General features: G+C 35.3%; 1 protein-coding gene and 1 pseudogene across 2 annotated transcripts; one reads left to right on the forward strand and one right to left on the reverse strand.

Annotated features, from left to right (window-relative positions):
* The first annotated feature begins 47,287 nt into the window (after positions 1-47,287).
* Positions 47,288-48,157, forward strand: LOC105726076 (heterogeneous nuclear ribonucleoprotein D-like; annotated as a pseudogene).
* Positions 48,158-85,787: 37,630 nt separating this feature from the next.
* Positions 85,788-222,997, reverse strand: CDH7 (cadherin 7). 2 transcript variants are annotated; one of them, XM_012465385.3, is made up of 12 exons: positions 222,921-222,997; positions 210,976-211,381; positions 164,080-164,374; positions 160,098-160,217; positions 152,233-152,400; positions 149,567-149,754; positions 129,394-129,647; positions 115,924-116,060; positions 114,892-115,013; positions 114,110-114,227; positions 110,735-110,986; positions 85,788-93,651 (listed from the first exon to the last, which is right to left on the reverse strand). In XM_012465385.3, the coding sequence occupies exons 2-12, from the start codon at positions 211,183-211,185 to the stop codon at positions 93,158-93,160; spliced, it is 2,358 nt and encodes a 785-aa protein (XP_012320808.1). In that variant the 5' UTR covers positions 211,186-211,381; positions 222,921-222,997; the 3' UTR covers positions 85,788-93,157. The 2 variants fall into 2 exon arrangements, with proteins under 2 accessions (XP_012320808.1, XP_012320809.1); XM_012465386.3 differs by lacking the exon at positions 222,921-222,997 and adding an exon at positions 222,116-222,450.
* Positions 222,998-288,358: the final 65,361 nt, after the last annotated feature.

Genomic DNA, 288,358 nt, shown 5'->3' on the forward strand with positions numbered 1-288,358 from the left:
ATGAAAGCTAGAGACTCAATCTAGGACCTCAAAACTCCAAGGTCCAAACAATTGGTCATTATTGCAGAGAGGTGGTGGCATGAAAGAGGAAGAAACCATCTACCTCTTGGTGTAGCATCAGCCCCAGGGAAGATTTTAAGAAGAATGCTAAGATGTATAGTTCTTGGAATTATGGACACAAAGTAGACTCAGTCCATTATTTAATAATTCACTGAACACATATTTAATGAGCACCTAGGATGTGGCAGGCACTGCCTCAGACTCTGGATATAGGAGTGAGAAAAATAGGCGAAGTCCTTATCCATGTAGAACTTAACATTCTAGCCAGAGAGGCAGGTACTAGACAAACAAAAACATAAACACATATTAAAATATACACTACAATACAACGAGTAAGTCATGAATTAAAAAAAAAAAATCTAAGTGAGATGTCAGTCTCAGTGTTCTCTTAAAGAAGTTGATCAGATGAGGTATCTCTGAGGAGATAATACTGAAGCAAAGAAATCAATGAAGCAAATGAGCAAGAGAACATCGAGAATATCAAGAGAAAAAGTGTTCTAGGCAGCGGAACAAATAATAAAGCCCTGAGGTCAAAGTGTACCTGGAAGAATAGAGGCCACTGTGATAGGAAAGGAATAAACCAGAAAAAGAGTAGTAAGAAATGAGATCAGAAAGGTAATCAGGAGTCAGATCACGTGTGACGCTGAGTCCATGAAAAGGACTTCAAATTTTATTTTGCATGGTGTGATTAAATATCGGAAGGTAGAGACATAAAAGCTACATAATTTGAGGTATATATTAAGAGAACCACTCTGAAAGCTGTGTGAAGAAAAAACAGTAAATAGCCATGACTTGCAGTGAAGGTATTTGTTATGGGATATTACACTAGGCCAGTTAAAATGCATGTATTAGTATTGCACCATTTCTATATGTAGTACTAGAGTAGACACTGGGGATTATGGGAGTGAGAAGCAGTCAGATTCAATGTTGCTTTTGATCACAGATTTAATTTTATTTGCTGCTGGATTGTATATGTGGTGTGACCAAAAAAGGATCAAGAAATATTTCATAATATGGCTTAAAAACATATCTCCTAAAATTCCTGGAGGATAAGTTGTGAGAAATAGTCAAGTAATCAATGTGTGTGTATGTTAACTTTGAGATGCCAATCAGTTTTCCATGTGAAGATGTTGAGTAGAGTCGAATATAAGATTCTAGAGTTTAAGAAGAATTTAGGGATGACAATGTATCTTTGCACTATTCAGTGGGTTGATATATAATCAAGGAGACTAGAAGATTTCAAGTAAACCCGTGGTGTACATAGAGAGGTGTTTTGAGGACTAAGTCTAGAGGCCCCTCAAGCCTTTACTTTGGGGAAGAGATGGAGGATTGAGTTAAGGAGGGTGAGAAAGGGTGGCAAATTAAGTAAGAAAGTAGAATGTGATGTTCTGAACATGAAGTGAAGGAAGTGTTTCAAGAAGGGAGAGATCAATTCTATCAAATGCTGTGAAAGGAACAAGTAAAATGTGGACTAATAATTTGCCACTGACTTTGATAAAATACAGTAACTGTTGGTTACCAGAGTGACTGAATTATTAGACTTCATAGTCCCACCAGACACCAAAAAGTAGAAAAATACAAAAAATCCCTAACATAACTTGTTCCAGGGATAGGTGAAAAATTTAAAGCAGCTGTATCCAACCAGTATAATGTCTGAATGTTTTCTGTACAAGAATAACAATATCCTAGTTAGGCTACTATGAGAAGCCTCTTGCTTCAGGGTCAGAAGATCAGAATAAGTTGCAAAATGTAATGGTGGCAAAGAGAATATTGCATTTGTGAAAAAAAGCTGAGACTCTGAATTAAAGAACTGGGTTTAATGGTTAGTTGCTTCACTTAGAAATTGTATCATACTTTCCAAGTTGCTTAACTTTCCTGTTTCCTTTTCTTCAATAATAAAGTATTTTAAAAGTTCCCAGCATGTAAGCTTGCTTTAAGAACATAGTAAATGGTAGGCTCATTATTACTGTTATTATTATTGTGACAATGGCAAAGAAGAGATCCCACATCAAGCTCCACACACCAATCATTAACCTTTCCTGTGCCAATCCATTTTCTGCACTGAAACCACAATAACTTTTCTAAATTTAAATGTAATTAAGAGGAATTTTTAAAACAGGGAAACTTACCTGTATGATACTATAATGTTGGATACAAGTCATTATATATTTATTCAAACCCGTAGAAGGAACAACACCAAGAGTGAAAGCTAACATAAACTATGGTCTTTGAGTGATAATTCTGTGTCAGTGTAGATCCATAGAGTGTACCAAATGTACCATCCTGGTGGGGGATATTGACAATGGTGAAGGTTGTGCATATGTGAGGCAGGAAGCATATAAGAACTCTACTTCTGCTCACTATTTCTGTGACCCTAAGCCTGCTTTAACAATAAAGTCTATTAAAATTTTAAAACAAAAACATATTGGCACATCTACATATTTTATGAGAATCAGAGGCCATGTATTTTACAAGGATCATTGGCCAGGGTGCAGTGGGAAGAGGATATAATTGGAAAATCGAAGTTATTTGTACCCCGACTTTTACTTAGAATGGTCTTATTTTTGCGACTATTCTGCAATGCATAGGAAATTAAAAAGACAAATCACTTATAAAATGATGAGTTGCATTTTCCATATATATATATATATATTTGAAATAAAAAATATTTATTAGTAAATCCCTAATTTATTTTTTTGGCTAAGACTTTGTCTTCTCTCAAGTGGAAGTAGCCCTGGGAAACACAGCATTTGAGTGTAGTAGCAGTGGGGTCATAAAATCTGTGTGAGAGTGCTTGAATTCAAGTTCTACCTGTGTGACCTTGGGCAAGGTATGCAACTTTTTAAAATTGACAATATAATTGTATCTGTATCGTGTGCATCATGATGTTTTGAAGTGTATATATACATTGTGGAATAATCAAATCTAGCTTTTCTCCAAGCTGCCCCTAGATGCTGAAGAAAGGACCCAGAGTATTATTAAGTAACTTCCTACTTTAATTATCCAAGTGGTACCTTAATATCCTGAAATAGCTAATTCAGCTGGCTAAACTCACCAGGATCAGGGAATGTTTTAAATACTATGAGACTCTAGTATAGCATTACATTGACTGAAAATTATGAAAATAAGCTTTAATGGTCCACTTCAACAAGAAATACCACAGTTCCATTTTTATATAAGAATAATCTTTAACATCGATTATAAATGGTATCCTGGCAATATAAACTTTTAAAAATTCAAACTGTTCTTTGTAACTAGATCTTGGCTATTTTAAATATGCTTCTCAAATAATTGCGACTCCTGGCCTTGCAATTCAATAATGTCCAGATAATACAGCTGATGTATTTAAATGTATAAAAATGTATCTCATGGCTTTCTGCAGATCATTTTTTTATTTCATGAATGTAAATGGTCTCATTAGCCAAGATTGCCATGGGCGTAAAGCATCAACCAGGTCTAAAAGTGCATTTTAAATGCTTTCATAATTCTTGGGCACGTTTTGAGAATTTTAATGTTTTCTTTTTAGCTGTCATTCATGAAATTAACAAAAGAAAAGAAAATCATAATAATAGAAGGAATGAGGTAAAACTCAGAAATTAATGCCAGAATGAATACGTGGATCCTCTATTTCCTAACTAGAGACACTGTTTAAAATTATCTGAAAATATTTTAGAGGGGACTGAAGAGACTGGAGTTTTGAAGTAACATCTCTAAAGGAACTCTTGAATAAAAGAGAAAATTCAAAAAATCCTAAGGGAAATATGAATGTTAAAATGACAGAATTTTACTACCCACTCCCCATCTGTCGTAATCTTTTGTCATAACTTGTAATAAACAGCTATGTTTCTAATTGAGATTCTAATGAATGCTAAGAGAGCCTGAGTGCATTTTTGGAATTTAAAGGGGATTGAGGGGGTGGTCATACAATAAGGTTTCTGAAAAATCTAAACAGTTTAATTACTTAGTGGTTAATTTGTAAACAAGATTATTAGTCCCTCAATTTTTACAGTTGACATTTAAAACATAAAAAGCCATGGAATTCAAACAATGGAATGAGATCGCACGTTCAATCTAGTGTTAAATATATACATAAAACTTAGCTCCTCTCTGTACCTACTGAATCCATTTTAATGAGTGCGAGGACCAGGCAACTCTCACTTTTGACAGAGTAGAAGCACTGGCCTGCACCGGCTATATCATCTACTACGCATTGCCTATGGCTAAAATTTCATGATCAAATTAAATGAGAAAGTAAATTCTCCTCTTTTAATCACAAACCATATAATCTCCAGGCTAATTATATTCTTTACATTAGTAATACGCCTCTCTCTAGGTTGCAGGAAGTCATGACCTCCTTAGGGGTCTAAATTCCTGAAATAACTAGAAAGCTATTGATGAGAATTTTTAGTAACCCAAGGCAATCTACCTAACTCTGCTGCTTAAAGAGACAATGTTTTACATGGATTTTTCTCTTCCAGAACACAGGGTTTTAAAGCCTTGTTTCCTGATATTTATTAAATCTATGAGACAGTCAGAGAATGGGGCTGGGAAAAAACCAAGACCATTTTTCCTGACTCCAAAGCCCGCCCTTCTTTAATTCTCAGCGCAAAGCAGCAAAGCGTGACAGACATCCTACTTGGGCGCTCATTCTCACAGTCACACCCTCAGCTGAAGTTTGTTTGTCTGGGATGGCATTTACTTGTTTGTTTTCTTGACTCTTTCACAAAATTAAAAACAATTTATGTCTTTTCTGACTTAATTTCTAAGTTGCACCTTATTTTTATTCAATGTTAATGATACATAGAAGAGATATTTTTGTGAATAAAATTAACTCAAACTAGAACATATTATTTATGAAGATAGTAAATGCTGGATTTGTTAAGTTACTTGTAAGCATAAAAAAGACAAAAGCAAAGTGAACTAATGTGTTATTTCCCTAACGTTGTTGGAGGAGGTGAGAGCGATTTCATTGTTCAAAGGCAGTATTGATTATCTTTCACCTTTAAATTTCTGAGTGCACAATTGATCCATCTCCATCCTGTGTTTCCAGCAAGCATGCTTTGTTGATGAATTTACATTTTGGAGGCTGGATGCTTCCTCAAGTATCGTGTTTTTGGAAGGGGCCATCATTCCCTCTCCTTCAGTCCATCTAACCTAGCCTGGCAGAAATTACATAAGAGTCCAATGAAAGTCTCTCTAGACAGGTCACATTGGGATTACAATTCAGGTTCTAGCAATTACTATAAAGGAGAACCTGAAGAAATTGAAAGATCACTGTAAGCCTCAGCTTTCTCATCTAGTAAAGCAGGTAAATACAGAAACTGTCTCATGATGCTGCTAATTATCTTTTTACATATATATATTCTGTAAAAGTTGAATTTGAAAATATTTTATGAGACTTTGCAACAAAGTCTTCTTGATTGCGGGATCATAAAAGTGAAGAAGATATACATCTCTCCTTAAAAAATTTGCAGCTTAGTTGGGAATTGGAACTCACAATGTGAGGAGAGTTAAGTGCAACAGAAAGGCCAAATCAAAGGTCCACTGGGAGCTTAGAAGTAGAGCACATAGCCCAGTCTTTACGCTTATTGTGCATTTTGAGGAGCAGTGATGGAGATGAATGGAAGAGAGACAAGGCAAGGAAAAGAGCCTCCTGGGGATTTTTGAGAATATAGTCTTTATTTATGAAAGTCATTATTTCTAGCCATTGGTTTTTAATTAGTGCAGCAGTATCTGTCTTAATATAGAACAGAGTTTCCTTGAATGCAAATAACGTTCTACCAAAACGAGTGACTTAAAAGCTGGTCAGAATATAGGTAGAAATTAAATTTCCATTACCATACCTTTTGTATTGACTTGAAAAATGCCAAGTTATTTTCCCTACAAAAAAGGCTATTGTCATGTGCATAATAATCGGTCTTAGTAAGCTAGAACTGTGATAGTTACTATAAACCTTTAGGAACTAAATTGTTTAAAGTATGGCATGTAATTTAAGAGCACTTTCCCTTCTTTATCAAATTAACTTTTACATGCTCTTCAACAAAAATGCATGGATCACCACTAAAAAATCTCTCCTGAGTGTTCTCACACCTCCACCTACCTCCACAGGACTCTGATTTATATGCCCACATATTGTGACTTTGCACTATTGTTGTTGTTTTGCTAACTATGCTTTTTTCTAGACGCCTACACTTTACTTTATTGGAGTAATATAGAGTTGACTTTTAAGTAACAGGAAGTTGAATTGTGTGGATGTGAATTTTCTTCCACCTCCACCACCCCTGAGGCAGCAAGACCAATCCCTCCTCTTCCTTCTCCTCCTCAGCCTACTCAACATGAAGATGATGAGAACGAAAACTTTATAATGATCCAATTCCACTTAATACATAATAAATACATTTTCTTTTTCTTATAATTTTCTTAATAACATCTTCTTTTCTCTACCTTGCTTATTATAAAAATAGAGCATATAATACATACAACATAAAATTTGTGTTAATCAACTTTTTATTATTGGTAAGGCTTCTGATCAACAGTACGCTATTAGCAGTTAAGTTTTTGGAGAGTCAAAAGTTATACACATATTTTTGAATGTGCAGGGGTTTGGCCTTCTTTACCCCAGCATTGTTCAAGAGCCAACTATAATCTTTTCTTTCTTTTGTTATTTACATGTCTATTTTCCAGGATCGAACTTGACTATAATAACTCTTACCAACTGTATGCTGATTCAATTAGTGAAACGATAAAACCGATCAGTGCCATATCTTAATGAAAGTCATGACAGAAAGATTCTGGAGATTTGGTTTAATAGGCAGAATAATGACCCCTTTCCAAAAGATGCCATCTCTTAATCACCCAAATCTGTGACTGTGTTACACGTCATGTCAAAGGGGACTTTGCAGATGTGATTAGTACAGACCTTGAGATGGGGAGATTATCCTGAATTATCCAGGGGAGCTTCAAATGTGGAAAAGAGTCCTTAAAACCAATAAAGGGCAGCAGAAAAGGAGAGTCAGAGCAATGATCAGGCAGAGAAAATGTTGCTGGTTTGAAGATGGAAGAAGAGGGCCTCTAGAAGAAAAAAGCAGGGAAACAGATTCACCTCTAGGGCCTTTAGAAAGATACACTGCAAGACTTGGCTGGTACCCACCTTCCATCTCTTCGTTTATATCATGCTACCATTGACTCACAGTGTTCTGGCCAAACTGGTTCATTTATCATCCCTGCCACAGGACCCTGCCTCTGCTGTTACCCTCAGTCTGACATGCTCTTTCCCTACATTTCCCCTATCCTAATTGATCTTACACATCCTTCCTGTTTCAGTTCAAGTATCATTTCCCCAGGAAAATCTCATTGGCCAGCCTCTCCACTCATCCTCAGTAGAGGTCAGATCCCTTTTTTATTTGCTGTCACTGAACTATTGTTTGTTCCATCAAAGCACTTACTCCATCTTGTATTTGAGCATTCATCAGAATGACGTCTACCTTCTGCTAGACCAGAAGCAATGTGAGAACTTAGATTGTATTTGTTTTGCTTAACACTGTGTAACCAGCCACTGTCACGTCACAGTAACTGGTATAACTGTAAAAGGAACCAGATAAGAACTATGAAAAAAAATTATTAGTGCATCTCTAAATAGGATATTGGGAGGGTTAGTAATATTGAGTAGAGAAAAACAGTTTTACTAACCTACCCTAAATTTTGTTTATTCACTACATGTAGTTCTCAGACTCCTACCAAAATAACATATTCATTATTATTGCTCTCCCAAATATTTTTCCATACTTCTTGATCATAGTTGGAGGTGATAGATACTATTATATTCAGTTTGAGGATAAACTGAAGCAGAATTGTTAAATGATATAGCCAAGGAAAATGTTAATTTTATAGCTAGGACCAGAACTCAGTTTTTCTGATCCTAAAAAAAAATTATGTAAGTCTCTTTCAACTAGGTGTATATTTATGAAAGAGCTCTACTAAAATATTGACATGGAAATTCCTTTGGTATTCAGGGCTAGTGATCACTTTTTTTTTTATTTCTCTTTTGAGACATAAGATCCTGTCATCTTAATATCTCAGAGCTCAAAGAGCATGTAAAAATTGAGCAGTTTGTTAAGGTGACATATTCCAAGGCCGTTGAAAGACTCATAACTCAGAGGACATATTAACAAGCAATACAAACCCTGGAGTGGTGTCAGTTTAAGGCAGAGGAGCAAAGGAAATGACATGAGTTCCTTTAAATAATGCCAAGATCGTAAATTCAATATTTGTATGAAATAAAAGTATCAATAATAGGTAACAGAGATCAACAAGATAAGTATTTTAATAACATGATATGAAAGTTGTGTTACATAGTGTAATCTATTAAAATCTTAATTTCTCATTTTTATGACATTAAAAACAAGAAAGGATGTATAGTCCTAAAAATATCACTTATTTTAATTTCTAAATTGGTTTCATTGAGGTACAATTTACATAAAATCAAATTCTCACATTTTAGGTGCACAACTTGATTAATTTGAGCAAATATATGTAGTGTAACCACCATAATCAAGACATAGAACGTTCCTATCACCCAAAATAGTTTGATTGCACCTTTTTACAGGTAGTATCCTCCCTTTTCCATGGTCTTGATAACCACTGATCAACTTTCTATCACTATCATTTTTCCTGTTCTAGGATTTCATATAAGTGAGATGATACAGTAAGTGGTCTGTCTGTTTTCTATCACCTCACATCATGCTTCTCAGATACATCTATGCTAATTGCATATATCAATGTGGCTTTCATTTTGGATGGTTCTTATTTTCTATCTTCAACCAAAGTCCTTGTCATATTTTAAATAATATATATATACATATAAATGCTTTAAAATAAATAGCATAATTAATTTTAAAATGATTGCTTCGATTTTAGCCCCAAATAAATGGTTTCTGATTTTCAGACCCCACATCTCTTTCCCATCCACAGCTAAGGCCACAGGACTTTGACAATCCAGTTTTACCCAAGTACCCAAAGAAGAAAACTACTTCACTTTCATTCTTGACTCACTATTCATTAAAATGCAGGCTCTTCTTCATTGAAATTCTCTAATTCACCTATATAATGACAATTAATAAAATTGTGTATTTAGATCAACTGGTCCCCTGAGCATCAGACGCTTAGTACATTCCTCTTGACCATAGGTACTTGGTCATGTCTGTCCCACAGACAGGCATGCTGGAACTGTGAAGAGTTTAAAATTTTACACTACTTGCAGGCTCACAAGCGTGCCTGTCGGAGTTTCGTGGATGCTGGCGGAATGCATGAGACTCCTGGCCCGAGACAAAGAGGACTTCATCACTCAGGCAAAGCAGGCAGCATGAGCTTCATGTTCTTTCAGTTCCCCTTGCTCCTCCCAGATCTCCCCAGGTAATGTGAAGTGACCTGGGTAGAAGCTGTACATACAGTGGGTATGTGTTACAGCTTAGAAACCATGACTTTAGGAAACTCCAGTCTTTTTTTTTTTTTGAGACAGAGTTTCGCTCTTGTTACTCAGGCTGGAGTGCAATGGCGCGATCTCGGCTCACTGCAACCTCTGCCTCCTGGGTTCAGGCAATTCTCCTGCCTCAGCCTCCTGAGTAGCTGGGACTACAGGCGCGCACCACCGTGCCCAGCTAATTTTTTGTATTTTTAATAGAGGTGGAGTTTCACCATATTGACCAGGATGGTCTCGATCTCTTGACCTCGTGGTCCACCCTCCTCGGCCTCCCAAAGTGCTGGGATTACAGGCATGAGCCACCGCGCCCGGCCCGAAACTCCAGTCTTTTAAGGGGCTGCAAGTGAAGCTGCCCAATCTTTGCCCCAGGAGGAATCAGTGCCTTTATTTCCTTAGACGACAAACAAATCTGTCCTCTGCTCCAGAGGGAGACTTTGTATCTATTTATGTTTGATATGCATATATCCTTAGAAAGGCAACCCAGAACAAAAGACGCTACAAGGAGAGCAGAAACACAAAGGACTCAAAGAAAACTATCTTTCAAGGATCTCAAGTCCCCAAATCCTCAAATCACAAAAGTTAACATCTTTCTTACTCTCTCAGAAATTTCTGCCAAGCATGACGGCTCCAATTTGTAATCTCAGCAATTTGGGAGGCCAAGGAGGGAAGATCACTGGAGGCCAGGAGTTCATCAGCTGGGCAACATAGTAAAACCCTGTCTCTGCAAAGCATAGTTTAAAAAATAGCTGGACATGGGGGCATGGGCCTATAATTTTGGCTACTTGAGAGGCTGAGGTAGGAGGATGGCTTCAATCTGCAATAAGCCATGATCGCGCCACTGCACTCCAGCCTGTGCAACAGAGTGAGACCATGACTCAGAAGAAGAAGAAGAAGAAGAAGAAGAAGAAGAAGAAGAAGAAGAAGAAGAAGAAGAAGAAGAAGAAGAAGAAGAAGAAGAAGAAGAAGAAGAATTATTATTCTGCTCCTCCTTGTTGATTTTATTATCACTGCTAATATTATCACCCAACCTAAAAATATGAGAATGGTACCAGACTTAGATGTAGTTACTTTCTCCTTCTTAAAATTTTTTATATATAAATATTTATCAAAATTATCACTTTCTCTACATTCTTATAGTGTATTTTTAACTTGAGTCCCCTTCGTTACTGTTCTGAAATGGTGCAGTAATCTGGAATAGTGGTTCTCCAAGTGTGGTTTCAGGCCAGCAACATCACCATCAACAGAAAACTTGACAGAAATGCAAATTCTGAGCCCCATTCCATAATTTCAGAATCTCTCGGGGTAGGGCACAGTAACCTGCTTTTGCAGATCAAGTCCTCCAGCTGATTCTGAGGTACATTGAAGTCCTAGAACCACCTGTTCTCAGTTGTGCTAGCTCCAGTCTTTGCTGAAATAGATTGTCCTCTCTGCCACAAAAGTGAGCCCATAAAAACACAAACCTGATCATATCACTCTCTTGTGAAAATTTTTAATATCTTTATAACTGGGGGATAAAGTCCAAGATTCTGCTTTGGTAAGCTGCTCCAGAAATTCCTCCTAAAAGCCTTAATTTGTAGAAAATCCTCCATTCCCTCAGGACTTCTATGCATATTTTTAATAAAATACTTTAAGAGGCACTTATATCATAGACTTCAAATTAGACACACCTGAGATTGACTTTTTACTGCATACTAATTGTGTGTCTTTGATGAAGTAATATATCCTCCTTAAACTATCTTTGTGCTCTATAAAGTTGAGATACTAATGGCACCTGCCTCAGAGTGAGTGTATTCAATTAAATAACACATATAAATGCATAGTACATTCTGCTTGTAAACATTGACTTATTTTTCATTACTTATGAATTATTTCACTAATTATCATTTATAATAGTTTTTGTTATTATTACTAGTCATTATTATTATGGTTGTTATTCTGGCAACACAATATATATTGCAGGTCTATGCTTACCTAACTGTACTCTTCCCTTATCTGAGTGATAAAAGCAGCCCTGACAAATGGTTTTAAATAAATGTTTTTTAACTAAATCCACTTAATGTATTGTCAATAAAATATACAAAATCTATATAAATAGAAACTTATTCTGGTGAATAGTAATTTTATATTTAAGCCACCATAGGTAACAACAAAATTATTTCAACATATTGATTTGGCACTGGTTGTGTGTCACCCTTGAGAATACAAAGATTGATAAAACATAATTCTTGTCCTCACAAAGCTCAAGGCCTCATGGGGGAAGACATCCTAGTAAACAGATACATTGCAATGATGTATTTTGTAAGGATATGTGCTATTGAAGTTGTCTTCCAAAAATTGATAGGATCACAGCCTGGGCAGGAAGGAATTGGGGAAATGTTGTATCCAAACTCATAAAACAAGGTACTGCATATTGAGGATATCAAAAATACAAGCTGGCAGCAAAATGTATGATTTAGTCTCTTTAAAGCCTCTTCTTTACTGCCCAATAAAGTTGGTGGTAACAGCTTCTACTTGAATGGAGAAGAAATAATTCACTTAGGAAATATTTTTCATCTAATTGGGCCTGAGGATTGGTAAGATCTTGACAAATGTTGTGTTGGGAGGTTTGCCAGGAGATATTTCTAACTGAGCAGCACCTTCGAGAAGTAGGACATACATACATGCCAGAATCAGGGCAAGAACACTCTTCGTCCTTCCCAAAGTAGAACTCATAAAAAGAGATAATGTTGTGCTTCCAAAACCAAACCAATCTTAGTGTTCCACCAATTACATCAGATGTGACTGAGGCTATTAGACATCATGCATAAAAAATGACTAGAAACACGAAGCAAATTGAATCATCTACAGAATGAAATTAACATTCCCAATAACGCTTTAAAAATTAATCTTATAATTTCAAAAATCAATTCTTCCATAAAAATTAAAAATTGGATTTTATGGAGGCTTGAAGATTTGCTCAGTACTTCAGTTTTTATCAGACACCCTTTAAGAACTAAGAATTCCATCAAACCTTTTCCCTGCAAATTATACAACATTGTTGCTGTCATTGTCAACCAGGTTAAAATGGTGAATCTTTCCCTTAACATGTAAATTTTACAACTATTCAGTTTTTGTATTGTACAGTGTTTTTGTCTTGCATTAATTTGCAGAGTAAAACTTTCTCCACTTATTGACTAGGCTTTTGAATAAACCTACTTAATACAAAAAAGTGGTTGCCTAGAGTGAGTAATTTTTTTTAAAACAACTACATATCCTTCTAGAAAATAGGATAGGACAATATCCAGAATGCCTCTAATATAAAACAATGTATGCCATTTAATGCCATTTTTGATAACTGCAAATCTTCTTATACAAACAAAATTTGAATTGAATTTGCAGAGGTTCTATAAAAATTTACTCAAAATATTTGGGCAAACAACTGCAGTCAGGTGTCCAGTTGCCTGTAGAGAAAACGAATAGCCTTCACCCACAAGAATCTCCACATACTAAGGACACAGATCTGCTAATATGAGGTGTTCAGGTTTCCTTGAATCTTCTTGCAGAACTAAATATGCTCCTGCATAACACTCCTGAATGCTTCTGGACATATATTATTCTGCTGCCTCCCTCTGACGATATGTTACTATGATAAATCATCACAGTGCACTACTGCTCTGATGAGCTGTTGCTTCAGTACACCATTGAAGCTGTCACAGGGATGATGTATGAGAAAGGCATACCGATGATGTTTTACGCAAAGATGGTGCTGCCCGGGGAACAAAAGGTTTAGGAGAAGATTCAACATAATTACCCGATAAAAGTCAACCCACACACAGCATGTTAGGAAATGCATTCATGGGTATGGTAAATCACTTCCCCTTAGTGTGCGGTACTTCTGGTGCTCCTGTCATAAGCCTCCTTCCCTGAGCTACAGATTGATCTATTATAAGCACTTTTTTAATGGAAACAGAAGCTTAAAGGGTGAAATTAAAATTCACCTAAAACTGAAATGTGTAGATTAACTCAGAGAATCTGCATTATAAAGTGGTAAATTGGTGCTGAAAGTTTTTTTTTTTTTTTTTTTTTTATGGTATTGGAGAAGAAAATATTCCCTATTTGCAATGACCATGTGGAATTATTTCCTGGGAAAATATTAATGCCTAGGCTAAAATCAAGAATCAATTCAGTTTTACACTAAATTACCATGTAACATTTAAATGTCTGAAGAGCCACCTTAATAATGACTACTGGGACAAGGTGCCAAATTATTTAATTTAAAAATAGCCTCCAAATTTTTATTTTTCTTGCCTCAGTAAAAAGAATATAAAAACTTAAGAATATGCAGTTTCTTCAGGTTCTCAGAGAGCTAAAAGATTGACACTTTCTTTTCTCCTTTTCTTTTCCTTTTTTTTTTTTATTTTTTATTTTTTTGAGACAGAATCTTGCTCTGTTGCCCAGGCTGGAGTGCAGTAGTGCCATCTCAGCTCACTGCAACCCCCGCCTCTCTGGTTTAAGTGATTCTCCTGCCTCAGCTTCCTGAGTAACTGGGATTACAGGTGCCCGCCAACACATCTGACTAATTTTTGTATTTTTTTAGTAGAGATAGAGTTTCACCATTTTGGCCAGGCTGGTCTCAAACTCCTGACTTCAGGTGACACAGCCTCCCAAGGATCTAGGATTAAAGGTGTGAGCCACTGAACCCAGCCAATGGACGTTTTCTATATCTAATTCTCCATGTGTAGTCAATGCTAAATAAATATTTGTTGATTTCATGCAAACTTCATAATTATTTGTTTTTTTTATGATATCAGCTTTATTCCGTGATGATAAATATCGGTCAAACAAACCAAGCAAATGAAATGAGCAGAAAGTAACCTAAAAGAAAAAAAAATGTTTTTTTGTGCTAAGTTTTTAAGGATTTTTGTTCAAGTTAAACTCTTGTAAAGGAAAAAATATAGGGAAATTCTCTATATCAGGGGTCCCCATCCCCGGGCTGAGGACCAGTACAGGTCCATGGCCTGTTAGGGACTGGGCCACATAGTGGGAGACGAGCAGCTAGTGCATGAGAAGAGCTTTCATCTGTATTTATGGTAGCTCCCCATCACTCTCATTACCACCTGAGCTCCACCTCCTGTCAGATCAGCTGTGGCAATAGATTCTCATAGGAGTGTGAGGGATATAGGTTGTGTGCTCCTTATGATAATCTAATCCCTGATAATTGATTTGAGATGGAACTGTTTGATCTCAAAACCATCCCCCACCACCAGCCTGTCCATGGAAAAATTGTCTTCTATGAAACCAGTCCCTGGTGCCAAAAAATTTGGGGACAACTGCTTTACACCATCATGCAATCAATTAATTGCTACTTTGCTCATCATTCCAAAACTATTGACAATAAATTTAATATTTGATCGCATTTTGTTTTCATTTTCTATAGAAATTCATCCAGGTTGGTATAGGTAGGTTTTCAGGGAATTGTCTAAAGAGTATCTTAAAAGATTGCATTTGCTAGAATTGTTAGCAAATGTAGGTTAGTCTCAAAAGAAGACATAAAAACTGTCTTTAATTTTTTGCTTTATTCCTTTTTCTACCTTCTGGAAAATACTTAAATTAGCTTTTCTCTGGAACGTTGACAACTTATTGCTTCTTAATCTAAATTGGGATTTGGTAACCTCAAAATCTCCTGTTTAAAAATCTTTTCCTCTTTTATGCTGTATAAAGCTTACCTCAACCATCCTAACATCCTCAGTGGTACAGCCAAGGAGCTGGCCACTTGTTAGGATAAATCTCTCCTGCAACCATCTGCTTTCTGGTAGATGCCAACAAGTGCTCAGATAAATCTATCCACATCCAAGAACCTAAAAGTCAAAAATCAACTCTCAACTCGGGAACTAGAGACATACATGGGTGATAGACACAAAGCACCATGTGACATCATTCAATGTTACTCCTTTGTTTGATTGATATTTCATATCCATAATAAACTTACAAAGTTTAAGAGCCAATTTATGTAAAAGCAGCTAGAGAAAAAGCAATTGTTTTTCTTTTTCTTTTTCTTGAGTCAGGTCTTCATGTGTCAAGATATATTGGTAAAAATTCAAGAAATACAGAATGAGAGGCTTAAGAAGAATGGAATTCATTGCACTCTGTCTCTTCATCCAATCAATAGCTTGGAGAGTATTTTGCATGTCAAGCTCCCTAAATGAGGCATGGCATTGGTAAAAGGGGCCACACTCAAATTGATAGATTTTTCTTTTATTAAAAAACCAAGCAAACAATACTAGAATTTGTCTTCAGAGTATCTCCTAAGTTTAAAAAAAAAAAAATTGCAGGCATTCAATTTATAGCAGACTTTTTTTTTTTTTTTTTTTTAAAGAAAAGCAATACATCAAATAATATGCGTGGTTAAAAAGGCCATTTTGTTCCATGACTCTTATGTAGATAGGCTGCTCAGATTGTATGAGAGGGTTGAAATCATTTATTCTCTTAAAATTTCATCAATTTTCCTTAATTATGAAGAGCACATGATAAGAAAAAATATTTAAATCATAAGAAAGAGTAAAGGGACCATTTTTGTAGTGGTTATTTGTTTACAAATATATTTCCCTACTAAACTATAGCTGCTTAGGATCAGGCATATTTTCTTACTTTTTTTTTTTTTTAACTTTAAGTTCCAGGATATATGTGCAGAATGTGCAGGTTTGTTACATAGGTATATGTATGTCATAGTGATTTGCTGCACCTATTGACCCATCCTCTAAGTTTTCTCCCAGTCCCCAACAGGCCCTGGTGTGTGGTATTCCCTTCCCCATATGTTCTCATTGTTCAACTCCCACTATGAGTGAAAACATGGGGTGTTTGGTTTTCTGTTCCTGTGTTAGTTTGCTGAGGATGATGGCTTCCAGCTTCATCCATGTCCCTGCAGAAAACATGATCTCATTCCTTTTTTTGTCTGCATAACACTCCATGGTGTATATGTATCATATTTTCTATATCCAGTCTATTATTGATGGGTATTTGGGTTGGTCTATAACTTTGCTGTTATAATAGTGCTGCAATAAACATATGTGTGCATATCTTCATAGTAGAATGATTTATATTTATTTGGGTATATACCAAGTGATGGGCTTGCTGGATCAAATGGTATTTCTGGCTCTAGACTGAAGACATTTACGTGGCCAAAAAACATATGAAAAAAGCTCAACATCTTCGATCATTAGAGAAATACAAATCAAAATTGCATTGAGATATCATCTCACAAAAAATCAAGAAATAACAGATGCTGGCAAAGTTGTTGAGAAACAGGAACACTTTTATGCTGTCGGGAGGAATGTGAATCAGTTCAACCATTGTATAAGAAAGTATGGCAATTCCTCAAGGATATTTTCTTACTCTTTTAACCCTCTTCACTAGGTCAATATCAATAATTAAATAAATATGTGTTAAGTGAAGACACGTAAACAAAATCATTACTGCCTATATGAAGCATGAATATCTGTAAATACAACATTTGCTTTTAGTATAAACTCTTTCTATCCATATTGTACATCAGTTTAGACATCATAGGTACTTTCCTACCAAACATTTTGGTGTTCAGTAGATATGAGTTTTTTCTCTCTCTCCTACAAAAAACAAGAATATCTATCTACAGCATGTGAACAGCTTGAAGAATTTAAAGTGCTGTAGCCTAGAACCATCTTCTTATGAAGATCTGGATCATTGTTCAACTATTGATCAGCATAGTTTTATGAGAAGAACGTGTGCTTCGGATTCAGACAGTGTTAGTAAGTATTTTCAACCACTTTTTGAAAGTGTGAATTTGGTAAATTTCTTAACATTCTTCAGTTTCTATCTTTAAAATAGAAATAATAACACTTGCCTGTTACAGAAAGAGTTGCTGTAAATATCAGTGCCACGACCTTAGGATAGTGCTGGTTGGAGATAGTGACTCAGGAGTGTTAGCTGTGTCTCTAACTCAGTTAAACCAGATTTACAGGTAATTAATTATCATATGCTTAAGTTAATATCAAAGTATTCTATTCTGAGACTTTAGATGCAGTTATTAACGTGCTGGATATTCTGTCAAAAATGTATATTTCCTTTATATTTACATAGTACCATTACTAGATTATGTAGACCTCAGTGCCAATTGGAAGCATAATACCAAGTAAAAGGGAAAAGAGCAATCATTTGAGTCTATGGAAGAGGAAGGAAATTGTTAAAATGGTTGTTAAGGCTTTGTCTGAATCCAGAGAACATACTTTTTGCATTATACTGGGGTGTGTGTGTGTGTGTGTGTGTATGTGCGCAAGCACACATGTGTGTAATTATACCACACTCTACTTTGCATGACTGAGTCAGCCTACCAGAATCTAAGTCAGTAACTAACCTAAGCCTAACATTTACATAACGATAAAGTCCATCAGATTTTATCAATTTATTTATTGATAATAAAAACCATCATACGATTTAAGAAGTCCTCTGGTGAAAAATATTGAAAAAGTATATTTTATATAATTTTTATGATATTTTGAACATAAAAATCCTGTTTTCACAATAAGAAAATCTATGATAGATATCATTTGAGCACAATATGGTGTGCTTTTTAGAAAGATAGTTTGACTATTATTACTCTTGGCCTTATACATATGTGGTTCAGCAATTAAGCATAAGCACACATTAATAAAAATAATCTAAAACAGATTGCAATCGAAAATAGAAGTCATAAAGATTGAACAGAGCACAAGAATATTATTTACCTAAAGTAGTAAATGATTAATGTATTTTCAAAATTATGGGAAAAAAACAAAGAACATCAATAGAAAAAAATAATTGTAATCCCAGCTTTTACATGATGGCACTCCATCTGTTTCTTATGAAGGTAATGTAATAAAGTATCTCCTATTGTAACACCAAGGAAAGAGATGACTTAATAAGTGTCATTAATGCATTTCTTATAACCTCTGCCAACCTATTTAGCCATAAAATTTGAGAAAAGTGCTTCTCATTTCCATGTTTATTTATCAGTATTTCTGAAGTCATTCACTTTAGATTAGGTAGCTTAGTGTGGAAAAGCACAGGACCACAGCAGAGTTCAAGACATTAAAATGACAACTTTTTTCAGCTCAATTTTTTTAAGTGCACCCTAACTTCGTTCTAGTAGTCTGGCTGATGAGTCCGGTTTTATCATTTTGTTTTCCTGATTTCAGTTTGCTTTTTTCATGAGTCTTACTGTAAATAACATGACACACAAAAAAATGCAGCCCAAGGTAGTAAGATATCATTTATATAATAAAAGTAGTTTACCTTAACCCATAAGACAGTTTTGCCATGCAGATTTGGAGTATGATATTGTGGCAATTTGTAAGCTCACAAAAAGGAATTTTGGCAAACGCAGTGTTATATTACTTTCATGGAAGTCATGTACTTAGCTTTATTTTATTTTCTCATTTAATAGTGGCACCTTTAATACACTGTAACTGATAAGAATCTCAACAGATATACAGTAAATGTGTATGTGACATGATTCAAGGCGTGGAGAAGGAATGGACTAAGGAGAATCAATTTAAGTACCACAACCTATGCATAACTGGCTGCTACATCTTAGAGCAGGGTTTATAAACAGACCTACAGTATCAGTTTTTTGGCAGGGCATTTTCTCTTCATATTTACCCATAAAGTGTATACAAAGAAAAAAATTTCTTCTTGAAATAGTGTTTCATAACAATTCCCCCACCTATGTTAATCATTAAGTTCCCAACATTTATTAGCCACTTTTAAATAACATTTAAAAAAAAAAAAAAGAGTCAGTGAACAGAAAGCAACAAGAAGGAGGCAAACCGAATGCTATTAAACTATCAGGGTTAGGATTTAAATCACAAGGGAAAAGTAGGCACAGGTAGACTAACAATAGTAAAGACACACATAGCAATATCCTATTTGGAGGGAATCTTGATTATATAAAGCAAACATATTGGATCAGGAATCAGAAAATTCAGTTGTAGCACTGACTACCACTAAATGGTATATGATATTTAGTAAATTCATATTATCTGTTATTGTCTGGCTGAGTTTCACTATATTAATAAAAGGTTATAGAGCTCATGACCTGCATTATTCCTTCTGATGCTACATTTCTACAATGTTGATATAATTTCATAAAAAGAAAATAGGGGCAACCCATTTTTGTTTCAGCACACAGTTTTTTAGATATAAGAATTTGTCGGCCGGGCATGGTATCTCACGCCTATAATCCCAGCGTTTTGGGAGGCCGAGAAGGATGGATCGCGAGGTCAGGAGTTTGAGACTAGGCTGGTCAACATGGTGAAACCCTGTGTCTACTAAAAATACAAAAATTAGCTGATCATGGTGGTGGGTGCCTGTAATCCCATCTACTTGGGAGACTGAGGCAGGAGAATCATTTGAACCCAGGAGGCAGAGGTTGAAGTGAGCCGAGATTGCACCATTGCACTCCAGCCTGTGTGACAGGCTGTCTCAAAAAAAAAAAAAAAAAAAAAAAAAAAATTGTTCAGCAATTGTGTAAATCTAAAGACTCAAACCAAAACTAGTGAGTCACCAACAACTACAGTGCGATCATGACTACAGGATAACAAGCTCTCAAAGGGACTATAAAACGCAGCATTTGATACTCTGCAATTTACTTACCTTCAGAGCTGTGTCTTTGAGCAAAACTGTCTAATGCCCTGAACCCACACTTTTAAATGCTCCTGGGCCAACGTTCTCATACGATAATTGGAACATGCAGGTTCAAGTTTTCTTGTTGTTTTATGAAGGGCTTCATGGTTTTTTTTTCATTGTTTTTGGAGCTCTGGCAAACAATTAGGTGCATCTACTCCATCCCACACTGAGTGATGCACCATGCTCAAGATGAAATAGAATAGAAATTACTCTGCCACTATCCAGCCCTACTGTGACACACACACACACACACACGCACACACACACAGAGATCAATATTTGACAAAGCAGGGCTTATAACTCTAGATATGATGGAGTAAATGGTGGCAGACCATCACTCTTAACAAGAACATTAAGAAAAGAAAAGAAAAAAACTATTAAAATCGAAGCTTGTGAAAAAGAGAAAATAAGGATATCGGTTTTCTGAAGAGGAAAGCACTCCAGAGAGGTGAGCTGACTGTCACTGTGAGCCACTGAAGTGGCTTTTACCCTAGGGAAAATGATGTATCTTGGCACAGGTCAAGAGACTCACAATTTTAGTTTTGCCACAACAGATAGCTGTGACCAAGGGGGAGGGAACCAGTGCTGCTTTGTGTGATCTTGAAAGTTTGGAGAGGCAAAAAATTGAAATTTGACTACTCTCAGAGGTAGAATCATTTTTCTTTACAAGGTATTTGGTGAATTCTAAAATGAGACATGGCAGAAGGCTAAAACATGAAGCAAAATGTCTATGAAAAGTAGAATTCAAGGCAGTCTCCTGAGATGATGAGACAAATATTAGAACTAAAGTATCCCTAAGAGCAGGCTCCTGATAAACTCAGAAGCTTTGAGTTGAATATCCTACAAGAGGATATCTGTGGCCAGGAGGAAATAGAACTAAGACTTACCAAAATCCACTGACCTCCATCCCTGATTACATTAAAGTGATCAGACAACACTATATCTCTCTGGCAAAAGAAGTCAAACAATTGAGGAAGGGTTTTAACAAAAATATTAATTAATTAATTAATTTTTAAAGTTTTTTAAAATAAAAAAAGAAAAGAACTCTTTCTAAAGGAAGATAACATCATCTGCAAATTCTACAATATTTTACCTGATGGCCTGGCATTCAATTATCTTAGTGGCCACAGTAATAAAGAAGACCAAGAAAAGGGGAATATTTCCTGTTTCAATAATGACCAAGAAACAAGAGAGAAACCACACATCAGAAATATCATAGGTAATTCAAATATTGCAGTAAACTACAAAACGGCATCCAGCAAAGGACATTTAAATATTGTAAGATTGATGTTTAATAAAATAGATTTAATATTAAATCAGTAGATGAAAACAACAAGATTGTTATTAGAAAAACGATTCTAAAATCTGATAAAAATAAATTATGTTGTACATGTGTTATAAGAATTTAAACTCAAGAAATTGGAAAATTGTATAAATAAAATTAATAAACCAATGGATAGTGTTAACATCAGAATAAACATAATAGAAGACAGGTCCATAAAAAAATATCTGAACTGAGGCAACAAAAGAAATAAAAATAACAAAAAGCCTCAAAGGCATGCAGGAGACAGTAGAAAGGTCTGACATGTAATGAGAATTGAAAGAGAAGGATTATGAACAGAAAGAATACTGCAGCATTTAATGACCAAGGATTTTTAAACTTATGAAAGACATTCTATACACGGTGAAAACAAAGTGACAGCATATTTTCCTTGACTGCTAGACAAATAGAATGTTGCAAATCTGCTCACGTTTTCTCCGAAAAACTTTGCATAGCAAGCATGTCTCTGAATTCTGAACCTTGAATATGTCAGTTTTTTAGGCCACCTTGGCTGGCAGCAATATGATTACATCATAATTCAGGCTACTGAGACTGAGACTTCTCTCTTGCCAACCAACAAGATACCACCTATATTAGAGTGAAAGCTTTGGACAGTAGAGTACAGAGACACTCACCAAATTCTGACGTAGTGGAAAATGGCAAGGGAGTTCCAGCTTTTGGAGAGAGTAGTACAAACTTGTATTGGAGGCTTTGCCAAATAAATGTCAATTTGTCTTGATTCGTAGGTGGCAGTATGAGAGCAAAAAAGGCTCTGGCAATGCCAAAGATAGCATACCAAGTGCCTCTATTTTATGCAATAAACACAGTTGCAGTCACAATGTCCAGAAGAGATGGGACAGTAAGAGTAACAACTAAATTCAGTTGCTGATCATGGCCTGTAAGCCCCCAGTTACACTAGCATTTTTCACTGATCATACTGGGCTATTTATTTGAAATATTGCATCTCTATCAAACTCTGTAAACTTGAACCACTTAAGGCAGTGATTTCCTTCTTTCCTGACTGGAATACTCTATTTTTGCTTTTGGACCACCCCTGAGGGGATGGGGAAACTGATTGAGAAATAATTCAGGTGTCAGACTATCATTTCAGAATGCACTATGGACTTTATGAGCATTCACAATACAAGCATGTAAAACACCAACAGTATTTATATATTCACCAATGGAAGCCAGAAAAATATATTATCTTGACCCAAAGTGTCCCTCCCTCAAAGATGAAAGTATAAACTAGTGTTTTTCACAAATATAAAATGATATGTGTGAATTAAAACAATGTCTGTATTAAGTGATCTTACCATTTAAAAAAACGACGTTAGGTGATGGATATGTTAATTCCCTTAATTACAGTAATCATTTCAACATGTATCAAAATGTCACATTGTACACTGTAGAGATATATAATTTTTTTCACTTATTTTTCATCTTCATTTTTTATAGAGATGGAGTCTCTCGCTGTGTTGTCAGGGCTGGTTCGAATTCCTGGGCTCAAGTGATGCTTCCACCTTGGCTTCCCAAAGTGTTGGGAATACAGGAGTGGGTCACTGTGCTCAGCCCAATATATATAAGTTTATTTGTCAACTACACTTCAATAAAGCTGTTGTAAAAATAAGACAATGTCTATAGGAAAAAAACTTAGAATTAATGAGGGAATCTCACAAGAAATTGGATACAATGCCAACAGAAAAATAAATACATAAATAAAGCCGGTGTGGTGGTGCATGCCTGTAATCCCAGGACTTTTGGAAGCTAACATGTGAGTATATCTTGAGTCCAGGAACTGGAGACCAGCCCGGACAACTAGGGAAATCCCACTGCTACAAAAAAAAAATTAAAAATTAGCTGGGCATGGTGGCTCAAATCAGTGGTCACACCTACTCTGGAGGCTGAGATCAGAAGATTGCTCGAGCCCAGGAGGTTGCAGATGCAGTGAACTGTAATCACGCCACTGTACTCCATCCTGGGTGACAGTGTAAGACACTATGTTAAACAACAATGGAAGACACTTGTTTACCAGAAACAAAGAAGAATGAAATCAAATTTTAAAAGTGATGCTAGTTGGAAGGTCATCAGAAAACTTTATACACCAAACATTAAATCTGAAAATTCCTCAATCGCATTTGAAATAAATTTTTAAAATCCAAATAAAAGAAAAAATCCTTCATTTGTGGATTGGAAAATTCAGTATTATAAAGAAGGTAATTCTTCCTAAGTAAGTAGATCTAAGGATTCAATCCATCCTAATAAAAATTCCGTAAATGTCCTTTTGTGGAAATTGACAAGCTGAATTTTAAAACAATGAAAATACAAAGCTTCAAAAATATTCAAGAAATCTTGAAGAAAAACACAAGTAGACGGCATATTCTACATTATATCAAGGCTTATTATAAAGCTATAGTAACTATAACACTGTGGCTATGGGATAAGATTATATAAATAGTCCATTAAAATAGAACACAGAATCTGGAAACAAACCCGCCTCCTATATAGGCACATAATGTATAACATGAGTGACAAATGAACATTGACTCAATTTTATGCAAAAGAAATAATTCCATGTAAATGTTGATTTATATGTTAAAGATAGATAATAATAAAGGCTTTAGAATAAAATAGGGGAGAATATCTTATGTTCTTCATGTTCCATGGCGACATTTTCTTAAGCAGAACACAAAAAATACCAACCATAATAGGAAAAATATAATTGGATTACATTAAAGTTAAAAACTACTCATCGAAAGTTACCACCAGTAGAAATGTAAGCCACAGAGTGGGAAAAGATATTTTACACATTCAATGTTGACTGAAGTGAAAATTGTATGTCTCTTAAAAAAATAAATCAGAAAAGGACAGACGCACAATTGTAAGATAATAAACACAAATTCTCATAGGTTGTTCAGGAAATAAGATATCTAAAAGCCAATTAATGTATTAAAATATGTTCAGCTTCATGGCTGTTGGTACAATGCACATTAAAATTGTAATGCAATAGTATCACACATCCACTGGAAAGGCTAAAAATAAACAATTAAAAGTAAAATGTATCAACTGTTTTCAAGCAAGTGAAAACCACCAGGTCTCTCACATACTACTAGTGAAAACAGAAGTTGGCATAACCACTTTGGAAAACTGGTGCCATCCATAAAGCTGAAAATATGCATGTCTTATGATCTAGCAATTCTCTTAGGACACAGGGATATCCAAAAGAAATGCATACATATGTTCATCAAAAGACATTTACAATTATATTCTTTGCAGCACTATCCATAGCAGCCAAAATTGTGGGGGGAAAAAATGTCCACAAGCAGATGAATAATGTATGACATGTTCACGTAATTGAATATTGTATTATCTTGAAAGAACTAAACTACGTATAACAACATAGATGGATCTCATGAGCCTAATATGGAGTGAAAGAAGCCGCATAATAAATAGCGCACAAATTGTAAGATTCTACTTATATCAAGTTCAAAAACAGAGTGATTTACTATGTTAGAAGTCATAATAGCCACTTCTTTTGAGAGGAGTAGGGCCCAGAAAGTGTTCCTGAGCATCCATTGATGTTCTTTTTCCTCTTCCGAGTATTGTTATACCTAAGTGTGAGCTTGATGAGAAGTCATTAAGCTATATCATGACAATTTGTTCACTTCTATAAGTATTTCTTTATTAAAAAGTTTACTTAAAAAGTAAAAAACCAGTAGTTCTGAAGGGTTATGTCTGTGCTGCATGCAGCACATGGGCTGGGTCGAGCAGGCTGAGTTTCTTGTTCAGCTGATTCTGAGTGGAGATCTTGAGCATTCAAGATGTTTATGTGTGGGCTGGCTTGGAGTCCAAACCTTCATGTGCAGGGGAGAGGATGAAAGCAGGATTGGACAGAGGGAGAAGGCAAACTGTAACACAGTCACAAAGAAAGGCTCAGCTCACCTATGGAGAGCTCCAAACTGGACAGCTCTTAAAAGAGTTCTTCAAAATGGTGGTGAGCAAGTATCACCTTCATCCTGCTGGGGTAACCATTTATTGGATATGGCCTGACCCTGGAAAAGTTGTAATCTGAGTTAGGCAGTTTTCTTTAGCTGAAGCAACGCAAAGTCAATGTGAGGAAGCGTCATCTTCCTGCAGCAGGCCCAGTAGGCGGGGAACTCAATTCTCCGTTCCTGCAGGGGTCTTTTGGGGGCCCGCCACAACATTCACCACACAGAGGATAACAACATAGATGACTCATCTGAGGATCCCATCTGAGGGCCTGAAGAAAGTAATGTGTGACAACAAAGGAAAATGGAACATTGGACAATGTTGAAATGAGGAGGAGGAGATCGCCTGTTCAAACATCCTAAATTCTCAAGAATAGTCTTCCCTATTACTAATCTTAATCTCTCATGGGACAGTTTTCAATTCATTTAAATCTGGCATCAAAAAGTAGGATAGATGCTGAATAAAAGAAAACTTCATTCCTACCCTTTCAAAGCCAGCACTGTAACCTACACCTGCAATCCAGCATGAAAGATTTTAAATCGCTGAGCTAAACATTTCAGTTCACAAAGGCTTTTGCACTTCCTTTTTTGTAAAAACCTTTGAAAGAATTCAGTAAAGTAGCAAACTTCTTTCATTTGTCATAGCTCTCAAAATAAGAAATAAGGCAGATTTGAAAAGAGAAAAATCGCTCTCCTAAATATTTAGCAATATTTAGACTCAATACTTTTCTAAATTATAAATTTAATACTTGAATATTTTTGTTGCAATGTATCATTTGGCAATAATCAGAGGCATAGATAGACTGATTAAATAACTATGATATTTTGTTTCCTTAAGCTTGATTGAGACAGTAAGAAGACTGCAAATATTTACTTTATACTATGTATGCATATTAATTACCCTGCCTATTATCATCATAAATCATTCTTTCCACTAATGGCATACTTTTCACATTAATAACTGAAAATTATAAATGCAAACTAATCTATCACAGAAAGACACTTGATTCTGTACATTCAGTGAAGCTGAGACCTACATGTCTCTCCAACAACCGTCTGTTTATATTGCTCCCTACCCCTGTGCTATAAATGCCATCTATTAGGAGCAAAATCTCAGACCACAAGGAAACTCCACTATTCTTTGATATTTTTAAGGTACCACAGGAAAGTAGAAAATGTGCTATCACTTAAAGGGCAGACTACAGTGTCAGCAAATTAATCAAATCTAAGTAAGGAAAGAACCTTGTTAAACTAAAGCATTATGACCTCCCTAGAACCTGATATGGCTCAAGTCATATCAAAAAATACATTTCCTTCCTTGGAAGTTATACATATTCCTAAAATTCAAGAATGTCTTTCTATATTTACATCTCCTACGCCTGGGACAAATGCTATAGTCATTAATGGAAAGCTTATACTTTTTCAGGCACAATTTGTTAACCTACTTAAAACATGCACAATCTCTATTAGATAGGTTTCTATTTTTACCTCTGCTTTAATGATGAAGAAATGAAGTCACAGAGAAATCCAATACCTTGCTCAGGGGCACCAGTAACTAGACAGTGGTGGTAAGATTTCAACCCAGGCATCCACCTGGGTGGCAGGGACTCCTACCTGGGAGCTGAACTACACTGCTCCTTCTATATCTTGGTAAATAGTTCAAATAAGTACATGCTTGGATTAGTTGGGGTTTCCATTTTCACAGTATCTTCAGATTAGCACTGGGTAATAAAGAATATGTTTTATAGCAGTGGTGATGGTGGAGGGGGCAAATGTTGCAAACCGAGTTATGTTAATAAGGAAACTATGGAACAAACATCAACAATCTAAGAAGTTGTTACATTAGGCTTTTCCAAGGCTTAGAACCAATGAGCTGTAAATGCTGCATTGCATAATCATCCATGATCATCATCAGACAGCATTCTTTTCCTTTTTCAAGAACAGTCCATTGGTGGGTGAAACCATCATGACTTTAATCACCTGGGTGATTAATATGCTACTCAGAATTTCTGTCCTGAGTGACTGAAAGAGCTGGGTACAACTTGTACTTTTGATGTAGTGACTACTGCCAGCTACTTTCCCCAGAGAAGGAGAAGAAAGGACCAGACAGGAGCTGGTATTTCAGCAGAAAAATTTAGTCTTACTGTTTTTTTCTCCCAAAGCAATCTGCAGCATGATCTACAATAATCTAGAATCCTCAGTGTTAAGAAATCTATGAGAATTGTACTCTAAATTAAGACATAACATTATAATTTTGTAGTGGGGAAAGAGGGAAGTTTTGTGAATTACGCTTCTCTTCACTGTATTTTCTTCTTCATCGTTGTCATCACCCCTTTTCCTGATTTGAGTGCATTTAATGAAGAATAAGGTCAGCCACAACAAAATCAATATGCATTTCCCAAACAAATACTTAAGAGTAAATTACGTTGATCTAAACAAAGAGAAAACTGTGCTTTTTGAAAGGGCTGTATTTTCACATTAAAGAAAACATTGAAAAGTTAAAAGTCCTTTTCATTTTCTTCCTTTTACAAGTTTAATAATGAGGCAAAATAATTCTTAATATAAATATTTTCTAAAAGATTAACTGACTCAACACCTTCTCAAAATCAGTTACTTTCCTTTTTAGAAGTTTCACATTGCATGTTCAGTGTTTCTATGCATGCTATGAAACTGCTGCGAGGGAAAGAGAGAGAGAGAAGGAGAGAGAGAAAGAGAGAGAGATCAGGAATTGGCTTACATGACTATGGAGGCTGAGAAATCTCAGGATTTGCAACGCGCAAACTGAAGACCCAGCAAGGTGACAGATGTCATAGTCCCAATCCAACCCCGAAGGCTTCAGAAACAGGACAGCCAATGGTGTAGATTCCAGTCCAAGTCTAGTCTGAAAGCAAGAGAAGGCAGAAGCCGGACAGAGTAAAAACTCTTTTTTACCTCAACTCTTGTTCTTTCTTATTCTATTCAGGCCTTCAAGGATTGGATGAGGCCCACCCACTCCGGAAAGGGTAATTTGCTTTAATCAGTCTCCAGACTTAATGTTAATGTCATTCAGAAATACACTCTCAGATACACCAATAATGACTTTCAACCAAATATCTGGGGACCCTGTGGCACAGTCAAATTCACTCTCAGCAGGAGCGAGAGTCCCAATGTTCACTCCATTTTGTTCTTTCATTCCATCTAGTACTTGTCAATTTCCTAGCATTCCACTGAAGTTGCCGTTAGTAAAATTACCTCTGCTCTGCGTGTGGCCAAATCCATGTATCTTCTTCTCCTCATCTAGCTTGTCCTCTCAGCTTCATTTTGGAGACATCTATCACTTCCTTTCTGACTTCAATGAAACCAATGTCTTCCTGACAAGAGTTAATTTTTCTAGGCCTGCATTTTTAACCTGATCCTGAAATTTTCAATATTTTCAGCATTTTGCCTTTTAAATACTACATAGATAGGTTACTCACCTATTGTGTCTCAGCTTCAAAATTATTCTTCTATATTCTGCTCTGTGATACAGGCCTGGAACTCTGCACACTGTAGACTCCTTTGTCAGACAGCTCCTTGGTCTGCCTATTTGTTGGTCTGCCTGAAAGAACAATTAGAAGGTAAGAGGCAGTTTTGTTGTCCTGGTCGTATCACACTAGCAGCTCCGTCTGCCCTATCCTTCAGAAAACTGTGGTAATTCCCAGAATCAACCTCATTTACATCAGAACCACAAGGAGGAAACCATTTTTCCAAGCTCTTCTATTACCCATGAAACCTATTAGATTTCCTCTGTTTGAAAGTTCAAATGATGTTTCCACTTTCCTGACTGGATTCTGACATAACATTACATGGCTAACATTTGCACTTTGAGATATTCAGCCCAGAGCTGGATTTCTACTCATGTAATTATGTTTTTCTTTTTACAGATTGACTGTGGCATCATTTGAATGCCCTGAAATTCACTATATTTATGTACAATTCAATGACTTTTTGTATGTTTCCAGAGTTGTGAAGCTATTACCACAATCTGATTTTAGAACTTTTATATCATCCCCATAAAAAAAAAAAAAATGACCATTTGCAGTCTCTCCCCATTTCTATGTGCAGCCCAAGGCAGCAATTTTACTTTCTTTCTCAATTTATTTACCTTTTTGGGGCATTTGATATAAGAGAAATCAGACAACACATGGTCTTTTGTAAATGGCTTCTTTCACACATCATAATGTTTTTGAGGTTAATCCAAGTTGTAACACGTATCAGTATTTCTTTCTTTTAATCGTCAATAATATTCTATTGTATGCATATACTATACTTTGTTTATCCATTTATCAATTATTAGACATTTTGCCCATTTGTTAGCTATTATGGGTAGTGTTGCTATTAATATTTGCAAAGAAGTGTGTACATATGTTCTCATTTCTTTTAGGCATATACTTGGAGATGTTGGATCATATGGTAACTCTGTGTTTAACATTTAAAGAAACTGCCCAACTATTTTACCAATTAGTTTCACCATTCTACATTCCCATAAGCAATGTTTGAGAATTTTAATTTCTCCACATACTTTTCAATCCATGTACTTGCCTTTATTTATTTTAGCCATTCTTGTGGGTGTGAAGGAATATCTTATTATGGCTTTAATTTTTTGAGTATGCTTCTAGGCCATTTGTGTAAACTCTTTGATGAATGTCTGTTAAACTCTTTTGCTCATTTTTAATTTTTTTTTTTTTCCTTTTTGGCCAGATGGAGTTTCACTCTCTTTGTTGCATAGGCTGACTTTAAACTCCTGGACTCAAGAAATCCTACCATATTGGCCTCCCAAAGTATGAGGCTTAACTTTTGCTCATTTAAAAAATATTATTTTCTTATTACTGGGTTGTAAGAGTTTTCAAAACCTCTCTTCTCTGATCTATAAGTTGCAAATATTTTTTGCCCCAGTCTACAGCTTATCATTTCACTTTCTTAATGGTGCCTTTGAAGAACAAATGTTTTTAAGTTTGATGGTCTTATTTTTTCTTCTTTGCTTGTCATTTTGGAGCTGACTCTAAGAAATCTGTGAAGTATTTGTTTTCTCCAAAATGACTTACATAGATTTAACTCTTACATTTAGGTGTATGATCAATTTTGCCTACTCTTATAATTAATTTCTATTTGATATTGTCACTTAGATGACTGATAAGATCTCAAACAGAATCTCAGAGTGAAGGTGCTCTTGGAATTTTTAATTTTTCACAAGTCTTGGAATTTTCTCTCCTCGAACTTCCCTTTCCAAGCAAGCACTGTGAGTATTTGTTTATTTAATAAATATTAAACCTTGAATCATCTTGTGTCCTATCTTTTTCTCACTTCTCCCCAATCCAACTTCAGCATCTCAGTTCTGTCCAACACTTTCTATTTCACTATCCTAATCATAAAATCAGACAACTTATTAGTTTCCTAACTGATATCACCATTTCCTTCCAAATAGGCACAATCTATACTCCACATAGAAGCAAAATTGGTTTGTAAGCCCTAAATATGATTGTGTCACTCCCTTGCTTAAAATAATGCTCTTAAGACAAGAGGCTCTTAATAGATTTTGATTGATTGTTTCATGCTGTGGACCGGCTTTACAGTCTGGGGAAGCCTATGAGTCCCTTCTCAGACAAATGGTTTTAAATGCATAAAATGACATACCCAGTATTACAAAGAAAATTGCTAAAGTACATATCTCAAACTATTTTTTAAACTAATTTGTGAGATAATAATACAAGGAATTCCTTTAATACATTAAACAATAAAATTTAAGGGAATGTTAAAACTATTATACTTACAGTGTGCCAACAGCAAAAATGTTGAGATGTCTGCAATGACTATAAAGTGCTATGAAAATGTCATTTCTTTTGATGACAAAGTCACAGGCTCTTGAAATATGATGGTTATTTGCTAAATTTTATTTTGGGATGAGTGGGGAAAAAAGATGTATTGTTGACTCATTCAAGGTAAGAACTCTTAGTTCATGTGTGTGTGTGTTTGTGTGTGTGTGTGGTTGTAACAGATTACCAGAGACTGGGTAATTTATGAGAAACAATGTTTATCTTGGCTCACAGTCCTGGAGGCTGGAAAGTCCAAGATCAACAGACCATATCTGGTTGGCTTCTGGTGAGGGCCTTGTTGTGCTGTGGCATAACATGCTAGAGAAGTAGGAGGAGAAGCAGGCAGGTACAAAAATAGTGCGCAGGAGAGGCAGCCTTTTTTGGTAACAACTTGTTCTCACAGTAACTAACCCAGTCCCATGGGAACTCTGAGAACTCATCCAGTCACACAAGAAAGACATTAATCCTTTTTTTTTTTTTTTGAGACAGAGTTTCGCTCTTGTCACCCAGGCTGGAGTGCAATGGTGCGATCTCGGCTCACCGCCACCTCCGCCTCCTGGGTTCAGGCAATTCTCCTGCCTCAGCCTCCTGAGTAGCTGTGATTACAGGCAGGCGCCACCGTGCCCAGCTATTTTTTTGTATTTTTGGTAGAGACGAGGTTTCACCATGTTGACCAGGATGGTCTCGATCTCTTGACCTCGTGCTCCACCCGCCTCGGCCTCCCAAAGTGCTGGTATTACAGGCTTGAGCCACCACGCCTGGCGACGTTAATCCTTCTTAATGACCTATTGAACTCTTAAAAACCTTACCTGTTAATACTGTCATATCAGGGATTAAGTCACAACCTGGGTTTCAGAGGGAACAAGGATTCAAACCATAGCAGACCCTTAAATTCTATCCACGTGTCACCAAGGAGTGACCCCTCGAGGAATTCCTAGGAATGGTTTCAACGGTGTTTAGAGCAAACCCTTCATCATGTCTTAAAAGACCCATATGATTTGATACACACCTGCCTTTCTCTTCAGTCCCTGTTGTTTAATCTCATTTACTAAGATCTAGTCTCACTCTGCCTTAATGTCACTCCAGGAGTTCTAGAATGTGCCAAGCTCATTTGGCACAGGGTCTTTGCACATGCTGCTCCTTCTATCTGGAATGTTCTCCTGACTCCATAGCTGCTTCTTGACCAGTCTTCATCAATAAACTTTATTATTGCTTTAATAAAATGAATCACACATTTTAATGATTTTATGCAAAGCTTTTACTTGCTTGAAAATACTTTCTTTCCTACTAAAATATGTTTGTGGGGTTAGAGAATAATATAATAAATATAATGCCCTCAGTTATCCTGTCAACCTGTCATCTACATTAGGTGTTTCTCCTAAGACTATCCCTCCCCTTGTATAATACCCTTGACATGCCCTGGTGTGCGATGCTCCCCTCCCTGTGTCCATATGTTCTCACTGTTCAGCTCCCACTTATGAGTGAGAACATGTGATGTTTGGTTTTCTATACCTGTGCTAGTTTGCTGAAAATGATGATTTCTAGCTTCATCCATGTCCCTGCAAAGGACATGAACTCATTCTTCTTTATGGCTGCATAGTATTCCATGGTGTATATGTGCCACATTTTCTTTATCCAGTCTATCACTGATGGGCATTTGGTTTGGTTCCAAGTCTTTGCTGTTGTGAATACTGCCACAACAAACATATATGTGCATGTGTCTTTATAGTAGAATGATTTATAATCCTTTGGGTATATACCCAGTATTGGGATTGCTGGATCAAATGGTATTTCTGGTTCTAGATCCTTGAGGAATCACCACACCATCTTCCACAATGGTTGAACTAATTTACATTCCCACCAACAGTGTAAAAGCATTCCTATTTCTCCACATCTTCTCCAGCATTTGTTGTTTCCTGATTTTTTTAATGATTGCCATTCTCATTGGCACAAAATGGTATCTCCTTGTGGTTTTGATTTGCATTTCTCTAATGACCAGTAATGATGGGCTTTTTCTCATATGTTTGATGGCCACATAATGTCTTTGAGAAGTGTCTGTTCATATCATTTGCTGACTTTTTGATAGAGTTCTCAGGTCATTGATGTTCTTCTCTAAACAGGTTATTCTAGTTAGCAGTTCCTGTAACCTTTTATAAAAGTTCTTAGCTTTTTTGCATTGGGTTAGAACATGCTCCTTTAGCTCAGAGGAGTTTTTTTATTACCCACCTTCTGAAGCCTGCTTCTCTCAATTCGTCAAATTCATTCTCCATCTAGTTTTGCTCCCTTGCTGGCAAGAATCGTGAACCATTGAAGAAGAGGCATTCTGGTTTTTGGAATTTTCAGCCTTTTTTCCACTGTTTGTTTTCTCATTTTTGTGGATTTATCTACCTTTGGTCTTTGATGTTGGTGAGCTTTGGATGAGTTTTTTGCATGGGCATCCTTTTGTTAATGTTGATGCTATTGCTTTCTGTTTGTTAGTTTTCTTTCTAACAGTCAGGCCCCTCTGCTGCAGGTCTGCTGGAATTTGCTAGAGGTCCACTCCAGACCCTGTTTGCCTGAGTATCACCAGTGGAGGCTGCAGAACAGCAAAGATTGTTTCCTGTTCCTTCCTCTGGAAGCTTCATTCCAGAGAGGCTCCTGCCAGATGCCAGCTGTAGCCCTCCTGTATGAGGTGTCTGTCGACCCCTGCTGGGAGGTGTCTCCCAGTCTGGAGGCACAGATATCAGAGACTCACTTGAGGAGGCAGTCTGTCCCTTAGCAGAACTTGAGCACTGTGCTGGGAGATTCACTGCTCACTTCAGAGCTGACAGGCAGGAACTTTCAAGTCTGCTGAAGCTGTGCCCACAGCCGCCCCTTCCTCCAGGAGCTCTGTCCCAGGGAGATGGGAGTTTTATCTATAAGCCCCTGACTGGGGCTGCTGAATTTCTTTAGAGATGCCCTGCCCAGAGAGTAGGAATCTAGAGAGGCAGTCTGGCTACAGTGATTCTGCTGCTATGTGATGGGTTCTGCACCAAGTTCAAATGTCCCAGTGGCTTTGTTTACACTGTGAGGGGAAGCCTACTCAAGCCTCAGTAATGGCAGATACCTCTCCCCCCACCAAGCTTGAGCTTTCCATCTCAACTTCAGACTGCTATGCTGGCAGTGAGAATTTCAAGCCAGTGAATTTTAGCTTGGTGGGCTCTACGGGGTTGGGATCCACTGAGCAGGACTACTCGGCTCCCTGTCTTTAGTCCCTTTTCCAGGGGAGTAAACCTTTCTGTCTCACTGGCATTTCAGGCACCACTGGGGTACAGTCAAAACTCCTGCAGCTAGCTCGCTGTCTGCCCAAATAGCCACCCAGTTTTGTGTTTGAAACCCAGGGCCCTGTTGGTGTAGGCACCTGAGGGAATCTCCTGGTCTGCAGGTTGCTAAGACCGTGGGAAAAGCATCATATCTGGGAAAAGCATAGTAAATGGGCTGGATAGCACCTTCCTTCAAGGCGCAGTCCCTTGTGGCATCCCCTGGCTAGAGGATGGAGTTTCTTGACCCCTTGTGTTTCCTGCTTGAGGCAACACCTCACCCTACTTTGACTCACCCTCTGTGGGCTGCACCCACTGCCTAAGCAGTCTCAATGAGACGAACCAGGTACCTCAGTTGGAAATGCAGAAATCACCCACCTTCTCTGCTGGCTTTGCTGGGAGCTGCAGAACAGAGCTGATCCTATTCTGCCATCTTTCCTGGTCCCAGATTTGTCTTTATAAAATGCAGATCATATTGTCACTCCCTTACATAACACTACTTGATGGCTTACTTGGACAAAACCCATGGTCCTTACTTGTCCTATAAGGATATGCATGACTTCATTGTTGCTTTACCCCATCCATTTTAAATGTTATTTTTCACTCTAATTAAGTAACCGTAAGTTATAAATTTCATTTCTGAATGGTGCATTTTACCAGTGTTATTTCTACTTATAGGAATAAACTTCCTTTGTCTTTTCTTTCATCCTTCAGTTCTCAAACTAAATGTCACCTCTTTGAAGGAAATATCTCTGACCATGCTAACCAATTAGGTTTTCCCATGGTTTTCATGATTCTCAAAAGTGCTAGGAACATTGCTTTGCAGTAGCGAGTTGCTTTGCACTCCCTATATGGTAGTGAGTGCAGAGTGGATTTATCATGAAACAAATAAAGCTTGAAATACAGAGCCTTCTTATTTCCATGGACCCTCTCCAAGACTCTTGAAAAGTCATAGATATATGACTTTTCTTGCAAAAAAAAAAAAAGAAATGCAAAGGGTTCTGTCCACCCTTTATATTCTAGCCTATTCTTTATAAAATGGTAGCTAACGTTTATCTGTAGGTTATTGTGAGAGCCATGAGCCTTTGTAAACTTTTGTTAATTTATTAATCTTAAAGAAAACCTATAAACAGAGTTAACCTAGATGAACAAAAACTACCATGATCCATTATTTAAACTGAATATCAGTATAGTTTCATGACAGAGACGTTAAGCAGAGGATGACACATCTAATGCAAAAAATACTGTGCTGGAGAAGCCAAGAGGATCATGAAGACCTATAACAAGGAAGATCAACTTTATCATTTTAACGTATCTGTCAGATAAGTGTAAGCAATATTATCATCAACTATTTTAAAGATAATTAATCATAAATTGAAATGTGGTCTTACTAGAAATCAATGCAATACAAATTAAAATAGTGGAATACTATATTTCACCTGTCAAATTGGTAGAAGTGAATAATATTAGATGATGAAGAGGAGACCAGGCATAGTGACTCATGCCTGTAATCCCAGCACTTTGGAGGCTGAGGCAGGAGGATTTCTTGAGCTCAATAGTTTGCGACCAGTCTGCATAACATAGGGAGACTTCATCTCTACATTTTGTTTCTAAATTAGCTAGATGTGGTGGTACATCCTTGTAGTCCCAGCTATTCAGGTGGCTGAGATGGGAGAATCACTTGAGCTCAGGAGGTCAAAATTGCAGTGAGCATTGATTATGCCAGCCTAGCAACAGAGGAAGACTCTGTCTCAAAAAAAATTAAAAATAATAAAATTAAATATTTTTAATAAATAACAGTGAATTATGGAGAGGTAATCATGTGACACTGTCTCCTAGAGCTTGAGAAGCTTGAGAAGCAATTGGTTGTGTGCAACAAGAACTTTCAGAAGGATCACAAACGTTGGCCTAATAATTTTACATCTAGGATTCTATCAAGGACTGTAGAAAATTTTACAGGTAAAAATTATGTATTTATTTTTAGTTATAATAGCATATCTCTGATAATGATGAATTGAGTAATAGAAAAATGGTTAAATGAATTGTGCTACATCTATACGATAGTGTTTACTTTTTTTTTTTTAAGATAGGGTCTAGGTCTGTGGCCCAGGCTGGAGTACAGTAGTGCAATCCTGGCTCACTGCAATCTTGAAATCGCTGGGCTGCAGCCATCCTGCTGACTCAGTCTCTAAAGTAGTTATGACTATAGGCATGTGTAACCATGCCTAACTACTTTTTAAATTTTTTGTGGCAATGGCGTCTCACTGTGTTGCTCAGGGTGGTCTTGAATCCCTGGCTTCCAGTAATTCTTCCACCTTAGCCTCCTAAAATGCTAGGATTATAGGCATGAGCCACCAGGCCTGGCTAAAAATTCTACTATGAGAGACTTATTAAGGAAAGAGAAAATATGCATAATAAATTGTTAAGCAAAAGAGACGAGACTAACAGCCAAACATTGTGGCTTACACCTGTAGTCCCAGCTACTTGGGAAGATTACTTGAGGAGTTTGAGGCCAGCCTGGGCAACATAGTGAAACCCTGTCTTTAAATATAAAGAAATAAATATTTAAAAAAAAAGAAGAAGAAGAAGAAAAGAGACTGAAAACCTGTCTACACAGTAAAATCTTAGTTATGTATAACTACTAGAGACAAATATACCAAAATGATAACAGGAGTTTTCTCTAGTACAGGGATAATAATGCACAGCTTTTATTTTCTATTTTTAATTTTCTATATTTCAGATTTTCTGTAATGAACATGTATTATTGTAAAACATTATGAGAATACTTAGTATATCATATAAACAAATTAAGTCATTTTATTTTTAAAAAATGTGCTTCGAGTATTGGCTTCTTGGACATAGATAATGCATCCACTCATGAAACTGTGTTGAAATCAGACAAGTTTCATTCTGATGGATAAACTCTGCCTCTTGTAAAGGTTTTCTTCTTTGGTACTTGGGTGGTGTTTGGTAATTAGCATAATGCTGAAAGATGCTGACAAGAGATGTTTAAAACAAAGTTTTCTGACTTATTAACAAAACTACAAGGACAAAATTAAATGATTCAATAGAACTCATGATCTTAGAAAAGACCAATAATGAATACTAAATTTTAATGAAGTCCACAGTAACACTGAAATGCACCATTTCATTTGCCGTTAACCTTTCTGGTATGCTACTCGGAGGTCTTTAAATTCTTAGGACAGGATACCATTTAACGACAAGGACAGGTGACTGTTTCATTTAAATGAGCACACTTTACTAAAACATGGCAGGGGAAGAAAATCAGTGAATGATATATGTGGAGAGATATGGAAATCTAGAGGAAATTAAGGCAAAAAAAAAAAGGAGTGAAGGAGTGTTTTTCACAGAATTTAGCAAACTACTGATACTTCCATATGTATTTCGGATATAACATATTTTTTCAAAGTAATAAAATTGTCAAATGAATAACAGTCTTTACAGATATCTGACAAGAAACATTTAAATCTAATTACATGAAGATTTCTTCAAGTATTTATTCAAATAAAAACAATCTTTCAAGAGAAGTTCCACTAAGGGAGCAATTCAGTAGTGAGATCTGAGTTGGAACGTAAATTGTTGGAAACTGGCAATATTTAAAAAATAATAATAATTTTGCAACATTTCCTCTATCACATTTCATAGCAGCAGAAAATTGTGAATATCAAAGTTACACTTCACAGCCCAGGTTCGGGATGAGACAGGTGGCATAGTATTATGATAGATGAATCAAATACATAGGGCACTCTTTCACACAACACTACAAGTTTTGAGTTGATTTTATTTTTAGCTTTGTAGCTGTAATGTCACCAAAAAATTCAGAGACAATGCATCCAGTTGAGTGAGGAAAAAAAGTGCACTCATAATCCTCTGTTCTCTGCTGCAACTCCTAACTACCTCCTCAGTCTCAGCATCTGATCCATGCTACTGGCCAAGTGCTTTCCTGAACCCTGGTATATGGCAATGTCTGCTTCTAAAGCAAGGTTATTCATTTCCGTTCACTGATATAAGAACTTCTCCCATGCTTTAGGGTTCAAATCAGCAGATATTTACTACCTCACAGCTTCTATAGGTTAGAACTCTGCTAGCTTGAGAGCATCCTCAGCTTAGAGTCTCACAAGCTTGACTGAAATCAAGGTGTCAAGGTCTGAGTTCCTTGTTGGAAACTCAGGGGAAGAATCTGCTTCCCAAGTGCGTTCAGATTGTTGGTTGGGTTTATTTTAGCTCCTTGGGGTAGTAGAACCGAAGTTCATGACTCTTAGTAGCTGTCAGGCAGAGGCCTGCCTCTGCTCCTGGAGATTCATCCCCATATGTCCTCAGGCTTTCCATGAGGCCCCCTCCAGCAGTGAGAGGTGACACCCTTTTATGTTTCCAATCTCTCTGATTTTGCCTTCTGCTGCATTTCTCTGACTCCAGCCAGAGAAAGTTCTCTGCTTTTAAGGACTTTTGTGAAGACTCAGATAATCTAGTTAAATCCCCCCATTTAAGGTCGGTAACCTTAACTACTTATAGGAAGTTCCTTTTGTAATGAAAGGTGACATATTCAGAGAGATTTCAGGGATTAGGAAATTTATGTTCCTGGGGGAGCATGTTGTCTCCTACACAGATACTAGATATGTGCCAGATACTTTATTATTGACCTTTTTTGCATTGAATTATAAAAATAATTAGAATAGACTGGTAAAATACAACCAGTTTTGTAATTTTTAAAATTTTTTCAGAAGATTTTATCTAATTACCTGGTCATTTAGAATGTATTACAATTTTCAAGTAAAAATTCACCCAATCTATTAGAGCCATTGCATTTCAGAGAAAATACTGGGTGTTTGCTCTGCTTTATTTATTAGTATTTTGACAAAATCAACAAGAAACCCCTTACAATAATTCTTCAATTCTTAGTAGCTGCTTTCTGTCATTAAATTCAAGAAACTAAGCATATATTGTTAACACCAACATTTTATTAATTTATCTCAATAAATGATTCGTTTTGCAAAAGTGAAACTTTGTATCCCTTGATAAATATCATTCCATTTGATCGTTTCACAATGTATACATATATCAAAACATCAAGTTTCACATATTAAATATGTGTAATTTTTGTCAATTATGTCTCAATAAGTGAAAAAAGTGAAGTATAATAGTTATGTATAAAATAAAATTGTATCTAAAAGTATAAGTCTACAGCATTGTTGATGTATAGATGAGTTATTACACATTAAATAATTAGCCAAACATCATACAGAAACTAAAGTTTTAATGATTATATTTAACTAATGGTGACTTATAATTTAAGAAGCAAAAGTAGAAACATTTTAATGAGGATTTCAAGATTATGCTTATCATGAACTAATAGCAAATATTTAAAATTTCAGGAATTCCAAATACATATACACATACACATACACACAGAGAGAAAATGCTTGACAAACTTCCTAATTACTGTATGGCAACTAGAATTCACAGAATATTGATTTAGAATTATTAGTAAACTTATCTGGTAGGGCATCACTTTAAAATTATAAACACCTAATTAAATAACATTTTAAAAATAATCTGTTTTAGAGTTAGCAAAAAAAAAAAACCCTATGTTGACAGTAAAAATAAAATTTTGTGTAGTTATTCAAATAATTTTTTTTTTATTTACCTTTTTGGACACTTCACATCCTGTTAGCAGGATTCTTTTTGCCAATGAGTGGTATGCAGGCTAAGTGGCTCTCCTGATACATAAAAGCCCTGATTTGCTGCATTTCCTATTACCATAATATGAATACTGTCACCAGGGCCTATTTCGAGATCTCCCCACGATGTCACTGAATAGGTTGCTAGAAACATATGCACACAGTCAGATCTCCTGAGCTGATTGGAGCCAGCTCCAGGACACTACAGTCTGTAGCCCAGTACCATACTTTGAGAAATATTGTTCTGTGGTCAATGTGCAGCCATCAGCTTCAAATTTCATTGTCAAACAGACTTGGGTCAATAGTTCGACTCTTTTCTATGACATCAACTTAATAGCCTCTGTAAACAATTAACTCATCTATTAAGGGAGGATAATACTACTTTCTTAACAGTTTTGTCATAAAGATTAAATTATATAACATGTGTAAAATGTTATACCCAGTGAATGCATTCACAAATAGTATTATTATCATTATCATTGTTACAAATCTGTTCTAGAGAAACAGACTTTGCTACCCAAGATATAGAATAGAAAAACTCTATAAAACATCATGATGGGACTCTCCTAACAATGTAGCAAAATGTGCAAAATATGTATTGATTTCATGACTAGTTTACACATACGTGCATGCGTATATACATATACACAGCCCAGCACCTTTAGAAAACCTGCTGTATTAGTCCACCCTAACACTGCTAATAAAGACATTCCTGAGACTGAGTAATTTGTAAAGAAAAGAGGTTTAATGGACTCACTGTTCCTTGTGGCTGGGGAGGCCTCACAATCATGGCAGAAGCTAAAGGAGGAACAAAGGCAGGCAAGAGAGCATGTGCAGGGGAACTGCCCTTTATAAGATCAGCTCTCATGAGACTTATTCACTATCACAAGAACAGCATGGGAAAAACCCAGCCCCCAATATTCAATTTCCTCCCAATGGGACCCTCCCACAACATTTGGAGATTATGGGAGCCACAATTCAACATAAGATTTGGGTGGGGACACAGCCAAACCATTTCACCTACTATGCAAGTGCCTCTACTTATCAACTGATTTTAACACTGAAATGTAGAAAGAAGTGACAAATTTCAGGACATGGTTATTTATAAGCTCCATTCCTTATACCATATTATTTGAATTATTGTTCTAAAATATTTGGAAATTTTACTTAACAAAAGATGTTTGAATTAAATCATTCATAAATGGTTTCCTAAAAACCACTAAGAGAATAAACACAAACAAAGTATTATGAAAACCATCTTTTATATGAATATCCTGAAAAATACACAGCATTGTTGCAAAATATGTTTGGAATGTAGTCTATATTTCATGAAGTTTAGTAACTTTTTTTTATATGAGAGCAAATAGCACTTTAACATTTAAAAGTAATAATTTGACATTTTGGAAAGTGTTGTGTAGCTCTCAAATGATCCCTATTTGTTAAGTAATCTGGATACTATTCTGTTAATATAATATCATACCAAAATTAAATAAAACACATGTTAAGAGAAACAGTATAAGCAGATATTTGTGTGCTGGCGAAAGGTGGTATAATATGTTCCTTTCTCTTAAATTTCATTATGCTGGTCTAGATTAATTTCTTTATCCAAAAGATTTGTTAAGTTTATTTTATTCCAGAAAGATGGGGTCTGCTACCAATTAGTTGAATAAAGCCTAATATCAAGCCATTACTGATTTTCCCAATATTCTTAAGTGCAGCAACCATGTGTATTTGTACGTACATTTTACCATCATTTTCTGTATCTATTCCACTTCGAAGTTCAAATAAGTTCAGATAGCTTAGACAGATTGTGAAGAATATTGCTTTATTGTCTTTATTTAATTCCTGAATGAAAGGTAGCAAGTAGTGAGAGTTTAAGATATTAAGCAATTTTAATCTAAAAAAATTATTGTTTTCCCGAGGTCAAGTGCAGTGGCTCACACCTGTAATCCCAATACTTAGGGATGCTAAAAGCAGGAGGATCACTTGAGCTCAGGAATTCAAGACAAGCTTGAGTAACAAAATGAGACCCCGTCTCTATGGAAAAAAAAAAAATTAGCTGAGCATGGTGGTATGTGCCTGTAGTCACAGCTACTTGGGAGGGTGAAGTGGGAGGATTGCTTAGGCTCAGAGGTGGAGGTTGCAGTGAGCTGTGATTGCACCACTGCACCCACCCTGGGTGGGAGAATGAGACACTATCTAAAAAAATTTAGAAAAAGTCTTCCCTGAATTTGAATAACAAGTGACTCATAGAACTGCAAGTCATGAAAATCTTATATTTTAACGGATCATTACTAATTCTATGCTACCGATGTAAAAACTAAGTTGTGGCAATATGAAGTGATCATTCTTTCAAAATACAGACAGCAAGCAGCAGAGCTGTGTTTCAAGCCTTACGTGTGTGTAATTACAAAGCCTGTGATATAAAACACTAAGCGATATTGGTTCTAGTTTTATTCCCAAGTCTGTTTCATTTTGTGACCTAATCTGAAACAGTAACATTATCTGTTAAGATCCATGTGTCTTAACCATCTTTCCAGCAGCAAATAAGCACCAATTGGGGGTTTGTTGCATTTGGCACAGCCCCTGCTCCTTACGTGCTTAGAAACAAGCATTGGGTTAGAGACAAGAAACACACAGCATGATGAGACACAGAATTAGGTTGAAATGAGAACGTCCTTGTCAAGTTCATGAATGGATGGTTCAGAAGTCTTCCAAAAGAAAGTGACTTTTCAGCGAAGTTTTGAGAGGTATCTAGAAATCAAGCAAAGAAGGGATGGGAAGGTATCTATGTCAACAAAAACAAGGGACACAAATCAGAAGTGTTTGCAGTCATCTGACTCACTTGTAGATTGTTTCTATCAAGAGTCACAAAAACAGAAAACACATTACAGATTTCATGTAATATGATTTAATATGGAAAAGGTACTTAGGAAACTTTTGAGAAAATTGGGTGAGCATTCAAAAGGGCAAGAGAAGTTTCCAATTACTTCAGGAAATCATGATGTTATGATATTTGCACAAAACCAGTACCAGTGATTTCGGGTGACTGAAGCCATGAAGTAAAGATAGGTAGGTTTTGTGGTCATCTATATTAAAACTCATATCTATTGTCTGCTAAATTCCACACACCTGCCAGCCTGTGTAAGAGGAACACTGGTACTCTGTCTGTATTCTATCATCCAAATCTTGCACATAGGCCTTACAATGACATTTTTTAAGTCAGAATGCTGTTTGCATTGGAGCCTGAGAAAGTAGTTTCTGGACCTTCAACTCTACTGGAAGGCTTAAAAGTGTGAGAATGATTCTGAGTCACAGCAGACAACATCTGGCCCAGAGATCAAAGGATACACATGGAGAAGTGATGGGAGAAGAGGCAGAGGACTTGCCAAGGCTACACACCTAACATACATTATATACTAAGTGAATGAGCTTTATGTTATCATGGAAATAATAAAACATCTTTGAAGGACTTTATACAGGGAAGTGTCATAATCAGATCTACATTTTGGAAAATTGTTATAGAAGCACATTTTGTCTTAATGGATTGGGCTGGGGTTTGGATGAAAGGGAACTGATGGGAGGTAGGAGTACTAGTAAGGATTATATTATAGCAATTTAATAGGAAAGAAACTGTAATTAGGTATTGTTCATGGTAATAGAGAAAAGTTAGGACACATTCTGGGTCTTATGGGGAAAGAATGTGTTGATCTGGGGACTGGTGAGTGAAAGAAAAAGTCTGTGACAGCTTTTAGGCTAATGGTGGAGTTCAGGTATGTTCCATGTATGTCTCATGCAGGTAATCAGGGTGAAAATACAGTCATTACCTGGAACACGTTCTTCTCACAACTGAGGACAATGAAAGCAAGTAGTCAAGCCAAGCCATGATACTTTATTTGTATCAAGTGCACTCATAGAATGTTTGCTAAAGGAACATGACCAAGGCCTTAGGCAAGACATGGGTCATATATATTCCCCCTATCTAGGGGAAGGCACTGAAAAATCACAGGAAAAAAGTATGGATGCATCATGGTACTACTGGGAGAAGAAGACAGGTTGAATAAAGTAAATTGCCTAAGTGCTACCAACTTGCCCTAAAAAACGCCTACACCATTCCACACAACCATCTGCAGTGATGAGGCTCTTATTCCTCCACATCTCTCACAGTCTTGGCATATCAATCTTTTTTTTTTCCTTTCTGAAAAGCATTAATTGGAATCTTCACATTTTAACAAGCATTTGCTGATTGAAAATTCTTTGGAATAACGCTCATTTATAGTCTTTTCAATCATTTAGAGTTCTCGTATTGGTCAATTTAGGTTTTTCCCCCTTGTTAATTAACAGGACTTTGTCTTATATCCTAGATATTAGATCCTTTACTTTGATAGGTACATGTCACCTTCCATAAGACCACTGATCTTTTAAACTTATCTTTACTATCCTTTTAAACAGAGGATTTTAATTTTTTATAGAACCAAATTTATTGATTTTTTATCTTTAAGATTTGTGAATTTGTTTTTTTAAAATCTTATTTGGCAAGTCCTTCACAATATAGAGCATAATGATATTTTTTTACAGTGATATTACCAGTATAGTAAAATTCATTATAATCATGTTTTTAATCCCTCTAGAGTTAGAAGAATTAAGTTTTATTTTTCTCCTTTTGACAAATCAGTTTTCTTCAAAAGTTTGATGATTTATTCTTTTCTTTTGATTTGGGGACTACTTTTCTGTAAATTAAGTTCTTATAAAGTTTTATTCTCAATAATATCTGCCACTCTTCTGATTAAAACCTCCAAAGCTTTCATATAGTTTAAATGACAAACTTCTTAACATGGAATTTATTTCTTTATTTATTCCCAAAATACCTACTGAGCTTCTACTATGTGTCAAAACTATCTGTCAGAATTAAATACTGTCTCTGCCTTCATGAATCTTGCTGTCAGGTGTTACTGCTACTGAACAGGTAATTACAAGTGGATGATGATCGGAAAGAGGAAGAATAAGTTGCTATTAGAGTGTTCCAGGTACCTGCAAAAGTCTAGGGGTTAGTGCATGTTCTCATTTATAAGTGAGAGCTAAACATTAAGCACACATGGGCATAAACATGGGCAAAGCAGACACTGTGAACTACTAGAAGGAAGAGGGAGGGATGGGATCTCAGGTTGAGAAACTACATATCATATACTATGCTCACTACCTGGATGATGGGATCCGTACCCCAAACTTCAGCATCACACAATATTCCCTTTAACAAACCTGCACATGTACTCTCTGCATCCAAATTAAAAGTTGAAGTTTAAATAATAATGATAAGTAAATAAAAATAAAAATATGGGAATAAACTATTAAAAATAAAGTCTAGGGATTGGGACAAACTGCACTATGTGAATGACTTTTCCCCTAAGAAGGCAACATGAAAGCAGAACGTGGCCAAATGAGGAGCAGAAGACCCATGAAGCAGGTTTCAAGGAAAGGAAATACTATGCTGAAGGTCCTAGAATGCATGGAGATTGTTGCTTCCCCTAGACACTGGGTCACTTCTCCAGTATAGTTGAGGCAAAAAAAAAAAAAAGAAAAAATGTCAGAGGTCAGATTCAGATTGCTAAGACGTGTCAGATTCAGAAGGTCTTTGAAAGCTTACAGAGACCTTCCCCATCTGCACGATAGCTGAGGTTTATTTATTTTACTTTCCTTAACATTTTTGCTATTCTCAAAATATATCATGTATTTTTATATGTCCTTGTGTCTTTCAACCTGTTCTCTCTGTGTTACCCTCTTTTTTTTTTTTTTTTTGAGATGGAGTTTCGCTCGTTACCCAGGCTGGAGTGCAATGGCGCGATCTCGGCTCACCGCAAGCTCCGCCTCCTGGGTTCAGGCAATTCTCCTGCCTCAGCCTCCTGAGTAGCTGGGATTACAGGCACGCGCCACCATGCCCAGCTAATTTTTTTGTATTAGTAGAGACGGGGTTTCACCATGTTGACCAGGATGGTCTCGATCTCTTGACCTCGTGATCCACCCGCCTCGGCCTCCCAAAGTGCTGGGATTACAGGCTTGAGCCACCGCGCCCGGCCTGTGTTACCCTCTTACTTCTCCCCATCTCCAGTAAAATCCCACCATGTCCATCATTATTTAATTCAGCCTTTACTTTAGTCCTTAAGCTTGTCATTCTTTTGGCAGTCTAAATGATGCCTCGGATAGCAGAATGCATAGCTGTCACCTCTATTAATGTGTGCTTAGACACGTTTCTTATTCACATATTACCCAAATGCTATGTTGTATGTAAATACATTTTCTCATATTTCTGAGATAACTGCATAATAATGGAATGGCCGTAAGGATTGAATGAGACTATTGATATAAAGCACTTGGCATGGTGTCTGGTACATAACACACTTTCAATAAAGTTCATTATTTTTATGATAATTGCCATGTTTGTTACTAGTACCATCATCCTCCTGCATTTTCAAGAGGCTTCTCTCAAATCTTTTAATTCTTAGAAGATATATATCACAGAAACTATTTTTATCTGTATGTACTTTTCTTTTTTATTAATTACGTTTTGTTTCCTTCATCTTTTCTGAGTTTATTTGTTATGTTTTGTTTCCTTCATCTTCTCTGGGTTGGAGAACAAGAGCCTAGTGCTGATTACAGGGTTTGTGACAAGGTCGGAAAAGCCTCTGGTCTGGCCAAAGTGTGGAAAGAGGTAAAACCGTATTCAAGCCATTCTGAATCCTTCACTTTCTCTAACCTTCTTATACACACCAAAACTCCCCAAGAATAGAAAACGTATAGCATTTGTCTGCATTATTTACCTATAAAAGATATTCATCTAGACATCTGTGAATTAAAAAAGTAATATGGGCTCTTCCGCCGCCATTTTAAATCCTGCTCCATACAACGCTCCGCCGCCGCTGCTGCCGCGACCCGGACTTTGCGCCAGCACCCCCTGCCGACAGCTCCGCCACTATGGAGGACATGAACGAGTACAGCAACACAGAGGAATTCGCAGAGGGATCCAAGGGCAATGTGAGCAAGAATCAGCAGGATGACGGTTGTAGACTGCACAATTAAAACAGATCCAGTCACTGGGAGATCAAGAGGATTTGGATCTCTGCTTTTCAAAGATGCTGCTAGTGTTGATAAGGTTTTGGAACTGAAAGAACACGAACTGGGTGGCAAATTGATAGACCCCAAAAGGGCCAAAGCTTTAAAAGGGAAAGAACCTCCCAAAAAGGTCTTTGTGGGTGGATTGAGCCTGGATACTTCTGAAGAACAAATTAAAGAATATTTTGGAGCCTTTGGAGAGATCGAAAACATTGAACTTCCCATGGATACAAAAACAAATGAAAGAAGAGGATTTTGTTTCATCACATATACCGATGAAGAACCAGTAAAAAACTGTTAGAAAGCAGATACCATCAAATTGGTTCTGGGAAGTGTGAAATCAAAGTCGCACAACCCAAAGAGGTATATAGGCAGCAACAGCAACAACAGAAAGGTGGAAGAGCTGCTGCAGCGGGTGGACGATGTGGTACGAGGGGCCGTGGCCGCGGTCAGGGCCAAAACTGGAACCAAGGATTTAATAACTCTTATGACCAAGGATATGGAAATTACAATAGTGCTATGGTGGTGATCAAAACTAGACTGGCTATGGCGGATATGATTATACTGGGTATAACTATGGGAACTATGGATATGGACAGGGATATGGACCACAGTGGCCAACAGAGCACTTATGGCAAGGCATCTCGAGGGGGCGGCAATCACCAAAACAATTACCAGCCATACTAAAGGAGAACACTGGAGAAAACAGGAGGAGTTGTTAAAGTAATCCATCTTGCAGGACGACATTGAAGATCGGTCTTCTGTTGATCTAAGATGATTATTTTGTAAAAGACTTTCTAGTGTACAAGACACAATTGTGTCCAACTGTATATAGCTGCCAATTAGTTTTATTTGTTTTTACTTTGTCCTTTGATATTTGTGTTATGACTCAATGTGGATTTGTTTATACACATTTTATTTGTATGATTTCATGTTAAACTTCAAATAAATGCTTCATTATGTGAAAAAAAAATAAAAAAATAAAAATAAAAAAGTAATATGGACCTGAAGGATGCCTTCTTCCCCAAGGGCTCTGGTCTTAGTACTTCAGGTGGGCTTCAGATCTATGGCAACCACGGCTCAGGAGGCATCAAGCTTTCCAGTTTCAAACAAAAGTCCACCATAATTGAGGTCAAATACTTGAATTATGCTTCATGCTAATCTAATATTTTCTCAATACGTGTCTGTCTGGTTATATGTTCCTTGCTTAGGAAAATGCATATTTGTTTTGTCATTTGATTTTTTGGAGTAGCTGAAAGCATTCATTTTAAGTACTAAATTATAAGAATGCATGAAATTATAGAAATTAATTCATAAAAAAGTTTAATGTTGAATCTCTTTAAAAATAAGCTTAAATGTGATTAATATCCAGCTCTTGATAAATTGATACGGTAATAATGAATACATTAAATATAGCAATGATGATTCTGAGATCATAGAACATAAATAATGTTATCAGATATTTTCATCCCATGTCCTTAATGATCTCTGATAACCAGACATTAATTACTATTAGTTATAAATCACTGTTAATTCAACCCACTATGTATTTATAGTTTAGTTTCTAAAGAAACCTATCTAGATAACAGTCAACCATATGCATCCATTATTTTATTTTATTTTATTTTACTTTAAGTTCTGGGATACATGTGTAGGACATGCAGGTTTATTACATAGGTATACATGTGCCATGGTGGTTTGCTGCACCCATCAACCTGTCATCTAGGTTTTAAGCCCTGCATGCATTAAGTATTTTAACACACTCTTCACTGTCCTCCATTTCTATTTCCTCTGCTCAGGGATAAATTGATTGCTGCTCAGCTCAGACACAGAATTGAGCACCAAGGGACTCTGACTACAAAGTGATGTTAGAAGGTCAGCATGAATCACAGCAGCTAATTTAGATCTCCATACATGAAAAAAGATGAAAGAGACAACCTGCCCATAATTTTCATATTATAGCAGAGGGAAGAAATAACAAATATAGACAAGGATTTGATGTTATGCCAAGCATTTATTTTTCTAATCCATGAAAGTTCATATAAGCGTAAGTTATCATTTTATGTTGCTATGGCAGTCTTTAGAGAGCTACACACAAAATGAGCTGCCAAGCCATACACAAGAGAATTGAACTTGCATCTTGAGAGAGAGAGAGGAAGTAGGAACTGTGGCAGTTGGCTAAAATAAGGAGTTTATAAGATGAAATACCAAAACATAAATTTGGGATATTAGAGGCTTATGCATTCAACAAAATTTATACACTCTTAATGCTGAAAGCAAGAAACTAAAGACAGAATCCATTACACTAACATTATTTATATACCACACTTGAAGGCATATATATGCTTTAATAGTCAAAAGAATACTTGAGTTAAAGTCAAATATGAAAACCAGAGGACACGGACTAATGATAGAATGAGTGCTCAGAGAATATGAATATTTGTTGTGTAGAATGGGAGCAGTCACCCTGCAAAGTAAATGACTAAGAGAAGCAATTAGCATAAAGGGTTTTTAAATATTGTTAAATCATCATATAATTTGAAAGAATCATAAAAGTTCCATCATTATAAGGACTACATACAGCACTTACATATTTTCAATGCACTTTATGATCATTGACTAGTAATTAGCAGAAAAACTTTCTTATTCCAGAGAAATAAATGAAAATACATTTTTCTGCTTTCCTTACCTTATAAAATCTCCTATGAAACTTCACCTAGCTTGTAGTGGATTTAATTCCTTGTTTTTCTCAGTATCTAGCAGAAGTTTAAACCTTTATGATTTGTACCAGTGTATTTACAGAATGATTTAAAACATTCTTAAGAAGTTAGTATTCAAACATCATTAAATATTTAATACTGGAGGGATGCTAAAAGTTAGCTCCTGTTCCATGAGAATAGCGTTAAAGAATACAACAAACACCTATTAACTGCAGAACTGGAGCAGCAGAAAAGTAAGAGAATCAGAAATTGAAATCATTGTCTCAAGGCAAGCTATGACTATTGAAAATGTACTACTGATCATTGCCTTGCATATAAACTGCTTTTATTGACAACCACATAAAATCACCAGAGGAGGTATGAAAAGTTATAGGAAGGAAAGAAAGCAACGAAACATTAACTCTTAAAGTAATCATTTCAAGTATTATTACATTAATTTACAGATGAAGAAACTGAAACTGAGAAGGGTTAATTTAATAGTCCAAAGAATAGAGTAATGTCAGGACAAGGATTCCAAGTCTATCTGATTCAAAATGGCTTCACCTTTTTGTCCTATTTTCACTGTATCATCTCTGCCACTTCATTACATGCATGACCAGGGTCCAAAGCTGGGTTCTGTTCTAAGAATTCTGTCCTCTAAAGAATAGATAATGTACTTAAGTTCCTGCAATGTGAGATTTGATACTAATTTTCCAGAGTGGGTGTAACAACGGGATAAAGAGGGAAAATGAAAGCTACATTGCTGTTGAAAATGCTGCTTTGTGGCAAAGCATAGTGATTTTGCTAGTGTGTCTTGTGCATCTATACAAACAGTTTCAGGGACATAAGGAAATAAAAAATTGAGATATGATGTGATGCTTTGGAAATGACTAGGCAGCTGCCTTGAGTAATTCACAAGTGTTAATTCTTGACGTTCCTCAAACATAACTGAACTATTGTTGTCTTTGTAGATTCATACTCATGCCAAGTATCAAGAGGGAAACTCTGATGGATTGTTCAGAGCCCCAATTTCTGTAACTGTCCCTTCTCGGTGTATTGAAAGCTGCTAAGCATTAGAATCAACCGAACTGACTTTATCTTTTTATTACACTATATCGAATTGGATTCTTTGAGATTCTTTATCTTTTTATTACACTATATCGAATTGGATTCTTTGAGATTCTTATTCTCCAAACAGTAAAAGGAATAAATATAAACTGTATCTGACAAGTTAAGAAAAGATGGAGATCAATAGCTTGTTAAAATGATTTTGATGGAAGCTATTATTATGAAATAAAAAATGTTGTAGAATAATGTAGGTATGCTGCTATCACTAAACAGTTTTTTATGTATTCTCATCATGTAAAGCAGATAGAACAACATGTATTAATTTAAATTTAATAATATTCACTATTAAAGTTATATCTAGATGGAAATTTAAAATATTCAAAACTGGTTAACAAGTAGGTTAAGAAAATGACCTAATTTTAAGAAAAAAATACAGTTACTACTTCGTTCTTTTGAATGGTTGGTTCAAATTATTTACAATTTCAAGAGAAATATTTAAATTCATGACACAAAACATAATATTTTGCAATGTTCTTAGGTATTTGTCCTAAATTTGATATCATATTGTTTTATGTTTATGATGATTGATTTCAACTGTCCTAAGTTGGTTTGCTACAGTTTTGCATATGACATCAGTCGAATAGACTCATAAGACTAGCATTTGAATAAAAGATGTTTATAAATGATAGACATTTCCCTGAGTACTTCATTTTATAGCAGTCTTACACTTTTAAAGTAACAAGCTAAGATTATTCACTGAATTCACACTTTGGTGTGCTCAGAATCACCCGGAGGACTTATTAAAGTTTGCTGGGCCCTACTTACAGAGTTTCTGATATAGTAAGTCTGAAAGAAAGAATCGGAGTAAAGGAGAGAGGGGCAAATTTGCATCTCTAACAAAATTCCCAGGTAATGTCGATGCCTCTGCTCAGTGATCATACTTTGAGAGCCACTACCATAAAGAAGGCTACTGAAGGTATTTAGCCACCTTAGTATGAGCACATTCAGAGTATTCTATTTAGTATTTCATGCCAAAATTGTCCACATGGATCACAATAAGACAATTTTAAACTCATTCCAGAAAACATGGTTTTATTTTAATAAATCATTCACAGTGTAATTATTTTATAGCCTTCATAATTAGGTGAAAGTATTTCATAAGATAAACATATCATCTAAATACTTCTTTGGGCTACTAGGCAGATTTAAGTTTGCCATGCGTATTTGTCATTTTAGGTCATGTGAGGACTACCCAATCTAAGATAGACCTACTTTGTTTAAATTAAACAATGAGGCTAAAATAGCAGAATGCATGAAACTAAAAAACTAAGGTGTTAGTCTCCTAAACATTTAGTCATTATGGAAAAAAATAACAAAACAAGATAAAAAATGGAAAAAAATGACAGTGATTTATGTGTTTCAGTCCTTTCTGATATTTTTCAACCTTACAACCTGGTATATTTTGGTCATCTGTAACCTTTATATGAGTTACTCACATCATTAAACTCCTCTTGGGAGATAAAAATGATGGAATATATAAAACAAATTAGATGCAGCCAATAAATAAGCCATTCCATTATATATATCTGACTATGCCTACCCTGAAGGAACCTAATAAACTAGCCCTTTCTTAGCTTTTCTTTGTTAAAACACAAGCTGGTAGCAGATTTGAACAAAACTTACATGGTTCATTATGGGTAAATCATTAATTTGCAAAGTTCATTGTTTAAACATAGACTATAGTTTTGTTTACAAACTCTAGGGTTGTAACTTAATGAATAAAATTGATAAAACAATGATTCAAGTAAAAGATTAATTGAAGAAAAAAAATTACCCTTGACTAAATAAAAGACAAAATATGGGTTAATTACCCAAGAGCCAGACACAAAACAGAGAAATAATGTTAAGGTCCAGGATATACCTAATATACATGTGATGAGTATCATGAGAAATAAATTTTAAAACCCTACACTACTTATGATTAGGAAGCATCTAATAGATTTTATCTCTGCTTTACTCTCTTCCTTCTAATTTTGATAATTTTGATGGTTTGAAGTTGTAGTTATGAATTAATTTCATAATAATCAGCCAGTATCCTTTACATACAGTCCTGTAGTATAAAACAATGATTTACAGTGACTTATGGTGATAAAGAAAACACTTTATAGACCATCTGGCAACCTCAGTGCAGATGGCCAGGATTCACTGGACAAATATTGTATCCCTAAGTTGGGGTTGGCCATAAGGAGATTAGCCATGGATAATTATTAATTCCCAATCATTTGCTTAGGCCGTATGGGAGTACATTCAACTGTGAAAATCACCAAACTGTTCCACTTCATATAATAAGAAGAGCAGATAATCAATGACTTGAAATAAATGCTAATGATAGTTCTGTATACAGATCTGTAGCTGGCACTTGAAAAATGTATGCAAATACAGTTAAAAAAATATTTACATTATGACAATCCCAGAAATATTAGAGGGTAAATTTCATGTCTCTAGTAACAGAGCAGCCTATCAAATCAGAACAAATAAAATAAAATCACTCCTACAACATTAGACACAAGATAATGAAATACATTGATTTCTGAGGGACAGAAACAAATTAGGTGAACTCTACAAATGCCCCCTGATATTTTCCCAAAAATATATTATGTGGATAGATAAAAAGCACATGAAAAGTGCTCAAGATCATTAGTTATTAGATAAATGTAAATTAAAATCAAAATTAGGTAGCTCTACATATGTACTTAAATGTCTAAAACTAAAAAGACTGAGCCTGTAGAGTGTTGGTGGGGATATGGAGCACCTAAAATGCTTATGTACTAGTGAAGTGGATAAACATATACCCACCACAGGGCACAGCCATTCCTATCTTAGAGAAGATCGATGGAGATTTCCATAAAAATATTTCTATGCAAATGTTCATAATAGCTTTGTCTGAAATAGCTAAAAACTGGAAACAATTGAAACGTCCACCCACAGAATTATGGAATATCTACGTAATGGGCTCTGAGGCAGCAACCTCAGAGTAAAGAGACAAATATATATATATATAGAAATAGAAAAAAAAACACAAAGAGTTAATGTTCAGTAATAAGAGAAACCATGGACACACACAGCACTGCAATGTGGATGGGCATTAAGAATTTATGCTGAACAGAAGAAGCTAGATGAGAAAAAAGACATTCCTTTGTCATAAAATTTTAGAAACATAAACTATTGTATAGGGAACCGGATCATTGTTTTCCTGTGGATGGTGGAGACACAAAAGGGCAAAAGAACAAGATTAAGCACAGAGAAATTTTGGGTGGTGATGGATAGGTTCATTTTCTTGATTATGGTGATGAATTATCGCCATATGTAAAAACATGTGATACACTTTAATCACGTACTATATATTATGGTTCAATTATACCTTAATAAAGCTGTAATAAAAAATAAGCAAATAATTATGTACATAAGAGGTTGCAAGATGTGACCTACCTATATTGGAAAATGTCAACTAGAGTGTGGTGGGGAGGAGAAGTTTTAAGAATCCAAAGTGTTGCAACCATAGATCACAATGTGAGATCCTGGTAACCTTTGGTATTGCAGAGCACAAAAAAAAATCATCTACTAAATAACTACACTTTTGAATTCATAAAAAAACTGCTTTATGATTGAGAATGCAAAAATAAGTTTTCAAAAATAAATCATATTATATAACTTGAAGGCTTTTACAGGAAAAAGATTTAGCAATAAGGGAAAGTTAATAAGAGAATATTAGGTCAAAGTTGTACTTTAATTTTTTGGTATGATAGGTCATACAATCCAAGCAATGTTAAAAAGAGAGATGTCTAAGAAGTTGCAATGTCCAGCTGTAACACTCACAAATACCTATCCACTTTGGTTGCTTCAACATATTGGATTTAATGTGTAACTGCTCAAATTGTGCCATTTGTTAAATGGCGTTAGTCACAGTGAGTTTGGCTTCTCTGATCAGCTTGGGTGCCCTAGAGCCGGAGACTTTGAAAGGTTTATAAACAAATATTTTATTCTTTTTAGGAACAATTTATGGTATATTGGATATTGAGGGAAAATAGCAAAAAATTCTAATATAAGATGGTTTGATTATGGCCTAAAATTACTTTAACTGTGCTGCAGGGATCATAACTCCTAAGACTAATTAATAGCATTATTAGCATTATTAAGTGAAAGACATTGATGTGCTTTAGGAGTTTATAACAGCTGGGCTAGAACATTTAGGGGATAACAATGATCTTGAACCCACAAAGCTTAATTAAATTGGGATATATAAATAAAATTTGTAAGCCAATCTAATTAGGATCAAACGCAGTGGTGCAATTATATGTTATAATAAGACAGAGCCCATGGAGTTGAAAAATAAACAACTTTCATGAAAATACAGCAAATGAATAGCAATTTCAAAGGAGAAGCTGAGAAGAAATTAACATATTATACTTGGTCATCTTAGGCTCAGGTAAGAGAAGATGTCATTATTTTAGTAATATCTGATGACAGACTCAGAACCCTCTTTAATTTCACTTCATATAAAAATCAAACAAGGATACATAGTTCATTAAAGAGATAGCAAACACAAATTAAAAAGAAAACTTTTAAAGCAGTATAGGATGCAACTTTTCTGAATGATATGTAGAATTAACTAGGAAATATTTCAGATATTGCCGAAAGAAGGGAATAAAGCCTACATTGTTTTCAAAACATTGTATCATCCTTTTAAGAAACTATGATGTTTGTCACTTTAAAATAATTCTGTTACAGGATAGAGAAGTAAGACTCTCAATGTCCTAAACTACAACAATAAAAAGTTATTGTCTTCAATACAGAAGAGTGAGTCCAGACCGTTGAGATGAGCAGGGACTTATTTGACTCTATGGGGCAGTGGTTGCAGACCAGCCTATCGCTGCTTGCACTTTCTACCATACACAACTCTGAAACAAAAACACTTCTAGTTTAATTTATTTGTCCTCGCTTAATATTATTCTGGATATAAAAGCTGTTTTAATTGCACTGAAAATATTGTTTCAAGATAACACCAAGTTTTCTCTGCAGTTTAAAAAATGTACCTTGAAATTGTTAATATTTTCTGCATATTTTATGAAATAATAAAGTAACCAAAAAGTGTCAAGGAAAGAGGGCCCACTCTTTGCCTAATTAATTTTTTCAACATATATTTTTGAGTCAGTGGACTTTAGAGTAGAAAAGTGGAGTATTTTCTAATGCCGGATCTTCTTGTACAGCACTCTGAGCTATGCAACATTTTCAGTAATTCCTTTAACTTTGAATTCACATCGATAGGCTTATTGTTAACTTCTAACATCTCTTTCTCAAAAACTCAGATTAATAATTGAACTCATCTTCTTTTTAATATGACAATGCTCTTACTTTCTGGTGATGGTATTGATCTTAAACACTCTTTCCAGTTTATGTGACAGTCCACAAAGGTTATAGTATACACAGAACCAATATTTTTCCTCTTTGTAGACATTACAATTAAGTCAAGTGCGAATTCATGTTCTGGATATAAGCAGTTTCATCCAAGTGTTAAAAATGTATATCCTAGTTTACAAATGTGATTGCTTTTGTTCTTCCATGTTGTATAGCATTAATATGAGGTGTCATTTAAAAGTGCCTTTTGACAAATAGTCTTACCAATGGCCCGTTTCTGCTGGTTTACACATTTCTCAGCAATGGTGCTTCTTGTTTCCATCTGGCTGTGAGGAATGTCACTTTAAATTGTGCCTTTATAATTTTGTCTACTTTTCTACCTTTTAATGTTAAATAATTAATATATGTAAGAAGGGTTTGTTATTGTGCTTCTGGAGAAAAAAGATATTGATTCATCCAAGAGATTAATGCATTCTACAAATCATGTTAAAGAATTCATGGCTCATGTGACTTTTGATAAAGTTTCATATTGTGCACCTCTGTGGAAACTAGAGGTCTGTGAATTGCAAAGCTAATATAATGCAATTTTTACTATTCATGAAGCTTCCTTCTTTTTTTAAAGCCGCTTTTTGAAAAAGCATCTTTTCATTAATTAATTAACATAGCCACAGAATCACCTGTTCGAGAACATATAGATTCCCATTCTGTACTGGCACTAGACCCTAATTATTTGCATTAATAATGTTATTTTTAGTTATAATTATTATGTTAAGAACATTATTACATTTATGCTTCAATAACCCATTTTTTTTTTTTTTTTGCTAGTAATTCAGTCAGCATTTTGGAGATTTAATAGAACACAATAGTAACGATTAAGATGCAAATTTAATAAAGATAAAAAAGGTAATGACAAAAAAGGGATATAAAATTACATTTAAAAACTACCCTCTGCTAATTTAATATCAGCCAAGATAAACTCAACAAGGTAGGCCATATAGCACAAAGTAATATTTTTTTAAATGTAGTGAGGTTTGCACAAAAACTTATAATAAACCCTTTTTTTCATTTTGTAAAATGAATGTGCATTTTTATTTCAAACTGTTCTCCCTTCTAAGTCACAAAACTGACCAAAGACCAACAGGTTTTGGGAAAACTTGCCCCAGTGACTTGCTGACTCAGTATTAAAAATCCAACCTTCTAATTATTTTAAAAACTATTTTAAAGAAAAGATTATTACATTCCACCGACATTCCCAAGCTATATTAAACCTATATTCCAAAAAGATTTTTCAATTTTCACCTTAGTAAAAATGTTCACACTTATTTGGTGTTTCAATAAAGAATTTCGCTCAATTGTCATGCCAAATAGTCTTTTGCCTCATTTACTGGAGATTATGACACATAACTAAGAATAAAACAGAAACAAATAATGAAATGTAGGGCCTAGAAGAAACAAAAGGGGCAAATTTAATATATGCAGAGAGTTATTCAGGCCAGGCTTGAGGATTGCAGCCGGATAGCATAGATGCAAGTCTCCCTAAATATATACTCCAATTAGCAGCAGTTACAAGTAGGACTTTTTTTTTTTTTGAGATGGAGTTTCGCTCCTGTTCCCCAGGCTGTAGTGCAATGGTGTGGTCTAGCCTCACTGCAACCTCTGCCTCCCAGGTTTAAGCAATTCTCTTGCCTCAGCCTCCTGAATAGCTGGGATTACAGGCATGCACCACCACTCCTAACTAATTTTGTATTTTTAGTAGAAACAGGATTTCTCCATGTTGTTCAGGCTGTTCTCAAACTTCCGACCTCTGGTGATCTGCCCACCTCGGCCTCCCAAAGTGCTGGGATTACAGGCATGAGACACCATGCCTGGCCTACAAGTAGGTTTTTAAGGAAAAAGAAGAGGCAGTTCTGAAGTTGTTCGCCAAGAATTTACATTAAAATAACAGAAAGTGGCCAGGCATGGTGGCTCATGCCTGTAATCCCAGCACTCTGGGAGGCCAAGATGGGGGATCATTTGAGGCCAGGAGTTCAAGACCAGCCTGGGCAACATGGTGAAGCCCCATCTCCACAAAAAAATACAAACATTAGCTGGGCATGGTGGCACGCACCTGTAGTCCCAGCTACTTGGGAGGCTAAGGCAAGAAAACCGAGAATCACTTAAACCCAAGAGGCAGAAGTTGCAGTGAGCCGTGATTGTGTCACTGCACTCTAGCCAGGGTGACAGAACAAGACTCTGTCACAAAAAGAAAACAAAACCATAAACTATTAATTGTTTATACATTGTACTTTATTATCACAAATTCCAGGAATGTGAAGATAATGCATAAAGCAGCTAGTCAGGAACAAAGTGGCTTTAAACAACTGCCCCCAGGCGTGGGTGCCATGCCATCAGAGTGACTGCAGTTCCATACTCCTTTCACTCTGGGCCTGATAAATTTTGCATGCCTCACATAGCTCAAACTGCTCTGGGCTATCTTCCTTTTCTCAGAAACCTGATGGAAATTTAAACACCTAAGAACATCTAAGAAACTTACAACTGAAGGCACAGTTGTATAAGATTATTAGTTTTTTCCCCCACTCTTTTTCCTGGGGCACATTTTGCTTATTCTTTGTTTTTGTTTTGTTTTAAAGGCCAGTGTCAGAGTTTTGAAATGTTTTTGATATAAAAAGCTAGTAACGTAATCCATCCGATTATGTCTTGGAGACATTGGATTACAATAATATCTAATGGAAATAGAACAGTATGAACTTCAAAGAAGGTCAAGGAAAAAAATATGAAAATTAGCAAATTAAAACAAAAAAGTTGATAGATGAGGCAAATGTAGCCTGTAGAAGTTAAGTCCCATTTCTGTGCCAGTGAGAAAGGAAGGCATTCTGCCTTTTTCTGGTCACACAGGCTTATGATCTGCAGTGATATAGAGGAAAGCGTATTTGTAAAAGTGAATCTGGAGTGAGTTAATCTGACACCAGGTTTGATAAGTTTCTGGCTTAGAGCCAAGGGAACTGATGGTTAGAGCCAAGGGTACAATGGTAAAATAAAGTTAATGACAATGGTTTTTACAGTATACTCGGACAAATCACCATTTTGCCACTGATTGGGGGAAATAACAACAGACTTTGTTTCACAATCAAATAAATACTAATGGGGGAGAGGAAAAGAAGAATGTAGTTTAAAACTTAGTGTTCTATTGATTTAAAAAAAAGCCAAACTATAAAATATTTGACTAAATTAATTCTGAGCCAGATGTGAGGACCATGACCCATGACACGACTTCAGAAGGTCCAGAGAACATGACCCCAAGGTGGTTGGATTACAGCTTGATTTTATACAATTTAGGGAGACAGAAGTTACAGACAAAGACATAAATCAACACATACAAGGTATACATTAGTTCAGCCCAGAAATCTGAGATATATCAAAGTTCAGAAAGGTGGGACATATGAAAGTCCAGAAAGGTGGGTCATCTCAAAGTAAGGTGGGTGCTTACAGGTCATAGGTGGATTCAAATATTTTCTGATTGACCTGGTTGAAAGAGTTAAGTTATTATTTAAACACTTGGTATCAATAGAAGGAGAGTCTGGGTTAAGATAAGGAATTGTGGAGACCAAGGTTCTTATTGTAAGTCTCAGAAGTGGCTGCCCTTAGAGATGATAGATGGTAAATATTTCCTACTTAGATATTCAAAAGCTGCTAAACTCTCAGTTAATAGTTTTATTATTAAGACGGCCTGCAAGGGGAAAGATGTAGCTATTTTAATAAAGATGTTTTCCAGATGTAAACAGCCATTTCAAAATGTGACAAACATATTTTGAGATAAAACATTTTGATTTCCTTCTTTATCTGCCATGTTATGTTATACCAGAATCAGGTTGGAGTGATTGCTACAAAGAGTTTGCTCTGTCAGTTTTAAGATTCTGTTTAAATGTGAATGTTGATCAGCTGTGTCTAAACTTCAAAAGGGAGAGGGGGTACAATGAGGTATGTTGAAGCCCCACCTACCAATCTTGACCTGAACTACTTTTTCAGATTTCTTTGGAATTACCTTGGTGGTTGAGAAGGGTGTCCATTCAGCTGTGTGTGGGGACTTCAATTTTATCTTTGGCTTATCGGCTTTTAGGTAAATTTAATTGCTTACATTCTTAATGGTAGTTTAGTATGTAGAATATTTTTTCTCTGGATAGTGTTGGGGCTCAGTCCAGATTTTTACAAATTACTGTTGTTTATATTAGTATTTATATCATATTATGATTATTATAATTCCTGGGATTCCCTTTGGCTGCTTTCAAAGAAAATCATTAGGTGAAACATTTTCAGTTCATTTTTGTCATGAGAGGCTGCGTCTCAAAAAAAAAAAGTTGAATAATATTTTAAGTTAAAATATTTAATCTATGAGGGAAAAAAGAGAGTAATTGTCAAAAGTTATAGCACAACCTGTAAGGCCGGTTGCCTCGCCGGGAGCATGGACGCAGACCCCCCCCCCCCCCCCACTTCTTTTCAAAAGCTCGGACAAGCCCAGATGAGCTCAGGCAAACTCAGACATGCTCAGGCTTTTTCCCTTCTCCCATGCTCATACAGCCTGACCCTCCCTTAAAAGAGCCCAGTATGCAAACAATGTGTGGTAACCCTAGCGTCTTAACAACCAATAGCAGCCAAGTCCTAACAACCAATAGCAGCCGAGTAATTCCAACCAACAACAAGCCAAGTCCTAGGTAAAGGCTTGTAACTTACCCAATAGCAGTCTTGCTCTCCCACAACCAATCGAGCTGTTTCACTCCCTATAAAACCCCCTGTCTGAGAGGAGTCCATGTGACTTCTCCCGCCCCTCCTGTTGGACCGCAGAACCTCATCCGGGAGCCTGAATAAATTCCTTCGCATCGGATCTTCTTGTGCTGGCCTCAGTTTCTTCACTTTAAACTCGGCAAGAACAGACCTTACACAACCCTTACCCCACTCGATGCTATAGGAAAACTTACCTATTCAGAACATATACAACTAATAGTCACCCTTGAGCACCAGAATATTTGAAACTTTAAAAGTTTCAGATTCATTAATGTTCTTAAAAACATAGGCCAGGCGTGGTGGCTCATACCTGTAATCCCAGCATTTTGGGAGACTGAGGCAGGCAGATCACCTGAGGTTAGGAATTCAAGACCAGCCTGGCCAACATGGTGAAACTCCATCTCTAATAAAAATTCAAAAATTGGCTGAGCATGGTGGTGCATGCCTGTAATCCCAGCTACTTGGGAGCCTGAGGCAGGAGAATCACTCAAACCTGGAGGTAAAAGTTGTAGCCAGCCAAATTTGTGCTACTGCACTCCAGCCTAGGCCACAGAAGGACCTCTCAAAACAAAACAAAACAAAACAAATAATATAAATCCATACTTGATTTCATTAAGAAACTCTTTTTTTCCTCCTTAGAATACTTAGGTTAATCACTTTAAATGGAAGAGGTAACAAAAAATCTCCCCTAATTGATAGCTGACCATAGCAATAAAATACCATATCGCTATTTCAGAAATCACAATCAATTTAAAAATAATTTCAATCTGATTTGCAAAACTTCCAGAGCCAAATCAAATTTTAAAGCAATATTTTTCTTCTGCTCGTAGTCCACACGTTGTCCATTTTGACAATATTTCAAATGATGTATTTAGTGACCCCTAAAGATGAAAGATACTCAAAATTTCAACTGATATTTTATAATTTCCTAAAACTTGTTTGAAGTTAAACTACTCTTTAAAAAATAGATAATACATTAGTGGCTCCATATCACTGTTTCAAAAGTCTACCATTTGGTCCCTTGTTTGTTTGACATGGCAAATATTAATATGACTGAGAGGTTATTTTCTCCAATAATACATATCAGTTTTTGAACCACTAAATTGTTTCCAGCGCTAGGACGTATTTTTAACCCAGTACAATTATGTATAAATCATGATCATAAAAATAAGAATCATAAAAATACCAAAGCTGGGAACACTCATTCTATTTCATAGAATGAGGTAACGGCAGTTTCAAAAATCAAGAAAGAAAAAAAGAAAATTATATCAAGATCTAAATTATAGCATAGAATCTAAAAAATAAGGACTCTTCTGTTACTGTGTGCCATTTTTATCTTTCTTGCGTCAAGACACAGTATTCTTCAAGGCAAGTACGAAGATTTTGAATGCTGGTCCACATGCTAGTTTAGAAAATCCTTTTCATTTGCAATCCATTATTTTTGAAAGCTGAGAGCACATATCCCGAGGCATGGCTTGTGAAAGGTATGGAGGAGAAGGAAATAGTAATTCAGCATAAGTAAATAATTATTTCTGATGGTTGCTAATGTGCCAATCATGTATTATTAACATTTTAAACACATTAATACATTGATTCTAATAATAATACAGGATTAATAATAGAAGTATTTGTTTCTTGAAAGCACATGACAGCAAAGCAATCTCAGAAACAGCAGATTTTGATAAACTTCTCCTCTCTACTTGAGTAGTTCTCTTTGTTCCTAAATTGATGCTAATTTTTAATCCTATTTTGCTTAGATGTAACCTTTATTACTCCCTTAAGTGGCCTTGATTTTTATCCTTTAGCTATTCATTTCCTTCTGCTTATAAAATTATGTTTTAAGGCCTTATTTGATTATAGCTAGTGACCCAAAAGGCCTTCAAGTTCTCCTCCGTTTGCCTGCAATTTAGACTGACTTTTTCCTGAGAGTAGACTAGACCTCTGATTTCCCTTTTCTTAGAACATTTACTGTAGAAAACTTGTCATTGGTAATCCTTTCTCTACTCCTTTGAGATGTAAATCATTTTAAAAACTTCTTTCTAGTTATACAACCTAGGAATGTCTTTCTCAAGGACCTGGGAGCCATTCCTTTGAAATGTAATCATCAAGGAAGATAGTGCCCTGCCTCCCAGTCTCCGTGGGAGGGTAGGGTCTTAACTTCAATGGGCACTTTGCCCCAAGCTGTAAAAACTACTTCCTCTCATGAAGATAGGAGGAGAAAGTTTACTTTCCTTAAGGTAAAGTCAATTAGCAAACATAGAAGACCTGTGATCTTCCCACTCCAGCTCATAAAAATTCTGAAGCTTTCCACGCCTTTGTTTCAGGGGAGTTGAATGCAAACTGAGTTCTGGCCTCTCTCTTCCTTTGCAAATAGCCTTGAATAAATTCTTGCTTGCCTGTTTAACTGCCTGGTGCAATTTTTGCTTTGACCACAACATTTCATAATAAGTTTGCGTGTGATCGCTGTGTTTAATTTTAAAAGCACTTCTGCATGTGCAATCTAAATCGCATCTTCTCCACAACTTGTAATCGGGTAAGAAAGTTCTTTAAAGCACTGACGTTTAAATGTTATTTTGCTTGACCAAGAACACAAATAAAACTATGGCTACTATTTATTCATTTCTTCCCACTTCCACAGGTAAGTCTATTGCATACATTAAATTAATTCCCATAACTACCTCATAATACAGGAATTGAGCTGCTTCAGCAGGAAAATTGAAGCCCTTAAATGATGGCAAATCTCAGCCCTGTTGAAGCAGCAAAAAGATTCTGAGAAGTGTTTTGGGAAAATGATATGCAGGCTTTTGCTTTTTATATATCAGTAATCTCAAAGGAGATAGATCAGAATAGTGTTGTCAGTTCTCTTCCATGGAAGGACAATTATAAAACAACAACTGTTGTACAATTGGCTTTATAAAGGAAAAATTACTTTGAAACCTAAAGTTAAAAAGGATGTAATTTGAGAGTTAGGATAGCTCTTTAAATTAATCAAATTTAAATTTCTATAGGAAATCATCTATCTCATGGTTCTTAGAGTTGGAAACCATTAGTTTAGAATGCATAATAATATTAAATCTTGGAATGAGAACTATAGAAGTTATGCTGGAAAGTATTAGAGAGAAAGTGATGGAATATGGATCAATGAAGGCATGAATATGAGCATTTAAGACAGGTGGCTTGATTCACTTACCTATGGAATGATAAACAATGATTACACAGATCTGAGTTGGGTAAGGTTGAAGTTGTTTCAGTGCTTGGAAAGATCTGTGATCTCCTGTCTAGATCAGTATGAATTTTGCACTAATTGAGAAAGGTGATGTCCTCTCAGAAGTCGCTTGATAAGCCTTTAGGTGAAGAGAAAGGTGGCCTGTCCTCCAGGTGGAGGCAGCCCTGGGACAGGGCACATGGCTTGGCTAGGAAAGAACAGCCTGGATCTCAATCTATCCTCCCCGTTATTGCTGGGTGCTGTTATAAATTTCACAAATTCTATTTTCCTCTGAGGGCCCAGAGAGTGTTTATGTTTTGTTCTCTCTAGCTGATTAACGCTTGTGCTCAGCGTTCCAGATAGCATAATAGTGTAAATGTGACCTACATAATTATCCATCATGAAGAAATCAGTTTTTAAGCAGAAAAAGGCAAAAGATCAAAAAATTTAGGGGAATAAGGCCTGCTTTTTTATTTTATTTTCCCTTTGGGTCTTTGGCCTGACAGCTTGCCCTATATATTTTGGACTGGCTAGCCTCCACAACATGAGAGCAAATTCCTTAAAATTTCCCTCTCACTGTCTTGCTCTCTCTCTTTTTACACACACATACACACACACATGCACACACATTCTTATATGTGTGTGCATATGTTACACACATGTATATATGTGTATATGTTTATATGTATATATGTATGTGTGTATACATACAGATGTATACACACGTTACTTGTATCTTGTTACATGAATATTATACATGCACACATATACACTCATATTACATGTATAATGTTACATGAATAAGTGTGTATACACATATATACACATATGTTACATGTATCATGTTACATGAGTCGTATACATCTGTACATAGCATATATACACATATATTACATCTATGTATCATGCATGTGTATATGCTATGAACATGTATATGTAATCTTATGCATATGTGCATAGCATATATGCTTGTGTGTATACATACACATATATACATGCATATAGCATGTGCATATATGCTATGTATATATGTATAAGTTAATAATTAAGTGCCCTGCATTTTATCTGGCTATCCTATTTTGAAGGAAAGTCACAGGAATTGTAGAACAAACCTAGTATGACAGATTGACTTCAATAATGTACCTAAAGATGCTTAATTTATCAACTAATTTGTATTTTCTTTATGACAAGCAAACATATGAAAAGCTTATTTTAGAGCAAACTATGCATATCCAGTGTCATAGATGTCCAATGTCATTGGTCCTAAGGAAAAAGCAAATTAAAATTTTAATCACAATGAGATACTAATACACTTCCACTGAGAAGGTTAAATGGACTGATAACACTAAGTATTGACAGAGAAACTTGAACTCTCACATACTGCTGGGGGGAATGAAAAATGGTCCAACAAGTTTGGAGAAGTTTTCCAGTTTCTTAATCTATTTAATAAATGCCTACTATGTTATACAAACATTTGTACAAGAATACCAAATTCTATGTATACACAAACTATTATGCACAAATGGCCATAAAACTTTATTGGTAATAACCAAAACTGAAAACAATTCAAATGTCCCTCCAGAAGTAAATGAATAAACAAAGATTAGTATATTTATTAATGAAATAGTAGTGAGCAGAAAAAACAATGAACTATTGAACAATGAACTATTGATTCAGCATCAACAAATCTCAAACGATTGCCCTGATTGAGAGAAAACAGATTTTAAAAGATTATTTACAGTATAATACAATTTACATAATATTCTAGTGACTGTTCTATAGTAACAGAAAGATCAGTGGTTTCCTGTAAAGGGTATGGGTAAAGGACAAGGGAAAAAGAATTATATTTAACATGAACACTTAGCCAATCAATTTCTCTACAGGCACTAGTTTGACTGCACCCCATACATTTTGAAATGTTAGGTCTTTGTCACTTATCTTAAAAGATTTTATAAATTCTCTTGTAAATTTTAAAGTTCTATGATTTATTTAGTAGTATTTCCAATGTTGTGGGGCTTTTAAAATTATCTTCTCTTTTTTATTTCTAACTTAATATTATTATGGTCAGATATCATAGCCTATAAAATTTCACTTTTTGTAGCACATTGGTCCTTATTTGATGTCAAACTTATCCTCTGTATTGGTGGATATTAAGTGTGAACGTGAAAAATATAATTTATATTTTCAGTTGTTGAGTGTAAATTTCTATAGGTATCATTTAAACTGTTTTGGTTTACATTGTTCTTTATATTTATTGCTGATCTTTTAAAAAATATTTTTATTTCAGTACTTTTTGGTATACAGGTGGTTTTGCTAAGATGAAGCAGTTCTTCAGTGGTGATCTCTGAGATTTTAGTGCACCTGCCATCAAAGCAGTGTGCCCTGTAACCAATATGTAGTGTTTTATCTCTCACCCCTCTCTCAACCTTGCCTTCCAAGTCCCCAAAAATCATTATATCTTTCTTATGACCTTGCATCCTCATAGCTTAGCTCCTACTTACAAGTGAGACCATATAATATTTGGTTTTCCATTACTGAGTTACTTCACTTAGACTAATGGCTTCCAGCTCCACCCAAATTGCTGCAAAATACATTATTTTGTTCCTTTTTATTTCAATGGTGCATGTATACCACATTGTCTTTATCCACTAGTTGGTTGCTGGGCACTTAGGTTGGTTACATATCTTCATAACTGAAAATTGTGTGAATATAAACATAAATGTGCACGTGTTTTTTCATATGCCATCTTTTCCTTTGGGTAGACACCCAGTAGTGGGATTGCTGGAACGATCTACTTTTAGTCATTTAAGACATCTTCTTACTGTTTTGCATAGTGGTTGTACTAGTTTACATTCCCACCAGCAGTGCAAAAGTGTTCCCTTTCCACAACATCCATGCCAACATCTATTGTTTTCTTTTCTTTTTTCTTTTTTTTTTTTAGAAAGAAAGAAAAAAAAGAATGAAGAAGAGGAAAAAGGAAGAGAAAGAGGGAGAGAGAATGGGAGTATTGCTTTCTTGCCCAGGCTAGAATGCAATTTAGTAATGAGTTTTGAAAACCTCTTTTATACCGATAATTATACTTAATGATGTAGTCAGGAAAAAATAAGGGAAGAAAAAAACAAACAAACAGCCAACCAATATTTCATTTAAACCTATGAAATGCTATGTGATTACTGAGGAGTGATTTACTTCCAATTATGTAGTCACTTTTGGAATAGGTGTGAGGTGGTAATGTATGTTTTGTGTATTTGAAGTGGAGAGTTCTATAAATGTTTATTAAGTTTACTTGTTCCGGGTCTGAGTTCAAGTCCTGGATGTCCTTGTTAATTTTCTGACTCATTAATCTATAGAATCGTTAGCTCTTCTTGTTACCTTAATCCTTTTGCCATTATGTAATGTCCTTCTTTGCCTCTTTTGATCTTTGTTGCTTTAAAGTCTACTTTATCAGAGGCGAGAATTGGATCTCCTGCTTTTTGTTTATTTGTTTATTTTTACTCTCTGTTTGGTTGGTAAATCTTCCTCCTTCTCTTTGTTTTGAGTCTTTGTGTATTGTTGCATGTAAGATGAGTCTGGATGCAGCATACCGAGGGGTTTTGGATTTTTATCCAATTAGAATATATATAAGTTTAATACTGGTATTTGATGCTAGCTGGCTGTTTTGCCCATTAGTTGATGTAAATTTTTCATTGTATTAATGTTCTTGCTTTTTGATGTATTTTTGGAAAGGCTGATATTGGTTGTTCCTTTATATGCATAATGCTTCTTTCAGAAGCTCTTGTAAAGCAGGCCTGGTGGTGGTGAAGTCTCTAAGTACTTGTTTGTTCGCAAAAGATTTAATTTTTCCTTCGCTCATAAAGCTTAGTTTGGCTGGATAGGAAATTCTGGGTTGAAAGTTCTTTTCTTTAAGGATGTTAAATATTGGTCCCCACTCTTTCCTAGCTTGTAGAGATTCTGCTGAGAGATCTGCTGTAAGTCTGATAGGTTTCCCTTTATGGGTAACCTGACCTTTCTCTCTGGCTGCCCTTAGTATTTTCTCCTTCATTTCAACCCTAATAAATCTGGCAATTATGTGCCTTGGGGTTGGTCTTCTTGAAGAATATCTTTGTGGTGTTCTCTGTATTACCTGGAGTTGAATATTACCCTGCCTTGCCAGGTTGGGAAAGTTTTCCTGAATGATATCCTGAAGAGTATTTTCCAACTTGGATTCATTCTCTTCATTACACTCAGGTACACCTATCAAACGTAAATTAGGTCTTTTCACATAGTCCCATATTTCCTGGAGGCTTTGCTCATTCCTTTTTATCCTTTTTTCTCCAATCTTGTCTTCTCGTTTCATTTCACTGAGCTGGTCCTCGACATCTGATATCCTTTCTTCTGCTTGATCAATTCGACTGTTCAAACTTGTGCATACTTCGCGAAGTTCTCATGTTGTGTTTTTCAGCTCCATCAATTCACTTATGTTCCTCTCTAAATTGTCCATTCTCGTTAGCATTTCGTCAAACCTTTTTTTAAGGTTCTTAGTTTCTTTGCATTGGGTTAGAACAAGTTCTTTTAATTCACGGAAGTTTCTTATCACCCACATTTTGAAACCTGCTTCTGTTATTGGAACACACTCATTCTCCATTAAGCCTTGTTCCGTTACTGATGAGGAATTGCGATCCCCTGTAGAGGGAGAGGCACTCTGATTTTGAGTATTCTCTGCCTTTTTAGGCTGCTTTCTTCCCTTCATTATATATTTATCCCTCTGTCGTCTTTGTAATTACCGACTTTCTAACTAGGTCTCTGAGCGGACGTCCAACTTTTTGATTCCCAGCGCCGAAATCTGAGCAATCCACTGAGCTGGCCAAAACAGCGGTGTTAAGATTGATGGTGCTTTCCTGCCCGGGAATCTCCGGACTCTGCACCAGGAACTGCCGCTCTAAGGCAACAGCGAAACCGCCGTACCGGTCACAAGAGTCGCCCTGGCGACCCGTGGGGCTCCTCTGCTGGGAATCTCTTGGTCCGCGAGCAACAAATATTCGTCTGAAAGTGTGGCGTCCTCTCGTTCTCTACACTTTCACTGGGAGCTAGGTGCCCAAGCTAGTGATCAGCCATCTTGGATCTCAGCTCTGTTTTCTTAATTTTTAAATTGTAGCCATCCTTGAAGAAGTAAGGTGATATCTCATTGTGATTTTAATTTCATTGCTGAAATTAAAATTAAACTTGTTAAAATCTCCACCTATTAGTGTAGATTTTTTTTTTCTAACTGCAGAACTTTCTGTTTTATATCATATATTCTGAAATTTTAATCAACAAACATTTTTACTTGGTATGGTTTCTTGATGAATTGATGTGTTCATCATTATGAAATATTTTGTCTTTGGTAAGATTTATTGCTTTGAAGTCTGCATTTATTGATATTAATATAACTGCACAAATTTTTAAGCAGAAAGTGTGTAAAGTGTATTTTTTTCCATATTATTCATTTCAAACTGTGCTTGTTTTGCTATGCACACCTATGCTGTGTGCATCTTTTTTTTGTAAATTGTACTTTAGGTTCTGGGGTACATGTGCAGATCATGCAGGGTCGTTGCATAGGTACATACATGGCAATGTGGTTTGCTGCTTCCATCCCCCTGTCACCTATATCTGGCATTTCTCCCCATGTTATCCCTCCCCAACCTTCCCACCACCCACTGTCTCTCCCCTACCACCACAACAGACTCCAGTGTGTGATGCTCCCCTCCCTGTGTCCACATGTTCTCATTGTTCAACACCCACCTATGAGTGAGAACATGCGGTGTTTGATTTTCTGTTCTTGTGTCAGTTTGCTGAGAATGATGGTTTTCAGAGTCATTCATGTCCCTACAAAAGACATGAACTCATCGTTTTTTATGGCTGCAGAGTATTCGACGGTGTATATGTGCCACATTTTCCTTATTTAGTCTTTCAGCAGTGGACATCTGGGTTGGTTCCTGGTCTTTGCTACTGTAAACAGTGCTGCAATGAACACACATGTGCATGTGTCTTTATAATAGAATGATTTATAATCCTTTGGGTATATACCCAGTAATGGGACTGCTGGGTCTAATGGAATTTCTATTTCTAGATCCTTGAGAAATCAGCACACTGTCTTTCACAATGGTTGAATGCAACATACAGTTGTTTCTTGCTTAACATCCAATCTGGAAAACCTCTTGTTTACATTGAATTATTTTTTCGGTTTATATTTGGTGAATTTTGGTATCTTTTAGCTTAAGCCAATCATCTTGGTATGTGTCTTCTATTTCATCATTTCTCCTTTTTGTTTCTCTGTTATTCCTTTTTCATATTTCATTGACTTAATTGCCTGGGATTTTTTTTTTTTCATTTTCTGTCTTCCCTCTTTGGGCTTTTTAGTCATGTTTATATTTTATTATTAAGTTTTAATGTTTGTGCTAGTTTAACAATATTCAACTTTAATCCATCAGATCCCTGAATTTCCAAATATAATCACTTCACACTTCACTCATGTGCTGCTTTTCATTCAACAGCTGAACACCCTCTGGTTTCACATACATGTGTCTTCAAATGGTTATTTTTTATCTATTTAATGATAGAGTGTATCATTAACTACAGGGAGATTTTTATGATATAAACTACTCCACTATTACCAGAAATGGAAGTCTTCATTTAATTTTATACACCTGATAATGTATATTAGAAATTTCAGAATGAATAACACATTATCAAATATCTCTAGCAGGTTATTAAGACTACTCCAGAGATATTTGTTTTTTGTTTGTTTTCACATCATGATGTCTATTTTAGAACTGAGATTCATTTCTTTAATATGTAAGATTGAATGTATCCTTAATGGATCACTCAGATTACTTATTCAAATTATGTTATTAGCCTCACCTTCTTTTTTTTTGGATTTCTTGTTCAAAACAATATATTGCGAGTATATGCTATGTGTGACCCAGAAGCAAGTCTTCATATTTATTGAGTGAAAGAAGATAGAAGAGAAGACATTTTCTCTTGTCTCGAGAAGTTTACTATATAGTTGAATACAAAAAACATGTTAAACTAACTTCAGATTTTTTAACCTGGCAATAAAGTGTGTAACAGGTATACGGATTTATGGATCATAAGGTTTAGGAAAGGCTATAATGCGCAATTCGAACACATTATTTCATCTTCTCTTACTCTAAATTATTATTTTTTTAAGCTAGAGGTCTTGAAGACCACTTACTAGTTAGATTGTGATAAAGCAATTTAGAATTCATGAAAAAGGTATATTTTAAAATCCTTTTTGAATGGAAATAATGATGTCAACTCTTTCTCAGGAGTTAAGAGAGTCCCCAAAACCACTGAATCAGAAACTCACACTTTTAAATATTTTGCTTTTTTTTTTATTCTTTGGTTATGCGTTCATTGGTTTGTATTTGTGTTTGTGTTTGGAAAGAATGTAGTGTAGTCTATAATCTCTCTGGATTTTTCTGATAAAGGAAGGTAATTATTTCTCATCTGTTAGAATTATCTTGGAAAAAAATCAAAGTACTCAGTATATTTGATATGATATGTTTACCTTTTATACCATATCTAGATAATTAAATGTTATTACGTGGTTATTATCAGAGAGCTAAAGCCATTACATGGTCAAATTTAAAATACTTCAACCAGAATTTTAAAATACTTTGTCAATGCAAGTATTGACCAAATACACAAACCCAGTTTTCCACTCTCAATGAATAGATTGTCTGGGTACTTCTGAACTATTCTTTTCACAACATTTATTATTTTTCCATTTGATGTGGATGTTTTTCTATATAATTATCTGATTTTTTTAATAATAATGCAAGCATTCTTTCAGAATACAATTGGCATCATGCATCAAACTCTCTTCCTCTTTAGCAAATTTTATGGCGTGAATTCCTACCTTATTTTAAATTAGCATAGCTCTTCACTGAGTCTGGAGGGAGAAAATTCCACAGGAAAGGTGAGAAAGTACCAGAGTAAAAGAATCATGAGGCATGTGAACAGCTATATATTTCAAGTTGCAAAGAGCAGTCTTGTAAGATGCTGAGGGACTATTGCTCTCTAAATTGTCTCTTTTCATCCCTCTGTGTATTTTATGCTTATTTTAGAGGCTCAAAGCCACTGGATTTATTTCTTGTGGAATGCAGCTTATATTTTAGTCTCCTGTGTTCAATTTTACATTTTCCAAAGTGCACTACATTTAATAAATCTAAGTTAACAGTTCTCAAATGAATATAGGCAATTGTCAACACAACACAGAATATATCTGAGCTGTTTAGAGGTTGTGGCACACACTCAGGAATCATGACACTGCAGTGATACTCACGCATGACTAAAAATGCCTTTTCGCTGCTTGCAAATGATGTACAATTTAAAGATCAAGTCATTTGATTTTATTTTAGCATTAAAGTTTGAAAGTGATGCAGAACATTCTGAAATTGAATGTCCAAAACTAAGGATGCCTGCAGAAATGCTCAAAGAAATAGATTATAAATCTTCAGATAGTTCAATTATATCAGTACCTGAATTATATCCTGTTGCTCAATATGAAAGGAATAAATATACTACTTGAAACACTATGTACTTTACACAGAAACAAAATCTTAAAAAGTGAGTCAATCCCAGCTTCAAAATAAACTTGAAAAAATAAATATAGAGGAATCTCTTTTGTAATAAACTAAGGAAGCTTCGAGAAAAGGAAGTATTCGTGTAAAATACTTTTCATATGAAGCAATGGTTTATCTCTAAAAATTAAAAAAGTCTTTAATAAAGTAAAATGAATTTAATGATTGCCATTAGATTAAATCCTTTTTTCTCTAGAAGAAAGGTAAGATATCTTTAGCTACCTTTCAACAGATATTGTTCACATGAAGCTCTTTACAGTTATGTGTTTATTTCAGTAGAAAGAGGTAAGAGTTTGCTTTATTTATTTCCTGAATGATAAGTAATTTAAATATCCTACCAAGCTGCAAAGAGACAATAGTTTTTCATCTTGCAAAATGTTTCTTGCAGCTATCCTAGTTTGGTAATATTAAAGGGGAAAAAGGTGTGCAAGTATTAATACCCACATTTTATCACTGAGATATAGTAATGGGAAGTCCATTTTCCAAAGATGGTGATGTGGTGAGGCGTTTTGTCCTCACCCCAATCTCAACTTGAACTGTACTCCGATAATCCCCAGGTGTTGACGGAGAAACCAGGTGGGGAGGTAATTGAATTATAGAGGTGGTTTCCCCCATGCTGTTTTTGTGACAGTGAGTGAGTTCTCAAGAGATCTTATGGCTTCATGGACATCTAACATTTCTCCTGCCAGCACTCACACTCTCTCCTGCCACTGTGTGAAGAAAACACCTGCTTCTGCTTCACCTTGCACCAAGATAGTAAGTTTCCTGAGGCCTATCCAGCCATGCAGAACTGTGAGTCAATTAAACCTCTTTTCTTTATAAATTACCCAGTCTCAGGTGTTTCTTTATAGCAGTGTGAAAATAGACTAATATAGATTGTCTTTATGTCTTTAGCAACTTATAAATAGAAAATAAACTACCTGAGTCAGAACTGAATTGGAATCCAACATGAGTTTATTGGCAAAATATATACATACATACACAAGAGGATAAATATTTGACCTCTGGCTTCTTTTCTTTCATTAGTAATTCTGATGGTGTTTAAAACAAGCTTTCTAAATCCCAGTAGTTTGCATATTCAAAATAAGTATAATAATACATTGACTTAATATCTGCAGGCTGGAAAAATAAAACTAGTTCTCAATATTAGATATGTGAAATAATTTATTTTAAGTTACCTTTTATTTCTTTGTTCAGGTTATATTTCCAATTTTTAATCTAATTGTTTTTCAGAAAGGCAATTTTCTATAGTTTGAAAATATTTTTCCTTGTAGACAATATCCCCAACTCACATACTCTCAAGTGGTTTGCAGTTATTAAGTACTTTTTATTCTCATATTTCAACCTAGTTATCTAATCTGTATTTATAATACAACAAAAAATGAAAAAGTACTGAAAAGTTTAATGTTTTTTTAATACCTTTGCCATAATTTCTAGCCTTCATAGGAAAATAGGTATGAAAAGGCAGAAACAGACAAATATTGTTCAAGCTTTTATTTGTTCTTGGAAGAAAAGGAGTGTTTTAATTTTTATACAATGCACAAATCTTTACAGTGTCCTTGAATGTAAAATGCAATGTAATACCACACACAATAACTTTTATTTCTCTGGGTATTGCCTGTAAAGCAAGGCAAAATTATTTGAGAAGCAAAAGAAAATCTTTGAAGAGCATTTTTATAAAGTAAAAAAGGACTTCATCCCTAATACTTTCCATCGAATGCATCTCCAAAGAGAAAAGACAATCAGTTCAGTTAAATGTCCTGCCATATTCCAACAGAAACTTACTTCTCCTGGGTGGATTTCAGCTCTTCCTGTGAAGCTCTTAGGCAGTTTTTGGGCACCATTCCTTGTCTTAATGCTTTGCTTCTAAAATAGGTAAGCTTGATGACTTTAGATTATTGCTCTCCCTCAAAACTTAATCACATTTTACTTCTTTCAAGAAGATTTAGATACTTAGAATGCCAGAGTCAACTAAAGATAATTTATTTCTCTTAAAGGTTTCGTTATTTGAATTTCTATAGGTCTGAGAAAGAATTTTCGTTAAGTAGGCCTCTTCTTTTCAGATTTTCTTAGAATTTTGGACACATCTTACAAATCTCCAGCCATATCAAAAAATAAAGCATAAAGAGAATTAAACAAATATTTCAAAAATTTAAAATATAGTATGAAAACTGGAGCAATAGAATAGTAATGAGTTGTAACAGGTTTTCACATTGGGTTTGTCTTTTGATAGTACATAATAATCCTTAAAAGTTATGTTAGTTAAGCAGATGTATTCAAAATACGATATTCTGTTTCTCAGAGGGGATTTTGGGAATAGTAGTAAGTATAGAGAGTTACTTGACAATACTGTCTTTGGATTTCTCTTTCTCTCTGATAGAAATAATGAAATTAAGTAGGCAGGAATGTATTTTTTTTTACTCATATACATGGCCAAATTATTGATATATTAATACTTGATTATCATTAAGTGGAACTGATGATTTTTTCAACTTTTTAAAATTGATTTGTTTGTTTTGTTTAGTTTCTATTTTTAGTTTTTTTTTTTTTTTTTTTGAGACAGGGTCTCACTCTGTCACCCATTGTGGTGTGCAGTGGTGCAAACATGGCTCACTACAGCCTCAACCTATTGGGCTCCTGTGATTCTCCTGTCTTAGCCCCCTGAGCAGCTGGGACTACAAACACATGCCACCACGTCCAGCTGACTTTTTTTCTTTTTAATGTTTTGTAGAGATGGGTCTCCCCTATTGACCAGGCTGTTTTCAAATTCCTTGCTTCAAGCAATCTTCCTGCCTCAGCCACCCAAAGTGCCGGGATACATGCATAAGCCATGATGCCTGGCCATTGTCTAACTTGTAGAACAAGTTTCTATCACTACTCTTCTGGAAATAACAACAAAATGATGCAAGAATGCTTGGGCAAGTGGGAGGAGCTCTTTCATTCATGAGTGGCTTCAGACTTACATGATGGAAGTCACTCAATAATGCCAACCATAATCTAGATCACAAAGACTATCCCAAATGACAATCAGAACTAGACATGCTGGCAAATAGGCCACAGTGATAGGCTATTTATATTGGTTCATCCATTTGACTTTATTTTCTCAAAGTATTTAGCAAATACAGTGCCTAATACTGTTCTAAGTACTAATTCATAAGTGTTAATACATTTAACTGATTTAGCATGAATAGGAAGTATATTCTTTTGTTATGCCCACAACATAGATGACACATTTGGGTATAGAGAGGCAAATCTTTTGTCTAGAGAATAAGTAACCTGGGAACCTAGGAATGAATAGGTCTACATCTAGTAGCTAGACATGGTGATGCCAGGTGGTGTCTCCTAATGACTTCTGAAAAATTCACCTTAAAACACGTATGTGTGTGAGAGCAGCTTGATGATCTAGTAAATCAGAAATTAGAAAGTCAATACGCACTTTTGCTTAAATAGTATATTTACTGTGTTGGGATGTGGGAATGTAGGGACAATTTTAGTTGATTTCTTGACATGGTCAATAAGTTCAGTAAGTGTTGATCCCTTCTTGCTGCCAGAGGTCCCAGGACATCTCTGTGATCCTTTTCCTTCCCTTAGATATCTACTTCACACTTTTTTCTCCTCCATTACTAAGATTTCTTCCACTTCCTCACGTTCTGCTGATGATTTTGCTCTTCTGTTCCCAAGAACAACAAAAGTAACCAAAGGAGAACTTCCACATGTTCCCACTGGAGCATGTTCCTACTGATACTGGTATCAATATGCCTTATTATTCCTGTTTTTTCTATTTCTGTACTCTTCTTTTTTCTTCCTAAGGCCAATTTTTATGCATTCACTATATCCATTAACTCTCAGCTTCTAAAAGATATCACTTCAGAAATTTTCTCCCTGCATTAGCTAACAAAAATATTGAAACTACTGTATCATCTTTAAAAAACTCTCCTTTGACCCTGCATTATCTAACAGCTATGTCCTCCTCTGCAATCCAACCATATCAACGTCCAACAGCCAAGGACTACTAGTAATAGACCTATATAGTTAACAATACTGAATTTAATTGTGATCCCCAACAAAGGAGAACACACAGTACATAATCATTGGGCATCATAGTAAGAGGATGTTAGAAAAGGCATATTATCAGAGCACCACCTGTGACATTGATCACATTGGGGTCACTACTTGAGATATTGACCACCACCTGCAGAGGTCTGGCTTGCAGATCCTGACTCAAAGATGGATGAATAAATGCACTCTCACACCGGGTTCAGTGTTTCAAGTGGGCTAGGGATGGTCATCAGCTGCTTTCAGAGGGCGAAATGCAACCAATCAACCATGACTACCATTTATTCAGTATCAATTTCATAACAGAGGTTTTAAGTCAACACACTTGTGGATAATTAACATAGTTAAAAGAGTGGTTTTATGAATGATAAAAGCTTTAGGTTCCAGGCCCAGTGTAAAGGCTATTACCGGGTAATTTCCCTTTGCTCTCCCTCTGAGAAAGCCAACTAGCACAAAGTTTACATGAGTAAACAGTTAAAGCAGAGACAAAGGGATATGGGGTAAACAGATTTAAACTGGGAAAGCCTCTTATGTCCCTATCTCTTCCCTAACATAATGGACCAGCTCCCTTCAACCTGTTCCAATAAAACCTTCTGGACTTCCAAAAGGATTGAGATGATTCTATAACTTTCCCTAATATTTTTCTAATATTATGCCAACCACCCTGAGTGAATTCCAACATCAGAGCTTGTGTTAAATGACATAGCAAAGTTTCAAGAAAGCCAGGTCTCTAAATTTGATGCTGCTAAGAATTAGGATGATATCTTGGTTGAATCTCTTAATAAACCTTATCTAAAAGGCAGAAGGAATAAAGAAAAGGTAAAGCCGTTGAGCTCATTATATGCAACAATATTTTATTTTATTATTTATTTATTTTTGAAATGGAGTTTCACTCTTGTTGCCCAGGCTGGAGTGCAATGGCGTGATCTCGGCTCACTGCAACCTCCGCCTCCAGGTTTCAAGTGATTCTCCTCCCTCAGCCTCCTGAGTAGCTGGAATTACTGGCGCCCACCATCATGCCTGGGCTAATTCTGTATTTTAGTAGAGATGGAGTTTCCCCATGTTGGTTAGGCTGGTAACGAACTCCTGACTTCAGGTGATCCACCTGCCTCAGTCTCTCAAAGTGCTGGGATTACAGGTGTGAGCCACTGTGCCTGGCCCACAGTGATAATTTGAATAGGATTAAGAGATAATTTAAGGTTCTTCAGTGGCAGATATTTAAAGACAACAATATTAATTACACATAAAATGATCATTGTATCTTATCTTTTGCCAGCCTTTAAAGCAAATAATATAATTCCCCCTCCATTTTATTTTATTGTGTTAGAGTGTACTTTGTCATTTTTATCCTTTGCTTACATATAATAATTTAAATTTCTTAAAAATACTTTAGGCCGGGCGCGGTGGCTCATGCCAGTAATCGCAGCACTTTAGGAGGCTGAGGTGGTGAATCACAAGGTCAGAAGTTTGAGACCAGCTTGGCCAACACGGTGAAACCCCGTCTCTATTGAAAATACAAAATATTAGCTGAGCGTGGGAGCAGACGCCTGTAATAGCAGCTATTTGGGAGGCTGAGGCAGGAGAATCTCTTGAACCTGGGAGGTAGAGACTGCGGTGAGCTGATATTGTGCCACTCCACTGCAGCCTGCAGCCTGGTGACAGAGCAAGACTCCATCTTAAAAAAAAAAAAAAACATGAAAAATAAAAAAACAACAAAAAACTTCAATATGCAAAATGCTTCTCTACTATACTCTGAATCTGTCAGTTGGAAGAGTTTTGACAGCAAATAATACTTAGCAATGGCTCAAACCATTAGGCATTTATTATTTTCTTAATAAGTACAATGAATAATAATGTGCCACTTAAAATACTTTATGATATTTTCAATAGCAGCCATAATTTCAGTTAATATTTTTTAAAGAAAATTTCTAATTTTAAATTAATACATAGATTTCCATTAAGTGAGTCTATATTCAAACCAATCAGATACTCTGTCATTCACATAATATTAAAAAGTGATATTGGTTATAATCTTTATAGACCTTTTTTTTTAAATCAATTGGTTTGTTTAAAAAATAGTTATTATCACCTAATATTCCAATAATGGAATATGACCATAACTAATAATTATAACTAATTTTTTAATAAACCAGTTTTATAAACTACATATGTATATATTTTATAGATCAACTCTTAGAATTTTGCAACAAAAAAATATTGTCATATGGAAAAAAATAAATTCTAATTAGCAGGTCTCTGGCAATCACCATAGAAACTATTGTACTTCCAAGTCTGCATTGTATGCATCAGTATTTCCATGTGCAAATCTATCATATTTTATCTTATCTATTTTGATTTATCTTGGGAAGTAAGATAATGCTGTCTTTACTATTCTGTTTCTACTGTAATTAAATCTTTCATTTGTTATTTATTAAGTTCAAAAAAGGAGATTGCTTTATGTGATCTGGCAGAAGCTAGACTGTGTCAGGTTGTAATTTCAGAAAAGCATTTGGAAAAAAAAAATGCCTTCTAACTGTGAAAATACTTGCATTGCATTTATACATATTTTTAAGAATCTGGAACCTTCCCTAGCTTTTCTTTATATTTCTTGATCTTGAGATTTTTTGAAAAATATAGGCTGCTTATTTTGTATTTTGTATAGTATTCTTTTATGGTTTGTATTGTGTCCTAATTAGAAATAGGTTATACACCTGGCACTTTGGGAGGCTGAGGCAGGCAGATCACAAGGTCAGGAGATCGAGATGATCCTGTCCAACATGGTGAAACCCTGCTTCTACTAAAAATACAAAAATTAGCTTGGCATGGTGGCATGTACCTGTAGTCCTAGCTACTGAGGAGGATGAGGCAGAAGAATCGCTTGAACTGGGGAAGCGGAGGTTGCAGTGAGCTGAGATTGCACCACTGCACTTCAGTCTGGGCGACAGAGCAAGATTCCATCTCAAAAAAGAAAAAAAAGCCGGGCGCGGTGGCTCAAGCCTGTAATCCCAGAACTTTGGGAGGCCGAGGCGGGTGGATCACGAGGTCAAGAGATCAAGACCATCCTGGTCAACATGGTGAAACCCTGTCTCTACAAATACAAAAAATTAGCTGGGCATGGTGGTGCGTGCCTGTAATCCCAGCTACTCAGGAGACTGAGGCAGGAGAATTGCCTGAACCCAGGAGGCGGAGGTTGCGGTGAGCCGAGATCGCGCCATTGCACTCCAGCCTGGGTAACAAGAGCGAAACTTCGTCTCAAAAAAAAAAAAAAAAAAAAAAGAAATAGGTTAAACATATCTGTTAGGAACAAAACGAAAGCAATATTGTGTCCTCAGTGCATCATATCAGGAGGCATTTCACAACAGTTTTTTCTAATCTTATTGATCAGCTAATTAATTGGTTCAGGCAGTGTTTGCCATATTTCTGCACCAGAAATTATTTTTCCTCTGTAATTAGTAAATATCTTGTGAAAAGAAACTTTGAGTGTTGTGTAAACAGCATGTTTATTGTCTAATGTTATACACTAGTTTTAATAACCTTTGACGAATTACTGTTTTCATCATTCCTTCAATATTTATTGGTTGGCATCCTACTACAAGAAAGTACTTTTAATGATCTTTAATTAATTTATTTGTTTGTACCAGCATGGACTCATGGATTACATTTGTTTTACTAGGTTATAATCCATGCTATTAAAGCAATGTCCTTGTCTGGAGTAATACCCGAAGTTTGTTGTCCCACAGCCATGGAAAACTAGGATGTGGGCACACCACATCCTAGTTAAGAGTGGAAATTTAATAGGCAAAAGAAAGAGAAAATGGGTTGCCACTTCTGTGATGAAGTGCAGAAGGTTATATATAGATGAGCTTGAGGAGACAGTGTTTGATTTACATAAGGCATGAAAGATTGATAGGACCACGTATGCCATCCACATGGCTTGCAAAAATCTGGCCACCCTTACTCTAATCTTTTATTATGCAGTTGGGTTCTTTACTTGGCCAGTGCCATGTTGCCTGCTTCTTTTACTGTACACATGGTGACAAAGTGGAGGAAAGATGGAGCCTCCATGTTGAACATACCTGGCCCACAGGTAGCCTTTGTCTGCAGCTCTGTTTCTCAGGCTGCTCTTTGTTAGAAAGGCAACAATTTGGGGGCTGCTTTTTATTCAAAGGAAAGCCCTGCAGAAGACTCCTTTACCCTCACTGTCTGCCTAAATAATTTCTGACTAGCTCCTGTATCACTCACTATTAGTACTTGTTTTGACAGTCAAGTTGCAAAAGACTAATTGAAGTGCTTCAAATTAATGATGATTATAAAACTTTCCTTACTCAATATAGAGACCGGTTGGTTCCCTGGATAGTTTCAGAATTAACATATAAAGAATTTTATTTGCTGATCCCCATGTTGAAGAAACTGACTGGGGCACCTTTTGGGGAATTTCTTTGATTTATTTAGACAGAACCTTGCTCTGTCATCAGGCTGGAATGCAGTGGTCTGATCTTGGCTCACTGGAACCTCCTCCTCCCGGGTTCAAGCCATTCTCCTGCCTCAGCCTCTCGAGTACCTGGGACTACAGACGTGTGCCACCACACCCAGCTAATTTTTGTAGTTTAAATAGAGACGGGGTGTCACCATGTTGGCCAGGATGGTCTTGCTTTCTTGACTTCATGATTAGCCTGCCTCAGCCTCCCAAAGTACTGGCATTACGGATGTGAGCCACCGACCCTGGCTGGGACATTTTTATGGTACTTATCAGTGATCAGGAGGAGAGGATGCCCTGAAATGCAAAGCTTTCCATATCTAGAAATGCTAATCCAGTGTACAATATGAAGTCTGCAGATATACACTAAACAAGAATTCCATTATGTAACAAGAATTACTATGATTTAGGTAATCCAGGAACCACATTCAGAGAAAACTGTCTAGTAACTCTATAGTAATAATTTCTCTTTAACTCACTGTTGGATGGCCAGTCCCCACCCCATACAGATGCTTCAACAGAACTTCTAAATTAATGACTGGAAAGGAAAGATTTGTAGAAGCTGAATTGAAGATGGGGAAGAATTTCAACATGAATTATAACTAATTTGAATAATAATTTTCTATAAATATCCTACTTCCTTTTTTTAAAATTTTTTGGTCTTTTTTTTTCAACTCCTATTCTACTCTAAATTATTGTACTTTCAAGCCACATTTTTTTAAATCTTGTACTAACAGTTTGAATGGGTTTAGGAATGCAGACACCTTTTTCTATTTTTGTAATATATTAATAGCCTTGAAGATGATTTCAACTGCAAACATAACATGTTATGGTAATTATCATAACAGAACTGTCCCTTGCCTGTTTCTGATAGTTGTGTTTGTTTCTCAGTGCAGACAATACTGAGTATTCTTGTTTCCATCATGCCACTTCTAGGCCTCATCTGTTATGTTTGAGTCCTTCACTTCTAATCTTTACAGTTGCCGAAATTGTATATCAGAAATTCTTTTGCATTCTTGTTTGATTTGTATATACACCAATGTGGTGTTATGAAAGCGAACTGATGATATTTAAAACTTAAAGACTTGCCTACATAAATTTGACCATAAGCCCACCTCACACATTTTCTTACTGAAACATAGATCTTAAAAGGTTCATCTTTTTAGGGACGTCTCCACTCTGACCACCTGGAGGAAAAGCAATAAACTTTAATTAGTTATATTTACCTACCTATGTGATGTTAATACCTACATTTAACAGGTGAAATCACCATAATATTATACGAATCTTCAAACTGTAAGCGTTCCTAATAGTGTAAGGCAGAATGGACTTAACCTGGTTCAGGTCCTGCCCTATCATTCAATGCTTGCGGAATGCTAGCCAATTCATCGAAATTCTTGGAGTTTCACTTTCCTTGTGGGTTAAATGCTGGTAATAATACATGTCCTCAGAAAATATATGTGCAATAATGGTGAAATATACCTTATATAAATAAGTTTCTTAAATTTCAGTAAGGAGCATTTATGTGACTTAAACCTCTCCTTATATAATTATCCATAATAAAAGTAATAATGCATAATGCATATTAAAAATTTCCTTCTTAAATAGTCTGTATACATTATTCAACTAATTATCTTCATTTTGGAAGCTAGATATTACATTTTTAGACTAAGGAAAGTGGAATATAAACCTTTTTAAGGTTTTTATATAAGTGAGACTTTTTTTTTTGTCTCTTCCACATGCTTATAGTCATATGCACGTTCTACTTAATCCACCATGAACTAGGAGACTAAGTTTATTCATTTATTAATCCTTTTGATGAGGGAAATGAATGGCTTTAAGCACAAAGGATCTGTGCCTGTCATACAACTCTGGCCTTGTTAACATCTTAGGAAAACAAGTAGTGACATCATGCTCACCCCTGAACCTCCTTTAATGCAAAAACAAGCAAACAACAATAACAAAACCGAGCAATCTTTACCTTGAACTAGAACAAAGAGAATTCCCTTTACTACCAAACTGTGAAATGGCAAAAACACAGGTCAGTTGTCTTTATGAAACTTTAAATCAAGATATCAAAGACCACCTAGAAGTGGCATCAATCAGAATTACTCACTGATACATCGACTGAAAGCTGAAGAATTGACCCAGTCCTCAACTCACTCCATTTTCTGGCTATTGAGTGTGTTGTTAAAAGGATTTTGATGGACTAAAGAAGTAAGAAGAGAGTACTTGAAAGAGAAGAAAAAACACAAAATCTTGATTTATGCCACTTAAACCCTGATTATATTCTATTTTTTCTGTACAACCTAAATAAATCACCCTTTTATTAGAGGAAAATAATAGGACTTCATTTTGATCTTCAATAACCACAGAGAAAGTAATCCAAAACACCATAGAGAAAAAAGATAAATGAAAACACAGAACCCATATTTAATTATCTGATTTTAATTAAGATTTCTTGGGTATCCTAATCACTTTTCATAGGTGTGCTATACATTTTGATGAATGTACACAATTTATTTTTGCTAGAATTGAAGCTTCATAAATTTATAACAATATTGGTTAAATGGACCATTAAGCTGAATAAATTAAACCAAGTCATACAAAGTGGGTAAAGCTTCCTATAAAGTTAGTGGCATAGGAGGCATCAGGTGAAGTTAAGCTACCATTAAAAAATGAAAGACACCTGGCATGGCGACTCCCACCTGTAATTCCAGCATTTAGGGAGGCAGAGGCAGGAGGATGACTTGAGGCCAGGAGTTAAAGGCCAGTCTGGGAAACATAATGAGACCTTGTCTTTAAAAAAAGTGGGGACAGTGGAGGTGTCAAATAAGGCAATGGAAAATTTTGGTATTCTGATTAACAGGGATCACACTGGTTAAAAGCATGTTAAACTCCATATTTTATCTTTGTCCCTTATGTTCCTGCAGATTATCTTTTTTTCTCTATGTGGCAGACTAGCGAATTTCTTGCATTCTATTTTTTAGCTTCACAAGTTCCTTCTTGCACGGTATCTAATATAGTACATACACTCTCCATAGTACTTTTAGTTTCAAAGGTATATTTAAATCTTAAATATGCTATTTGGTTATTTTGCAAGTATACACCATCATAGATCTTTATTATTATTATTATTATTACTTGTGTTTCATTCTCTATTTTACACATAGCTTTTTCTTGTCATGTTTCTGATAATAACCATGTCTGAAGTTCTTGAGATTGCTGTGAACCATCTCCTTCGTGGCAGGTTATCGTCTGTGTTTGATAATGTTTGACTACTAACTCATATTTGATCTAAAATAATCTATGGGATATGGAGGTGAAACTGTCCTCAAATGACATTAGCACCTTTATGGGTGTTGGTTTGATGCAGGTACCTTGCTGCTTTCCATGGACCCAGCTCTGGGTTGGAGTTGCCCCCATGGCAACTTCAGTGGACCCGTTTGTTGACAGTTTAGCTTCATAAGATTTAGGTTTGTTCTTTCTCTTTTTGGCAAAGGTAGAGGGTTTGTTGCCTTGAGAGTCAATTATTCAATCACAAGTTTATGAATCTGCAAAGCAGGTAACCCTCAGAAAATCTGGCCTGCCATATTTTTCTGCTATTGTCTATTCTTACGACAATGTACCACCCCAAAGATGTAATAGAGAATAGATTGAGATATACTGGTGAAGTGCCACCTTAATGACAATATAAATATTTCTATTTTTTCATTACATTGAAACAGAATTTAATGTCACTTCCTGATTAAGTTATTTTTAAGAAAGAATACTCAAACAAGTTTCATAAACCTAGTAAGGGAACTAAAGCCTAACTAAGATTGGAAAGACCAATTATTAGAGTTTCAGCTATCTTCTTGTCCTCCAAACCATCATTTACAGACAGTCTAAGATGATAAAAAAGATAAAGGGCAAAATATCCCTATTATTATTATTATTATTATTCGTTTCTTTCTTTCTTTCTTCTTCTTTTTCTTGTTCTTCTTCATCTTCATCTTCTTCTTTCTTCTTCACATTTACTTTATGTGTTTTTTTGGCATGAGTTACAGTTATTTCAGGCATCAAAGTTTCTCCTTAAAAAAACCTAACAATGCCTAGCTTGGGTCATTCACAGACTTATAAGAAAATTGAAATCAGGTATATGTTAGAATGTTCTGGAACTTAAAATTCTATATCTATACAAAATTTATTATAATATTTTACATTTAAAAAATCAGTCACTTAGAAGAAAAATTTTAAATTTTAATTACAATGATACTCATTTTCTGTACCGAGTTGTCAGGAGGTATAAGTTGGAAACCAGGTTGGCACCACCATCACAGCTGACAATGATGACAACAGAAGTATTCACTGCTGTGTCTCAGGTCTTTTGAGGTACCAAGAATTGTGGAAATTGTTTTCTTCTATATATATTACTCTGTGACAATTAAAAAAAACTTTTTTTAAACAGCAGAACATGCAAGAAGACACAGGAATACACTGAGCTCTCATATTCTCACGGCTTGTTTTCCTACACTTGATTCCAGTTCAGAGTACACTTTGTATACAGCTCTGCACTTGTTAATTCTGAAACAGTACTCTATTTCTTATATTTATTTTAAACATCTCAAATACTGAATATTGTAGGAGTCTATTTGCCTAAAAGATAGCACTTCAGCTGAATGAAAATAATCTATTCTGGTTCTGACATACATCCTGACCTCAGGTTTTATGCCTCATGTCTCATTTCCAAGGCTAAGTGAACTGGATTTTCAGGATCAATTCTGCGGTCAATCGAATTAACATTTTTAAGACTCTTTTATATCTATATATTTATACAAGTGACCCTTATATAAGCAAAAACATTACAAAAGTGGATTTAATTCTTTTTAATGTAATTATAATGGAATCTCATAAACATAAATAATTACAGTTTCATTGAAAGTAATGCTGTGTGTTTTACTTATGTGAAATGTTCATTCCTCTAAATTTCAGAAAAAAATTCTGAAATCTGTAGTAAAGAGAAGCTTTACAAATGTGCATTTTTTTCAGTATGTTCATATAATTGTAGAGGTTGGATTTAATAGGCATCTTAAAAACTAAAATCAAAATATTTAAAAGCCATTTGCTTTACTTCAACATTTCACCTCAAATTGTGTGTGTGTTCCTGCATGTGTGTATGTATGTGTGCGCTTTCTCTTTACAAATATATACACATACACACACAATTCAAAGACAAATACATAATATGTATTATATATAAGACATGTAATTATTTTTCCTTTTCCTTTTATTTTTGGGTATTTAAAATTACTGCATGTAAAATGAAATTGCTATATAGGTATCTACTGTTTTAAAAAGTTCATTGCTCTTAAAGTATTGGTCATATTCCAGATCTTAATATACAAAAACGCAGTGTTTATACTCACAAAAATAGAACATGAAGCCATAGGGTAGTGATTCACATATTTTTTCCTGCTTATAAAAATATAAACCATTAGCATAATTATAATCATTAATAAAATGAAAATGCAAAAGTCTAAGTTTTTGAATGAAAGCATGCTGTACTTTGCAACATTTTCATTAGTTACATAGTTATTAATGTATTTGTTTCTAGTGTCTGTTCACATGAGCATATAATAGTCAGATAACTAATAAAGTTGCAAACAGGGCTTAATAACATTTATCTTACGAATATGGCATCACTGACAAAAAGTATCCACTGTATATTTTTTTTTGTTTCCTAGAGTTTCTTCATATATAAGAGGTTAAGATGAGCTATTGTAAGATATAAGAAGTGATTTTGAGTCATCAAAACAAGAGTACATTGCATTAAGGATTATTTTCATATTCAGCCAATATAATTGCATTCTAATTTTTTCAAGTGTATAAATTATTGATTACACATATGTCACTGTGACTTAAGAAAATATTGCATTCTCTAGAACTTCATTTTCTTTATCTACTCTCGATGTCTGGAAGGCCACCTAACTTATACTCATTATTGTCTTTTTGTTTTCTCTATTCCAGTGTTTGTGTTCAGCAATGAGGCTGGCATCATCTAAAGGCCTTAATCTTCCACTCAGTCATCATCATAAATGGGAAAAATTTGTTCTTTATTTATAATCCTATGCACATGTGGATATCATTAATTCATATGAATGATTGAATTAGGTTGAGTTAAACTTCAATCTTTTAAGATCTTATGACTGTATTTGAGTAGCTTCAATTAGTTATGACAATTATCTCTTTGAATATTCTTTCCCAATTCAGAATACCAAATTGCATGTATTTTTCCTTAATGTATGTTTCTCTAAACAGAAATTTTCTGTTTACCATATAACAATAACCAATCTTTTTACATAATTTCCATAATTTCCCATAATAAAGCTTTATATTTTTATAGTGTTTTACAGTTTACACAGTCTTTCACTTAATCATTCACAAGCCTCTGAAACAGGATGGTCATTAACTCAATTTTAATCATGAAACTATAAAAGTTCAGAGAATTATAATGGCATCTAGGACACAGCAAAAATATGGTGAAACTGAGCTTCTGACCTAGATTTTATAACCAAAGACCAGAGGTAACTTCTGGTATACCACACTGATACCAAAGCCCAGTAACATCTCATAACAAATAATGCACATTCTATATTCTGTGTTAACAATGAGATTAAATCTACACAATAAGTGACAATTATACAGATAATTCAACTAAATATTCTCTCCGTAGTCACCAAAATTCTTATCCTAATATAAGTTAGATTGTTACAGCAAATAAGATATTTCTCCTTTCATTCAGTACCGTATTTTCTAGTCTTATTGCCCAACAGTCACTTGGCAAGTGACAAGAATACACCAGCACTAACCAGGCATTATGAGACTCTTATTTTTACATTGCTTCAGATACATTTCTCAACATTCCCAATCACACACATAAACACACACACACACACACACACACACAGGCACACATCCCTTTCAATTAAATTCTGAGCCTGTAGAAGTGAGCATAATATAAAAAAGTCTCAGAATGCAATACACACTGCCTGACTTGATTTGCTTGAAAAATTACCCATAGAATTATACTTTACCATGTGTGCCAAATCACAGCCTTAAACACCTCCCATTTTTCTTAAGGGCTTATCCCACTCTTTGAAAATAATATCAACCACATTTAAAATGTAAATGCTTTCATTCCTTTCTTGATCCTTATTATATCCAGCCAGCCAACATAATTGTATTAGCTTTCATTGCCAACTTTCATACACCATTATAAACACAATATATATTATTAATACACAGAAAATAAATTAGTTTATCTATTAGTTATCATACATATTTCACCTGCCTTCAGGCAGTTGACTAGAAAGAGTTAAAAAAAAATAGTTGAAGCTTTCATCAACTTTAATTTGATTAGGTCAACTGTAAATAAACCTTTAAATGGTGACTTAGAAAATAATTAGGGTTATTATTAGAACAGTTTGTAAGTCAATACATGTTAAATTGAAAATCTGAAGATTAATATTTACAGCTAATGCTTAAAAACTTTAACATGTTTAAACTAAATCATTTAGCCTCTTGCAGTGTGTTTAGCTTACTTTATTTTAGGCTCTTTTACATTTTATATTTCAATATAAATGCTGACACTATTTGCATTTGCATTTGCATTTCTCGGGCATGTGGGTCATATCACAAATATCGCTTCTACATTGTATAACTATGCAGTTGACATGAAAATAATTGCCTATGTCTGCTTATCTTCCAATGTTGTAAATGTAATTGTGCATGAAGATAAAATAATTTAAAACATTCTCAGAGGGCAGAGTGAAAAGGCAGCTACCATCACTTAACCACTATTACTTCCTGCATGTATCTTGTAGACAACTAACTTCATTTGTAGTCATCAGCGGAGCTTTCTGGCAAAGAAAGCTGTTTGCCAGGTCCCAGATCTGGTGACTGCTTATAGAAAAATCTACTTATTGCCTCCACAGTACTACCCAATTTTTCCTTGATGTCTCTTTCCTGATTTTGTTCTTTAGCTAGCTGATCTTAGAATATTTCTTAGACTAATCTGTGAATTGAGATTGATACTTTAGGCTTGATTTCTGAAAGTCCATTTTCTTAATAAGATTTGATTTTTATATTTTTATGCTGATTTTAAATTATGCAATGATGACAATTCAGATGAAGGGCTTGGCTATATTTCCTCGACATAGACAGTAACAAGTGAAATGCATCTAATTTTTCAATAAATTAAAATATTCAAAATGGGCATAATTTGGCACGCCCTGAGTTTCTATTGGTATTCCTGTATGGACAAATGGAAAATATTTAAGCGTATTGGCTTCCTGAACTATTATCTCTACTTGAAACTAAGCCATTGCTTTCCGTAATGAAGTGAATCCTCTCACTGTTTACAAGTAGCTCCAAGGATTTCACATCAGGAAATCACTACCACATGCATTTATATTTAGTAGTAAAATATAGCATAAATTCCTTTCATATCATTATTTTAAATCATATAAATTCATACTATATTTACAATTATGAAATCTCCTTTTATAAAATAATGTAAGCTGTAGAGTGCTGGTAAATGTTTAACAACTTGTCCTCTAGAGAAAAGGCTAGTGTTTGCTGATTACTGTTGTGGTCTAAATAATCCCACTATGGCTGACATCAACCAACCAAAATGATATCACTGTACCTGCAGTTGGGAAGAGATGTGCATAATTCGTTCTTGTGAGCTCATTCTAGTTGGTTTCAGTATAATACTAAATTTAAGCAACTTAATATATATTTATTTAAATGGTTTTTGGAGACTTTTCCAACTAGATTTAAGATGGATTTTATCAATTAACTCTTCAATGTCTGTTTTAAAACAAAGTCTACATTTCAAGTATTGTCATACCATGATATATAGCATTAGATTTCAGAAGAAAAAATAAAACTAAAATAAACAACAGTAAAAAATTCACCATATTACAATTAATCTTAGAATACTTCATATAAATCCTACCTGTATTAGGAACATTCTTCCAGCCATCTCAAGAAATTTTTTTAAATTTTAAAAAATACCACTAAATCAAATTTAATACTCTATTGATATAATCATTCACACATGAATAGCAATTGGGTATATGCAAGAATTTTAAATTATTATTTAAATATGAACCTTTCTTTTTCCAATCTATCATTGGCAAACATGTAAAAAAATTCGTGAGAAAATACAAACGTTTTAAAAGGAGAGAAAGCAGGGTGAATGATGTGTGTGTTCCTTTTCTAAAATACGTCCACACCTCCGTTTACTGATATGTGCAACAACCAGCAGTTTGGAGAACATAATCCAAATACACTAAACTATTTTATCTTCTTGCAGACAATAAGAGAGTTATTACAAACTGTTTTCTCAGAACCTTGCTGATTTAACATATATATAATTTCTGTACCACGCTCTTATTTTATTGAATTGGGTAAGTACACTGTTTTTTTTTTTTTAATTTGAAAAACCTGCATGTGTAACTAAAAGTTAAGAACAGTATCTTTCACTCTGTTATATATAGTTTTAATATATATGCATATTAATACAGCAAGAAGCATATCTATATAGTCATAAAACAATGTCTATAAAACTTTATTCAAATTAAAGGACTGTTTGCAGATAATCAAATTTATTGAATTATTTATTTTTATGAAGCTGAAGGCCACTTTTACATACTTCATTTCTAAAGTTGGGCTGCAAGTTTACAGAATCCTACATAGTTCTTCTTTGTGTAATCAACATATTAATATTCTAATTCCACTGTCTGCCTTTCAAAAAGCACTTTCAGAACATGATTCTCTACACAGTGTTGACTATTATTAGGAATCCAACAATGAATTATTTTTAAAAGGAGAAAGAAAGGAAAAAATAAATCCATTCTCACTTGAATATATATGCACATTAGACTAGTATTAATCTAGGAAAAATAATAAGTAGCAATATTTATTTTGGTAATGAAAATCATACTCTAAGCAGCTCATCTTAAATTTAAACACATGATTACTTGGCAATTGCCCTCCTTCCTTTGGCACATCTAAACCACATATAAATTATACATTGTTTGGTTAATTCTCGAGGGACATGTTTGCATCAGAATTTAAACACAGGTTTTAATCTTTATAACATTATACTGTTTAAGATTTTTAAAAAATCAATATTTTACACAATATGTTTGCAGCAAGAAAGGCTGGAAAACGGATTCTTGAAAGTCTTTGGAGCACGTGGAACTCATGACCTTGACAAATAATTCTTGCATCAAAGAAAATCTCAATTCTCTCTGAAGTCTTTCCAAAATACAAATATTTTATTCCAACGTTTTGACATTCTAACAGCTCAGAAGAACAATTTATATGTCCTTGTAGCTGTGCTCCTCTTTGAGATGTGAACTGCAACAGGGCTCAATTGCTTTACTATTATTTCCCCATTTCCATGCTTCATTTCCTTCATGTAGCTTGGGCTGGAGAAAAATCAGCATGTTCTGATGAGTTTAATACTATGAGGCAGTATGATGGACCTGAATTTAGTCTCCAAAATAAATATAACACCATGTGTCAAATGAAAAAGAAAAGATATTCTCCTGTATAAATCAGAAGAGATAATAAAAATCAATGAATAGACAGCAACTTTTTTTTTATCATACCTACACAAGCATCTCAAAACTATCACAAACTTTAAAAATTATTTACCTTTTTCTTATTTAGAACACTTCATAATTTATTGGATAAACAATGGTTTATGTTGCCTTAAACCAAATTTTATCAGCTTTTGTGGTAGGGTTTTCAGTTAGGAAGGAATTTCTGAGAATTTACATATTGCTAAATAAAATATTTCTGCTAATCAAGAGCAATAGAATTCTGCTGGATTCTGTAATATAGTAAGCTATAAGCATCTCTGTAAATTAAATTTGCCTCAAGTTTTGATATGCAAGGAGTTCCAGGGTGTTTCAATAGCTCAACATGTTCTATTCCTCTCAATGACAGTACCATGAAGGTATGTACAGGGCATCTGACTCACTGACAACACAGGGCACTACTTTCTCATAGAGGTTTGGTGCCTTTGCAGGTATATGAGAGTTGCTATCTATTCACAAACCACTGAGCATTTCTTTTTATCAAAAAGCCTTCAAATGCTCAGAGTCTGTGGTCAGTGCAGTCCCTTAGATAAGTCTAATGAAGATATGCCTCACCAAGGCAGAAACCTAAACAATTAAAAATGGAGAAATATTCACAAGCATCTTTCTCCAGCAAGTGGAGTTCTTGTTTTCTGTACATAGTGTTGCTGCTGTTGTTGTTGCTGCTGTTTTTTTGTTTTGTTTTGTTTTGTTTTGCTGCTACTTTTTCTTCAGTACATTTCAAATTAAGGTTCCAAGGCTATGAGTACAAACTCTCTTGGCCAGTCCCATACATGTCCGCAAGTCGTTTAAAGCGAGGTCCCCAGTCACTAAGGTAGTCATAGTTCTGATCAGAGTTTGAGCTGATGGAATCTAAAGAGCTGAGTGATTCAGCAACTGAGCCATTTCCTTCAAAGGCATATGTCTGCAGAGAGTCATAAGGAGGAGCACCAGGATCAACATCAGCTTCTTTTAGTCTTTCCCAAATAAATTCCCTAAAGATGACATTATCTGGGATGCTTTTAAAAGCTGGTCGACTCAGGAACTGAATTTCTGGAGTCACATCCCTCCGGGTCTTGGTGTCTCGGATGACGTTGAGGTTTCTCAGTGCAGCCATGTCAAATGCTTCCGTGTCCTCCTCTCCCCCGCCCTCATCATCATATCTCACAATATTTTCTCTGATGTCTCTTTCTTCGTCAAAAATAAGGGGCTCTTTTTTCCGTCTTCTCATAGTGACAATTAGGAGGATCAACACTGAAACAATGAGACAGGAAGAGAAAGTTTCAGTAAACTCACCCACTGACCCACGTCATGTTAAAATTAGGCCTAGGATGCTGAGTTTTCTTCCCTTTAAAGAGAAATGAATTGGCCACCTACTTCCACGAGAATTCACAGCAGTAGATGTGCTAAAATTGCCAAAATGGCTTTAAAATAGAACACTTTTATACATCAAGGAACCCTTTTCCACACCTGTTCAGAACTGATGTCTCCCTCTTTAACGTAACCTCCAAAGTATTTGATAGAAGGAATTGAAGGGCCAGTTCATAATAAATATAATCATTTCAAAGCCAGAAAACACAAAGGGATTTTTTTGAACTCCTTAATTGCTGGAAAGGCAAATTGACATTCATAAATATTTTCTGTCTAATTTAACAACTGCAATTTCAGAAAGAAATGGATTACAGCATTCGGTCAGGTTCTTTGAAGGAATGCCTATTCCTCCTCTGTGAAAGTCAACTGTTAAATAAAATCCAGCATGTCAGGCCATTTACAAAGATTAAAAGCTTCTCTATAATAAATTGAGTCCCACTTTCATGTATAAAATACTGAACTTGGTCTTTATCCATTATACCTACAGAAAGAATAGAAGCTGTGAGATTTTCAGCATCTGTCAAAAATAAATTTAAGAAATGAATCATCCTTTTAATGTTAGGAATTTATCTTCCTATACCAAAACTAATAATTAAATCTTAAAGCCTGAGGTTGCACTGTAAAGCAAAGAAGAACAATTACCTGGCTATTTCAGGGACTTAAACCAACAATATATTCTGTGCATTTTTTCACTAGCATACACAAATAAGGAACCTGATCTGACCTCTGAGTGACCACATGCTCCTTGAATTGGGAATACATTTGATTTCATGGCCACTTTAATTAAACTACAATGAAGTAAAAAGGGTATTATTGAATTTTGGAATTTAAAAATATGTAGAGTAATGAATTGTTTTTATTTGTCTACAAATACCTTTTAACAATTTATATTGGATCACCTTAAGATTTTTTTCTGGAAAGCCTAACGAGCCCAAGATGTACATCGATTATCATTTAGGGTACATTATTGTCATCATATGTGGGTATGAAATATTTTTATTTAAAGTATCTTTTGAACTTTTTACTTTGGCATTAGAAATACTTTTGAAAGTAAAAATATAAAACCAAAAAGACATCAAGGTCCTTAACTGTAGTGTATTTAACTGCAGTAACTAGGGGTGAGGCACACTCCATCCTCCACCTCACTCTACTTTCAAGAACCCCAGAGCTAAGCCTTATTTAGTTTTAAATAAAATAAATTTATCTTTAATAAAAATACATGCTTTCTTAAATATCTGTCGGCTATCTGCTTTAACAATATCAACAGGAATGCTACCAGTGCAGAAACTGTACTGGTGATCTGTGGAAACAGCTGTGAACCAATTGTTTTTGTGGCATTTTTCCTTCTCTTTCCCACTGGACCCTACCCTACTGCTCCCCTCATGAGCTTTACACTTTATGGACAACCTGCAGTTCACAAACTGATACATTTCTGAGCTTTTCTGGCCACCTTCTCATGCTGCATTGGCACAGACATGCCTGCTCTCTTTCTTTGTGCTCCTGTTTACTTCATTTGGATGCTTTCAACCAGCTTCACCAAAAAGGCAGGTGTGTTTTAGGTTGATGCAAAAGTAACTGTGGTTTTTGCAATTAAAGTAACGGTAAAAATCATAATTACTTTTGCACCAACCTAAGTTCAAAAGTTATTGCGTGAATATCTTTATGTTCCCATAAGTTCTGGTATTCACCTTCCTTCCCTGTTAAGTGCATTGTCCTTTCTTGTCTACTGAGAATTAACACTTCCATCACTCTAATGCCTTGTATTTCTCAAGGTACATGCCAGAATGCTACAATAGGAGCTGCAGCTTTAGTGTCGGGAAGGCCTTGCCCAACCTTCTTACATATGAGCTGTGTGAATTTGGAACAAGTAACTTTTAAACTTACTGAAATTAGCAATATATGGTAACAATAGTCAACATCAATCTTCACAGTGTGGACTGAAGAGATAAAGAACATTGAAAATAACATAAGTAGAGTTAGCAGAATCCCAGTTACTTATCAATATGCAACAGAGCAGTTTTTTTTTTAAATGAAACAAACAAAGTAGAAAGTGCACCATATATGGCTAGGCATATGTACCAAAGATTAAATGGGAAATAGAAAAGGTGGTACAGTGAGAAATGAAGGTCTGCACACAGGACATATTATTTAACATCCACAACAATTCTCTAGGGTAGGTGTTTTCTCATTTGATGGTTGTCTTAAACACATAAAATAATCTGTCTAGAGGTAATTAAATGCAGTAGTGAGGGGTGAGGCAAACTCCACCTCAGTCTGTCTTCAGAGCCCTCACACTGTCTGTAACACTTAGGCTTACTACTTTCATAGAAGGTAATTAAAAAACAAAGCCTAAGGGTGACAAGTATGAAAGCTCAAAAGGCAATTGCTTGCTCAAGGAAAGACAGTTTTTAAAACACATGGATGAATAAACAACTATTTTAGATTTATATACAACTTTAGTTCCTCCAAAATGAAAGTAATTGCAGTAGAAAGAAAGGGAAACCCAATAGGAATTCTTAGTGAGAAATCAAACAAAGTAAAGCCGGGAGTAAAGAGGGATGTTGAGAGAGAATAGTGATGGGATGCGCAGGCGGAGGCAGGTAGAAATAAGACATCTGTTACACATGTTGAACAGAAAAATCAAGGGAGAGGAATGTCCAACTGAGAACAAAAGGGTGTAAGAAATGAATGATACGAGAGTCAGTAATGGTATAAAGAAGTTATATAATAATTAGATGCTCTTTTAATTTAAATCAGTGTCTAAGTAGGTAAAACATTTCAAAATTCTTCTTTCACTTAATTATAATAAATTTTGTCATAAATATATACCTATATATAGTATATATCAATTATTTCTTATATTCTATTGTAAATGTATTTCATGCTACTGATAAACTTGGCTTTTGATTCTCAAGTCTTCAATCAAAGTAAAACTCTAAATTATTCATGGGTATATCAGCCCGTAAGTACAATACACATCAAGGATATTAATGTCTGATGGAGTTTGCCTTATTTCCCAATCTTGTTCAAGACAAAGAAAAATGTGGTATTTGGAAGGTTAGATAATTTAACATTTGAACGACCTGAGAGAATGTTAATTTCTAACCACATAAGCACATATAAAAAATAGATTTTAATGTTTATTTAGAACACGTATTAACTGTTCTTCAGAGACTATGGTGTTAATTACTGTATTAAGAAGAATACTCTGCCTAAGTAAGGATAAGATCATATATTTTAAGAGGTTTTATCATTTGTCTTTTCTGTTATATGGCCTCTCTACTTCTGAGTAGAGACAGAAGAAAAGTTTTAGCTCAAGCTGAAATCTAGCCATGTATGACACTTACATTGTTCTGGTTGTTCAGGAATTTACATATCTCCTTAACAAAAATATGTTAACCATTTATTATATGCACTAGGTATGGTGGTGTAATGTTGCAAATGGAAGCAGACATCAAAACATTTACTCGTGGACCTTATGATTTAGTGGGACCAATAGATATTGATCAAAACATTAAAATAAATAACTGTAAAAGTAGAATTGTAATAATTATTCCAAAACAGGGAAACATGATCTTCTAAAGAAATATACTAGGGGAAATAGATGAAGATGAGAAAGACTTAATTGAGGATAACTGGAGGCTGAGTGTAGGGATGGGAAGGAAATGTGATATGGAAGAACGTGCTTGGTACACTGATGACAGTGAGCAGATACTTGAGGCCAACGTGGCTAGAGAGCAAAGAAAGAGGTGAGGTAAGGTTGGAGCTTTCTTCAGTTTAATCCATTGTTTAGTGGCTAATACCACAGGTTTAAGGCCTACATTTCATTTAATTCAATAATATTTTTTAATGAATAATGATTTGCTAAAACTCTAAGCCATATGAAGGGCAGTGACTTTGTTTTCTACAGATTTACCCTAAGCACAAAGAATAATACATGATAGTATGTGCTCAATAAATATTTGTTAAATAAATTAATAAATTATAGGCAAGGAAATGTGACTAGAAATATATAGACTTGCTGGACTTGGCCATCAACAGGTCTAACATTTTGAATAAAAAATAAAAAGTTAAATATTACAGAATGAATTAAATATATAGCAACATAAAATATGCTAGGAAGATGTTGGTCTCATAAAATGAGTTAGGGAGGATTCCCTCTTTTTGTAACGTTTGGAATAATTTCAGTAGGAATGGTGCCAGCTCCTCTTTGTACATCTGGTAGAATTTGGCTGTAAACCCATCTGGTCCTGGACTTTTTTGGTTGGTAGGCTATTAATTGCTGCCTCAACTTCACACCTTGTTATTGGTCTATTCAGGGATTCAACTTGTTATTGGTCTATTCAGGGATTCAACCTGGTCTTGGGAGGGTGTAAGTGTCCAGGAATTTATCCATTTCTTCCAGGTTTACTGGTTTATGTGCACAGAGTTGTTTGTAGTAATCTCTGATGGTAGCTTGTATTTCTGTGGAATCAGAGGTGGTATCTCCTTTATCATTTTTATCAGTTTTTATTGCATCTATTCTAGGCAAAACCATTCAGGACATAGGCATAGGCAAGGACTTCAGGACTAAAACACTAAAAGCAATGACAACAAAAGCCAAAATAGACAAATGGGATCTAATTAAACTTAAGAGTTTCTGCACAGCAAAAGAAACAATCATCAGAGTGAACAGGCAACCAATGGAATGGGAAAATTTTTTTGCAATCTGTCCATCTGACAAAGAGCTAATATCCAGAATCTACAAAGAACTATAGCAGATTTACAAGAAAAAAACAAACTCATTCAAAAGTGAGCAAAGATATAAACAGACACTTTTCAAAAGAAGACATTTATGAAGCCAACAAACATAGGAAAAATGCACATTATCACTGGACATTAGAGAAATGCAAATCAAAACCACATTGAGATACCATCTCATGCCAGTTAGAATGGCAATCATTAAAAAATCTGGAGACAACAGATGCTGGAGAGGATGTGGAGAAATAGGAACACTTTTACACTGTTATTAGGAGTGTAAATTAGTTCAACCATTGTGGAAGACAGTGTGGCGATTCCTCAAGAATCTAGAAATAGAAATTCCATTTGACCCAGCAATCCCATTACTGGGTATATACCCAAAGGATTACAAATATTTCTGTTATAAAAACACATGCACACATATGTTCATTGTGGCACTGCTTACAATAGCAAAGACCTGGAACCAACCTAAATGCCCATCAGTGATAGACTGGACAAAGAAAATGTGGCACATATACACCATTGAATACTATGCAGCCATAAAAAAGGATGAGTTCATGTCCTTTGTAGGGACATGGATGAATCTGGAAAACCATCATTCTCAGCAAACTGACACAAGAACAGAACACGAATCACCACATGTTCTCACTCATAGGTGGGTGTTGAACAATGAGAACACATGGACACAGAGAGGGGAACGTCACATATTGGGGTCTGTTGGGAGACTGGGGGCTAGGGAAGGGACAGCAGGGGGGTGGGGAGGTTGGGGAGGGATAATATTGGGAGAAATGCCTGATGTAGGTGACGGGGAATGGAGACAACAAACCACCATGGCATGTGTGTACCTATGCAACAATCCTGCAAGATCTGCACATGAACTTAAAGTACAATTTAAAAAAGAAAAGAAGGAAATGAGGCCATGTTCTTTGCAGGGACATGGATGCAACTGGAAGCCATTATTCTCAGCAAACTTGTGCAGGAACAGAAAATCAAATATTGCATGTTCTCACTTAAAAGTGAGAGCTGAATGATGAGAATGCTTGGCCACATGGGGGGAACAGCACACACTGGGGTCTGTCAGAGGGTCGGGGTGGAAGGAGGGAGAGTATCATGAAGAATAGCTAATGAATGCTGAGCTTAACACCTAGGTGATGGGATGATCTATGCAGCTAATTACCATGGCACATGTTTACCTATGTAATAATCCTGTACGTCATGCATATGTACCCCTGAACTTGAAATAGAAGTTGGAAATAACAACAAAAACAACAACAAAATAACAACAAAAATATGCTAGGAAAATATGTATGGGAAAGTGATTATTTCTGCTCAGGATGCTCAGAGAAAGTCTAACATAAGAGATTACATTTGAGAGGGTACATGAGAGATGAGTAAGCCTTTACCAAAAAACAGCATTAGCTATATGGTCTCTTATGAACAATCATAATTTCTAATTAGCTGTAAAATAGTCGTCTAAATTTTCATTGTCTACCACAGTTGCCACTAGCTACATGTGGCTATTGAGCACTTGGAATGTGGCCATTCTTCACTGAGGTGTACTCTAAGTGTAAAATAAACATATGTTGAAGACTTAAGTTTTGTTTTTTTAAAGTAAAATATTATCTCAATAATCTCCATGGATTACATATTAAAATGATAATAGTGCTAATAGTTTGGGTATAGTATGTTCAAAATATATTATTAGCATTTATTTCAATAGTTTCCTTTTACTTTTTCTAAAAAAGCTAGGTGAAAATTTGAAATTACATATATGTTTCACACTGATAGGTCACAATAAATTTATTTAGGACAACTGATCTAAACAAAAGACTCAAATACTAGAATAATCTTAATTGAATGTGGTCTTAAAGTATTCTCATATTTATTGTCAAATGGCATATTGAACAATAGAACAGTTACAATCACTGTAATTATTAGTGTCCCTATAAGGTACACTTGAAAAAATAATCTAATCAAAATAAAAAATCTGCTAGCACAATCTGTATACAATTTCAATAATTTATTTTAAACAATCATCCACACTGATATGCAAGTAGAACTTAACCTTTCAATAACTGTCTATTTTTTAATGCCTTGCCATTTTTTTGATCCTGTCGATTTACATAAAGTTTATTAAAAATTTGTCTTATTTTTTCTACTGGGCACTAATTAAGTTTTGATATTCTTTTTTTCTTTCTGTTTAATTTAGAAAATTGTTTAATTCAGTGTTTTACGTTTTTTTACATTCTTGTTTATTTATTTATTTTAAGACGGAGTTTCACTCTTGTTGTCCAGGCTGGAGTGCAATGGTGAGATCTTGGCTCACTTCAACCTCTGCCTCCCAGGATCAAGCAATTCTCCTGCCTCAGCCTCCCGAGTAGCTAGGATTACAGATATGCACCAACACGCCTGGCTAATCTTTTGTATTTTTAATAGACACAGGGTTTCTCCATGTTGATCAGGCTGGTGGAGAACTCCCAACCTCAGGTGATCTGCCAGCCTCAGCCTCCAAAAGTACTGGGATTACAGGTGTGAGCCACCGCACCTGGCTATTTTTAATTATTTTAGAGACAGGTTCTCATTCTGTCACCCAGGCTGGAGTGATCATGGCTCACTGCAGCCTCAAACTCCTAGGCTCAAGCAATCCTCCTGCCTCAGCTTCCTGAGCAGCTGGGACTCTGGGTACATACCACCATGCCTAGCTAATTGTTTTGTTTTTTGCAGAGAAAGAGGTCTCGCTTGTTGTCCAGGCTGGTCTCGAACTCTGGCTTCAATGGTCCTCTGGCCTCGTCCTCCCAAACTGCTGGGATTACAGTCATGAGTCACTGCACCCAGCTTAATTTTCTTTTAATATTTAACTGAGCTTGAATTTTGTTGGCTTCGTATAGATCAGAAATAACCATGATGATGAAACATGCTATCCTCAATCTTTTCAGGGACATCTTGAAACTTCTCCACTGTCTCCAGGCACATTATTCCATCAGAGCTCAAACAGGGAGGACATTAAGCAGAAACAGTTTCCCGAAATTTTGCAACCCACAATTTATCTTCATATACCCTCAAAAATATTAACTTATATTTTATATAAAAGTAGCCTACTCCACATTTCCACTTTCTTGTATCCTGATTGCTCTCAACCCAGAACAATTTGAGTTTTCCCCATTATTTCAAGGGACCAAGGCTACTAATGACTCATATTTTGCTAAATCCAATGATCACTTTGTGGCCTTTTTTTTTTTTTTTTTTTTTTACACAGCATTCCTGTTCTATTGGACACAGAACCTCGTGGGTCAGCTATCCTGAACTTACTCAACAGTAAACATAGCAGTTGCTTGCAGCCAGTTTAAAAGAAAAAAAAAAAAAGTTTGCTCTCTTCTTTCAAACCATGTTTTAAAATAGCTGCTCTTTTCTAAGAGTACTTACAGTAAATCTTCCTCAAGTTCTGTACTTGGCTTCTTCGGCTTTTCACCCCACACTCTTCCTAGGCAAGCGCAGTGAAACCTCAGGTTCAGCCATCTCTGGTATGGCAAGAGCTGATGTCTCTGTCATCTAAATCTCTCATCTATCTCTCTGAATAACCAGACCCTATTTTAAAATGATTATTGCTATTTTTGATAATAAAAACATATAAACTTGTCATAATATAATAAATATTCAAAATGGTAATTATCATTGTTATGGTTTGTTATAACCACTTCCTTTACTGGTAACTTTCTGCCCAGTGGCTTTCACTCTTACAACATCCTGAACTTTTAGGTTTAATTTCATTAAGTTCCTTTAATTTGTTTTCTATCTTGTGCTCTTTTCTCAAGTTAGAGAATTCCCAAACCTGAAACTCCAAGTCACCTTCGACTCTAGCTTCTTCATTTCCTCTTTGCTTCAACTCTCCATCACTGTGTGCTCCACTCAGCCAATTCTTCTTACTCATTGTAACTGAGTTACAATGAGCAAGAATATGGCTCAAGTCCTGTCCCTCAGCCCATGGCTCCTGCCTATTTAAGGACCTCATCTGCTTTGAATCCCTGTTATTCCATTCCCTGGATGTATGAGGTAGGTGAGATCTTTTATTTCTCCTTGCCCCAGTTTGCTGCTCTTCAAAATGAAAATAATAGTCTTTACTGTTAGAAACTATCCCATAGTAACTTTATGAAGATTAAGTGAGTGTCTATTTGTAAAGGGCTTAAGTAATGCTACCCACAGTAAGGAGATATCTGTGTTTATTCAATAATAAGTCATAACATTGTAGAATTTCTACAATAAATTCATACAATTCAGTTGTAAATTTTTTGATTCCTGCTAAAATTTGAGTCCTGTATCTCACACACAGATAAAATGTAAACTTTACCATGCTCTCACTTGTGATTTTGATGACCTCCTGTTAATTTAGTTAACTTATCTGATAACTACTCTATTCCATCTAACTGATGGTAGAATCATGAATTATAGAGGATACTGGATCTATTCTTGAGGGGATTAAAATGTGTGGAAAAGGTTGCAAAGTTTAAAATAGAGTGTAACAGATAATATGTACAGATTAACAATATTGTGTCTATATGTGTCTATGATAGGCCCCAATAATATACTGGTTAAGAAGACAGACTTAAAGATCACTACACTCAAAAGCTTTTATATTTGAGCAAAGCAAACAAACATATATAGTTACAAGTTGTGATAAGTACTACAAAGGAACTAAGTACCATGATGGAGAATAATGGTGCTTAGGACACTTCTCCTGAGGAAATAACACTGAAGCTGAGGCATAAGATAACCTAAACGTGACAGGTGAAGGAGTGCAGCAAGAATGTTTCAGGAGGAGGGTAGCATCACTTGAAATCAATGGGAAGAAAGGTAGCGTGGGTCCTTCTACAGGGTGAGGGAAGGATCAGACAGCCTGATACCTGAGAGAGGTAAGCAGGTGGCCGAACATGCCTTGCTTTGTGGACCATGAGAAACATTCAGATTTCATGTAAGTGCATCTGATACTTCTGAAATGTTTCAAGCACAGATGTAAAATAATGTATGTTTTAAAAAGGAAAGTGACAGGAAAAATGTAGAAGTACCAGCACCGTCTGGTTGTGATCAGAAAAGGATGTCATCAGAAGTGACATTTAAGCCAAGATCTGAAGGGTGAGTGGAAATCAACCTGTCATTTTGTCTGGATTTACGTGCTGTGGAATCCGAGGCACATGCAGATGCCCAGTAACACAAGGCTAAAATTTTAACTTGCACTTACGGACCTACTCTGTTACTTTTTTTTTTGCAAAGGATAACTAAAGATTCATAATTGGTATAATCCTGGTAAGTGACTGAGATATCAACTGTAACATTTAGCTGAATTTTAAACTGATAGGTAAACTATCTCTGACATCTCTATGCAATGTTTTCTCTATCTACCTTTAGTCATATATTCTAATTTTTTTCTTAAGCTCTTATATAGTTCCATGACTATTAACCTGAAAACATCATTTAAATCCCTTTAATCTGTGACACATCCATTTCCCTGAAAAGTTAAAGAGATAGACAGAATCTCTTAAAAATATCCTAAAAATATAGTGTCTTGGGAAATAGAAAAAACAGGGTCTAATGGAGATACTCCTATGGGTAATAAAAAAAAAGTCAAATAAAATATCATTTTCCACAATTGAGCACATTCAAGCCATTCATGTTTCATTCAGCATGCATGTGTAGAATGTTCTGTATGTGTCAGATCAGCATTTGATTAGCTGATACATATAATGATAAAATAATGCTCAGTCCCTGCCTACAAAAGCAGTCTACTGAACGAGATGAACAAGGAGAAAAACCAATGAAGCAGACAAGTCAGCCATATCAGAAGCTCGAAGACTGCTAGACACAAGGTGTCATAGGGTCCTTAGGAACAGCACCCAACCTGGACTCAGAAGCCAAAGAATGGAGTCTGGAATACGAAACAAAACAAAACAAAACAGTGAGCCACTTTTACATTCTGGGAAGAGGTATTTCAAGCAGAAAGACAAAGCAGAATGAGTCTTAGAAAAAGCAACTGATGCAATTTGACTAAAGAAAGCCAAGTGAGTAGAGAAAAATAAGAGATGAGAGCTGTCTGGTCCTAGAGAGTCTGATTTTAATCTGTAGACCGTGGGGTTTCATGAAAATATGCTTTTAAGCTGAGGTGTATCAAAATCCCATTTACTTTTTAAAAGCTTACTCTGCAATACTGATGGATTAGTTCTGATAGAGAATGGCAGAACTGCCACAATTCAGGACGAAAAAAAAGGACCCTGGACAAAAATTAGGTGCAACTATAAGAGACAGAAACAAATTGATCTAAGGCCCAAAAAAATTAACAGTATGTGTGGACTAATTGACCATGGAGGATGCCAGCGAGAAGAGGGAAGCCTGACTGATTCCACTCAGGAAAACATATAAGTGGGGGTTAAATCAGGAAAAGAGGCCGGAGTGTAGCAACGTTGTTCAGGTTTGATGTTTCTATGGAGATTTCTAGTTTCAGCTCTCCAACAGAACAAGAAACATACATCATTAGACTTGCTGTGATAGATCATATGCTTAAAAGGGATGATTCTTTCCAGGCCTCAAGAAAGGCAAAAGTTTAACTAAAATGAATCTTTTCTTTTCCCAAAACAAGTATCTCAAAATTCATTTCCTTTAAACATGTGACAGAGAATGATTTCCCTCTAGTTTCAGTTAATACAGGAAAAAAAAAATTCCCTAAGTACAATGAATGGTTTATGCACAAAGACAATTTGTGTATTAGATTTTGGTTGTACTGTAATATAACCTCAAATTGAACATATACTCTTCTAAATGTGTTTTCTAAAAACTGGAAGGAATTGGAAGATACTATAAAATAGATACTCACAATTAACCAAAGAAATAATAAACTCGCCATGTGAAACAAAGCAAAGATACTGTTGCACCTAATTTGGCAGTGCTCAGGCTGTGATTCCCACAGACCTTTAGGCATTTCCTAGAAACGCAGGGATATTTCACATGGGGAAACACATTTGGAAAAATACTTTATAAAGAACATTTGGGAGTCAGCCTTCCCTGTGTTTGGGTCCTCACTCTGACACCCATTCGCCCTATAACTTTTTGTGTATTTCCTCTAAGTTGTAGTTTTCTTATATAAAATGTGGGCATGGTAATACTTGCCTAGGAAATGCGTTATGAGCATTAAATTAGATAATGCTTGTAAAGCACTTAGGCTGATGTCTAGCACATAGTACGAGCTTATGAAATGTAATTCATTTTTTATTATGCTCATGCATGTTTGAAAAAGGAACACATCTGCTACCATAAATTAGCCAACTGTAGTCTGCACATTATTGTCTCTAGAGCTGCTATGACAATTATGTTCTATCATTATAGATGATGATGGGGATCCATTTTTGTTACATAGTGCTACCACGTTTTTTTCCTCCACAGTTTAATGGATATTTTTCTTCAGTAGCATTCACTATCACTTGCAAAAATAAGAAAGAATTTTTCTGTTGGAAAAAAATCATGAATAGCCAGAGTTACAAGTGGCCAACTGTAGTTTAGTACTTGGGAGATCAGGGAAGAAAAGTGAAAAGATGCATGACAGCTGACTGTCAAGCTGACCATCGTAGACATACTGAAAGAGACTGACTCCCATGCAGTGAACAGCCAGTTTCTACAAACACTTTATTAAACCTGAGTTTATGAAGCTGGGCTTGTCTAACTAATCCCAATTGTGTCAGAAAAGCAAAGAGCTGGAAGGAATGCTACAGGACTTCAATTACTGGGACCTCGAAGTCCAAGTACAAAAACACTCAAAACGTAATAGAGTAAATTCAGTGGCAGCTTTATTGTGCAAGAAACAGGTTTTATTTGTGTGTGTGTGAACAGAAAGAATTTATAATATTTTCAGAATAAAAGTACAATATTTAATATTGAAACCATATTTTTAAAGAAAACAGATGAAATTCTTCCTTTTTATTTTTTTAAAAAATCTGCTGAATAAATAATCTAATGTGCCAGTCATTCATCTAATTTTTTTCTTTGAAATATTTTTAGCCTAGTGGAAGAATAACTATATGTCTGTAAGTATGAATTTAACCATGACAAAAATGCATAATTAAATTGATATCTATATTAATGATGGGTTGTAATTTCTATTCAAAATTTAGAATACCAGAGTATCTTGTCATGTTGATGAAATCTTTCTGCATAAAAAATAATTGAGGCACCTAATTGATTATTTTATCATGAAATGTGAGCTCATTGAAATTATAGCTCATTGAAACTATACTCACTGGAAATAAAGAAATCCCATGTTCTAACTTTTGGATCTTTTTTTCTTCATTTAGAGAATTCAGGTGCAAATAAATTAGAGAGGGAGGTGAGAGCAAGAATGAGAAATCAGAAAGCAGTTCATCCGTAAAGTTAAAAGAATACAGATAGAGGTGAAGACTGACATCCAACTTCAGATAACATAAAGTATTCCAGCACTACATAGGAGTAAACATTTTTTATAATTTCAAGATGTATTTCTTGTGCGGTTTAATAAAATTCAGTGATTGAGAATAAGGAGACCCAGAATCTTATCCCATCATATCCTCTACCTTGTGATATGAACTCCTCCAAGTCCTCAAATCTACCTACACCTTAAGTTTTCCCTCTGTAAGGTGCAGAGGTTTGGATTAGAATCAATTCCTGGGACGCCTTCTGGCATTACATTTCTGGAAACATCAGTGCATCCCATCTGTCATGTTACAAGTTTGTCACATCACTGAAACACAAACTTAACACATAGTTAAGTTCCTTTTTTGTTAAGAGTCTAAAGTCCAGGTGCTTTTCTAATTTCATTATTAATTGAACTTGATTTTCAAGTTCTTACTCCCCATCCCCACCTCATCACCTTGCTTTTTACTAGTAATATTTGTTCAGAAGTCTCAAAAGGTTTGAGTTACAAATCCTGATACCTAATGCCTAGAAATGAGATTCACAGGACTTTCTGAGGCATCATGAAGAATGAATTATTTGTGTACTAGAAATCAAGCTCCATGCCAGGCTGTGTGCCCCAGTGTGCCCCACTTGCACTCCCTGTGAATACTTCATCTCATTGGCTTCAGCACTTATTGTGTGAAAGTCCAGAGTCTGTGGCAGTGGTGACAAAATCAAACAGTATAAAAATTCCTGATTATCTGATTTTAAAAACTTGGGAAATAAGACACAAAGAGACCACATTTCTGAGCTACAATCCTAGCATTTGATGATACTGATTATTGCGGGGTTACTATAGAAATGGAAGCTGCAGGCAGAAGCTCCTTGTTCCAAACTGTATTTCAGTACAATAGACTTTGTTTTATTTACATTTCTGGAGACTTGAAGTAACTCTTAAAAAAATGAATAAAATATAGGGCACAAAAACTTGATCCTTAGAAGTGGAAGAGGCATTTCAAATTTGTTCAAATTTAGCAGAAAGAGTAGTCATGCTTAAATGTTGATATAATCTCCCAAATATGCACACACACACACACAAACACACATGTACATACTATATATGTATACTCATAAACAGTATATCTAAGAATAAAATCGAATAAAATTCTATTTCAGTTACTTTCAGTAATAATTAGCTGATAATTCTTAATTAACTAGAATCATCAAGCAACCTAAATTGCAAGGAACCCCAAAATCAAAGGTGAAAGTATTTACTAAAGTGAAGCAAGTTTCTTCAGACAGCCTTAAAATAATCAAAAATCAATTCATTATTGAGGATAATTCAAATTTGGTAAATACAATCTTATTCCTTTACAGTATAATCTGAGTTGTTTATGATAAACTGACCAAACTTAAAAAGTCTTCCATCTACGTATCCTCTACACACCATCTACTTATCCTCTAATTATTCTTTCTGATTCTGTGCTTTCAAGCTAAAGACATTCTAAACAAGAATGGAATTTTAAAATCTTCTAATGTAGGTTATTCTGCTACTATAAAATAAATATGCAATTTACATTTTTTTTTTTAGACAGTTTCACTCTTGTTGCCCAGGCTGGATTGCAATGGTGCGATCTTGGCTCACCTCAACCTCTGCCTCCAGGTTCAAGCTATTCTCCTACCTCAGCCTCCTGCGTAGCTGGGATTACAGGCATGTGCCACCAGGCCCAGCTGAGTTTTTTTTTTTTTTTTTTTTTTTTTGCATTTTTAGTAGAGACGGGGTTTCTTCATGTTGCTCAGTCTGGCCTCAAACTCCTGACTTCATGTGATCCACCTGTCTCAGCCTCCCAAAATGCTGGGATTACAGACTTCAGCCACTGCACCTGGCCTGCAAGTTACATCTTCTTTATTAATGTTTTAGATACCAAAATCTAAATCTTTTGGCTCCTCTGGGCCACATTGGAAGAAGAATAATTGTCTTGGACCACACATAAAATACACTAACAATAGCTGATGAGCTAAAAAACAAATAAACAAACAGACAAACAAAAACCAAAAAACATTACATACGGTTTTAAGAATGTTTAATCGTTTGTGTTGGGCCACATTCAAACCCATCCTGGGCTGCATGCGGCTCAAGGGCCACAGATTGGACAAACTGGTTTTAGAAGCTTCTAGACCAATAAAAAGTTGTTTGTTTGCAATGGTTTCACCTTTTTTAAACTTTAATCCCTTACATTCTAATTATATTTAGCTGGTCATTAACTCTCATTTCCAATGAAATTCTGAAAGTTTCAAAATCTGTGTAAAGCTCTATGAAAAATATAGTTTGGTTTTTTTTAGATTTACTTGTTTAGCTTAAGTTACTTAAAATAATAACTTCGATTTTTATGAGAGCATTTACAATGTATTGTTAACTAGGTCTTAGCTTAGAATTTTCCATCAGTAACACTTAAAATTTATTGAACGTTCACTAAATGATATGGTATATTGAATGTTCACTCTGTTCTTTATATGAGATGTTTCATTTAATTCTCACAACAATCTTATGAATCTAGTTTGGTTATTTTTCTCTTTTAGATAAATTAACCAGCTATTGAAGGATTAATATTAACCTTGGGAAGGAGTGCATGTTGGAGCCAGAAATAAATGCTAGGTTTACCTAAATCCACAAATCTAGATTTTAAACATACGATGGTGATTACCATTGTAAAGGCTGTTATTAATAATGTCATAAGAGGATTCACTAATTCTATTAAACCCCAAGAAAACACAGAGTATCATTTTAGGTCAAATATTACATGCTTGTTGTCCTTGTTACAGGAAATTACACTGTGAAGGAAAATGTTGCTTTGGAATAAACCCATTACCCAATGTCCACATTGGACATCGCCCAATTTTTAAAAGGATGCTGCAAAATCTCTTATGTAACTGTAAATATGAGTTATAAAACTTACTTAACTGAGTAATGAAAAGTACAATAGAAAAGTACAATTAAATATGTTAGTATTTAATACTTTAAAATATAACATTTCCATTTCTGAAATTGTAATCATTTCAAATTTGCAAATAATTTAAGAATGCCATCTTAAATATTTTCTTTAAAAAGTAGAATACAAAGTCACAATTTCTAAAATAAGCGTATCATCAAAACAATGTAGAAAATGTACTCTCCAGTCTAGTGTATCGCCTCTGCAGAGTGCTCTAAAGCAAAGAATTGAGATAAGATAGAGTATTTTTAAACGTAAAAAAATAATTTAAAGTATAAGCCATTTATTCTTACTGTCGTTTTGGAAATGAAATTCATACAACTTTTTTCTGAGTTACACTTTAAATATACCACTGGAAAGCGTGGCCAATAATTGTGTTACTTAGTGAGCAAAACCGCTCCCAGGCTGGGAGCGGTGGCTCTGTCTTGTAATCTCAGCACTTTAGGAGACCAAGGCAGGTGTAACACGGGAGGGTCAGGAGTTCGAGACGAGCCTGCCCAACATGGTGAAACCCCATCTCTACTAAAAATGCAAAAATTAGCTGGGTGTGGTGGCACACCCTTGTAATCCCAGCTACTCAGAAGGCTCAGGTGGGAGAAGTGCTTGAACCCAGAAGGCAGAGGCTGCAGTGAGTAGAGATTGTGCTACTGCACTCCAACCTGGGCAACAGAGTGAGACGCCATCTCAACGACAACTGCAGCAACAACAACTAAATCACCATCCAGTAGAATATCTGCATATACTCACCAAATGGAGAAGAAAACGGGCAAGTTGTGACACATGGTTATTGTGACAGCTCTTACACAGCAATTTCTGAAGACAGTACCTACCCAATAACGTCAAGACACAGGCAAGTATTGCTATCAGGGCTCCTGTACTGAGGCCAGCAGGTAAGACATAGGCCTCGGCATTGCAGGTCTGGGCTATGCCATCGGCATCACAGTCACACACGCGGATGGTGAGGGTGTTGGTGCTGCTAAGTGAAGGAGATCCACTGTCCACAATGAAGATTGGCAGATAGTAAACCGACTGTTCCTGTCTCCGGAAGCCATTTCTCCTGGTCAGTATTGAGGCTGTGTTGTCTAGGATAAAGAAAGCAAATGTATAACACAAGATTTCTGATGGATCCAGTCTTCCCAAACTTTAAGTCACTCTGTTTACTTTGATGCCTTAATTAGGGAAATCTCTGGAGTTGCAGATTTATTTCAACAATTCTCTCTGAGTTCTCTTGGACAAAGAGACATTTCCAGTTTAATACATTATAAGACATTTATGTTCTTCTATACATTATAACAAAGTTATAAAGTAAAACAAAATATAAAAATATTTATGCATCACTTATTACATTAACTGCAACTTTATAAAAACTACAGCTTTTTACTTATCTCAAATTTGACACCATACACTTATAGAAAGGATGGTACATATTAACAGGTTAAATATTTTGCAGCATCGTATGGTACAGATAAAATTTCCAATCTATCCTTTTTTTGACAGGTTTCAAGCCCAAAATTTATATTTAAAATGGTAAAATCAGCTACTTTAGCTTTATTTAAACTGAGTATGCAGAGATATTCAGAATCATTTTATTGTAACATTTTGAAAATAATATATTGATATTAGTATTTACTCTATGTGTATAAACATTTTGTCAGTGATAAAACAGGCCATTTATGTTTAACTTCTATTCAATATTTTACATCATCTAAGCAATTATGGTAATTATAAACTTTAAAAAAGTGATCAATAAGTCTATATGTGTGATTTATATATCAAAAATAGGTTTTGTATCTGTTAGTAGTTTTCCAACTAACTTGTCTTAATTAACTAGAGTATGAGTTTTTAAAATTAATGGCTATTAATAAAAATATAAAGGAAAAGAAGAAAAATCAGGATCAGAGCTTCATGCAGTGTGCTTTTATATATTTTTCTCTCTTCTAAACTGTCAAAAAGATTTATTCAATGATAGCATGAAAAAATTAACAGTACGCTTGTGAAAGAGGAAGATGAAATCTCAAACAGCACAAAACAGCAAGCTCATATTAGACGGCAGAAAATGTATTACATGCAATTATAAAAGAGACAGTAATAAAACAGTTTGATTTTCAGATTCCATCTGGTAGGTTTTTATGTAAACAAATCGTTCATACATTTTAAAATGTATGAATTTGAGAAGGTACTCACTAAAAAATTAAGCTGGAGTTGTTAAAGGATACTGTTTTGAGTAAGTTCCTGTACATTTCACAATAGCACTCAGGTCTATGCCTTTGCCTCCTACCAACTCAGATGTCAGATGCATTTATTACTCTATAGAAAAAGTTTTAGAAAGTTGTTGATTTGTAATCAATCTAACACGACTGATATCAAAATTACACACACACACACACACACACACACACACACCTGGTGAATTGAGGAACACAAGCTGAAATGCCCAAAAAGTGAGAATATGACTCTATATTCAGAAAAGTGATCATAAAATTTATAATGTCCTATGTTTGCTCCCTAAGATGGAAGACGTCTTAAGAACTGACTTTCTCTGTATTCATATGTTTTCCTTCAAGGTACAGTCAAGGGAGCTCTGGGTATAAGCTAGAGAAGTTTTCAATTGTGTGGCAATGTGGATGTCCTATAAATGGAGACATTTTAGTGCACATGTTGTACATCAATCATGGTGGTACTGAATGAGGACACATGGGGGACATGTTCACATTCTCCTCACATTCTCCTTGTGAAGGACATAAATTCCTTCCTCTGCTTTTGTACCAGATAAATCTAAATGCTGAGAATTATCCTTCTTAACTATGATTAAGTCCGTGAGTCTGTAGTTACCCATGTAGAGAATGCTCTACCTTTCATATTACTGAAGGGACAAGATAGTATTTTCATTGAGTAGAAAATAGGATCAGGAAAAATTATTATTTTCAGATTGAAGTTTTGAGGCCAAGGGCACTAAATAAGGTGATGGCTTCAGGCAAAAGTTCTTATCCACCTTTTGAAAGTAAGTCTTTTTTTTTTGTTGAGACAGAGTTTTGCTCTGTTGCCAGGCTGGTGTGAAGTGGTGAGATCTTGGCTCACTGCAATCTCTGCCTCCTGGGTTCAAGTAATTCCCCTGCCTCAGCCTACCGAATAGCTGGGACTGCAAGCTCGCACCACCACACCTGGCTAATTTTTAGTAGAGATGGGGTTTCACCATGTTGGCCAGGATGGTCTCGATCTTCTGACCTAGTGATCCACCCGCCTTGGCCTCCCAAAGTGGAAGGAAGTCTTTTTTAAACAAGCAAGTATTGACTGGCAAATCCATTTCTATATTTTTCCCCGAAACCAGATTTACATAAACAATACAAAGTTTTTTTTAAAATATTTATTTTCCATGTTGTTGGGGGATACTACTCACTCTTTATATCAGTTTCAAATGCTCTCCTTCTGCTAAAGTAAATATCTTGAATAAAAACCCATTCAAATATATAATTCAAAATTAGACAATGATAGAAGGTTCTAATGCTTTAAGTTCTTATAATTGTCAATACATAATTATTAAGCAAAACTAAAATCTACTTATAGGTATTTGTAAATATGTGACTATAATGACATTTAGGAAAGCACTAAGAGTATTTACCTTTGAAGCAGAGAAATGCAATTTGACATGAGAGGGAGTTATTCTGTTAGTTTTAATTTTATATTTCTTAGCATCATAAATATATCATTATTTTATTATTATTTGCATGAATTACATTTGTGTTTATGCAAAAATAAAAGAGTAAGAGATGTTATTATTGAAAACATTAAGTCAAAGTTGATTTAGATTAAAATGTGTAATGTCCAGTTCTTTTTCTAACGTCTCAAGTGGCATCTCTGAGCATAGTACTTATTAAGGTATTTAGATAACCATCAACTTAATAGATTATTTGGATAATAAACTTGGTATACAAGTAAGAGAATGAGTGTCTATAAGAAAAGCAAAAGAAAAATCCAGCTTTCCCTTTTATTTGGCTTTAGGCCTAAAATGATTTAAATAGCAGCTTCTCCTTCATGACAGTAAATCCATAGATAAAAATTACTTTAGCTGCTCATTGCCCTTTAATTAATTAATGTCCTTTCTTTAAAAAAAAAAAATCCGTTATCAGCACTCCTGAGGGAGAAAAAGTATTTGCTTAGAGTATCTATACCTGCTACCTCTATCAGTAACAATATTAATACCTTACCTTTGTTATCTTTCAATGAAAAGTTGTGGTTATTCGTTGCATCTGTTGTTAAGCTGAAGTAAAACTGGTGTCCATTAGATGGCTCATCTTTATCAACAGCGCTGATTTTCTGGATAACCTAGGGAAGGAGAAAGTAAAACATGAAAGCACATTGGTGTGCTATGTTTAGTTTTCTGAGGCACGACAGAGTAATTTTACACTTTATAATAAATATCGTCTCCCTGAATGAGCTAGGGAGAAAGGATCAGATGTATTATTATGAACTCAATCTAAAAACGGGCTCTGAAAAACAAATCATGTCCTTTTCATAGTTCATGCTTGAATTCACTTTTGTGAACTTTAGAAATAAGCTGTACCAATTGATTAGACATCCCAGTAAACATCACAAGACACTGAACAATAGATGAACAAACCAAACTGAGATTTCACTGCACTTAATTCTTAGAATTTTAAGATACTTAAACCCTGTTGTGTAAGGTGGGCAACAGCCCAATCAGTTTACTATGCTATATCTTTCTCCTTAAAGGAGTCTAAGTTCTTAGCCATTTAACAGGGCTTTTACAATGTTTACCTTTTCTTCCTGAGGAATTTTCATCACCCCAATTAAACTGAAATTTGAAGGTTCCTTTAATATTAGTTCATGCTACACATCAAAGTGTTAGTTTTGCTGAAACAAGCCGATTATATTTTATCTTAAAGCTGGAAGAAGTTCAAAGGCAACTGCTGCTGGATATTTTTTAAGAAATCACAAATTAGAAGCAAAGCATTTTGAAGACTCTTACCTGCCCTGGCTGGGCATTTTCACAGACGGTGGTCTCATACTCCATGGCAAATTCAGGGGCATTATCATTGATGTCAAGTATTGTGATGGCCACATAGCCTCTTCCTACTTGAGATGGATTCTCTAATAAATAAGAGAGTTTCTTATCATTTACTCTTTGCCTCGCTAAAGCGCAATTCTAATATCAATAACTAAGCTGAGAATAAAATCTAGAATCATAATGCCGTATTACTTAAAAGGAACTGTAGAAAGTATGAAAATATGATCCAAATACACACATATTCGTATGTATGTATACATGTACATGTGTATACACACACATGTATGTACACACATGTGTGTATATGTATAAACACAATATGTGTGTGTTTGTATACACATGTATGTATATATATCTTAATGTATACTATAGTCTATATGTGTACTTGTAGTTTTTTAGTCCCTGATGAGAAAATTATTGAAAGAAAAATGAACAGTAAACCACAAATTTCAGAGCTCATATTTGCATGACTATACATTTGTATTATCAACACATGTATTATAAATACATACATATTTAAATACCGAATATATCATATTCATATACATATGCAAATATGCATTCCTTTTTCAATAGTTTTCATTATATTTTATTATTTATTATTTTATTTTATTTTTTATGAGGGACTAAAATTAGTTCAATATCAGAATATTCAAATCCAGTTGTCTTGGTCACAGATCAATTTACTAATAATTAAAAATGATTTTGCTAACTACATACCAGCATAAACACAATATGTGAATTGCAATCAGAAAATAAGAAGGTACCATAGGCCCATTATTTTTTAGTCTTGGGTTTTCATAAATTTTGTAAATGTTAGCATATAGACAGTGAATGTAAGTATATATCACAGCTTAGAAGTTTGGAATTTTCAAATTTTTATTCAATTCAAACAAGCAACTACTTTAATTAAGTTGAATTTATAATCTCATGACAATCGATTCTCCACTCACTGTCCTCCACCTTAATTTAAGTTTAAGCCTCACAACTTACGACTCTCCATTGCAAGGACTGTGATATTGTGAACAGCATTTGTCTCTCGATCCAAAGACTTGGCAGTTGTGATAACTCCACTGTTGGCATCAATATTGAAGTATCTCTCCAAGTCTGTGTTTCTATCAATTGAGTACCTAATTGAACATTGAAGAAAGAAGTCTTCAGCATGTATGTTTGATTATAATTTGCTAAAATGATTTCATTATTTGTGTAGCTCATCACTAAATCCTGCTGAGTCCCTGATCTGTCATATTAATCACATAAATGCGTGCCTTATATAAGACTCTACTTACGTACTAGATGGTTTATAACCTGTGTCTCGCTAATATGTTTGCTTTTCTGTCAGATAGTACAAAATGAACACCACAGTAATCTTCACAATGGCTTTGAATATGTCATTAGAATTTCCAATTCATCATTATTACTATTATTATTTATTTATTTTTGGTACAGGGTCTTTCTCTGTCACCCAGGCTGGGGTGGAGTGGGTTACTGTAACCTTGAACTCCTGGGCTTAAGGGGTTCTCACACCCCAGCCTCCTGAGTAGCTGGGACTAGAGGCATGCATCCCAACATTTGGCAATTTTTTAAAAAATTTTTTTGTTGATGCAGGATCTTGCTGTGTTCCTCAGGATGGTCTTGAATTCCTGGGCTCAAGAGATCCTTCTGTCTCAGACTCCCAGTATGCTAGGATTATAGGTGTGAGCCCTAGTCATGATTATTGCTAAATTTATTCTTATTTTTATTATTATTATGACTCCTGTAAACCATTTACAATATTTTTGGTAACCCTGGTCATGATTATGGACCCTTCTGAAATGAAAGATGTAAACATCTTGCCCATTTGCATATACTTAGTAACATCTTTTGTTCTGATGGTACCAACCTATTATTAACCCTCTTTTCTTTTTCATTTATTTTTATATTTATTTTAAATCTTACTCAGTGGTCTAGACCAGGATTCTAAAGACACGTTTCAAAGTGGAATCCTTGAGACTGCATGGCTACTTTTGCATGTAAAAGGCTTTTCTCAAAAAATCTGTAATCCAAATATTTTTCCAGCAGTGAAAAATTACTGTTCCACTTGTATTTTTAGTCCAAGCTATTATTTGTTTTATAGGCAAAATTTACCCTGCTTTCAAGATGATCATCTGCAATGTCCCCTTACAGTCTTTCTGGTTGGGTGAGATGGCTCTCATTTAAAAACAAACAATTAAACAAACAAATGAACAAAAGAACAAACAGAAAAACAAAATACACCCATTTTAGGCATGATGATTAGTAACTGCTTCAACTACACTCATGATCCATTAAACATAATGGCCTTTCATATTCTTGATCTCCTTGACTCCAATTTGCTCCTTTGCTCTAATTACCATGGATTCTTATAAACATACCCTTGGCTTGTCAGCTCTAATATATGCACTGTTGGAAACTCTACTTCAACCGTCTTACTCTCTGTCCACCACCTCCCACTCCAGCAATTCTTCATCTTGATAGAGACCTAAAATTTATTGATGCTAGCAACATTTTCTTAAAATCAATTTGCCTTTATTTCCTCACATCTCTCTTATCAATTTATGCACTATGAGCCCTCATTACCCCTGTGTATATGCCTATTACATTGTAATACATCAAACTTAGTGACATCAAACAACAATAATAAAATATTATATATACTTTTTTAAAGTCAGGAATTTGAAAGTGTGTTTGTAGGACAATTTTAGCTCTTTATCTCCCAGGGAGTTGTAGTCAAATACTGGCTGGGTCTACAGTCATTGGATGATTTGACTGGGATTGGGGGATCCAGTTTCGAAGTGTCTTATTTACGCTGATGGCATGTGCACAGCATGGATGGCAAGTTGGTGCTGCCAAATGGGCTCTTCTCCACGACACTACCTGAGCGTCCTCATGGTGGGAGAGTCAGCTTCCCCCGTTTTTTTTTTCAATTGATCAGAGAGTGTGTTTTTTCTTCTTTAATCTCTTAATATGATGAATTATATTAATTAATTTTTGAATATTAAACTGCTCTTATGCTTCTGGGATAAACTCTACTTTATCATGGTGAATCATTCTTTTATATATTGCTTCACTGAGTTATCTAAATGTTCACTGGAAAATATCTGCATGAAAGTCTTGATCAAAGTTTTCTTGTACTATGTCTACCTGGTTTGGGTAGTAAGGATAAGATTGGAGTTGTAAAAAAAGTTGGGATGCATTCCCTCTTCTTGTATTTCCTGAACAATACTGTGTAGACTTGGTAATTCTTCTTAAAATTTTTCATAAAAATTTTTCAGTGAAACATCTGGGCTTGGATATTTCCACTTTCAGACAGTTTTGAACTAAAATTATAATTTATTTGACAGTTATGGGATTATTTAGGTTCTCTATTTCATTCTGAGTGAGTTTTGAGAGTTTACACTTTTTGAAGAATTGATCCATTTATTTTAAATTGCCAAATTTCAATTTTATTGGAATTATAAAATTTATGTCAGTAGATCTGTTTATAGTACTTTCTTATTCTGTTTTTTATGTTTGCAGGGTCTATGACATATCTTCGTTTGTTCTTAATATTTATCATTTTTTTCTGCTTTTCTTTTACTTTTGTCAGTGTTGGTAGAAGTTTATCAATATTTACATCTGTTCAAAAAAACAAGGTTTTAATTTTATTGATTTCTGTATTATTTGTTTTGAAATGCATTGATTTATGCTCTTATCTTCATTGTATTATTCCTTCACCTTGCTTTGGCTTTATTCTGCTAATGTTTTTCTAATTATTACTCTGGGACAGGGGACAGTAGAAGGAAAATAATGGTAAACTCATCACAGGTTTGGAGATACTCTGCAGTACTCTTCTTCACTAAACTAACTGCTAATATTTACTTTCCAGAGTCCTGAATGGCTGCACTCTATCCAGATTTCATAGCTGCATTTACTGTGAGATACAGGGTAGAATGTGCTTACCTAGAACAGGATTATGTGTGTATCTATGTATACATATATATATATTTATATATCTTTGTATACATATATATATTTATATATGTATGTACATATACTGCATATATACATATATGTATGCAACCAATATACATATATAAAATACACTTCTATATAAGTCATATCCAATAGCAAAAGGACAACCAATATTAATGTTTAATAAGAGAATTTTAACGAGATTATAACCCATACACTCATGCATCAATTGAGCCAATATTAAAACCTGAATTGCTCTCTTTGTCAAATCTCAAAGTTAATAACTGAGATAATGTTTGAATATTTATGAAAAAATAGATGTCTAGATTCTTAAAAGCAAAAAGACCTTGAACTTGGCAGACATCAGTCTAAATGAATTCATGTTATTCCCCACAGGGCTAAAGTCAATGATTAAAACACTTGCCTCTATTATCAGTAGTCTCAAAGATCCTAGCATTAGAATAAAAAACATTAAAGTTGAGAATTTATTTAATATGTTAAATGTTTCCAACCACTATTTGCCTCACAGAAAACCACAAATAATTTAGGGATCTAGCTATAACCTAGGCATCTGTTTTGAAAACCATGGGCAACCAAAGTTTCTATCATTCAAATAGTTATCATTTCTAAATTATGAACTGTGCGGCTGTGTTTATTTATTTAGACAAACTCTCACTCTGTAGCCCAGGCTGGAGTACAGTGATGTAACCACAGGCTCACTACAGCCTCCACCTCTCAGGCTCAAGTGATTGTTCTACCTCAGCCTTCAAAGTAGCTTGGACTACATATGTGTGCCACTGTGCCAAGCTAATTTTTATACTTTTTTTGTAAAGACACAGTCTCACTATGCTGCTAGGGCTGGTCTCAAACTCCTGTGCTCAAGCAATTCTCCTGTCTCAGCTCAAAGTGTTAGGATTACAGGCTTGAACCACACACCATGCCTGGTCCCCCTTCTAAATTGTGTGTATTTGCTAATAACTATAATCCCCACTTAGATCTCACTAAATAGTACAGATTTACATATATGGTAATTTACAATATAATTTTCTTGTTTTATATCTTCCATTTATTCATTTACACATTCAGCACTTATTCTTGAGCACCTGCAAGTGACATACTAATTCAGACAAACAGTACATAAATAAATATATATTTTTAAATGCAACCAAAAAAATAAATATCGAGGAAGAAACTAACAAGTTGCTACGAAGAAAGTCAGGGCAGGTTTGGGGAAAAATATTGGCTTGAGAAGAGTTGGGATGCTTTGGCAAAGACAAGGATTAAACTGACCATCCAGAACAGTCCTGGTGCCTGGTGGTTATTACATTTCTTTTCTGGATTTTTCCTTTTCTTTTTTTTTTTTGAGACAGAATCTCGCTCTGTTGCCCAGGCTGGAGTACAGTGACATGATCTCGGCTCACTGCAATCTCTGCCTCCCAGGTTCAAGCAGTTCTCCTGCCTCACCCTCCTGAGTAGCTGGGATTATAGGTGCCTGCCACCACCCTCAGCTAATTTTTTGTATTTTTAGTAGAAATGTGGTTGCACCATCTTGGCAAGGCTGGTCTTGAACTCCTGACCTCATGATCCACCTGCCTCGGACTCCCAAAGTGCTGGAATTACATGCGTGAGCCACTGTGTTATTATATCTCTTAATGACAAGGACTTGGGATCACCTAGTATTAAGGTGTTTCCTATTTCTACCAGCCCCTCTGGATACGCAAAAAGCTTACGCTGTTATATGAAGCATTAGCTAATGTATATAGGTACTTAAGGAAAAAAAATCCTTAGATAAGAAAAATAAGGAAAATAGGAACACTTTTAAGAATGAGAAGTGTAAAATATCCCTGCCTTAGTAATGTGGGAGGGCTAATTGAGCCAAAGAGAAGAAAGGTCCTAAAGAGGTCTGAAGGAAGACACTATCTGATGCTGTGGATTGACTGGCCTGGGGATTGAGAAATGTAGTTGCCTGAGTTATTGGAGACTGAATTAGACAGGTGAGGATAGATGATTTCCTAATCATGAACCACCATTAACTATAATGCAACTTCTGACGCCATTAGTGATGTGTGAACTCACAACAATCTCCCTAGCTTCTGCAAATTACAGCCTAAAATACTTGGCTTACTTTAGTGTATGTTAGAGTGGACAATTAGAGAGATCACTTCCATATTTTTGCAGCAACAGCAGTTAAGCCTCTGCCCTATCCAGTTATTATGCTGACAGCTCTGTATCTCAATGTCCAGCCTCAAACCAGTTCCTGAGATTTTGTACACTGCTTTACAGATGTCTTTACCATCATAATTCAACCTCAATATATCTATGAGCAAATTCATCAACCTTTTCCCCAAATTACCCTACCTTCTAAACTTTTCTTTTTGTAGGATGTAATCTTTAAAATACAGTTTAACCTTTTTTCCTTAATAGTTGAAAAACTCTTTAAGGAATGGGTGATTGTTGTTAATTTACCTGGCATTTGATTTTTGCCCTTCCCCTTTCTCTCACCTGGGGCATAAACACATGGAAGAGATCTGGAAGCCATATTGTAAAGAAGCAGTGACAAGTGCTCAAAAAATGAAGCCAAGGCTCTTAATGGCATTATACTGCCAAGGTATCAGTCCCTGAGAGCATAGCTCCAGACTTCTCATTAGGAAGTCATTAGTGATAAGCTTTGCTGCTACTAGCCAAGCACAATTTCTAACTAACGCAAGCAGATATTATTATTGAGATTATTTCGATACTGGATTCTAAAATTTGGATCAGTTGAAGGTATGATCCAAAAGAATCATGACCATTTGATCCAGTCTTCCAGCACACTATGTTGCCTAAAATTAACTTTAGTTTCAGTCACCTACAGCTCTGTAATTCAGCTTCCCTTTGTTTTTCCCCTCTGCTTTCCTATCTAAACTCCTAACCAGTCAAACTGATGTTATTAACTTGTGCACAAATATACCACACACATCCCCAGTTCTGTGCCTTTCCTCATGTTGGTCATTCTGTATTCCTGTTTTTCCTCCTTTCCAATTATTTTAGTCCTGCTATTCCTTGAAGACAAACTAGTAGCATTAAAGCAGCATGCCTTTTCAATTACATCAGAAGTCATGCGTTTTTTAAAGAAAACCTTCAGGGTGTGTGATCCATGGAGTTTACCAAATGCTCCTTGTGCTCCACCATCAGGAACCATACATGGAGAATTAAAGGACAGTGTTTCTGACCATGACTCTGCCACTAACCTACCGTACTAATTGGGGCTTTTCATCTGTGCTTTTCTGTTTCTTCATCTGTTCAGTGAGAAAGTCTTACAAGATGAATTCTCATTTTCAGATTTAACACTGGATTTTTAAAAATGAGTTTTCATGTAAGAACTCTTCTACAGCTACATAACAAGAAGTTTCTGCAAAAGACCATATCTCATGTATCTGTGTGTCTTCAGTGTTCTGAAGATCTGTTACAAAATGAATTCTCTAATGAATGCTGGTGATTATCACTACAGCTATTTGATAAGCTAAAGAGATCAATTAAAATGTTCTTCTTTATATTCACAGGTAGCATTCTTATCACTAGCTATTAATTTGCATAGCAGTGTTCACAAACAGCAAGTGCAGTGCAGATGAGTGAGCTAGATGAACACAAATATATCATCAGTACTCCCAAAGTGCCAAAAGATAATGTAATACAAAAGCATGGGGAAATTTAATCAATTGAAATAGATGAATAATTTAAATTGAAATTTTATTCTACTATAAAGTTTGTTGGTATGTGTGTGTACATTTTTGCATGCTTATGTGTATTGCTGTAAGGATCATGCAGGTTTGATATAGACTTCACCAAAATCCTGGAACCATATTTGCTAACTGTGTGGCCAGGGATCTATTTACTTATAACACAGGAATAATACTACATGCCTCTTAGGGATTCGATGATAAGTAAATTTCAAAATAAACTACTGAGGCCAGGCACTATGGCTCACGTCTGTAATCCCAGCACTTTGGGAAGCTGAGGTTGGTGGATTGCTTGAGTTCAGGAGTTAGAGACTAGTCTAGGCAACATGGCAAAGCCTGGCCTTTACAGAAGATTAGCTGGGCATGGTGGTATGTGCCTGTAGTCTTAGCTGCTGGGAAGCTGAAATGGGAGGGTTATCTGAGCCCAGAAGGTGGAATTTGCAGTGAGTGGTGATTGTGCCACTGCACTCCAGCCTGGGTGTTAGAGTGAGGACCTGTCTCAAAAAAAATAAAAAATAAAAAGAATAAAAATGAATTATTTCTAAACTTAATGATAGCAGATTAGCAGACACCATGCTTGTATCCTCATCCCCTCTTCTGATTATGTCAACACAATCTGCCTTTAAGGATTTAAACTTTTTTCAAACTCATGCAAACTTGATGGTACTCAAGATGTCCAGAACATTTTGGAGAAGAGATGGCCACATATATGAAGATATGCAAAAACAAACAAACAAGCAAATAAACAAACAAAAAACTCTGCAGGAAATGTGAATCTTAAACAGAAAGCCTAAGAAAAGAGGTGCAGCTGATTCATCACAGTTGCCACATCCTGAAGAGCCTGCTACCCTTGCTACACATATTTACAGACGGACTTCATTCCTCTCTTTTCTGAAGACTGGCTACTCAATTTTTTTCTTTGATTCTTTGAGCTATACCCAATTAAATATACTTTTTTTTTTAGTTAACCATGGGCAATTACTATTAATTACAATTAAAGAATGTTAAGAGGACAGTTCATGATAAAAGTAATATTCCCTAACTTTTTAACCCCATTAATAATTTTCTACAATTAACCCCATGAATGACTCTATGATTTACACCAAGAAGACTGAATTTTTTTATTCCTTTATGAATATGACTTTTCAATGAGTATTTATTTTAACATATTACTATATAATATTATATTACATTAAATTATATTTTTTTATGGCAGGGTCTCACTCTGTCACTCAGGCTGGTGTGATCTCAGCTCACTGCAACCTCCAGCTTCTGGATTCAAGAGATTCTTCTGCCTCAGCCTCCCGACTAGCTGGTATTACAGGCATGCACCACCACACCTGCCTAATTTTTATATTTTTGGTAAAGATGGGGCTTCATCACATGGGCCAGGCTGGTCTCGAACTCCTGGCCCCAAATGATCCACCCATTTGGCCTCCCAAAATGTTGGGATTACAGACGTGAGCCATGGTGCCTGGCCCTCAATAAGTATTTTAGATGTGAAAAATACTGTAAGAAACAAATCAAAACAAAAGTAAATTTCAGTGAATTTATTTTTCCAAGTCTTCCAAAAAGATAAATAAGAAGGTTCTTTGCTGACAGCAGAGCTCTCTAATTCCAGAGCAATATAATAAGACATAAAAAATGGTCCAGCGCCATGGCTCATACCTGTAATCTCAGCACTTTAAGAGGCTGAGGTGTCTAGATCACCTGAGATCAGGAGTTTGAGATCAGCCTGGCCAACATGGTGAGACCCCTGTCTATACTAAAAATACAGAAAATTACCCAGGCGTGGTGGCAGATGCCTGTAATCCCAGCTACTCAGGAGGCTGAGGCAGGAGAATCACTTGAACCAGGGAGGCGGGGGTTGCAGTGAGCCGAGAGCCAAGATTGCACCACTGCACTCTAGCCTGGGCAACAAGAGTGAAAGTCCATCTCAAAAAAAAAAAAAAAAGGTCCAAATAAATTAGGCATTTCCTACAAAATTTAACCCTATGAAAATTATCTCTGGATATTCTAACAAAAACACATGTTATGTTTTCACCATACATGGACATATAATTTCTGTTTTATTTTTAGTGGGCGTTATGCTAAAATAGGCAGCATTTTGAAATAGAGTACAGCTTATAGTCTTCTCACAGAATTAGTATCTGCTACTTTTTAATCAGTTTTACTGCTAGCATTATTTTTCTGTATACTATGTTACTGGCTTGCCAATTTTCTTAGAATAAAATAGATAGTCACAAATAATTTAGATTTCATATGTGCACATACATGCATGCATACAAGCTACACAAAAAATACACACTGAATTATTCAAACACCTCAAATATGTTCACACTCATCACATTATATAAAGTAATTTCTGATACAATTTTATCACTTTTTATGTGAGGATATACAATAATAGGAATGCTGAAAAAGCCCACAGGTAAATATTATCCAAGTATCCTTTAACATAAGTATAAACATATTTCTATATTAAAATTATTAGAAATGCTTAAAGTGATGCCTATTACTTTTTTTTATCTTCCTGTCTTCATATCTGATCTTATTTGTAATAATATCATGTTTCAAATCATTGGCCATTTTTAGCCAGGGACTTTGGGCTTGCTGTGATGCCTACGGAAATGAATTTGCTGATTTTATAATTTAGTACTAGGCTTTTAGGATATAACTGAATAAAACATAAATGTACTTTGCATGATGTTTTCTTGGCTTGTCCAAATCCTGCCATCCTTCATACTGCCACTCCTTCAAATGAAATCTCACAGCCAGTGAACTTGGAGTGCTTACTACTCATCTCACGATTTGCCAAAATACAGTGCTGGCATGTTTTTCCCAATATTGTTTAACTTTTACGAGATCTTATTACTTCAGCCAGATTGTAAGTTCCTTGAGGTCAGAGGAAATGTTTTATTTATCTTTGTTTTCTCATTAGCATTTCCCCCAGTGCTTGCATAACACAGGTTTTTAATGAATGCCTGTTCAGTCATTGATCAGTCTGCCAATGCTGACATGAGAAATGAATCAAATCCTCTAGACTCTACGCTGTTCTTACAGCTTTTACCATCTTGGATGAGAAACACGGAAGTTTCTATCATTCAGAAACATGACCAGAATCAGCAGACCACAATCTGTCCTTCCAAGTTCGATAGATAAAGACTGATATTGAGTACTTAGGGCCAAAATTTACATGTTATGATAAACAGCTACTTACCGAGTAACAAGCTAGAAATGTGCTTGCCCTCAATTACCCGTTTTTCTTAAAACAAAACAAAACAATTTTTTTCTCCTCTAAGTAATAGCTCAAGTATCAACTAACTTTCACCCTTGGTTTTGACTGCAATTTTAGCTTACATATGGTTTTATATCCACACACTCCCGCCCCGCCACAGAAGGACAGTACAGTGTACATGAAATGGTGGTCTAGGTAAACTATCTGGATGTTGGGTGAAGTATAAAAAAGACCTAACATTCACAATCGTGTTATGTTCTGGCCAATTACTGGGCTTCGGGTTTAACTTTTCCATCTATGACAACTACACTTGTAAATGTCAAAATGACTAGGTTTAAATAGTTGTGTAGGTGCCCAGTCTTCTTTTAAGGAAAAGGCAGATTCACAGAGAAGAGTTTTGCATAACCTTTGGTTGACACTTTAGTAACGCAGGTAGAAATTTTAAAATGTTGTGCAAGGCAGGGATCATGTAGGAAAACTATCAACTTTGCCTTGCTGGGGTAACTACATATATATTTTCCTAGAATTCTAATTTACTGCCTCATATATCAGAAAATACTACGAACATAGATGGCATATGCTATATGTCAGTATTCTACAACAAAGAATGTCAATAAATTTAAAACTAATTCCCATTGGCCACACTATTTTACAAGTCAAATCCTACTGGTTTAATTTTAAACAATTCCAACAAAACAAATAATGCTTTTCCATTGCTGAAAGAACTACAATATTTCTAAAGGCATAAAAGCACAAAGCTCACAATTGTTAAGAATCTTCATGACCCATCTCAGTCTGGAGATTCACTTTTCCTAGTACCTCAGAAGACTGGGCTATTTATCCATCCATTAACGTGTTTTATTATGTTAAACATATATTATGAGACAGCATTTACATTTTGATAGTTATTTGAGTGCCTAATGCAAATACATGTTTATATTTATCAGAAGGCTAAGCAATATTTTATATCTATTGGAATATGTGTGAGTACAAGATAACCTGCAATATAGATCGCCAGTATGGTTGCATATAAAATCCTATGTTTCTTTTCCTGACTTCATTAATCTCACAATAAAAATGGCATGAAAACACAATAATCTATAATAATAGCAATGTATAATGATAATACATGGTAATATTTAAGTCATAATCCACAGTTTAAAAGCTTCATTGACTTTCTGTCTCTTAATCATCAGAAAAGCCTGGGATAAAGCACCAGAGTTACTTTTCCTTTTTGCTGGTTAATACAAAAACATAGGAAGCAAGGTGACATCTCCTAGGCCATTCCACAAACAGCAGTGCTGAGAAGTGAATCAGTCTTCCAGAGAATGCATGCGAGCAAACACATGTTCCACAAACTATAAAATAAGGACACTGGCCTCTTAAGCAGGATTGTAAATGGATAGAGGAAGAGAAGTACGTGAGAGACAAACGCAGAAAAAAAGCTATAAATAATTGTGCTGACCATATGAATATATTGGAAAAAAATAAAAACCTTTCAAGTATGTAAGTATTAAATGTGAGTCAAGAAATTAATTCTACAAAAGCAAAACACATATTCATATATACAAAATAAAATGTTAATTCACTGGGGACAAAGAATGTCTATTTCTCTATTTATGAGATAAAGATGTAAGCTAATCCTAACCTAAACTTTCAAGTAACCTTCATTACTTTTAAGAAAATGACAGTGAGTGTAAAATATAATGAATATATGTATATGTATATGTGTGGTCTCAAGTGATCTGCCTGTTTCAGCCTCCCAAGTAGCTAGAACTACAGGCATTTGTCACCACACCTGGTTCCATCTTAACATCTTTCTGTCTTTCTCCATATTTCTAACTTTAGAAAGCATGCCTCTCTTTCTCTCCATTAAATTAAATGATTCAAGCAAAAACCGAATTGTCCTAAGCAGCTAATCTATGCCAATAATTATGCTGTGGTTGATTGTTCATGAGGACAAGAGGCTTAAAAGTTTCATTAAGAGATGGAATGCTATAAAAAAACTCAAACTCATATTTGCCCAAATTAATATGACTTGGTATGTGGGGCTGAACTGTTGTCAGGAAGTTTTCTTGACAATAAAGGCAGGGCAGTTACAGAGAAGAATAGAAGGCTTATTCTATCTGCTACATTTGTGATTCATAGACATTCTTGTGCACAGATTATATTCTTAGAAATGGTCTATTATCACCACGTTAATAACAGTACAGTCATCAATACATTCTGCATTTGCTATATAAAGATATAATATGTATAATTTTATTTTTTAAATAACTATTATTCTATACCAGTCCTTTACTAGGTTATATTAATGTCAGGCAAAAGAAAAGAAAAGGAGGGTACTAATTATCTAAATATGTATATATACTACTTTAAAATATATATGTGTGTGTGTATATACATGCACATAATCATTTTATTACTTTAGAAAGAAACAACATTATGAGCTATTTTTAACCAAGAAATGTTGTTAAATTATAGATACTCTTCATGACAATTTATAGCCAACATCCAGACTTAGCTCAAAAGCTCTTATCATTGTTGAATATTATTTAAATCTAAAAGTCTTTGGATAGCTTATAATTAAACATATCCCAATATAAAACAATCATTGTTTTTTCATTTTGTTTTGCTTAATAGTCTTTGTAATCAAAATCAAACTTTCACACTGAAAAGTGAAGTATTTTACTTACAAATCCAAATAAGAACTATAATACGACATTCTATTTATAATGCTAACTCAAAAAAAGTCTCACACAAACACAAAAACACATGCATATACACAAAATCACATAGATCTCAGATTATAAATTATAGCTAAAAAGTGCAAGATGTAATGTTGACATATTTTGAAATGCTTACATATCACCATTGTGTCAGTCTTAAATATATTATTTGGCTATAACAGTGTCTAGCCTAGATACAAGACTACTGCAAGGATATTTTTAATAGTCTTTATATGTAGATTTTTTTTTATTTAATTTTTTAAGTAGAAATATTAGACTGAACAAACACATACTCTTCAAGTAGACCAATATTAAAACAACGATTTTACAAATTAGTCCCTAATTTGAATTGGTGGTACAATTTTTTTTCTAATAGACATATTTATCCTACAACTAAAACATGTATCACTTCATTTTTTAACATGCTTTGCTTTGAAAGAGATTCAGGATAATTGGTGGAATAGGAACATCAGCAATGGCTTGTGGATAATAATGGATGTCTAAAAATATGACAAAATGATAATGGCCTTGATAATCAGATGACATTTTTGAGTTTGGTAAAATGTATGATTCTAATTCTGTTTCACCTCTGCTGTTAAAACTTGAGTGTATGTGTGTGTGTGTGTGTGTGTGTGTGTGTGTATATATATATGCTGTGGTTGATTGTTCATACTCAAACTTGTAATACATATTATATATAATGGATTTTTGTTATGAACAAAGAAGCACCATAACACAAACAAGAGTTGTAAATAAGGATATATTTTTATAAAAACCATAGAAAAGGAGAACAATGAATTTTTACCTCACAGGGCTGTTGGAAGAATCTGGGTCATGAGCTGCTACAGTGCCAATGATATTTCCAACCTGGGTAGCTTCTGACACCTCCATAGGGTACAAGGGTGAAGAGAACACCGGGGGCTCATCCACATCTTCCACAATTATCTTCACGGTTGTGGTGTCACTGAATGGACCCAAGCTTAGAAAGCGAGGGTCGGCATCTTTATTTGCAGCTTCTATCCGTAGTGTGTAACTTGTTTTGGCTTCAAAATCCAGCTCCTGTAAAGAAAGTCATTAGGAAAATTAAATTACCAGTTAAAGAGTCAGCAAAGCAGAGCCTTTTCATTTGTAAATGTCAATAAGCATAGGAAGGACTCTGCCATGTAAATTCACCATCAGCATTCGAAAATAATAAATACCAATGCCAATCAAAATTCTTGCTGCTTTCCTGGCTCACAAACAATGGTTAGGGCTTTTGAATCACTTCATCCACTCTTCTGTTACATGCCACATGAACAGACAGATGCAGGTCTTTGGAACACTATTTGAAAAAAAGACTGGTCAAATTTAATTTTTTTTTCCAACAGGGACTTTGAATGTAACATTCTTCAACCATGTAATTTAACTGTACTACCCAGGGTGCCCTTTAAAAATGAAGAAAAACATTACTTTCCATTGAATTTCTCATTTAAAAGGTCAGTGATTTGGGGGACTGCATTAGGATTCTGAATTTTCAGGGCACTCAAAAAGTGGCTGCAGGGTCAAGTGTGCCATCCTGAGGTTGTTCAGTCTGTAAATATGGACAGTTCTTCTCCATGAAGCACCCATCATGTTTACCTTCATTATTCCTCCATCAAAATAGACTAGATCTCTCTTTATTTTAGGAGGTTAACAGTTATATCTTAGAATCTATAGGCTGTATCTAGTTTTCCAAAAGGATTTACATGCTACAATTTTCCTAAAAATTAGTGACCAACTCAAACCTCATTGGAGCTAAAAAAGGTTGTAAGGAAAATTAAACTAGTTGCACTAGTAAAGTACCATCTTTGAAAAATGAAAATCAAATACATAACATGCAGAAGTTGTTTGTGACAATAACATGCTTCTTTTTCTTCAATGGATAGAGAAACTAACAGCTTTTTATGACGTTCAATTTCAATCTCTCCAATGCAAAACTGTCCTCAAATCCTTTTTATATTTAGTAATGTAAAGCAAAAAGAATTAAAAACAGTAAAGAACTTTACAGAAATACTGCAAAATATAATACATACTTTACTTAGTTGTCAGTATTTTAAAATAAAGCATTATGAAATGTGAGCTAATGTGTAATACTGAGAATTGTAATTCAAATTCATTCACTATATGTTTGGGCATATGTGTGTGTACTTATGCAGGCATGCATCTATTCCAACTTATCCCTCAAACGATGTGACAACCAAAATAAATGAAACAATATAGTTATATAAATATAAAATAGGCTATATACACATGCTGTACTGTATATCATATATCCCAAACTGTGTATAGTGCATATAGACGGTGCTACATACAATATAACACATATATATGTATATACATTATATATAAAAATATATGTATACACATTACATATGTATGTATGTGTTTGCACACAAATATTATATAAAGAGATCCCATGGCTTATCTCTGAGTAAGAAAAAGAAATATATATATACATATCAATACACAAAATAGGCTTACAATATCTGGACCAGAGAGTACTTACTAAAATGCTTATTTAACATCTGTCTCAGCTACTAGATTTTTAAGCCCAGACAATTCTGTTCATCACTATTATTCTCAGTACCTAAAATGCTTTTGATACATAGGGAAGTCTCAGTAAATTCTTGAGCCTCCTCTTCTTGAATTAACACAACAACAACAACAATTACAACACAGATATTCAGTGTACAAGAGGCTGAAAACTGAACTATACATCTGACTGAAAGAATCCTGCGGGTCAAAGTGAGAGATAAGGGAAGAAATACAGTCAGGTATATCATTTTTTCTTAAGCACAACAACATTTTATAAAATTGTTCCAGAACAAAAACGTATTAATTCTTATATGAGGTTTTATATAAAAATGTTGGGGCACATGGAAAATACTGCCATAACAACATTGTAGTAACAAACTCAGTAATATTTTTATGAGGCTAATTCTTTTTTTTTTATTGTTATCTCAGAGTTTGTCTTGTCCAGTGGTAGTCAAACAATGGTGAGAATCAGAACGTACCAGAGACCCTTCTAAAATACATGTGGCCCCTTCCAGGGGATTTTGATTCAGCAGGTGCAGGACGAGGCACAGGCAGATATATTTTTAGAAGGCTCATTAGGTGATTCTGATGCAAATCTTCTCTTAAGAAACCCGACCTAGTCATTAAAATTTTCTTGGGCCTATATAAAAATTCCAACCTTCATTTTGGGGAAACTTCTAAGAAGCATTCTCATTTACCTAAAAGCATTTACTGAGATGTCAAAATGCACTCGTAAATAGTTTGGATAATAATCTCAGTTTGTTCTTATATTCTTTACAAAAATTACTTATGGTAAGAGAAACCTTATATCCAAATATGATGAGTCTATATGTAAAAAATTATGCTTAGAAATCCCATTTGTCAGCTCCTTTCGAATCAATGCAAAACCACAACCTTTAAGTTATCCATTCAGGTTTTCACATTAGCAAAAGGCATACCAAGTATTTCTGTATTCAAGTAAAAGTGTGTCTCCCTTATGAAAGAACAATTTAAAATTTACTGCAGAAATGAATGCAATTTTTATAGCAAGTTGTTTTTTTTTTAATGTGTCTAAAAGGCAGCAACATGAGGTATAGACATCTGGATGCTAAAAAGTCATGAAGAAACAGTGTATTATGCATGATGATTGGTTGCCTAAAAGCTATTATGAAAATAAAGCAATAAAAGAATTCATATGAAAGTCTATGAATCAAGATTACAGACAAAAGGAATTGCTTCACAAAATTATTTTCAGAGCATATCAGAATATGCTGAGATTTAGTTTTCAAAGAGAAGAGTAGTGTGATGAATAAGACTGTTAAGCATTTGAAGAAGATGTTTTTGCAGTAAAATTTTAATTTTTATTTGATTTCTCATTATTGATTTCTACTAAGTAATACAGTCCATAACTATTAGATTTAACTATTAATATTATACTCAAAAAATAACAATTGAGAAAAGACATCAAAGAAGGAAATATAAAATAATAAAAGCAATTTCTAAATAAATTATCTCGATATTTGAAAGTATATTGTATTAGTTCGCTTTCTCACTGCTGATAAAGACACACCATACCTGAGATTGGGCAATTTACAAAAGATAGAGGTTTAATGGACTCAAAGTTCCATGTGGCTGGGAGGTCTTACAACTATGGCAGAAGGTGAAAGGCACATCTCACATGGTGGCAGACAAAAGAAGAGCTTGTGCAGGGAAATTCCCCTTTATAAAACCATCAGCTCTCGTGAGACTTATTCACTACCACATGAGCAGGATGGGGGAAAACCATCCCCATGATTCAATTATCTCCCACTGGTTCCTTCCCACAACACATGGGAATCATGGGAGCTACAATCCAAGACGAGATATGGGTGGGGACACAGTCAAACCATATCATACATATAAGTGGATAATTACATAATGGGAAATTTAACCAAAACACTGTTCACACTATAGACCACACATCAAGGACAAAGTAAGATTAATAGGAACCTAGAATCAAATATGAAACAAACAGACACAGGCTAGTGAATTCATAGTCATTCTTGGAACCCTAGTACATTACTTTTTTATATATCACGTGGCATCTGTGTAAGAGACACTAAAATAGAGAAGCAGCTTTTTTGGTGTATTAGTTTCCAAACTACAAAAGTATATTGTCAAGGAAAATTAAATTAGGATTAAAAAGAATTCTGTGTAAGGCAAGAGTCTGCAAACTATTTTGTAAAGTATAAATATCAGTGAATATCAGTCTTTGCAGGGCATACATTCTCTGCCACATGAAAATGAATGAATATGATTGTTTACAAATAATAATTTTTTGATAGGTAACTCAGATTTTAAAATTCTATATAGCTTTCATGTATCATAACACATTCTTCTTATTTTGAGTTTTTTCCAATCATTTAAAAATATAAAACCATCTTTAGCTCATGGGCTGGGCTAAAACAGGCAGGCCGTTGTTTGCCAATCTCTGATCTAAGGAGCCCAAAATAGTAAGGCTAACACTGAAGGCCTTCCATGATCAACATCCCACACACCATCTCTCTTTTAGTGTATAAATTATATATATATACACATACACACACACACACACACACACACACACACACATATATATCACCTCCTGCTCCTTCTTAGATGATTCAAAAATTTTATTTATTTCTTACATAACTTTGTCATTCCTCTCAGTGAAATCTTTTAGAGACTATCGCCTTCTTTATAAGCGTTTCCATAACCCTCTCACCTACATAATAAGAAAACTTCTTTATATTGAGAGCTAACTACAAAGAGTTTTACACATACATCTTTAATATGCATTTTAAAATGTAAGATTAGTGTTTGTTTCGCATTTCATATTTGTGTCTGCCCCCCCACACCCCACCACCAAAATTCTTACGTTCAAATCCTCACCCCTAAGGTGATGCTATTAGGAGGTAGGACCTATGGGATGTAATTAGATTTTGAGTGTGGATTCCTCAGGAATGGTAATTAGTGCCCTTATAAATGAGACCTCAGAAACCTGCCTCACCCCTTCTGCCATGAGGACACAGGATATGGCTGTGTATGAACCAGGAAGAGGGCCCTTGTCAGACCTCAAATCTTGACTTTGGACTTCTCAGCCTCCAAAGCTGCGAGAAATAAATGTTTGCTGTTTAAACACCCAGCATATGATATTTTTGTTATAGTAGCCCAAACAGACTAACACAATATTATTAAATCACATGAAAACTAAATAGCAAAGAGTTCTAGTGAAAGTCCAAAAAGTCCGTGTTTCAGGGGCACAGATACTATATGAAATCATGGTCATGTATGTCCATCACACTGTATGATATTATCATGTATAAGCCCTTGCTGACCTCATCAACCTCATGAGGTTTTTGTAAATTATTTAGAAATAAATAGCACCTAGAACAGTGACTGACACAAAATAATTACTGGATAAATATTTGTTGTGGTTACTATTATACTGCTATTAGAAGCACTATTTCTTGCTAGATTATAAGCAAATGGAAAGTAAAGAATATGTGTTTCTCGTCTCTGTTATGCTCTGGCACCCAGGTTATTGTCTTTGGCAAATTCAGTTGATAACATTTACTGTTGGATTAAAAAATGTGACTATCAAATAGTGGAATCTCAAAGTTTTCCTTGCCTATTTTTTTTTTTTTAGCTTTTTCAACATTAAAACAAGTTAATATTGAATTCATTTAATAAAATCATTGCACTGCATTTTTCTTCATTAATATAGCTTTGCTTCTGGTCTATGGCCAAATATATACTTGTTAGGCTCAATGACCTCCGTATAGATCTTATACCTTTAGCCAATGATATTGTTAACGTTTCAGGAACTGATCCAAGTTAAATCCTTCTAAAATTCTCCATTCTGTTTTCTTTAATGGTAGCATGACACTCTCAGGTCTGGACAGTGTACATGTACATGTGTGTCTATATACCTAATGTCTTATGTTTAATGTTGATTTTGTTCAAAAGTTCTATGATTGTCATCATTAAGAGTATTTTTTCTCTGGAGATTGCAGCTATTTTTCAGATGAAAGCATATTTTGTAGCTTTCAGTATCTGAAGCTTTTCCCCACTTCTTGAACCAACAAATATAATTTTTTTTCCTAAGAAAATGGGCTTAAATGAGACCATGCCTATGGAAAAACAACCCGCAGTTATAACTTTTCCCTTACAATAATTTTACTCTAGGTCATGCGCAGTGGCTCATATCTGTAATCCCAACACTTTGTGAGGCTGAGGAGGGCAGATCACAAGGTCAGGAGTTCGAGACCACACTGGCCCTCATGGTGAAACCCCCTCCGACTAAAAATACAAAAATTAGCCAGTCATGGTGGCATATGCCTGTAATCCCAGCTGTTCTGGAGGCTGAGGCAGGAAAATTGCTTGAACACATGAGGCAGAGGTTGCAGTGAGCCGAGATGATGCCACTGCACTCCAGCCTGGGCGAGACTCCATCTCAAAAACAAAACAAAAAGAAAACAAACAAACAAAAAAAACCCAATTTGCTGTAAATAAATATACTATCCAGAAGCTTAAATCTGATCTACAACCTTGGATGAGGTACAAAAGCAGGAATAACTCTGTACATTTCATTATAATGATTTCCCAAGAACTTTTTATTTTTATTTTTTATTATTTATTTATTTTTTATTGCATTATAGGTTTTGGGGTACATGTGAAGAACATGCAAGATTGTTGCATAGGTATACACATGGCAGTGTGATTTGCTGCCTTCCTTCCCTTCACCTATATCTGGCATTTCTCCCCATGCTATCTCAAAGCAAAACATATCCACTTTATTATGAACAACTGCATTCTGTGGTTTCTGTTTTCTTATTTCTCTGTGTTATGACCAAGAAGGCCTTATGTTTCTTCTAGCTTGAGTAAATTTAGACAGGTTTCTTTCTAATTTTAGGCCCCTGACTTCTCTTTAGAAAACTTTTCATTGTAAATATTTTCTCTGCCCTTTTAATATGTAAATCTTTTTAAAATCCTCTTGACATTTTTATTACCTAGGAATGTCTTCCTTAAGGGCCCCAAAGCCATCTCTATAAAATTTTATCATCAAGGAAGACAGAACCAATACCTCCCAGTTTCTGTAGAAGGGTAAGAGCCTAACTTCAGCAGGAGTTTTGTTCCAAGTTGTAAAACTATACCCTGTCCTGATGATATGAGAACATTTACTTTCCTATTGGTTAAAGCAAATGGCCTATATGGTTCCCATCCTCCATCCTAGCTCATAAAAACTCTGCAGCCCTTTGCTTTAGCCAAGTTGAGTCTGAAATGAGTCTGGTTTCTTTCTCCTGTTGCAACAGCCTTGAGTAAAGTCTTCCTCACCTGTTTAACTGTCCTGTGCAATTTTTGCTTTTTGCAGTAAGTGATTTGAGTAGGTAGATGAGGGCTCTATTTTGAAATTTTTGTGACTCTTGAAACTGCCAGATTTTAGCAAGAAATTGTATTTTATAGGAGAGAAGGTGAGAGAAAGATAATATATAAACAATAAATACTATATTCTATCTAGGTGCACCCTGTTGATTCATTCACAGAGGTCTATGGGTTATTGGGGAGAAGAGTTCTGGGGGTCTTGCCAGCCCGGTGTATTCTCTGTAGGGGGACTGACACTTTCTTATCTTTCTAACTGTACTGGACTTGGATCTAAACTTTGTTAATCTTACAAATCTACAATACATACTAAGTTTTTGAATAAAATACAGATTTACAAAGAAAAAATACCTAAGGCCAAACAACCTGAAAACAGTAAAATAAGTGTGAGCAAATTTAGAATAAGCAAAAGAGATTGCTGGATGTCTCCATGTCCATTTTATACTTTTATGACAGTCATTATTATAATTATTTTAATTATACTTGAACACAGATATTAGGATAGTACACAAACAAATATCTGCAGTTTGCAAATAGATTATTACCAGTAGATAAAAAGTGTCTGTGCTCCAAAGGTAGATCGAAACAAAAATACACTGAATAATTGCAGAAATGAATTGAGCCTAAAACCATAAATTATATAAAGATATTATCAGGAATAAAATAATGATATAAATATTGGGAGTTACTATTTTCATCATTCAGTAACACAAGGTTCCTCTGATTTCCCTGAGTACTTAATGCTTTATGTATAATGAGCCCTGATTATTAATAACACAGTAACAAAAATGCAAGTGGCTCTCCTAACCTGCTGTCTCCATCTTGCCACAATGTTTTCTATATCTATGACCACCAACTAAAATGCATAACACGTTTCAAATTCTCAGTTGAACTTACTGCAAAGAGATAGATAGTACCATATACAGCTAAATACAATTCTCACTAACAATACATATTTTTATACTCCTTACCAGGGGCAGGTTATTGTTCCAGGAGTTTTACAACATTAACTCATTAACTGCTTATTAATTCTCACAACTTAGAATACAGATTTTGTCAGATCTTTTAGACAGGTCTGGCAATGGCATCAAGAAGCATTTGTATTTCTTGCTCACGATCACACAGATAATAACTTTGGTAGTGTGGTTGTAGCATCAGTGTTCCCACAAATTTATTTCTAAAAATCAGAATAAATTGGAAGCATGATGCAGATAATCTAAAACAAAAAAGAACAGCAGGGAATGACAGTACGATGACAAAGGAAAAAAGCAGGCTAACCCTTGTAAACCTGAGGTAGAATGCAAGTTGCCTATATTAGAGTGGTGAGACATATTTATTTGTATAAATCCAGCAGAACTGATGAACAGTTAATGGGTAAAATTAGCAGAATCGCTGAATTGAAAGGAAGAGACACACTGAGGAATGTTATCATCAGAGTAACCACAGCCATCACGTATTACTTTAAGCTGAGCACAGAGTTTCTGGCTCTGTATCCAGATACTTATTCATACTTAGCTAATGAGTGTCTTCCTTTCTCTCTTCTGTTCTCCTGTCTAGATAAGCTTTCGCCCCCACAGAAATGTTCCATTTTGACTTCTGCATTAATTAATTTCATACTGCTACAGTAACAAATTACCAAAACCTTAGTGGCTTAAACAACAAATGCATTGCTTTATAGTTTGGGAGGTCAGAGGTCTGAAATCAAGGTGTTGGCAGAGCTTCATTCTTTCTGGAGGCTTCAAGGGAGAATCGTTCCAGTGTCCAGAAGCTGGGTGTATTCTTGGCTTCTCCATCTTCAAAGTGCATCCCTCCAAGCTTGGGTTCCGTTACTGTATCTCTTTTTTATAACACTGACTCATCCTGCTTTCCTCTTTAAAAAGCCTTATGATTATACTGCACCCAATTATGTGATCCAGGATAATGTTCCCATTAAGCTCCTTAACTTAATCACGTTTCCAAAATTCATTTTACCACATAAGGTAAAACATTCACATATTCCGTGGATATCTTTGTGAGGAGGAGGCACTATTGTGTCTACCACAGCCTCCTACTGTGAACTTAGGTAGTCTGTTTTGATTTTACAAGCATGAAGTAGAAAACAAGCCTTGGAAATGACTGCACTTCTGCCCAACATCTAAAACTCCGTTTACCCTAGAGCTCAGGCCAATTCCCTGATTATGCTGAGGTCAATATCTTCCAGCATGCACTCCAGCTCTGCCCAATGACTTCTAGAGGGGTTCATACACTGTCTGGGAAGCAGAATCCACATTATGACCTGGAGACAACTTGGCATATGTTTCCCTGGAAACCTTCATCAAACAGTGGCAAATCTTAACTGATCTTGATCAATAAAATGACTTTGTGAGATAGGCTAATAAAGGAGAAAAGATGATGATAGAGGTAGGCAGACCTGAGATTCAGTGTTGCCTTTGCCATTTCATGAAGCGTAACCTGAAGGTTAGTCTCTCTGGAGCAGAGCTGAAACTCAACGTATTTTTTCTACTTTCTCTGTGTCCATAATACTTTATTGCTTCTTTCTTCTCAGAGATGTTTTTCCCTTCACTACCCGAATCCAGGTTGTCCTGTATCTTGCTTGGGTCAATATAATGGGGCAGAAATGATGACGTGTCGACTCTGTCAAACAGCCTCAAAAGACCATACAACCTCTGTTTTTACCATTCTTGGAACAATCCCAGGTTAGCCACAGGATGATGGGAGGCACAGGTCCAGGGTTCTTGTTTTCCTGGCAGACAGCCACTTCCATAGAGGTAGAGTCACCAAGCTGACTAGTAGCTGATGCATGTGTGAGCCCACTTAAGACCAGCATAAGAATACCCTGCTGAGCCCAGACAAATTACTGACCACATAACCATGAGCTAAGGAAATTCAAGCGCCAGGCTTGGGGATGATTTAATAAGCAATAAGGTAGTTGATGCAACATGGACAGAAAGAGAATGAGAGTTGTTCACCAGCTTTTGTCAGGTGATGGCAGCATATCCAGATAAAATGAACCAAAATAAACTTGAAATGGCCAAATTTAACAGTGGGGGAGAAGTCAGATCTCGACATGTGAATTTCTTTGAACTCAGTAAGAGCTCTAGTTCCTTGACTATTCCATTTGTCTTCTCTGTTATGTCCCATCATTACTGTCTAGCATAGATGTGAGGCTCCGTCAATTCTCTCTTCTATTGATAACATATGCAATTCCTTCTATTCATCTAAATGTAAAATTTTGTTTATTAGCCTTTTTGATAAGTTATTTTTAACCCCTCTTAAAATACCTTAATTCTGGAAGAACAAAATAGTTTGCCTTCTCTGAGTCTTTCTTTGCCATGCTAACTTAATTTTTCAGTTTCACCAAGAAATATCTAAAGCTTTCTTTTTTTTTTTTTTTTTTTTTTTTTTTAGACGGAGTTTCGCTCATTACCCAGGCTGGAGTGCAATGGCGCGATCTCGGCTCACCGCAACCTCCGCCTCCTGGGTTCAGGCAATTCTCCTGCCTCAGCCTCCTGAGTAGCTGGGATTACAGGCACGCACCACTGTGCCCAGCTAATTTTTTGTATTTTTAGTAGAGACGGGGTTTCACCATGTTGACCAGGATGGTCTCGATCTCTTGACCTCGTGATCCACCCGCCTCGGCCTCCCAAAGTGCTGGGATTACAGGCTTGAGCCACCGCGCCCGGCCTAAAGCTTTCTTTTCATCATTTCATTTATGTCCTCCATGGATATTATCAATAGTCTCTTTAATTTTGATTGCCATGTGTGTGCATATGACTCCTAAACCTAAGATTGCATTCTTGACCTTTCCCTTGAACCACAGACCTATATTCATGATGTTTTAGACATATTTACCTGGCTATTACAGTGCCTCAAACATAATGTTCCAAGCCATCCTAAGCATCTCCACCCCATTCTCAAAGAACAACACAAGTATTCAGCTGCTTACATAAACTAGAAACACTGACTTTGTCTTTAAATTCTCCTTTTAACTTCCCTCATACAATCATTAAATTCTCCCCTATTTCTTAAATATCCCTTTCTTGGAATCCTACACATTGAAATTGACCTAGGAATCAACATGGTATGGGAAGAAAAAAAAAAAAAAGAAGGAAGGACAATTTTACATGATCTGTGACTTGTGCATAGCAAAATAAATTTTGTGATGGACTCACTGGAAAACATTTTTGATAAACACATATTCTGAGAATATTGCTATAATAACAACTATCAAAATTTAAAAAAATCAAACAAAAGCTGAAATACTCCTAAGTGAACAAAATCAATAGAAGCTGAAATAATCCTAAGCTAACAAAGTCAGTGCCTTTTGATAGGTCAAACATGTTGACATGTAAATTAATATCATTTTCTTCAAAGAATGTTGATTTCTGATTTTTTTTTTAGTAAAACTCTATGTACATCTCTACTCTTGACTACTTAAACACAGGTAAATTTACACCTTAGTAAGCAAATAATAAGCCTATATGCACAAACACTTAATGATTAAAACAATGTAAGTATATACTTATATACATCATAACAACGATTAAATTAAGTGGAAAATATAATCTGAAGTTTAGAAGTTCACCAAACTATCTTGGCCCTTATAACTAAAATAATCCAAAATGTATGCCTTTTCGTAATCAAATGAGAGCAATATTTTTGCTCAATTTTTAGAAATATACTTCCTGGGAAGCAGGATTAATCGAATAAAATGTTTGAAAGTAGAAAATTTATGAGAGGAAGAAAAATAAATTGGAATTATCCTTGGTTTGATTTTCCCTCACCACACACACACAACATTTATGAAATACGAAATGAAATACATACTTGATTGTAGTAATTAGCCTTCAATATTACAAGTAATAGGTAAAAGACACATTTCAATACAAGATAGCAAACCCCAGATAGTCCAAATTGGTGTAGCTGAGTTGAAGGCTGGAAGGACATTGTGCTATCTAACTCTATCACAGTGAATGGCATGCAGGCAGCATTATTAACGCCTCCACATAATGCTTTATTATTTTGACTTCATTCAGCCTTTCACAGGGTGTATATATGAGCATATTATGAAGCTAGCCAGCAAAATTAGCCTTTAAAAGCTTGAATGTCTTAATAGTGTGACAATGCGGGCCACCTAAGAAATCATTCACATGTCAGATACTGGATGCATAGTTAATTCTCATAGGAAATTAATTTTGAAAATGCTCATTTTTTTAACCATACAGTAACTATAATAATGCATTTTATAGAAGAAAAATTCCATATTTAATTCAAACTGAGGACTTATATTGAAAACTGAGGTACATTAGAGGAAAGACTGCCATATATTAAAGAAAAAAAAAAAACTAAAGTACTTAATTGTAAGTTATGATACCAAAACATAAGAAGAAAGCATTCTAGATGAAATGAAAACATAGTTTTCACTCAAATGTGATAATCTTTATGTTTACACTTTGTAAATTTTGAAGTCCTATTTAACTGGTTATAAAGATGATCACAGAAGCATTCACAAATGGTCAAGAAATAGCATTGACATTGCTTTAACTGTTTAATAAGGAAATTTCATCATCATTTTTATAGTTAAACTATATAATCATGTTTATTCTTAAAGTCTAGGAGTGATTAAATCATAAGAAAACTCTCTGTCATTTGCACATTTTGGTCATATTAATAAGCTTTTTCTGTATAAGATACTGGAACAATAATAGAATAATCAAAGGCAATTTGTCACTATTCTCTATTTGTTCTTTTTCAAACATATCTTTTAAAAAGTACTGTTTTTCTTCTTTTCTCTTCTTGTTCCTAAAATTATTCTATGCCAAGTATAGCACATTCAAATGTTGCAAAATACGATGATAATTTTCACAAACTGGAATGAATCACATTATACATATAATAGTACAATGTTTATGAAAAGGACATGGACCAAAGTTTTATTGTAGTATAGAGTAAAGATAAAATAAATCCAGATGATTATCAAGCCTGGTCCTCAGGTAAAAAATAATCTAATTCCAATAGAAATTACTCTATCCAGATGGACACTGAAACTTTATTGTCCAAATGTGAAGTAATATTTAGGCATTCAGAACCATCAGAACAAATTCATTTATGGTTTTAACAAAAATCTTGTTAACATCCAAGCAATGTCTGGTTATAAATGTTTTCTTATGTGTAAAAGAGACTGGAAAATCAAACAAAAAACTGTTCGTTTCAAGTGGACTGCCCATAGCATTCTATTGTTTATCTCAGTAAAATTTTAAAAATATTCTAGGATAATGAATGGAGGCCAAATTTATTTAATTTTTTTCATAATTTCTGGGTTTTAGTCTTCTGACTCAGATTCAAAAATCCATTCGAAATTTCACAGGTAATGCCACTACTTTCTGGTACACAAAGAATACTGAAATTAGACGACTCATATATTGTTTTGCAGACTCCCCTTGCTGTGAAAGGTCCCTGGAAAAGTTTCATCTAGGGTATAATGTAGTCTCCCTGTTTATTGAAATCTTGGCAAGTAGAATTGAAAATCAAAATCCTGTCCTGTTAGGGCTACAAACAGTAAACTGTTAGTTCAGACTGAGAAAATCTTAAGAACAAGACTTCCTTGATTCTGGGAAAACGAATCCAAATAAACTCTAGTTACAAAATGGTAAGCAAAGATTCTCTTTCGAAATTGAGTATAGATACTGTTGGCTACGTGATGGAAAGATACTTTGATTTGGGGGTAAAGGCTGCTTTTGTTAGGCCAGTAGATCACGTTCTTTTAAGATGGAAGATTTAGGGATGTGAATGAGGGTGATGGATATTCCTTACACAGGTCCTCATAGGGTGCTCTTCCATGGTTAGATGAAGCCCAGAAACTCACACCAATGTTCTCATGAAGTACATATAGTGAAACTATTAATTTTTAACTTGTTTCATAGTTCTCATTCATGAAAGTTCTCATTAGTTTGATAAAAATTAATAAATTATTTTAGAAATTCTAAGTATATAATATCATTCTATAATAATCATTTCACTGCTTCCTTTCAATTGTTGGTATTATTCTGTCTCATTCTCTTAGTGCAAGGTAGATTCTTTTAAGACTGTTTGAAATAATAAAAATATATAGTTTTGAGTTTTAAACAGCAATCGTTTAAAAAGATGTATTTAAAAATGGAGAAGCTAGAAGCAGGCTGGGAGCTAGGGATGGTGGACATTCAAATATCTTAGGAGCGAAGCAATGATCACTAAGCTTAGGATAATATCAAAGCGGGGGGAACCAGCCAAGAGTTATCATGACAGGAAGAGGCAAAAAAAAAAAAAAAAAAAAAAGAAACTTAAAATGACTTCAAGGCTAAGAAAGAAAAAGAAAAACAGAAAGACAGAGAGAAAGGAAGAAATAAAATAAATAGAGAAAAAGAAAAAAGAAAGGGAGAGAAAGAAAAAATGAAGGGAGGGAGGGAGGAAGGAAGGGAGGAAGGAAGGAAGGAAAGGAGGCAGGGAAGAAGGGAGGAAGGGAGAATGGGAGGGAATGTATTTGTAATCAGAAAAGTAATAACATTTTAAATAAATATTGATATTTAGTATAATACAGTCTTTTGAAAAGAAGTGAAAGGCTTGAAATGAATTAAAGTTATCACAGACACTTTCACGAATAAGTGTTCAAGAGAAATAAGCAGATATTTTAATTTTCTACTCATTTTTTTGAGCTGTACCTAAAATGCCTTACAATATGTATTACTTGTAATCCACTCTATTTGCAAAGGACTGTACACATATGTTCCTATTTACCAATAGCAGTTTTGTGAAGGAGCATTAAGAGCCCTCTCATTTACATTTCCTCATCTGGTGCCCACATTCCCTTCCTCATTATTCTCCATTGAAATCGCCCCAGTTCTTCTTTCAGTATTTAACAAGTTATCTCATAAGTGAGATAAATTGTTTTTCTCAGTTAGACAAGGGAAAGTGGCACAAGTGGTTACCTCCGTGCTGCTTTCCCTTGTCTACCTGAGAAAAACAGTTTTATGCATCCACTATTCAATTTCTTCCCCAGGGTATGTTCAAATCCTTGAAAGCCCTGGTAGGACTGACCAGTTGGCTGACAGATGGGGTCTGAGTTCTCTTGGACACTTCTACAAAGCCTTGGATATTTATTCAATCCTTGTGGCCACAGCTAAGTCTATGAAAATAATCACAATATTTTTGAAACTGGGACATCTGCATTCCACGATTAGACTAGTTCCCATGATTGAAGGGACACACACACACACCCCCTTCCTTGAAAAAAAATACAAAAATATACACACACACACACACACACACACACACACACACACACACACATCTTGCTGGTACAGGCCCTGTGCTTCTTCTGTTTACTATTTAGTTTGAAGAAAAAATATGAGGGATTTTTTAGACTCAAAAGATGAGTTATGGTATGGGGGCAAGAAAGCAGAGCACAGGGGAGTCAACAGGCAGGAGGTTTGAAGAACCGGAAAAACTACATTGCTTTTCAGGAATTACAAGTAGTTTAGTGACTATTCTAGACTGTTGAGTGGAACTGAGGAATAGTGAAATACATATCTGCAAATATGAGTCTGAAGCACCATAGGTTTTTTTTAAATTTTATCCATTTCAAACAGCAAAGTTTCAGATATCTTGTCTTAATACACATGTATCCTATCATGATGAGTTAATGATCATAAAAATTTTACAGATCATGCTTAGGTTCATGCCTTCTGTTGCTATGCATTATTATTTTCTAATGGTTCTATCTCAGAATGGTATTCTCCACATTAAGATAAAACTCAAAAATCAGATCTATTTTGCAAACTGAAATAGTTTTTCTATTTTAGAAAACTGAAAGCAAGTTTAAGGGATCTCAATTCTCGGCATCCGATAGTTCTTTGTGGTTCATAGAAAGAGTTAGAATATGAGCAATGTTTGAGGATAACAAGACAAACCCTGGATTATTCTGGAACCAAGTACAGGGTGAGAAGCATAGAAGCTACACATAAACTGTGCATTATATATTTCAATAAATTAATGAAATAATTGCTGAGAATGAGAAAGTTATGAATTAATGGTAATTTTTCATCTAAAAACTAGATGAATATACAATTGACCCCTGAAAAACATAGAGGTTAGGAGAACCAGCCCCGACACAGCCAGAAATGTTTGTATAAATACGGATGGCTCAAAACTTTAACTCTTAATATCCTCCCATCCAAGTACTAACCAGGCCCGACCCTGCTTAGCTTCCGAGATCAGACGAGATCGGGCGCGTTCAGGGTGGTATGGCCGTAGACAACTCTTAATATCCTACTGTTGACTAGGATAACTGATAATACAATTAGTCTTACTGATAACGTAATTAGTCTATTAACACATAAATAGACTAATATCTTCATATATTTTAAGGACTCACTACATAACTACTTTTTTGTTAAATTTTTCAAGATCTCTAGGCTACATAAGTCATCAGTCAATATTCTCAAATTGTCACAGATTTCCAAAAAAGTAATATATTTATTGAAAAATTCCATATATAGTGGACTCACTCAGTTAAAACCTATATTGTTTAAGAATCAACTGTATAACACTATGAACAATTTTTGCAAGTAAAAACAAAACTTTTGAAATTAGTAAGCTTAAACTGCAGTAAAACGCAAATGTATCATTTCCACTATTTTTAGTCAAATCTTACAGGAATTATTTATTTACATTTGTTTATTTCAATACAGATGAGAAAGTAGGATTCTCTGGACACTGGAACATATTAACCCATAATGAAAAACTGCAATATTTTTAAAAATTAGTTTGGAGATGGAAGGAGCTTTGGAAATAAAAATTAAGCTCATGTATACGAGTTAATTTCCCCACTATCTAGTATCTACTCAGAACCACATGGAGAAGAAAAAGAGTAGGAAGAAAGTAAGAAGTAACATTTGCTAAACCTGAAGATTTTTAGCATGGAGAAAACAGATTTTGTTTTCATTTATTTCCATGTTGATATTATCTGTACTGTATAAAAGCACCAGAGTAATTTTTTATACAAATTTTATCTATTTCAAGCAGCAAAGTGTCAGATATCTTGTCTCAACACACATGCATCCTATCATGATGAATTAATGAACATAAAAACTGCAGACCATTCTGCTTAGGTTCATGGCATTTGTTGCTATACATTATTTTACTTTTAGAATCGAATGGTTCTGCCTCAATACGGTATATATATTCTCCATATTAAGATAAAACTTAAAAATCAGATCTCTTTTGCAAGTTAGAAAACTGAAAGCAAGTTTGTGCAACGCCGTTTAAAAGTAATAAACCACGACTAACTTCTTAGGCTAAATTATTGTTCTTACAAATAGTGTGTTTCGGCTCAAAATGATATAGAAAATCATGTTGGCATTCAACATCTGAACTGTCTACTCATGTATTTAAAATCTCTGGATTTAAACTTAATGTGATTTTTTTGACCTTTGATAGCTGGTCATTTTGGTTCTCCACTTCATAGTAATACAGGATGAACAAGAATTGTTTTGTTACATATTCAAATTTATATTGGCTATTTATGGCACAGAAGTAATATTATTAAATTTTTCAACACTGTTGTATCTTAAAGTTCTTCTGTACATTGTGTGTGTGCTTAATTATTCCTAAATAATCTTTGATGTTATCAAAGAAAACAGATAATTAGATAAGAATTTATGTATTAGAAGCCATTTAAGAAAATAAAATTTATTTTTAGTTGCTAACCATCTCAACTAAAAATAATGGTGTTTTGATCTCATATTTAGTGAAAGAAATTTTTAAAATATTTAGCTAACATCTCATATAGTGGCTGATGAATAAATATTTAATAATAACCAATTATTGACTTTCATTAGGTACAAAGCATCATTCAGATTGCTGGGCAGAAGTAAGGAATCTCTAGTATCACAACCAAAAATTCTATTAATCTGAATGCTTAAAAATTTGGAATGGTTTTTAATCTTAATTTATTAAATAGAGGATTATGTTTTTTTAATACCTAAGAGAACTTCAGCAATACACAAACTTTGAGCCCACTGAATAACATCTTCTGTGATTTATTTCTGCATTTGTAAAAGAATGTTCATCTCTAATAATAGTCAAAGTAGATTATAAAGTGATTTTAATGAGACGTATCAATTTAGCCTTTGAATAACTTTTATATATTTAACAACATTTCAATTATAATAATAATTAGTGAATATTATTGAAAAATCAGTAAAGGTAAGATCTAGAAATGATACTATCAATATTTTAATATTTTTCTTGTAATCTTTTATTCTGTACAAACACAATTTTCATAAAATGTGAAAGACTTTGTAAAAGTTTGGATATTACCTTTTAATAATTTTTAAATAAAAATTTTCCATATTTTTGCAAAAACAACATCATAACATTACTTCAATGATGGACAAAATTTCCATCATTGATATGATAATATCACAAATTATTTACCATCTCTTCCATTGTTCAATATTTTATGTTTCTATATTTTCAGTGTCCTAATAGTCATTTCATGAGATTGTTGAGGAAATAAAATAAAGCCTTTAAATTGCTCAAAAAAAAAAAAAATCCTGACAGATATTGTCACCTGTAAGAATAATAACAATTATTTGTGTTGTTTTATATTATTGTAAGTTAGAATCAAATTTCAACTTACAATTTTTTCATGGGTTTTATGCTTTTAGATGACATAATATTGAATCTGGGTTTTGTATGTTTTTCTAACAATTTTCTAAAATTTCTAGAAGTGATTTTATAAAATTAGGGACTAAGAGTTTTATATTTCCCGCAGTAAATTAAATATGTTGTATCAAATTTAGAATTTTCAAAAATTCATGCTATCTTCATTATAATACATAAAATACAGATATTTACTGAATAAAAATAGTTTCAGTTTGCATTAAAATTTCTTGAATGTGAACAGATTGAGTTCAGATGACTCTTTGAAATCTTTGAGCATCAGTGTACCTTACTAAATTCTTTTTATTTTAGACAACAAAATATTTTACCAACAGTTGGCCTATCCTAGTTATTAAAACTTTTGTACACAAATTGTCATCAGCTGAGCTAAAACAGCAACTTTCCAGTGGAAATAACTGCAGAAATGTTTGTTCTCATTGGCCCAAAATCAAACATATGTTTTCCTAAACAACTAATATATAACTTTTTTATTGATATGTGCAAATTACTGAAAGCATTAATTACAAAGTTATACATCGGATTTTCGTACTGACAAAAAATTTCATGTCTTGGGGTCAAGATATTAATATATTTTGAACGTTTCAAATAGTTGATAAGACTACATTCTGAAATAATAGCTTTTGAGTCATTATCTTGATTAAATATTTGTCAAAATCATATATCTATATTGAAAAGAGAGTAGAGTTTATTTTCACCCATAACTGTCTTGAGAGCTAATTTAAATATATTATGGAAAATAATCTTTAGTGTCAGCCATACTGACTTTCAATCTCTTTTGAACTCTCTCTGTAGACATTATGATAGGTTTTACAACTTTTCATGGTCTTCTTGTATGAAATATTCAAGTCTTCCAATTAGTTTTTTAAAAGGCAATAATTTGTAATATAGCAAATCTTCAACATTTTGGTTTCTACTTCAAATTATATTATTTCCATTTATGGAGAAAATAATGGTGTCCATTGTTTGCATACACAGGCTTTTGGTCGATTTTAGGGTTTCATTAGTGGATTAGTTAAGGCAGAAACATATTCATCTCTCCAAATAGGTCTTTAAAACAGCACATTTGCCAGTGTGCTTTATTTTTATAGTGCTATAGATAATGGTTGTGAGTTTCTTAAAGGATAGAATTTATGGGTGTTATTACAAATGTTAACTCAGGGTTCCCTAAGATTCTGTAACCTAAAAATAAATGCATAGCTTATCTTACTAAAATTAAAAATAGTAATGGTCCCATATGGCCATTCGGTTTGTCTAGTACATTCTCCCATAAAACAGATAGGACTTCTCAGTAATCTGTGATAAAGGATAAAGAAAGAAAACATTACCTTCTGTATAGTAATGATTCCTTCCTGTGTCTCTTTGTCAACAGAAATCTTAAAAATGCCCAGTCCATCACCATCCACAATTTTGTACTCCATTTCAGCATTAGCTCCAATATCTGCATCAGCAGCTTTAATTCTGGCAACAACTGAGGCTACAGGCAATGATTCTGGGACATTATATTGGTAAGACCCTGTGAAATTCAAAACAAGAAATGAACACATTACACCAAGCTAACCAATAAAAAGTTAAACTACTGGGTTATTTTGGCATCATCTTAACTTAACTTCTTTTTATTTTTTAATAAAAACTATACTACAGTAATGGGAAACAAAAGACAAATTTCATATAGACTTAAGAAATTTGATGGGAATGATTAGCTAATAATCACTATGATAGCAGAAATAGATGGTCTGAGGAAAGGCAAGAGTGGAATCTCTAATTCCTGTATTTCTGGTGGTGAGAAATATCCTACATCAAAAAGTAAAAATAAATTTAAATTAATTATAATTGATATATAATTTTAAATGTAATATTATAATTATAATTGAATTACATTTAAAATTATATATGTAAAATACTAAGACATAAATAGTAATATAAAATAAATAATAAATAGTAATTTATAGTAAGTAGAAGTAAATACTTACATAAAATACAAAGAAATAAAAATAGAATAGATTGTGCTTCAAATGAACAACAACAAAAAAAGCCTAAATCATTTTCACAACTTAATGTTGGAATTTACTTAGCATCTTTTACCAAGAGAGTTTCAGAAAACTGGGTAAAAAAGGAGAAGAATGATGTGTGTGGGTTGTATGTAGAACTGATTTGGGGCACAATGGTCTAGAATCCTAGGCAATATTATTTGAACCAAAAAAAAAGTAAAATAGAAAAAATAACTTTTTAAAACTTTTGTTTAACTTTCGTAATAACTCCTCTTCACCATCCCTAAAGAAAATGTTTGGGGGCAGATGAAGAAACACATGAACCATCACTCAGAAATGAGGAAAAACCCAGCACAATATATTCCCTCATGATTGTTTCTCTAATCATTAACAGTTTTCTGCCTCCTGCATCTTCTTCTGTTTCCTTTGGTTGTTAAATTGTGGTGCATTTGTCCTGTCTTGTGAAGGGAGAAGAAAGGATTCTCTCTGAGTAGAATATAGAAAGGAAAATGTGCCTGTATGATGGAAATATGTATTAGACTTGGAGTTGTTTGCAATTTTCTAGAATTTGTGAATAGTTACCTTTTTTTTTTTAAAATGATTATAACATATGTTATCACCTTTGAGTGACCCCTTTCACACATCTCAAAGAATCTTTTGTAAAATTTAAAAATGTCAATATTAAGCTCGTAATTCACTGGTACAGAAAAATCCCAGCAAAAATGAATAACAATGATATAACCTTGACTTTATACACTTTAATACATAAATCTATAATTTATATAGGGGATCTATAATGGCCTAGAAAACTTGTATCTTACTAAAATTCTACATTTTTTTAAATCATTCTAGGCTTAAACAAAAGAGAAGCTGTTCATTTCATTATGAGCCCAAGATAATTGGATCATTACATTATTTTAATTCTAAAAGTTCTTCCTTCTTCTTTATGATAAGCCATCAAGAACACAATTAAGAATAGGCTTAGTTAAAAAAAAAAATGCTAAACTTGGGATCACTGTTATATATTACCAGGAGATACCATTTGTTGTATAATAATGTAAATATTAAAAATATGTAAGATAAAGGTGAAAATTTTTTAGAAAGCAGTCATTGAAGGAAAAAACAATGGCACTCATATTTGCTCAGACAGCTTCCTTTTTCGATGTAATTCACTTCTAAATTCTGTTGGTAGGGAGTTTAGTTTCCCATTTCAACTGGAAAAGCATTTTAGAGACATTGTACAGACATTGTAGTCTGCACAATCTCTTTATTTTCTTGAATGTTTTAAAGAAATAGCACATACACTTAGGGGGAAAAAAAGGAACTGAAAAGAGAATGAGGTGAAACGTTTTTTACAAACAGCATACCTCTACCTAGATATTCTTTTTCTTTTTTCTTGGTTAAATTAAAAGCCACTTTGGTCAAAGCAGCAGAATTGAGGACATTTGGTTTTCCAGTTCTTTAGACTGATTTTTAAAACACTGAATGTTTGCACAAGAAAGATGTGGGGAACTGCTAAAGGAACGCTCAATGTGAATGAACTGGCTTAAAAAAGTGAGAAGTGAAACAATGAAAATGTTTATTACTCTTTTCTGATTTTCAAAAATAAAACAGTATTTTAGTGCATAGAATGAATAAAACATATTTGAATATTATTAACTGGCAACAAGCTTATAATTTATAAAATATAAAAAGGAAAAGTCAGAAAAAAGACATACATAAACACAATTAATAATTGTCTGGTATTCACAATATGGATGAAGGAAAAATGTCACTACATTTGAGATAGAAGTAATGCAAATATATGATGGCTTCTACTTCTGCTCAATACTATTACAATCCATATTGCTGAATCAAAATCATGTCTCTAATAAAATGCAAATTTGGGAGAATAAAGTAAGATAATTATTTGCTTTAGAAGTATTTGAAAAAAAAATTATAGATGTATTTTATGACTTTCAGGGAAAGTTACTGCACTTGTATCCCTTACGAAAACAACTTACTTCGAGGAAAGCGAGGTGGGTTATCGTTGACATCAGTTAGGGTCACAGTGACTGATGTAGTTCCTGACAGTCCTCCATTTTGACCAACCATATCCTTTGCCTGAATAACAAGCAAATACTGGTCTTTAGCCTCTCTATCCATGTTTGGAAGGGCAGTCTTGATGACTCCTGTAAAATTTCAAATCCCAGTAAAACGCATCATGAATCACTGCATTTACACTAACAAAGAATACTGAGACAAGTAGCAAGTCGTTCTTGAGTTGTTGCTTTCTGTAGTTTTGTTTACTTTAAATTATTTGACTGTGTATTAGAGATCAAAGGAATACAATAGTTTTACACGATGTTACAAAACAGAGAAAACATTATTAACTTGATTTTCTCAATACTGGATAAAAAAGATTATCTTTAGGTTTCATGGAAAAGTGGTCAATGAAACAACAATTTATAAATAAATAAAATGGCCTTTTACCCAGAAGAATGGACAGCCACCTGTGCGAGTGCACAGCAATGAACTCGTCTTTTTCTTCCATCTCAACAACTTATAAAAATGTATAACCACATATTATCAGTTTTCAAGTTAAATAATATCTCCACTCTTTAGCAACAACATTTTTGTTTAAATCTGAGCACACGAGCTCTCAAACATAAACACGCACATATATCAGCAACAGATCTGTATTTTAAGCATATAAATTACACTTATTTGAGTAGTCCAGGTTGCTTATATATATATATATATATATATATATATATATTTTTTTTTTTTTTTTGAGACGGAGTTTCGCTCTTGTTACCCAGGCTGGAGTGCAATGGCGCGATCTCGGCTCACCGCAACCTCCGCCTCCTGGGTTCAGGCAATTCTCCTGCCTCAGCCTCCTGAGTAGCTGGGATTACAGGCACGTGCCATGGTGCCCAGCTAATTTTTTGTATTTTTAGTAGAGACGGGGTTTCACCATGTTGACCAGGATGGTCTCGATCTGTTGACCTCGTGATCCACCCGCCTCGGCCTCCCAAAGTGCTGGGATTACAGGCATGAGTCACCGCGTCCAGCGGCTTATTTTTTTTTTAACTTATTCATTTATTCTAATACATTAACTGCAGTTGGATGTTATTGTCACAGCAATCCAGGCTGACTTTAAGTAACACTTTCAATGAATCCTTATGTCTGTCTACAAACTTTAAAATTGCTCTTTGAAATATTATAATAAAAATGAAAAAAATCACATACAAATTAGGTCTAGATGATAAGCATCTAATATACAGATATTCTTCTTAGAGCCAAAATGATTTTATAGATTTTTCATGTTTGTTTTTCAAAACTTCTATTAACTCTAGTTTAAAACAAAGCAAATATTGATTTCCCTAATACTGTCATCAAACATAAACAAACTTGGTATGAGAGTTCTGTAACATAAATATCTCCATCTTTACTTTTCTGGTTTTTCTGTTTGTTATTATTTGCTATTATTCATGATTATTCCTATAACTCATTTTTCAAAAATTGAGCATTGCTTATTTTGAATATGACCAAAATGTATTTCATTTTTATGGAAAAGTATTAATGAGATATTTTTAGTTAAGTCTCACTTATTTTTATTTTTTTAAAAAATTCTATTAGTCTCTCATTTTTCCTTCTAATATCACTATGTGTGTTATCTTTGCTCATTTATTGTGATGGAGAGAAGTCTATAACCACTTAACTAATCAACAAAGGAAACACTGTAGCCTCATCCTCTCATGCGTTTGCTTAGTGGAATTATTTTTGAAAGGAAATATAGCATAGTAAAGATAGAAGTACTGGTAGTCAAAGTTTCTCACTTATTTTTCACACATCTAATTGTCTCTTTATAAGTGAGCCTATAAATAACACATTTCCAAGGCAGAAATCATCACAAAGTTTGCAAATCAATGCAGGTAGGAAAGGTAATTTCCAAATGCCTCAACTATTGAACATATTTTTGACAAGAATAACATAATTGTGAAAAGTTGATTTGAAATAAGAACATCCACTAATAATAGATTTCTACTTGTATGGCATTTGCTAGCTTTTACTTTGAAGTAAAAACTGTCTAAATTTGGAAAAGCATTCTCATACATTGGATTTCATTTGTGTTTTGTCATGTATTATATAATTGTGTATATAAATACACACACACAGAGAAAATTGTTAACACCATATGACTGAACTAGTAAAGTCTAGTCTTGACCAATTGGATACTTATAACTCTGTGAGATTTTCATGCATGATAACAATATTACATAATTTTAATATTCAATAATTTTATGTCACTCAGGCTTAGCAAAAAAAAAAATTCTATCTATGGGTTCTTTGGAAAAGACACTGGCTCCTATTTTAGGGTTTATGAATCAGAATTTTTCTATGGCTATAACATCTGACACCATAACTCAGAACTTTTCATTTATTTATTATCTATATTCACAAAAAGCATTGTGCATGTAAAACATAACCTTATATTGCTATTGTTCAAAAACTGCTTTTAAGTATAGGAAAAAAATTCTGATGATCTAATATCCTATCAGCCTCAAATGATTTTTTTAAAGCATATTCTGCTACTATGGAATCTCCTTAAAAACTTGGTATATGTACTCCACGTAACAGACATGAGCCATTTCTGAAATCTGTCACACTTTAGGGAAGCAATGAAGCATAGGTTCTGCATATTCAAGCTTTAAATTACCCTCAAGAATCTAGGCAACCACATGAACCCAAATATTAATAACAGGGGCTGGGGATACTCACACGGTGAGGGCTCAATCCTTTAGGATTTTCCTCACTAAAACTAAATCAACATTTTTAGATATCACTTTGACTGGACCATTCCAAGGGGAATCTCAATATTGCAGAACCACCTTTCTCAGGAATCTTGTTAACTGAGGAAGTAACAAGGTTACTTCTCACAGTAAACAGGACCTGGGTCATCTGCACTTCCAACTCCCCAAGCCCTTTATGCTCCCCTCTCTCCATTACAGCCTTCATTGTCTATAGCTACTCTAAGAATTCTAAAACCATACAATTAGACATTAAAGATATTGGTTTCCTTACAGCTTGTATTTACTTAATATATATCAAGAGGTAAGTGATACCAAACAAGCAAGGCCCCTAATTGGGGCTTAGACCAGGAGGTTCTTTGCTTTGCCCAAGAAGGAATTCAAGGGCAATCCTGTGGTTTTGAATAACAAGTTTTATTAAATGGGACTACTCTTTGTGAAGCAGTGCTAATAGGCAGTATGCCCAGACTCTGCAATCTATGGTTTCTTGGCAAATGTATTTATACTTATGTAAACCCAATTTCAATTACATGCAAATTAAGGGGTGGGTCAATGAAAATTGAGGGGAAGATTATTTAGAAATTTCTAGGAAAGGGGGCAGAAACTTCTGGGTCATTGCAATGGAAAGAAGTGGTAACTTCTGAGTCGTTGCCATGGTAATTATTAACTGTCATGGCACTGATGGGAGTATCTTATGCCAATGAGCAATGAGGGCAGCTAGGGATCGCTTTTGTCAACATCTGCTGGTTCCTGTCACTTTCTCTACTTTATCCTGTCTGGAATAGATCCTATTTTGGTTAGCAGGATTTTGACCAGAAAATAAGTCCTGCTGGTCTACCTCCTAAGGACCAGGAATCAACTAAAGCCATTTGGTATGGCCACCACCAAAATGGAGCAGCCAGTGAAGGGAGCACCATTGTGACATGAGCAGGAGAATCATGCACCAGCATAAAGTCATTTAAAATACGTGTAGTTTGGCTGTTTGCTTTACTTTTAACAGAACTAATTGGATATCATGTTAGCCCTCTTGGTAACTCCTTTAGAGATAATTATTTTTGTGTGATTATTTCCCAGTGAATGAGAATAACAGATATAACTGGTAATGAACTGAGTATGTATTCATGTATTCAGTTTCTGTCAATATGTATTCTGAGCAAAATACCTCAGTGATGCTTGTTATCAAGATTACCTTATTCTGTTTTTCATTATATAAATGAGTGTTATGCTACATGGAGTTTAGAAATATAGTACATATTTAGGAATATATGTCCAATATAATGTTTTGCTAGTGAAGACACAATTGAATATTTTCATGCATTGTGATCAGCTATTACGTTATAGGAGAGAGTACTCCCCCATGCACATTGACTGGATAACAATGACCACTTTTGTAAATTTATTCTGAGTCCTAACTGCCACCTTCTTTCCTGGGGAGAACTCCTGTCAGTGTAATTCACCAATTGTAATAAACCCAACTCATTCTGTAATGTAAAGTATTGATAAATATTGAAATTAAAAAGGAAAAACTCAAAACCTCTAACATACAAAGTTCATTAAAAGTAAATTAGAAATAGAATGGAAAATGGGATGTACAGACATTCTTAGGTGTGTGTATCTTTGAGACTTGAATTACATTGTGAAAATAAATATAGCAGCTTATATTTTTAAAATATTATAAGTGCAATACATTGTGAAGTCTTATGTTACATATATGTAGAACTACAGAAATGAATACAGATTGGGGTCAAGAAACACTCTGATGCAAATGTAGACAGTGAGGCATGAGGAAATAGATCCTGAACAAAGCAGTTTCAACTCAAAAAAATACAAATGATGCTTGAAAGTTGAATTTCAAAGGAACTTAGAAACTGAAATGAGCACAATATTTCAGGCTTGCTTTCTGTTTTTAAAAATATCCTTTGATGATAATAGTTTAAATACTAGAATATAAATTATAAATGAATTTCATATAATAGGCAATAAAATCAAGTATGGTACTCTTATTACTGATATTTATCAGCAGTAAATCAGATATGACGGAAATGCACAGCCCTGGCTATGCAAAACTATGTTACTAATTAAATGAGAAAACTCTTGGGGGGAAAAATATTTATAAAATTAAAATCGCAGAAGTTTTTGAATGCTCATTTTCTTTTACACATAAGATAAAAATCTGCTAATGACTTTCTATTTCTTTCTAAATTTTGTCCCTAAGCTCTGTATTATTTTGCTTGTGTGTCTGTGGTATAGATATAAGAGAGCTATAAAATGAGGGAGAAGAGCCAACAACCGTGAAATAGTAAAGTTGGAAGCTACTGGAATATCAAAGAATTCCAGTGTTGGCAGCAAATGAAGAGTCACTGAGGAAGGGACTCTTCTTGACATTTGTGGGGGATGTCCTCAGCAAGCCTTCAAGAGGCAGCACCCTTGCATAGCATGAGAACCGGACGTGTGCAAAGGCTGTAGTTGGAAGGGTCGTATGTTACGACAATACCACCCACAAAAAATTATAATGTAATAGGTATGTATGTAACACATAATGCCGCCACCATGTAGCCATACTTCTTATTCTAAAAGAGAACTCCTAAATGACAAATGATGTTTAACATTCAATCCATTTTCCAAGGCTTGCTTCATGGCCAGGTGACCTGTGCAGTCATACTGACCCCGTACTTAGTTAAAAGCTCTGCTGATGATGTCTTTAAATCCTTAATCATTTAAGAACAAAGGGCCTGCATGTTCATTTTAAGCTGCAAATTAGGTAGGCAGTCCTGCCATATATCAAATAGACCCAAAAAAGGTATCTATTTGCTTGCGGGTTGAAAAATAAACAAATACACCTTAGAATAATCCTGAGTACGTTTGATGGAATAAATGTAATGTCTATAATCTCCTAGTAAGTTTAGGGACGTTATGAAGATAGGTGAACTTCCAAGGGAATGCTGTTTTATCTTGTTTCTGGTGCCATGCTACCTTGTTTGTTAAAGTCAACTGTTAACACTCGGTTTTGCAATTACTCACATTCTAGCTTGAGGGAAGGAGAAATTAACACAGAAAATATAGTTGCCCTCCGGTCATTCGGGCTGCAAATAGTGCTATAGATGAGATTTGTGCTCTGAGGTTTTAGTCATGTTGTTTTCTTAGAAATTGAGAAGAAGAAATTTATAGTAATGTGTCTAACAGTGATGACCTATGCCTATGTTTACATAATTTTTATTTAGCATAATTTCAACATTTTTCCTGTCAACATTTTACTCTCTTCCCCAAAAACCCTTAGATTTGAAGTGGAAATAATGTTATTTCTCACATATAAATGAATCAGACAGACACCAGGAGAGGAAGACTAACAGGACTAACGGAACCTTAATTTCCAACTCTCCATGCCCTTTAGGTCTGAAAACTTTCCATTTTGGTCAGAAAAAAAAATGTACCCTAAATATTATAAATTAGCAGAGGACAAAGATGCCCAGAATATCTCTGCAGTAATGACCATGGAAAAAGAAGTTCTGGTGATTACCATAATTACAGCATTAAAAAAGAAACTAAGCTTTCTTCTTTTCTTGTAGCACACAATCCTTTCAACTCTGAAATTACAATCAGGTTTGAAGTATTAATAATGTAATCCTATGACATATACTATTGTCTAGTTGACCAACCAGTAAGGCTTTATCTCCATAGGGTTATATGAAAATCCTGTTATTTTGCAGCAAAGCCAAAATCACAAGCCAATCATTAGTAGCAGAAAAGTATTTAATCGTCGGACTTAATACATGCTATTTTTGGACAGGTTATATAAGGCAGCAGTGTATGATTGTGAGCAAATCGTCAGAAACTTGTCAATGTCTTTTCAGATTGCCAAGAGTAGGCATATAAGGGAAGAAGTGGGTGTTTGAATTTAGGTTTCTCAGATCTATCATTCAGTCAAACAGAAGCACACTTTCCACATTAACAGGATTCATATCACACATCAAATACTTTCATTTAATTCTCTTTTAATACTTGCTTAATCATGACTGTTTCTTCCCTATTAGACTTTGCATGTGGTTTCCAAGCCCTATCACTACACTGGCATAAAATATGTATTCCATCTCTATGAAAGCTCTAACAAATGAGCTAAGACTAAATTTACTTCTCTGTTCATGCACATTACAATGGTCATTCAGAAAAGGCATTGAAAATATTTATCCCCGCAGGGATTTTAGAATAAGTTAATACTGCCCTTTTTGTAAATATGGAAAACAGAATCAATGACATTAAAATATTCATTTAGGATTACAGGTACTGATTAATATTCATAACCATAAATTTATATATTTGAAATTTAACTCCTTGATAAAGGCAAAAATATTTTTTTAAAGAAAAAACTTGGATTTTCACAGTGTTTAAAAATATCAGTGACACACACATCCAACAATATGCACATACACCAACCCTTCCCTACACACATAGGATCAGAAAACCTGAGTGGACTAAAATATCAATTAATATCCAAGATAACAATGTTCCATGTTATAGCCTTAATGTAAACTGTTTCAGCTTAAAAACAAAACAGAACAAACCAACTACATATTCTATCCATACCACTTTTCAACTCAGCAAAAACTGTTCCCCCAAATTAAAAATACATATATATGCATATATATGTGTGTACATGTACACACACACATTTAATTTAGGTTTTGATTTGGCAGATCATCACCCTAATTGTTATGTTTAAACTAATTTCCCTGAGAAAAGTAACATCTGGAAGAATAAACTGAAACTACTACCGATTACACTACATGGCAGAGAGTTTCTGCTTGAGATATAAAACTTACCATGTATAATTTCCCATGTGAATTTAAAAAAAACCAAAATACAAGTAAAACTCTGAGGTGAATAATCAAAATTTTCCTAAGCATTCAGGAGATAGAAGCTGAAATACTTTTGAATATATAGCATTCTTTCAAATCTATTTTTAAAAAGCATAATAAAATAGTGTGCTAGTGCCAACTACATTTACAAATAATAACTAATATTAATTCTAAGCAACATGTAAATTATGCTTTACAAGAATGTCACATTTCAATTTTTACCTGTCTTTGGCTCCACTGAGAAGTATGGCTGTCCTTGAAGAATACTGTAGACCACTCTGGCACTGTTGCCATACGTAGGATCATCAGCATCTGTCGCTGTCACTTGTACAACTGAGGTCCCTAGATGCCAATCCCAAAACCACTGAATTAAAAACTTCCAAATGCCACAAAACAAAATAACTCAAACAATGTACTGATTCCACATTAAACTTATTTAAAATTTTTCATTTATCTTTTTTCAAGGCACATAAAAAATTGATACAGTATTTTTTTTAATAAACCAACCCTAAAGAGATGATAAATATTAACAAAACCTTTGAAATATTTAAGAGATAAGAAAATATTCTGGCAAAAAATACCATCAATGATGCCCATTAGGCTGGGATATACTCCGAATCAGATGGGACTGAAATTTTAGGCGTCTCATCCATGAGGCTCAGGTAATACATTTTCATCTAGCGCAGCTTCTAGCAGACTCAATCACTGTCCGGAAAGCAGCATGACAATAGCATCTTGGACACTCCAATTATTGTGGGTATCCAACTGTCATAGTTAGGAAGACCCAGACAGACACCAAAATGTCATTAAATGACAAAGAAGATTTGATCCACCTCGCTGGATCAAAGGTGGCTACCCTATCTCCTTGGGAATTGTTTTATTGTTTCCACAATTTGATTTAAAAACAAGACAGAAAATGAAAATTTATACCAAACCCCTTCCAAAAGAGAAAAACCATGGCAACTTTAAAAAGTGTATCAATATTTTTTTTTATTACATATGATGAAATCTTGTATTCCTTCTTCATTTACTATATATTCACACATTAAATATAGAAAGCATTTCTTCCAATCTGTTATTTTTTTCCATTTGGAATGTAATCTTTAAAATATTAGAGACTCATGTTTGCCTAGTTTATATATTGAATTATATACCATTATTTAGTAAATATCTTATATTTTAAATATGGAACAAGTCCCTTTCTTTATGTATTCTTTAAGGTCCTAGTTTGTTTCAAATAATTTCCTGAATATGACATTTTAAAGCAAACATATTTTTTAGATTTATTTCTATGTAAATATCTCTTTCTAAATCTCTTGTCAGTAATGTACATTTTGCTATAACTCTACTTTATTTTCTATATATATTTCATTGCCAATTTCATTTTCTTTAAAATTATATAGAAATTATGAAAGTTAAGTGTACAACACTATTTTTAAAATCCTGAAGTTTTTAATTTTATGGACTTAGATGATTGTGTTCTGTGGATGTCTGATAGGGCCAAGATGGTAAATAATGCATATTTTAAAATCTTTTTAAAAATTAAAGTTTGAATATTTTTAATGTTATAATAAATTACATTAAGGTCTCTCTTCTATATGCATCACCTTTACAATATTTATTTTGGTACTATGACTAAGTATGATTTTGCTACTTCATTTTAAAAGAAAGTAAACAATTTTAAAGCAAGTAATAAAAACTAAACTTCAGTAAGTTTGGCTCCACAGCCAAACTTACAATAAAACAGGTTTTTTTTCTGAAAAGTTTATCTCATTTAACATATATAGACACACATACTAAATACACACACATATTCACAAATAAATTTAAACTTTCCATGCCTGTCTATGTTCTTCTGGCAATAAATAAAGTATCCTAAAGGTTTACTAGTGTTTTTAAAATTTTATGATTAGTTAACATCCAATAAAAAAAAAGATCTCTGAATATTAAACACTGATAGCTTGCATGGTATATTTCATACTATTTGATGGCTATTATACTTGGTTAGGCTTAAGCACTTTAACTATAGTGTTTGATAAACTGTAAGTTCATACAATATGTGTTATGTAGTTTAGATATTCCATGTTCTATGTTCCAATTTTTATATTAAATTAGTAGTCTGAATAGGTGTCAAGTACACCCTGAAGACATCTGAAAATAATTTTCTAAAAAAGTTCCAATCCCATTTGAATCAGCTAAGTAAATAACTTAAATATAAATTTTTTAAGTACTGTGATATGAAATGACATGACTATTGTGTACATGTAAATAACATAAGTTATTTTATTTACAACATACATTATTTAAGTGTGCATAATAGTCATGCTGTTTGATGTCAGAGTACTATCAAAATCAAAATGACAGTGTACTATTAGCTTCTAAAACAAAATTCACATGTACCCAATTTGCATAGCTATATTCTATGTAGGAAAGGAAAACCTTAGCAGGCCAATGAAAAACCACCAAAATGTCCATGAGAATTGGAGTATGAAGTTGAATTGAATTGCTCAAACACGTCTCAAAAATTCCTGTTTTACTAACCAATACTAATTTGGGGAGAAAAATAGGCCCTTTCTTTTTTCAAAATCCTCCAAAACCTTCTAACAGTTACTGTGCCTGCTGCTCTTGTTGGTAAGCAAAGAGCAGCAGGAAGCACTTGGAAGGTGTGGACAGTAGTGAGGAAGTGTGAATACGTCTATTTGGTCACAGAAATGCTAGCAATGCTTACGTATGTGCTAACTATAGTAAGATAGTGCCACCGTGGTTCAAATTCTTCCTGTCCACAAGGACTGATTCTTCTGTCTCATCATTTGCTGTTCCTCTAGAGGCTAGAGCTATGGTAGTGGCCCAAATAATTTCCCCTCTCTCTTCTAATGGGAACAGAAATTTAGGGCCACTGAACTTTGATCCCCTAAAGAGCACACATGACACACATCTTTGCAACCCCAATCCTCAGTGTCTTGGTAATGCGGATTGCATGACTGGATGAATGAAATGACCTTCTTTTTAAATAAATCATATTGGTTAAAATCCTCATGTGTTAAAATATAACTTCCATTATTATTTTATATAAATTACCTGTTTCAATATTAGAAAAAGCAGGAAATAAATATAAATCAATCCATCTCTCAGCCAGTTTCATATTATTTTATTTTATTTTTTTTGTAAGATTGCCTACACTTAAATTACATACTGGCTGTAAACTATTCCAAAAGTACCTGGATAAATGAAATTTTAAAAAAAGGATTTCTATTATTAGATATAAATAAAATACACACTAGAAATTCTTTACTTGCCATCTTTTTAGTCATGGTGCAATGACAAAAGCCCTTTAAATTAAAAAGCCTTCATTTTTTAAATATATATCTCCAAATGGTATCTCCTTACCATTGTTATAAATTCACTACAAATTTTCACGCATTTAAGTGTTTGGAGAAATTTTTGAAAACGCATGGTGGCATGGACACATGGCAGGGAACAACACACACTGGGGCCTGTCGGAGGGTTAGGGGAGGAGCGAGAGCGTCAGGAGAAACAGCTTAGGGATGCTGGGCTTAATAGGTGATGAGATAATCTGTGCAGCAAACCACCATGGTACAGGGTTACCTATCTAACATGCACATCCTGCACACGTATCCCTAAACTTAAAATTAAAAAAAAAAAAATCAGTGGTGGCATGTGGATGGCCATTTGTGGGTCCAAGGATACTCATTACAATTAAATAGACCAGCCAGTCCACAAATTAGCCTGGTTAGTCATCAATGGCCTTATTGACACATTGGCCACAGAGAGATGTTTAGGATAATGAATCAATATCTTAATATGATGGAAAGAAAAGTAAAAGATCATCACTGGCCTGTGTCTGGAAGAATTCTGTTTGTTAACTTCTGAGGCATCACTGTAATCATTTAAAAATATAAATAAATATCAAGTTGAAAAAAATGTAACATTAATTTCCAGAAAGCACTGAAATAGTTGTATAAATAAAAACAATTTCCTAATTTTCCATACAAATAAATAATGTTAAGTTGATGGATATTGGCTACCAACACATCTCAAATGTTCCCTTCACCCTAAAGGACAGTTGCTACACACATACTAGTGTTTTTCTTTTTTTTTTTCAGTACTTAATGATGATTTAATTTTAAAGACAAACCTCCCCAAATCAGCCACAAGCTACAAAAGCAGAGTGCTCTTTACTTACCCACAGGAGACATTTCAGGAACTCCTGCCGTGTATGGGCCATCCAAAAATTTGGGTTCATTGTCATTGATATCCTGAATTTTGATGACAAACTCCGACTCGGGCTCCACGGGTTTGTTGGTGAGCCTGTCAAGTGCTTGAGCTCGGAGAGTGTAGTAGGCCTGCTCCTCACGGTCCAGTCTCTTGGTGGCATGAATATCCCCAGTGTTCTCATCAATAATGAAAATGGAACTTGCCCCTTCGCCTGACAAGATGTATTTGATGGAACCATCTCCTTTATCAACATCAGAGTGGAGCTGGTGAAAAATTCATGTGAGATGAGATTAACTTACAAGAGAGTCAGCGATATGGAGATACGTAAAAATAATTCTTATGTCAGGCAGCAGTACATGAAATGTTATTGTTCTTGGAAAGATAAGCTGAACGCTTATTGTGCACAGCAGAAAGGCTATTAGAATGTGCCAGCTGGTACTCATGAGCAAGACAATTTCATTTCTTCCTGTAAACAGTCTCATTTCCAAAGGTATTTTATATCATTCCCAAAGTTGGGAACTGGTTGTAGTGTTATTTTGATTTGATCTGTCCTTGACAGTGTTAGCCATCTTCTTTGAACACAGCAGGCATTCAGTAAACATGTATAATTGGTTGATTTGATCTATTCCAGGCAAAGAAACTTTCTATAGAACACTTGTAAATCTAGTTCTAATATGTCATTTAATATTCTTAGAAACCCCCACATTCTTTAAGGGTGCCTTTTCTTCCTCCTCTCTGCCCTGTCCCCACTCCCACTCCTTTCTGTGATTAACGAGTCTGGCTGGATGTCCAGTCTCTAAGTCTGTCTCCAAATTCCATCCTATATTTTAAAATTTGGAGATGAAAAAAATGACACTGCTCTCTAAAGTGGGAATTTAAATCAATACGTGCATGGGACTTCAACTAAAACCTTTCTTGAAATACCAAGAACTGCATTAGATTTGCATGATTAAGCAGAGCATCAGCAGCAGGGGCAGCAAATCCCGATTTGCATTTCCTATCTGGAACTGTCCCTGCTGTATGTCAGAACATTATGTTGAACAGAGGAACCTCAAGAAACCCAGACGTAATTACACATTTTCCTGAACTTCAGAACCTGAGAAACACACGACTCAATCTGTCATTTCAACAATCTTTCACCCTCTATAACTGCCATCATTCTGGACTTCGGTTAATATGAATGTAAAAACCCAATTTACCAAACAGTAAAGCTTTTCACTGCCCTACAGAACTATATTTGCATTTTTAAAAGACAAGGTGCTAAAAATAAATAAAATATGGGGAAAAGAAACACTGAGGAAAGTATGGGCACAGTGCATTTTCATCCTTCCCTGGTAGCTGTTGCAGACATAGCTTTTTACACCTTGAATTTCTGTTAAGTGACTCTTCCACTGCACTGTAACAGCTGTGTTTATCCTCTGCTTCCAAGTACTTGAATACCTGATTTATCTTTTGGTTTCTGTGGTTTTTAGTCGGGCCTAAGTAATACAAAAACATTAATTTCTGGCACAAGTTACAATTTATTTTTTTTTTCAGTGTGGAATTATCTAGTGTATCCTATGCCACATGTTTATTCACTGTATGGAAAAGGTGTGTTCTTGAGCTATTGTGAATTATTTAGCTTTCTTAAGTCATTTTTAGGGTTACTATTATATATGTATCTCCCCCTAATTTATAATACAAAGGGTGAAGTGTGAGAATTATTATAGTTTGAATTATTAAGAACTTCCTAGATGTCAGTCACTATGCTTAACATTCTTTTAAAAACAAACAAAACTTTATTTTAGGTTCAGAGGTACATGTGAAGATTTGAAAGTTCGTTATATGGGTAAAACATTCTTTACGTAGTAAGTCATTCAATATTCACATCTGCCCTTAATCCTATTAGCAAATGAGGAAACTGAGGTAGAGAAAGGCTAAGAACCTTGCCTCAAGTGGTCCAGCCAACTCTCTGGCAGAGCCAAGATTATGAAAACTGGCAGCCTGGTCTAAAGCTCACATTCCCAGTCCCTCTAATGAGATCCACCCTCCAGGATAGAACTGCTGTGCTGTGTGCTAGGGTCTTCAAGTTCTGATGCAAAGGAGAACTTAAGGAAAGAAAGGAATATGCAACCAACCCCACCTGATCATCCCCCAAATCTTCAAGAACCTCAGTGCTTCGAGATGGTTTCCATCTGTGCATTTTATGATTTACCAGAAGGGTCCCTTCTTACCATTACATAACAGCATACTCCACCACACTCAACAATACATAGCAAAACACTTGACTCCCAAGACCAATGCAGATGATGGATGAAAATAAGTTGTTTTTAAGCCTCCAGTCCCTGGACCACCTAAAAGTTCAAGGCAGCTCTCCTAATGCTCCGTCACCTTCCTCTGTGCTTCTCTGGAGCAGCACCTGGTGGCAACTTATCTACGTGTTACTGCTGACAGTGGCAGGAAACATTAGAACATCCAGAAGAGCACAAGAAATATCAGTTACACATGGGTCATGTTATTAATCAGAGCTTTTCTATACTGAAATTACATTAAGGACTTTCCTTATAGAACAAGCCCTTATGATTCATTTACCTAATTCCTGTCAACTGATCTCTGTTTTCGTGGCATGGTGATACAATGTTCCTGTGGTATTCCAAGTATGAGAAAGAAAATAAATTCATTTTCAATAAAAATCACACAGTAAGCCCTGATTGTGAACTTTGACCTGAGCTCTGATGCTGCGTTTTATTAAACATTACGGGCTTGTCAGTTGTTCTCCATTACTGATAGCATCAGAACTTAAGAGTAAAAGCTTCATACTGTTTGCTTCTCCAATCATTCAACAGTCAAATTCTTCCTCTTCTACTACCTACCTGTGCCCCATCCCCCCCGCCACACACACACACCACACACATCCTGTTTCAGGAGTCCTCAACTTTATTATTCTTCCCATCGCTGACAATCTTCTCCCAACTGGGACTATCACTAGGCTTGTAACCACTGCCAAAGTTCGCAAGCAGAAAATTGCTTGGAGTCTAAACTCCGTGTCCTTGCAAGGTTACTGTAAGCATCTGTGGTTAAAAGTGACCAACTTTGAATTGTTAAGATGGGGACATAATTATCTGAGGCATTCAGACATTTAATCTGTGAGACTTTGTGCATTATACTAATCCTAATAGGTGGAGTGAAATCCACACTCTTAGTAAAAAACTCCTCTTTCCTTGATAAAAACGAATGCTCAGCAAAGAAGAGAAATGTTGCCAAGTATAGAAATAGCAAATCATGTTCTTAAGTTGACAAGTGTCTATGTAGGCGCGTGCACACTCACGGACAAACACAAACACACATACACACAAACGGACACCTTTGTGAATAACTATTACAATCCAAACTGAAAAATGTTGCTCTCCCCTGTGAAAACTTTGACCAAGACAAAAGCAAATAACTATCATCCTATAAAATGGTAAATAAGTACATAAACAAAATAAAAACACAACCAAAGAGAAGTATTTGTGCTCTATTTGGGGGTAGAATAGGAATCGCCGAAGTCTACTGTCCTCACAAATACCCCTGTCAATGTGATCCTGAAATTAGCCTAAACAATAACCAAAAAAACTCTATTCATAAGCAGACAAAAATTACCTTTACTGCCTGGGTTCCTAAATCCTTTTCAAAGTATTTTTTTTCACTTCAAAGTAATTATTTGCACTAAATTTTTTTTTTTCAAATGAGAACAAAAAGTGAGTGGCATAGAACCCCTAGTTGAGCCTAGCTCACGATAAGGCAAAAGATAAGCTGAGGCAGAGGTACAATTAGGTAAATCCAGTGTTTTTAGGTCAGCATCATGTATTAATATGTAAGAAATATCAATCAGACTCTCATAAACTACATAGACCATTAATGCAAATCACATTTTGCATGTAACCTAAAATATATTTCTGAATAATCCATTAAAGTTCCATCAGCTCCTGATTGATAGAGCACTCCCCACCCCTGCCGCCCTGCCATGTATCTGTTATACTGGAGCCCTTTTCATTCATTCTGAACTACAATCCTAGTTCAGAATCTTCAAACTTTTCATTTGGGCTATTACAAAATACCTCAATTACTTTTTAATTTTAGTAGTAACTCACATTGTTTAGGCTGTCATAATCAAATTATTTCCTCTAAAACATAAATTATATCATACCCCTCATTAGGTATGGTTTTGTGGCCGGGCACGGTGGCTCACACCTATAATTCCAGCACTTTAGGAGGCTGAGGTGGGCAGACCATAAGGTCAGGAGTTCAAGACCAGCCTGACCAACATGGTGAAATCCCATCTCTACTAAAAATACAAAAATTAGCTGTGTGTGGTGATGCCTGTAATCCCAGCTACTCAGGAGGCTGAGCCAAGAGAATCGCTTGAACCCAGGAGGTGGAGGTCGTGGTGAGCTGAGATCTCGCCGCTGCACTCCAACCTGGGCGACAAGAGCCAGATTTTGTCTCTAAATAAATAAATAATAAATATGATTTTGTCCACAAGAGTGTCTTTATTGATGAGTGCTGAGACATAATATTGATCTATGATAATATCACATATTTGCACAATAATGTTAGCTCTGAAGAACTTTCATGATGGATCAGCCCCTGGGTGTGGCCTGTCGCTTCCCAGGGGTCCAGCCAATTGTGGTTGATCATTCCAGGAAGCATTGGTTGCTATGTATATGCTCATTTTAGAGACTATGGAAAGTGCATCTTTTTGCTGAGAATTCAACTCTTTTGCAGTTATTTCAAAGTGAATGGAACCATTACTTGGCTGACTCTTGATCCTTCTTCCTTGGCCTTTTCAGCATATTCACGAAATATATTTAATTGCTTTCCATGATCTATGGATTTAACCAAAAATTCTAGGCATGAGTCCCAGTCTGAATCCATACTGTCTCCCTGACCTCATTTCTCCACCACAATTCTCAGTGTATTCTATGCTACAAGCATGCTGGACTAGTTCTCAGTGCCTGAGCATAGCAAGCATTACCATGCTTCCCAACACACGCACTCACTGACATCCAATTCAGCTCCATGCCAGTTCCCTTTTCCTGAAGTCTTACAACTGTCCTATTTATTTCCCATAGTTTCTTGTTTCAATTTCTATGACAGAATTTATTTAATTCTGCTTTATATTGAAAATCTAGTTTATTTTTATATCTAACTTTAATTTATAAACTCCTTAAGAACTAAGTTCTTTTTATCACTATGTTCTACATTCTTAATAAACAGTCTGTTGTATTAAATTTGGTAAATGTATAAGCCATTTTGTAAAATAGTAATTTGTTGTATTCCAATTTCTGTCCTTTTAAATTTCAATACCTTTTTAAAGAAAAAAAATAAAACAAACAAAAAAATCCTTTATCTCTGATTTGTTCTCCTTAATCCTCTGAACCACCTAGATGGAATTCAGATACCTTGCTTTGTTGCTCATGGTAACACGTAGTGTGTGATTTTGTACTTTCACTCTTACATGTTTGTGTTCCCCAGGAGACAGAGCCCTGGTAGAAACAGGCATCCTTCTTATTCATGCTTCCACAGCTTTTATACAGTACTTCTCTCTCCCTTTTTTTCTCTCTCTCACAAATACACAGACACACAACAAACACACACACACAGAGTGTTAAAGGAGGGTTGAACCTGCTTGCATGTACTTGGATGCCACTCCATTACCTCACTAAATTTTTATTCACCTTATTTTAAAATTTAAGATGGTAGAGACCAAAACCAAAAGAGCGATGCACTGCTGTTCTGGTGATCTTTTTACACCTGTCCAACCAGAGGAAGCACGATATGAGCTCCCTGGTCTAGCACTTTCAATCCATCTGCTGAAATAAAATCTGAAAATAAAAAATACTGCTTGATTTAGGAGACAAAGGTAAAAAAATCAATTCAATATATTGATCAACTTTTCTTTCCTCTAGTACTTCTTAAAGTTTGCTTGTTATTTGATCTTACTGATGATCTTGTCTTTACTATCTAATACTTAGCCCTGTAAAATGGAGATAAATATATCGATTCCTGGACTTCATTGCATAATTGTGACCACTACTTGAGATGATATGGTGGAATATAGTTCATAAAGGTAGAAATTACTATCATGTTAGAGTTGTACTTTTTAATGTTTTTGCCTTTGAAAAAGATACTAAATTTTCATGCCACAAAAAGACCATCTATAGACACAAGGTGAAATTTTATGCAAGAGATAATATGTATTGTGCAAGCTTTAACATTAATAAAACAAAACTAGAACTAAAGCCTCTGTGATGCTCACTGACTTATTTACAATAAGGATGTAATTGCAGTTTTGTATTACATTCTTCCTTATAATGAATGTTGGAATAAGAAATAATATATTGCAATATAAATAAAACTTATACTCCTATTGCATTTGTGTCAAAAAATGAAGCAATGATGGCAAAGTAAGAAGTGTGTTTTTTGGAGCAGTAAGTTAATCAATCTGAGAGTGATTTAGACTACATATTAGCAAAGTATTAAAAGTAAATTTTACCACTGATTTACTTATTATAGATTCCTGACTTTTAAAGTTTAAAAGTGTATTCCAGATTATTAGAACCCATGCAGGATAATTTTATTAAAATTTTACAGGGCTAAAATTATAAGTATAGAAGGTAGATTTAAACAATAATTAGCAGACTTAAAATTGCCTGAATATACATATTATAAACAAGTTTTCTTTTCTCATTATGTCTTTTAGTAAATATTTTCCACATAACTCTGGATATGTTGCAATTAGCAAGCCGTTGAAGAAGTGTTATAGATGAAAACACATGTATGAGTCATTTCTTTCTGGTTGAAGTATTCCTAATTTATAATTATTATTGTGGTTCAAGGTAATGGAACACAATTTACTTGTAAAGCATCTCTAGTGAAGACGTGTGGCTTAAGAAATAAAGATATTAACTGCTTTACAAACAGGAATAAAGGAAAGAGATATAATTCAGGAAGTATGTAGGTAATGTTAATATTGCCCAAAAAATCATTTATTTTATTAAGTAACAAATAAAAACAAAAAATACTACTCATATTGTTTTTATTCGCAGAAACAGTTCACAGTAATACAGTTGTGACAAACATCCATTCTGTGGGATCAGAGTCCATTTGCTTAGAAGCAGAATGACCCAATTGGAAGGTCAATGCAAAGAAGCCCCAGGTATGGCTACTGAATCTCCATTCTTCTCTATATTGTGCTGTCTTGATGGTGCTTGAGTCCCGGTTTACTCATCTGTTATAGATCCATTTCTGTACATGTACAATTGGCTTTGAATGTTGAAGTGAGGATAAAATAAAATGACGCATTTGGAAGTAAGTTTGTAAAATGAAACTTTACATCCATATTAACAAATTTCCATAGAGTGGTGTAATACAATTATCTTCTTTCCTTAGGGAAAACAGTCTTGCTCTGGAGTGAAAAAGTCATAGATCTGTGCCTATGACATGGTTACTCAGAGCTTCATGTTCACAGCCACAGCTTTCTCATCAGGGACCAAGAGATAGCAACTCTTGCGGAATAAAAAAGCATTTTTTATTCCACACGGCTACATTCACTTCCCTAAAGAAAACCCCACTCATCCTATCTCTGATTGCTGTCTCCAGGCCAGATCTAAAACTCTCATACAACTTAAGAAATCCGCCTACAGTCGAATTCTTAATGATCAAAATTAAAGCTGAGGCTTCATCCTCGCTTAGCGTAATTGCGAACGCTTCATGTTCTCTACTTCAGGGCTCGCCGGATAGGAAAGTACCTTGCTCTCTTAGTTATAAACTCCATGAAATAGGCCAGAAGCACTTAAAGGCAACCCCTGGAGAGACTCAGCTTTTTATCAAAAGAATAACTTTTAATTTTACTTTTTACAATGAGGTTGGTTGAGCAGAAAATATATATAACCAAGGCAAAAGCATCACCACTCAAAGTGTGGTGTCTATTTGTCTGAATTAAGATAAATACAGAATTTGAGAGGAACCACTTAGCAACTGTTACAGTAAGCTCACCCAAGAATTTCATGTCTGTTGCACCCAAGTACAATAATGAAAATAATGGGAATTGATTTTTTTATCTATTTATTTTTATTTCACTTTACAAAACTAGCAGCAAGTGACAATAGTATCTTCTTGGAAAAACAAGTGTGTGCACAAAAACACAACCAACAACAAAGCACACCTTACCCCTTCATCACAGATCCATTGAGAAGCAGCAGGCCTGTGAATAAAAACCCTACATGGAAACTCTTTTGAATGCTTCGAGGCAAAACTCCATCTAACACTTCTTCCCTGTCATAACATGAGAGATGCCTGGAAGATACTCACCACAATGAAGGCAGAGAGCAATCTGAGAGACCATCTTTAAGACTTGTGCAATGTTTTGTACCTGGCGTTTTGGAGAAGGTATGCAGGTACACGTTGCAGATGGCAACTGCATAAGGTGTTTGAAAACATTTCTTGGGAGTTTTCTGCACTGCACTGCTTTGTCCATTAGAAAATAACAACAATAACAGCTAAAGCAATGGAAATAAAATTTTAGAGTATGCATTTGGTTGAGGGGAGAAAATGTCAACACTTGTATAATTTAAAGAGATAATTTTCTAAAGTATCTTTTCAGTTCTAATATAAGAATGATATTCGTTCAATGTGACCTAATGGAAGCCAATGTCTGAACAAAGATACAGACAAACACAGAACGTCAGAGACAACACAGAACAAGGAGGGCAAACTGAAAGGGAGCTAGCCAGGAGGAGGGCAGATAGTGACTTAGCCATTCAACTCTTAGACTTACTAACTGTATCTTGGTAAGGAGGCTCTGACAGTTAACTCTAAATCCATCGTAAGTATGTATATACACTGTTATTTGGTAATATTTATTCAGAAAAGTTGGTCTCAATTGATTGTCTTTTGGGTGTTTAGTATTTGTCTAGTTCATCCTTTCTAGCATCTTTATAAAAATTACAGATTAGAAGTGTCCCTTTAGCTGTTATTTGAAGTACCATGTTAAAATTAGCAACATCGAGTGCACATTAGCTATTATGTGGACTAGATGGATATAATTTGCATTATCCTGATGCCCAAACTAGACTGTCCTGATGAATTGAATCTATCCTGTTTGTTTCTTCATCCTCAACATGTATTAATCACATATTAAAAATACCTATGGACTATCTACTATATGCCTGGCTTATTGTGTGGATGAAAAGCAGAAGGGGTAACAAGAGGGAGCCTAAAATCTTGAATGAAGTAGCTGAGTTTATGGTATGGTAGACTGTCAGTGTAGAAGGTTGAACAAATAATCATTAATTATGGTGACCAAAGAGCACCAAGAAATCATATGGCAGGAAAGCCAAACAGAGCCCAGGAAAGTGCTTTTTAAAGAAATGATATTTAATTAGGGACAAAAAGGATATTACTAAGAGTTAGCTTCACAGTGAAGGGAGCAACTTGATTTCCAGACTGAGTAATACACAGAATTCAGCAATGTATAATATAGAATAATTAATTTTGGCAGGAGATCTATAAAAAGAGGCCTTATCACATAATTATATTATAATCTATATTCTGTAAACATGTTTAAATAATTTTTAAAAATTTAAAGATTAGAATGGTTTATTCATCTTATACTGTTTTGGTAATCACTTTATTATTTTATAAAATTTAGTTATGTAGGTTTCTAGTTTCCAACATCAAGTGGGATGTTGGTTAAAATGCAAATTTTTGAGCTCTGCCTGAGGTCTACAGAACTAGAATCTCTGAGATGGGATCAAAAATCTATTTTCAACCAGCACTCCAGGTCAAAAACTACTGATGTAAAAAATAACACCGTCAGCACACAAACCTGTTTTTATCAATAATATTAGTGTTGAAAATAGTTAATTACTTTTAAGTATATTGAATTTAAAATGTCTTCTAGAGTTGGTTGGGCATGGTGGCTTATGCCTGTAATCCTAGTACTTCGGGAGGGTGAGGCGGGCAGATCATGAGGTCAGGAGATTGAGACCATTCTGGCCTACATGGTGAAACCCTGTCTCTACTAAAAACACAAAAATTTAGCTGGGCATGGTGGCACATGCCTGTAGCCCCAGCTACTCAGGAGGCTGACGCAGGAGAATCACTTGACCATGGGAGGCGGAGGTTGTAATGAGCTGAGATCACACCACTGCAATCAAGCCTGAGTGACAGAGAGATACTCTGTCTCAAAAAAATTAAGAAAAATTTAGAAATAAAATGTCTTCTAGAGTTGTTAATTTTTACAACTGAATTTTTTTACAAAAAATTTACTCTGTTTTGTTTTATATATTTTACTCAAAATGGAACTGTCCCTTCTCTAAAAATAGTACAGAAGAAAAAGTATGCAGTATATATTTATGTACCCATAATATAGCATGTGTTGATATATTTTTTAAAGTAGCTATACTTAAATTCAAAATCACTCAAAAATTATTTCAATCACTCATGAGAGAGAGAGGGCAAACAATTTCCTTTTTGCCATAGTACATGTATCAGGGGAACCTGAAAGAATGAGAAGCTAATTTGGTGAGTATTCACTGTGGGTATACTTTATAGGTACAAAGTTACAGTGTGTTAACATCAATCACATGTCGTGTATAGAACAAGCTCATATTATAAAGAAGCAGGGATACTTTCAGGCCCTTAGCATCCTTCTGGGTCTAGCAGGATCAATTAAGAACAAAAAACCCTGCTTATATTTTACATGATGTTAATATTGGTCAGAGCCACAAAGGTAGGGAGAACACTCCAGGAAGTGCAGGAACTGAAAGCAACAGCATCTATGACCCCGCTGTGTTGGCATAGTCTCTTTATTCCAAAGAAATTATTTGTATCTACACGAAAAAAAAATCAATATTTTCAATTACTGTATATTTATGTTTTTAAAAACTTGGGAATTTCAAGGAAACCAAGAAAGAGGGAGAGAAAAAAATACTTATACAATCTCAATTAACCCTCAAAGTTCATTACAAAGTATGAAACCGTCTCTAGGACATCCACTGGATATCACAGAGATCCTAGCACACCTTCACCCCAGACCTGAAACACCCATTTCCCTAACTGCTGGACATGCTGGCATCGGTCAGCTCTCACTCAGCTCATTACTTAATGAACTGAAACCCACCCTCCACTGAAGCCAGGTACACCGAAGACCAAGAACCAAAGGGTCAGAGTGGGACTGTCCTTCCTACCCCACTCCTATTGACTCACTGGGGCCCAATGTGTGCTTCTCATTCCTCCAGCAGCATGACTCTACTAGGTTCACAAGGTATGTCTGCTCCATTCTCTTGGGACTTCGAGCACTAAGGGACCAGCAGACTAGGACAAGTGTCACAATCCTGGTAGGTGTAACCTATCTTGGTCATCATGAGGAGGTGGATTTCCGTTACTTAATCGGGCTTCTGCTAATATTTAGGCACTGGAGGATCTCTTGATTTTCTCTTGACTATTTTAATGGCAAGTGGACAAGTCAAAGAGCCTGTCCAAGGAGGAGTTGGAGATGAGAGGGATGTGATGACTACCACTTGCAACCTGGAGATTCTTAATCTTCTTGTGAATTCCAGCAGGAAATAGGGCCTAACATATTTCTGCAGGAGCTGTTTCCTGAACTTACTACATGAAGCAAGTGGATGTGAGTGGTGCAAGGGGTTGACTCTAAGGCATGTCATGAAAGCCTCCAAGATCCCCTCCTTGCCGCACCGAATGAAACACTGGCGTGCTGGTGGCCAACACATCTCAGCTACGTCCTTTCCAAAAATTGTCCTCAGTTGAAGAGAACCACCTTGACCAAAGGTAATGCATCTTTTTTAAGAACAGATCACATTCAATGATGACTGTCTGCTGTGAGCCTTCGAAGCTCCTCCTCCTCCCCATCTATGAAGACCCTTCCCCACTCTTGAACTCCCCACAAAATCAGCCAAGTCCTAGGCTGCTCTGCTCAACAACTTTTACTGTCCAATCCTATTTTCTTCTTTCCTCCCATACAAGTGTTTATTCCAAGAATGCACTCCAATAAATTCCCTAAAGGCAAATCCCTGTCTTCAAGTCTGTTTCCTATGTAACCTGACCTGCAGTATGCACACATATTACCAGCTCAGTAAATACTGAATCGCAGGGCTTGGCGTCTTGGTACTCATGCATCCCATGCTCGCTCCTTCAGAGGCACAGGGATAGAGGGGAACATTTATGTAATTTGCTGAGAGATGTGTACTTGCTGATCAGAAGCAGCAGCCACTGAAGCAGAGGCTGTCGAGTGGCAAAACTCATAAAAACTGTAGCCCCAGGCAGTGTGTCACTTGTTTCTTTCGGGAGATATCTGACACACTCTTATTTTTCCATGCTCTCAAATACTTTGATTTATGGAAACTTCACACTGTGAATGGACCAATCCGAAGAGCATGAAGAATTCGTTCTGGTGTTTTTTATTTGAAAAGAGAAAGAAGCAAAGTTGCCTTAGCTCAGGGAAGCCAGGGACCCAGTTTGCATGCATTCCTCCTCAGCTCTCTATGCCAAGGGTTGAACATCTTATGCTCACTCAAGTGCTGTGATGCTCAGACAACACTACTGAATAATTCAATCAAAATATCCATCCATAGTCCCAGGCTTTTTTATCTGTAAAAGCTTCCTGGGTCAACCTATTACATACTAAAGGTAAGAGCCACTGGCCTAAAAAGAAGAAAGAAATACAGAGGAAGTTTGGGGAAAATGTTCCTCCACTGTACTGATGCTATCATCTTGAAAGACAGAGGAAAAATGGGTTATTAACTAGCTATCGAAGAGGGAAAATAAGCATGTCTGCAGCACGTTTGAAATAATTTGCTGAGAAGGTACAAATTTTTAAAAGCATACCACAAAAAATCTCTGACATAATTTCAATTTCAAAACACTAAAGCTTCCTAAATGAAAAATAAACCTTGTTCACATAACAAGAGCCACCATGGGATATGTAATTGTCTCTTTTAAAATAGAGCAGATATAAAGAATAATAGGGCTATATTCTGGCCCAGGTGACATAAGAGAGGTTTTCTTCTCTAAGAAAGGAGAAGAAAAGGAGACCTAAGAGAGGTTTTCTTCTCTAAGCAAAATATTACTTAGAAATACATGAAGAAAACAAAGTCTCTTCTGAGCCCTCTCAGGGCCTCATCTCTGCAACCAGAGAAACTTCCATCCTCTGCTTTCCTGCACACTAACAATCTTGACTGTAGTGTTTAATGCCCTGAGGATAAACTTTTTCATAAAGAAATGTAATAAAATTGGCAGAAATCAATAGGAAGAAAAAGGGAGAAAAAGAGAATGAGGTGGAAGAAACAGGTCATAACCACAATAAAGTCAGTAATTATGCTGACGTGAGAATAGAATATTCTCAAATAACTATTAATATTATCCCACGGGCTCTGGAAAGGCATATTGGTTTTCCTAGTAGAGATTGGCCGTGATTTGTTATTGCTGTTGTTTTTGTCTTTGCATATTGGTTGCTCTGGTATTGACAGGGCCACCAATAACATCTCCTGGAGAGAGTTGACCACATCATGAAACTGAGGAACAGGCAAGGGAGAATTAATAACACCATTGCTTGAGAAAGATGGCTTTCTGCAAAATTCTGTTTAACTTTTAAGCTGTTTAATTTCTGTCTGGATTTTTTAAATGTAATAGGTTTCAGCCACGCACAGTGGCTCACGTGTGTAATCCCAGCACTTTAGGAAGCCAAGGCGGGTGGATCACGAGATCAAGAGTTCAAGACCAGCCTGGTCAACATGGTGAAACAATGTCTCTACTAAAAATACAAAATTAGCTGGGCACCTCTAACCTTAGCTACTCGGAAGGCTGAGGCAGGAGAATCACCTGAACCCGGGAGGTAGAGGTTGCAGTGAGCTGAGACTGCAACAACACTGCACTCCAGCCTGGGCAAGAGAGTGCAACTCTATTAAAAAGAAAAAAAAAACAGTAATAGGTTTCCTATTTGTTTAATTACTACATTTATTTCATAGTTTGACTCTTCACTCCTTCTGCCCAAGTATCAAATTATAGAGGTATATTCAGTTATTTATTAATCCACAGAACTGTGATTCAAGATGAATCAAACAGCCTCTTCAGCAACATAATTAGAATTACTCAAGCAAGTCAGCATGATATTAAAACTGCTTCAAGCCTGTACTATGCAACACGACACAAGAACCATGGGATTTGAGGCCTCATGCCCTTGTGTCGCTCTGATGTTGGACAACCTGGGGCCAGTGGTACTTTCTCTGATCTTTACTTTGTTCATCGACAAAACCGATTGAACAAAGGAGCCTTAAAGATTTCCTCTATTCCCAAAACTCTGTACATCTCCTCTAAATAAACATGGGTAAACTAAAATGATTGATCCAGTAAATAAATATGTAGCAGCTACTATATATATATTGTACATCCCAGGAACTGCACAAGGCACGGGAGACTGAGGGGTGTGTAATATTGCCTTATTTTTAAATAATTCATAACATGACACAAAGGAATTGCGCAGTTACACCACCTTGAGAAAGTCAGGAGTGTTTTTAGAATGGTTTGGACTATTGTATCCCGAAAAAAATTCTTCTATAATTTCAAAATATCTACTGAGTAATGACTTGTGAAAAAAAGGAGATGAGGTCATTTATTTCTGAATTCTTGGGAGTGATGATCTATGATTTCTTGTGTATATCAGCTCGCAATTTGGTTAAGATAATACAACAGAAGAAATTAAATTTTGATTTAAAAATTTATGTCAAGAACTTACACAAAATAACTTTAAAGGATATTTTATTACTCCATCGTTGCACTACTATGAAGAAATACCCGAGACTGGGTAATTTATTAAAAAAAAAAAAAAAGAAGAAGAAGAAGTTTGACTCACAGTTCTGCACGGCTGGGGAGACTTCAGGAAACTTACAATTATGGCAGAAGGCACCTCTTCAAAGGGCAGCAAGAGAGAGAATGAGTGCCAAGTCAAAGGGAATGTCCTTTATAGAACCATCAGATCTTGTGAGAACTCACTATTATGAGAGCAGCAGGGGGACTGCCCACATGATTCAGTTACCTCCCAGGGGTCCCTCCCACGACACAGGGGATTATGAGATTACAGTTCAAGATGAGATTTGGGTGGGGCCACAAAGCTGAACCATATCAAGTATGTCAACATAATGTTACCTGAACATGCAATTTTCAGGACAAGTGCACTTATTTGAAAGGGCATAATATGAATGGTACTTACTTATTATTTCTCTAATATCATGCACAAATCCAATTAATATCACTTACAAATATATACACTAACAGTATTCATTTGCTCTTCATTTCTCTGAGATGTACAATGTTACACATTTTCTCTGTACTTCATCCTGTCACATTACAGATACATAGTTTAGATGCATTATTCTATTTCAATCTGAACTACTCAGAACTCCTTGCAGCAGAACTGGGATAATGATTTCCTGGTAGAAGCCTGCTTCCGAGGAATATTAACACAGAGGATCATTCCTAGAGGGCATAATTTCAGATGGGTGTTTCCTCCCCTATTATCAATGTTGCTACCATTAACTAAAACATCCTTTGCTGTGGGGGGAAAAAGTGCCAACTGAATCATCTTTCTTTTACATTACTTATAATTTTAAAAACATATTCCATAACTGAATGGACAAGTGTCAAATATAAGAAAAATAATAGTATTCACTGTTATGAGTTGACTCTAAACTTTACTACTATGTGAAATGGGAACATTTTAGGAATGGTGAAATTATGATAGAACATTTCCTGGCACACTTGACCCATTCTAATTCAAAATCCCATCACTACGTTTTCTCTATTCCTATGCTACTTTACTTCATATTTGCAATGCTGAATTTTATTCACTCCACTTCACAAACTGTTTTATGGCTTTTACTCAAATAACTAGCAGCTAATACTTATTGAGCATAATTATGTGTCAGATACTGTGGTAAAGGGACTTTTAATTCTTCTGACAAACTTTTGTGGTAGGCATTATTGTCCTAATTTTATACATGAGAAAACTATGATTAAGAGGATTCTGGCTTTTCCCAAGTTTACACAATAATTTCACAGACTTGAATGCAGGTCTCCCCAACAACACAGGTGTATTCTCACCCACTACCACCCTCAGTGTGTCCATTTCCACTCCCACACATCTCCTCTCAGAAGAGATGACTTAGATGAGCTTGGATTCTTACATTTCCCCAAATGAAAAATCCAATCATTAAGGCAAAATGTGAACTTAAAACTACTGAAGTTTCAGGGTTTTGTTTGTGACCTTTCCTTGTCCCTTGCTCCCAACGCCCAATTAGTTGTCAATTCACAATGTTCCATCTCCATAGCTCAATAACTCCCTTTCTCTTTGTTTCCACCCCACCTATGACTGCCCTGAATCAGGATAGTTTTATTTCACACAGATTAACAGCATAGCAATTTATACTTTGTGTAGTAAAAAAGACTTGTGGATGCTTAAAGGGTCACTTACTGTTCAACATCTCTAATCCACAGTATTACATGATTGTCACGTGCTTCTTATGAAAACACAATCGCTATTCTTCTCTAGATCAAAATCATGGATAGTTCCCTACAACTTTCCATATTAAAGCTCAGCTTAGTATTCAATATGTTCAATGGTATGATCTCATTGACTGTGATGTACACCATAATCTTATATACTAACAAAAGAAAAAAAAAACTGTATATTATCATATGTATTGACCATAATGTTATATATTAACAAAAGAAAACAAAACCTGTATATTATCATTTTAAAGTGTTATTTATCGTAACAAGCATCTTGATTTCAGAAGGTAAAATGTGGGAAAAGATGTATCTTCTAATTGATAGTATGTTCTATTTTTGATTCTCATCTCCTACTTCCTACTTTTAATTCCCTGTTCTTCTACATTCCCCCTTCTGCCCTGGGAATGCACCGGGCTTTGCCAGACAACAATATATCAAAAGCTCTCCTACAATCAAATGCATCAAATTCTAGAGCAAAATTATTCATATTTTGGACCTATCTAAAATAAAAATCAAGAAAAGGCAAATGAAGGTGTAAGGAGCACACCAAGTCACGAATATTGTGTGTTGTTCAAAGAAACATGACGACAACAGCTTCACTCAATGCCAGCATTTTGTCTATTACTGCTACTGCATGTGTTTTCTTCACATCTTTTAAGATTATCCTACTCTTATTTTATTTAAAAAATCAAGCCTCCTTTGCAATCACATTGAATGACAGGATACTTTGGTGATTAGTATAGTTTGATGAGATGTTCTAAGCAACTTATAATCACCACCATTAACAATAAATCTTACCTAATGTTTGAGATATAATCTACAGATTTAACTGTGATAATATTGTTTTACAGGCCTTTAATGCAGTGAGAAATATTTCTGTCTCATATGAAACAGAAATAAATGTATTTGCTGGGATTTTTCCTTTTCTTTCTTTTTATTATTATTATTTTTTTAGACTGGGTTTCACTGTCTCCCTGGCTAGAGTACAGTGGCACTACAAGACTCCACCTCTCAGGCTCAAGTAATTCTCCCACTATAGCCTGTAGAGAAGCTGGGATGACAGGTACATGACACCACATCCAGCTAATTTGTGTATTTTTTGTAGAGACAGGGTTTCGCCCCAGATCAGTCTCAAACTCTTGAGCTCAAGTAGTCCACCCACTTCAGCCTCCCAAAGTGCTGAGATTGCAGGTATGAGCCTCTGCACCTGGCCTTGAAATATTTTTATATTTATTTAGATAAAATGTTTCATAAACTTGATGGAATGGAGAGTGAGAAACTCACCCACTGCACACAAATGCTCAAGTTGTAAAGGATAATTACTAAATCTCTCAATACAACTAAAAAAGAGCGAGATAAACCAGTAGCTGATGCTCAGTGGAGTACAGCATCAAGGAAAATACATTAAACCCTCCAAGGCAGGGTCTCAGAGGTGGGACAGCCAAGGGCAGAATGCCAGATGAGGATTTGTTAAGAGGGATGCTGTACTGCGCTCCCCACTGCCTCCCTTATCTTTAATAATGATTTTTTTAAATGTTACAAAACGCTTGATGTAATTGGATTTTTTATGGAAATTGGCAAAGAGCTGAGTTTTCATGCATGCCAAGCAGAATCAGCCTGGATGGATAAGAGGGCTTCTGGAGACTGGGTAACAATGGATACAGTGAAGAGTGTTGTGTTTTTTTTTCTTGTTTGTTTCTCTAGAGGGCACAGTGCTACAACATTAGAATGCAACTCTGTGGCCATGTAAAGAAAAAGAAAAAAGCTAAAACCTTATTATTCCAGAATACAATATTATTCACACACATATTAGCTTGGAAGGAAGATACACATATTTGTCTATCTACACGGTCCTTTCTTAAAATATAAGGTGAAAACACTATAATGTAGAATGGCTAACATGCAGCGCTAGGGTTGAGTACCGCCTGCTGCCTCACCTACAAACTTCTCTGAGGAAAATGACACGGGAGCCTTTTCGTGATCATGGTATCTCCCCTGCCAGGTAAGTATCACGGGAGCCTTTTCAAGGTTTAGTTGTTTGATTCTTTACACTTGTACTCAACAGATATTGACCTCCTTTTGAGCCCTAGGGGGCTTATCAATTCACTTTTCCCGAGTACAGAAATCAGAAAACCCTCCTTTTTCCTTTTCTTCTTCTCTTTCCCAAATTCTCTAAGATGTTTGCCCTGTTTTGTCAGTCTTAAAGATTAACATCAACAAAAAGAATGGCGGCAGCAGCCATTCTGGGGCACCATGGAGTACAGCTGGAACTTCTAAGAGCCATTTTTAAATGCACAGAATGTCAGCCCCAGGGGCACTTAAGAAAAATATCTAAGATGCCCCTAAATAATAACTAGTTAATGTACTCTTCAAAACTTAATGTCTGGGTACAGTATAAACACATTAGCATACTAAGCAGAGAAAGCTTATTTAGCCAAAGGCCATTTAATTAAAAGCCAGAGATGGCCATTTCAAAGAAAGGCCACAGAGAAATAGATGAAAGATGAGGATGATTGGAGAATATACACAACCATTAGAGCAGAAGGAATTTAAACTAGACAACTTGTATTTGTTTCCCCAATAATTCTGCCATATTCTAAAGAAATTATGAAACTAGGGACAGTGTTTACTGAACAGAATCCGAGTGAGCATTAAACTATTATATACATTACGTCATGTAACAAGACTACGAAGAATTCCATAAGCCATTTTCTATATCTTTAAAGAACAGAAAATAAGTCTTGACATATGCTTGCTACACAGTAACACTACTGGATCAGTTTATGCACTGAGAATTTACAGCATCTGACACCATATTAAACAGAGAATGGCCCAAAGTAGAATGGAGAACATGATCTGTGATAAAGTAGGTTTGACTCTACTGCTTATTAAATATGATTTCAGCTTAACTTTTCCATGTGCACAAATGAACTAGTGATAACAATGTCTCCTCTATCTCAAAAAATTTTTTAAAGACTCCAGTGAAATAATGCAAAAGAATATAGCTTACACATCACATATTAAATAAAGGGAATTATGTTAGTGCTACTGGATTAAGAACACTACATAGAAAGAACAGGGTTCCAGACCAAACTGTGTTATTAATTTGTATGTATAAATATATGCAAAGAGCTGACTGATTAAATGTGTAACACTGTAATATAAACAAATATGCACACATATATAAACACACATACATATACACTCAGCCATTTCATGTTTCAAATGAAGATAACACAGACTAAAACACAGATGTGTCATTTTGAATATTCAGATTAAATCCTTCTTCAAACATTTTATAAATGTAAAAGAAATTTAACTCATAAGTAAGAATATTAATTAAATCTTTAAGTTAAACTTTTTTATGTTTTTGAAAGCCCTTTTTATTCGTAACTAGATTTTTTTTCTGTTCCTGTCTAACTAACGTACTGTTACAAAAACAGCAACTGTTCAAAGGTACTTTGTACTTTAGTGGGTCCATTTTGAACTAATCAATTACCTTTTGTTTGTTTATTTTGTTTTGTTTTGATCTTTTTGAGACAGAGTTTTGCTCTGTTGCCCAGGCTGCAGCGCAATGACGCAATCTTAGCTGATGCAACCTCTGCTTCCCAGGTTCAAGCAATTCTCCTGCCTCAGCCTCCTGATTAGCTAGGATTACAGGTGTGTGCCACCACATGTGGCTAATTTTTGCATTTTTAGTAGAGGTGGGGTTTCACAAGCGTGGCCAGGCTGGTCTTGAACTCCTGACCTCAAGTCATCCTCTTGCCTTGGCTTCTCAAAGTGCTGGGATTACGGGTGATCAATTACCTTTTATACATAGTACAAAACAATGATTTTCCTATAAAGACTACTTAATGTAGTATTTTTTAAAAAGTATTCCTGACTACTTAGGTCAGAAAAAGAGAATGAAGTGGAGAAAGAGAATATAAAATTCAGTGTATTGCAGAGTAATTGTTCTTACCCTTCCCTCTCAAGAGGCCCTGTTAATAATCAAGCTTAAAGTCTATTCTTCTTTATTGAGAGGTATTAAATAATACATGCTTCACCATCAACCAGCTTCAATTATTTTTCCCATACACCTCTATATTTAGAAATCTGACTATTTCACACATGCACACCTCCACATAGATATCCCTCAGGCAACTTCAAATTTAACATGGTCAAACGTCAACTTAATCTTATATTTTCTGCCTAGAGCCAGAAACAGTGATTTATCATTCACTGAATAGTATTTACCATGTGAGAGGTCCCCTTGCTGGTGATGTAAATGCAACAATAAATAAGACCCTCCCCACCTCCTTTCCCACTGCCTGGATCCCTCATAACATACTCAACTCCATACTTAACTCTTAAACTTCTCACAAGGACTCTACTTTCCAAATAACTGTTATCTATCTGATCCTTTTAGCTTCATCCATGACGAATTCCAGTCCTCATCATATTCTGCTTGGAATATTTAATTCTCCCCGGCTTGCTTTTCTACCTCCTGTCTTACCCACCACCCCAAATGTTACAGACTTTGACCTAACAGAACTGACCTTTCTAAAGTGCAAACTGGCTCAGAACCATCCCCAAACTTACCAAAAGACAAACAAAAGCAGAACAAAACAAAACAAATGCTTAGTATATATATTAAACTTTCGTGCTGTGGCTGGCTGCTGTTTCTGGTTGTCTCAGTTTTCATTCGTCGCATTCTTTGGCCACCTGAATCACTGACAGACTTCTAAACAGACTCAAGTATCCATGACTTTGCATAAGCCGCTTTTTTCAACAAGCCGTATTTTCTCAAGTATCCATGCCTTTGCATAAGCTGCTTCTTTTCAACAAGAGTATCTTTTTCTCAGTCTCATTCTTTGGGGGTCACTTTCTCATCCTTCAAGGCTCAGCAGAAATATTAAGCTCCTCCTTAAAGATGTGCCTGAGGCCCCAGGCTGATTTTGATGCTCTCTCCTTCTCCTTAATCTTCCACTACCCATTTATAAAATTCACCAGCAAACAACATTGAGATTACATGTGTGCTTCCTCATATTACAACCTTCAGGAAGGACAAGAATATTTCTTCCCATATTTTAAATCTTCCCATATTTTAAAGCTAGCCACATGGGTGTACAAACTACACACTCCATAAATATTTTTTCAAAGAGTAAACCAATAAATATCCTCAAAAATATTCATGATAGCTTTTTATACGACCATTATAGACTACGTATTTCTTCTTGTTTTTTACACTTCCTTAACCCTAAGTTTGATTTTCAACTAGGCAAACTGTGTTAGCTATAGGTAAAATCTAAACTTAGGCAGGGCAGACCTGTACAGGATATTCTTACTGAAAACTTTTACTCACCAGAAACTTTTCCATCTAAGCAAAAGCAGGTATAACTCTATTTCTTTTTCCCATTAAAAATATATAAAAATAGCATTCACTATTCTGTTCTTTGAAGTGCACAAATATCTGGCAAGTGGTATCATCAGAGAGGTCTATCCTGTCCATGAGCTGGTGTTTTCAGAAGGCTGCAGGCCGCGAGAGGCTCAAGCAAATGCATTAGTTGAGCAAACCGGCAGATGGCCCCTGTGATCTCTGCATCTGAAGTGATTATCTATAAACATACCTGCTCGTGCTACACAGCATGGCTTGCAGCTACCAACATTAACTTTACACACCATGTGATAAGTAGGGTCTTTCTTTTTCTTTCTTTCTTTCAGAATTTCAGATTTTTTAATGTGTTGTTTAGGATGAGCAGATTAGGTAAAGCACTCAGAAGCCAACTATTTTAGTAATGATGAACACATATTGTTTCCTGTGAGCAAGACTTCTGTCAGTAAACTTAACTGATGATTTTAGACAGTAGTGTAAAATTTGCTATGAGTTTTAGTGATGTGTCCTTGGTACATCCAGTCAGGATGTTCATTTTAGCCTATGCTTTGCTAGTAATCAGTTTCATAAGTTGTTCACCTGATAAACTTGAATCAATTCCTGATTATACAAGCTTATTTTCAGAGTGTGTTCAAATGAAGGACAGAATTCAGTAAAAATATTGCGGAAAAAAACCCAAAATCTTGAGAGTTAATACATGTTTTTCTTTTTGTCTAACATTTTAAGACATGATTTTAACACTTTGAGCATGATTTAATTTGTTAAAAAGTAAATAGAATTTACTTTTCTCCACTCTTCTCACTAACTGGTTACTTGCTTTCTCTTAAATTTCACCAACATTTTCAGGAAATACATTACCCATATGTCTACTAACTGCATGGTCCTGTTAGCCTCAGACTACTTAAAAATTGTAGTATTGTAGCTATTACACAGGTGACTGTGTAATGTATTTTAAAAACACATACATCAGATCATCTGGTAGGTGCTGAGAATGTAAAATTGAGAGCAGATCCTCTCTCACCTGAGAGAAGAGCATTCCACTAAGTGGGTAATCACAGCTCTGCCTTATGACTTTGTGGTTTCTACCTTTATATACCTGGTAAGTCCACCCAGTCTTTCACTGTGTAGAATTTTAAAATCAAAGCAGCTCTAACTTTGTCCTTTTTCTGTCTGGACGTTGATTACTTAGACCAAATCTCCTGAAATTTAGATGAAGAATTCCTTAAAATATGTTACTTGTATTTGGTAACTACTCTCCATCCTCCTGCTACTAGGTAAACGCCTGTCGAATCTTGTAGAATGAGTGGCAAACGCTCAATAAATCCTTGTTAAATTAAATCGAACTGATGTCAAAATCATTTCCACTAGCAGGAGGAGCACCAACTATGGCAGCAACAGAAGCAGTCATTCAGAACAGTGGATAACCACCCCCCAATCAAGTTCTAATAATCCTTCTTATATGTAGAAGGAATGTGTGTTGCATAATTCGATAAATTTAAAACAATAAAATGTTTTTCAGAAAAGCCCTTTCTGACATGTATGTATGAAATCATACATATGAAACGTATGATACATATGAAATCATAGTATGAAATCTACTGAAATGTTAAATAATTTTCTATAAAAATTTTCTGTTTCATGCATGACTTTTGGGCTGCATGTGTCGACAAATGTTGCTAATGATAATGATCCTGAATTTGTTTTGGTAAAAACACATAAAAACGTGACAGTCTTGTGTCAGAAAAAAATAAGTTTTCATTGATGGGCATGAAACTTAGGAAATAGGCTGGGCCTAGTGGTTTGTGCCTATAATCCCAGCTACTAGGGGCTGAGGCAGGAGGATCACTTGATGCCAGGAGTTCGAGACCAGCCTGAGCAGCATACCAAGACTCTGTCTCTAAAAACATAAATTTTCTTTAATTAGCTGTGAATGGTGACATACACCTGTAGTCTCAGCTACTCAAGAGGCTGAGGCGAGAGGATTGTTTGAGCCCAGGAGTTTGGGGCTGCAGTGAGCTATGACTGTACCACTGTACTCCAGCCTGTGCAACAAAGCAAGACCTTATCTCAAAAATCAGAAACAAACAAACAAAAAAGGCAAGAGAGAGACAGAAGCAGCCAAGAAAATCATCTCTGACTCAGAGAGTTATCGCACCTCTTAAAGCTATCCTTTTACGACATCATTTTAAACAGGAGCTGAATCCCATCACAGACATTATATTAATATATTCAATTAAACATTATCAGTACAGATTTATGGTTTGCTCTGAGAGGTAGATTTACTCTGAAGCTAATGCAGGCTAAGATTTAGAGCCTCACACTTGCATAGGTCATTCTAAAATCCAAGAACTGGGGGGAGGCTGTGGGCTTAGCAATGTAATGACAATTTTGTAAAATGTCCAAAATAAATTTTTATGTTGTTTGAAGCTTTAAAACCCATATATTTTATGCCAGCCTGAGGCTCCATGAAACTCACATCTATCCCTGGTTATCACTTTAAATGTTCATTATGCTTCTAATGTCATTTGTCAATCAAACCAAACTTAGGTTGAAAAAAAGTAATTTCTCATTGACCTCCCTGATATAATGAAGTAAATTCAGTGCACAGACAGAAGCTCGAAAATATGTTAGATATCACAGTGAAAATTTCATCATTATTCATTCATGTTATAACCCTATTAATGGGCAGCTCTAACTCAGATCAATCACAGCCATTTATTCATTCCAGGTAATATCTTGGGGCCTAGGGAACCAAAAGCTGCAGGCCAATATACGGGAAGCATGCAGGTGCAATCAACACCACATACATTTATAACGTGTTTTAAACTGAATGTCCAGTATCCTAGGATAATATGCCGGTTAACATATTCTATTGCTATAAGTTCTTTTACAAATTTTATTTCTTATGTTGAAAAGTTTAACTTTGTTTTAATCTTTGTGTTATTTCCTTGAGTAGAAAGGAACTCTTCTTCTAAAGAAAAGTATTTTGCCATCTTAATTTTCATGCTTTTCCTTCAGCAACAACAAAATCAGAATAAAATTAATAAATACTCCCTCCATAATATACACAATGAACTCAAAACTAATGCCACTAGAAAAACGTATATTAAGTTTCCCTAAATTCCATTAGATTTTTTTTATTGTCACTTTTTTTTTTTTCTTCAAAGATATTAGAGGTTTTCTCCTATATATGTAATATCTACTGCATTGGGTAGAGCTGTCTTAGAAAGCTGGCTAAGAATTTATTATTAATGTACCTTCTGCCAATAAAAGCTCTAAGCCAAAGAATGTGATTCTTAAATAAGCAGTATTTACCACAAGAATCACCCAATTAATTCCATGCTACAACTTTAACCAAACATATTTTTACTAAATTGTATTTAACATTGTACATAACCTGCTCTACAACACTATCATCATATTCTAGTAAAATAATCCAATTTCCATCTATCTCTACATGATAGCTATCTTTCATGCTATCCAATTTTCATGCTATCTCTACAAAAAACTATATGTTGTATTGTTCCCATTATTTGAGAATTGCCTAATACTATATATTTATAACATATATTGTATGACATATATGCTTGTTTTAGACACATCATGGCTCTCTAACAATTAGTTTCATAAAACTTGTTACGTACAACATACTGGATTCAGCCAAATTATAATTTAAATACATTGCTTTGCGAGTGGATTGTTGCAATAAATTAACCAAAATTCCAGTTAACTGTAAATCAACCCAAGTCATTAATGGAACTGCAGTTGCCGTAGATATCATAAAAGAACAAAAGTTCAATTTCCTGATTATCTATCTTCATCTGCCTATTATGAAAATCTTCATCTGGAAGGGAGTTACAATGGCTTACAAAGATACTAAATATAATGTAATAACATAAATGAATAAGGGTTAAAAATGAGGAGACCCAGAAAGGAATCAGTAACAGGAACAAGTCAAAACATGCTATGTAGAACATCTCGTCATACTTGTTAGGTCACAAATTAAGTTCTGAGAATTGTGGCAAAAATTGAAAGCTTAGAGATTTAAAGATTCAACACAAAAATTAAAAGCAATGATTCCTGATATGAAGGCCACTTAATGACTTTTCTCAAGGAATTCATGAAAATAATACTGTGGAATGCAATTAACAAGATTAAGGCCAGTATCTCCACAACAGATATAAAGAGGTGTTTTCTAGGACTTTTTCCTTATGGTATATTTTAACTGCAGTCCAACACCATTATATCAAAGAGCACTTCACCCAGTGAAATTATATGGTAGGTCCGATTATTCACCAATTTTGTGAGAAGCTGATTCTCCCTTCCTCTCATATACTGCTTACTCCGAACTAGCCACGCTGGCCTTTCTTTACTTCCTCAGACATAGTAGGACACTCCTGCTTAAGAGTCTGTGTTCTTGCTGTTTCCCATGCCTGGAATTCACTTTCCTCAGGTGCCCACTTTGTTCATTCCCGCATTTCCCTCTGGGCTTTGTAAAAATATCACTTTAGGTGAAGCTGATCACCCTTTTAAAAATTACAACTTTTCAGCCAAGCGCGGTAGCTCACGCCTGTAATCTGAGCTCTTTAGGAGGCTGCCATGGGTGATTGAGCTTAGGAATTTGAGTCCAGACTGGGCAACATGCAAAACCCCATCTCTACAAAATAAATAAATAAATAAATTAGTTAGGGTGGTGATGCCAGCCTGTGGTCCCAGCTACTCAGGAAGCTGAGGTGAGTGGGAGCATCTCTTGAGCCAGGGAGGTAGAAGTTGCTGTGGGCCGAGATTGCGCCATTGCACTACAGCCTAAACAAACTGATTCTGTGTCAAATAAATAAATAAAATAAAATAAAAATTATGACTTCTTTATTGACACCCTTTATTTCTAATTTCTTATGTGATGTATCTAAAGTATTTATCAGCATCCCTTATGTTCTTTCTTTTCTAAATTTGATTTTGTTGTGTCCCTCACTAGAATGTAAACTCTGTCATATTCTTGGTATCCTTATCTTCATTTTCAGCCATTAAGACTACTTTTCGAACGGCTGTAGTCAGGATTTTCATGAAAAAGGCTAGACTAATAAAATACGGTGTCAGGTACTTGTGAACACTCTTTGGAGTCTACATCAGTGACCCTCCAGGTGCTTTCTTCAGCCCATCAAGGTCCTCACAATTTCTACAGAAATTTTTGGACCACTAAATTTTCCATAGAAACTCTTTAAACTATTAAGGGTTAGTGCAAGTACCCAACTAATTTGGTATTCATAATCTAAAGTTAGGACACAATGGTCATTTGTAGATTAACTCAAAGATCTACAAAAGACATGCTGTTAAGAAACAGTGCATTACTTTGCCAACCTCCTATGTTGTATATATCCATACAGTGATTTAAAAATCCTTTGTTTCAGGAAGGATGCTGGATGGTTAATGATGTTCTAAGTTTTTCGGAATGTTCCACTATTGCTATTCTTGCTTTATAATCATCTTTCTGTTAATTTGCCTTTATTATGGTCAATTTTCTTTTCCCTGGATTGTTTATTTGGTTGGATTCATTACCTAATAACTGAATGTTAAAGTGTTCATTCACTGTGGTCCAAAAATGACCCATGCTTACTGTTTCCCAAATAGATAGAGTTGATATTTATTATTGCAGAAATCTGTGTTTGGTAATTCATCTACTCAATAAAATGTATTTATCTGTGGTCATTCTTGAACACACACAGAGCAGCAAACAATCTGAGTGTTCTGATTCATACAATCCAAAGGTTGAAGAAAGCAACACCCATCTCCTCATTCTGCTTCTATAGTGCAAACAATTATCCTTTTTGCAGTCTGTTTGTTAACACATTTTTCCTATTTTGCACTTTCTGTTTGTGGTTTTGCTGTTTAAAACGACCCCCAGATGTAGTGCTGAAATGCTGTGTAGTGTTCCTAGGCACTAAAAGGCTGTGATGTTCCTTAGGGAAAATACTTGTGTGTTAAATGAGCTTTTTCAGGCATTAGTTATAGTGTGTTGTGAGTTTAACATGAATGAATCAATAATATATATTAAGTAATATATATCAAATTACACAGAAACACACATTAAACAAGGTTAAGGGTTGATCGGTTCATGAAAATGTTGGGACCACACTCTCACAAGAATCTAATCCATATTTCCCCTAAGAGCAATAGTCACCTATGCACCAATTCAGTGTTCACAGTGTCTTTACAAAGATAATTATCATATATGAGAGTCAACTGTACATAAACTGTCACCTATCCAAGAGAAATTTTGCTCTATTTTAATACACTTGTAAACTAAATTCCACTTTCACTTACAAACAGAAATCAGGCTGAGAAAGGTGGCTCATGCCTGTAATCCCAGCCCTTTGGGCGGCTGAGGTGGGTGAATTGATTGAGGTCAGAAGTTCAAGACCAACCTGGGCAACATGGCGAAACCCTGTCTCTGCTAAAAATGCAAAAATTAGTCGGGTGTGGTGGCACATGCCTATAATCCCAGCTATTTGGGAGGCTGAGGTGGGAGAATTAGTTGAACTTGGGAGGTGGAGGTTGCAGTTAGCTGAGATGGCACCACTGCACTACAGCCTAGGCAGCAGAGTGAGATTCTGTCTCAAAAAGAAAAAGAAAAAGAATCAACCAATAGGCTAGCTAGACAGAAAGGTTGTTGGCTCTACTTGTAGCTCTCCCTCTTAGGTATCAGACAGCTATTAAGATGTGACAGAACAATGATTTTAAAAACAGAATAGAGTGCAGAAAGTGGAAAAGGTAAGGAAAAGGGTTTGAATCTCATGTACTACACTTTGTATATCTTTCTCTCCAAAAACATTGCTTTTTAAAATATCTAAAATGTGAAATAATTCCAAACTTGTACCAAAAAGCCACATTCAAGTATATAAAACATTCAGTGTAAAAATAGTTATGTATGCTTGCATATATTTCTATGTAATTTATATGTACAGTCAGATTATTTCATGCTATTTAAAACATAAAATTTAAATGTTAACCTGATTCCTTATTTAAATTAATGTTTCTTTTCCCAATCATGTTTTATTACCTACCAAATGTGGTTGACATAAAATTAAATACATTTGAAATATATACAATGAAAAGTAAAATGAGGCTTATCTAAGTAACCGGGCGCTAAGCACTGCTCCCGAATCTTTCTGAGGATTCAGTGTCAATTCTCTGATAAACTGGCAATGATGAAGCCATGAGCCAGAATCAAATTTAAGTTCTGCCAGCTGTTCCTTCTAAAACACTGAAAGAGATGCAATTCTTCCCATTCCAACACCATCTTGGGAAGTTACTTGTGTTTTATAGCTCCACTGACTTCCAAGGAGTATTTGATGAAGAACATATGTGACTCAAGTGAAGATGGGACCATAGCTACAGCAAATGAATGAGCATCAGAGAGCTGGAAATAAAAATCCTCCTATTCTCTGACAAAAAACAAAACAAAACACATGCACACACACAAAACAAAAACAAAACAGGAATAGAGAAAGGCAAACAAGGCAGCAAGGGTGCAAAACTGAAGGAGAAACTATCTTAGCAGTGGGCAAGTGCCAGTCCTACCCTGTGCTTCCCTGAGAGTGAGAGCTTTCTTTTTTTTTTTCTTAAATTATACTTTAAGTTCTGGGGTATATGTGCAGATCATGAAGGATACCTAGGGCACAAAATTTTAAAAGGTGCTCACTCTTAGATTCCTGCTAAGTTCTGATAGCAGAAAAAACTAACTAAATAAAGATAGTGGATATCCTGGGAATAAAAGGAGATGTTTCCTCTGTGCAGTTTTTCCTGTTTTGGTTTGTAATTTAGCCTATCATGTTCTATTGTTCTGTATGAATTCAGGGATATACGCTTCTGAGTCAGTATGGCACAAGTTCTTTTCATTCATTTTATTTTTGCCACTATGTCCAGCTAATTTTTGTATTTTTAGTAGAGACGGTGTTTCACCATATTGGCCAGGCTGGTGTCAAACTCCTGACCTTGGGATTCACCCACCTCAGCCTTCAGGCATGAACCACCCCGCCCGGCAGGCTCTAGTTCTTAATAAAAATAATAACAGTAGACACAGGTATCCTTCGCATTTTGTTGTAGATCAGCATAAAATACAAAGAAAAACTCATTGAGTCCCTGAAAAATACTGACTAAAATTACTAAATGGCCAAAAACACTTTTCAATAAGATACAATCAAGCTGAGACAAACGTGAATCTAGAATTTAGCCTCTCTAAGAAGACACTGCAACAAAACCAACAGAGGTGGCACTTGCAATGACCATATTCTTACATACCCTTTAAAGTTTAAAAATTATGTAATAGTTATAATTTGGTGAGTAGTAAATTATACTCCGGTGGTAGGTGGGAGGAGAGCATGCATTCCTACTAGAATTTTCATTCCATGAGTGGCAGGGAGTAAGGGAGGAGGCATATTACCCTAAGTTATGCAGTGATGAATATGCGAAGCAAAGGTAAGAATGCTCTCCACTCATTCAGATGCTTCTGCTTGAATGGATAAAATATAAATACATCTATTTGAGTGGATACATTTGCTTCAGGTTTGAAGAGTTTTACTTTTCACTTGCAGGCTAGCCTCACTGCAGAGATCATATAATAAATCTCCTTTTGGAGACTCTGGAGCTTGTGGTAGGTTTAACATGCATTTTATCAAGAAACCTTGAGTATTTGCATCTCAAATGTAGAGAGTTTGCCCTAAAACTCATTTTCATCTGGATATAGTCAACAGACATGATTATTTTTGTTTAGGAAGAAATACTAAGCTTCACATTTTCTTCAGCTTTATATTGCAGAATTACATTACAGGAAGCCCCTGTGGATAATTACTTTCAGCATCAGGTCATTCATTTTATTTAATTTGTGAAAAGAAGAGGAAAATAACCTCTGCTCTTCATTTTTCTTCTGGTTTTTCTAGAACACCTGCCTACCCAAATTGATCTGTTAGCAATGGCAACTCCTAAAAGCCTGGTAATAATTCCCCTTTTGGACACTCTATGCCCCTCCTTCTATATGTCAGTAAACTATCAGAATTGCAAAATATTTTGTTTCTACTCATTTGTCTTCCCAAAGGTATAAAAATGCCTGTTTATAGAAGTAAATAAATTATATCGAGATGTTCAGTACCTTTTCCCCACAAACCGTCACAATTTCACTACTCTAAAAATGTTATACAATCAGTATTAATTTTGAATACTTAAGCTGCTGACGTTTAAATGCTACCATTTGTGGAACTAAAATGAATTTTTCAAACTCGATTCTGAATTTAGAACTGTATGGCTTATAGGATTGGTAAACCTTAGCGATATGATAGGTTGGAGCCAAACTTCAGATTCAATGATGTTCTGACCTAAGGCATGGTCAAGAAAGAGAGAGAGAAAGGAGAGAGAATGAAAGAAAATTAACTGAGAGATTAACAAGCAATCCCATTTATCAATTTCCATTAAACATCACTTTTCTTCAGTAGAATCCTAGCGGCACTAGAATCTCTTGCCTCCTGGGAAACCCACAAGGATATCATTAGCTTTCAGGTTTTGAAAAGTATTTGAGAATAGAACAATCCTCTCTCTCTCTCTCTCTCTCTCTCTCTCTCTCTCTCTCGGTTTGTGTGTGTGTGTGTTCTGCACTTTCTTCAAATGTGTGATTTAAAAAGTTATCCTATGTAATTTTAATTCTGATTTGATTCTGAATATGTAAACTATTAAAACAGAAGCCAAGTCCTGGAAGTGTTTCTGGTATACATAAAATATTACTTGCTATGGACAGTGGGGTGCACCTGTTGTCCCAGTTAATGACAAGACTCCATCTCTAAACAAAAATAAAATAAAATATAAAATACCATGTATCACTCATCAATAATTGCCAAAAGACATTTCCCAAGTATTACCAATAAATACTTACCAAAAGGGGTGTATGTGTTGCCAATTCTGTTCTTACTCTAATATTTTATAAATATAACTAGTATCTGCTCTTCCCATCAGAAATAACTTTTATTTAACATTAGATACTTTATATATTTCAAAGCATTTTAGCAGAAGTTATCTGATTCAAAGCTGACTCCAACTTTAAGGAGAGAGACCTGGCATCCCAGTCCCTTGGTGACAGATGAGAGAAAAAGGAAAGGTAATTTAAAGGACTTGTCTGTTGTCACAAGTATGCCAATGTGATGACTACTTGAGTTCGTCCTTGTTTTTCCCTTAGACCAAGCTTCTCCAGCTGAAGGCCTGGAGGCCACATGCAGCCCAGGATGGCTTTGAATGCAGCCCAAGACAAATTTATAAACTTTCTTAAAACGTTATGTATTTTTTTTCTTTAGTTCATCAGCTGTCATCCATGTTAGTTATTTTATGCTTGACCCAAGACAATTCTTTTTCTTTCAGTGTGGTCCAAGCAAGACAAAATATTGGACACCCCAGCCTTACCCTTTGGGTTGTTTAAAAAATATTATTGAAAAGAAATCACCTGAATTAGGACAGTTATAGAAAGTAGCAATTGAATGCAGAATAAAAATATGTAACACTATTATTAACAGCTAATCCTTAATGAATGTTTTCTGTATATAAAACAAGAAGTTCTCTACATATATTAACCTATATAGTCTTGACAACAACTGTATTACATGAGATCTATTATTAAACCCATTTTACAGAAATTAAATATAGAAAAACCGAGCCATTTCAAAATAAATGGCAATGCTGAGATTCACAGTCAGATCTTCCACATCCAGCACCACAGTGAGGACTACTAGGCTAAACTCCCTCTCCATGCACTGGCATAATCGTAATTCATTACTATCTATGCCATCTGTATCAGGTAACGTAGCCAGAGACAAGCATACAACATAGGAACTGCCGCATAACTTCCAATTCTCTATGAGAAAACAAAACAAAACAAAAAGCTTCCATTTTTCCATCTTACTTTTCTAAATTCCTTACTTTCTGGGTTCAACCCCCATTTCCTGTCTGTATCTTCAATACTTTACTTATCAGGAAACCAACTGGAATCTTCTTACTATCTTTGCTTTGAGAGAGAAGGATGGGTCATACATTGAACATTCCAGATAGCCACAACCTAGCTCTTCTTTTCCTTCCCCACCTCTTTTCCTATTGTTTATTTCCTTCAGCTTGGTGTGTGGGAAATTTGAAATAAAGCCAGGACCATCCTGGGAATAAGAGGGATGCTAATATTCATGATCTCCACCATCAGGGTGGTATAACCATCATTCAAATCCAGACCTTTCTTTCTCCCAGGCCCCACATCTTTTCACTGCACTAGACTATCCTGGAACCCAGGGCTCGCAACATTGTCTGAGATATGAGAGTAGCTGTAGATACTCCCAATGTCAGCCCTGAGGAAATCATGCTGACTCAGGCACAACAGATTCAGTAACGTGGAAACTGGAGTGTCAGGCCCCCACGCCTATGCAAGTATTACCACTGCAACAGGCTATCATTCTGCCTGGAGAAGGCATTTGAAAAAGGTTGTTTTAGTTTGTAAAACCAAAGAAGAATACGAAAGGTCTGAAGGGAAGGGTAAGCAAGAGCAAATACTGGAATTTGCTATGAAAGAAGAGATACTGGGCTTCCCATTTAGCAATTTTAAGAAAATAATTTTTGAGAAAATAGATTTTGTCAAAAAAATGTTAATTTCATTATAGCTTCCTTCAGTGTATTCACCAGTTATTTCTAATCATATGTATTTAGTCTCAAAACCTATTTTTCCTTAGATTGTTTTTCTCAAGGGATAATACTACTAACAATAATAACAATGCAATCATGGATTGTATTAATAGAGGGATAGAATTTATGCCAAAACCTTTTATTTTTTGAATTGACTTATGGATTGTCACAGATTATTGAAGTTCAATGTTGACCTTCATATTTTAAGATGCTGAGAAGCCAGCACAGCTAAGTATAAGGACAGTCTGAGAAATCATGTCATACAAAATGCTTGAGATCACTAATTATTTAATCTTTTTAAATGCTTACTTAAAACAGTGTGGGGTATAAAGGTGTTGCCTTCAATTATTTGAATAGCCAAATATAATCTAACCTACTAGAAATAAGAGTCATCCTAAAACTCAAAATCCTCTCACAGCAACGCTCACAGTGCCTCATAATTTCATGAGCTTTCCATGCATTCAGTAACCATCCACTGAATACATACAGATGCTATGCTTGGATTTGACACAATCCCTTTCCTCATTAAGCTCACTTTTTTTTAAAATGCTTTATTATAAAAAAATTCAACCATATACATAAATACAATACACTCCCATGTATATTGCCTAGCTGCAATGATTGTTATTAGCTCGTTTCATCAATAGCCTCTCTTATTTTCCACCTTCTGACACTGAGGATTACACTGAAACAAATCTCCAAAAGCATATCAGTTCATACATTTCAAAGTATCTCTGAAAATAAATACTCTCTTTTTAAAATACAACCACAATTATATTATCTAAGTGTTTTATGACTCATTAGATATTTGATTATACTAAGAAATTATTATAGATATTTCTTAGAAGCTCACTAACTTTTAAAAATGCATTTTTGGCCGGGCGCAGTGGCTCACACCTATAATCCCAGCACTTTGGGAGGCCGAGGTGGGCAGACACAAGACCATCTTGGCTAACATGGTGAAACCCCGTATCTACTAAAAAAAAAAAAAAAAAAAAAAAAATTAGCTGGGCATAGTGGTTCGAGCCTGTAATCCCAACTACTTGGGAGGCTGACGCAGAAGAATCGCTTGAACCCAGGAGGCAGAGGTTGCAGTGGTCTGAGATCATGCCACCATATTCCAGCCTGGGTGACAGATGGAGACTCTGTCTCAAAAAAAAAAATATATATATATATATATTTGAGGCTTTCATGTGCATTTGCTTTTTCTCTTTATGTGTACAACAGCCACGTGAGGTTGGTATTGTTGTTCTTATTTTATAAGGGAATGAAATGAGGAAATAAGTTGTTTGTTTGAAGTCACATCATTTGTAAGTGGGGGAGCCAGCATGCAAACCCAAATCATGTGACTCTGAAATGTGTATTTTTAAGACAACTCCTGCGTCCACTAAGAGATGGACCTCAGGCTACTTGATCCGTCATCAGGGATTTGTACAAAGAATTTCTCAATTCAGGATACTAAAATAAATGAGTTTCAAAGCCCTAAGAAACACTAATATTAAAATACAATAATAAGAATATAGTTTTACTTTTTAGTGAAAATATTTGATAGTCTTATTTATATTCAAGTATAAAGCACTTATATAATTTGATAAAATCATTATGTGTGACTTATGTGTATTTTATGACCAAAATGATACATTTTATATTTTTTGCTGAATTCCAAGATGATACTTGGAAAAATAATAAAAAGAGTTGTTGTATGACTGTTGAACCTCTGAGGTAGCTCAAAGTCCTTCCTCCTTAAATTTTCTATTTCTGGCACAATTGTCTTAGCTCTGGTGAAGCAGAAGGTTAAAAGTTAAGTGAAAAACTAGACTTTATCGATATGCCCAGAGTTCACAGAGAAATTAAACTTAAAAATTGGAAGCCATTATCAGTGTGAAGAGAATAGCACTGAGAAGAACATACAATTATAAGATGCTAATCATTTGAATATTATTTTAGTCATAAACATCCACTGTGAAATCTTAATTGGATCAGAAACAGAATGCACTTCCTCCTCTGACCCTGACCCTGAATCTGCACTCACTCGTATATATTTTCCATCATCAATTGTACTCACGTTTCCCATAGATGATCTAATCAATGGGATAAACTATCTTGTTTCAGATCATTACTCTTCACAACTGCTCTTCCAAAAGCACTGAATGCAGCTGTTCTGCCATAGGTAAAGGTCTACTTGCAAGTGTTACAATGATCAACCAAAAGATAACTTAGCCTTTGTATTAAAGCTTGTGTTTGTAATTTCAATATCAAGAGTTAAACTGTATCTCATCATTAGACACTTACCTTGTAAAAAATCACTTTTCTAAGATTGTGTCTGTGCCCTATAAGGCAATTGCTTTCATTTTACTCTATATTATAGACTCCATGTTTCATTGCAAGCCCTATGTATGATGTTAACTTTACTAATGTGATAATTTTTCAATGTGATAATTTCCATCTATTTCATTGGTAATCATTTTTAACTGTTGATGGATACATTTTCTTAGGTATAATTAAGTCAAATTCCAATGACTACAGCTCCCCAGTATCTGCTTCTCTCGATTAAGCAAAACATATCAGTTAACCACCTAAATTCAGCTCTTATGATTCAGTTGAGAAAATTATGTAAACTGCGTCAGGGATAGAGTAGATGAGAAATACAGAACTGAGTTTCTCAGATATTTTATGGGAAAGAAAATGCCGATTTTTGTCTTATTTCTTCTTCATTTCAAAGAATCAAGTGCAGAATGTGTAATCTTTTCCTCTCCATACAGATTCCACTCCAATATGGACCCTTAAATGACTCACAAATCAGAAAAATCTAATTTAAGCATGGTTTGACTAATTTCACTGGTGATCATCACAAATGTTTCAAACTCACATCTGTTGAACATTATGTATGTGTTGTCCAAATTTTGATTGTGTGTTTTCAGTTAAATACCTTAAAACATGTCAGCATTTTAACGAAGGAGATAAGCAAACATTCTAAAGGAAGCATTCTTATCAGATAATTCTGCACTGTTTACACACACAACTTGCTAGAATGATGTTAATCATTTTCGTTCTGGTACTTTAATTACCATCCCTGTAACACAGCCCCATCTTGAGAAATTACTCCTCTGCACTTATCTTGCAAAAGACAAAGATTCTAGCCTAACTAGAAATGTAGATGGCCTCCCCATACTGGCTTGTTTTTCTCCCAGTATCTTTTGTCTCTCTCTTTTTTTGTTTGTATGGCAAAAGGACAGAAGGTAATTCTCAGGCTCTTGGTCTGAGGCCTACAATTGATTGAAGCAAACATGGGTAAAATTTCTAAACCCTCAGTTAAACTATTTTTCTAATATACATTTTTTTCTTTTGAGGAAGAGTCTCACTTTGTAGACCAGGCTGGAGTGCAGTAGCACAATCTGGGCTCACTGCAACTTTCACCTTTGAGGCTCAAGTGATTCTCCTGCCTCAGTCTCCCAAGTAGCTGGGATTACAGGCACACACCATGATGCCCAGTCAATTTTTTTTTTTTTTTTTTTTTTAGTAGAGACAAGGTTTCACTGGGTTGGCCAGGCTGGCCTCAAACTCCTAACCTCAAGAGATTCACACACCTCGGCCTCCCAAAGTGCTGGGATTACAGGTATGAGCCACCATGCCCGGCTCTAATACATTTTTGAAATTGCCATGTAAACTTCTACTTGCTAAAACTAAACTACAGATTACACTACTATTCAACAATTACTTGTTAGTCATCCATTTCCTGTGAATTATAATGAATTTAGGTACTTGGTATGAACTGAGTCGTGACCCTCCCCGCTTCAAAATTCATTAGCTGAAACCCTAACTCTCAATGTGACTGATTTGTAGGTAAGTATTTTGTAAGGTAACTAAGGTTAAATGAGATTATATGGTTATGACCTGGATCCCAAGCACTGATAGCCTCATTAAAACGGTAAGAATTTTTTCTCTTTTGCCATGTGAGGGCATGGAGAAGTCTGTGCTGTCCTCAAGCCAACAAAAAAGCCCTCACCAGAAAGTAACTTTCCTGGCACTTTGATCTTGAACTTCTCAGCCAGAACTATGAGAAAGAAATTTCTCTTGTGTAAGTCATCTAATCTGATATTTTGTTATGGAAACCAGAACAGACAAATACGATACTGAAATTGTATCTATATTTAAAATATGATTGGTTGATATTATGACAAAGTAGTATTAATTTTAGTTCAAACTCTTCTAACATTTTAAGATTTGAAAAAAAGATAATTATTCAATATAGACAGCTGATATGTCTTCTAGCTCTTCTCAAATATCATTCTAAGGGCTGTTCCCTTACTCTGTTTATTATCAAACATATATATTACTTGAACTCTAATGTCAGAACATCTCCTTTCTAATTCATGAGGGCTTTCCAAAGATTTAATAAGTACTGACTAGGCAACAGAAATATTATAAGCTTTAAACAAGAATAATTAGAATAAACTGTCATTACAATTTTTTTAACACTGAATATAATTTTATGAATTGTTTAGATTTCAATCTTGTAAATATATTAAAATGTAATACATCAGATTGTAATGTTTTGTGTTAATTCTTTAAACTTATAGGACTCTAAGTGTCCATTATTTTCCAAAACAATGCTTCACTTGTAATTATCATGGCTAAGTATTTGGGGCCCAACCTTACAATGCAAAACAATTCTTTAGATTTTGTAGGCAATGTGGGGAGAAAGCTCTTATTTTTAACTCTACATTAGCAGAAACTTTCCTGCAATTCTGAACTATAAAGCATATTATTGCATGATTCAGAAAAAAAAAAAGCAAAATCAATTGTCCTTTGACATCTTAAATTGATGTGTTTGTGAGAAACACAGTCAATGGCTGAATAAAATGATGAACATTATCTAACAGTATTATAGATTTAAACCTGGCTCACAATGCTCATTCTAAACACGGACAACAGATTGTACTGAATCAACCCTTGCACCTCCCTCAAATCAGCAGTAATATTTATTCCCATCTCTAATGAGAGTTTAGATTATTTTACATCTCTTTCAAGATTTTAGAACTTTCAAATAATGTTCATTCTGTGGAGGAACCTGGCAGACACCACCTTTACTAAGTGATCAAATTCAACATCACTATGAATGAGTCATGTCAACATCTTCTATCTTCTGACGTGATACAGTGAGAAGGGAGAAGCATCACTTCTGTCTTACACTTGCCAAAAACATATTCCCTGAAATGTATGCATTAAGAAGAAACATGAGATGGGCCCAGATTGTGGGATACTCTACCCAATTATGGGTCAAGAATGACAATGAAAGACTAAGGAACTAGCCCAGATGGGAAAAGTCTAAGGAAACAGGACAGATGAAAGGTGCGATATTGAACTGGTTCCTGTCAGAAACAAGTATCTAATACTTCATTAGAACAACTGGCAAATTTTGAATATATGTTGTTAATTAGTAAATAGTATCATACCAATGTTAATTTCCTAGCTTAAATAATTGCTGCAGTCACATACGATATTACTATTTGGAAAAGCTGGATTAGAGAATAGCACTTTGAAACTTATTTAAAAGTTCGAAATTAGTTCAAAATAAAAAAGTTTAAAAGTGTAAAACTTTACCACTTTGATCTCATTATACAGATGAGAATATCAAAACTTATCATTTCAGGGCTGTGTTAAAAATAATGAGAAAATTGCTTCTTTAACCTGGAGTTTCTGCTTACTGATCTTTCTACCATACAAAGCTTCCTTCAATATAGTTCTTAGAAAACTCTGCCCTATTTTCTAAGAAGATAATTTGTTTTTGCTTTGATTTGAGGATTGTATTAAAAAGATAGAAGATCACAGAGGTTGCACCAGGTGTCCGCATGCAAGCTTCTGTTCTTGGATCTGTGAGTTCCTTCCTCTGTGGGAACCACCTCCACAGCTGTTGGTTAGCTGTGGAATTTACCGCTTTCCATTGCCATAGGGTTGCCTGCTTGGCTTATCAACCAGACTGTGAATTTTATGAAGGAGTGTACTTTTTAATGTTTCTATTTAGCACATTATCAATCACAGTATAAGTATGTGACAAATATTTGAAGGAGAAAGGAGAGAGAGAAAAAGAAGAAGAAAGAAAACACAGGGTAGGTTTAACAGCATGAAAAAGAGATTTTCTTGGATACAATGTTAAGCATGTTTGTAAAAACTAGTGTTTGTCTCAGGTAATCAACCTAAGACATATAATCAATATAAATCATACAAAAATGATGAGGACCCAATTTTTCCCAATATAGTCCTTGCCTACATATGCTCAACCCAGCCAAGGCTCAGTGACTGTCCTGCTGCTTATCTAATTCTGTCGTGTATCCTAGTGAGTCATGGAGGGCTGCAGATCCTGTGACTCTGTATCTATGAGCAATGCACATAAAGCTTGTCCAAAGAATAACAGTGCACTTTGCAGAGAAAGAACTCAATCATCATTTCACTTTATATCTTGTCCTTTGCACCAAAAACCTCAATAGAAATACAATGTTAAAACACAACTAATACACAATTTGCCAGACCGAGGCGGGCAGATCACCTGAGGTCAGGAATTTGAGACCAGCCCGACCAACATGGCAAACTCCTCTTCTCTACTAAAAATACAAAAATTAGCCAGACATGATGGTACATGCCTGTAGTCCCAGATACTGGGGAGGCTGAGGCAGAATTGCTTGAACCAGAGGCGAAGGCTGCAGTGAGCTGAGGTTACGTTACTGCACCCCATCCTGGGTAACAGAACAAGACTCCATCTCAAAACAACAAGAACAACAGCAGCAAAAAAACTAATATAGACTGCATTTGAACATGTTTGCTGTTTTCATCACAAAATAGGAGGCAAGTAGATTGCATATAAATACAAACATGTTTAAAAAGACAGTACATGATTTTGATCAGCATACATAGACTATCAGGAAACGTGGAGCCCAATCTAGAGTATCGAGCTGGGCTATAATCAGACATATAACTGAAAGTCTTCCACTCTGTCCAACTTTTACCTGCATAGTTAAAGCCTTTTGTAATTATAACCTTCATTTCTAAACTAAGACGTCTTTTTTAAAAGAAACAGCCATATTAAGCTGAATAAATCATGGGTTTCTGCATTTTAGTGGAACATTCTAACACAGGTTATTTTTAAAATGGTAAGAATAAAGAAAATAACAATTTATTTGTTTATTGGCGTATTATAAGAGCTAAATATAACTGCCAAGAAGTATTTCTAAAAATCTGAACTTATTTACATCTCACAGAGCTGATCCATGCCCAAATTCCTTTTGAAATCACCAAGAACTCCACACTTCTATCAGCAAACTAACAAAGAACAAGCGCCTTTACAAATTAACTCTGGTTATAAAGTTATTATGAAAATGATGCTTCTATTCATTCCAATTAAAAAAACGAAAAACAAAAACTGTCTTTGTTTTCTCATAAGAGTTGACCTGGCCCTAGGCAATCTACACTTTCAGCGGACACTCTTCCTGTTTTTCTTTTCCCAAAAAAATCTATAACCTGTAAATGTTACTATGATGACTATGCTGTTCCCTGCTCATACTTGGCATCCATTATTTATCTTTTCCGTATCTAATATAAAAATTTCCCAGTTAAGGAATCTAATTTGTAACCCAAGTTTTTTAAAATAAACACAACCTATTTTCAACATGAAACTTTCTCTTTTGGAACTCTGAATGCATCTTTAGATATCAGGAGGCAGGTGATTTCTTGGTCAGAGATACTGCTGAGGTAAAATTAAATGCATTGAAAATGCTCACCAACACTTCCAAGTAAGCTTAAATTTAAAGCAAAGCCAATCCTGCAAACAGCATTTCTATGTATTTGATTTCTAGTGGGGTAATAGGTATAAATTTTCCCTGAATGAGTTGGGAAGAAAGGGGAGTAGCAAGAGTGATGTTAACAGCTAGGGAAGCAACTGTGGAAGAGGCACGAAGCTCACATTTCAGTGAAAGTAACGGCCTAAGGCACAGCAATCGGCTGGCAGCCCATTACAGTTAGGAAAGATGAAAAACACTTAATACCTGGAATAGAGGCTGAGCGGTTTGGTAGACAATTCTTTTTTTTTTTTCCTCAGATAGTTAGGGGACATCAAGTGAGTAAAAGACTGGGCTGAAAAAAATGCAGTGCGATACAATAAAATGGGTGGAAACTGTGACCTCCTACTGTAAATAGCCAGGGGAGGGGTGATATGAAGTGAAAAGGAGAAAAGAAAGGATCCTCCCCACTTCATTTTTTCCATATAAAAACAAGAAAATGGGCATGATGGTAATTAAGATATACATGTAAGGAAAAGGGCACTGTTATTCTTTAAAACAGAACTCACACACCATTTACTAAACTGGCTAGCCATATGCGGAAAACAGAAACTGGACCCCTTCCTGACATCTTACACTAAAATTAACTCCAGATGGATTAAAGACTTAAACATAACAACATAAAAACGCTAGAAGACCTAACAAGACCTAACAACATAAAAACCCTAGAAGAAAACCTTCAGGACGTAGGCATAGGCAAAGACTTCATGACTAAAACACCAAAGCATTGGCAACAAAAGCCAAAATAGACAAACAGGATCTAACTAAACTCCAGAGCTTCTGTATAGTAAAATGACAATCATTAGAGTGAACTGGCAACCAACAGAATGGGAAAAAATTTTTGCAATCTACCCATCTGACAAAGGGCTAATATCCAGAATCTATAAAGAATTGAAGCAGATTTACAAGAAAAAAACAAACAAACCCATTGAAAAGTGGGCTAAGGATATGAACAGACACTTTTCAAAAGAAGACATATATGAGGCCAAAAAACATGAAAAAACGTTCATCATCACTGGTCATTAGAGAAATGCAAATCAAAACCTCATTGAGATACCATCTCACGCCAGTTAGAATGGTGATCATTAAAAAATCTGGAGACAACAGATGCTGGAGAGGATGGGGAGAAATAGGAACACTTTTACACTGTTATTAGGAGTGTAAATTAGTTCAACCATTGTGGAAGACAGTGTGGTGATTCCTCAAGGACCTAGAAATAGAAATTCGATTTGACCCAGCAATCCCATTACTGGGTATATATCCAAAGGATTATAAATCGTTCCATTATAAAGACACATGCACATGTATGTTCACTGTGGCACTGTTTATAATAGCAAAGACCTGGAACCAACCTAAATGCCCATCAATGATAGATCGGACAAGGAAAATGTGGCACATATACACCATGGAATGTTACACGGCCATAAAAAACGATGAGTTCACGTCCTTTGTAGGGACATGGATGAATCTGGAAACCTTCATTTTCAGCAAACTGACACAAGAACAGAAAATCAAACACTGCATGCTCTCTCTCATAGGTGGGTGTTAAACAGTGAAAAACACATGGACATAGGGAGGGGAGAATCACACACTGAGGTCTGTTGGAGGGGAATAGTGGAGGGACAGTGAGGGGTGGGGAGTTTGGGGAGGGATAACATGGGGAGAAATGCCAGATATAGGTGACAGGGTTGTGGAGGCAGCAAACCACATTGTCATGTATGTACCTATGCAACAATCATGCATGATCTGTACATATACCCCAGAACCTAAAGTACAATTAAATATAAATATAAATATATATATATAAAATAAAATAAAATGACAAGAAAAAAAAAAACTGAGACTAACATCCAAGGACTCCTTCTTTAAGTCTATACATTTAGAGTCAGCAGTTTATCAATTTTTTGACAAGCAAATGATGGAAAGCTAATGATACAGGCTGTACCATCGGAGTCTAGCACAGTCCAGAAGTCTGTGCCCCAGTGACTCCTGAGTAAGGGTTCTAGAAGCATTCCTGGTCTCATTCAACAGACTCTTTTACTTTGGTCTTGGATTATCATATGTAAAAACCAACTCAGTAAATTACCTAAAATAATAAGCTTGAAAGCCATATTGTAGCCTCATTTTCTCCATTGTCTTAATGGCCAAATTTTATTCACTGCAGAGTCATTTAATTGATCTTGCTGGTCATCTACCATTAATATGGACTCCAAATCTGAAAGTCTAAAAAAACTCACAGACATAATTTCTCTAACATCTGAAGTTTCTCTTTAAAGATTGAATTTTTTACCCACTAATTGTATCTCTGCCATAGTTTAATCATATGTAAATAATTTTTAAAAGCTGCATTGTTAAGCACTGCCAAAACAGACATTCCTATAATTAACTGGAATAAATATAAACACTATTAGAACATAAAATAATGCCAGCTTTCATCTGAGGAATCACACAGATAACATGTGACATATAACAAAACAGATGATCCATAACTAAGTTAATTTATAATTAATATGTAGTGAAATATAAAATATAATAATGTCCAGAGTAATTGAATGTCATAAATAATTTAATTGGATTTATTCAGTAACAGGATTGAATTGTAGATATCATTTTTCTATTTTAGAGATTAGAAAACTAAACCTTAATGATATTAGGCAACTTGCCCCTAGTTCTACAACTGGTAGAAAGTGGCAGAGCAAGAATATAAAACTGATGTCAATTTGACACACAGTGTACTTATCCGTTATGTGATCAAGTTAAGGTATAAAATGTATCAAAGTCATCATTTATATTTTCCAAATTACCCAAGTAGCTAGATTTGTGTTAGGATGACTAAGAGTGTGACCATCTAACTAGCCTAGGTTGAAAAGCACTGAATAATTACATTCTTTCTTTTCTTTCTATGATTATCTGCCCAGCTATTTCTCCACATCTTCTTCTATAATTTTTAGTTCTTTCTGTCCTATAAACATTTCCGGGTATAGACATCATCTCCCAAACTGAAAAAAGAAAAAAGTATCTATTTTATTTACCCAAGTAATAAAAACATGTACTTAAGTCAAAGTTTTTGTTATATTTCTGCTTATTCAGACCACCAAACTATTTAAATGGAAAGAATCATTTCATCATCTCAAATATAAAATCTATAGTACTCAAGTTCTCTGCCACTTTTTTCCAAGGATATATGAAAATTGTTCTTGTAAGGTCTTGCATTTGTCTCTCTTGTCTATAAATTCTCTCTCCATCTCAAATTATTTTACAGACCTTTTTTCCCTGTATTTTAGTCAATTAAAAGATTTATTTTAAAAATTAAATCCATTTCTATCCTGGATATTTTTCTATGAAAGGCGATACTGAACTCCCGATACACAGCATGCAAAAGATAAAAACAAACTAACTTTTCTGTCATATAAAAATAAGTGACCTTCTTTGATTAGTTGAAAGGGAAGTACATATTTCTTGTTACCTAATCAAGACACCACATGATTTCTCTTACAAACAAAAGACCTTTGCCCAATAACTTTGTATGCCTATGGAATTTAAGTAACATGGGGACATACCTCTTCATAATTTTAAATTGACTTGTAGGCGTTATATGGAATAAGCATTCTGAATTATTATGTGAAGGTTATGAAATTCAGAAGAAGGGCATTCAAATTTTAAAACTATATTGATTTTTTAAATGTCAACTTCACTCAAGCAGCTCCATTTAATACCAAATTAAATGGCATTTAGTTTAAAAACAGTTTTGTTGCTTTTAGAAAATTTTACATTGTCACAAAATATGATTTTACTTAATAACTATTACTTTATTTTATACATTACTTGAATATTGTAGATCTGTCCATTGAAGAATGTTTGACGACTTTGTTCAATGTACATTAAAAATGAATGAAATTAAGAGCTAGTTTCCTAATCAAATCCTAATCATTACAGTTACTCCTCTTGATTTCTTTGTAAGAAAACAAGTAACGAGAGTGAGACAGAATTTTAACACACACACACACACACACACACACATATATATAGTATATAAGATTGTGTTACTGTTAGAATGGCCATAAAAAATATATTTGTACACAAAACACCTTTGTGTTTACATAAGCTTAGGTAGGAAAATGCTATGACTGGGCCAAAAAACTAATAAAAATCCTAATTCACATCCCTAGAAAACTTAAACTTATTAACATCCTTTTGTTTACAAGGCAGCAAAAGTCAGTATTTGTAAAATATAGAGACAAAAGAAATAATACATATAATACAGATTAACGTGATTGACGTAGATGCTCATCAACAAAAATAATTTTCACTCTTCCTTTAGGTGTTCTAAATGAAAAAAGGACCCATGGAGTAAATCACCAAGACTATTCCTCTATCTTTTAAAGTTGAAGAACTGATTTATAGATAAACTCATTAGTTAGCTAAGCTTCATTTTACCAGGAAGACACACATAAAACTGACAGAGTGAAGTGTAAAAATACAGAGGCACAGATTTCTTGCTAAAATTCCCTACTTAGAAAACCTTCACCAGTACCAGTACCAAACTGAAAAATTCAGTACACATTTACAAATATTAAAATAATTGAACCTGAAGTAAACTAGGAACTGGGAACATGATATGACAATGGCAGAGAAAAGGGCAGGCTTTCTAGAAGCACCTTTTGGTTCAGGAAGCTCTCCAGTGAAAATCTCAAATATTCAGACAGAAGGAAATCACGAAAAAAGAAAATGTCTATCCAGCTAACACTCGGACACCCAATAAATGTGCCATGACCTGCCCATCACTTGTCTAATATCATTTCTAACTGATTTCTGTCCACAATCATTTTTAATCCAAAGCAAAAGTTTTAAAGCAAGCTAAAACAAACACACACAAACACAGAGGCAGGGCTATCAAAACAAGATTGCTAAGAAATGTGGATTGGAATTGTTCATAGTTTAGAAACATTAGGCTCAATAGTTTCATGTTGCAGTTTTTCCACTCCAAGTATCAGGGAAGGATACCTAAGTATTAATGTTAGTATGGACACCATTTTCATAATACCCCAAAAGCAGCAGCCGAAACCAACTGGCTCTAAGAGCATACTACTCTTCATTTATTATGAATAGTCTTGCTCTACTTTGGTAATGAAGGCTTTATCAGTGTGTTTTGACGATAGTAAACTAGGCCTCTGTAGAATCCTCATCTGTTTTTAGAAATGAAGCATCATTCACTAAGATAAGGCTTTACTGTACTGAATATAATACCTCGATTACAACTTCACAGTGGCTATAGCCAAAGATTTTCATCAACTTTTTCACAGAAATGATGTCATGTGTTTACCATCCCCACAGAAGAAAAAAATAGCAGTTTTCATCCAACCACAGACGTGCACAATAATCAATTATGACTTTGAAAGGTCACATACCCTACCTTTCCTACATAGAGGGGGTCTGAACCCATGTATTCCTCCAGAACAAAGAACTGATTCCACACCCAGCTGCGCTTGGTCCGGGACCTCCCTGTTTGGAAATAGGGCTTCGATCTGGACCTTGAGAGTTCTGCTTGACTCATCCCAGAAAAACACAGGAAAAGAGCTATTAGCTGCAGAAAATGGCAGAACTCCACTTTGCCCAACTTCATCTTTTTTTTTTCTTTCTTTTTCCTGTGTAAGAAAAAAACCTTGACAAGAGAAAAGGCACAGTTCCAGTTGGCTTAGTAGCTCTTGCCTCCGGCAGGGTGTCAGCTGGAAGTCCAGAGATAATAATTTGTAGAGTATAGGATTGGAAGAGGTCACCACTGCTGAATAGCCTTCGCCAAAGAATGGTGTAATAGGTACCTATCGGAACAGAGAGGAGCGGGTATCAGGAACCAAAACATATAATAACATTTAACATTCATTTGCTAACTTACTATTGATCTTAAGAATATACAAATTTCCTAAGATTATACAAATATCATTATTTGTATAATTATTAAAATATTAATTATACACCTATAAAACCATAATAAACACTGGTATATTTGTGAATTATCTAAATACAGCTGGTGCAGAATTATCTTCATTTCATAACCCAAATTTAAAATATCATTTTTCTTCTAGGGCATTTTATTTGAGCATATGGTTTATTTTACACAAATGTGGCAGTGTCATTTTAAAAATCATTTTAATATAGCCCTATTTTTTTTCTTTTATATTACAGCGATTTTCATTCGCTGGTATTAGAATGTGAAAGCAAAGCAACTCGAAGCAGAAATTTAACCAAATGGGAAGGACATATGCTGGTTTAAATCTATGAAACTGTAAAGAGAAATAAAGTATGAGGTGATTCAAAACTGGTTGATTGATTCTGAGTCACAGAACACCAGCTGTTTGACGTGTTCTGATTTGATTGTGATCAGCTGAAAAGCTCAGTAGTTTCCATTTTCCACCCTTCGAACTTATTGTCATGTATGCTGTGTAGCATGTTAGATTATGCTATTGCAATGAGATTATTTGCTATTTTACAATTATTTATTGAGCATCTTGCAGCATGAGCTGTGCATAGTAGGGCCTCCCTCTACAAACATTTACAGAATTGAGTTATATTGATCAACAGAAGAGTGAGAAAACTCAGCTGTATTTGTGAGGCCCATTCATTGTTCGCATGCATCCAGGAGGTGCTTTAGCAGCAGCATGGAAAAACACTTTTATTCTAATGTCTATTTATTTCAGTTACAGAATTCTGATTATGCAAGAGATATAAAATCAGTTACAAAACCAACTTTCAAACACACCCCTAAAACACAGAGGAATGAGAATTTATGACAAAGTGCTCACTTAAATCACCATGTTGCACTTTGGTTTATGAATTCATTTTCCTTCCTATAAATAAATCAACAATAGAATGATTAAGGCAAAGAAGTATCATTTGCCTACTTCTGTTTTTTTTCTGAGGATGAGGATAAAAACATAATTTTGAGAACATAAAGCCAAAAGATGCTTCCCTATTAAAGCAGAAAATGAACTATCCCGAGCTTTTCAGTCCCTTCTGTTAGAAGAGAATCTGTTATACAATAAAAAAATTTTCATCAAATTTCTTAAAAAAATACTATAGTAGTAGGAGAAATGTGAAAGAGATATATAAATATATACAAATTTATCAAATATTTTAAATAGTTCACACAACTAGAATAAACGGGTTGCAATGACTGTGCAATGAACTGCTAAAATGAATGCATACATTTAAAATATATATCAATAAAGTTGTTATATTCCAGAGGGCATTTAAGAAAGATCCAATGTTCATCTAATTACTGTATGCTAAGAACCACCAGAGTGGTAACTCTTACTAGAGCACATTAACTGCAGCCTGTGCACAGAACACAATCTCCCCAAATCCAGATAGCTTAACCTAGGATGAAAAATAAGTTTATTCCATTTAGAAACCACACCAGAGGGCCAGTCGTTCTAGACTTTGAATCATAAAGTACAAGCAACTTGGGATCATGCCTTAATGTTCCAATGTAGGTGCCTTAATTAAGTTGAAAATTTATTGTAGGTAGGTCTGACTAACCCACCTGAAAGGCACGCTTCCTATCATTTGAAACGGCAGGTAGGTGCTTAAACTTTGAACAGCATGTGGTGCACCAGTGTAGGGATGAGTCCAGTGATGAGATGAGAATTGTGAGGAGTGGTCTTAAGTAAGAATGACTGACTGTATGGGAAGGGGCAAAGTCACGGAGCTTCTTCCTTCATCTAGTGGCAAACCAGTGTCCTGGGGATGGGGAGGGATGGCTTAGAGTTGTGGTCAGATGGCTGAGACAAGCATGTGAAGCCTGTAGCCACAGGACGGTTCCTGTTTCACTACTCTCCCTTCTCAAGAGAATGAAATATCTCTTAAAGATGATGACAGAAACACTTTGACTCCTGAGAATATATATTTTTAGATGCAATAGAGCAAAATTATATTATGTAGGCTACTTTATGAATTGAGTGGATATGGTAACATTGTTTCAGGGTGACAATACATCCAACTCATAAAAAACTAAACAGCAAATGAACTTTTGGAATTCAACATTTGAGGAGTCAGTTACCAGTGAAGACTATGGGTGTCTGTATCAGATAAAGATTCAAATTCTGGGCCTGTCTTAACTACATAATCTTGGATAAGTTACATTCTAAAAAGTTCCAGAGATAAAGCCTTAAGTCTCTCATCTAAAAAACAAAGACCACAATAACAGCATCTACTTCACAGGATTAAATGAGTAAATCATGAGATACCAATAATAGTGCCTTGCAATCAAAAAGGAATTTTTAAAAAGCTGTTGGGATTGTTATCATATGTTTTAGTTTGAAACTGGCTACGTTAAAGTTAGGTTATGGGTTGATGTTAATTTTCATTGTAATGTCATCTATGTTAAAATATTTTAGACAACTCTTACACCAAGTGAAAGCATTTTGATAGTTATAGTTGGTTCCAGAGAACCATATGGTCATAAATCAAAAAATTAAGATGAATACAAAGGAACCATAGTAATATATATATAATATTTATATATATATCATATTTATATATATATAAGAAATATATATATACTTTTTTTAAAGGCATGCCTTCTGTAAATTTTTAGAAATCAAACACAAATATCAGAACTGTGGAAATTTGAGTTCACTCGGTGTTCACTGATGAGGAACAAAACACGCAGCCTGGACTGGGGATAAGATCACTGGACTCTTTGTCCTACAAGCCCCAACACTTGCTGTATGACCTTGGATCGCTCTGGGATTTTATTTTCCACATTTGCAAAATGAAGGAGCTGAGCTAAATTGTAAAGTTTTTTTTTTTCAGGTCTTACTTTTCTACTTTTTGACAATTATACAAAATTGCTTTTGTTAACTCTTTTAAAGCTGTGATAACATACATATTGTTAATAATTAAAGATGATGGGGGCCAGGTGCAGTGGCTCAAGCTTGTAATCCCAGCACTTTGGGAGGCCAAGGCAGGCAGATCACATGGTCAGGAGATTAAGACCATCCTGGCTAACTCAGTGAAACTCTGTCTCTACTAAAAATACAAAAAAAAATGAGCCAGGTGTGGTGGCGCAGGCCTGCAGTCCCAACTACTCGAAAGGTTGAGGCGGGAGAATTGCGTGAACCCAAGAGGCAGAGGTTACAGTGAGCTGAGATCATGCTACTGCCTTCCAGCCTGGGTGACAGAGTGAGACTCTGTCTCAAAAAAAAAGGTAATGGGTAGAGAAATTTAAGAAAGTTATAGGAATGTAAAAGAAACATTTGGCCTGCTTATAAAATGAGCATTCACTTTAATGAGAGATGTGTAATGTACTCTTGTTGCTCTTGAAGATTATTTCTCTTCCATTCAACAAGACTAGGGATTTATCAAATTAGCTAGAACACATAAAAGAAGGGAGTTACAGAACATGTCATGGGTGATATTATAGTCATTGAGATAATATCTGTGAGGGGAAGATACTTGATAATTGTGTAACTCATTTAAACCTAGGATTTTTAAAAGCAGCTAGTATAAACATAAACCTTGATGAAGAGGAAGATCCACCCTCTAGTTGTACCTGTAGTATCCAGGACCGAAGTAGGCACATTATTGACATTTGGAAATTATTTACACAATGCTCATTTTCATTATGATCAACCTCATTTTTAATATGAAAAGTTAACTGTATAACAAATCAAGATACAAATTCCTTGGTAAGTCAACCATGTTTATAAATCACAATCACTTTCAAAACAATTCCATGATATTTCTCTGCAGTCTTTGAAATATTTGCCAGCCTCTTGAGCCAAATTGTTTCTACCTTGCTCCAAGGTCTACAAAGAGTGCACAAGGATATTTAATTGGCATTGTGTATATTATTAGGGGATGAAATTTTCTTTCTTTGAGATCAATGTCTCTGTCATACCCTCTGTGGAGTGCACTTGGAAAATCAGAAAGTAGTGTGTGAACCATTGTGATCTGAACTGAGGACGTTTCATAATGTGTTCCCCAGTATATTTGGCAGTAACCAACTCTGCCAGGAACACACGCCCTCTATAGCCACGGACAAGTTGCATGGCCACAGGTCAGGTGCCACCTTTACTTATCAATCTTCTACAAATATTTATCTTCCTTTTCAATCAAAATCAAATCTCATTTTCAAGAGAAAGGCAAGTATACCTGCTCAACCGATTTCATTCTGTCCTGAGCTGGGTATCATGAAAGAAGTAAGGACTCTGAAGCATTATTTTTAAGAAACCTACAGTTCTTTGTGGTTATCAAACAAAAGTAACCAAAACTTAAACTTGAGATTTTTTTTATTACATTTAAATGAACTTGAATACAGAATCAGTAACAAAATGTTGACTTTTCACAAAGGATTAAATATTGCCTCACAAATCTGTGCCCTAGAGCAAAAACACTGCATCCCTGTTTAGAATTCCATGATGCTTATCTTTTCTCTTTCTTCCACCTCCTTTCCCATCTGAGTTTTTCATATATAGGAGTTAGGAAGAGGATTCACATGAGGAAAAAATGAGTAGTCTGCACCCATGCATGTGGTTTGAAGAGCTGACTTCTTCACTATTACTAGTTCTTTTGCACAGGAAAAAAAAAATATATATATATATACACACACACACACACACACACACACATATATATAATATAGTTTGATACATATAATATATATATACATACATACACGTGTATGTGTGTGTATGTGTGTCTGTGTGTGTGTGTGTTGGTATATAGTTGAAGGAATGTCTACAGATCTGTATAAACTTTTGGACAGTAACAATATGGAAGAAGATGGAACATTTTCGAGAAGAAAAACAAGAGGAACAGGTTATATCTGAAGAGAGAATGGAACAGGAGTAAATCACAGATGTCTGAAAGAGTAGTGGTGATGGCTACTGGATGAATGATTAATCTGAAATGGACAAAAACAATCTGAGGAAGATTTAAAATGTTTTTGTTTACTCTGATGTTTTAAGGCTAAAAATTTTAAAAAATATATAATATTTTGCCATGTTTTTTAAATGGAAATATATGAAAATCACTACAAGTAGTATTGTGATGAGCATAACAACCCACAATCATCAGGTTATAAAATAAAACACTGGATTCACATCAGAGTATAAAACAGTGAAAAATATATTCTGAATGGACCGAAGCAAAAAGAAAAAAAGAGGTGAAAATCCCTTAAGCAGCATTTAGTAAATCAACATCATTTATTAGATATGAAATCTCTTTATCATGCTACCATTTTGTTCCAAGTATTTTTGTTCAACTAAATGTCACTGTATTAGTTCCAAGTAGATTGTTTAACATCCATTTAACCTTAATAGCTAATGTTATTTTTACCAAAACAAATTCATTACTATAAAGTTTTCTTGGAATTTCTACTCCACTTCACATCTCTAGGAAACCACTTTTAACAGATCAAATGACTCTTAATCAAATGTTTTTCTCATACTTAAAAACAATGATTAAAGGTCCTTTCATGCCAAAAAATATATTGTTATGCATCAGCATATCAATTGCTAATCAGCAAAACTGCAAATCTTCCAGAACCTGTTCCATTTAAAGTCACCATGCTAAAACCATAACAAATATCTATCATATTCAGCCATTGCACATTAACATATTGCCACAAGAGTAGTTTTAAAACACATCTAATTGCCAATTAATTTATATGTGTTAGACTGCTTTTCTAAAAAGTGCACAGTGCTGTACGCTTTCTAGAAATAATGTGTGCTATAATATATAACTATCAGTTATACTAAAAGGAAAGAGACGACTATTTTTGGTTTCATGGCACTTAAAGTTGAACTGGAATGTGTTTGTTGCAGTCCAATATAAATAAGCAATGGCTTATCACAATTAAAGACCATATTCCACCAAAGTTTTTCTAAATTCTAGGCAAGGAGCAGCTGCTCATGCTCTCTGTTGTCTGGAGACTGCCTCAGATGCAGGTCTTCTGAAACTGTTTTGAAATATACTTAATGTATACCACACTAACACCTAACTTACTGTCAATTGACAATACTGACTTAAAGAAGTTATGCCTCTCTTTTAAAAATTGGTATAGTTTATGACTAGGTGGAGCATGATAATCCAAAAATAAATTCAATTATTTGCATTTTCTAGAAAAACAATTGTAGGAATGACATTTGAGGACTGTCAGTGCAATTAATAGAATAATCCACAAGAATCAAAAAAATCCATAACGGTTGACTGACAAACACTTCCAGAATCTAATGATATTCCCTGAGACATTTTGTTGGCTGACCTATGAAAGGTAATAGTACAAGAAATCACAGTTGGAATAGTAGCAACAAAATAGAAAAAATCTTGTTGACCTACTGGGAGGAAACTGTCATTTCCAAGACTCTTTTAAGGTTGAACTACATGTAGACAGCAGCATGTGTTAATGAATCTTTAAGTAGGGTGAAAGATGTACATGTTTAAACGTGGCAATGACACCATTCCACAGTGAGGGATCTATGTAAGACATTACCATTGTTTTAAGACCAACCTTCTATTTAATAGTTTTGGTTTTTTGTTTGTTTGTTTTTGTATAGTCTGGGAAAATGAATCTGTTTCTTTTTAGGTATTCCTTGGGTATTTAATGGTTTTATTTAAATTCAATGAAGAGACTGCCTCCTGATTCATCCAGTGTCTTCTCTGAAGAATTTCATTTGCCCTTGTGCCCCCAGGACAACCACCACCTGTTACCACTGAGGTCTTTCCTGTGATTTATCTCAGTCCACAAAGTTAAAGTAGTCTGCTTTGTGTAAAGGACAGTACTTATTCATTGCTGCTTTTGCCTGTTTTTAATGTAGAACTCCTTAATACATTTTTGGGAATGCCAAAGGGGAAAAAAATACATTCTAATCTTCTCCCATTCGTGACTGAGCAGATGTCAGAATACAACACTAGAGAGAAAATAGTCCGGGACAGAGAGTGTTTTCAGAGCTGTAGCCACACTTTATTGTGCACCACAACATTACTAGCCACACTAGTCAGGACAACATCTAAGAGGTAGATAAAGAGGATGCCATTTCAATACTGAAGAATATAACAGTTTGGTTTCATTAGGGTTCATGTTAAAGGAAAAACATTTTAAAATCCTCGAATTCTGCTGCTCCTTAAGTTTGAAGACTCCCAAAGTGGTAGAACCACAGACTGATGACATATTTGAACTGCAACAGACATGAGAAAAAACAAAGCAGCCCTTTCTTTACTATGAATGAAATAGAAATCTACAGATTCCCAGTGAAATGCCCAAGATCACATAGCTAGGTACTGATCCAATATCCATTGCATAACTAGATGAAATGAGTATTTTAAAGTATTTGTTAAAAATTACTCATCTGGTAATGAGTGCTTTTGCAATGTGTGATCTTTAGAACTTACCGTCTTTCCTAAAAGCCAAACAAAGTAGATGTGATTGTACTTAAATTTTTATATGACCATGAGTTTAAATTTCCTAAGTAGGTAATGGTAACCATAATTACCATTCAGAAGTGCAGAGAGTACAGAGTAAGAAGAAAGCGTGAAAAAACCTATTGTCTAGAGTTGTATGTTTCTATCCTACAAAAAAAAAAAAAGAAGAAGAGTTAGCTGTTCCCAAATTTAAAATTGCCTTTTCCCTTCGAAACAACTCTAGAATCCAAAAATAACTTTCTACTAAATAATGACACTAGGTAGCTAACTATTTCCACTGAAATTTGAATAATATCCCATTGAACATTTTATTAATAGGGTACCAACTCAGGACAACATCTTAGGATATAAAACTGTACATATGGGGCCATTTTGTTTGGAAAAATAAGTATCATTCCTATTGCACTCTTTTGGTTTGTGACATAAGTCCTATATTTTGAGATAACTCTTTGCTCCTGAAATTCCCATTATAATCATCCAAGGATTAATGTTGCTGTCTTCAATTTCCAGTATAGTAATATGCTAGCATTAATTTGTTTCATCTGTATACCAGTTAAAATTTAACATTACATTCAATAATTTTAATTTTGATGAAAGAACCCTCTCTTTTGTACTTAAAAGGTATAATTTTTTACATTTTAATTAGTGAGGCTAGGGACTCTCTGTGATATGTGACTTCTCACGTAAAGAAACTGTGATCAAATCCATTAGCTCCCTGGGCCAGATAACATTACAACCACAGACCACAACCTCCTACTGTTAACTGGCCTAAATATGCAGGCAGGGGCCCTGGAAATGAATCACATAGCCTGTAGTGTGCATCTGGTTATCAAACATAGAAAGAAAACTTCTCAAAGTAGATTACAGATTCAATTTCAACTAAGCACAACCTTTGCCATGAGTGAAAGGAATTTTAGAAAAGGGGAAACAATCGTTTATAATTAACTAGGAGGAGATTTTGTAAATTTAAAAGTAAACAAAGTAACAAGGCACAATCTGAGTTATTTACATAACAACAAATAGTAAAATTATATTCAGAGATTTTTATAATTTATTCTTACAAGAAATCTTAGCTGTATCAACTTTAATTTTTAATTTACCCTTTTATTTACCTTGTGCCAGGTAGGATTTATGTGACTTCAAAAAAAGTCATCATGTTTCAGTAAACACTTTGCAAAATAGCAGAAAAGAGATTCTATCAGAATGAAAATCTATACTATATCTGAAATGAATATATGGACAGATGTCTGCATATTCATTTGCACTGGTAATTTTATCTGTGAGACTTGCAGAATAACAAGGGGGAAGTGCTTGCAGGGGTATCTTTCTGCAGAACCAGCAAATCCCCAGAGGAGGCACTCGTGTACTGCTGGTTACAGCTAGATATGCTTTGCTTGTCAGAGGCTGGGGAGATGGTCACACACGAGACTCTGATCACATGTCTTCTTTCCTTGTCCTCAGCTCCCCTTTATCACCCCACCAAGTAGCAACTGATTCCTTCATCTGAAGAAGAAAAAGCTTCCATCTCAATCCCTTTGCAATCAACTAATGCATGTTAGTTATTTTAGAAGTTCCTGAAACTTCCAATTTAAGCTAAAGCTTTGAAGCCTTCCAATCAAGTAAAAGTCATTTGTGTGTGTGTGTAAGAGAGAGAGAGCTGTGATGTGATACAAGCTATTAAAGCAATAAATGTAAACCCTTATAAAATCGAGAAAGATTGGAATTACTCAGCAATAAATATCCACAGCAAAGAACAGATTGTGAGTTTAATATTTTGTAAAGAATTTCTGAAATATTTGCCAAAAATGTATTTGCTCAACACAAAAATGTAGTGATTTCCTCATATCAATATACATTCTGAGGAGTTTAGATCAGCTTTACCATCAAAAAAAAAAAAAATTGCTGAATAACAGGGAAACCAGTAAAGAAACAGTGCCCGAGGAGACAGTCATTTGATTTTTAGGCCGAGAAAGGCTGAACAGTGGCCAGCTCCGCGTGCTCTCCACCCTCTCTTCTTCATTGGACACTAAACACTAGAGTCAATTCAAGGGTAAATTGCAGTAATATAGATGCTTTACAATTATCCTTAAGTAAGAAAGGGAAAAGCTCTGTGCTATTAAATCAATAAAAGTAGACTTAAGAAGAGTTGTGAGTCTGTCAAGTGATTGTTAACACAATTCTAATGACCTCTTGCAGCCCTTAATTACAATAATATCTCACGTTGTAAGTGTACAATGCCCTTTTATTAAAGCTGCAAACCTTAATAGCTTTTAGCAGGGTGACAGTCTATGCTACTGATTATTGTTTTCTTTATTTTTCTGTCCTCAGACTCAGCTAGCTTTCCCAGATAAGACTATTAACGTTGGATGTTACCTAATTGCTCTGCTATCCCACTCCATATTAAACACTAACACAGAAGCAAGACTTCCACAAAGTTGCCAGTCTGCCTACCTGCCTCAATTATTTGGCATTTTAATTGCTACTGTTCCAAATAACCTTAAAAATAAAGAAAAGGATTCTTCATGCATTTCCCCTTGACATATACTAACATGAAAATATCTTAGGTAAAACAAAGTCTAACTAGTTCTTTAGGAAAGAAGTAATTTTTGGTGAGTTACTGAAAGCTTCAAATGCAACTGTTTTTCTTAGCTCTTTTCTCCCCTAACAATTTGCCTTTATAAAACACTCTTAAAACTACTTAGATATTGTGTCTATTCAAACTTTCCTTTAGAAAAAAGGCTGCTACTGCTCTTAAACTCTCTAAATACACATTTTTGTGAGGTGTTATCTGCTTTTAAAAATACATACTTGTCACTTGGCAAGGGCCATATACTAACAAGTCACATTTTTCTCTTTTTTTTATATAAAGTTCTGTTTACTCCTCTATGAAAAATGATCTGAACATCTGTCTGGTGGTTACAGAAATTATGAGGACAAGTCTTACTTAAAGGTCTCACTTAATAAACGATCTAATAGATTCAAGATATTTATTGCAAAGCAGAAGATGTTATAAGTACATTTCTGGTTCAATTTGCAGATCTCCAAAGCCTTAATACACCCCATCCTTGACGGTTTCTCAATAGTTTGCCATGTGCCCAGTGCTGGTGAACTCATTGCCAATCATTACTCACCTGAGCTACGACATTTAAGAAATCCGTAGGGTTAACGATCTAAAACGTCAAACGGTATAGAATAACGGATCTTTTTCTCATTAATCCACACTGGAAGGTTGAATACCAGCAACTAGCAGTGTACCATGTGCACCCATGAAGAAGTCCACCAAGCATTTAGAGAAGCAGGGCGCCCTTTTCCCAGCGCACACTTAAAGAGGTACAGCCAGGCGGAAGGAACGCAGGATGCAGATGAACCAGATCAGGAGAATACTAATTACAGGGGGGGAAAGCAAAGCACCCCGAGGTGAGCTCCACCTTCACGAAAGGTAAAAGGTGTCTAACGCGGATGGTTCAAAGGACTCCTGCCCACAGCGGCGCGTACCCCTCCCAGCCTCAGACCTCTGCAGAACCCGGCGGCACAGCCGGCGCGGAGTTGTGCCCCCAGCAGTCCGAGGTTGAGGGAGGAGCCTGCGTGCGTTCCTCTCGGAGGAGAGTGCTCCAGCCTGCCCATGTTGGCCGCTGCACCTGGAGAGTGCCGGGATTCGCTCTTACCCTCAACTACTACTCCTCCCGTCACACCTGGTGTCTGTCAGCACCGGCTTTTCGGGCCAAACGCCCCCGGCTCCGTCCACACGCCTGTCCTGCCTCGCAGAGCCACATCTCACGGCAACACGCAGTAACTTGGGGACGCCCAGGGAAACTCCGCACAGACACCCCCGCCCGCTCTCCGCTCACTGATTAGTCCTGCTTCCAAAGGCGCACGGCAAGGGCGCACCTCTGCCCGGCGGCGCCTCCCTAGCCCCGCGCAGGCAGCCACACTCACCTGGGGCCTCTCTGCCCTCCCCGCGCCGTCAGACGCCAGGGACCCGGGCGTGTGCATTCGAAAGGACGTGGGCTCGGCTGCCGGGCGCTCGCGGGCTTTGAGGGACCCAGTGCGCGCAGCTCCGCGCGTGGGGCAGACTGGAGGCACCGGCTCGGCACCCGCTCGGGCCCGCCCGGCACGGGTTCCTCCTCCAATCACAGCCCACTCCGCGGCGCGCGGGGACCCTGCCCCGGCCTCGGGCGCCCTGGGCCCGTAGCTTCCGCGCGCAGCGAGGGGCCCCTCCGGCTCTCCCCGTTGGCGGAGACGCAGGGTCCGGAGCCAGCGGGAGCGCGCGGCGGCCGGAGAGAGGGCGAGAGGGCGCGCGGGAGAGGAGGAGAGAGCGCGCCGGGGCCGGGGCCGGAGGTAGGGGAAGAGGGCGGCGGGGGTGGGAGGCGGGCGCCGGCTGTCTGCGCCGTCGGAGGCCGGCCCGGGGAGCCACTGAGACTTCCGCGCCTCCCGGAGACCCGGCGGGGGCTACTGGAAAAGAACGCGAAGAAGACGGAGCCGCTCGGCCGCCACGCGCGCTCACACACACGCGCGCACCCTCGCGCACCCTCCTCCACCTCCCGCCTGACAGATCTGTACGGATGGATTCCTTCGCAGGAAAATAAGAAACGGGGTGAAAGTAGGAGGGGCTGCAGCCCATCCATCTCTCCGCGAGGCATTTGCATCTAAAGAGCGGACCTGGAGGAGAGTTTTGAGGGTATTTTCAAGCTGCCCACCCCCAACACCCACCTTTGCCTGTCGTGAAAGCTGTGATCAATTGAGCTCCTGAGGCATGAAGGCAAAGTCATAAAACTAATCAGAACTTACAGTTTTCTTGCTTGATAGTTTTGCCCTTTCAATCTCCTCGGACTGCCCTAGTTCTACTTTTTCTTTTTCTTTTTTCTTTTCTTTTCTTTTTTTTTAACTTGCAGAAAATTTTCTCCCCTGCTGGGCTCTCTAATGCTAAACTTCCGAAGTGTATGATTTACTCGCAGGGCGGGACGGAGGACCCCTCGCAAGGTGTGGAAGGAAGGAAAGGGATCTGGTCTTTTATTTGGAGCGCGGCGCAGCCCCTGGAGTTGAGCACGCTTTGTTTTCCGCTGCTCTGGTGCTCACTTTAATCTCATGAGTAGGTGTTCTGTCCTAAGTGTTACGAGGGGGGAGAGATCATTTCCAACTACGTTCGTTTCATTTTTCTCACTCTACCAATGGAACGTGTCCTCTGTCTCTTCCGCACTTACTCTTAACCTTAGCAGTAATTCTTCGGATACCGGTTACATGGGCTTACTCTTGTCCGTGCCAGTATCTCTGATTTCTTGTGCAATCAAGCATACTTGTTCTGTCCCCAATCCAGCCTCTCTTGGCCATTTAACTGGCACCACGCCTCCCCCACCTCTCCCATTCAATTTAGTCAGTGTTTAAAACTGATTTCTATGCTAATAATTCTAACAGCAATTTTGAACTCCTGTTAAGTTCCAGATACCATCCTATGTTGCTTACTTAACATTAATGCATTTTAAAAGTTGTATCTCTAAGATCCAAGGCTGATTGGATGGCCATTTCATGGTCCGTTTCCACTCAACTCTCAGCCATCACCCAAATTCAAGATGCTTAGAAAAGACCTCCAAATCTTTTCTTAGATATTAGTTTGGATTTCCCCAGTATGTTCTTTTCTGTTATGGGCACTATAATTCACCTGGTACGCAGGTATCAAATCTTGACTTTATCTTTGAGTCTTTGAAATGCTTTTCTGTGTTAAGATGCTCAATTATTCTAGCTCATATAGTACAATCATTAGATTCACTTTAGATTTTTACCTATGAGCTGATTTCTGCGATGAGAGATTTTCTTATAACTGTTCTGAACTGAAAGCTTCAGGAGGCCAGTGATTAATATTCAGTATCACCAAGGCACAGCACATGTTTGGTCCATAGTTAGCATTTCTTGAATAAAGAAGTGAGTGTTTGTATCCCATCTAGCATTTAACACACATCTGACCATACCAAGGATTGCCTGCATTGTTCATCTATAGGAGGTCATATTGTGATGGGAATCAGACACTGCGCTGTTTTCATCTACTGGCTTCTTTTGATCAAAGGACATTGCATAGAAAAGGAAATATTTTGAGTCCCTGTTAGGAAAAGGTATGCTTCTTCAAGTTTTTTGTATTTTTTTCTCTTCTTATGACTCCACATAAATGTTGATTCCAAATGCATGCTTTCTTCTTGAACCATTCTACCTGCCTTCCTTTAAAAATATTTTCTTAAACCATAACCTCTACAGATTCCAAAACAGGTGAAGTATTTTCAGTTAATCAGAATTCTATTCCTGGTTCCCACACTATCAGCTGCTGAGCTTAGAGGGAGGTCCAGATTCTTCTTGAGCAAAAGACACAACCTAGAGCAAGGGTAAGAACTGGGAATAATTCAGACAGTAACCGAGGGACACCTTTTATCTAAGGAGGCTGGGGATGGTCTGTTTCTGAGGAGATGGCCCCTAGGCTGAGATGTGATGATGACAACGAGTCAGCGTTGTGAAGCTCTGAGGGAAGAATGACCTAGGCAGAATAAACAAGGGGAATGTCTGTGGCAGGAAGGGGCTGGATGGATGGGAGAAACAAAGTGCTGTAGGAGGGGAGGAAAATGGAGATGGATTACGCTGTAATAATAGACATGGACCAGATCTTTCTAGGTCTTCCAGCCCCTGAAAGATGTTTGTATTTTATTCTTAGGAGAAAGCCCAGCATCAAGAACAGAGAACAGGAGCTCACCAGGCTTAAGCTGTTGTCTGGTTTAGGGTCAACACATGTTTTATTAGGTCCCTTCTCCTCTCCTTTCCTTTTCTCACAATTTCTGGTTTGATTAGAAAATCCAGTTCTGAGATGCACAAATAAAAAAACACTGCACAGATGAATCCCAAGGCACTGCCAATTGTTTAAGATTCCATGAACTACAAATGCAAACCATAATGGCTTACTTATACAATTTCATGTTTTTATTTATGTTACAAATGTATGTTTAAATATTTCTGTTCATATGTGTGTGTATATATTTTCAAGCTCCCTCAGTTGAAGGTTTTATGTCTTTAGTGTTATATATAGCATTATTTGAAGAAATGTACCCTTTTCTACCCTATTTTAAAAAGCTTTCCTTTCAATTTATTTTCACCGTCTTGATTAAATTAAGAAAAGTTACCCATACTGGAACTCTTTTTTAGAGAAGGAGGAATCAAGAAAATGTAGGGCAATTTTGTCATGGTTTCTGTTGGTATGAAAAGTATATTCCTAGGTGTTTTATCACCCAAAGTAGATTTGATACAAGCAAAGTACTTTCTGATGAGATTGCTGATCAGATTTTATTCATATTCATTCCATTATGATCTTACTCTAAAACCAAAGACATAGGCCTGGTATCTTGTAGCTAAGAACAGAAGAGATGTAATCCTTGAGATCTAGGTAGTTCTAAGCATTCTGGAGAACCTCAGGTAGAAAAAGAGATAGGGCAGAAGGTAGGAGGCTCTCCCCATAAGGCTTCAAAAGGTCTCAAAACATGGGACCATTTATGGTTTCTTGTGAACTTTTTCCCCAATATAAACTGTAAATAATCATAACAATCTATGTTTAATGCTTACCATTTTTTCTGAGAGTGTCTATGTCCTTCAGTTTAGTTCATCTATTAAAAACAATTCCATCTTCTGGAAAAGAAAGCACTTCTAGCTCAAGGTAGCCATTTAGTGTGTATTTACTGAACCCCTGCTATGTGATTCTTCCACTAGGGCATGGGAACACAAATATGAATATAAGATTTAGTTCTTATCTTTAGAAACTTCTCATTCTTCTGTGAAAATAAAGATGTATATACATCTCCACACACCACGTGATGAGGTAGGCACAAAATGTCAAGTGTGGGAGTACAAAAAAGGGACATATGATGAAAAACCTTGAATGGAGAGAAATGTTTGGATTGTGCTGTGAGGACAAGGGGCTCTATTGAAGAGTGTTATGAAGGGAAATGGTGATCATATTTGCATTAGGAGAAGAAACATACTAGCCCCTTGTTAAGTCAGCCTTGGACTTGAGGTGAGAGAAATGTGTAGGAAGTTGTTTTAGAAATCCAGTTGTTGAGCAAAGTCTTGACCTGGACTCTAGTTGCAGCACTGGAAATATATGAAAGTTCTTCAGATATAGTCAGAAAATATAAATAGATGTAAAGATGTTTTGACTAGAGTTGTCACTAATGGAGCATAAATAATCACTAAAAGAAGAAAGATGTTGGTATCTAAGATTGGCATCATGGAGTCAACCCCCAAACAGCATCACTCATGACAATGCCACTTCATAGAGTACTAAACTAGAAGAATCCAAAATCTGAGGTCATACGACAATTTTGTTTCTTAGGATATACTCAACATCTCCTCTTTCACTATCCAAAAATTCAGTATTTGCACAAAAATGAATACTTACCTGGAGAGTGTACCACTCAGTTAACGGACTCTAAAATATACATAGAATAAAGGAGCTTCTTAGACACCACAGAAATATTTAGAAAATGCAAAGATGGCTGGGCGTGGTGGTTCACGTCTGTAATCCCGGCACTTTGGGAGGCTGAAGCGGGCCGATCACAATGTCAGGAGTTCAAGACCAGCCTGGCCAACATAGTAAAAGCCCGTCTCTACTAAACATACAAAAATTACCCAGTTGTGGTGGCACACTCCTGTAGTCCAGGCTACTCAGGAGACTGAGGCAAGAGAATCGCTTGAATCCTGGAAGTGGAGGTTGCAGTGAGCTGAGGCCACACCATTGCACTCCAGCCTGGGTGACAGAGTGAGGCTCTGTCTCAAAAAAAAAAAAAAAAAAAGAGAGAGAGGAAAAGAAAATGCAACAATGTTTGATGGAGTGTAAGGAATTTTTTCCTTACAAGTTCTTCCTGGTGAGTAGGAGGGCACAGGGCCTTAAGGAGCTTCAGTCCTTAAGAACACAAGTCAGTGTGTAATCTGGGAGAAGGTAAGTACAAATCCTCATGGAAGATCTCTGTGTGACTTTTAGCCTGTGCTACCAGAAATGTTGTTTTAGCTGCAAGTAACTTACTCCTTCCCTGAGCCACTTAGAAAAATCCTTCAGAAAAGAAATGAGAATGAAAGGACACACAGTGGGGTTGGAACGCAAGGGTAAAAGTCCATTTGAGCCCTGTTCTCAGCAAACGAAGTTGTTCCTATTATTATTCCAGTCTTCTACAGATAGTTAGGGCTTCTTTTCAGGCGTGTGAAAATCTGTGATGGTGTGGGTCATTGGTTAACATCGTAAAATAGTTTAATTTTCTGCACTACATGTCAAATTTCAATATTTTGTTTTTGAAGAACAAACTCAAACAGATAAACATGTGATTTAGATTTGGTGTCAAATGCCAAAGCAGGGGAACACTTACTTATTTAAATAGCATATGATACCACTGATGTGTGATTGTGTCTGTGGATTCAGAATAGTTGGGACACAAATTACTTTTTAAAAAGCAACTCAAATCAAAATTGTCAGAAATAACACAGCTAGGCCAACACTGTCTCTTGAATTATAGTTGTTCTGTAAAAGCCTTCTAAAACCTCGAGAGAGAAAAAAATAATGCAAATTTCTGCTAAGCATTTCTCTTTCACTTTGTGATAAACCATAGAATCTTTTATAAGAAGTAGATTTTTGCAACATCTCAATTCATTTCACAAATATTTCTAAAGTGTGTGCTGTGTAGCAGGTTTTATGCCAAAACTTGCAAGATCTACAGAAGAAAGTAAGACCGAGGCCCCAAGCAGGTACAGGCACGAATATAACTAAAATGCATAAATGTGAAAGAGTAGGATAAACTCAGTAAGAAAATAGCAAGCAGTAGGGTTTGGGATTTGAAGGAGGAAGATAGCACATGCTTATGGAGAATCCTAAAAACATTAACCAATGTGACATTTCATTTGAGCCTTGAAACATGAGTTAGATACAGACAGGAAGGGACAGCAGAAAATTGAGAGACTGTTCAGAGAACTTCAATCTTCCAGAAGCCTAAGGAATTAAAATAATATTTGTAGCCAAACTGAGAGACACATAATTATCTACTGACCTAAACACAGAGCTTCCTAAGCACATGCTCGCTGGGTCCACTTGTATTTGTACTCAGAGTACTGCTTCCGCGCTCCACTCTTTGCCCACTGCTTTTTTCTCCGAAGAACTAACCTGATTGCTCCGTGCATGTAGATCCAGAGAGCTGGTTTGCACTGGGTTCTGCAGGTTTTATAGCTGGTGCCACTCAATTTTATTTAGTGCTCTCCTAACACACATAAAATGTGCATGTAGAAATGACCCTGCTTCCAGCTGATGCATTGAGCCAAGAGAACAACTCCCTGGTGTATGTGACTTTGAGGCTAAACTCATGTTCGAAAGGAAAATTCAGAAGGGGAAAATATCAGAAAAAAACTACATACCTTAGAAAGAAAGATTAGATAAAATAAGCCAGTTTATTAAAAGGTGAACTTTTAGGAAGAGAAGGATGTTTAATAAAATATCGAAATACTGCCACCCTAGAAGATACTTATGGGGAAGAGCAGTAATCCTTTTATGAACTTGAACTACTTTGTTCACAAAGGTGAATTCCGAGGCAGTCATTATCTTTGTGAACTCCAAGTGTCTCCACTTTCCACTTTTAGGTCTGAATGATTAAAACGGGATGTAGCAAGCATCTCCTTCTCTCTATCCTTATCTAGCAAAATGGTTAATTCTAAAATTGAGGGAGGGCTTCACCCTATAAAAGATTAAATAAAACACTAATTCATTCAGAGTGATGCTATATGTTAGAACCAACATAAATAGATCTAAGAAACAAAATTAACACAGTATTTTCTAGCCTATTTGTGTATTTGTGCGAGAATAAGTTTTGATGGAAATGAATAATCATTATGCCACATTTATTTAATTAGGGCTTTATTTCACATTTAACGCTGACAGAAAAATGTGATACTTACAGTATGTAATGTTACAATTTACTTCCAAATATAGTTGTGGATGCAAATAATGGACTAAAAGGGTTAATGAGCCTCATTAAGCAACTAAATTACCAGAGGCAGTCACTGAAGATAATTGGACTCAATACCGTATGCATGAAATGACCTATATAAGACATCTTTGAAGACATGCATTTCTTTTTTAAATTTTATCAGTGACAAAACTGAAGTTCAGAAGAGTAAAGGAATGGATTCATAACCTCATGGCAAACTTCCTGTATGGAAATACGAATCTGAACCCAGTAATAAAGACTGGTTGATATCCTAATCAAAGAATCTGAACCCAGTAATAAGAATCTGAACCTAGAGGTAAAGCCTGGTTGATATCCAAGTCAAAGCCTGATTGATATCCACACAGCAATATCCAAAGCAAGATTCCTAAAAGAGCCTAGATAGTCAGACATTATTATTTAATATTTTGCATTTCAAATACCAAACAAGACTAACCAATGGAATAAGAACTTGGTTGTAGCCTTCCATGTTTTTAATTATTTGCTATAGCTTATACTATAGTGAATTTACAATTATAATAATTGAATGTATTTTCATAAATAATCTGTAGATGTGGCTTTCCATCACACCTTGAAATTTTATTTAAATACTAATATAAATCATAATTCAAATTTTTAGAAGAATAGGAATTGAATGAGTCATTTGCTTTATAGTAAAATACATTTATTTTAGAGGACTATAAAGTCAAGAATAGTCCATGGCATGAGAGTAAGCTCATTTTAGAATTTATATCCATTCATAATTCAGTTTCCCTATTCCACAAAAGATCAAAAAGGCCACATGTAGTGGCTCCTGCCTATAATCCCAGCACCTTGGGAAGCTAAGGCAAGGGAATTGATTGAGCCCAGGAATTCGAGACCAACCTAGCAATATAACAAGTATCCAATCTCTATGACATTTTAAAAAATTAAATGAAGAAAGAAAGAAATATTAGTTTCCACTCAAAAGTAAAGTAACTTAAAAGAACTAAGTACTTTTATCCAAAACGTTAGTATGAATAAAAACAGTTTTATTACCTGTTAAAAAATTGTTAGGCGCTCAGACATTTAAATATTTTCTGACAGCCTAAAATATGTCTTTCTTAATCCCTAAAAGACTGTTCATTAATTGACCTTGAAATTTGCCTAGTTTGAGTCTCACGTTTGAATGAATTTGAAAAAAAAGGAAGACAAATAATATCTAAGTGTTATAGTTTGATTTAGTCAAAGTGTGCCAGCTAACAGCTCTTCTGATGACACCCAACTTACAGATAAATTTTGGCCCATATAGCGTTTTTTATTTAAATTTTGAGTCTCTTCTAGTGTTTGTTGTTGGAAGATGATATATGCGAGACTCTATTTTTGACTTCTGTTAAACTCAATGAAAATCTAACCATATCTGCTATTTTTTTTTCATTTTGATACTATTATCTATGATTGAACTTCAAGATTGTCTATTTCTTTGAAATGGGCCATGTATACTTCAGTTTACTATAGTCAACTTACCCCTCAATTTAGCTGTCGGCTTTCTGTAGTCATGCGAGTTTAGAATTTCTAGTATACTCTCAAAGGTAAGATATACAAGTAGGTAGACATCAAACCTAAAGTGGTTTTTCTTTTTGTCGTTTAACCATTAGACATAATTAGCACTTATCATCCTGTGTGTGACAGTTGTGTGCCCTGTGTATCTGATGTCAATGCAAACCTCAGTACTAGCCCATCTGCATTATTACATACCTGGAATCCTTGAGTACCGTCCACTGGGGCATGTCCACCTTACTGTTTATGAGTTTGAAAATTACCTTTGACTTATTTTGTTTTATTTTTTCCATTTTATGAAAGATGGAATGCTTTAAATGTTTTCCAGTCTTGGCAAATGTATTGATTTAAGATTTGGGCAGGGTGTGGCGGCTCACCCTTGTAATCCCAGCACTTTGGGAGGCCAAGGCGGGTGGATCATCTGAGGTCAGGAGTTTGAGACCAGCCTGGCCAATATGGTAAAGCCCCATCTCTAATTAAAAAAATACATATATACAAAAATCAGCTGGGCGTGGTGGTGCTCGCCTGTAATCCCAGCTACTCAGGAGGCTGAGGCAGGGGAATTTCTTGAACCCAGGAGGCGGAGGTTGCAGTGAGCTGAGATCACCCCACTGCATTCCAGCCTGGGCAACAAGAGTAAAACTTCATCTAAAAAACAAACAAACAAACAAACAAACCTCTTAAATCTTAAAACAGTAGATTTGCCAAGCCTGGAGAACTTTGAAAGCATTTAGATAACTTTAGTAGAAGCAAGAAAAGCAAAATATGAGTCATCCCATTCAATAAAGACTAGTTATGAAACTCCCCTAAATAAATCTAATCCCCTCTCTCCTGCAAGATGGTCTAGATGTTAACGAATACCATCTAGTTTGTATTTTTTTAAATTTTGCTTATTTCCAGCATATTATCCACATTTATGGCACATGATCTTATATTCCTCCATTTCTACTTCTTATACTGAACTTGTTTTGCTATTTTTACTTTTGATTTAAAAATATTTAAAAAACTTGATAATTACTAACAAAAGACACAAGAAGCACAAATACATTAGGGTAACTTTATGCTTTTAATTGCACATATTTAAATAGCACTGAAAGCATAATAATGCAATTAAACACCCCCAAAATTAACTTTTTGAGGTGTTAATGTTTTGATTATGAAATAAAATATATTATATTCACTTTAATAAGTTTAAAGGGCATTTTAACATAATTCTTTAAAACATCATGTAATAATAAACTATATTGGTAAAATTGAGTATCAAAAGATTTGTTACCTATTTTTAAAAGAAATGTATAAGTTTTGATATTTTCGGACATCTCTCTATGTCTTTATTATAACAGGACAAGGCTCATCAGTATTAAAAGTATATACAAATCTATTATTCTCTTGATAAGCACAAATCTGCGTCTTTGGATTTTGTCTTTAAATACATTTTCAAAATTGTGTGAATAACTTCAAAAACATATGCAATCAATAAAAATATCAATAATATCGAAAATATTAGGCCAAACACTTTAGCTCATGCCTGTAATCCCAACACTTTGAGAGGCAGAGTCAGGTGGATCCCTTGAGCTCAGGAGTTCAAGACCCACCTGGGCAACATAGAGAACCTCATCTCTCCAAAAATTGCAAAAAATTAGCCTGGCATGGTGGTATACATCTGTAGTCACAGGTACTCTGGAGGCTGAGGTGGTAAAACTGCTTGAGCCCATGAGGTGGAAGTTGCAGTGAGCTGAGATTGTGCTTCTGTGCTCCAGCCTGAGTGTCAGAGTGAGACCCTGTCTGTTTCTCTTTGTCTCTCTCTCTCTCTCTCTCTATATATATATATATATACATGTGTGTGTATGTTATATATTTGAAAGACAAAGATAAACATATAAAACAAACAAAAAACAGTAGCAATATATAGAACACATGTGTATTCTATATATATTCTATTTTTCTTTTAAAAAACAGAAGCCAGCAGGTGATATATATATATATACATATCAGCTGCATCGCATCCTTGTTTATGTGAAAGGATGTGATGTTTGGCGTGAACAAAATTGCTCATAAAAAAAACTTGCAAATAAAAGTAGGTAACTTTTTCTATATAAATTATCTAAAGTTAATGTTTACTGTAACCTATCATTAGGTAAGTAGGGTAAAGTGAACAGATCACATTGAAGGAAAAAATAATCAGTTTGAAATATTCATTTTCTCCCAAAAGGAACCTTCCCATTGCTCCCAAACTGTAGGAACAGAGTATTAAAGTAACTTAATAAGAAAGGCTGAAAGTAACAGACATGATAAAATGTGAACCATAGATTCCTTCACACTTATGATTAACCGAGCTTAAGGTTCAGATACTGGGAATAAAAATGAGGAGTTTGAAATGTAACTTTTCTATAGTTCTTTAAGGGCTTTAAACACTAATTGTGAATATATATATATATATATATATATATATATATATATATATGAAATTGCCAGGGGAAAAACATATATATATATATATAAATTTTTTATTTTTTTTTCCTGGCAGTTTCATCAGGAAGAAGAGAAGAGTAAACGTTATTTACCCATTCTGACAGAAAGCACAAAAGCCTCAAGTGGGTCTGAGGCAACATGGCCATACTCACTTCAGTTGAGATCTTTTATTTTACCCTTTTCAACAGGACTTCAGTCCCCTTTTGAAAAGTTGTTGTGCTCAACCAAGACCCTTGTGAAAGGCAACAGATGTTGCTAAGATTATACTAGCCTGTCTGCTATCTTGTTTCATTTTTAAAGAAAGAAGAGAGAGAGAGGGAGGGAGAGAGAAAGAAAAGAGAACAACTCTTGCTCTCAATCACTGGACCATTTTGCACTTCAGCAAATCTGTTTGCACATGCTCTGCTGGCCTGGCAGAAAGGTCCAAGCGCTTTACATTCAGCTCGAGGTCAATCCTAATGTGATGTTCAGTGGTCCTCACGCCTTTCACACGAAGCAGCTGCCTCTGATTGCCAGAACAAATTGAGGTGATTCAAGCCACCAGCCAGGCATAAGTAAAACTTCCATTCATTGAGAAGGGAGGAAAAAGCTCAGAGCAGACCAACTGGGGTTGCCTACAATAAACCATAGGATTAGATTTGATACACTTGATATTAAGACATGATCATATTGAAAAGTAGATCATAATGTCATAAAAATGTACAAGACAGTGATATGAATGACAATAAGGAAAAAGAGTACTTGGGTGTTTATTAAGTTACACTTAATTATGAAATGCCATATAAGTTCTGCCTCATTCCTAACACCTGAGGAATTCTCTTTGGCATTTAGATACATCATAAACTTTTTAGGTACACCTGGTATATACAGAAAGAGTGGCTGAAAACATAAAGGAGAAACCATTCATTAAATAAGAAGTGATTTTAAGCAAAGTGATGGTCAGGCTGCATTTGATAGATTGTCTTCCAATTTAAGCATAGAATTAGATGAGCAGTTTCAAACTAAAGGCTAGATTTATACCACAACAAAGTAGTAAAAGAAAATGTCCAAAGGGTAACAAATTATTAAGTAAAAAGCAGCATAAGCATAAATTGATTTTGGTGACAATATCATTTTTAGTCAAGTTAGAAATTGTTAGACAAAGAAATTTTAAATGTACATGCTTCAAATATGTCATATTTACTTTTAAAATAAAATGCACCTAATCTGTTAATTGATATAAGAGCATTAGGCGAACATTATCTAAAAATAGATGAGTTTCTTTTTATTTGATGGAATTATAGTCCTTTAATCAATAGCATCAATCCTACATTTTTCAGTCCCAGAATTTATTACGATGTTAAGGGTCAGGATAGTTATTCCATAAGACCAGTGTAATTCCAGATATCCAATTCATAGGCAGTGATGAGATTTTTATATGCAAAAATTTTGCTTCAGAATATCATTTCTTTGTATCCCCACTATAACTTCCAGATATTGGGGAGAGATAACATTCCATGTCCATGTTAGTAGAGCTTAGTAGAGGCTCTTATGTAGCATATGCATTTAGTCAATGAATGAATTGTATTTGCATGTTAATATAAATGATATTAATGTAATAACAATGCAGAAAGAAATAAATGCAAATATGTGAAAGCAACTATATTTTTTTAGCTGTCATTAAGCACGTACCATATTTTTGGATCAAGTTATTCACCTCCTAATTTATAAACTGGAAATTATTCTGGCAATGAAAAGCCCGTTGGCCTTTGCTTTACTGAGTGAAAGCTGACCTTTAAGTGAATTCTATCGTCATTTAAATAGAGATTGGCTCCACTATTTCTGAAAGGATGATCTAAATTCTGCATAGTATTTAAAATTGAAATCTTTCTTCCATGTGGCCTCTATAATTTGTTCCTGTGCGTAGCTCTTTTCATGATTGGCAATTTAAATATTTTTCAACTCACTTGTTTCCTAATATATCTTAAAATGATTCAATGCCAAGAAATGTTCCTAAAGTCTAGAATTCACATAGATTTTGGAATTTAGCCACAGATTCTTTTGAAGTACATTAGATACAAATAGAATTATCTCTTCAAGATACACACACTATTAATAATGAAGGCAAGGAATGATATCTGTTTTGGAAGTTAATTATCCTGCTGATATGGGTGCTAATACTCCGTATTAAATATAAATTCAGTGTATTGATCCATTAAGGTCCAGAGGGTGTGTGATAACACAACGAAATTTACAGTGATATTAACAGCAAGGAATTTATTTCATGACAATAAATTTTCCGAGAAAACAAACAAAGACATTTGGCATGAGTGAAATGAAGCCAATTATATATTTGGATAAAAAATAGTTTATTAATTCACCTTTCAAACTACTGAGAGTAATATGAAATATAAGTAGAACAGTTTTTCAAAAAACAGTTGACCCATAGCTAGTAAAACAAGATAGAATAATGCATTAAACACTCATGTGTTTTTTTAGAATAACATTATTTTTCACCTGTATAACTCTAGGCAACAGGATATGAATAAGAGAAAATGATCCTGAAGATAATTAGACATTCACATGAGGAAGAGTAGCATCTGCAGTTACAGTACACTAGCTAGGATAGAATTACACCAGCTATCAATCTTCATGCTTCAGGGCAGAAGCTGCTCACCAGATGGGTCAGGAAGATATTCCCCCCTATGGTATAGTATTGTGAAATTAAGTGTATTATGGGAGGTTTATTTCTCTTAGTGAAACATCTGGCATTGGCCACCAGACGAGATTGACCCTCTGTCTGTTCCAGAATTATAACTCCAATTTTTTCTCACAAAACAATTGTTATACCAATTGAAGTCACATGATCCTTACTTATAACCAAACTTTCAATTCTTAAATACTTTTGAGTTTTTATTAAACTTCTAAAAAACAAATGGAATATTATTTAGAAATAGTTTTCAATTATTACTGGAATTTCATTTGTCTGTAAAAAATAAATAATAATAATAAAGGTAATGAGGAAAAATATCCACCATGCCGACGTGGCCAGGACTGACAACTTCCGTCAATATTGGTCTTTCTCTTCTTTGTGAACATTTGAACAAAGTACATTTCCCAGCCTTTCTTGAGCTGGGCATGTTTAGGAGCCCAATTTTTCTCAAAGGAATGTGAGTGATATAATGTGTACAACTTCCACGTCACTCACTAAAGAGAAGTACCTGCCTTTTCTGTTCTTCCTCCTTCCCAGTTCTTTCTTGTCTGAAAAGACCACGCACGGAGCAGCCGTGGACACTGCATAGTCAATATGATAGAGCCACTGTCGATTTAGGTCACTGGATGGTTTTGTTGCTGGGGGTCCTGCTTATCTTCCCTCAAACAATTATCTGAGAGAGAAATAACCTTCTGTCTTTTTGGTTCATTGCCTTTGGGTTCTCTCCGTTATCAGGGTTTGCCTACTGTAACGCGTCAACAATTTTCATGTTCACTTTTGATTTCTCCACTGTAGGAATTCAGAATCCCTAAACAACAAGCATACTATAAGGGCACTTGTTCATTTTTTAAATTTAACATTTAAAAATATATTAAATGCATAAAATGCATTGAATTTAAATGTCTAAATCTTTTTATCATTAAGTACTCATTAATAATATTATTAATATTATTATTTTTATTATTATTTTGAGACAGAGTCTTGGCCTGTCACCCAGGCTGGAGTGCAGTGGCACTATCTTGGCTCATTGCAACCTTCGCCTACTGGGTTCAAGTGATTCTCCTGCCTCAGCGTCTTGAGTAGCTGGGATTACAGGCATGAGTCACCACACCCAGCTAATTTTGTATTTTTAGTAGAGATGGGGTTTTGCCATTTTGGTCGGGCTGGTCTCAAACTCTTGATCTCCAGTGATCTGCCTGCTTCAGCCTCCCAAAATGCTGGGATTACAGGCATGAGCCTCTGCAGCCGCCCTATGTTAATATTATTTAATGATGCACATGAAGGCTGATAAACCATAATTAGGTAGCTGTTATCCTAGTGTTACATATTTAGTTTTATTTCAAAATGTGAAGACTCTGGAGACAGATTTTTTGTTAGAATTCTGACTGTACTACCTACTGGTAGAATGACTTTGAGTAAGTCACTTAGCCTCTATTTCTGAAAGGATGATCTAAATTCTGCATAGTATTTAAAATTGAAATCTTTCTTCAAAATTTCTTTAAAATTGAAATCTTATGGAAATGATCATAATATCTAACTTTTAGGTTCATTTAAAGTAGATGAGAAATCATGTACATAGTATTCAGAAGAGTCCCTATTATTTTGTGAGCACTCAATAAATGCTAGAAATTTAAGATTAGTATCCAAATATTTTGCTTTTACAATTTGGAATTTATATCTCCCTTGTAATAATTTTCTTAAAAGTGGCTAAAATATTATTATCAGCCTGAAAATGTTTAAATGAAAGTGTTTAGGAGGATGTATTGTTAGATTTTCATGCTATGAGAAATGTAATAAAATTTCCATCGCTTCTTTGAGAATGAATTCCACATACATACATTTTCTACTCATCTAGTCATTCATTTGAAAACTAACTATTTCTTACTGTCCTATTTCGGAATGTATTATGTTTTTGTCTAGTTTCTATGAGCACATTATATGTAATGGCATCATATGGCAAATAGTAATTAAACCGTAGTAACACAAGTTTTTGTTTCCTTTTCAATTTGTTAGTGCTTTCTTTTTAAAGTTCTTCTCCTTCTTAGTTGATACTTCTAAACAGAGGTGCCCCTATCTCATTACGCCACTGTCTAGGACTGATTTTTCTGAAAGTCGGTAAGATCGGAAAGCCTTTTATTCTAGAGAAATTATAGTATCTGTGTTACAAGTCAAGATGATGTGTATGCAACTTATTTCTTGGCTGGACTCTCTATGACTTGCACTGTTGGAATCACTTATGCTGGTGCTTCTTTCTTTGGATTAGGTCTTAATATATTTTATGGAACCATTGATACTGTAACTGAAAGGAATCTAAAACATGGAGCTGGTTTTAAGCCATATGAATTTGCTGTTGAGTTTAGAATTGTTTTTCTGTATTTAGTCACTAGCAAGTATGGTTTAATTTAAAAAAAAATTGAAATATACTATGTAATTTCTCATGATTTATAGCAGCTGTCTCCTTTTGTAAAGTGTGCTCAGAGGAATCTCCTTCAGCAAATAAAGTCTGCACCCAGACATCTCACTTTGTATACCATGGAGACTTGAGCATGACTCTTCTCAGTGATAAACTTCAACATAGAACAATCAGGAGAGAAAGAGAAATCTAGTAAAGAAATAACTGTGTAGTAAAGCAACAACCCAAATGATAAAGGATATCTATACATATGTGCACACACACACACACACACACACATCTATCACATTATATAAAATATATATTTTACCCTGTATTGGAGCCCTATGTGTAAGCCCTGGTGAGACTACAAATTTCAATATTTCTGCTCTGTTCAGAAGCTTATGGGTCATCAATAGGGGTCTTTATTACACAAGGGCAGAAATATGTAGAAATTTTGGAAGAGCTTAAACAATTTTTTTAAAGGCTATCTTTAAAAGATTAGGTGAATGCAAATAAATCCAAACAATACACAAAATGATAAATAGAAAGATTTTTCTCAAATAAGGCACAGCAAATACACACTAACCCAAGCTGGGACCACCGGGCCTGGATTTCACCCACAAGAGCAGTGTGTGCTGCGGCATCCTGAGTGGGAGGCTCCCAGGGCGTTCCCACGCAGTTCTGAGAGGGATCTGCACTTAGCTGTCAGAAGAGGAGCTATATCTTGAGGTATTACTGCTTCTTAAGATTCACAAAAGAATGATCATAAATGTCTCCAGTTCAATGTCAAGATAGGTCCAGCAACCTGAGTTATAAGTAGGGTGATTATATACCCTTTAGGAGAGTCCTTGTTTAAAATTCCTGTTTTTACATTTGGTAAGTGCTCCATTTCGCTCTCAAACATAAGCTGATATTGAACTCTGAATTATATTTGCACCCTGGCTCTATGACAGTACTGTGTCAAACATGCTACTTTGTATTTTATTTCATGATGACCTTCTCTCTGCCAATAGGGGCAATTACTGTGATGCAGTTTATAAAGCTGCCATCAATGAGATGTTGGAAATCTTAAGAGAAGATATTCTATGCATTTCCAAGGAGCTTCATAGGGCAACCCCCTCAAATTCATCATGGTTCGAAGATTGGCTCTAAATATAGGAGGTTTAGAAAGCTGATTTATCAACATATCAGAAGTAACCCCACTCAAAAAAGAATGATGCATACCAGTTTTTCTATTTATAATGAGCAATCTAATTGGAGAGGCAACCAGACACTCCACCTGCAGGCATGCCACATGGGAAGCCATACAGTAATCAGGCTGTTACCTGGTGAGCATGAAATCACAATGAGGATTGTTAGCTACGTGATTTAAAAGTGTGAAGGCATCAAGCTAAACTAGGCTCATGCATGTCTACTCAAATAGCTTACTATTTACTAGTATGTTTCCATTTTTTACTAACCCCCCTTTCTGATCAACACTTTATTTATCTAGATATATTAATCAGGTTTTTCTTTTCTTGTTTTTTTTTTTTCCTTTTTTCTTTTTTCCAAGACTTATCTTATCTAGGAGCTATTGTCTTTGCTGATGACTTCACTGGATCTCTAATTCAATTCATCAAGTGACATCGAGGCTCTGTCTGATTCTGAAATCTTTCTTTCTCCACTGCCCCACACCCAAAGCAGTGCCAGAATCCTTAGCAGAAACATTTCCTTATGGTTGTGAGATAGAGAGATGGTGGATAATGTCTTGTTTAAAAGCCCAGTAATTATATTCTCTTATTTTTATAGCAGATTGGAATTAGGCTGGCACATAGAAACAGTCCTTAGTGTCTGAGTGAAGAGCACATGAAATGCCTTTGTTAAACAACAGCAAAAACAAAGAAGAAAAATAAAATATTAGCATTTAGTGAAAGATCTTATGAAAGATTGTCATCCTCAAAATGTGTAAGAGCAAGTTGCTTCTAAAAAATGATTTGGGGCACATATATGCATATAAATGTCTTCTCCAACATCAGTTTACTCTTTTGCATGGTATCATATCAAGTCATATCCTAATGCACGTTAAGTAAACAGCTGTTTTTAACTACCAAATGATGTACACAATACATTTTTTAAATTATAGCATTCATTTAAAACCTTCTTTATTTTGTATCTGTTAATGCAGTTTATTTGTAACACTGAAGCCTCTTTGATTCAATTACATTTTCTTTAAAACATGATAGGGCATCTTTTATGCTTTGAATGACTTTTTAAACTAACCAATGTGTCATGAAAACAACTGTTATTCACAAGTTAGTATTGGTTCTGGGAGATTGCTTTGCTTTTAATGTCGATACTGCCTTCATTGAGAGAAAAGTTTGTTATAGGGACCCTCAGCTTGTTCCAAACCACATTCATTAGTCTCTCTCTAAGTATTCTAAGTGTAACAGGTTCATTGCTCAATGCATGTGAAAGTCAATATGCGGAAACACTAGATTGAGACTGCAGCAGAAAAAGAGGTTAAATTGTAGGGCCACTAAATGAGACAAGATGGGGGGAAATGTCAAATTCATCTCTCCAGGGAATGTGGGGCTAGGGTTTTGGAGTGGTCAAAGTGTAGAAATTATTGATTGGTCGAAGAGGGTGAAGTCATTGGATAAAAAGATAAAGAAACTGTATTTTCAAGCTGATTTGGTTCCTCAGAGGGAGTCTTTAAACTGACGGGTGTCAGCTTTTCCACTGGAATTCAGGATCTGCTTAAATAATTCTTAAAACAAAAGCCTAATGTTTCTAACATCAGAAATTTTATGTATAGTAGCAATGGGGATGCAAATGGTCAGTGTCCAATGCTTTGTGACTTTTGATTACAAGGCAATGAGACAAAGTACAGCCTGATTAATGCTTAATTACAACTATATTTCCATCCAGAATTCTTATTAGCCTTGTGAGGACAGCTTTAGTATTTAGTCTGCAAGACTGACTTCTCTCCTTCAGTTACTGGTATCACCAATATGAGGAACCTCTAGAGTCACCTTCCTCTCCTTGATTCTCACTCTACACCCAATTACTGTTTTCTCTCCTGTCTGTTCTCCTCCCCATTCTTACAATCAGTGCCCAGCCTCAGGCTTGGGTTGTCCTTGCATGGCGGAACTATGGAAGAAACTCCTAATTAGTCTCCCTGCCTGGTGTTTTTCTTGTGTGTGTGTGTGTGTGTGTGTGTGTGTGTGTGCGTGCGCTCACATTTTGATCTTTTACACTGCTGCCAGTCATTTTAATAAGCTAGTCTAGGTTTTACTAACCTGTAGAGTCTCCTTATTGTCTAAGGGGACATGCCACAATTCTTTAGGTTGCATTCAAGACTGTCTAGGGTCTAGCCACATCTCGCCTTTCCGCTCTATCTGGAAGCACACCTCTGTGCTCCTATTGACTACTTATTATTCCCTCAACACAGACAAATTTTAACGCCAATTAACTTTGTTCAGAATGTTTGCTCTCCTACTATATCAAAGCCCCATTCGACCTTTAAGTCTCTATTCAAATGTTATTTCTTTCATAAAGCCTTCTCTGATCACTCTTGTAAGAATTTTTTCTCCTTCCGCCATTCCACGGAATGTTGTTTGTTTCCTAATAGAACATCAGTGTCTTATGCTTTTGATGCAAGTGCCTCCTCCTGCCCTGTCAACAATAAGCATAACCGTGTTCAGATAGTGAGTGTGTCTTTCACAGCTCTTTCATTGCTGTATGACTACAGTAAATGTTAGCTGAGCCAAATACCTTGGGGGCTGAAGATGTAGCATCACTGAGTTCAGATCTTTTTCCCATGTGTTTCCAATCCACATGGGAATATATAAAATACCAGATGACCTTTTAATCCTTGTCAGTTAGGGAGCTGGTTAGTCACAGATGTTAAAGGAACATTGGAGCTAAGGGAAGCATTGTGGTTTGTCCAACCTGGACTGTAACCTTTCATCAATCATGTGAGATATATTAGACCATTGAGCAAGATAAGACCCAATAATTACTTTCATAATAAGTACCGTAAAATATTTAACATCCTGAAATGGAATTCATAGATAGTAAACCCACCTATACACTCACAGTAATCAAAGATTATCAATATAATATCTCAACAAAAAATAAATGAGAAATGTAAAAAGTAATTTATAATGAAATCATGTATATTTCAATATGTAAATGCTTGGTGAGGCGGAGCAAAACTGCCCCTATCAATGCCCAAAATGCCTATACTGAAAATCTTGGATTTAGATGCATTTCGGAAGGACAGAGGCATTGTCTTTTTGGAGATCTGTAATAACTATTTCTGGGTTTCTGTGATATGTGTAGAGAAAACAGCAACCAATAATTGGGTCAGTCTCAACAGCAGTGTTCTCTCTTTGTTGTTATATGTTAAGAGCGGAGAGGCAGATGATCATCATTTGAATGGAGAGAATACTCTTCCTGGAGTTCAGGTGACCAGAAAGCATAGAAGGGAAACATGGCTCAGTTGCCTCAAACAATATGATGTTATTGGTGTATTTCTTCAAATCCATAATCTAGTATTAAAGCAGTCCTGCTGGTACAACCTCTACTTGAGGGGTAAAAAAAATTTGGAAGAATCTTTTGCTTCCAGTTTTTTTCTTTGATCTCTTTATTGCCTCAGAATTTTCCTTTTATTCCTCAACTGATTTAATTGCAAGGAAGACAAGTACGAAACAAATTATCAGGCTAATACTATTGCTGCCAATTTTGATGTTTAGGGTTAGGTGTAAGTGCCAGGATTCCTCCTGGGATTTTTCCTTCTTTGGAGAGCCTATTGGAGTTGTTCCTGTATCAGAGATAGCTTTCTAATAAGGCTTGAAATGTAATTAGACTCTATAATCATAACTTTTTGGAGTTGGTAAATCCATTGTACATCATATAATTTAATCCTGTCATTTTACAAATGGGAAAAATAAGTCCTCAAGAGATTAGGTGACTCCAAGACCTTTCAGCGTGTTAATGTCAAAGCTTGGCCTCGAACCCATATCAGCTGACTGCAGGCCCAGAGTTCTTTTCTGAATAACTCATTGCCTCCCTTAACTGCTGGCAGATTTGGCTCTTCCATATCTCTGCCACCACACGAAGTCTTTGTAAGCCACCTTTATTTCTTCAATTTTTCCCTCCATGGTTCCTCTCCAGGCACATTTCTTCTAGTAACCTGTAGAACAAGGATAAATATAAAAAGCCATAAATCCTCATCTAAATTGGCCTCCAGGATATATATATCTTCCGTCTCCCTATATATCTATATTCTTTACTCTCAGTCAGTTCCCAAGCCAGCTGGTGTGATTTGATGGAGCGAGCACTGAGCTTGTTTCCTACCCGCTTAGCCTCTGTGCTTTATTAGGCATGTCCTTATTGTTATTTTTAAGACTACACTAATTCCTCTGTACCACAGGGTTAGTAATAATATCTGTTACCTCCTAGGATTCCAGAAAGAGTGAAATAGTGATATGAACGCACTTTGTAAACTGTAGAACACTGAACAAGTATAAAATATCTATATTTTCTTACTTTTAATTTTATACTCACACTAAATGCATTCGGGAACCACCCCTATGTCACTAATTTTCAGGCTAATCTTGGGAGAACTGTATTTCTGCACTTTGCTGCTTTCACATCTGCCAACAGGAGTAAATCTTGTATTGTGTAATTATAGGGATTGGACATAAGGCATATGCATCTCTTAGTACAGACCAGGTACATCATTCTGTATCTGGGATTTGCATTCTTATTATTTATTATTACTTTTATTGTTATTATTGCTACAGTTGCTATTTCTCACAAAGCCTCACTTATTTTCTGGTGTTCTCTATCCACATCTTGATACCCATAGCATTTCCATGATATATCTGTATGGGCCAATTTGTTTTAGAATTGTATCATCTTGATTCATAAAGTCGTTACTGACCCATTTTCTAACATTACTCAGTGGCCACAAATGAGGCAGAGGAATAATCATACTAAGATGGTGCTTTATCCATTCAGGCACAATAGAATAGTGGAAATATTGACTACAGCATGTTTTATTGCTGAGTGCAATTTTCAGCTATTTTGTAGCACTTGTATAACATACTTAAAATGAGATTGTATATGGAAAAGTTGAATATCTTGTGTACTCACTGTGTATATTGTTATGAATAAATCCCCAAGTCATAAAAAATAAATACAAGATAAAGTCAGGGACTTTCTTCTAAAAATGCTTCATCTTAAAACTGACAATAAAAAAATGAGAGGGAAATTTCTTGGCAATAATTCTTAGCAATAAACAAATGAAAAGGAAAATTCAAAAGGAAAAGAAAAGTACCATTCCATATTGATTTCTTTCCTTTTTCCAAATTGTGTACTTCAATATCTCTGCACCTATCTCCTCACATTTATAAGAAAGAAGAGTCATGTCTCACAGTAAAAAAGAAAAAACAAACTACTCAACAAATCCAGATACAACACTAAACATTTTAATTTAATTTATTGTTGACATGTTTGTGACGCTGTCGTTTTCAGTTGTATTTCCACATTTGTTGCAAACATGCATGAAGACAAGGAGTCTCTCATATGTAAAGCTATTTTTAAAGCAACGTTTTTCCAAAAGTCTGTGAGAATCAGACTTATTGCACTGGAGTTTTAGGCATTGACTCCCTTAAAAAACTGCTACATTATACTATATTTCACCTGAATAGAACATTTGTATAATGTACTTATTTAAATGCTTCAGAGATACAAGCATTTTTCTCAATCTAAAGAAAATCAGACTAGGCACAAATTCTGCAAGAAATCTAAAGGTAGAAAATGGTTCATCTGTTCTTAAACACTAACACTCACTCTTTCCCTCTTTAAACACTCCAGCTAAGTGCTAATTCCCACTCATTCTCCGTAAGTGATTATAGACACTAAACGGTCACAATTATGTTGCTGCATATGAATGCAGTGTTTGATGAATGTAACTACAACAATCACAAAGCAATAGAACTAAGAAGAAAAATGCAATAAACGATCATTTTTTAAATTGTCACACTGAAGCAAAATTATAACATACATACTAAGAAAGACAAATACTCAGCAGATAAGGTTTATTTGAGATAAAATTTTATTATACATGACAATAACTTGGTATTTTACTTTCTATTATACAAATTAATGATTGTTCTTGTACTGTGTGTGTGAGAGAGCAATTCTCTTTAACGTGTGCAAAGATATGTGCAATTAATAAAAATATTACGAAGTATATATGCTAGATAATCAAATTCAGACTTCCTTTGAATCTGAATTTGAGTCTTCCAATTAGTTTTCAAACATGAACTTGGGAAACACTTTTAGTTGTTCGTTACACTCCTCAATTAGGACAGTGGTCCTGTTACACAGTATGCACTTTTGCCCCACCCAGTGGCCACCTCACAAATAGCCGCCATTCCCCCGCATAAGATAATTCCTTCTTCAGGTGGGTTTTGGTGCTAGAAACACAAGGGAATAAGTTGTCCCTGTGGCTCAGTGTACACATGATACTATCATTTCATTAACGCTGCTGCCATTTGTACTGAGCTGTGGAGCAAACTCACAAGAATGCCAGCCACTTCAGGACTTCCACCAAATGCTTCATCATGCAAGATCTACAAAGTCAGCTATGCTTTCATCCAAAACACCAAAAGAAAGAGGAAATGCACATCTATGGTAATAAGATTGAGTTGGTGAGAGGAAGAGAAGAGAAGCAAAGTAATGCCATGAAAGAGAGTACAGATCCTTGAGTTTTCACTCTATGCTAATTATATAAATTTGAGAAATTCATTTATATTTTACTTGCTTATACATTACTATAAAAGGAGAGGAGAAAAATTCAAGTCTAATCAAGCAGCTGGATAAACGTAAAGTCTCTATAAAAATTGCAAGAAAATATTTTATATTTTTATTTTTCTCTGTCTCTCATGCATACACATATGCGTGTACAAACTCAAAGACACAATTTTACTATCGTTACAAAACTGTAGTAAAATTAAAATTAAATTAAATTAAATGCATTGATGAAATTACCTTGTCAAGGGTTTGGGAGATGTGTAAGAAGTTTTGCTAGGAGATATCTAAGTAAGTGACTCAAAATAACTATCGCTCCATTATCATAAGAGATTGTTTTTCTTATTGCCGTCATCACATTATCTAAATTTAGAAATTATTCCTAAATTGAATAATTTTTATAAACATGTTTTTCAGATCCTAAAGAGTAATATTACTATAAAAACAATTCCACCTTTGAAACCGCATCAGCAAACTGAAAAAAAAATAAAGAAAGAAACTTGCTGGTTAACTATCTAGGATACCAGCAAGAGGTCTACAAGTTGTTAAATTCTCCACCAGAGGTTCAATAGCTAGCGTGGATGAATATAAGCCTCTTAGTTGCTAGCCTGCCAAATCCTCTGACCACATGAACACTTAGATGATTTCCTAGTCTTATAAGAAGATGTGATATTTCCTTTTAAATAAAACTTTAAATATTCTGCTCTATCTATTAATTCAATGAATCATTTATACATCCTTCCAAGTGATTTCTCGTACTCTTAACTTGTGACATGGTCCTAACTAGTGGAAAGACATTTCCAATGCCCTGTAAAGAATGGAAGTGTATTGAGACAAACAGTAATTAAAACAATATTGTTAGAAAGTACACTCCACAGAGTGGTAGCGGGCTTGAGCAAGTGGCTCGAGAGTGATGGTTACAGAATTTTCTGGGGTTTAAATACCCTCTACAGGTTTCCCACTGGTTACTTGGTTATGCCATATGTAAATTAGGACTTGGCTTGCAACTAGACTGATTGGTTGTAGGAGGAAACTAATGAGAGCTGAAGTGAAGTACAAAGTTACACCCTATGTAAATAAAGATTGATTGGTTGTGGGAGGGGCTCAATCAATGGTACTTCCCCCTTTTTTTTTTTTCTGGGAAGCAGTGCAAAGAGAATAGTGTCAAATCCTCTTGTCACTTGGGTGTAGAGAGGTGGGGTTTTCCTGTTCTAGGAAGACAGCACAAATTAGCCTTAGGCTTCCTGCCTGCAGACCCTGTTCTCTTGCCTCAAAATGATGAGATAGGAATGGAAATAGGCCAAAGTTTTGTGGGAAAACAGAAGAAAAGAAGCTATCTCAAAATAGGTATATTTTTGATTGTTTCTGGAAAAAAAAAGTATCATTCCTATGTGTCCCAGAAAATGAGAATATAACCCTAGATAGAATCTATGTCATCTATGTCTTTTATAAATGAAGTCTTCTTGTCTTCTTGGTAAAATTGTTTCCAGATAGATGTGTGGCTCCTAAACTATGACTTGAAATCTCCTGGTGTCTCTGAGATGTTGTTCAGGGTCTGCTAGATCCTCCCTTTCTGACTAGATATGTGTGTAAGATTGTATTTTCTTCATATTCTTCAAACAAAACAGTGTATATTACCAAACTGAATGCAGATCCAAATATGAGAATCCCACTTTTAACATTTTTGCAAATCTAGGCATTAGATTTGCAAAAATGTTAAACAATGACAAATATCATTGCTTTTGTTTTCAAAAATATTACTTTACCTACAATATTTATATCCTCAGTAGTTTTTAAAAATCAAAAAGGTCAATGTTCTTATGAGCTCATTATCTAATATAAAATATTTTAATCACTCATGTGACTTTACATATTACTAATGTTTTTAGAATTCATAATCTAGAAAGTCAGAATTTCACAGAAAACAATTTATTTTTGTTTCATTTGGAATATTACATTAGAAGCCTGAATTTGTTCATTACATGCTACAGGTATATTTCTACAAATCAAATATTTCTAATGAGGATGCATCTAATTTCTGGTTTCCAGGTCTGTTGTTATTGTTGTTTTGTTTGTTTATTTTGTATTTTTGTATATGAAGAATTTTGAACAACTTTTATGGGGTCTCTCTCTCTCTCTCTCTCTGTCTCTCTCTCTCTCTATATATATAGTTATTTTAATCATTTTAAGGATGCAATTTAATATCATTATTTGCATTTACAATATTATGCAACTGTCATCACTATTTTTAAAATTCTATTAACTGCCAAAACAAAATCTCTGTGACCATTACACAGTAACTCTCCATTCCTCCTTTTGACAGTACCTGCTGCCTCTAATTTACTTTATTCCTTATGAATTTGGCTATTTCATATAAATGGAATCATACACTATTTGTCCTTTGTGTCTGGATAATTTCACTTACCCAAATGTTTTCAAGGTCCATACATGGTGTAGCATTTATCAGAATTCCATTCATTTTTAAAGCTGAATAAGATTCCATTGCAGATACGTACCACTTTTTGTTTATCCATTCATTTGTTTTTGGGCACCTAGGTTGTTTCTACCTTTTGGCTACTGTAAATAATTATCCAGTGAGCATTGTTGTACAGGTAACTGTTTTAGTCTGTGTTTCTGATTATTTTGGATACATGCCTAGGAATGAAATTGCTAGGTCATATGGTAATTCTATCTTTAGTTTCCTGAGGAACTACCAAGCTATTTTTCACAGCAGTTGCATCATTTTTCATTCTCACCAGCAGTGTATGAGGGTTCTGATTTCTCAGGATCTTTGCCAACACTGGTCCCCACTCCTTTGGAGTTGCTGTTGCTATAACCATCCTAGAAAAGGTGTCAAGTGGTATCTCCTGGTTCTGATTTGCGTTTCCCTAGAACTAATGGTGTTGAGAACTTTTCACGTGCTTAGTGGCTATTTATGTGTATATTCTCTAGGGAAAGGCCTTTGCCTATTTTTTAATGCAGTTACTATTTCTTTGTAGACAAATTCTAGGAGTTCTTTGCAGATTCCGGATATTAAATTTTTATCAGATTAAATGATTTGCAAATATTTTCTCCCATCATGAAGGTTTTCCTTTCACTTTCTTAATAATGTTCTTTGATAACAAAAGTTTTTAATAATGATTAAGTCCAATTCATTATTTTGTTTTTCTCTTTTTGCTCACAGTTTTGATGGCACAGCTAAGATTCTATTGTCAAAGTCAAGGTCATGAAGATTTTCTCCTTCGTTTTCCTAGAAGAGTTATGATTTTATGTCTGATATTTAGGTCATTGATCCATTGTGAAGATCTCAAGTGGTATGACACAGGGATGCATTTTATTAGACATGGTTTGCTATGAGAATGGTTTGAGAGACATATCCAATGTATTCTTTTGTATGTGCAATCTAATTGTTTCAGCCACATTTTTGAACAGACTGTTTGCCTTAGTCTACTTTCTGCTACTTTAACAAAATGCCACAGATTGGGTAATTTATAAACAGTAGATGTTTACTTGGCTCAGAGTTCTGGATGTTGAGAAATCCAAGAGCGTAGCACTGGCATCTGATAAGGGCATTCTTGCACATTATCCAATGGGACACAGGCAGGCAGGTACGTGAGACAGAGAGATAAAATAGGGCCAAATATATCATTTTTTTCAGGAGCCCTCTTCCACAATAACTAACCCATTTCTGAGACAATAGCTTAATCAATTCATGAGAGAAGAGTACTCGTAACCCGTCTAGCTTTTAAGGGTCTCGCCTCTGAATACCATTACAATGGCAATTAAATTTCTGCATGTGTTTTTCTTCCATTTAATGGAAAAAGAACTCTGAGCCTTTGCCAATAATAAGTTGGCCATAAATATAAGGTTTCATTTCTTGACTTTCAGTTTTATTCCGTTGGTCTATGTGTCTATCCTTACACCGATACCTTACTGTTTTGGTAACTGTAGTTTGTAGTAGGTTTCAAAATTGAAAAAATGCAGGAACTATGACTTATTCTTCTTTTTAAATACTAGATTTGCTACTTGGGTCCCTTTGCAATTTCATATGGATTAAAAAATCAAAGTTTTCATTTATGCAAAAAAGGCTGTTGGTATATTGATGGGTTTGGGTTTGAGTCTATACAAAGATCACTTTGGCAGTATTGACAGCTTAACAATATTAAGTCTTCTGAGAAAACAGGATACATTTCTTTTTTTAAAGAAAAATCTTTAATTTCTTTCAGCACTTTTCTTTTAGTTTTCAACAAACAAATCTTTTGCCTATTTGGCTAAATATATTCTTAGGTATTTTATTATTTTCGATGCTACTGTAAAGGGCATTGTTTTCTTAATTTCCTTTTTGGTTTGCTCATTTCTGTTGTATAAATATGCATTTTATTTTTGGGTATAGATTCTCTATCCTACAATGTTTCTGCTTTTGTTTATTAGTTATAAAAGATTACATTTTACTTTCAGTGTAATCTTTAGGGTTTTTCACATATAAGATGATTATATCCACAAACAGAGAAAATTTTAGTCTTTTCGAATCCGCATGCTGTTTGTTAGTTGTTTACTTGGTTTAGGCTAAGTGCCCTTCCTAGGACTTCCAATACTATGTTATTTGGAGCAGTGAAAGTGGACATCCTTGTCTTATTTCTGACAATTTTGTAATCCTTCCACATTGAGTATGCTATTAGCTGTGGATATTTTATCTATGGCCTTCATCATAATGAGGGAGTGTCTTTCTATTCCTAGGCTGGGTATTTTTTTTGTGTGTGTGTTGGAAGAATGTTCAGTTTTGTCAAATGTTTTTTTTTTTTGTTCAATTGCTATTATTGTGCATTTTTTTTATTTCATTAACATTGTGTATTCCATTAATTGATTTTTGCTTTTGGAAGACAATTGCATTCTTGGGATAAATCCCACCCAGTCATAATTTATAATCCTTTTAATATGCTATTGGATTCAATATGCTAATTTTTCTTTGAGGCTTTTGTATCTGTATGCATAAGGAATATTGACCTGTGGTTTTCTTTTCTGGTGATGTCTTTATCTTCCTTTTGTATCTGAGTAATGCTGGCCTCTTAGAATGAATTAGGAAGTGTATCCTCCTTTTCAACTTTGTTGAAAACCTTCAGAAGAATTGGTGCTACTTGTTTTTTAAATGTTTTAGAGAATTCACTGGTAAAGACACTGGTTCTTTTTCTTATTAGGAAGTTTTGGGTTACTGTTTCAATGTCTTTAGTTGCTATAGAATGGTTGAAATTTTCTGTTCTTTCTTGAGTCAATTTAGGTAATATGTGTGTTTCCAAAAGATTGCCTATTTATTCTAGATTTTCTAATTTGGTAGTGTAAGATTGTTCATAGTATTATTTTATAATTTTTTATTTCTATAAAGTTGGTAGTATTGTCTACAGTTTCATTTCTGATTTTATTTATTTTGGTCAGTCCAACTAAAGAGTTGGTTGCCAATTTTGTGGATGTTTTCAAAGACCCTACCTCTGATTTTCAGATTGTCTCTATTGTTTCTTACTCTCTATTTTATTTATCTCCAAATAATATTTTATTTATTATTTCCTTTCTTCTTCTAGCTTTCAGTTTAGCTTGCTCTAATTTTGTACTTTCTCAAAACGTAAAACTAGATTATTAATTTGAGATCTTTCTCCTTTTTCAAGGTATGCATTTACAATATAAATTTCCCTTGGTACTGCCTTCACTCACACCTGTGAGTTTTGATATGCTGTGTTTTCATTTTCATTTGTCTTTAAGTATATATTTTTTTAATTTTTATTATGATATTTTTCTCCGACTTACCGGTTTTGAGTACATTATTTTATTTCCATGTATTTGTGAATTTCCCAGTTTTTCTTTTATTGTTGATATCTAACTGCATAGCATGTGGTCAGAAAAGACAGATTATATTATTTTAATTTTTAAAATTATTTTATTATTTTTTTAAGTTCCAGGGTACATGTGCAGGACATGCAGGTTTGTTACATAGGTGAATGTGTGCCAGATTCTGTCTCAAAAAAGGAATACAAATTATTCTATTATAAAGACACACGCATGTGTATGTTCATTGCAGCACTGTTCACAATAGCAAAGACTTGGAACCAACCCAAATGCCCATCAATGATAGACTATATAAAGAAAATATGGCACATATACACCATAGAATATTATACAGTCAAAAAAGGAATTGTCTTTTGCAGGGACATGGATGAAGCTGGAAGACATTATCTTCAGCAAACTTATGCATGAACAGAACATCAAACACTGTGTTCTCATCTATAAGTGGGAGCTGAACAATGAGAACATATAGACACAGGGAGGGGATTCTGTCTCTTTTTGAGACAGAATCTCACTCTACTGCCCAGGCTGGAGTGCAGTGGCACCATCTCAGCTCACTGCAACCTCCGACTCCTGGGTTCATGCAATTCTCCTGCATCAGCCTCCTGAGTAGCTGGGATTACAGACACGAGCCACCACGCCAGGCCAATTTTTTTTTATTTTTAGTAGAGATGGAGTTTCACCATGTTGGTCAGGATGGTCTCAAATTCCTGACCTTGTGATCCACCTGCCTCAGCCTCCCAAAGTGCTGAGATTACAGGCGTGAGCCACTGTGCCCAGCCAGAATAATTTATATTCCTTTGGGTATATATCCAATAATGGGTTTGCTGGGTCAAATGATATTTCTGGTTCTAAATCTTTGAGGAATCTCTACACTTCAACAGTGGTTGAATTAATTTACATTCCCACCAACCATTTAAAAGCGTTCCTATTTCTCCACAACCTTGACCTCATCTGTTGTTTCTGGTCTTTTTAATAATTGCCATTTGGACGGATGTGAGATGGTATCTCATTGTGGTTTTGATTTGCATTTCTCTAATGATTGTTTTGTGGCCCATTTGATCTCTCCTACAGAATGTTCCGTGTGCACTTGAAAATAATGAATGTGATGCGACTGTTGGGCAAAATGTTTTATGTATATCTGTTATTAGGTCTAGTAGGTTCATAGTGTTGTACAAGTTATCCATTCCTTTATTCATCTATTTAATTATGTTTTATCCATTATTGGAAGTGATGTATTTAAATTTCCAACATTGTAAAATTGTCTACTTCTCCCTTCTTTTTAATCAATATTTGCTTCACACATTTTGGGAGCAGTTTTGTTTGGTACATATGTTTTGAAATTTTTATCAATATGTAATGTCTTTCTTTGTTGCATGTAACCTTTTTTTCACATACAGTCTGCTTTACATAATATTGTTATAGTCACCTCAGTTCTCTTTTGATTACTCTTTGCATCCAATATATTTTTCCATTCATTTACTTTTAATATATTTGTGTCTTTGGATCTAAAATGAGTCTCTGGGAGATAGCATGTATCAATTTAAATCAGGTTGTTATAAATTTAGGATTTCAAATGTAATCCCCATGGAAACCACAAATAAAATGTTTTTAAAAATATACATAGAAGGAAATGAGAAGAGAATCACAAGAGTTTACTAAAAAAAAAAAAAAAAAAAAATCCTAAATATAGAAAAACGCAGTAATTGAAAGAATGAAAAAAGAACCATGAGACATAAAGGAAACAAATAATAAAATGACAGAAGTTAGAAATAAGTCTTTGCTTATCAATAATTGCTTTAAATATAAATGGGTTAAGCTCTCCAATCAAAATACATTTTTCTGCCACTTTTTTTCCCCCAGTCTATTACTTTTTATCTTAAAATTATTCCTTTATTCCTGTGTGGTTGTCAATAAATGCAGGCCCAGTTACCAGAAGGCTGCTAAAAACATGAAAACTCAATTAATTTCGTGTTTTTTTTAAAGGAAAATTCTCTTCTGATATTATTTTAGCATTGATGAGTATTAGCTCTTTGAACACTTAACTGAACACTTCCCCCAAAATAAAACTATTAGTATAAATCATTGACATATTTCTCAAAAAGCAAACAAACAAAACAAAGGTTGTTCTTTTGTACATGCAAATATAGCCTTTAAAACCATTCAGCATTTAAAAAGAAATAATACTATTAATTAGTGTTAAGTAGGGAAACTTGTCTATTCAAGCAAACCAATGTGCTCATTCTGGTAGGAAGTTAATGTGTGCATCTGTGAACATCAGTGCTCAGCCTGCTGCAGCAGAACACGCCTAAGACCTGTGTCAGTGAATCTTGGCCAAAGCAACTAAGCTCAACTTCAAATCTCTGCATGATTCCAACACTCTGATCAGAGATTGCAGTTTGCATGATCCTAAACATGTACAGAATGAATAGCATGGTTTACCTAGTCATTCAGCATTGAGTGTACATCTCAGCATACATTTTGAAGTTAATTTGTATTTCTAATTGATAGTTTATTTTAATTATCACTTTTCAATGATGACTATATGAGTTAACCCAAATGTATTGGAACATTATCTGAATAGTTTCCAAAGAAAATAACTTTGTATTCCATATGAAATATATTATTGATATTTTTAATTATTATAAGGAAATAATAACTACCAGATCACACCTAATGTTCTTGAAGCCACAGTAAATTTGTAGATGATGATTCTATTAAGCCTCCTCTCTTTATCTTTTTCAGTTACAGTTAAAAGTAGTCAATCTTTTAGAATTTCCAATCCTAATACTCAAGTAAAACATATTTAAATAAGGTTTTGAATACTGATTTGTTAAGACTTCCAGTGTCACAATTTCCATTGCAAAGCAACTGAAATTTTAGTTACTCATCTTTAACACAGTAATATTTTATCTCTTTTGTAATGTATACAGCTTTCTTAATCTTTCCATTTGCATTGAGAGACATTTAAGCCCTGTTTGTAACAGAATGGTTCGGAGCCCTTCTAAAGTGAGACACAGTTGACCAGCCTGGTGCCTCACACCTGTAATCCCAGCACTTTGGGAGGCCGAGGCGGGTGGATCACGAGGTCAAGAGATCGAGACCATCCTGGTCAACAAGGTGAAACCCTGTCTCTACTAAAAATACAAAAAATTAGCTGGGTATGGTGGCGCGTGCCTGTAGTCCCAGCTACTCAGGAGGCTGAGGCAGGAGAATTGCCTGAACCCAGGAGGCGGAGGTTGCGGTGAGCCAAGATCGCGCCATTGCACTCCAGCCTGGGTAACGAGAGCGAAACTCCGTCTCAAAAAAAAAAAAAAGAAAGAAAGAAAAAATAAGGAAAGAAAGTAAAAAAGAGAAAGGAAGGAAGGAAGAAGGAGAGAGGGAGAGAGGGAAGAAAGAAGGGAGGAAGGGAGAAAGGAAGGAAAAGACACGCTCTTATATTGTAGTTTATGCACATTAGATGCTTGCTCTCTCATTCTGTCACTGGGCAGGAAGAATACAAAGACAGAGAAATCACCAAGGACCACTATAAGGACACCTCATGGTTGATATTACCTAATTTTGCTCCTTGGCTTCAGTAATAGATTTTTTTTCACATCTTGGTTCTTGAAGACAAGCTCCACATCCTTTATCTTAAAATCAGTGACTGAACTCCTACCTCAGCACACATTGCGTTGTCAAGTCTGTCTATGATAATGACTGGGCTTTATTTCTTATACTATATCTTCGTGTTTTCCTTCCTCTCAGTGACCAGATGCTTCTACATTTACATTCACCATGGGACTGGTCCTTAGCTACCTATCTTATTTTAATTGATACATAATCATTGTATGTATTTATGGAGTTACATGTGGTATTTTTATGCATACAATATGTAATGATCAAATTAGGGTAATTAGCATTTCATCACCTCAAACACTGAGCCTTTATTTATGTTGGAAACATTTCAAATCTTTTCAGCTATTTTAAAATATACAATAAATTATTAACTGTAGCCCATCTTACTATGCTATTGAACACTATAACTTATTCATTCTAACTGTATTTTTGTACCTACTTACCAACTTTGCTTTATTCTTCCTCTCCACTACCCTTCCCAAACTCTGATAACTACCATTCTACTCTCTTCCTTCATAAAATCAAGTTTTTAAGGCTCCTACACATGTAATATTTACCTTTTTGTGCCTATTTCACTTAATATAATGTACTCCAGGTGCATTCACATTGCTACAAATTATAGAAATTTATATTTTTAAGACTAAAAATATTTTGTTCTTTATAACTACCACATTTCCTTTATCCATTTATCTGTCATTGGAAACTTAGGTTGATTCTATATCTTGGTTACTGTGAATAGCGCTGCAATAAATACAGGAATGCAGATATCTCTTTGACCTACAGATTTTGTTTCTTTTGGTTATATAGGTAGCAGTGGGATTGTTGCATCATGTGGTAGTTATGTTCTTTGTTTTTTGAGGAACCTTCATACTGTTTTTCATAATGGCAGTACCAATTTACACTGACACCAGTCGTGTGTAAGAGTTCTCTTTTCTCAGAATTCTGGCCAGCATCTGCTACTGTCTTCTTGGTAATAGCCATTTTAACTGGTATGGGATGATATCACATTGTGGTTTTGATTTGCATTTCTTCGATAATTAGTAATGTTGAGCATTTTAAAAATATGCTTTTTGGCCATTTCTGTGTCTTCTTTTGAGACATGTCTACTCAGACCTTTTGTTCATTTTTAAGTCAGATCATTATTATTATTTTTTGCTGTTGAGTGGTTTAGCGTTCTTCTTCTGGCTGTTAATCCCTTGTCAAGTAGATATTTTCTCCCATTCTTTATTCTCTCTTCATTCTGTTTATTGTTTTCATTGCTGTGCAGCGGATTTTTAGCTCTATATAATCTTATTTGTTTATGTGTGCATTTGTTTCCTGAGCTTTTGTCGTCTTACCAAAAAAAAAAAAAAAAAAAAGAAAAAACTTTGCTCAGACCAATGCTTTGAAGCATTTCTCCAATGCTTTATTTTAATAGTTTTATAGTTTCAGTTCTCACGTTTAATACTTTAATCAATTTTGAGTTGACTTTTATACCAGGTAAAAGAGCAGAATCAAGTTACATTCTTCTGCATGTGAATATCTGGTTTCTGTCTTTTGCCCTAGCCATGTCTATCATTCTGCTGTCTGAATCTCAGCAGTCTCCACACATTCCTCTCCCATGTCAAGTGCTGGTTATAGAAAAGAGATACTATTAGTTTCATAGAAAACACAAAGCTGTTGTGCCAAAAAATTTATAAAAATATAATAGAAATGATAATTTACCTGCCTGTTAAATTGTATTCAACATTATTAAGGTTATATTTGTAGTAGACATTGTGTTATTGAGATCAGCAAACTTGCAATTCTTTTTAAAGAAATAACTATCGCTTTCAATAGTGTACCTTCAAAACATTTAAATACTTTAATCATTTCAAACTCTAGGACTTCTGTCTATTACAAATTAGGATTGACACAATGACTGTGTGCAGTGTGGTAGATTATTAGTATGACTTATTAAGATGTAAAATGTTTCCTATGATTCAAGATAAAGTAGTGCCAATTTAGTATATTATTGATTTCCATCCTTTATTTAGTCAGCAGTGGACTGTGTTAAAGTCTCGCTTTGGTCATTTTTCCAGAGTTAGCAAATTGAACAATACAGCTGAATGAAATGCAACAGCCTTTTACATGCTGCTTTATCTATTTTTGAAACTCTCCTCTTTTATCATCCATTCATAAAACCCTTTGCTTCTATTAATCAATATTCTCTTTAAAATGTTACTTTTTTGTAGGGAGAGGCAAAGTTTGTAATTGATATGTGAAACTAATCCAAAAGAGAGAATTTCCAGAGAAGAAAATAGGAAGTTTTTAGATAAAGTTTGAACTTTTAGACCAAATTTTACAATAAAACAACATTTATTTCTATAACAGTTTGTAAAAAAATCATCTCATCAGATCATACTGACCTCATTTCCACAATACTTGATTCTAGTTTGAAAACATATTTTATTCATCCAAAGAGTGTCAAATGTTAATAATGCACATAAACTCTCATACATTTATTTAAATATTATATGAGTACTTTATTAGTTGTAAAGCTATGTGTATTGCAGCAACAGAGAACTGGATATATCTGTCTGAGCTATTTCCACAAATAAGTAATCCTTTATTACATGAAAAATAATTAGATTTTGTTAAAAATATTTTTTTAAATTGCTCTGAACACCACATCAGAAATGGAATATACATCTTTGAGTCATTCCACAAAATGACTATTTCTATATCCAAAATAATTGAAGATAATCAAACGCTTCTTTTAAAATACTCTAAACATATCACTATCAATATCTAAGTTACATATAAAGAAGTTCTACTCATTAATGGGTTTATTTAACTTACAAAACTAATTCTACAGTCACACCTAAAATAGCTAATTTAGTGAAAATAAATTATTGAGAAGCAAATCAGATAAAGAGTGTAATTGAGTTAACCATTGTTTAAGTGAGTGTCAGCCAAAATGGATGATCGTTGTGAAAATATACAACATCTCAGATTCCTTACTGTAGACAAGAACACTATGGGTTCATTATATTCAGCCAGCAGTTCTGCCAAGCCTGAACTACACAGTCACTCTGTTATTGCCTGCAGTGTTCTTTCAAAGATTCTCCCCATTTTGAAGCTATTTGACTTTTTGAGATGACATAATCATATACCATCAATTATTCTCATATTGAGAAAAGATTTTAACAAAAGAAATGCACTTGCTGAGTGAACTAAATGCTTAAGTAAATTAAATAAATCACTAAATGCATTTTAACAAAAAAATCCCACTAAACATGGGTGATAAAAAATAAAGTGACAAAGTAGTAAAAGAAAATGATCAACACAGAACAAATTTATTTTTAATAAAAAGTATAGCACACTATTGAAAAATGTTGTTTAAGAGTATTACATGTATACATGGTGTGTACATTGTAATTATTATACACTATATATGTACATTTTGTGTACATATAAAGTATAACTACTTTATATTAAAATACTTTGGAAAATATAAATATTTTGGGAACAAAAACATCAAGCTTAAATTTTATTTATTTAAAAAATTTTTATTTTAGGTTTGGAGGTACATGTGAAGGTTTGTTACACAGATAAACACATGTTGGAGGGTTTGTTGTGCATATTATTTTATAAGCCAGCTGTTAAATTCAGTACCCAATAGTTAGTTTTTCTGTTCCTCTCCCTCCTCCCACCCTCCCCACTTCAGTAGACCCCAGTGTTTTTTGTTTTCTTCTTTGCGTTCATAAGTTCTTATCATTTAGCTACCGCTCACAAGTGAGAACATGTGGCATTTGGTTTTCTGTTCCTGCGTTAGTTTGCAAATGGTAATAGCCTCCAGCTGCATCCATGTTCTCGGAAAAGACGTGATGTTGGTTTTTTTTTTTATGGCTGTATAATACACCATGGCATATGTACCACATGGTGTATATGTACCACATTTTCTTTATTCAGTCTGTCATTGATGGACATTTAGGTTGATTCCATGTCTTTGCTATTGTGAACAGTGCTGCAATGAACATTTGAACACATGTGTCTTTACAGCAAAATCAAGCTCACATTTTAAGATAACATACAGTGGGATATAATACAAGTGACTTATTAAGTTATGGCAGTTTTAGGTAAAGATAAAATATTTAGGCAAAAATTGAACAATTCAATCAGTTGTGTTCATATTTGGTATATCAGAGCCCAACCTCCTAGATTTGAAGTCATTTCATTCAGAGGTTTTATACTCTATAGAAATTTTTTATAACATTATCATTTACCATAAATGAAAAAAGGCATATTTTTATTCTGAAAGAAAATCTTGAATATATAAATAATCAGCTTCTGTTCAGTCTCAGATAAATTTGCTACATTCTTCTGGAGTAAAAATAATCTTTATGATAACTAGGCAAACTATTAACCATCTCTCTGAATCTCTAAGATTCACAAGATATTTTTTATTTATTATTATTTTTAACTAAAAACATTCTGTAATCATGACAAAAGAGTATTCAAATTAATGATCTCTTTTAGTGTCACTATATAATAGACAATTGAACATTTTTAAATATTTTGCTATTCTTTTAACAATGTTCTATTTTAGTTAAGATATTGTTCATCCAAAAAATCAATATTAAATATAGCCACACATTTCATTTATGAATATTTATATTTGATTTCTTAAATGACATTTACTTTAAGCAACACAGACATCTTTTGAGAAATTGGTACAATGCTTACAAACATTTAACTAATGGATGAAAAATAATTTTCTCTAAAGCAGATGGTACTCCTACTTCTTACTTCTAAGACTTCCCAGTGGGTGCATTTTTCCCATTCCTTGTAACCACTCAGTACACCCACAGTCAATTAAAAAAACAATTACAATAGGAAATTCAACTTTTATAAGTGTGGGATTTTTTTAGATGTAGTCTCAGTTTCCTCTAATTTTCAAACTTGGTGACATTTAAATTTATGAGTGAGTATCCATTTAGTGTGTGTGTGTGTTTGTGTGACAGTCTTGCTCCATCATCCAGCCTGGATTGCAGTGGCATGATCTTGGCTCACTGCTGCCTTGACTTCCTGGGCTTAAGTGATCCTTCCACCTCAGCTTCCCAAGTAGCTGCGACTATAGGTAGGCACTACCAGACCCAACTAATTTTGTTTATTTTTTTGTAGAGATGAAGTCCCACTATGTTGCCCAGGCTGATTTTGAACTCCTGAACTCAAGTGATCCTCCCAATTCAGCCTCCCAGAGTGCTGGGATTAAAGCAGGGAGTTACTATGCCTGGTCTCCATTTACTTTGTGTGTGTGTGTGTGTGTGTGTGTGTGTGTGTGTGAGTGTGTGAGATAGGGTCTGACTCTCTTGCTCAGGCTGGAGTGCAGTGACACGATTACAACTCACTGCAGCCCTTACTGCCTCAGGCTCCAGTAAGCCTTTTACTCCAGCTTCTCAAGTAGCTGTGACCACCCACCAGCACCTAGTTTATTGAGAGTTTTTAGCATAGAGGGGTGTTGCATATGTTGAACCACCCTTGCATTGCAGGTATGAAGCTGACATGATTGTGGTGGATAAGCTTTTTGATGTGCTGCTGGATTTGGTTTGCCAATATTTTATTGAGGATTTTCACATCCCAAAGTGCTGGGATTACAGGTGTGAGCCACCACGCCCGGCCCTGAGTGAGTTTCTTAATCCTGAGTTCTAAATTGATTGCACAGTGGTCTGAGAGAGTGTTTATTATTATTTCCATTCTTTTGCTAAGGAGTCTTTTTCTTCCAATTATGTGGTCAATTTTAGAATAAGTGTGATGTGGTGCTGAAAGAATGCATACTCTGTTGATTTGGGGGTGGTGAGATCTGTAGATGTCTATTGGATCTGCTTGGTCCAGAGCTGAGTTCAAGTCTTGAATATCCTTGTTAATTTTCAGTCTCATTGATCTGTCTAATGTTGACATTGGGGTGCTAATGTCTCCCACTATTGTTGTGTTGGAGTCTAAGTCTCTTTGTAGTTTTTTAAGAACTTGCTTTACGAATCTGGGTGCTCCTGTATTGAGATATATACATATTTAGGATAGTTAGCTCTTCTTGTTGCATTGATCCCTTTACCATTATTAATGCCCTTCTTCGTCTTTTTTGATCTTTGTTGGTTTGAAGTATGTTTTATTAGAGACTATGATTGCAAACCCTGTTTTTTTTTTTTTTTTTTTTTTTTTTTGCTTTCCGTTTCACGTGCAGATCATGCAGGATTGTTGCATAGGTGCATACATGGCAATATGGTTTGCTGCCTCCATCAGCCTGTCACCTATATCTGGCATTTCTCCCCATGTTATCCCTCCCCAACCTCCTTACCCGCTGCTGTCCCTCCACTAATCCCTGCCAACAGACCCCAGTGTGTAGTGCTCCCCTCCCTGTGTTCATGTGTTCTCATTGTTCAACACCTGCCTATGAGTGAGAACCTGTGGTGTTTGATTTTCTGTTCTTGTGTCAGTTTGCTGAGAATGATGGTTTCCAGATTCATCCATGTCCTTACAAAGGACATGAATTCATTGTTTTTTATGGCTGCATAGTATTCCATGATGTATATGTGCCACATTTTCCTTGTCCAGTCTATCATGGATGGACATTTGGGTTGGTTCCAGGACTTTGCTATCATAAACAGTGTCACAATGAACATACATGTGTATTTGTCTTTATAGTAGAACTATTTATAATCCTTTGGGTATATACCCAGTAATGCGATTGCTCGGTCAAATGGAATTTCTATTTCTAGGTCCTTGAGGAATTGTCACACTGTCTTCCACAATGGTTGAACTAATTTACATTCCCACCAACTGTGTAAAAGTGTTCCTATTTCTCCACATTCTCTCCACTATCTGTTGTCTCCAGATTTTTTAATGATTGCCATTTTAACTGGCATGGGATCTCAATGTGGTTTTGATTTGCATTTCTCTAATGACCAGTGATGATGAGCATTTTTTCATGTTCATTGGCCTCATATATGTCTTCTTTTGAAATGTGTCTGTCCATATCCTTTGCCCACTTTTGAATAGGTTTGTTTGTTTTTTTCTTGTAAATCTGTGTTAGTTCTTTGGAGATTCTTGATATTAGCCCTTTGTCAGATGAGTAGATTACAAAACTTTTTCCCATTCTGTTGGTTGCCAGTTCACTCTAACGATTGTTTCTTTTACTGTACAGAAGCTCTGGAGTTTAATTAGATCCCATTTGTCTATTTTTGGCTTTTGTTGCCAATGCTTTTGGTGTTTTAGTCATGAAGTCCTTGCCTATGCCTATGCCCTGAATGGTTTTGCCTAGGTTTTCTTCTAGGGTTTTTATGGTGTTAGGTCTTATGTTTAAGTCTTTAATCCATCTGGAGTTAATTTTAGTGTAAGATGTCAGAAAGGGGTCCATTCTGCTTTCTGCACATGGCTAGCCAGTTTTCCCAACACCATTTATTAAACAGGGAATCCTTTCCCCATTGCTTGTTTTTCTCATGTTTGTCAAAGATCAGATGGTTATAGATATGTGGCATGGCCTCCAAGGCCTCTTTTATGTTCCGTTGGTCTATATATCTGGTACCAGTACCATGCTGTTTTGATTACTGTAGCTTTGTAGTATAGTTTGAAGTCAGGTAGTATGATGCCTCCAGCTTTGTTCTTTTTGTTTAGAATTGTCTTGGCTATGCGGGCTCTCTTTTGGTTCCATGTGAAGTTTAAGGTGGTTATTTCCAGTTCTGTGAAGAGGGTCATAGGCAGCTTGATGGGCATAGCATTGAATCTATAAATTACTTTGGGCAGTATGGCCATTTTCACAATATTGATTCTTTCTAACCATGAGCATGGAATGTTTTTCCACCTGTTTGTGTCCTCTCTAATTTCCTTGAGCAGTGATTTGTAGTTCTCCTTGAAGATGTTTTTTACATCCTTTGTTAATTGTATTCCTAGATATTTTATTCTCTTTGTAGCAATTGTGAATGGCAGTTCATTCTTGATTTGGCTCTCTTTAAGTCTGTTATTGTTGTATAGGAATGCTTGTGATTTCTGCACATTGATTTTTTGTCCTGAGACTTTGCTGAAGTTGCTTATCAATTTAAGGAGATTTTGGGCTGAGATGATGCGGTCTTCTAAATATACAATCATGTCGTCTGCAAATAGAGACAATTCGACTTCCTCCTTTCCTAATTGAATATCCTTTATTTCTTTTTCTTGCTTGATTACTCTCATACTTTTATTTTGAGCCTATGTGTGTCTTTGCACCTGAGATGGGTCTCCTGAATACAGCAGCACACCATTGAGTCTTGACTCTTTATTCAATTTGCCAGTCTATATCTTTTAATTGGGGCATTTAGCCTGTTTACATTTAATGATATTATTGTTATGTGTGAATTTGATCCTGCCATTATGATGCTAGCTTGTTATTTTGCCTATTATTTGATGCAGTTTCTTCATAGTGTCAATGGTCTTTACAATTTGGTATGTTTTTGCAGTGGCTGGTACCGGTTTTTCATTCACACAGTTAGTCCTTCCTTCAGGAGCTCTTGTACAGCAGACCTGGTGGTAACAAATCTCTCAGCCTTTGCTTGTCTGCACAGAATTTTATTTCTCCTTTGCTTATGAAGCTCACTTTGACTGGATATGAAATTCTGGGTTGAAAATTCCTTTCTTTAAGAATGTTAAATATTGGTCTTCACTCTTTTCTGGCTTAGAGAGTTTCTTCAGAGAAATCCACTGTTTGTCAGAGGGGCTTTCTTTTTTTTATTTATTTATTTTTTGAGACAGAGTCTCACTCTGTTGCCAGGCTGGAGTGCAGTGGCGTGATCCCAGCTCACTGCAACTTCTGTTTTCTGGTTTCAAGCAATTCTCCTGCCTCAGCCTCCCGAGTAGCTGGGACAACAGGCATGCACCACCACGCTCGGCTAACGTTTTGTACTTTTAGTAGAGATGGGGTTTCACCATGTTGGCCAGGATGGTCTCGATCTCTTGACCTTGTGATCTGCCCACCTCAGCCTCCCAAAGTGCTGGAATTACAGGCGTGAGCCACCACGCCCAGCCAGTGATGGGCTTTGCTTTGTGAGTAATCCAACCTTTCCCTCTGGCTGCCCTTAACATTTTTTCCTTAATTTCAACTGTGGTGAATGTGATGATTCTGTGTTTTTGAGTTTCTCTTCTTGAAGAATATCTTTGTCTTGTTCTCTGTAGTTCCTGAATTTGAATGTTGGCCTTTCTTGCTAGGTTGAGTAAGTTCTCCTGGATAATATCCTAAAGTGTGTTTTCCAACTTGGTTCCATTCTTCTTGTCACTTTCAAGTGCATCAATCAGATGTAGGTTTGGTCTTTTCACATAGTCCCATTTTTCTTGGAGGCTTTCTTTGTTCCTTTTTATTCTTTTTTCTCTAATCTTGTCTTTGTGCTTTATTTCATTAAGTTTATCTTCAATCAATTATATAATTTCTTCCACTTGATCAATTCAGCTAGTGATTCTTGTGTATGCTTCACAAAGTTCTCGTGCTGTGTTTTTCAGCTCCATCAGGTCATTTGTGTTCTTCTCTGAACTGGTTATTTTAGTTAGCAATTCCTCAAACCTTTTTTCAAGGTTCTTAGCTTCCTTGCAATGTTATAAAATGCTCCTCTAGCTCGAAGGAGTTTATTACCCACCTTCTGAAGCCTACTTCTGTCAATTCGTCAAACTCATTCTCTGTCCAGTTTTGTTCCCTTGCTGATGAGGAGGTGTGATCCTTTGGATGGGAAGAGGCCTTTTGGTTTTTAGAGTTTTCAGCCTTTTTGCCCTGGGTTTTCCTCATCTTTGTGGATTTATCTACTTTTGATCTTTGATGTTGGTGACCCTTGAATGGGGATTCTGTGTGGACGTCCTTTTTGTTGATGTTGATGCTATCCCTTTCTCTTTATTAGCTTTCTGTTTGTTAGTTTTCCTTCTAACAGTCAGCCCCTCTGCTACAGTTCTGCTGGAGTTCACTAGAGGTCCACTCCAGACCACGTCTGCCTGGGTATCACCAGCAGAGGCTGCATAACAGCAAAGATTGTTGCCTCTTTCTTCCTCTGGAAGCTTCATCCCAGAGGGGCACCTACCAGATGCCAGCTGGGGCTCTTCTGTATGAGATGTCTGTCTATGCCTGCTGGGAGGTGTCTCCCAGTCAGGAGGCACAAGTGTCAGGGACCACTTGAGGAGGCAATCTGTCCCTTAGGAGAGCTCAAGAACTGTGCTGGGTGATCTGCTGCTCTCTTTAGAGGTGGCAGGCAGGAATCTTTCAGAAGTCTGCTGAAACCGCACCCACAACCACCCCTTCCCCTTCCTGAGGTGCTCTGTCCTAGGAAGATGGGAGTTTGATCTATAAGCCCCTGACTGGGGCTGCTGCCTTTCTTTCAGAGATGCCCTGCCCAGAGAGGAGGAATCTAGAGAAGCTATCTGGCTACAGTTTGTGTGGCTTCTCTGCTAGGTTGGGCATGATCTCTCTGCTGACAGTGGGGAAGCTGGGCTGTTCTGCATGCCCAGAGTGCAGGGGGACTGCTTCACTGGCTTGGTTGCAGCCTCTCTGCTAAAGGTGGTCATTCAGGGGCTGCTCTGGTGGATTGAGAGCATCCTCCCCACTACATGCCTTTACAGACATAGTAACAGGTGGGATTGGGCACTAGATTATGGCTGTTCTTCTGGGCCTAGACTCTGAGTAGCCAAGGCTGGGGTACTGCAGTCACTGGGATGGGAAACATGGATTGCCTCCTAGGCAGTATATTCTCAGGGAGCAGGAAGCTATGGTGGCTCAGCTGAGGAATGGTGTGTTTCCATGTGTCAACCAGTGAAGTGGCAGCAGAGCCTCAGGAAGGGGAGATATAGTGGTTATTGGTCCCTGAAGTAGGGTACAACATGGGCCTTTCCTTTGTAATAACACAGCTCTATGAATTCCAGGCTACTCTCCAGATTGAGCTCAGCAACTCTGAAGACTGCAGCGTTCCTCAGCAGATAAGACTACTGGTATTCTCAGATATAATGGGGGGTGCTGTGGGTCTCCTCTTTACCTTTTACCTTCAGAGAAAATCTCATTTGGTTGTAAGCTGATCCCAACTGGGCAGATGGTGTGGCAAAGTCAGGGTGCTTGCTCCTGTTTTTAAATAACCATCATGAGACTCCATGCTCCATAGGGCCTCTGCCACTTTCTGATGTACTCCAACATTTTCTGTCACCTACTTTAGTGAAAATTGTGTTATTTGTTATTTTTTGCCTTTGTGTGTTGGGGGGAGGTGGGTAGGTGGTGAACATTCAGCACCTCTAGTCAACAATCATTTTGATGTCATTCTGATTATTGATCTTTGTATATATACAACAGCTTCTAACTCCAAAATTTATATTTTATTCTTTTAAATTTTATCAGGGAATCTTGAATAAAAGAAACATATTTAATGCATATTTTAAATGGACAATTAGATTATCAACATTTTATTGTGATATATTTTATTACAAAGCAGATTAAACATTTCAGTGTTTGTAGATAAATTATATATTATTTCTAATGAAATATCTAAATAGTCTTTAAAGATATGCATTATTTTTTATACCATGACTATACTCTTAAACTATACAAGAAACAAGATTATTACAGCTATCATCACTTGGGTATTAGAGGGTGTGCATATATTAGATTCCTATTAGTGTCTCTTCTTTCTTATACATCTTTTATTTAAATAAATTCATCACTTCTCTCAAACATAGGCTCAATTATTACTTCCTCAATTAGACATATCCTGCCATTCATTTTAAATTATAAGTCTTTGTCTAAAACATCTCACTTTCATTAATTTACTTTATTTTAATTTTATCCTGTACCACTTTCTAATATACACATTTATTGTAAGAAAATAATATCAACTCCAAAAGCACAAGTTGATGAAAAACTTGTGGTAAAATTCTGAAGAAAATAAAATAAAAATTTCCTTTATTTTTACAGTGTCTATCTTTTTTAAGATCTCAGCATATTAAACACATGCAAAAAGTGGTGAGCTACATTTAAATCAGAGCTATGTTCTATAGTCATCTACTTATGAACTTATTTTTCACCTATATGAATTCCAGAGATACAATTGAAAGTCGTGGTAAGTGAAGGATCATGTTTAATGTGCATAACTTCTCCGAAACTTGAAAAACTTATTGTGTCACTGGTCTCCCCCCAGTAGGTACCAGTAGCATTTGTGCCTCAATCACAACAATTAATAGACATCCGCTAAAATGTTCAACCACTCTTAAATGTGGTGTCATTCTAATTTTGTGTCACTATATGAACAGAAAATCTGCTTTTTCTCTAAAACAGAAATAAAAACTGGTAACAATTCAGATTTTTTTTAATGTGATGTTAAGACAGTGGAGTCTGTTTTCCTCAAATGGTCACCAACTTGTGAAGCAAGATTCGGTGTTGAAAGAGAGGGTGAAACTGGAGTAAGTTTAAAGACAGCTGGGAAAATAGGACCAAATGCTACACTATGTAAAGGAAAACAATAAATAATATCAATATTAAGCCATAATCTTTGCAATTATGTGGGATTTTTTTTCCTACCATACCTCAGAACACCTAGCATAGATGTAGGGAATTCATATTGGGTCTATCCAACTTTGAAATGTTTCCAGGTGGCAAGAGCTATTGTAGAAAAAGATGGAGAAGAAAAGCTGAGGATATTCACACGCATATAATCAAGGATGAGACTCTGGAGTTTGTGCTGGATAGGAAGTAACAAAGAAAAAAGAAGTTGAAAGAAACAAAAAAGAAGAAAGAGGAGGTCATAGTTTAGAGATGTCAGTAATGTTGAAAAGCAAGAATAAAGGTAATAATGGTAATGACTAGTTGAATGATCTGAACTATGTGATTTTAGAGGACATTTGAGTTTATCATTTCAGAGAATTAAACTGCTTTTGGAAGAAAAGTCTTTGACTCTCAAAGCGATTTTTACAGTTATTAATTGTTCTGCACTTAAAACAAAAAGTCTTATTTGTATTTTTTATTCTGTTTACTTATTTTGGAATAAAGAGTTGTCTAGCCTATTTACTGTTTCTAGGAAAAAACATGTTATGGCATACACTGGGTTTTCTCACTCTCCATTGAGTATCCTTCTTAGATAGCATTAGAAAATAATTTCCAGGCTGAAGCCTTTGCTTATGTATTTAAGTGACCAGTTGGCAAAGTTTTGCATGACTGAAGGCTATGGAATAAGGAAGACCACGTTAATAATGCCACTTAATAGCATTTGTTTGCTTTCTGAACAGAAAGCCCAAATACCAACCTGTTTGGTGGAGAGGAAAAAAGCAAGCAAATCTCAGTTTATTGATTTGTATACATAGGTTGATGGTAAAGCTTTTAGACCCATTTCATGGGCTGGAAAATATGTATGTAATGTGATTCCACTTGACTGAGCTATTACGGTCTTAAAAAAATGTGACTACTTTCTTTGACACTATGCTAAATAAATGAATTTAGAAAAAAAAAAATACTCCTTAACAGACTTGAACAGTGGCAGCCCTATTGGTGACCTTGCCAACAGAATTTAACATGTTTGGGTAATACTTTACAGGATATAATGTATCAATCTCAGACTCTTTGTGCTCATTCTGTTTTTTAAAAATATTTACATTATATATTATGAGAGGTACTTGAGAGCAGTGTAGCAACAGGAAATCAGGTATACTATTATCCCCTAGAAATCTTATGTCTGTGCAGTAGGAGGGCAGCTTCCAAGTTTTCTGTTGGCATAAATTCTGGTCTCTTACCAGGGGGAGGTTGTGGCACAGGACCAAAACATATCTATACCATCTGCTCCAATTGGAAAAGCTCATGCCAGCTGCCAATTGTAATTCTCAGTTCAGCCCCATAGGTCTTGTACTTCCTTTCAGATTATTGTAATATTTTATAGTTTTCAGTATTATGAGATTTGGTGTTTCTGAGTCATCATATGTGTTTTTAAGAAAAATTGATAGAAGCTTAGTACATTTGAAATTAAAGTTTACAGGTATGAATAATAAACATTTAATATTTTATATTTCCTATAAGTTTGCTTTTGTTGTTTTTACACGCAGATCTTAACAATTTTTAAGAAAAATGTATTTTTCTCTAATTTTTTTATAAAGGTTTTAAATTTAGAAAATGTGTTCCATCGCAAGAACCAGTAAGTCTTTACCAGTAATTTATGTTGGTATTTTGTTTACTTAAGTTTGTTTTAACTTTTTAAAATTGTATTGTTTAAGATTGAGGAATCAGATTTTTTTTGGCTAAAATTAATGTTTGTCAACACTTCGGCTGTTTAATCTTGGACATGTTCACTTGGGCTTTTTAAGTCCATCTTCTGAGCATTAGAAAATCCATAGCTCCTAAGTCTTACCAACATCTGTAATGGCATTTCAATTTTCAAGTTACTTGACTTATCTGAAATATGTGAAAGAACAGAAAATCCCATCTACTGGAATTTGTTTTTCTGATTTTTGCCTCCAATAGAGTGAGCCAACCTGAGAGCCTGCTGTGTATTTGATTTTCCACATTTTCTCTGTTCTTCCCTTAGCTTAAATATACATGTTCCTCAAGATTCTCTTCTTGTTTCTCTTCTCCCTCTACTTGCTCTCCTTGAGTAATCTTAATCATTTTTATGGATTGAATCTATAGTGATTCTCAAATTCGTATTTCACCTTGAAATTATCATAAGTATCACAGCCTACATTTCCCTAATTTAACTAATGTAATAATAATAATAATAATAATAATAATAAAGCTTGCTCTTTCTCTGACCTTATTTTTGACAAGGCACCATCACTGAAATAGGTGCTAACTAAATAATTACCTTTGACTCCTTTCCTCCTCATGTATCCAATAAGTCATGAAATTATCCCACTCTAATCTCTAAAATATTTTTCATCTGTTCTCTTTCATTCTATTTCCAGGAACGTCTCACTTTTCACCAGCACTACTGTAATAATGTATTCTCAGGTCTCCAGGTCTCCAGATGCAGCCACACCATTCCTTCTCTATACCGCCAAGATTCTGAAAACAAAGTTTAGACGTATTACTCTACTGATTACACCTGTCAGAGTGGCTTTTGCTTGAGTAAGAATAGCTTTTGGATGGCTTTCTAGAAACTACACACAAAATAGGAAATAGTTACATGAGTAAGAGAATGATGTTATTGGTAGAAATTATCATTTTTATTTTATTAAGTTGGTTTTTTATAATGTTAAATCACAACTAATGAAACAATAACAAGAACAAAATAATAACCACGAAAACCTAAAATAATAAAAGAAAGTGAGAATATTATATAGATATCAATTAAGATTGCAAGCACTAATTAATTCTAAGAATAAGTATAAAATTAAAAGCTTTATAAATAGGTTGAAGAGTAGTAAGGATTATATTTATAACATAACTCAGTAAATATTACTTTGAGGTAAACTCAAACAAATGGGACTCGAAAAAATTTTAAAATACAAAAATAAATTATTGAGAAAAAATAATAAAACTACTATTTTGTATTTTCAAGAAGAATGATCTACACTGAAGTTATAACAGTCTCTTTTGAAATAAAAAATTTTGTCAAATTCTAGAATAATGTGTGACTTTCATATCAAAGCATTAATGTACACCTTTCTTGAGAGATGTCGTGAAAATACACAAGAATATTGTGATAGAATAGTGGCCTCATGAAGATGTCCATGTCCTAAAGCCTGGAATCTGTGCATATGTTATGTTACAGGGAAAAAAAGCCAAAATCAGGAATACCACAAAATCTGTTATTTGAAAGCTATTATTTTTTTATTTAATGGCCAGGTAGTCTCTTCAGGATCCACCCACTCACCCCCAACTGCTAGCAATTATGCTGGTGGCAGTTCACAGTTATATTTCTCAATAAATTTGCCTTCAATTGAAGGACATTGTCTTGACAAACGTTTTGCTTCTTTCCTGGGAAATGAGGGAGTGGCCGTGATTATATTCAATGACTGCCTGATACATGCATCCAAGGGTCCACTTAGAGAAAACATCTGAAGTGGCATCCTAGCTTTAGATCTTAGAGTAAATGCAACTGAAGTTTCAATTTCATACTACTTGTGAGAAGACTTCTTTAGTGCAATCCTGCATTCCTCACATTTTTGTAAGTGTAGCCCCTGAGAGCACTTTGTAATAAATTTGTATATAAGCAGTGTCTCAGATTGTGTCTTCAGGAATACCACAATCTAGTACAGTTGGTGCCAGAAATGACCTTAGAAAACAAATTCTAAAATGGGATTTAGAGAAATAATCACTTACTGGACAGCTGGCAAAGAGGACACTATTACAACTAGTAGGCATAATATCGGTAGCATATTTCATGTTATGTTGGTGTAGTTGTGAAATGTTCACCAACGGTATTCTGGGATGGAATTCTGATGAAAGATGTTCTGGCAGATTTGGTATCTCTGAAACTTGAAAGGTACAAAGAAAAAGCTAACTAGAATTGGATGCCTGTTGCTTATTCATTATTCAATGGAAAGAATTAATGTTAGAGTCAGGGTCATTAATCATCAACTCAAGACAAAATGTGAAAGCTAAAGGCCCCTTAGCAGCTTGTAAGAAAACCATAATCAATGCAGCCAGTAATAAACAAACAAACAAAAAACGAAGGTCCAGTGATTAGTCATAAGAAAAGGAGAGCTTCGGACAATTATCACTTCTAGCACGTCTTCTACATCATCAGAGCCTGAGTATGGAAGGAGAGGGACCCTGAAACTTGTGATGAAACTATGTAGCTAGTTACCATCAAGAAACTTCCATTCATAGATTTTTCCCGAATTCCTGGAGCTTCAGAATGGCCTTGATAAAAGAGAATACCCCTATACCTTGCCAAAAGTGCATGGAGAAAGCAGAAGATGGATCTTTTTCAAGATGATATGCCTACCTCAAGATCTAAGTTCATCTCCCTCCTGGAAACTAAAATAAAAAGGATTAAATCCCAACAAAACCTCACTGGGGATGGACTGAACCTAGTAAGGGAGGAGCGAGACTATGCTCCAAAGAATATCAGGTTTTGGCTAATCTTCCAGCAGAAGTTAGAGAGAGAGGCGTGGGACTTAGAATGTGAGATTTCTATGTCAAGTGGGATAGAACATAAAGTTTCATAATGAAAAGTGTATTTATGTGGAATTTAATACTTGGGCGAGGACCCTGGGAGATGGGACTAACATACTGTTGGGGGTGTTTTGAAAGCGTAGGCAAATTGATGAACTACATTTAAAGGTGTAGATGGGACAGAACTATTATGGTAGGTGGTAGAGGAAAGGATCAAAATTTCTAAGAAGTGAGCACACTCCAGTGTATATCAAGACTGGCAGCTACCAGAGACTATGTTTCTCATGCTGTAAAGCCCCGAGTAAGCCTCAGGTAAAGAATGCTGTGAAGGAAGAGGCATCAGCATTGTTGAGCTTCTTGGTTTTCAGACCCACAGGACTCACACAGGGATACTGCAGTAGAACTGAACTCCCTGAAAACGTTGACAAGAAACCAAACTACTACAAGTTAATTGAAGGCTCTAAATTGTCAGAAAGAAAATTAGCAAAATGGTGAGCAAAATCACAGTAACAGCCAGAGGTCCTGACTTCCAGAGTTCTTTGGAGATGGATAAGAGAACATACTATTCCTAGACATTGTAAAAAAAGCCAAAAGCATTCTTAATTTATGCAATCAAAACTAATCAAGTAAAAAGAATCACAAGTCTTACAGAAGATATTCCACTAAAAAGTTACCATTCGTTGTCCGGTTTCTGGACCTGAGCCATTCCCAGATTCAGAAAACAATAAATGAAGGAGAGGCCATAGTTTCCAGAAAGAAGGATCCTGGAAGAAAGTTGTAAATGCGTTCAGTCGTATTCCATCCCATCTTTCCCCAGAGAACTTAAAGCACTTTTCCCCGGTCATCATTGGAGACAAGAGAGTATTGACTTATTAAGGAAGATAGGCCTTGATACCTGGGAAGACAAAGCACTAATATGACACCATCTCCCCTTTTTGAGTGATAATGTACAGGGAAAAGCCAATAAATGGGGTTCTGGCCAAGATTTGGCTGTTCTGGCAAAATCTGGCTCAGTGAGTCCACTGAGCCCATAGATATACTTGGTGGTTACTTCCTCAGGTCCCTAATACACAAATGAAATGGATGTACTTGGTAATTGGCAGAACCGTTATATTGAATTCTTGACCTTTAGGGTAAAACCTATAGTAGTAGAGAAAGCCAAGTGGGCCCAGGCCTGGTGGTTCACGTCTGTAATCCTAGCACTTTGGGAGGCCAAGGTGGGTGGATCACTTGAGGTCAGGAGTTCAAGACCAGCCTGGCCAATATGATGAAACCCCATCTCTACTAAAAATGCGAAAAAAAAAAAATAGCTGGGCATGGTGGTGCATGCCTGTAATCCCAGCTACTTGGGAAGCTGAGGCCAGATAATTGCTGGAACCTGATAAAAGGCGGAGGTTGTGTTGAGCTGAGATCATGCCACTGCACTCTAGCCTGAGCAACAGAGCATGAGTCTGTCTCAAAAACAAAACTAACGAATGAAAGAAAGAAAGAGAGAGAAAGAAAGAAGAGAGGAAGGAAGGAAGAAAGGAAGGAAGGAGGAAAAGAAAGAAAGAAAAGAAAGAAAGAAGAAAGAAAAAGTCAAATGGAAGTATCTGAAATTTTATATCCTACTCCGGCAGGCTGAAACAATAAATCAAAACAATATTGCATCCCAGGGAGAATGACAGAGATTAGCACCACCCTCAAAAAAATTAAAAGATACAGTTGTGATCATCTTAGTCGTATTCCTATTTAATTCATTTATATGGCCCCTACGTAATCTGTCGCAACTGTAAGCAATTGTAACTCCAATTGTATCTGTTGTGCCAAACATGATATTTTTAATACATCAGATAAATAAGCCTGTAACATGTGTCAGTCTTTGACCTAATGAATTAATTCTGTCTTTTTTCTCAGAATTGGGATCAAAAGCAGTTTGCATTTATGTTTCACAGACAAGAATAAACATTTTCAGTCTTTCCTCAGTGCTACGTATACTCTTCTACCTTTTGTTCGCTGAGATTTTTGACATATTCTGCTACTCTTTCCCCTCTGACAATATTATTTTACTATGTGAATAATATTGTGCCATTCAAACCAAAGAGCACAGATGCAAAAGTGTTAAGAAGACTGTACTTGCATTCTAGAGAGAAAAATATTACAGAAACTCAACGGACTGACATGCCAGTGACATTTTTAAGAGTCCGGTTGTGCAGTGAATGTATCTTGCAATTTCTATCACTTAAAAAAAAAGATGTTTGATAAGCCTTTTTGGGGTTCAGGAGGCAGAATGTTCCACACATATTATTTGAAGTACTGCTTTAAGCAACTTTCTGGTTACACAAAACGCTGCCTACTTTGAATTGGGGGAGAAGACTAGGGAAGAAGAAGACTCTGATGCAGATCCAGGCCATAGCAGCAGCAAGCTGGCAGACACTGAGGTATCTCTGAAGTTTCTGGGGTAAGCTCATACCATTTACACCAGATAAATAGCCATCGTTTAAAAAATGGTATATGGCATGCTATTAGGCCTGGTAGAAATGGATTACCTGACCAAGCGACATCAAGTAACGCCATATCTAGGGCTGACCATCCTGAACTGATTTCTTAGACCTACCAAGTTAACTGGGTGGAAAGACCTACAGCAAGTCATTAAACCTTGGGAGAAGAAGACCCAGTTAAGTAAGAGTAAGACTACATAGCACAGCACATTTGTGCAATAAAATAGCTCAAACCTTCATGGGATCTATTACCGTTATACCAACCCCTGTACCTCAGGTCACTTCTACAGCCACAGCCAGAGGTCTCCTATGCCTGCCTGTTAGGGAAAGGAAAAGCTAAACAAGGTTCAGAGTTGACTTTGCTCAGTATGTGTTGCAAGGTGAAAATAGGCTACTGATGAACTACAGCCCTACTGAGAGTAAGAAAACTCCTCCCAATTAGAAGAACCCTGGTTGGTATTTCTGACAACTCTTTTATGTAGAAAAGAAGTGGTTCAAGGCAGAAATATAAACTTACAGGCAGCAACAAGTTACCTGGCTGATTTATTAGCCATTTGGAAGTAGTCAGTAGAAAACTGGAGATAAAGAGCAGCTGTGTGTCAGAGACATAAGGATCTATCTATTGGAATGAGAAGCAAGTGCTTCTGGAATGCTTGTGCATGCAAAGCATGTGCCCAAAATGACATGCAACACAGAAAATTAAAAAGAAAACTCAGTTGAAGTCAATCAATGTCTCTTGCTGGTCATCCCAGTGGTGATAAAAAGGCTCGTCATAAACAGAGTGATCATAGTGGCAGTGATGAAGTCTGTTCATGAGTTCACAAGCTCACAATCTATCACACGAGGGCTAATCTAACTATTGATAAACTTTCCAGAACAGGGACGAAAGCTTGGCACCTGATATGACATTATATCCCAAAGTGAAATTAACCTAGTTGGCTAGTTGAGGATACTGGATTACTTCAGGGAAAAGAAGTGTTTCCTCTTAAAACAGAATTGCACATATCCTGATTATACAGGGTTTCCCTTCCTATTGTATGACCCTGACCAGAACTCTAGATATGGAGTACTCTGTTCACACAGGGTGCTATGTAACATCACTCTAGACTAATCATCTATCTTATTATCTTATAGCAAAATGATTGTAACAATGGCCACTTAACCATGGAATACACTGATCCTATTGAAAACCTCAATCTAGAAACCCCTGTCCATGGGAATGGCTCCTTAAAGACAAAACTAACATGCTAAAATGGATATGCCACCTTGTGAGAATAAGGTAGTCTCCCCCAAGCTGTGATATATACCTTATATTAATTATTATTGAATGGTATTGTGTCCTCAATTGGTAGAATAAACAGGTGGGTATCAAAGGATGGAAGAAAGATGGGCTCATTTACCATCACTATTGTTAATTGACTTGGATATATGTCCTTCCTGTCACTGTGCATCTACCGATCCATGTTCCCAGAGTGGAATGAGTTCTAGTAGAGAAGACCTTAAAAGTTCCAGGGAACTTTAAATAATAGGTATTCATTTTGATAGCTATTATAACATAATATATAATAAAATAGCTTTGATAGCTATGTTGATAGATCGTATCTGTTCACTTTGGGTTCATCACGCTGAAAGAGCATCAGACAAGGAAACTGTCACTGTTTTCATTTTGGTATTGAATGTCCAAACTCATGGGTTGGATTTTGGCCAATTGAAATCAGACATTTGTGATCTTGAGTTTTTGCATGGAAATTATTGTAATGCTTATAAATGAAAATGAAATCATTCAACCATCTAAGTCAAATACAAAAATAATAATTAAAAAAAAAACATACTGGCCTTGAAAAAAAAAGCTGGTAATATACTCTGGTGTCAGGAAAAGGTAAGGCTGCCTCTACACAATGAGGGCGGGGAGTAGATGATTAGCATTCACACAATAACCTGCAGCCACTTGCCCCATTTTAATAGTAAATCAGCAAGTATAGCAGCTACTCTTCGATTGTGAGAAGAGCATGACAACCAAAATGAACATCTGCTCATCATATACACAAGGTGTCTGGACTAATAGAAATGTTAAAAAGTCGGGTAGGGGGGCAGAATCTTGAATGAGTTTTGGACAAGAGGGATAACACGAATCAGTTTCATTTTCCAGATGCAATGTAGCACCATGAGCTGTTATTTATCGCACTAGCACTTCTAAGTTTCACAGAAATGAGAACAAGATAGAAGAAATGTGCCTAGTTTCCCTCTTTTCTGCTAATACAACCACCTTCAGATGCTGATAATATTTTTCTTAGCAACAGGAAACTACCTTTCCTAAAAGTATACCTTTTTACTTTTTTTTTTTTTTTTTTTTTTTTTTTTTTTTTTTTTTTTGAGATGGAGTCTTGCTCTGTCACCCAGGCTGGAGTGCAGTGGCACGATCTTGGCTTACTGAAACCTCAGCCTCCTGGGTTCAGGCAGTTCTGTCTGCCTCAGCTTCCTGAGTAGCTGGGATTACAGGAAACTACCACCATGCCTGGCTACAAGACAGGGCTTCACCATGTTGGCCACGCTGGCCAAACTCCTGACCTCAGGTGATCCGCCCACCTTGGCCTCCCAAAATGCTGGGATTACAGGTGTGAGTCACCGCATCTGGCCAAGTACACTTTTTCTGCCACCAAACCTGGCTGCAATTAATTATTTTATCCAGAAATTTTAAAATCATATTTACATATACATATTTTTAAAATACATTTTATAAAGGAGTCAAATGTATGAATATTTGTTTTCTTAGTATTCTATCAACATGTGTGTATATGTATGTAAATAAAAACTATATGTGTGTGTGTATATATATATATATATTTATCTATGTGGAAAAATTGACTTGTCCTCAGCCTTTTATTATATGGACAAGCACCAGCTATAGCTTATGAGAGGAAATGAAGATAATTTTTTAAATTACAAGTTGTTACATGCATCCTTTGCTTACGCAGCACCACAAGAGCAGGATGCTCTGTTGATAGATGATCAAGAGAAAATGATTTTTAATGAAGGGATATGTTTCTATAACAAATTTATACTATGCTTTCTTAATGTATCTTATATGCTTTTTGTCATTCTTGTTAATTTAATTGAGAAATAATTTATATGCAGTAAGCTGGATCCACTGAGATAATATGATTAAATATATTCACATTGTATTTCAGTGACTTGCAACACAATCTTGACTATCTGGGCATGTATAATATATGAGATTAAGTATATATCTATTTATTTATTCATTCCTATTTCAAAAATATAATGATAGTATGATTTCATTATCATAAAGAAGGAATAGCCTGAAAAACAAATTAAATATGATAACTAATCATTACTAGAAAAAAATAACTGGTTGTCACATAGTAAAAAAGTAATATCAGTTTGGCACTTCTTCCACATCTGTTTTACATTCCCTAAATTGATTAGGAAGTTTGAATTACTTACTAAATTTTGCAGCAAATTAATCTTAGATCACTAAAAACTATGTTCTCAGTTAACAGTAAGCTAATACTGTTCATTCAATGGAAATTTTGTTGCTCAAAAAAGTAAATGCTTCATGCCATTTTTATTTCTTAAATTATGAGTGATGAATATTTAAAACTTTCTTGAATATACTCAATGATAAATTAATATTTGCCCTTTTTTTTGAAAGAGTAGAACTTTGTGCAATAGATAAATCTTTTTTTTTTACAGAGATGGATGAGAATTTGCTTCTTAGGAAAAGTCATACCTTTTTCTAGGCTCTTCTTTTTTCACAATAAAATAGCTATTTCTCAAAGCAAAATATTTAGTTAGGCTCAATATTACACATCTGATAACTTGATAATATAAGATACCCCCTTTCAAGAACAGCTCTTCTGAATTAGCACACGTGTACATTGAGTTTGCTTCTATGTTAGCACTTATTATCACGTATTGTTTACTTATACTGCCTGCGACTGGGAAATCTAAGAGATTTGGCACGTGACACACAGTAAGTCCTTACTTAAAATCATCAATAGGTTCTTGGATACTGTAAATTTAATTGAAATGACGTATAACAAAACCAATTGTACCACAGGCTAATTGATATGGTAATAATTGATATACATAAGAGTTAAGTTCTCGCAGCATGTCGGCATGTTTCTGGTCACAGAAACATCAACAATCTCCTAAATAAAGACCAAAACGCTTTTAAAATTAAAGACTGAAATAAATATGAGCTATACATACATTTAAGAAAGATTAATTAAAGCAAGTAAGATAATTAATTACCCAGTTATTCCAGTTCAGGTTATCAGTAGCTCCTGTCAGCTCAGGGAGCAGGGTGGGACAGAATTCAACAGAATTCCATTTCATCCCAGGATGGGACCATGTAGACATGTCATCAAACCAAGGGTGCACATCTTTGGGATGTGATAGGAAACTGGATTACCCAGAAAAAACCTGGGCAGACATGGGTACAACATGCAAACTCCGCTCAGAAAGTGGCCCCTGCCAGGAATATATATATATATATAATTATTTTTTTCTTATCAACATTGTAACAAAACAATGTGGAACAAAATAAAGTTATTCACTGTACTTATGTTTATATCAGCATGCACAGCACACTAACTAGTACATGGCGAGGTTCGTCAAATATTAACTGAAAACACATAAATATTTACAAGAATAAATAAGTTAGACTAGGCATGATGGCTCATGCCTGTAATCCCAGGACTTTGGGAGGTCAAAGTGGGTGGATCACCTGAGGTTAGGAGTTCGAGACCACCCTAGCCAACATGGTGAAATATATAATTATTTTTTGTATTTTTTGTAAAAATACAAAATTAGCTGTGTCTGGGGGCACTCAGCTGTAATCCCAGCTACTCGAGAGACTGAAGCAGGAGAATTGCTTGAACCCGGTAGGCAGAGGTTGCAGTGAACTAAACTGAGATTGTAACACTGCATTGTAGCCTGGCAGACAGAGTGAAACTCTGTCTCAAAATAATTAATTAATTAATTAATTAATAATAGTATGAATAATGGTTACCATAAAATTTAATTCTTATTTTTCTTTTGTTTTATAACTTTACATTAACAGTTTTAATACCTTCATTATGCTTTTTTGAAAAACTAGTTATTTATTTTAAAATAGCATGTTCTTCCAAATATACTCATTGGTTAAAATAAAATGGTTATGAATAGAAGAAGGGTGACTTGTTATCACGATTTGTACTTTATAATGATATTTTTGCTCAACAAATATCAATTCCATGTATGATTGTTGAAGCTATTCTATGCACGATTAAACTGATATATAATTATTGAAGCTATTTGGTGACTGTTAGTAAATATGATATGAATTTATATCATTTTATAAATGATAATCACATATGAATAGCACTTTCTGTAAGGATTTTGTTTGTTCCAATAGGTGAGTCAAAGATCCCTGTCAAAAAAGAGAATATTTATATATACAGCTACTGAGTGTGAAGAGAGTTACGTTATAAACAGGATTAGTCAAATTGGCTATAACTCCTCAAAGTCTGGTTCCAAGAAATCATCACCTGTGTTTTGCTTCGAATGATAAGTACACTTCTGTATCACTTCCTCAGTAAAATAATTATAAAATTTGAAAAATCAACATTTAAATGAAGTCAATTAATTTCACATGTGAATATTTTTATAATGCAAATGCTAATCTTATTTTTAAAGGAAAAAAACAGCATTGCTAATTTTCCCGAGTCAGCCAGCTCATTCTCGTATATGTCCTCAATTGGCATCAGTTTTTTTCTTACCAATGGAGGCCGTGCATCCTAAATGAAATCTCTGTGATTTCACTCACTGTTAAAATGCTGTGTAATTCAGCTTTAAAAAGAGAAGAGCTAGCTTACTGTCTTTGAATAACCCCTGGTTTATTACTGGCAACAGGATGATAAAATAAAATTCTAGCTGAATCTCAGTTACAGAAGAGATCTATTTATTTATTGTATGAACTTCAATAAAAGCTGTGTCAGTGTGTGATAGTAGTTTAACAGTACTAATCTTGATAATCTCTTACATTTTTAGAGAACAATTCTCTGTGTTTCTTTCTGCCTGACATGCAACTAAATTTGTTAATCCACACCAGATCAAAGAAAACCACACCAAAACAAAACAAAGTTTTCTTTCCAAGAAGATGAATAAATCTGTCCTTGCTAGTTTTGCAATTAAAAAGGAAAATAGTTTGTGCCACAAATCAGATAAAAACAAACACTGTTCTAATTCAAGTATTTATGAACACAATTCATCTTTCAATTTCATCTAAGGATGCTAAACAGCAATTTTATTTCTATTTGTTGACTAAGACAAACATTTTGAACAAAAAGGATTAGACTTTCTATCCCTATTGGATTTTATTTCTATGAATAAAACAAACTCAACAATGTTCTATTACAATATACATGAAATAATAAGTACCCTTCCTTTTCTAAATATATTATTTTCCTCCTGATCAAATAGTAGTCCAAGTATTTCTTACTTATCAGAATCTAATCCGTCCCTAGAAATTGACTGGGTAATGAATTTTCAGAGAGTGGACATCTATACACCGTTACTTGAAATAGAAAAGCAATAATGTGTTTCAAGTCTATACACTACCCCAACTTTCTTCATGTGTCTTTAAAACACTATCCAATACCTACATAAAAACCCATCGAGGATCCGTAGAACACAAACTACCTCGCTACTAATCAATGAATGAACTGCAGTGATTGGTTTCTTTCTTTTGGTGATTAATCCTCCCCACCTTCCTCCCTCCCTCCCTTCCTTCCTTCCTCTTTTCCACTCTCTTTTTTGGCATAACATGATACTGAACACAGTCTCAAATACTAATCCATTTTTTTTTCTAAACTGAAGCAAATATCTGCTATAGCTACAGTGTCCATACTGAAAATACAATCCATCAGTTTTAAGTGTGAATCATGTGCTGTTAATAATTATACCTGGATAACCAGTAAAAACTATGCTAGTTAATCATTCAACTCTAATATTACTAAGAATCAAAATAACATGATAAGGATACATAAGGAATTCAAATTACACCAAGCACAATTGCTATTTAACATTGGAAGTGTTGCTGGAATATGTTTGGTGAGGAGGGCAATTAGGGAGAATCATTAAGCAGGTTAAGGTAAACTCCAAGGAAAGAGCCAGGGCAACAGTAAATATGAGAGGTTAATTAACTTCTGAATCCAAGAAACTAGTATGTGTGCTCATCTGCTCATAATTCCAAGAATTCCAATACCGTAATGACATGCCATTACAATTCTTTTTATTATTATTATATTTATTTATTTATTTTACTTTAGGTGCATACTATATCTGGCATTTCTCCCCATGTTATCTCTCCCCACCCCCTGCTATCTCTCCCCTACCTCCGCCAACTGTCCCCAGTGTGTGATGCTCCTCTCCCTGAGTCTATGTGTTCTCATTGTTCAACACCCACCTATGAGTGAGAACATGCGGTGTTTGGCTTTCCGTTCTTGTGTCAGTTTTCTGAGAATGATGGTTTCCTTTTATGCGATGCATCTGTTCACATCATGAATTATCATTAACAGGATTTTTAAATCTTTATTTTTGCATAACCTAAAATTTCAACTAAATTGTTGATGTATGGTTTTCATGGCTACTTATCTTCTCCTCCCTCTAACCAGTGATGAGCATCAAATGAATACATCAGGATTAAGTTCTTCATCAACACAAAATCCTGACCTCTCTGAAAGATCCAAGATGTCTTTAGTTATGAGAGTGGGGTGATCATACAGTCTTTTAACACTTTGGAAATGATCAAGATAGTGACAAAACCATTTCTTCCATTATCTTTTATTTCTTGTGATACTTAAGCCTAAGTGCCTCTTTGACCCAAAACTGTTTTGTAAGTCCTTCAGGGAATCAGTAACATCTTCATCAGCAGCCTGAATCAGACACTGCTTAGAATATGCTGTGAATGTTGTGCATAAAATCTAGTACAAGAAATTGCAATAACTATGTATTTTGAGGCAAAAAGCTCACTTCACTCTACTCTCTATAAATCAATAGTTTAGCCGTTAATAAATATATTCCTGATGTATTGCCTATTATCCAGGAGCACTCTTTGTAAGATTTTCCTTTTTTGTTATAAATGTCCCCAAAGTTAAATAACCTACTTTCTCACTTGGGCTTTACTCTTTGAGCACTATGTAACAAGCAGTGCACATTCCACATTATTTTAAGTTCCCTGGAGTTTTGGAGTAATATAGCAATAAAGATTTTACCTTTGCTTTCATAATTTCTACTCCAGAGCAGAATGTGTCTATTTCTGGACATTTAAGGTGCCACATTTTTTTTAACCTCCAATATGATTAGAAAAATGGCCATTTGCTTCCAATGAGTATTGCTTTATTCAAATTACAGTATTTGCTTTGCATTACAGCCAGATTGGTTACCAGGAGTGGCTAGTGCAATCTCACTTTCAATGTAAGGCATTTCACCAGTGATCTTCACATTATATAGTCACGAAAGATTCTTTAATCTCCCAAACCATCTCAAACTTGCTGTCAGACTCAATCCTCCAAGTCATCTCTTTGTTTAATCACATTTTTTTCTTCAGCTCCTCAAAGACTCTCCAGCACTTTCTGCTATACCAACAAGATTCTCAATAGTATACATAGGAACTATGACATTTTGATCTTTTGTGACAATGTTTATTCAGAATTTCAGAAATACTACACAGTGTTCAAGTATCCCAGTGTGACTACCCAGCACCAATAAAACTCTCATCGAACTGGTGCATGGCTAAGCTTATGTCGTTTAGGCATATATAACTCTCAGTAAGTTTCCTACCAAATACTCTTCTAATGAGTTGAATTTTTTCTGGCTTCTTAGGCCCACCTACTTTCTTCTCAAGATTTTACAATGTATATGACTCTTCTTTCTTACTTAAAAATGAGGAGTCTAGCAGGGTGTACTGGCTCATTCCTAAAGTTCCAACATTTTAGGAGGCCTAAGTAGGAGGAATGCTTGAGGCCAGAAGTTTGAGGCCTTGAAGGGGGAAGATCACTTGAGCCCAGGAGTTTGAGGCTACAATGAGCTCTGATCCCACCTCTAACTCTGGCCTGGGAAACAGAGTGAGATTCTATTTCAAAAATAGAAAAGTCTATAAAAATGATAATGCACAACCACAACTACAAGATACAGTCTTGTTATGAGGAAGCTGAGATATGACTTCAGCACACACCACAGCTTCTCACTTAAAGATATGCAATTGGAATGCTTTCCCTCCTTGCATGAGCATGTCAAATTGTTAGCACAGACATTGTGTTTCGGGTAAATTTCACAAGTTATGACAAGAGAACAGGAAGAACTAAGATAAGGAGGGGTTGCTACGTATTTTATTTCAAGAGTTTCTAAGTGAATTCCAGAAGTAAAAGACACTTTGGATGAAGTAAATTGGATCCTAATCCAAGCTATTATTTGTTTGTTATCCCTTATCATGCCAAAATGAAAAGCACTTGTTAGGAAGCAAATAGTCTATTCTCAGCTCAACTACAAAGGCACCTGTCAGTAACTGGACAGGGCGAGACCAAATTACTTGGATGAGTTTTTCCAATTCAGAGAGGTTTTTAACATACTAACTTTTGACCTATGACAAGCCATATAATCTGATACCTTTAAAATGTAAGGCTGGATCAGACTACAACATTTCTGTTATTTTTTTCAGTTCTTCCACTGCTGTCAAGACAGCTTATAAAATTATGTTATCACGTATAAACCCCTATGTCTTAACCTCCCCAAAGTAGAAAATCATTTCAGAAATAAGATTTAGTTGTGTCCAGCAAAAATTTTGCCAACATCTGCCATTCATATTCGTATGGATTGAATGTATACTATTTAAAATGCTTTGTGGTACTTACACATTTTGCCATAAATATATTTGCCTTATTTAATTTTCACATAGCTATAGCTTTTCTTTGGAATAGATTGTAAATTCTGAGAAGTGATGAATTATATAGAATTCCATTATTTTTTGTAGCACCTAGCCCACTACTGAAAAAGAGATCAAACCTCTACAATATTTTGTTTCTTCATTTTTTAAAATCAATGTTGATCTCTAAATTAATCATAAATTTGACTTTTCATGATTCTGCCAATTTTTGAATCAACTAATTTTTAACAATATTTGAAAGTTTTACAGCATGAGTCTTTTGTATCATGTCATACAGAATACAATACATTTATGCTAAGGCTGAACATATTTCTTATTTCTCAATGACAAAAGCAAACTGCTACTTTCTGTTCATTCTACATTTATTAGAGATGTTCTACACAAATTCATTGAAATGATTCACTCTTAGAAGTTGAAAGATGTTATGTCATTTTTTGTCTTCTATCCAGATACAGTAATTACTTAAAGACATCAGGTATACTTTAAGTGCTATTAGTACCTTATAAACATCATGGCATAACATTAATCATTTGATAATCGATGATAATAAATATCATTGAAAAATCTTCCCAATTCAGTTTAGATTATTTCTATCCAAACGAATTCTCTGTAGGAAATAATGAGAAACAGTAACATCATCAAATATGATGAGATTCTTTTCAAGCAAACTTATTCAAAAATGATATTTCATTTTTTTTGTTGCCGTTGAATATAACCGAAATTGATTAGGTTTTTCTCAATGCCTGCAGTACAACAGCTAAGCAACAATTTGCTAAAGGTCTGTGGCTCTTAAGAAGGCATTTTATTTCACAATAAATATATAAACTTTTTGTTATTCTATACATTTTCTGTCACTTTTAACCATACCAACAGAGAAAACTATTAATGAAAGAGAGACAAATATTTAAAAAATAAAACTGCATGATGTTTGCAACTGGTTTAGACCTTGAAGATTAAATATTATGATCTTGAATTAAACATTGAAGCTTTTTTGCCCTTAAATTGTCTGTGCAATTAGTTGTACTTTCCATATCACACTCCTTACATGCTATTATGAATTATGTCATTCTGCATGATTTGAAGGAAATAATATGGGCTAAATTGTATCCCTCTAAAATTCATATACTGAAGTCCTAATGCCCATTACCTGAGAACGTGAACAGATTTAGAGAAAAGATCTTTAGAGAGGTAACTAATTTAAAATTAATTCATTAGGGAAGACCTTAATCTAATGTGAATAGTGTTCTAATAAGGGGGTGGGAATTGGAGAAAGGTACAGTGAGAAAACCATGTGAAGAAAAGGAAGACAGTCATCCATAAACCAAGAAGAAAGGCCTGGAATAGATTCTTCTCCCACAAGCCTCATATGAGTCAAGCCTGGTGATACCTGATCTTAAACTTCTAGTCTCCAGAACTACAAGGAAATACATTTCTGTTGTTGAAACCACACAGTTGGTGGCACTCTGTTGTGGCAGCTCTAGCAAACTAAAACAGAGTAAATAAATATCTGCATAATTTTAAAAGGTTTAAAAATTATCCAATATTGGATAAATAACAGAAATTTAGGTGGGAAGACATGTCTACAATATAACTGAAAATGAGGTTTGCAAGAATTTTCTCTGTGGTTGAGGTTGAACTTCATTCTTGGAAGAAAGCTGAGTGAGCAAATGATCAAATAGAACTTAGAAGGAAAGACACGGCCAAGATAGGTGATCAAAAATAAAAATGAGGACATAAGCGATCTCATTTTATTAAGAAATAAGTGATTATGAAATTGAATTTTAAATAAATAGATTTTTTTTTTTTTTTTTTTTTTGAGACCAGATCTTGCTTTGTCAACTAGGCTGGAGTGCAGTGAGTGGTGCAAGAAAGGCTTACTACATCCTTGACCTCCCTTGGCCCAGGGGTCCTCCCACCTCAGCCTCTAAAGTAGCTGTGACTACAGGCACACATGACCACACCCCACTAACTTTTGTATTTTTTGTTATTTTTTCATAGAGAGGGGATTTCTCCATGTTGCTCAAACTGGTCTTGAACTCCTGAGCCCAAGCAATCTGCCCATCTTTGCCTTCCAAAGTGCTGGGATTACAGGAGTGTACCACAACACCTGACCTAGAATTTTAACAGGTTCAAACGGTCATACATTTCTGTAGACATAACAAGAACAAGGTGATGGGCATGACAGCGCAAAGTCTTGTGAGAAGTACTAAACTGGAAATAACAGAGCAGACAGAAGGTTGAAAAACTTAGGAAAAAGTTTGAAAAATTGAAAGATGCCTAATCACTTATATTTAATTTTAGAGGCAACAGGGAGACCTCAAACATGTGGACTGAATGTTGACTTTCCTATAACTAGTTTCAATAAACTTATGGCCCTTTGAACACAGCTGTAACAAAGGTGATACAGACTGGAAATATGCCCAGAAATCCTGTATTTGGAAATACTGGATATACATTAAGTATATACAACATGTATGAAGGTGCATCAAGTGGATACTTTTATTGTTTCATGAATTTTTTTTTTTACTGGTCTTTTTATAAATGTGTTGAATGTCAAAAATA

Source organism: Aotus nancymaae, unplaced genomic scaffold (assembly GCF_030222135.1).
Source record: "Aotus nancymaae isolate 86718 unplaced genomic scaffold, 86718_ANA_hifiasm-v0.15.2.pri h1tg000020l, whole genome shotgun sequence".
Taxonomy (NCBI): domain Eukaryota; kingdom Metazoa; phylum Chordata; class Mammalia; order Primates; family Aotidae; genus Aotus; species Aotus nancymaae.

What these genes read in the sequence shown, in the direction of transcription:
- CDH7 (XM_012465385.3), bottom strand. Translation starts at nt 211,185, where the DNA reads ATGAAGTTGGGCAAAGTGGAGTTCTGCCATTTTCTGCAGCTAATAGCT. An exon ending in TCCTGAAATGTCTCCTGTGG is followed by an intron (nt 160,218 to 164,079) that starts GTAAGTAAAGAG and finishes ATTGGCATCTAG; the next exon opens with GGACCTCAGTTGTACAAGTG. An exon ending in TCTTCCAACAGCCCTGTGAG is followed by an intron (nt 116,061 to 129,393) that starts GTAAAAATTCAT and finishes ATGTTCAATTAG; the next exon opens with GTACTCAATTGATAGAAACA.